This window comes from Vairimorpha necatrix, chromosome 2 (genome assembly GCF_036630325.1).
Source record: "Vairimorpha necatrix chromosome 2, complete sequence".
Classification (NCBI taxonomy): domain Eukaryota; kingdom Fungi; phylum Microsporidia; family Nosematidae; genus Vairimorpha; species Vairimorpha necatrix.
Window position 1 is genome coordinate 1013115 of NC_088817.1, and position 256444 is coordinate 1269558.

Sequence of the window (256444 nt, forward strand, 5' to 3'; positions counted from 1 at the left end):
CCGAACGGTATAGACAACGTGTTAGATTTATTTTGTGTTTCTGATTGCTTAATCTTACTTTATATCTTTTTAGAAATGCCTCACACAATATTTCAAATTCACAGTTCCATGGCAACAATTTCGCCCATATAGCTGCTTCCCCTGCTAAATGATCATAAAGAAGAACTTTTTTTCTCCGCAGTTTGCAATTACTGCCCATCCCCTTATGTATGCCAAGAATGCATCAGGATCATCTTTTCTATGTTCGCAAAGATTTTTTGTTTGCCATTGTCGCCAAACTGTTATGGTCAGAATAATTTCAGGAAAATATAAAAATTATTTACTATATTAAAAGATCAATGTCATTTATCAATCACTGATTAAGTGATGGATCTTTGAAGTGTCGTGCTTACAACAAATACAAATTTAAGTTGTCACACGACATCCTCCCAGCTCCTTAGAGATAACAGAGTAGTCATAAATAATAATCCCTCAGTCAGAACTGTCAAATGACTGAGATGCTGTCTGTTTACAATGAGCCATTGTAAACAGACAAGGAACAATATACAAAGTGTTTAGAAACAATAAACACTCGAAATATGCTAATTTCTATTACTCCATAAATATCCCGCCTTTTCCTTTAAGTTAAAAGGGCGGAGAAATAAAACTATAAAAAGGAATTCTTTCTAGCCCTTTAGCGAGATATGAAAGAACAAAATTATAATAAACAAATTCATAAAAATTCTTATTAAGACACACCGAGCAGCTAGGTAGGCAGCCCGTGTCACATAAGTATTGTCGCAGTTAGTAGAGGGAACCCTAAAAAAGAGCTCTGTGGGGATCGAACCCAGGACCTCTCGAAGAAAAACAAAATTTACTAAAAAAGGAAAAAAAAATATTATTAAGAAAATACAGTAACATTATCCTTCAATTTTTAGTAAATAATTTTTTGTTTTGTGGGGTTATGAGAATAAAAATGGACAATGATAAAAGACAAGAAGTTTATAATTTTTTATTATATGGTCAGCTGCCACCAACGTTGTTGGACAAAGTTGATCGTAAAATTTTTAAAAGAAAAGCTGAACGTTTCATGTTGTTTGAAGAAAACAACAATGGAAGTTTTGAACTAACTGTGAGGTTTAAAGTAGATCAATATAGATCATTGAGATTCTTTACAACCAATGAGCAGCGTTTCAAACTGGATTTCATCAAACTGATTCATGTTTCTAATGGACATCCTGGGCGTGACAGATTGTATCCATTGTTACAATCAAAAGTATACGACGTTACTCAAAACGAAGTACTGAGAGTTTTGAAAAGTTGTGATATTTGTCAAGCAAGAAGAAACCTAATAACTAGACCAGTTATTAGACCAATCATTTCAAAATATCCTAGAGAAATGTATATTGCTGATTTGATTGATCTTCGATTGTATCACGAACTCAATGATGGGTATAAATGGTTACTTAACGTAGTGGATTCATTTTCCAAGTTCTGTTGGACGGTTCCATTGCGTGACAAAACTGGCATTAGTGTGCGTGATGCCTTTGAAACACTATTCAATACGTTTGGATCTTGTTTTATACTTCATACCGACAACGGTAGAGAATTTGTTAATCAATATATCGTGAATTTATGTGTAAAGTATGAAATAAGACATGTAAGAGGAAGAGCTAGATGTCCTTGGATACAAGGACAGATAGAACGATGCAATCAAACAATAAAATGGATGATTGCATCTACTCTGAGGTCGAAGAATATCTTAGGGCAATGGTCCATAGTACGCCAAGAAGTTACCTGGGCATATAACAACTTAAGGCATTCAACAACTAAACAAACTCCATTCAGTTTAATGTTTGGTAGGCCCATTAAAGACATAATGCAAGAATCTAGAATCACTGATATAATAGATTCGGTTGCAAATAACAACGAAGTTGAAAATGAGGAAGAAGAACGAAGAGAAGAATTTGTTTTTGAAGAAAATAACGTCGTAAATTACGAAGAACTATATGCTTTAAACAATGAAAATCTTTTTTTAAATGAAATTTACCACGAATCTGCACGGTTTAATACTCAAAATGCTGCTAATAGAATGATTGAAAGAAGTATGTGGAGAAATGACTTTTACGAATATAAATTGGGAGATAGGGTTCTTATAAGACCATATTTAGACAATAATCAAAGTACTAGAAGGCTTCCTCTATACGAACATTTGGATGTCGATGTATATATTGTAATGGATATACTTCAATTTAATAAAGTAAAGTTATCTAAAGAAGCTGATCCATTGGTTATTATAGAAGAAATTTACACTAGAGATCTAAGATTGCTTGATAACGAATAAATTTTTTAAAAAGTTGTTTATTTTATTTTTTTATTTCTTTTCCCTCCAAATTTATATAAAATTACTCGAAATATACCCCATAATATAATTTGGACAAATTTAGAACCGTCTCAAAAAAGTCGTTCATTGTGATTGTATTCCTTCGAGAAGTCCCAAGTTCGATTCCCACGGGGGTCTTTTTTAATAAATTTTTTTAGGGTTCCCTCTACTAACTGGTTCCACCAACTAACTGTGACAAGTATTGTTATGTTACTGCTTTTCTTATAAAAGTAAGATCATAAGTATAATTTGTAGAAAGAACAACTTTTTTGTTTTTTTTATTATTTATAATTATTGTGTGATATTATTGTCATGCGGGAAACCTACGCCGACCATCAAGATTCTTAGTCATAATGAATTCTGCATTTGTTTAAACAGTTAAGATATTCGACACTCCTAGATCTTCAAACAATTGCTACAAATATGCGCCTGAACAGATTCGTGTAATTTTTGTTCTATTTTTATTTCCCTCCCAAAATGCTACATTTTGGAGGATAACATTTTGAAAACGTATTAAAGCAATTGTCTAGAACGGTACAATGAGTAATAAACAAAGCCATATCAATATTGCATTCCAAAAAGCCCCCCCCCCCCCCATGGCTTGCCTTAAGACTAACTCGACATTAACTATAAACCCCCACAAACTTTAATATATATATATATATATATATATATATATATATACTATAATAATGTTATTTGTCGTAGCCGATCAAATACTGACCAATCATTTTTTACAGATGGACAGATTTGATTGGCTGCAAAAAGTATTTAAAAACTGTGATCAGACACGAGGTCTGATCTGAAAAGAAGACGATTATCAATAACAGATTTATTTGGATTGTTAGTTGAACTCATGATGAAGGGTAAGGGCTGGAAAATAAATAGGAAATATTTGGAATAGACCATTTCGACGGTCTATTCCGAAAAGAGTAAATTGCTAAAGTAAAAGTAACTTTCAAAATGCTCACATTCAATATTAATTAATCACCTGTCTCTTACATCATCCTTCACATGTATATTAAATAAGAACCACTCACATTTGGGGATTCTTATTGTTTGCGTAGGTTCGTCGCCGACAAAAATATTTATAAAAAGGAAATGAAAATTAATAATAAATATGTTGAAATTTATTAATATATTTTTACAGATAAAACTTTAATTTATATTTCGAATCTTCAGTAAATAATTTGTGTAAATCTTCATATTCTTCTGCCTGGAATGTAAAAGGAGACTCTTTGCAGTCTATTTCGTAAGTCTCTAAAAATTCATCAGTGTAATAATTATAATCAAACAAGGAAAACATGGGTTAAAAAAAATTAAATGTTATATAAGAATAAACATAATAGGCGTGCTGCACAGGGATGCGGCTTGTTCTAAAGTAATACTCCAAAGAACTATATGTTTGTCCGCCTGTCCCTAGCAGGCTTTTATAACTTTTATTGATAATTTGTTTATTTAAGTGATTCTCCTTGGAATTCATTTCTTTTTGTTTGTTTAAAAAAAATATTTTAAAAAAAAGAAGGAGAAAAATAATTAAAAATTGTAATTTCAGCCTATAAGAAATAGAGATGTTATGTGGTCATAATACCACAATATAAAATTTAATATTTATTGTGGATTGAATATTCAAAGATATATTTATAAATAAATTCCTCTTAACTTGGATATGTCTAACAGGGTGGAGAATAAAGAAAACGGAGACATCATAAAGTTGTTAGCTAAGCTCACCCTAAAAAACTCGGGTAAAGATATTAAAGCTAAAATTGAACATTTAGAAAGGAAAAGGGATTTCAAGTCCTTGTTGATGAAGACAAAATTGAGAAAATTCTTGACAGGGCAGATGATGGAATTTTTGAGGCCCATCTCTACATTACGAAAAACAAAAAATCAAGAAAAATAGTATATGTTGACTGGAAAGATTATATGTTGGCAAAATTTGAAAACAAAATATCAAAAAGAGATTTTTATAAAGAGCACCAAAGAAAGGATGAAAAATGTTTTGAATTTTTCAGAAGAATGAAAAAATTAGGCGATACTATAATTGAGGATCAACAATTGATCTTTTTGATCAGTTTCCTTGGCTTACGTAAGATGCGCAAAGAAATTGTGAAAGCAACCGTAAGTTTTATCGTTATTAACGATGACTTTTTAGAAATAGTAAAGAGACTAGAAGAAATAAGAAATACAGCCGTATTTAGGAAGAATTCAAAAAAATCTTTGATGGAAGGGAAATTTAAAAAAGAAGTGAATAATATTGAAAATGTTGAAGAAATAATTAAAGATAATTACGTACATCTAAAAAATAACAAATTTAGAACTATTTTTGATACTGGTTTAGAGTTAAGTTTCATTACATTTAAAATTTCAAAGAAAGTAAAAGAACAGATTTTTTAACTAAAGGAACCAATCAGTCTTTATACCTGTCTATTAGAAGAATTTAAAGTATCAGAATATGTATGGTTAATTTCAACTTCAAAGGAAATTCGTACAGAGAAAAATTTTATTTTACCTAAAAGAATGACGCAACAATCATTATAGGAAGAAATTGGATGTCTCAGAGACAACAAAAAGTTGAAAAATCAGATATTGGTAACTATAAGGAAGAAATGCAAAAGCTTGTTTGCATGGAAACCAGAAGGTATAAAGGGTTTCGAATGTAGAATTGAAACCGAAAAAGGAAAAAAGGATGTCGTAAATCCATATAGAATTCTACAAGCTTGGGAAGGAAAGTAGAAGTGGAAATACAAAGGTTGTTAAAAAACAACTATATTCGGGATTCTAAATCCACTTGGTTGAATAACGTGAGACCTGTAGAGAAAAAAGATGGTAGTGTTAGATTAACTATAAATTTAATTAAACTTAATAACATAGTGGAACTAGATAGTTATACTTTACCTAGAATAGAAGAATTATTTTATTGCTTAGGTAAAAGCAAATACTTTTCTAGAATCGATCTTAAAGAAGCATTTTTTCAAGTAAAACTACGTGAAGCTGACAGAGAAAAAACGGCATTTAGAATCAAAAATAAAACATACGAATATGTAAAAATGCCAATGGGATTTAAAAATTCGCCGGCAATGTTTCAAAGAGTTATCGATAAAGTTTTAAACGAAGAAAAGGGTAAGAAATGCTTTGCATATGTCGATGATGCTTTGGTTTTTACAAAAACTATCGAAGAACATAACAAAGCTTTAGCCAAAGTATGCAATTTGCTTAATAAAGAAGGATTTTTCGCAAATAAAGATAAATTAACAATTTTAAAAGAAAAAGTTGAATTTTTAGGTCATAAAATTTCACAACATAAATTAGGACCAATAATAGATAAAACCGAAGGAATTGGCAAGTACAAAACGCCAAAGAATGCAGACGATGTTAAGAAATTTTTAGGAGTTGTTAATTATTATGGAAAATTTATTAGGAATTGTGCTGACATCTGTAATCAGTTGGTAATATTGTTAAAGAAAAATCACCAGTTTGTGTGGGGAGAAAGCCAAGAAAAGGCATTTAATGAATTAAAAAAATATTAACTTCATTACTATGTTTATACCAACCAGATTTATCATCTAATTTTATCTTAACGACCGATGCGTCAAACACCGGACTAGGTGCAATACTTAGCCAAATTCGTGATGGAATAGAACGACCGATAGTATTTGCATCAAGACACCTGAGAGATGCAGAATTAAATTATACTATTACTGAGAAAGAAATGCTTGCTTCGTTATGGGCGATGGAACACTTTAAATATTGGTTATTTGGTAGGAAATTTACGATTTTTACAGATCACAGAGCGCTATAAGCCCTTAACCAAAAAGGAGAAATTAAATCATCACGAATCATTAGATGGATAGAAAGGATCCAGATGTATGACTTTGAGATCAAAAATAAGAAACCAACTTAATTGGCACATGTTGATGCGTTATCACGCCAACACAAAGTGATAAATAATATAAATAGGACTTCTAATAAAGAGAGTATAGTAAAAGCTCATGAAAAACTGGTTCATAGAGGAGCCAAGGCCACTTACGAGTACTTATGTAAAAGTGAGCCAGATAAAAATATTAAATTAGCAGAAGTAAAAGAAACTATTAAAGAATGTCTAAAGTATAAAGAATATAACCCTGTAAGAATAACAGGATATAGACAGATTGAAGCTTTTGAACCTAAAGAAAATGGGGCTTTCGACATTATAGGTCCAATTCAAAACTCTTACATCTTTACAGTTATAGATTACTTTTCGAGATACGCTGTAGCAAAAGGATTTAAAATTAAAACAAGCACAAATTTATTAATGTTCTTGAAAATAGTAATAAGAATTTTAACGTATAGACATTTGTTTCCGATGCAGCTAAAGAAAATATAGTGATTATATAAGAAATTGGATGATAGAAAAAAAAGATTACTCATCACATAACTTCTCCATACCATCATTGCTCAAACGGTAGAATAGAACGTTTTAATAGAACGATGCGCGAAGGCGTAAACAAACAAGAGAAAACGATAAGATTATCGAACCGAGTTGAAAATGTACTTAATAGTTACAACAACATTCGTCATTCAGCTACAAACTTAACACCTAAAGAGGCATTGAATCTTGAAAACCTAGAACTACTAAAAAATAGACATTTTGAAAATAGAATTGAGAAGTACAAGGAAATGTTTTAACAAACTAAATATCTAAAATTATATCTACGTGACTTTGTTCTAATTGAAGATCACATACATAAATACAAAGGACAGCTAAAATTTTCTGCTATGGGCGAAGTTGTAGGTATACTGTCTAACTATACTTATCTAATTAATTTTAAAGGTAAAGTCAGTAAAAGACACATAACTCAGTTACGTAAAATCAAAAAAAGAGGAGTTTTATCTTTAGAGAGGGGAAGAGGGTACAAATACCAATCGCGGAGGATGTTGTGGATTGAATATCCAAAGATATATTTTAATAATACCCCCTAACTTGGATATTTCTAACAATATTATTTAGAGATTTGATATATACAACTCAGCAAGATTGGTTGGTCAATGGAGGTTTCTTCTATTTAAATCGTTAAACCTTTTAAATTTATTTTTAGTGTTATACACTAGATGTTTGACAACTTTGGGGGGGGGGGTTCACTCATTTTATGCATACAGATATAATTTTTTAGTTTTTGACCAAAATGATCCGAAAAATAAAATCGATTATTATTATTTCTTATCCCCAGAAAAGAAAATTTATGATGTTGGGAGCGCGAGGCAAAAGAAGAAAACACGCAATTAAAAATATAAACATTAAAGTGTAGAATTATGTATATAGGCTATCTAAATGTAGATAAAGTAAAATTCTATCTACCATATTGTGGTATAACCACATGTTTTCGGAGTGACCAATCAATAAAGAAACGTCAAACAAATTCAAAGCACGCCAATATTTAGAAAAGGCTAATGGTCCATTATGAAACATTCTAAATGAATCGAGAACCACAACTATTAATAGCAAAATTATGTTATAGACACGAATCTATGAAGAGAATTTCAAACAAACACTCTACAGCTAACCATATACAAACAAAAACTACTAACAATAAAACCATTATAAAACTAACATTAATTCTATAAGCGTGCTGGAACATTTTTACCAGCACGGATACGTCACATATTTTTTCTAGAATGTCCTATCTTTCCACTTATTTTTTTATAACGCTTCTTACAATATGCGGTTCTTTTTTTGGTCCCGTTCTTTTCAGAGAAAATCACGAAGAAATTGATATGTTGTAGAAATGCATTTTACAATTATATCATTATAAAAAAGAAGCATTTAAAAATTTAAAATAAAGACTGTTGTTGTAAAATTAAAATATATGTATCTAATTGAAAATAAATGTGAAATTGTGAATTGTTAAAATAAAAATACCATCTTTGCCGGCTACGTTTACACGATAATATCAGACTGATACTGAAAGATCAAACAGTTGATAATGATCTGAAACCAACTGAATATAGATCCGAAACTAAAACTATTTAAGAAATTTTTATTAGAATTAACATGCAAAATAAATATAGTTCTCATTCTAATAAAAACTTATTTAAAAACCCAGCTCTCCTTCTGGTAACACTGGCGGCAATTATTTGAAATCCAATAAATTGCGCCATCTATTAGGAATATTAACAAATACGACTGTGAAATTCAACCGAACCTAAAGCGAGAATGTATGGGTTTGTATTAATCAATTTAAGTACCTCGAGGAGGAATGAAGTGATATGAAACTGCTCAATTACAATAAGAGATACGGGCGAGTCAACACTCCTATGGTATGAGGCTATGATCGAAAGCGAGGTGGAAGCATACTTAGAGTTTAAACAAATATATATATAAGAAAGTATGAGAAAGAAGAGTTACATGAAGGAATCGATCATACTAAAATGCTCAACAAAAAACTATACTCTGGACCCAAGCTTTAGAGATAAAAACTTCATTTATGACCTAGTAAAGCTAAACAAGAACACAAAGGTCAGCATGTCGCGAATTCCCAGAGAATTGTCTTGACATTTGCCACCATCACCTAAAGAAAAGGCGGAAGAGGCAACGTCATGGGACGTTCTGGAGATTTATATAAGAAATTATAAGTATATTAAGAGTAAGGCAGAAGGCCTGAACAGAGTAGCCAAGGGATCCAAGGACCTTAATACCATATACTACAAGGGCAAAAGGTATATGCTGTAAGTGTGGAAGCGGACATTTAATCAAGAACTGCGTGAAACACGAGGAATTAAAGGTGGTTTCAATTGAGGCAGTTTCAATGTTCAGAGACACTAAAGAGACTGCGATTTAAAGAATCATGAATGGAAGTAGTAAAAAAGCGTTTGTATTCTGTCAAGACCAATCCATTTATTGGTAATCTTAGTTAATATAGAGAAACTAAGAAAGGTGAAGGAGTTTATTGTGATCAAACTGTTTCACAGAGTATGACCATCCTGTCTACACAAGAAGATGGACGGATTGAAAAAGAGGCGAAATATAAAAATCAACATGGGCGAAGGAAAAAAAGTAAGAGTACATTGAACACATCCTCTGTAATTGCGATGGATGGAGGACTGTGTGCTGCCGTGCGTAGATTTTATAGGGGTTGATAAATTTAAGTAAAACTAAGTAGGTAATACTACATCAATTGAAGAGGATATGACATATACAAGTGGAACAAAAATATAAATTAGCTTGACCTTTAAAATGGATACTATCAGATAATACGCGAAAGAAATAAATTAATTATGAGGGACAGATAAAAACCCCATACGAGTAACTAAAAGCGTGGTAAAAAGGAAGATACGATCGCTTGAGGCGCTCCCGCGTCAATCGTGTCTAAAAGAGATGACGAGTTGAGACCCTTTTTTACACGCGAAAAACTATGAAATATTTTGCTCTTTAGATTTTATATTTCAAAAGAACAAAAATAAAAGATTAATCTATAGTATATTCAAGAAGCCTTGTAAAAGTTACATTGTGTTATCATTCATTTATGAAAATGAAATATTGGATACACACAACAGAAACCTGACTAGAAAATATATAAAGAAATTTCAAGAAATAAAATTAGTATCACTCTCGCCATTATGCTAAAATGGTCATCTAGGTCTCCACTGGATATAGGAAGATGAAAAGACCTATCAACAAAAAGTATAAAGGATCGTATAATAGCATAAAAAGGACATCTAGGCGGTCATGACGGTTTTAGTCTTGTAAGGAAAGAGTCTGAGTTTTGCTGAAGAAAATAACCTCTTCCCTGGACGCGAAGCCTTGTCTAAGGAGTGAAATGTGTACCGGCTGTGTTTTACAAGCCAATAATCAGACGAGACTACAAATAAACGTTTGATAATGATCTGAAACTAACTGCCTTCAGATCCAATACTAAACCATTTGAAAAATCTCATATAGAATAAGCATGCCAAATAAATATAGCTCTCATTTAAATAAAAAACCTTCTAAAATAACTAGCTCTCCTTCATTCTAAAAATAACACATGTGTTATTTCTTTTTTTATGTTTGAGCATTAAAATACATCGGGACAAAGTTCCCCGTATCACAGAGTGCATCAAAAAATATGTTTATTTTATAAATAAGCAGTATACTGCCGCAAAAAAATCAAGTTTCTATATTATTAAGATACAGATTTTCAATAACTCTTTGAAGACCCTGGAGACCAGAGAATACTATTATATAAGGGTGACCGGAAGTAAACTTCCGGATAAAAAAATAAAACTTCAATATTTCAATAATTTCAAAGACAAAATCTGCACCAACCCCTTCATCCACAGTTTTATTTAATAAATCAGCTAGCCGAATCTTTAACAATGTATTTTTGTTTACGTCCAAAACATGTTTTAAAACTGTTTGTTGTATTATCTTGATTCTAACTATTTTCTTCTTCATCCTTTAACTTGCTTACTAATAGTTTAAATCTGTAGCGACTAGTACCAAATGTGTTTTTAAAGGTATTATGCCAACCTTCAATAGCATTATTCGTTCTTAGAAAATCTATATCCATATTATTTCGCGTGTACCACAAAATCGGCGGAAAATGGCATCCTAAATCAATATAATTTGTAAAGAAATAGCAATATAACTCAGTCAAGCATTCCGGAAATTTTCTGTCTTGTTTTAGTTCCAAAAAAAGTAGACAATATTTCGTCATATTCAACATATGCAAGTGCCATAAGAGACAAAACAAACCTTTTCACCATAGGTGAACATGTGTAAACAAAATAAAGTCCTGAACTCTTAACACGCCTATTAATAGCCTGAGCTAAGTGAAAAAGACAACCTGAAATTTTAAACTCCGGAGGAACTATAGAAAATGCTCTTATCGCAACATACTTGGCGTGCTGCGCAGGAATGCGGCTTGTTCTAAAGTAATACTCCAAAGAACTATATGTCTGCCCGTCCGTGTCTGGCAGGCTTTTAAAATGTTTATTGTAATTATGTTAATTAAATACTTTTTTATTTGAGTTCATCTCCCTTTTTATTATCGGGTTTAAAATAAAATATTTTAAAAATAAGAAGGAGGGAAAATAATTAAAAATTGGGCTAAAGTTAGCTTTAGGACGCAAATTTCGATATAGGGTTTTTTTTTTGCCCCTTTTTTTAAAAAATGGAAGAAAGAATAATGACAAGAGCAGAATTTGAAATAGTGTATAAAAATCTAATTACTAAAAGACAAAATCAGATTTGCAGTGTGTGATAATAGAATGAGATTCACGAGAAAACAGAGTTGTGTTTTAATTTGTACCTGGAAAGATTGTAAGAAGCAAACATCGATATGGACGAATACTTTCTTTGAAAACTCCAAACTCGATCATAACACAATTTTGCAGGTACTAAATTTGTGGATTCCTGGCTATTCTCGTAAATTTATTTGCCAAATTCTCAGTTGTTCAAAACCTTCGATATCTTTTTTACTTAAAAAATTAAAGAAATTAAATCTCTATGATAAATATTTATCATCTTTAAACAAGATAGTAGGAGAAAATATCATTGTTGAAATTGATGAAACTAAAATCGGATAAAATAAATATAACAGAGGAAAATTAGTGAGGGGTTTTGGTGTTTTGGCATGATAGAACGTGCTATCGAACGTAAGATTGTGGTTCTATATATTAAGTAAAGAAATAAAAAACTCTTACAGATCTCTTATTGAAATTCGTTGATACAAAAAGCACTATACATAGTGATATGTGGAGGGCTTATCATTCTTTGGGCACCTTATTTAAAAAACATTATATGGTAAACCACTCATTAAACTTTCGAGATCCAAATGCTGGAGTACACACTAATACCATTGAAGGTAATTGGCGTTCACTCAAAAATTCTATACCTAACAGAAACAGGCCCCAAAACAGCGCTAAACTTTATTTACTTAGGTATATGCTCCAGAGAAATTCCTTTAATTCTGTTTTCGATGCATTATTAAATTTATTGTTCTAATTTTAATTTTTGTTCCTTCCTCCACATTATTCTTTCTTCCATTTTTTAAAAAAAGGGGCAAAAAAAACAAAAAAACCCTATATCGAAATTTGCGTCCTAAAGCTAACTTTAGCCAAAAATTGTAATTTCATCCTATAGGAAAAAAAGATGTTATGTGGTCATAATACCACAATACTCAAAATCAGTTTTTATCATACTTGGGTTGAGCTCTGGAAACCTTTTCTTTAACATTTTAAACAAAAACAATAGGTTTCAAAAGTTTTATATTTCAAAATTGCAAATATTATCGGGAATACATGCGCATCATAAATAAAACGTATTGTGTAAAGTTGATAATATGGAATCGGAACCGCTGTAAAGGTCCTATACATCGCCCACATGTTATATAGAGCCAATTTTTCCATAGCCGAATCTGTATAAAAAATTATTATACTGTCATTGGGTTCGTCACTCCTGTAATTTTATGGCCCATATCGATACCATTGTTCGCCTGTATGACTGATTAATAAATCAGCGCATAAACCCAATTTTTTAGTTGGCGTATGGTTTTTGATTAAAAGAAATTCATCTGAGCATTCCTTAATATCCTTATAATAGGCCCAATTGGGCCCATTGCAGCGATTGTTTCTTCCCCAGCTCCTTTTAAGGCAGAAAAAGATGTTTCTAGGAGAATTTTTCAGAGATAATTTCCCATTTCAATTTTATCTATTTTATTCTTCTTACAAACCAGTACAGGATTTGAGTCATGATTATGAGCCGAAATAATAGTAAAGAATTCGAGATTATTGACGTAAACAATACTACTAATGGCTTGGCATTACAGCTTCGTACAATTGATCGACACTTTATAGAAGTTTTGTTAATTTTTTTTTCATCGTAAATATATAGATTTTCATCTATTATTTGATCCATATTCCTCTTGCTTTTAATGATCCTTTTTGTCCGGTCATAGGGTAAAAAATAAAAAAGTTCGTTTTTTTTTATTTTTTTAACCCCCTAAAACCGGGGACCTTATATAAGTATTATCCTCTTTCTTCTTACAATGTTTATGGAGGAAAAGTGTGCAATATTTTGGTTTCCGACAAACATAAAAGAAACTCATGTCCAAAAGGGCATGAAGGATTTAAAAAGTATAGCTTTTAATGGTCTTGTTGGACTGAAGAGAAACAAAAAGTCCATATATACCATTTCATATTCCGAAAAATTGTAAAAAATCAATTTTAATTTGATTTTGCATATAAATTATGGTAGATCTATGTAAGATTTCAGAATTTTTATCTTGGTTAAAATAAACAAATAAAGGTGTTCAAATATCCAAAATCAAAAGACTGTAAGGAAGATTACACAAGATTAATTATTAAAAAAAGCCTAAATGAAGGAAACTGCTTAAGATGAATAGAATGGGGGTCTAATGTGACATATTAAGGGCATTAGTCATCAAACTGTAAATCATTTGTGATGATCAAAGATTCGTGCGCTAGAGTATGTACTAATGGTATCTAGTAACATGATTGGCTTTTAAATAGATATACAATGTTAATCTATGGCCAAAGTCAAAAACAGATATTTTTTTAATATTTTAAAAAAAAATAACAATGAACCCTTTTCATATAGTTGACATAAATATTACCTGGTAAAACCCCGTCTCAAAAAAGATATCAACCATTTGAGTTAAAGAATTGACACATAGTAAATTTCATGGCACAGGTCTCTTATGATATTAAAATAACTTTGAGGCGTTCGAATGCTTTCTACAAGTATTTTTTCTTTTAATACAATATTCCTCTCATAGTAATATAATGTTTTCGGTAGAAGTTTTATGAGGAAAATTTATAAAGGCATAAATAAATCAAGTAAAGGTCAGCTATAAAAAACCCCTCCACCAATTGTTAAACGACCAACTGTATACAATAAATTTAAAAAAATCGTTTAAATCATATTTTTTTATCAAAATAACATACTTAAAATAAGTAGGTTCGTTTAAATTGAATTCTGCCATATTTCTTTGTGAGCATTTAGACAGAGTAATTTAGAGAAGAAGTAAAAGAAAGTACGTTTTAATCTGTTTTTACAATACATGCCAACAAAAATAAAAAATAGTAAAATATTTCACAATTTTTTTATGATATTTACATTAATATATTCAACGTAACTGAATATTCATAGGTTCATCGTATAAAATATTATACTTTACAACCATCTAAATCAATTTTTATGTAAGTCTATGCCTTTATGCAGGTTAAATTGAAAGCAACTAATAAAATTTTTTAAATTTAATATCTAAAATTTCTGCGATTTTTTTTTGTGCAGACCATGTTTTCATTTTAGATTAGTTTTTACAAATGCCGATTATAAATTTCATAAGTTATATCACTCGATTTTTTAAGGAAATATCGTATCTTAATTAATTTATGTCATACATCAGTTTATAAAAAGTATCTTCAACAGAAAACAGGTCTTATAATGTTTAAAAAAAATTTGTATTTTAGACGTTTATTTACATAAATTTCTTTATATCGACATTCTACATTACAAAAACGTCGAGTACAGTATTAATCATCAAAACATTAATTGAGTCTTAATATATTCATCGGAACAATAAATAGAAACAATTTTGAGTTAAGAGTGTTAAACGAATTAAATTCAAATTCGGATTCAAGAAAATCAGTTGTTTTGATGCACAAATTTTTCAAATGATGATTCCCTCTCAACATCTTTGATAAAATCATTGAAATATTTAATCGATCAAATACTTGAATTATTCGGAGTCCACTATCGTTCATTTTCAAATTTATAGTATCCTCTATCTTATGATAGTAATCATTTATTTCGATGTTTTTATTATTAGCTATTATACATAACAGATTACAAATCACAACACGTGTAAAAAAAGCAAGATCGTTAAAAAACATACCTTTTTCATCGCACATTTCCAAATTATCCTCATTAGGTCCCCGTAAAATTTTTACATATTTTTGAAAATTTTCATCATCCTTTGTTGCAAAATTTAATTCTTTTTCTGTAGAATCAATTGTAACTTTATTAAAAATCAAGAACGCTAATCTGTAAAAGACTATAGAATCGAGTTCATCACAGCTAGAAGTACTATTGTAACTGTTAAAAATTAATGGGCAAAGTTCACTAGTAGCTGTAAGACACAATTCGTCTTTAGAACTTGTTGAGAAATTGTAAAACTCTTCTTTTCCGACATTTGCAATCAAAAATGAAAAAAGTGTGATAATTGTCATATTTATTATAGGGGAAACCAAATAAAGTAAAATTAAAATTTAATTCGTCATATAAACATAATCAAAAAACTATAATCTTTAAGTATCTGTAAACGTTTCCATGCTTCATATAGGACATAAAATATAAAAAAAAGCTAGTACATCGTTACAAAAAAAAATACATAAAATATTTAGCATTTCTTTAGCTTTTAAAATATAAAATAAATATTTGATAAAAATGAGGACCATGACTAATAAATTCATCTAGTTACGTCTTCGTTACTAAGTTAGGAAAATCAGATCACAAAGAATTTGCTTTGTAATCTGATAATAACCAGAGTAAGCCACCTTTAACACTATTTAAGGTCTAAATAAAAAATAAAAAATGACAATTTTAAATTTATCAATAGAAAAGCTAGTATTTTATTAAAATAAAATTCCAAATTAAAGGTATCTTTAACCTTTATATAACGAACTAAAAAAAAACAAATTTGGAGCAGGGGCCACTTTGATCAAAAAATTGGTTTTTAAGCGAATTAGTGCTTTTTGCCCTAAAAATGAAAAGTCGAGATGAAGAGGCCTTGAACATCTTTACTATAGCAATTGAAAATTAGCTTGTAAAGTGTCCAAAATGCGATGCTATTGTATTGTTAGTATAAAAATAATATAATGACTAAATATGTTTGGAAATCATAACGGAGGAAAGTGTCATTATTAAAAAATACTCCATTTTATTACAATAAAACAAATGTTTTAGATGCTTTGTTAATAAAATTATGGTCTTGTAATGTTAAACAGACTGCCATAGGAGAAGTTCTTGATATTGGTAAAAGATGTATTCGACATATCATAAAAAACAATTCCTACAATTGAAAATAAAGTATACAAACGAAAAGATAAAATCGGCGGACCAGGAATAATAGTAGAAATAGATGAAGGCAAATTTGGTAACGTAAAAAACAACAGAGAACATCGGATTGAAGGTGTCTGGGGGTTTGAGATGGTTGAAAGAACAATCCAAAGAAAGATAATGATGATTCCAGTCGACAATTTGAAAGCCAAATTATTAGAAGAAATAATTAAAAATTATGTTCACTCAGAATAAATTATACACAATGACTGCTTTAAGTCTTATTTTAAGTTGAAGATTATTTTGCTAAACACAAAACTGTCAATCATTCGTTGGAGCTTGTAAAGAATTCCAATAGATGTCATACTAACATAATTGATGGAAATTGGAGTGGATTAAAAAATGAGACTTCATTAAGTCACAGAACCAGAACATTGATTACTGGTTCGTTGATAAGTTTATGTTAAAGAGGAAACTTTTAGGTGATTTATTTACGAATACTATTTAATTTATTTTTTCTTCCTTTTTGCCGTTTTGACTTTCCAAAAAGGGTGAAATCTAAAATAAAATATTTATATCCTGATTTTGACCAAAATGGCCCCTTTAACCATGTTTGGTGTGCCGATTTCCTATTGGGCTATAAAATTCATAGAAGTAAGTTGGATAAAAGTCATTATATACTAAACAGAGGGATTCCTCGCTTCATATTGCATAATTCGTTTTGATTAATTTTTTTATGTACGCTATGTTCTTACTTTATATCAGTCGTAAAGTAACGATTTTATACCCAACCTTATCTTTTTAATTAAAAACAATTACCTTTATTAAGCGAAAACCAATGATCTAAATGAATGCTCTAAAAAATAAGTTTGTTAGAGGAAATGGCTAATATTAGTATTAGTGTAAAAAATCAAGGGTCGAAAATTTTAAAAAATTGCCCCTTTTTGAAAAAAAGGAGTGGAATGCTAAGAAATGAGAAAATCGTAAATTTTATATATGTTTTGCAAACAACAAATATAATCGGAAATATATTAAATGTGGTTGTGATATGACTATAGCATCGAAAAACTGCTTACTTTTGGGTGTAACTCTTATAAGTGTAAATATAGATTTTCAATTTGGAATAATTCTTTATTTGCAAACACTATAGAACATTTGCTCATGTTAAAAAAGTAAAGTTGTTGATCTTAGGAATTAAAGCAATTTATATATTAAGAATTTGTGATGCAACATACAAAACGTAAGTTGCACCCTAGAAAAATCATACAAATTAAATATTATGAGAGATATTAAAATAAGATCAAACAGATAGAGGCGAAGATATTGCAGTAGAGATGGATGTGAGTAAAATTGGAAAAAAATAGATATTATAGAGGAAGGCTTGTATGGGAGTTGGGGTGTTTCGGGATGTTGTGACTCCCGAAACAAAGAAGATAGTTTTCGTAATTATTAAGAAAAAACAAAGATACACTGCTTTCAATTATGTTTAAGAATATATTTGAAATCTGTTTTTCATTTGGATATGTGGAAGGCATTTATTTTTACAAAAAATCATTATGCAGCCAAAGAACTGTTGATTTCAGTCAAGCCTTTGGGAACTTAGAGACGAAGTCTATACGAACACCATCGGAAACACCTAAATGCCTTTGTAATAATAGGTGTATAATAAAAAACTTCGCTGAAAGTAATTTAACTTAATATACGATTGAAAGAAATGAGAGCCAATGTATCTTCAAAGCATTATGAAACTCATTTTTGATATATTTTAGTCAATTTAAGTATATTTTATTACATTTTTACATCTTCATTACATTTTAGGTTTTTTTTGAAGTTTTTTCTTCCTTTGCTTTTTTAAAAAAGGGCAAAATTTTTAAAATTTTGACCGCCCTAATTTTTTTACATTAATGCTGATTTTGGCCTAAGAAAATAGCATTTAACTCAATATATGTAATAATGATTTAAAGAGGAAGAATTATAATTTTTGACATTACGTTAAAAAGATTTGATACAAACACGCAAGACTCATTGCTAGTAAAATTATTTATTTTATAAAGTGCATGCATGCATGCTTTATAATTCGTACGATTAAGATTAAATACCCTCTTAAAATATAATCCTGGCGATGTAGCAAATTTCTCCGTATCCATTTTTCTTTGGCTTTATGAACCTTGGATCTCTATTATTTCCATATAGCATTTGAAATATTATGCCATCGAGATTGGCGCAACATTTGAGTTGCCTAGATGAGACATCTTCGCTTTAGTTTGAAGCCTCTACTATCCTCAGCATCTATAAAATCCCTCAGCACATGTCAACGTAGTCAATAATGCTTTTATGAGCTGCGTCGAACAAATATGCCCACTAAGCCCAAGACGAATGATTCATAATTTTATAGTCTATTTAGGAACTACTTGCTATACTACTCTGGTCTTTTGTATTAGTTAAAAAACCTCATACAGAAGTTTTTAACTAAGCTCTCTCTTGTTCATGTAAAAATTTTCTACACTGAGTAGAAATTTGAGCAACGTTGTCCGTTTATGAATTATAAACATTTTTTGCTACTGTACACAAGCATTTTATTTTAATCAACTTAACAAATGCAGAAGTGCATTACACGGTCTTTAAAATGTTCAACACATCTTAGAAATAAAAATAAGAATAGATATACATGAAATATAAAAACATATGTATCAACACAATCTTTTCGACTACCTTATAATTATGTTTTGTGAATCATATATGAATTTTTATTTATTCATTATATTTACTTTAAGATATAAAATTAGTTATTCTTTTGAGATTTTGGTTATTACATAATGTTATATTCAGTAATAATATTAAACCCTAATTATGTTAAGCACTAATATGGGGCGATACCTAAAGAAGAGTTCGCAAGAGAGAACTGTGGCCAAGTGTTCAGAAAGACGTTACAGGAGTTAGAGCGTATATTGTATTAATTGGATTTGAGAGAGGTAGATAGAGTGAAATGGAAGAGTGAGCTGTATAAGTTGGCTTCGATAGATATAAAAGATTTTATTGTGAGAAATATCAAAAAGGAAGAAAATATTGAAGGAATAAGGAAGAAGCTATTGTTGAAAGTTAAGAGTTAGAGGAGGAAGAGAAGAGATATGAGGAAATGAGAGAATGGGTTTCTAGGACGGCAAATTAAGAAATTAGTAGAGAACAACACAGACAAAAATTGAGAGTACCGAGATGCTCTTATTGTGATAGACAATGGCATAGGGTGTTTGAATGCAGACTGAAGATTAACAGAGATAAATATTGTAAAAAGAATAACAAGGATAATAGTTTCAAAATAGAAGTAGGTAGTGGATCAGAGTCAAGTCAAGAGCGAGATTTTAGAAGAACAAAAAGAGGTCTTAGAATCAAATTTGAGAAAAATCAAAAAGAATATGGTATTAAAGAGGATAGTAAGAGAATCAAAATGATTTTAGATAAGTATTCGAAGAGTTTCGGAGAGGTTTTTAAGTTAGGAAAAGAGGAGATAAAATATTGTAAACTGGAAAAATGTAAAATCTTACTGAAGCGGGTATGGAGGTATTTAAAAAGGGACAAATGGTTCCGCAGGCATTGATAAAAGATACAGAGTTACATTTAGAAGATTTATTAAAAAGAAAAGTGATAAGAGAGTCAAATTCAAGTTAGAGAAATCCTATAAGGTCATTCAGAAAGCCAAATGGTGGGATAAAATTGGTTAGTAATTTGATGGCATTGAACGATATTTTAGAAAAGGACAAGTATAAATTGTCTAACATAAGAGATGTTGTAAGAGCTACACAAGGTGCAAAATATATGACGGGTTTCGACTTAAAAGAAGCCTTCTATAGTATTGAGATAGAGGAAGAGGATAAACATAAGACGACGTTTGATTTTAATGGCAAGATTTATGAATAAAATTCTATGGCTATGGGTTATAAGAATAGCCCGCAGATATTGCAGAGAATTTTGGATAGAATTTTTAGAGATATGAAAGGCAAAGGAGTATAGGTGTATATGGACGATATTGTGTTGTACAGCCGAACGATAGGAGAACACGAGCAATTAGTCAAAATAGTATTAAATAGACTGAAAGAAAACAATATGAAGCTGAATGCAGATAAAGGCTAGTTTTGTCAACGGAAGTTAAATTATTGGGAGTCACTTAAAATGGAGAAGATATAATACCGTCAGAGATAAGAAATATGAAGCCCTAGAGTTTCCGATACCAACATGCGTGTCAGATGTAAGAAGATTTTTAGGAATGACGGGTCGGTTCAGAGATTTTATTAAGAATTACGCCGGATTGACAGTTAGGTTGACAGACAGTTTAAAAGGGAAGAATGATAATTGGAAGTGGACAGATGATATGAACAACGAGTTTAATAATTTAAAAGAAGTATTGAAATGTTTAGGAAAGCTGCAAATAGCAGATTATGATAAAGAATTTTTGTTGAGGACTGACGCTAGTAATGTAGGCATGAGTGCAGTATTGTTACAGAAAAATAATCAAGGAGAATGGGTGCCAGTACAGTGGGCGTCTAAGAAGTTTACCGTTACGGAGGTTAATTATTGAATATCAGAAAAAAAATGTACGCAGTTTTTTGGGGCGTTTAAAAGTTTGAATACGAATTAAGAGGTAGGAAATTTAGAATAGAAGCTGATCATAAAGCGTTAGGCGAAATAAGAAACAAACCCGACTTTAAGAATGCTTGAATTAATAGAAGGGTCGAGAAAATACAGGAATTTGATTTCGAGATAGAATATAGAACTCCAGAAAATATGGTCGTAGCCGATGTGCTAAGTAGGGTATATACAAAAGAAAAAGAGAAATGAAACACGCCGTGATAGACAAATAGAAGGGAAAGAAATAAGCACGTAAAATTGTAGAAGGTAAAGAATACTGGGTATTTGATAGTAGAAGAGAAAGCGAAATGCCTTTTGAACAAGACAGAGAGAGATTAATAATGGATTGTCATGTCAATTTGAGACACAGAAGCAGAACAACGGTATATTATGAGTTGAGTAAACAGTATTATTGCACAGGGATTTAGGATCAGATCGAAAAGGTACCTAAGAATTGCAAGACTTGTCAGATTTATAATAGAAAAACAAGTGGCGGTTCTGATTTAGTAAACAACAAGATATTTAGAGAAGGTTGGCTTAGATTTAATAGAATTCAGGGAAGAGAAAGTGTTTATTGTTTTAGCAGTCGATTACTTTACAAGGAGACAATGGGGAAGAGTATTGAAGAGCAAGCACGCATCTGGAATTGCCGAATTTATTAAGGATTTGTGTAAAGAGGGCAGAAAACCAGAGGAAATCATTACGGATAATGGTAAAGAGTTTTGCCACGAAAAAGTCAGCGAGCTATGTAGAAATTTGGATATTAGTCATAGAAAGGTCAGCGTTGAGTCGCACAAAAGTAATGGAAGAGTAGAATGAGTTATTAGAACTGTAAGAGATAGTATTTTAAAGAGCCAAAAAGAGAAATTCGAGACCAAGGTTTATGAAGCTATTGAGAAATATAATTTAAGTTTTCATGCTGGAATTAAGTGCACACCAGTAGAAGCTTTGACCGATAATACAGGAAATGTTAGTATGGAGAATAGTCCTGAGGGAAAGTATGCGCAGCAGTTTAAAAGTTAGCTTAGAGAAAAGTTCAAAAGGAACTAGATAGTTAAGGTTGCCAAGAATGAGAATTTAAAGGGATGTAGTAAGTATAGTAAGGGCCGATTTTTAGACATGTGAAAAGTGATTGAGCTATCCAAGGGGATTCATATATAGTGAGATTACAGAATGGAAGGTGAGTGAAAAAAGGCATTATGATCTTAAGGGTGTAGGCGATTTAAAGTAAGTTGAAGGAGACTAACCGTCTAGGGGATGTTATATTCAGTAATAATATTAAACCCCAATTATGTTAGGCACTAATCTATAATGTCAGGCGACGAACCTATGCTGACAATAAGACCCCCAAATGTGAGTGATTCTTATTTAATATACATGTAAACGATGATATAAGTGACAGGTAATTAATTTATATTGAATGTGAGCATTTTGAAAGTTACTTTTACTTTAGCAATTTACTCTTTTCGGAGTAGACCGTCGAAATGGTCTATTCCAAATATTTCCTATTAATTTATTTTCCAGCGCTTACCCTTCATCATATGTTCATGACACTATCCAAATAAATCTTTTATTATTACTCCGTCTTCTATTTCAGATCAGACATCGTGTCTGATCATATATAATATTGTTTTGTTTTAAAAAATTTGGAGTTGAGCGCTTAATTTATTTATAATTAAGACCATATTTTATTTAAATTTTTATATTTTTTGCTGTTAGATAAGACACATAGAATAAATTTTGTTTTGTATAAAACCATTTTGTTTCTTTTGTTGTGAACAAAATCATTCTCGTATTTGTTCATGGCTTTGTTTGACATGTAAAATCAAATATTCCTACATTTTTTACTGTTACATAGGAGCCCTCTGTAAATTTCACATTATTTCATAATTTAGATAATAAGCTCAACTAATACATGTTTTATAACTTGTGCAGTTTAAATAATATGATCTTGTTTTCTTAATATTTTCTTTTGTTTTTTCCACCCCTATGTCTTCACACATTTTACTCTCGGATATTAAATTTATTAAATCTAATATTGAGAATAAATTTTCACAAGATTTCTCTTACATATTTGATAGTTCTTATGATGTCCCCAAAACCAATGTATTTTTATTATTAAAATATCAAGATTATTTTATAAATCTATTAGATTATACAAGATATTTTAAAACAAAGGAAGAACATTTTTTTTTAAGTTACGATTCACTACTTTCTTCTTATATGATAGAATTAAATGTAACATTGACAGAGTATGGTATAGAAATACACATTTCAGGTATTTCTACTAAAATAGTAGAGATATGTTCTTTGTTCATTGAATTTTTATTCAAAAACAAAGACGCAGATAGAAGCTCTTTAGTGCTTTTCAAAATTAAAAATAATTTGATACGTGAAAAATTTGCACAATCTTATAAAAGATTATTCCAGAAGTTGAAATCTTTATTTATTGAAGATTACAGTATGTCGGAGGATATGTTGAATGATATTTCGAAAATTGAGAATTCAAGTAATGATACTAATAGCAATCTTGAGGATAAAATTATCAATAATATTGTCAATTCGGATAATTTTAGATGTGAAATATATGTAATTGGGAACATTCTTTTAGAAGAAGCCGAGTGTATTAAAAATATAGTCAACTCTAAAAGTAATATCTCATTTAATACCAAAAATGGTTTAATAGCATGCGAGGAATTTGTAGATTCTTATGATGTAAGTAATAATGCCTGTGGATTATTTTTTCCTACAAATAAAACCACTGATCTAAAGAACAAAGTCATTTCATCATTTATTGTAAATTCAGTTAGTGAAATATTCTTCGATCAACTACGTACAAACGAGGAATTTGGTTATGTAGTGAGTGCTAATACTTACAAAATCCTAGATCAGGAATTTATCTATTTCGTAGTACAAAGTGAACGAGATGTAAAAGATATTAAAGACAGAATATTTAAATTTATTGAATTTACTAAAAAATACTTAAAGGAAATGAAGGAAGAAGAGTTTTTAAATAGGAAAGAGGCTATTAGAGATCATTTTAGTGAATCTCATAAAAATCTGAGCAGTTATAGCAATTTTTTATATACAAAGGGAATTTGCGGGCTTAATGGTTTGAAATATAAAGAAGAAATTGTTCAATATATTGAAAATATGAAACTAAATGAAGTTATAGATAGTAAAATGCTTGAGAAATGTATTGTTATTTCAACAAAAAGGAAAAAATAAATTACTTTGACTTCAAATATTTACTAGTTGCTTAAGCTGACCTCAAGCTTGCGTCTAAACTGGGACACCAGAATAAGACTGGAAAGTTAATAAATGTAAACCTCTTAGCATTTGCAAAGTAATGAACTTTAGAAGTTACTCAATAACTTATGAAATTAGAAGATGTGATCATATATACAGCCTTCTTTAAAATTTAAACATCGTTAATTTTTATAATAATAAATAATTATAATGAGAAAAAAAAACTTGCAGTAGTTTACCACAATACATTTTGCGATTCAATACAATAAATACTACGTGTATTAAATTTTTTGGCACTACATATTTAATAGCTAACCTCAATCCCAACTTGGAATTGATTTGTAAAACAAGATGCCTTAAGATTGTGGTGCAGCATTAAAATATTCTGTATATCGAAATTAAAAATGTAAACAGGAAACCTCTATAAGTCTAAAAACCACAAAATTGGCTTAGAGGTACAATCTACATGGCTTTAAAGAGTAACAGTAGTCAATTGAAAAAAAATTCTATAATAACACAAACACCATTTTGCCTGTTAAAGGTTATGGACTAACGGCGCTGTTAGATAAAACGAAAGATCGGGGACTTGTAATATAAAATTCCATTTAACGTCCGTCAGTAATTACATCAAATGACACGACGAAGTCATAACATGATTATATCTTCTATTATGTAAAGCATATGGTTTAAACAATATTAGAACTATAAGTAAACATTCGGTTAAAAAATCATAGGAAATTTTTTGAAAAAGCTGGAATACATTTTTGCCATGACTTCATAAAATGCTTATGTTTTACAAGAAGAGAAAGGTAGATTAAACTTTAAGTTTGGCTTTAACACATCGAACATGAAAAAAACAGAGGAGTAAATCTTCTCGCAAACGAGTTACAAAAATCCTTAGGGCCTAACAAGAAGAAGTAATGTACGATTTTAACGACATTCATTATAAAAATACTAGAAAATTAAAAAAATAAATAAAGACTTACTTTAGCTATGGAATTGCTATTATTTTAGAATAAATTTTTCTGAAAATAATTATGATTATCAGCTGAAAGCTATAATATCACTTGTAATAATAGCGAATATAATTTCCTTCAACGATGTTGAGGTAAATCTCTAAATATAACCGATAAGGAACGCAACTGACTCGTAATACTATATCAAAGCTACTAAAAGCATAGAATTTATAAAAATTTAAATCTTATTGATTTTTATCATTGTTTATGCAAAACATTAATGTATCATTATATTGTTGATCACATTCCTTAAATAAAAAAATAATTAGTACGGAAGCCTATATCATGTATTCTTGTGATTGTTAAAAGAATAAAAGATAGATCATATATAAACATGTGAATATTAAAAAATTCTACCGTAGTAACTATATTTAGGATAATATATTGAAAAATGGTCTGCTTAGATATTTTACAGTAATAGATCAAGAGTTCTATATAAGTGCTGTTTTAATGTTATAAACATTTTCATAAACAAAGCATATTTTATACGTGATAGCATGTTTAATAAAAGATTGTAAATTTTGACATTAAAGTCATTATCGCGTGTTTTTTGTTTTTATAACCAATGATAAGTTTTATGGAATGTGTTTCTTTAAGAAAAAAAATTTCAGGAAAAACTATCGAAGAAGTGCTCCAAAATCAACGTTTTTTACAAATGTAAAAGATCAAAAGAAATGTTTTTTTTTGTGAGTATTACTCATAAAAGAGATTAACATCTAAAAAACATAATTACGTAATTTTGTAATTTAGATAGAAGTTCTTTTTTCAAATTTATTTACAATAATGACCGTAAATAATAAGAAAAGTTTTGAAATGGGTGTACACTAAATAGTAATTTATGGTATTATTTTTCGAATCTAGTGATCGTATATTCGAAAAATAATGATTTACAAAATCTCTTGCAAAACTGCAAGCTATAAAAATCCAAATGATGTATTGAATGTTTTTTTTTTGTATTTTACCATGTTCATTGAAATGTATACAAATATTTAGTTTTGCAAACTATGTCTGTAAAAATCAATAATCTGATTTATTTTTATGAATATAAAAATCTCATCAATCTATTAGATTAAATAATTAGCAACCATTCCATATATGACTCCTAATAACATCAATTTTTAAGTGATGTAAAAAAAAACATACATAATTGAAGAACATAAATAGTACTATTGCATTCTGTATAATTTTCTATGATATTAAATGCCGTCGATTGAAAAAAAATAATTACGATTCATGATATTTGATATTGAAAAATTAATAAATTGAGTAAACCTCAAAAGTATAAAATTTTGTTTATTGTAATTGGTAGCTTTTGTTTGTATATTATACAGAACAAAATAACTATGGTATGTTTAAAATCATAACCAAATTTCTAATTTAACATGTGTAAAGAAAAAAAAATAAAGAGCCCTAGGATGTTTTTTGTTTCTTTTCTGTTTGTTCTAAATATACAAAAAGCAATTGCTAGCTATGGAACTAATACTTTATCAGAATTAAAAAAGATACTGAATGCATAATGAATGCGTCGGGGCTCTTCGGCACAAAACCGTACCTTATTCATTTAAAATTATATGTACGAAGAAGGAAACCAAATTACAAAGATAATGTTTAAAGCCATATTAAATAAAGTTGTTTCCAAAATAAAAGAGAACCATTATGACAAAATCAATTCACGACAAAGACTACGAAATTCATAGAGGAGACTTGGCTTTTGGGCTCTACCTGTATGCTTTAAAAGAGGTCCCTGATATGACAGTGCGTTGTGGCAAAGCCGAATAGTTCATATGTTAATTTATGATCTTGAAAGGAAAAGTAGAGAATTGTGTGAGTCATTGATAAGTATGAAATAAAAAAGTGAAAACTTAATCTTGACCAAGTCAAACTTGTTGTGAACAAATTTATTAATATCAAATTATATAAGGAAAACAGTTTAGTAGTTGAAGAGGTATGTAAAAATGTTGATTACAAACAAATTCTTGCGCATATATTCTATGTACATATTTTTCCTTCAAGTATCAATAAAATGGCCAATTTTAAATGTGCGGAAAACGGCAATTTGGGACACAAGGCACATTACGATCTCATGTGTCAGTTATTACTCGATTTTAATTCTACACAATCTTATTTTCAAAATATGACAGAATTAGTTAATTGTATAATAAGTGTTGGTTTTAAAATTATTATGTATATTTGACGCTATTTTAGTCTACTATTAATATTTATCAATTTAAAATGAATGTAAAATTTAATTTTTGGGTTTTTTTTATATATCCAGTTCTTCTACATGATTCTATTGTTAAATAGTTTTCAGCCCGATGCTATTTATAGCTTTAAATACATATGGTTCCTAACTTTTATTTAGTTTTCTCTTCTGTACAATAGTTCTTATTATGAGGTCTCTGAATTTTTTATAATCTTAAATCAGGTTACTATCATTATATTTTTTCACTTATCGATAATTATCAGTATTTAATAAATTTACTTTGTTGTTTAAAAGTAAACCTTTGAATTATTTCCCTATTAGATATTTTATAGGTCATAATCCAATGTTTTGAAAGTATAAACATCTGAAAAAATTTAAATTTGGTTTATCTTGGGGGGAGGGGTTTAAGTAATCGATTACGGAAATGAAATTGATAACTATAAACTAAAAAAACCATTATGCTTTATACATTAAGATGGCGTCGAACCAACATAAATTTAATTAGCATTTAGAAAATGACATAGTAATTTCCATAAGTCAATTCTTTTTGAAAAGACAATATTTACAGCGATTTTTATTTTTAATAAATGTAACCGAATGATGAATCATTTTAAAGTACAGGACAATAAAAATATAACAGCACAAATATTTTAATAAACTTTTTATAGACTGATTCGACATGAACTATTTTTATCGCCTTTGAATAGAGATGAAAGCTATTTAAAATATGTCGAGTTCGTAGACGTTAAGTGTATTAACACTAATTAGACATTAAAAATTGTTTTGAGTTTTTACATTTATCGGGAAATCTTCTATATATTAAATATTATTAATCGCCGTAGTAACAGCTTATAACAAACGTTTTAAAGTTTAAAGATTTCAAAAATTTTGAGTGATAGCTATAATTCGACCCAATGTAAAATATACGAACAATCTAAGGAATGGTATTTGTAATTATTTTAAAGACGTAGAGAAACTGTTTACCTGAACCTATCCCGAATAAACGCAATTGTTAATAGATTCAGTTCGTAAACAAAGGCGAGAATTTGAATAAATTGGATTTGAATTTAGATGTTTCTCGTCATAAGTTTAATATAGAAATTGTAATGTATGTTGTGAATATCTTGTCTTCTGTATTTTGAATATCTAAAAATGGCCAAACTTGTTCTATTGGCTACATGTTGTTTGATTCTAAGGAATATAAAAACATGTCTAGTTATGTAAAAACAAGCCGTATCAAGAATATAGTAAATATACGTCATGATTTCTACCCATCATGTTGTAAATTTTAGAAAAAACTTACCAAGAACAAATACATATTGTTATAGTACAGGAAAAACGGTACATGACCGTTTGGAACCCGCTTTGGGAAAATGAACCCGCATTGAAAAATTCAAAAAAAAAGAAAAATAAAAAAAATTATTAAAAAGGGACTTAACGATTTATTTTAAATAATGACAGAAAACAATTTATCCGACGATTTTGGGGAATTTGGAAAGCCCAGTATAACTGTAAAAGGTACTCATAGTGTTCTTCTTTGTTTATGTTAAGATCACCTATCTCTTATAGAAATGAGCCAAAACCAACTAAATTATATGGAGTTGTGACTCAGAATCGCTAGAGGTTACAGCATTTTTGGAGTGCTTCTTAGTACTGTGCTCCATCCCTTTGCTTAGCTAATGTGGCATCATATGCTACCCGTTGATTAGAGATCATAATAGAAACAGGTTATACATTTTCTTGTATTACCTCAAGGAAAAAGCATTATTTATACTAGTTACAGAAACGAGCAAGGTGCACGCCGATTCAGCATCAAATGTTTCCAAAATAAACTTTTCCTTATATTCCATGTATAAATACATTTCATCACTAAAAACCTCATCTGCCTCAACAAACAATGTTTTTGCCAATTTTGCCATTTTTTTAAAGGGGGGTCCTTTAAAATTTCAATGCGGGTTCATTTTCCCAAAGCGGGTTCCAAACGGTCATGTACCGGAAAAACACCAGTATATTAATATTGACATCTGATGTACTCAATGGCGAATAATAATCGTGTGCCAAACAAGTAAGTTATCATGAGATTAGAGTGTTGTCAATGTAAAATGTGTTTAAAAATGAAAAGTTATTTGTATGAATTTTATTTTTCACAGTCTAAAAGGTATTTAAGACAAAATGAATTAATTGTGCGGTATTTTGAATATTTTATGTCTTATTATATGTGTTCTCCATTTTATACACATTTTTTTTCTTCTTATTTTAACTTTGGCATTGGGATTTACTTAAGTTTTATTTGTTATAATGGAATAAATATCATTTGTTATTGAATTCTAAAATATCAATACAAAGCTTAATGCCCAAAATACTAGCCGTGTTATACATATTTTTTTTATTTTGAGTATAATTTATAAAAAGGGATTATAATATTTTCTTCTAGATATAACTCACGAATATGCATTACATGGTCTCAAAATGACACCAAGCCAACTTATAGGTAAAAAGAAAAGTAAATAGATAAATTATGACGATTTATTTATTCCATAGAAATAAAATGTAGTCCATGGAAATGTGGCAGTAACATGTTTAGCACAATTCTTTAATATGGAAGCTTTATAAGACATTATGTGTAATAATACTGTTTTTTATATTTCAACAATATATCAATGCATTTATATTCAATCTTTAATTTATTTATCAAAAATTACTAATATAATTTAAAAGTTCAAAAATATGAGATCAAAAAATATTCTGGCTTCAATGTTTTAAAATTATACATATGTTTTTTTATAATAATATTAACGTTGCTTGAGGCCTTCATAAGTATTCTTTCAATTTAAAGATGAGTAAAACATAATAAGTGATGTTTTATTGTAAGGACATTGTTTGGGTGAAATACATCGGTATACTATGTTTCAAATAAATGCTTGTCTTAGAATGTAAAATCTATTATAATCACATTTTTTTCCATACTACAAACAACGATAAATTAAAAAACACTTACTTATTAATTGACATTTCTGTATAAAATTTTGAAAAGAAAGTAGTAACGCTAAAACAAAAAATTAAAGCTTACATTAAATCAAAGTATACGTTATTTTTTGTCTATATTATAACGGCAATGTTTAAAACAGCGACACATTAAAAAGCAAATATTAAGATTATTTAATACACATGAATATTGTTTTTACTCTTCGGTTATTGATAGAAATTTTGAATTTGTTATTTGGCGGTAAATATATCGAAGAACATTATATTTTGCGTAATTTAAGTTTTTTTTTTTAAGCTTTGATATATGAATTATATTAAATATAATATATGACTCTATAACGATGACGATATGAAAACAGTCATGTAAGTACATGATACAAGTAAAGAACGAATGAAATAATACAATCATTAAAAATATATATGAAGCCATAATATCTTCATAAATTGAACATATTATTTATGATGTTGTGAAATAATTAAATAAAAAAGAAACTACATACGTAATAAATATAACATAAATTTGAAAAACGTCAAAAAAATGCCAATTCTTGTTTGTCATAAATTTTAAGAACAAAAAACATTATTATATGATTTAATATGATAGTTAATATTTTACACTTAAAAGCATAATTATTCAATTCAAAGAAATTTCTTAATTAAATGTCATTTATATAAGAAAAAATAAATGATCCCATAAAATGGTTTTAATTTCTATATTGTTAATCCTTGATGCACAAAAATTTAGAGCTTGCAATGGGAAAAACTTGGTTTTATCACTTGAAGAAAATAATGAAGGATTTATTGCAAGCAGTGAATTGCTTTTTCCTGAAAACCGAACAGGTTTTTATCGAGATTACGCATCAGAAGAGGGAATACCAATTATAAAAATATTTTTAGATGCCGTATTAGATAAAATATCATTTCCCATGAAGCCGCAATCTAGTTGGACAAAGGCAATGTATGGTAAAGAATTTTTAGTCCACGAAAATGATATAACGCTGAGGGATTATGAGTATGCCCTTATTGGAATTTCTGAAAAAACCAGGCTCCATGGCAAAGAATATGCGGTTCAAACTTTTATATCTAGTCTTACAGACAAAACTAAAGAATTATGCCATGCTTTAGTTTGTTTGATTTACAATTTCAAGAATCTTAATCTCGACTATGTTAAACTAATTGTCGACAAGAATGTTGAAATAAAATTTAATAAAGAAAACAATTTTTTGTTTGAACAGGTTTGTATTGAAAATGATTGCAAACGAATTCTTGATGACATCTACAATAGTATTGGAATAAAAGAAGATATCGATAAACTGCTAGGTATGAATAATGGAAATATAAATAATATAGGACACACTATATACTATAATCCGAATCTAATTTCATTATGGGATTATCAGCCCATGATCTTTACCACTCAGAATTCGACAGGCTTGGAATAAATTTAATCGAATCATTTTTTTGAAATACATACATGTTATATTTTTATTTTATTTTTGTTAGAATTCTCTTAATTATAATAAAGGTATTAATTTTATGAAATAAAATACTAATTAAAGGATTGGTCACAATAATGCTTATATATACAAGACTGATGTGATATTGGCTTTATGAATTTGTTACGTATTTACTTTTCAACAAGAAAGCGTGATTGGTCCTTATACGTTTTCAACTCCCAGAGATTTTTATAGGTAACAACCCGAAGACATTTAGCTATCTTGAATTAAAAAAGCTTTGACCCAAAAATCGTTCTCCATTGTCAATGGTAAGAAACTTCCAACAAAAAATTATTTTTTACAAAATTTTATATGTACAATTTTGTGTTATAAAAGATATTAAAATTAGATAATGTTTATAAATCAAACCATAAGCAAAATGCATTTTTTAGTTGTCTTGATGACAAAAGTTGTTCTGAATACGAAGGTGTCAATGTTATTAAAAAAAAATGAATTTATATTTTTCATAACTTACAAATAAAGAACATCACATGTGATGTAAAATAATATGTAAGTACAACGTAGCAAGAAACTTTTTGTGTTCATGGTGACATTCGTAAGTCTCAAAATGGAGCTCTAAGAACCTCCGTCTAAAATCTATATTTAGATAGATTGAAAGCCAACTATGTAAAATTTGGAGCAATACGTAGTGAAAAATTATCTTTATTCATTATGATGAAGCCACTGGTATACTTTTTACTATGATGTTGAAAGCATTTTAAATGTACTGACAATTTAGTTTGTGGTCCGTTGATAAAATATTATAAAAATCGTAAGAATTTGTATAAAGTCGAATATTTATTTTAAACTATAATTTTATAGTTTATTGAATCAATATATAGTAAAGGCTGACGTATAGTGTAGGTATCGCCCATATAACAAATCTTATATGTAGTGAAATTAGTCATAAAGACATATAGATACGGAAACAAGCAAATTAGGACTAAATTCTTTTTAATGTTGTATTAAAAGTTTTAATGTGTTTAATTCAAAGTATGTCGTTGTAAGAGGAAGGTGTTAAACAAATATAGATATAAGCGCGGGGTAGATGTATTCTTCTTTAATTACTTGTTTTCTAGTTATATAATAACAATTCTTATTTTTATTGTAAATAGATGTTAAAATCAAACATAAAACGTGAGGCTTATTTCAAACCCGTACAACTGATTATAATATTGTTCAATTGTAAAAAACATAACAAGCAGTTTTAGCGAATCTAACCTTCAGTTGTAATAGATAAAAAATTGTAATTTAAAGAATCCGATTTTTTCAAATCTTGTCCCAAGTAAGTATATTATAGATTGATGTAAATTAGTTAAATAAGAGATTAGTACTTCGATCAGTAAACAAAATTTATATCATTCAAATAAAATTCTATTGAAATATCGTATGTTTGTACTATTAGTGGTCTGACTTAATATTCGCATCTTATTTTAATGTTCACAAAACAAATGTTACTTTTGAAATAAAAGTGTTGACATTGGTAAGTAAAAAAATGCAGAAATGAGCCTTTGGGCAGATAAGTTGGCAAATCGGGCCGACTCTTTACCTTGCCGCTCTAGAAACCATCCATGAGAATTAATATAAAAAGTATTATTCTACTTATAAAAATTTTACAATTCCATTACTAAAATCTTTAGAAGTTTTTGACCTTTTAAAAATTGTAAAATTTCAAAATCTAAATAGTTCCCTAAAAATTTAGCATGGTCTTTTTTTGATCCAAAAAAAAACGATATCATATTTACAGCAAAATTACAATATTCTATTGAAGTTGGTCTCTTTAGGTTCCACACAAACTTCTATCTAAATGACAATGCGATAATCTTGAATGATAAGTTAGACCATTTTATGATAATATTTATGCCTTAAATTATAATATTTGTTTGTTAGTGCTTTTGTCGAGAGGTTTTTGATTATCTTTATAATCCGGTTCGTACTATTTAGAGTTTGATTTTTATGTTTCTCGTATCTATAATATCCACAAAACAGGTTAAAATTTAAGGTCATATCATTTTAATAAAGAATTGAACCATTTTGCCTTCACAATCTATGTTTAATTTGTATGTGCTGCTCTTTTAGCCCGCTTAGTCGGTAGTTAATGTTCTTTTTTTTAACCAAAAATAAATTATAAATCGAAATGACATAAAACGACACTAGTCATTGTAGTTATAATTAAAATAAATTTTCTTTTTTGTTCAAAAATATGTTTCGTAAAAATAAAGTTAAAAATAGGCTGAGAATTTTGAAGAATTATAAAGTATTTTCATATAAATCTTCGTAGAAATTTCTTCCAAAATTGGTTAAGTTTAATTAAATATAATGTGTTGGTGTTAAAATCATGATGTCATTATGTTGCGCACATTCTATCATGCCATGTACTACACCCAATTTCTCCTGCCAGATAATTACTTTTGTGGTTAATGAATACTTTTGAATCAAATGAAAATTTTACATATTCCACAATGATAAAGTATCTAGAACACTTTCCAAAATATTAGCTAAACCTATAAAATATTTTTACAAATATTTATAACGTATTGTAAAGGTTAGATCTTTAGTCAGATCACAATGGAACATTTCATCGTTTGTCGACTAGCCCGGTTCCAGACGTATCAAAAATTAAAATGTCCAAGAGCAGATATTCCGCGAAATATGAACAATTTTTATGGCCAAATATAATAAATTTAAGTTTCTGATAAATAACGGCCTTTGCTCTTATTTGAATACATTTTAAATAGGACTTGTGGACTACTGGTTGCCAGCTGTCCGAGAAGAGTTAGTTATATTTATGGTTTTATTTAACTTCTTCATATATCTCTATGTATATATTTCTTTTATGTTTATAGGCGGAAAAATATAACACATTTCCCTTCATAAACATAGTTGGGAAAAGGAGGAGAATACTTATAGAATAGTATTCTCTAGTTTCGGGGTAATCTTAGGACCACTGGAGATCTGTTACTTGACTGGACTTAAATAAATTTTTTTATTTTTGATTTTGCTAAGTATGTATTAAGCCATAATTGTGATTTATATATATATATAAGCGTAAGATTTAGTAACATAATATTTTTACCGTAATAATTATAATTATGCAACTATATTATAGGAATGCAATAAAAATTAACATTGTGTTAGTAATAATTAAGAATCCAACTTACATTGTAGATATTAATATTTACAAGTTAACACAAAAATAACATATGAAATAATTCATGGCACACATTATAGATTTCATTTCTGTAAAAAGATTGATAAACAATTTTATAATTTAAGAATAAATATTTGTAGACTTTAATATATCATATTAGAATATGTGAAACTTTTGATTATCAAAAAGGTTTTAAACTATCAAAAAGACGCAGTTTCCATTATTCTTTTGATTTTATAAGGTACTTATGTGATTTTTTTTTGATCAAAGGAAATTATTATTGCAAAAATAATAAAAAAATTGAAATACACATCTTTTAATGTCCAAAAGATGTTTTCTCTTGTTACTATACTGTTGTTATTAATTTAAGGAAAAAATATCTTTAAAATGTTGCAAACTTCATAATATGAAGGCAAGTTAAATTATTTCTGCTTTTATCTTTAAAAACATAAATTCAACATAAATTACTCTGTGGTATTAAATCTAAATTCGATAGATATTAATAAAATCATGACATTAACACTAGTTAAATTCAGTTTAAATAAATTGTATCGTTTATTGAATTCTAAGCTTATACCAAATTTATTTCAAAAAAAGGCATAAACTATGATTTAGCCTATAATTTGAATTGAAATGTTTATTTGCTTGTTTGTTTATTTTAATTTAATAATATTATATTGATTTTAATAACAATGGAAAATATTTATAAGGAGTGATTGGACAGCTTACATTTCAAAATTTATATAATTTGGTTTTATAAATAATTATTAAACAAAAACTACTTGTTATAAATATAAAAAATGAATTTTAACCCATAAAATGTTATTGGTTTTGTTATTATTTGTTTCAAATATTAAAATATTAAAAGCTAACGATGAAATTGATATGAAAATATCAACAGAGGAAAGAAAAGAAAGATATAATAAATGCGTTGAATTGCTTTCTCAAAAGGAAGCACCCATTCTGTGTGTAACTCATTCCAAAGAAAAAAAAGAAAAAATAGGAAAGATAATGTATGATGTCTTACTAGATGCGATTGAATTTCCTCTAAAAATGCAACCGAGTTGGCCAAAACCAATTGATGAAAATGAATATGAAATTAAAAGAGAAGACGTATCATTGTGTTTTTATCAACGTGCTTTAACTGGTATTTCTGATATGATGATGCGTTATGGAAAATCACGAGCACTCCATATATTTGTGTATGAACTGGCCGATAAAACTAGACGTTTATGTCAAGCTTTAATATGTATGTATGATTTTGATGATCTTGATCTTGACCAAGTTAGACAAATTCTTAAAAAATACTTTGATTTTAAACTTAGTGAAGAGAACAATTTAATAGTTGAACAGGTGTGTAAAAACGACAACTTTAAACAAATTCTTTACGATGTCTTCCATAGTATTGGGAATCAAGCAGATAGCAATGCCATTGAACATGACGAACGCGAAGATATTGATGATGCAGGTGGCAAAATGCAAGATAATCAAAATTCAATGAAATTGGGCGAGTTCCAGGCTATGGATAATTCTAATAAGGAATCTAGTGATAAAGAATAAATAGGTTCTATTTATATTTCATAGTATAATTAAAAATTATGTGTATAGTAGCCGATCAAATACTGACCAATCATCTTCTTACAAATGGACAGATTCGATTAGCTACAAAAAGTATTTGAAAACATTTTCAAAAGAGGGGATGGAAAATAAGAATAAAGTTATTGACATTGTGCATATTATTTTTTCTATTTTTGTTAAATAATATTTAATTCGGGAGTTAGTAAATGTAGGGTTTAGAACCCTTAATAAATAAATGGTTAACATGGCGAACACAAGGATGAACAGGGAAACAAGAGAGTCCCGTAGTCAAGAGGCTAGAACATTAGAGAAAGAGGCAATTAGGATAGATAAGAGACTAAAGTTAATATTGAAAGTTGAGTGGAAAGATGTTATGGATTTGGCATCTGCGAACTTGCAGGATTATATTTTTGAAAATTTTTGTGACGGAAGGAGCAGTTGGGAGGAAATTTATAAAGGCTTACAAAAAGGAGCAGAATTTGAGAGAGAGTCAGAAGAAAGACAAGAAATGATTAAAGAGATTATGGATAAAGTGTTGAAAGAGTTTAGGGAAGAAAGAAAAGAAAATCTTAGGATGTATAGGAAAAGAAGAGAAATCAGAGAAACTACAAAATGTTTTATATGTAAGAAAGAAGGGCATTACGCTAGAGAATGTCATGAAAGTGTAGCTGGTAGGGAAAAATATAAAATTAAAAAGGAACAAGTTTTACAGAAAGAACCAATTATCAACAATGAAGGGAAAAGATGTAAAACAGTAAATAAGTTAGAAAATTTAATTGAAAAGTATCCGGAAGTTTTTAAAGAATCAGAAGAAAAGATAAAATATCTCACAGGAGAGAAGTGTCCAATAAATACTAAGCAAGGTGAAAAGGTTGTGAAAAGAGGGCAGAATGTGCCATACTACCTTAGGGTGAAATTTGAGGAGTACTTGAATAAGTTGGAAAATTAAGGGGTTATAAGACGTTCCAAAAGTGAGTGGAGGAGTCCAATAAGAGCACTTGAAAAACCAAATGGGGACGTAAGATTGGTAAGCAATTTGATGGCGTTAAACGATTTGGTTGACAAGGACCCGTACTCACTACCGTTAATTAAGGATATTATGAGAGCCACACAGGGGTCAAAAGTATTTACGGTTATCGACTTAAAAGAAGGGTTTTATCATATTGAGATTGAGGAGCACCATAAGCACAAAACAGCATTTGAAGTGAATGGTCGAGTATACGAATGGAATAGTATGGTTATGGGGTTTAAGAATTCGCCTCATATAATGCAGAGAGTAATGAACAGAGTTTTAGATGAATTCAGAGGTAAAGGCGTGGAAGTATATATGGATGATATAGTTATTCATGGTAAAGACGTAAGAGTGCATGACGAGTTACTAGAGAGGGTAATTAAAAAGTTTAAAGAGTGTGGGTTGAGAATAAACCAAACAAAGATACAATACAAAAAAGATGAGGTGATGTTGCTGGGAGTAACAATTAATGGGGAGGTCATGGGACCGAATGAGATTAAAAAGCAGGAGACATTGGAATATAGAAAACCTGAGAATGTTAGAGAGTTAAGAAGATTTTTAGGACTAACTGGTTGGTTTAGAGACTTTATTCCCAACTATGCGTATAGAACAGTAAGGCTTACTGAGGCTTTAAAGAAAGATGTTAAGTGGAATTGGACGGAGGATATGGAAAGAGCTTTTGAGGATATGAAGCAAGGCTTGAGAGATATGAAAAAGTTGAAGATTCCGGACGGAAAAAAGCTATTTAGAGTAAGAACTGATGCGTGTGATACGGGGATCGGAGCAATTCTATTACAAGAAAATAAAGAGGGTGAGTGGATTCCGATACAATGGGCATCGAAAATGTTGACTCCTACCGAGCGAAGATATACGATAAGTGAGAAGGAGATGTTGGCGGTGTTTTTTGGAATAAAGAAGTTTGAAAGTGATTTGAGAGGAAGGAAATTTCATTTGATGACGGATCATAAAGCATTAGCAGAGATCAGAAATAAGCCATACTTCAATAATAACAGAATAAACAGATGGGTAGAACAGATACAAGAGTTTGACTTTACAATAGAGTATGTGAAAGGGGAGTTGATGACAGATGCAGATGCGTTAAGTAGGCAGTATGATCAGGTAGAAGTTTCGGATGAACAAAAAGAAAAGGACAACAAGAGAAAAGAAGTGATCGAAAAACAAATTTTGGGAAAAAAGCAGAAACATATTAAAGAAAAGGACGGTAAACAGTATTGGGAATTTTCCACAGGTGAAATGAAATAGATATTGAGCCTAGATAGTAGAGAACATGAAATAACAAGAGTACATGAGGAGTTAAACCATAGAGGTGTCAAAGGCACTAATTATAACATTAAACAAAGATGGTATTGGCCTGGTATGAAAAATCATATTAATAAGGTAATTAAGAATTGTGAAATATGTGGGATTAACAATAGGAAAAACACAGGAGGATGTGATTTCGTAGTAACTAGAAAGAAATTGGAGAAAGTGGCGTTGGATTTAATGGACATAGGTGGAGAGAATAGGTATGTGTTACTGGGTATTGATTACTTTACTAGAAGGTTGTGGGGTTCGAATTTGAGATGTAAAGAGAGTAGTGAAGTTATAGAGGTATTACAAAAGTGGATAAGGGAAGATGGATTTCCAGAGGAATATGTGACAGACAACGGAAAAGAGTTTGTAAGTAATAGATTTAAAGAATGGTGTAGTATTAATGATATTAAACATAGGAAAGTGGGCTTAGAAGCTCATGGGAGTAATGGTAGAATCGAGAGATGCATCAGAACTATAAGAGAGACATTGATAAAGCAAAATGATGGGAATATTTCTGAAAAGATAGAAAGAGCAATCAAAGGATATAATAATACACTATATACAGCAATAAAATGTACGCCGATGGAAGCGTGGAGAGATCAAACGGCTGAAGTTATAATTGAAAATGATGAAAATGGAAAATATGCTGGTCGGTTCAAGAGAAGACACAGAGAGACATTTACAGTAGGCCAAGAGGTAAGAATCGCTAGGAGAGAAAATTTAGGTACACGTGCGAAAACAGACAAGGGAAGATTCGCGGGTCGCGGAAGGATCGTAGCTATAAGTGAAAATGATTCATATATTGTGAGACTACTGGATGGTAAAATTGTTAAAAAGAGGCATTATGATTTGAAAGAGATAAGGAAGAGTTGTTTAGAAGATGGAGAGACTACCCGTCTGGAGGGGGGATGTAGGGTTTAGAACCCTTAATAAATAAATGGTTAACAGTAAATAAAAGTTTCTAAATTATCAAAAAAGCTTACCATAATCTTATCGTAAATAAGGAAATCCGCAAAGCTAAAAATAATATTTATATAGCCGTTTTCAAAAGTTTTTTTTTAGTTGAGTTTAATTGAATGATTGATTTACAGATCTTCGAATGCAAAATTTTAATATTACAATAATATATCTCAAAATCTAAACCACTAAAACCCGCATAAGATGTAGAAAGGTTTAAAAATTTTAACTTTTTTAAATATTTTTAATAATTGTAACTACATTTGTAATATTAAACTAACGAAATACATAAACCTGCGCCTGAACAACGGAAGGTACTAAAATATGCATTTTTAACGTTTTCACATAGAAATTATAGTAATTACTTAAGTTTTTCTTTTGTGCTCTCAGGGCATCTTATTTATACTTTATTTTTAAAAAAGTTCTAGGGGTAAAAAGGAATATCATAAATATAGTCGTTTTGTGTATTTAGAATAATTATTGTCGCGAACATAACGAGCGACCGCGCCCAGTGCGAGACCGATTTTTTTAATTTTTCAAGGCCCTGTACAATTTTTAACACTTTAAATTTGGTTATCTGTAATTACAAACCATATTATATATATATATAAATATATATATATATATATATCTATGTATGATATTAACTATTTATGATTTTCTTCAACCAATTAAATTTAATATTTCGACTCCTAAATAAATTTCCAACTCATTGGGATTAAACTCGAGACCTTAAAGTAGTGGATGGCATAACAAACACTGTGCCAGATTGGTTGACAAAAATATTTGGCATTATTTTGGAGTATGAGATCATCTTAAAAAAAATTTACTTTCTTTGCCCTAAATGAAAGAAGTAAAAGACTAGGTTGAGTATGATCGGCTTATCCAAATACTAAAAAGAGGAAAGGATAGCACGGAATGTGACAAAAATTAAAATACAGGCATTAAAAAGAAATTTTAAGCTTTTGTTCTTGGGAATGACAGTGTTTTTTTAAAGGATATGGGAGTCTGGCACAAAGGGGTATTTGTGAGTATCATGGTTCAAGCTATACAAATAGAGGTCCAAGGACTTCATCGGCAGCATCATTCTTGCGCTTTGCCCCTTACATAAGTGTTTGAATAATTTTTAGTATACCTCAGTGTATTGTATATTGTAAGGGAGTTTGGAGAGAATGCAATATGCGCATGCAAGCACATCCACCTAAAACAAATGTAAAGTTCAAGCGCAACGTAAGCTAAAAAACTTTATAAAGATATATTATTGACCTTGTTTATCTGAGGGCCTATAGCTGTGAAAATATTGGTTTTAGTTTTATTCTTACAGCAAAAAAGTATTTTCTAAGTACGTTTTATCTCTGTTTTTAAAACTAAACCCACCTTTGAAGTCGTATCACAGTTAGAATACAAATGTCAAATGTAGTTTTTCTCTATACTTCGATGTGACAACAAAAGAGGGGAAAATGATTCATTCTTTGATTGTTGTGAACAAAATAAAATTTTATTATTCAAGACAGACCTCGTTCTTCAAATTTTCAAGGAAAAGTCGCGAGATTTGACCCACCTCATACTCGTTACTTGCAAAAACACCTTTGCGTAAAATTGAAACAATAAGAACTGGCTAGCGACGATAAATAAAGTTGTAAATCATTATAACGCAGCTGTACATTCTGCAACAAAAAAGTCTGTTAATGTATGGTACGGATACCTCGGATACAATACATGTCTAAGGATAAAGATGATGATTCTGTTGAGGATGAAACGATATTAAACTTGATACCGCCAATAAATGCAGTGAGTAATGAAGAATACTTAGCTAAAATGGACAGAAAACTGTGTTTATAATTCTATCAATATATTCTCTTTTGTGGATTTTGTGGTCGTAATATTGATCGACACAAATATTTAGACAAAAATCTAAAATTAAGGGTACATGACCGTTTGGAACACGCTTTGAAAAATTCAAAAAAAGGAAAAATAAAATGAAATTATAAAAAAGAGACTTGAACAATTTATTTTAAATAATGTAAAAGACGATTTATCCGTTGATCTTTGGGGATTTGAAAGCCCAGAGCAACTCCAAAAGATGCTCATAGTGTTCGTCCTGTTTATTCCATATATAGATCGAATATTGGATTTAGGAATGAGCCAAAACCAACAAATTATTCGGTATTGTATCTCAGAATCGCCAGGTTACAGCATTGATGAAGTGATTCATGGTACTGTGCTCCATCACTTTGCTTGTCTAATGTGGCCTCATATGCTGCCCATTGATTAGAGATCATAATAGAAACAGGTTATACATTGTTTTGTATTATCTCAAGGAAATAGCATTATTTCTACTAGTTGCAAAAACGAGCAAGGTGCACGCCGATTCAGCATCAAATGTTTCCAAAATAAAATGTTCTTTGTTTTCCATGTATAAATACATTGTATCACTAAAAAGCTTATCTGCCTCAACAAACATTGTTTTTGCTAATTTTTTGAAAGGGGTCCATTAAAATTTCAAAACGGGTTCAAAACGGTCATGTACCAAATAAAGTTCTTTTTATAGTGATCCAAGGGCAATACTAGTTATCTTATTAGATAATTGATTAAGGTCGCGATACGAAAGAAATAAAGAAATTATATCAATTATTTTGGTTTAAAAAAATAAAAAAAAATGAGCCTTTTGTCAAGTTTTACTTTTTATTGTTGTAAAAGCGCTTTATTTTATTTTCGTCCTCTTCTCTTTGCATATGATGGGGTTAGATATTATTAAAATGTATAGAAATGATCAAGCATTGAAAGTGCTTTGTTAGAGCGCAAGGAACTACAATAATTATATTATATTATTTTTTATGATTTTTTTTTGATATAATTTACATATTGAAAATTGCGTTTAATGTATTTTTTTATTAGCAATTGTTTGTTTTTAACAAGGAATATTATTCGTATAAAAAACGATAAGACAAATGCAGTTTTTCTTGTAAATATTAATGTTTTTAATGTATAAATGTTGTGCGATATTCTTTAGAAAAATATTAAAATAGAGGAATACCAATGTACTAGCAAAATACAGTATCTCAAACGGAATTCTCGTATACTATTTACAGTATCTCAAACGGAATTCTCGTATACTATTATTATAAATTTATTATAAATGTAATTTTAAACAGTTATGGCCACCTACATAAACTAAAATTAATTTTGCACTTCAAGTTTATGCCATATTTTTCTATAACTTTGTATATAAAAAACAACGTATTTTATTTTTTTATTTATTTTTCAATATAATCAATACTTCAGGTTAAAGCTGTTGAATGTAATAAAAAAAAATTGCAACGGGTTGCATATAAAATCCTTTTTTAGTTTTTTTAAAAATTTTTATACATTCAAGCTTCATTAAATTCTATATTCTCTATAGATAATCTAGGAAACTCAAACAAGAAAGAGAGCTATTTAAGAAAAATGCAAAGAAATAATGCAGTATAATATTTTCATAAATTTTGGAAAATAATTTTATACGTATACATATAACTTATTAGGTTAAAGAATTACCAGACAGCAGCTCTTGTACTTAAATTTAATGCGCTCATCAAATGCAGAATAAACATGACCAAATTGGTAAAACCCTACTGTTTATTTAAAATTTGATTTCATGTCAAATATGTTCATAATGTAAGTGGGCGTTAGTAAAGTATCACTATAAAATAAAATCTTTTTGTTTATAATACATTTTAAAACACAAATAAAGAGTAAGATCGAAAACATTTCATGCTGGTGTAATTTTTTTTTATATGTTAAATACCCCTTGACTTGGAATTATCTAGCCATGATAGATTTCTATTTTTGTAAAAAGATTGATAAGCAATTTTATGACTTGAAAATCAACTCATGGTCTTTAAAAGTTCATATTAGAATATTTGCGATTTTTTTAAATCAAAAATGTTGCAAACTATCCAACGGCGCAGATTTCATTATTCCTTTAATTTATAAGGTACTTATGTGATTTTTTGATTATTGGAAAATAAATATTGCAAAAACAACATAAATTAAGCATAATACGCATATTTTCATGATAAATTTTTGGAGCATTTTCACTTTATCCCCCCTTACCAATATAAATTAAGAATTTTTAAAAAATATCCCTTTTTCGAAATTCGAAGCGGAAAAAATATGAAGGAGCAAAAGTCAAAAAAATAAAGTTGTAATAAAATAGCATATTTACCAAAAATAAAACAATTGTTTTTTCGGTTTTTTTCAATTTTTTAAAAAATTTTTCTTCTGTCACTTATTGATCAAGATTTATATTTATTGTACATTGCAATGTATAACAACGAAAATCTCTATATAAACAATATTATATAAGGTTCATTTGCTGTTATATTTGAATATTTTTCAAGAATTAAAAAAAAAATTCCAAACATGTAATATTTTATTTTCGAAGCTAAAATATAACAATCTTATTAAAAAGGCATTATAAACGATTCAATAATTCTTTAAAGAGCATAAATATAACATAATTATTCTCTGTTTGTCTAAAAAACCATTGAAAACCTAAAAAACAAGACTAATAAATATACTACCAAACTAAGAATAACCAAACCTAGAATCTGTTTTAAACAACATAAACTGTGTATAAACATGTTTATTTTTGGCAAAAATTAAATGTAATGACAAAAGAAAGCAATAGGTTAAAACATATTTTTACAAATTTAGACTTCTATTTAACTCATAGTTTATTAGAAAACATTATTAAATTGGTTTAAATAATATATTTTTCATAAACTATGTTCAAATTAGATATTTCTAAGACCATTTTTTTCATATGTAAATTTTTCTCTTATCCTTTCCGCTCTGGACGCTTCGACTTTTGAAAAACAGGGTTAAAAATAAAAAATTCTTAATTTATATTGGTAAGGGGAGGATAAAGTGAAAATTAGCCAAATTTTTTTATATCAAGCTGTTACTATAGTGCTGTTATTTATTAAAAAATGAATTACTTTATAAATGTTGTAAAATACTTAATGTTAAGTACAAATGAATTTTTTTTGTTTTTATCTTAGAAAACATAAACTTATCAAAAAATTACTCTGTCAAAATAAAGTTAAAATTGATTAATTATTAATGAAATTATGACATTTACACTAGTTAAAGCCAGTTAAAATATATAATGTGTCGTTTATCAAATTCTAAGCTTATATCACAAAATATTTAAAATTAAAAGCATAAAACATTAATTTAGCTCATAATTTAATTTGAATTTTTTTGTTTGCTTGGTGATTTTAATTTAGTAATATTTATATTAATTTAAATAAACAATGAAAAATCCTAGTCAGAAGTAATTGAACAGTTTACACTTATAAATTTGTGAATTTAATTTTTAAATCATTTATATACAAAGAATTACCTGTTATAAATATATAAAGTCTATTTATTACCCATAAAATGTTATTGATTTCGTTATTATTTGTTTTAAATATTAAAAAATTAAAAGCTAACAATGAAAAGGATATGATCTTTTTAATAGAGGAAAGAAAAGAAAGATATAATGAATGCGTTAAAATGCTCTCTCATGATGAAGCGCCAAGTATGCGTGTAACTTATTCTAAAGAAAAAAGAGAAAAAATAGGAAAGATTATGTATGATGTCCTAATAGATGGTATTGATTTTCCTCTAAAAATGCAACCGAGTTGGCCAAAAACATCTAAAGAATATGAAATTGACCATGAAGACGTAACATTGGGTATATTTCAACGTGCTTTAACTGGTACTTATAGTGTTCCAAGGCGTTATGGTAAAACAGAAGCACTTTATATATTTGTGTATGAACTGGCAGATAAAACTAGACGATTATGGCAAATTTTAATATGTATGTATAATTTTGATGATCTTGATCTTGACCAAGTTAAACAAATTCTTAAGAAATATTTTGATTTAAAACTTAGTGAAGAAAACAATTTAAAAGTAAAACAGGTATGTAAAAACAACGTTTTTAAACAAATTCTTGATGATGTCTTCCATAGTATTGGAAATCAAGCAGATAGTAATACCATTGAACATGACAAACGTGAAGATTTAGGTGGTAAAATGCAAGAAAATTCGAATTCAATGATATTAGCCGAGACCCAGGCTATGGATAGTTCTAATATGAATTTTAGTAAAAAGAATAAATAGTTAATATTTATTTAATATAAAAAATATATGTATATTAGTTTTTCTTTTTTTGTTGGATATTTTTCAAATTCAAAAGTTATCAAAAAAATTTATAAATATTTTTAAAAGCTTGCTATAATCTCATCATAAATAAATAAAATATTGTAAAGCTAGAAAAGACCCAATTTTTTTTAAATTTGCGATACTAGTCTTTAGATATTTTTAATCATATTTCGGATTTATAATTGTTAAATTCAAATACTGATATTACAATGATATATCTCAAAATCTAAACGCTTAAACCCGCATAAGATTTAGAAAGGTTTAGATTTTTTAACTTTTTTAAATATTTTTAATGTTTATAACTACATTTGTAATATTAAACTAACGAAATACATAAACCTGCGCCTGAATAACGGAAAGTACTAAAATATGCATTATTAACGTTTTTCTCATATAAATAATGCTTTTAATATTAATTTTTTCATTTTTTTTTCGAGGTATCTTATTTGTATTTTAATTTTAACAAGATTCTGTGGATTAAAAGAAACATCATAAATATGTCGTTGAGTAATATTAGAATTAATTATTACAATGACAAAAAATATTTAATCATGTTTAGATATGTTTCTTTTTTTCTAGTTCTCTTGATATCAATATATAACATTGAATAATATAGAGAAAACATATATATTTCAATTAGTTGTTTTTTCGTTTACGTTGTTACAAAGCTCTACGTTAAAATGAAACCACCGTGATATTATATTTTTTTTATACTTATACTACAAGATTTTTTACTCATACTTTATAACTTAACTTGACGGCGCAGCAAGCTCCACCGTACCTTTAATATTTTGATTCCAGAAAATTGAACATCTTTCATTATATATTGCCGCAAGAAATATCTCAGAAGATAAAATAATTAAGCATGTTTTAATTGATCTGAAAAAACATCTTCGTACTAAAACAATAGGCGTATGATTGTCTGCGTCTCGCAAATACTTTCCTACCCCGCTACTTGATCCAAAATTCATTTATAATTTGCGCTGCCTACTCGTCTACTACAAGTACTGCATAGAATATACATAATTATGTAGAATAAGAAACGAGAGACTATTGATTGCTCTATTCTGTCCAATACATTTAGTAAACTAAAAAAATTCCTAAAATGCAACATCTTCGTTTTTTTAGCCCGTATAATACTTTACATAGTTTTGTAGTAGAAAATCTAACCGATTTCTGGTTTTAGTCTGTGTTTAATTTCTAGGCGGAAATTTCGTTTATGTGGGGTCTTACAAGTTTCATGAACCAACTTAGCGGCTACTGTGACATTTTTTTAATTCAAAAAAAAACTAACTTTTAGAAAAAAAAAAAATAATATACCAGTAGAATCAAATCCTCTTCCTAAATAATCAACTAAGATTCGCAGAATAAAACCAGAAAGGCGCTATGTGTATATAATCAAAAAATATGAATTTAAAATCGTAATATTGATAAGTGAGTCTCGAGAAAATACCTAAAAACCATGGATACCACATGCTAACAAATAACAGACATATTTAAATTGACACAATCGCATAAAATTATATGAGTGGACATTTTAAATCGCACTAGTTTTTACAATCATTAAATTATAATTAATACCAAATATCTCAAAATGCAGTAATGTTTGTTTTTTGTCATATTGTTGTTTCCTCGATACATTATGACAATATAAATTATTCAATTTACTTTATCTTTAACTTCTGTCATAAAATTAGTAACAAGATAATTTTTTCGGTATGAATTAAAACTAAATATACTAATCATTTTTTTATAATAAGTGCGTAATAAATATAGAATTTTAATTTGAAAAAATTACATAACACCTCGGTTTTTTTTAATATTACATGTAAATTTCATATGTTTTTTATAAAACCTACGTGCTAGATTTATTTAAAATTGTGTAAGAAGGATAATCAGTAATTTAATTACTCTATGTAAAATTATAACACGCCTTTTTATGTCAGTATTTTCTGGGGTTAATATAATAAAAACATTAAACTGTGAGTCATTGTCATAAAAAAAAACATACATTTGTTAAATGCTTTTGATTATGAATTCATATTTGATTGTAATAGTTAAGTCAAAAAAATATTGAATTTTATGAACTAATTACAAATAAATTAAAAATAAGATGTATTTAAAGGGCAAAAAAATTAATAAACCTTTACTATAGTATTGTTATTCTCTTTATATAATAAAAAGATATATCATAAAAAAATGGTTTAAAATGCTAAACGTATGTACGCGTGTATATTTATAATGTTTTATTATAGCAAGAATATTCTATAAATTGATTTATCATATTTATAATTGTTAATATAGCATAACATTTGCATTACCTGAATGTTTATATATAGTATAAATATTTAATTAATATACTTAAAATATAGCTTTTTTTATAATAACATGCAAGAACAATAGGTTAAGCGATAATTAATTCAGGAATATTTGTTTATTTTAATTTTAATTCGTAGTGATTGATTGGTACATGGCAGTTTAGAACCCGTTTTGAAAATTTAAAGGACCCCTCTTTCAAAAAATGGTCTGATTGACAAAAACAAATTTGGTTTAAGGATATGTGATCTTTGATGATGAAATGTTTTAAAACATGGAAATAAATGAAAATTTATTTTGGAAACATTTTATGATGCTGTGACAGCGTGTATCTTTCTGGCACGCAGTTCATTAATAAAAAACAACTTTTTTGTACTGTATGCAGCTCTGAAAGGCCAATGAAATTGATTAGAAGAATAAGACTATTAGACAAATATGTTTGGAATTGCGCAAAACCTTGTACGCTTCTAAATCTGTCAGAAAGGACTCTATTTTTGAAAATACCAAATTAAGTTTTTAAAAAATTATAAGAATGATATATAAGTATATAAAAAGAGTTTCCTTCTTCGATATAGCAAATGATCTCGATTTAGACTGAAAACCCGTAAGTACATATGGTTTGCTCTGCAGAGATCGCATAATCGAGGAAGTGACCAATAATAGTCAGAGGTTAGGAGGCCGTGATGAGTTCGGCATTTCTAAAGTAGTGGAGATCGACGAGAGTCTATTCTTCCGTGCCAAATATAATCGTGGTAATCATACCACAGGTCAGTGGTATGTAGGAGGAGTTTAAAGAGGTTCTAAAAAGGCCTTTCTCGTCCCCGTAGCTAGTAGAGATACTGCTACCCTTCTTGAGGTAATACAAGATAATATATTGCCTGGTTCTATTGTGATCACTGATCAATGGAGAACATGGGTGCTGCATTTAGACAAATCACAAGGATGGAGCACAGGACTGTGAATCGCACTCTCAATTTCGTAAACTTTAACGATCCTAGAACATAATACCATACAAATTGAAGATTTTGGTCTAGACATGGAATAAACCAGGACGAGCACTAAGAGTATCTTTTACAGTTTCTATGGTCTTATCAAATACAAAAAAACCAAAGGATTAATCGACTTCGTTCATTAATTAAAAACAAACGTTAAGTCTCTTCTTTATGATTTTTTTTTTCCTTTTTTGAAATTTTCAAAGCGGGTTCCAAACGGCCATGTGCCAATAAAACTAATATATAAAGCTTACGTTCTAAAGGTTAGAATAATCTATACTTGTTTTTTAATACAATTATAAAGACAATTTCAATTTTGAATTTTAATCTTACAAGTAAATACCACAGTTTTTTTACATTGAGAAAATAAAAAGCGTGTTTTTATTTTACTCTATAAATCTCTTTTAATTTAACATGTCGCCAGCAGCAGCAAGTTACGATTGTCGTCTTTAAAGCATCCAAATTTTTTTCCCAGTGAATATGATTATTAGGTACGTTTATGTAACTCTAAAAAACCAACCCAAAGTCTTTACTTCCATCTGGATCTCGCACACACAAACTTCATCAAATCTACTAGTCCTTTTTGTCTCTGTTTACGACTAGTGTGCTTTATGATTCATGTCAAGTCGTTTTATTACCAATTTTTTATTAATGCTAATTGAAACTTCGTCCGCCTATAACATGTGATACTCACCATAAATGCCTTTCAGACTGTGATTATCTCTCATATACTATTTTGAATTAGTATTTCTTCATTTGCAGTGCCTTTCTCACGAATTGAATCTCGTGTGGCTGTTAATACACAAATTAATATATGACTTTTAAATAAATGTTTATATATTTCATCATTCTAGAATCATACACAAATTTATATAATCGTATACACATATTATATATTTCTATATATAAATCATATTCTTCTTTCTTCCCCCTTATTATGATTATTACCAAACTTACTTCACATCTACAAGACGAGTCCCCTTCTTTCACTTCTATATACGCCATACTAGTCCATAAAAATGATGTCTCCCTCACTTTACAATCTCTTAAAGATGATCTTATCCCCAAATATCTCAAGAGAGTCAAATTCCTCTCTCATGACTTTGTTTGTATTCTGACAAACAAAGTCCACTCTATTTTCGAAACTATAAAAATAAAAATTCCGCATAAACCTGCATATTCGATTTTTCAATATGAAATTTATAAAGAAGTGTGGCCATGTATTTATCACCATAGAGTAGATATACCAATAGACCATAGTTTTATTACCAAGTGGGTCCACACATTAGAAAATTATTCTAAAGATGTATCTAAAAATATATTTAAAGATGTATCTAATAGTATTGTAACACATAGTAATACTTTGTATACCAATAAGAATACTTCCATTCCGTTTTGTTCTTCTTGTTTGATTGTTGATGGAGATGTTTTATTAAGTAGTACTTTTACTAGTCCTCATCCCTTGGGTCATGCAATATTCCAAGGGGTTGACTCAGTGAGTAGAAGTAGAAGAGGGTACTTGTGTACAGGCTTTGATGCCTTCATCACTGACGAGCCCTGCCTCTCCTGTGCCATGGCTTTTGTACATGGCCGAATCCGGCGAGTATTTTGTCTGAATAAAAAACAAGAAGGAGGTGTTTTCAGTAAAGAGAAGTTTAATATGAACAGTGATCTAAATCACAGATATTCTGTGTATTTAATAAGTTCCCAGAACATAAATCAATAAGATCTATTATATAATTTAGTATTATAGTACTATAAATTAAGTATTATAGTATTATATGATACAGGAGTCCATACATATACAATCGAATAATATACATTAATGTATAATGCATTACACTAATATTACACTAATATTTTTTTATTAGTGCAATTTTGACCCCCCCTTAAATGATTGAGAATTCTTATAATGATTTCTTAAGAGAGACAATCTTGTCTCTCTTCCCCAAGAAAGAAGCACTGCTCTTCATGGAAGAATCTGACAAGAAAAGACCCCTCACCATTAGACTCAATAAACTCCTCACTACTAAGAAAGAACTCACTAAGAAACTCAGTTCTAGAGGCATGGACATTGAGAATGTAGAGTGGTGTGATGACGCACTAGTAGTCTTCAGTAGTAGTGTGCCAGTAGGAGCCACTCCTGAATATCTAGCAGGTCATTACATCATCCAAGGGGCTTCTTCTATGTTGAGTGTACTAAATCTCAATATAAAAGACAATCTACTAGTCCTTGACATGTGTAGTGCCCCAGGGGGGAAGAGTCAATATATCAGTGCACTTATGAATAATACAGGCGTATTATTCTGTAATGATATAAATGAGGAGAGGGTCTTGTCTCTTAGGAGTAATCTACTAAGAATGAATACTCAGAATGCTATAGTACTGAATATGGACGCAAGAAGACTCTGTCTCCCTTTGGTAGACAGAGTCTTACTTGACGCCCCTTGTAGTGGCACAGGGGTCATCTCTAAAGACCAGAGTATTAAGATGAACAGGACAGAGTCAGACTTAAGAAAGACAGTCTTCAGACAGAAGGAATTAATCCTTAAAGGGTTTGATACACTGAAGAAGGGGGGTATAATGATTTATAGTACATGTTCAGTATTAGTAAAAGAGAATGAAGAAGTAGTGACTTATCTCTTGAGTAAGAGGGTGAATGCCAGAGTAGTGGAGTGTGAAGTGGATGTGGGGAGACCAGGGTTCCCTACTTTCAGGGGAGTGGCTTATCACCCTAGTATGTCCTTGACACGGCGAATATACCCACATGTGCACAATATGGATGGATTTTACTACGCCAAGATAGAAAAACAATAAAAACTAATTTAATATTAATAATATGTTATATTATATATCTTTTATATCATTAAATCTTTCTTTTCTAACTTGAAACTCGTTTCATATTAATAAATATTATTCTAATTGTGATCTGTTTAAGATGAAGACTATAAAATTCCTCTTAATAAACTTAATATGTATAAAAGGCGCATATAATTTAGAAAACTATGAAGATATTCCATATGTAGACATGGACAGGAGACTGGAGAATTATATGGCGACTAACTCGAGCAAGAATATATTAAAAAACAATTTAGGGACTAACTGCATACCACAACAGGCATGTGTATCACCCACACAAGTAATGAAGCCTATAACACAACCAGTAGTACAACCAGCAGTACAACCTACATATGCTCCACAGCCCATTCAAACTCAGCCCACATATGCTCCACAGCCCATTCAAACTCAGCCAGTAGTGCAACCCTCATTTGCTCCTCAACAGACCAATTGTCTTACTCCTCAATCTTGTAATGTACCAATAAGACAAAATGAAAAGTACACTTGTAATCCACAGAAAATCAACCCGCCTACTCAATCTTGTAGACCAGAGAACTGGCAAGTGTCTAGACAAGACATGTGTCAGAATGAAAGAAGCATATTGAATAATCAAAGGAACACATGTCAAAATACTAATTACAATGATTATTACAATGATAGTAATTATGATAGTGATTATTATGATTATGATGATGATAGAAGAGGTAATATTAATAATAATATTAATAATATCTTAAAAGACGCTGTACTAATAGTAAGACCAGGATCAGAATTACATAGAAATCTACAGAAAGCACTAAGATCAAGTACAACAGTCAAAGTAGTAAGAAGTAATAAAAGATCAAGATTGACATCATCAGACGAAGAAGAAAATACACAGAATATATTCCAGGACTCTAAGATACCAAAGAAGAAGAGAAGAGATGTAGAGAATAGACTGATGGCGGGATTAAAAGAGATAGAAACAATAAGAAAAGAACTAGAAGAAGAAAAGAAGAAGACTAATTTGAAAGGGAACGAAGAGACTAAAGAGGATAAGATAAAGAATGATAGTAGTAAAGACGACAGTAAGAAGAAGAAGACTAAATTAAAGGAGACAACACTAAAAGACAATGACGAAGATATAAAAGAAGAAGAAGACATTATTGAATAACATAAAAATAAATGTAATTATATTTGTTATATTTTAATATACTTAATAAATCCCATCTTAATAATCTTGAACTTTATACAAATCTATTTGATTTTAGGAATTGGCTTTAAAGATCCACCCAACTGACGCCGCCCATGATTCCTCATCTTCTCCATTATGGAGAATGGGGTCAGTCCGGCTCTTAAGGTCATAATCCTTTATATATGTCTCAAATCTCTGCTCATAATGACTTAGATTCTTAAAATACTTCATGTAGTACATCTTAAGATCCTTACTATTCTTAGTACTGAAATGCCCAGACATGGTAATCCAGTTCTTATTAAAAAAGGGATAATAAATGGCAAAGATCTGTCTCTCATCTGTAGACCAGTCACTCATAAATTTACTGGGGATCTTAGGGCCCTTGACCTGCTGGGTCTTCAGGAAATATTTCAAGTATATTTTTAACTCCTTCTGAGTCTTAGGGAGATCTTTCTGATATTTCACTAGAGACTTCCCATAGGCGGGATATTTCTTATTGAAATATTCCTTCTCTGTCTCAGTCCAGGTGCCATTTATAAAGAGACTGCACTCTGCGTCACTAATCCTCCCCGACTTCTTCTTTATATAATGATAAGTCTTATCTTTATTACAGTAATATCTCAGAATAATATCTCCCATATTCCTACTAGGGAATATCTTCTTTATAAGATCAAAATTATTCTTATATTTCAAGACTGCTCTCCTGAATTGTATTTTCTCTTCTTCTGTCCAGAAGGGCTCTTTAAGTTGCTCTAATTTACACTCTATGAATTTATGTCTTCTTCCTGGTTTATTTAAGAGAGGCTGAGAGACTTGATTTATTCTTCCTTTTTCCACTAGTAGTGCCTCAGATTTCTCTACGTAGTCCTTTACACTCTCACATCCTTTGTAGAAATTTGGATTAGATTTCTTCAAGAAATATTTTAGTCTTTTATCTGTACTAATATCATTTAATCTTTTTTCTTCTTCAAAATGAACAGGTTGAATTATATTATCTTCTATTTTATTATCTTCTTCTATTATACTATCATTTATTGTATTATCATTAATTATACTATCATTTATTATATTATCATTTATTATATTATCATTTACTATATCTTCTTGAACTATATCTTTCTCGTGTATCAAATCTTCTTGTACTATATTGCGCATCTTTTTAATTTTCTTCTTTTTTTTTATGTTTTCTTCCTGTATTATGTTTTGCCTTAATGATTTCTTTTTTTCTCTTATGTGTTTCTTTTTCTCTATTACTATATCATCATATAATAAATCTATACCTTTCTTTATATTTTTATTTATATCTATATCATCATATAATACATCTATGTTTCCCTTGGTAGTTGACTTCTTCCTTTTAGTGCTCTTGAGGTTTATATGTGGCATGTAGTGCTTTATTATGTTTGTGTTTATTTCTCTCGGATTTATTTCTATTGTTTCACTATCTCTTAGTTTTATTAGTCTCTTTATATTATTTGTCAAGTTCTTTATATTATAATCTATTTCTTCTGTACATGATTCTTTTATGAATATATTTGGTTTATATGAATTTACAGTACTAGTCATTTCCTCGCAGTAGAAATGTTTTATTATGTCTGGGTTTATATCTGTGGGATCTATTTCTTGTATCTTCTTCTTCTTAATCATTCCTAGTGGGGTGTTTTTTAAATTTAATTTCTACAAGTGGAGTGTATTGACAGTTATCAAATCAACTAATAACAGGTATAAGAGCACGCAGTATATTGATACTAATATATACTCTATTTATATGCTGTATGTATTAGTATCAATATACTGCGTGCATAGTAACTATTTCATATGTAACATGCATAATATAAATAACTATTGGATAGCATTACTATCGTATGCAGTCATATGTTCCATGCATAATACATCTATTGAATACTTCTTTCATGCATAATACATTCTATACTAATTTTCATTTTTTTCATGCTGTTTTTTTTCTTTTATACTTTTATTTTTCATGGAACGTTCTTTTTTCATTTTTTTATGCTGACTTTGTTTGTTTCACCCCAAATGAATCCAGATCATTTTATAACTCTCAAGAAGTGGAATTTAGTAGGCCTCTGGTCTCTTGACATGCAAGTGGAGACATGTGCGATATGTAGGAATCATATTATGGACTCGTGTGTTGAATGTCAGAATGGTCTTCTTAATGATGAAGAATGTAGTGTCTCATGGGGGACTTGTAATCACGCCTTTCATTCTCACTGTATTAGCCGGTGGCTAGTGTCTAAAAATGTGTGTCCTTTAGATACTAAGCCATGGACTTATTACCAGCCCAGTATTGAGAGTAAAGACAGTGTAAAATATAAGCAATAAATGAGCCATAAAATCAAATTTAAAATGTACTATATAATATTATAATATAACTTATTAAGTCTTTATTATATTGTACTTTATTTAAGCCTTTATTATATCATAAATTATAGTTATTTAAGCCTTTGTTCTTTTTTGTTTATTTTCCCCCTTTTTATGGAAGAAAGTGACGTAGAATTGGGAAATGTATTTGACGACAATATCAAAATTAAGAAGAATGTCTTAAGAGACAAAACAAATTTAAATAAGACAAGTAATAATCACATATTAGAGAATAAGGTAGTAAGTAATAGTCAAGATATATTAAGGAAATATAATATAAATTTCAATATAGAAGAAGATCAGAGGACTAATGAACTACATAATCAATATATAGAGAAGATATTAATAAACAGTCAAGAAGAAAGAGATCTCCAGAATGAATACAATCTAGAAAAAAGAGTGGATTCCACAGGGGACAAAATAAACCCGCATAAACTCAGCATAAAGAACAAAGAAGAAAATGACATCATAAGTGAGATACAGAGGGAATTCAGAGATCTAAAAGAGACACACAAGAATATGCTCCACTTGCGGAATAGACTCCTTCTCCTCATAGAGAAAGAAGTAGAGAATATAAAGAAAGAAGTCACAGAGACGAAGAATAAAGAGATACTCTGCCTAGAAGAGAAGCACAGTAAAGAGATAGAAGAATATAAAGAGAAGATGAGTCAATTAAAAGAAGAAGTAGAATATCATAAAGAGAGATTTATAAGGTATAAGATATTCTGTAAGAAGAAAGTATTAGAATATAAAGACAAGATAACAAAAGCGCACAACATGAAATGATTTGTATAAGATATATTAAGATATATATAAGATGTTATAAATTTATTCATGCATATTTAGTATGTTAATTAAAAAAATATAAATTAAATATACTAACCATAATTAATATAATATAATTAATATAATATTTTATTTTTAATATAAAGTAAATATAATTGATATATATATATATTTAATTTAATTGATATAATATTAAATATAGTATAATTATATAATATTTTATATTGTTTATTTACTTTTTGTTTCATTTTATAAACAAATTCGCACTGTATAAATAATGATCTCATTCTTCATAAATGACAAGGTCTATAAGACCCAGTCTCTGGATTATATAGATCCTATAAGTATGGAATATTACAGTACTATAGTCCAGGAGACGCCTCTGCTCTGCATTTTAGTATGTGACAATACTAAATATGTCTACAAGACTGAAGACATAGTAGAAATGAGATATGAGATATTTAACAATACAGTGCATGTGTACACATTAAAAGACCCGATTAGTAGGGAAGAAGTAAGGGACATCTACTACTTCGAGCCACAGCGCACCAAAGAAGAAAGTAAAGAAGAGATGAAATGTAAAGAGGTAAGTAAAGCAGAGATAGACATAACAGGGGATTATGAATGTGAAGAGAAGAGCAAAGAATATTTAAAGCTTAGAGACGATTTAAAGCGTAAAGAAGAGATGGAATGTAAAGAGGTAAGTAAAGAAATTTCGGAGTGTAAAATGGGGTCTATAAGATTCAGTAAGGAAGATATAAGATTCAATGAGGCCAATTTACAGAAAATCCACCCCGCTTATTCTGGCCCGCCCATTTTACACTTCACTTATCTTTGTAATGAGAAGGAATTATTCGAGAGTGATGAATACAGGAAAATAATACTGAAATATGAATATAATAGTGAACTAGTAAATTATTATATAGGAATAATGTGCTTAGTAACAATATTAATAATTATACTCGCAAATAAATATATACCAAATTAATATACAATTTAATATTTTGCATATTTAGTATGTTAATTAAATTTAAACAAACAAAATCATATGAAATTAATATAAAAACTAATATTTTAATTATTTATTATAAATTAGTCTATGTAGTCTTGGGGTTGACTATCAAGTTTAAATTCCTTTTCTATTTGTTCTCGTCTCTCTAATAATTCTTTAATTCTCATTGTATCTTCATCTTTCTTCTTCTTTTTATACCCTTTCTTCCTCTTTATATAAATACTCTCCATCTCACTATCAATCTCCCTTAACATCTCAAATATCAAGATATATTTCACTTTATTCTTTATTATATTCCTTATTTGTGTCTTCCTCTTATTATTGACTTGTACTAGAGACTTCTCATTTTTAAATGAGAAGTCTCTGTCACTTATAATTAATTGGTACAGGAGATCAGAGTACTCTATGTCTCCAGGATGAGTGAGATCTAAGACTGACAGTGTGTCATTGTCTATCTTCTTAAAGTATTTTGAGATGTAGTCTACGAATTCTATACAGTTCATTTGATCAGATTTACATTTTGATTTTGTGGGTTCAGTGTAGTAAGACTGAATATTCTTCTGCATTTGAAAGTAAAGGGCAGTAAATATCAAAAAAAAGTCCAAGTTATATTTGTATTTAATATTGTATATATTTTATCAAATATGTAACATAATGTATTATATTGTATATTTTATAAATAATATGTAACATAATGTATTATATTGTATATATTTAATCCAATATGTATATGCTTAGTTTTTTATTGTATATGTAATAAGTCTAAATATTAGTTATAGATTAAATATATATAAACTTATATTTTATTTTGTTACCTTTCACATATCTTTTAATACTATTATAGGCCTCAATCTACACACTTTTTTACTTATTCCATTCATTTCACTACACTCAACTACTTCATCTATATCTTTATAACACTCAGGCGCCTCTTCTACTATCCCTTTCTTACTCCCACTTCTAATATATATATTCTTATCTTTCAAATCTCTAATCACTTCTTCATACTTAAATCTCGTACTACTCTCTTTCCTTGTTACTATTCGTCCTGAGCCGTGGCATGTGCTTCTGTAAGTTTTACTCGACTCGCCACATATTATATAAGAAAATGTGCCCATTGAGCCACCTACCATGACAGGCTGACCTATGTTGCGATATACGAAAGGAAGCTCTAAATTGCCAGGCTCGAGTATTCTACTGGCTCCTTTTCGGATTACAAGAGCGTCAAGGTCTTCTTCTACTTTGGCTATATTATGACTAGTATCATAAATTAATTGGGACTCGAAATGTGGGAAAACAGTCTTGAGATTATTAGAAAGAGTCTGGGAAATCATGGCTCTATTAGCGAAAGCATAATTACAAGCACTTGACATGGCACTGAGATATTCTTGAGATAAAATATTATCTGCGTGTAAATAAACAGATTCATTCATATTAGTTGTATCATTTATAAATCCACCTGTATTATTTAGTAATACTTCATTATTAAACTTTATTAAACTTTCTTTACACACATTATGTCCTAATCCTCTGCTCCCACTATGTACACTTAGAACTATCTGCCCTTCTCTAAGTCCTATAACTTCACATCTTTCTTTATCGACCACTTTCTCTACATACTGGATTTCAGCGTAATGATTACCAGATCCAAGACTCCCAAACTGATTTATACCTTTTCCTTTAGTTTTCTGACTAACTAGTCGACTATTCCCTTGATATTTACCATTTGATTCTGTAAACTCTAAATTATCGACCGTTATTAATTTATTTTTTACTAAAAAATTTAACCCTTCATCTAAAATAGAATTGAGATCTTTAAGTGGTAATGAAACAGGAGAAAGGTCAAAGATATCGACTAAAGAGTCGATATCTTTAAGATCTGATAAGTGTAAATTGGTTTTTAGACATCTGACCCCACAATTAATATCATAACCAACCCCGCCAGGAATTATAAGAGGGTTATTGTGGAGATCGAAACATGTAACTGAACCTATAGGGAAGACGTAGCCTTGATGAAGATCTGGTAAACCAATGACTGGTCTAGAAACAGTGGGAAGTTTGGAAATATTAATTAGTTGGGTTAATAAAAGTTTGTCTTGGAGAATGGGATCATGAAGAGGTTTGGAAGCGTAGATAATACAATCAGTGTTCATTTTTAAATCTTGAGATTTTGGGATAGTGATTTTTAGATTTGAAATATTAATCATATGAGGGGATAAAAGAAGTAAATTAATAACGGAAAAAAAAATATGAAAAATACAAACTAGAAAGATTTTATTTGATGGATAAAATAAATTTATATGGTCCACATCTATAATTTGATAATGCACAAGAAAAAAAAGATAAATTGACTTACTTAAAAAAGTGTGTGGGATCGAAAGACGACATATAAAAAAAATCAATTTTAGAAAAATAATATTGTGTTCATTGGTTAAGTAAGAAGCTGAGAGTAGATGGCCAATAATTCGTTAAAAATAATTTATTGTTAAGGCCTAAAATTATTGTATATATATGTTCAACACAATTAATAATAAAGTAAAAAAACACAAACCTATTGATAAACAATATTATTAGACTGTTAAAAGTACTGGATTACAAAACTTGTAAATGGATCGTGAATCTTCTTTACTCTTATAGGTCTATTAAGTTATTAACAAATTATATTTAAAACTTTAAAAAATAAAATATTTTATCCCCCTTTATCTACCACACCCAAACAGGGGATTCTTAAACATCTTTGATGTCTAACCATTTAACAAACCCACCTTCAATATGCCTAAAGAACCTCAATAATGGTATACAAAGTCTCGATCTTGTGCCATTTTGTTTGTATGCGGTGGTAGATTTTTTAAATAATTTTTTTTTAAAAAAAAATAATGAATAATAATAAAAATGAAAAATTTACTAAGTTTAAATACGGACTGTTTAGTAAAATTAAAAGGTCTGATGTGCGACAAATACAAGAAAAAAATGAATATAAAGCAGAAGAATGGAGTGAAGATGAGTTGTTTAATAGTAATTAATAAAATAGTAAATGAACTAATAGTGGTAACATATAATTTGCAAAATAACACTGGTTAAAATATTCATTGTTTAAAAAAATGTATAATGAAAAATAGATTTTCTTTAATATAAATTAATACAATCTGAAAAAAAAGTTATTTATAGCATTTTGTACTAATAAAATCTTATGAAATTACTAATTCTAGTGACATAAAATTATAATTTTAATTAAAATTAAAGTTATATTGAAAATTTTTCATTTAAAAATATTTGTTTCAGTTTGTTTGTTACAACAAACAAACAGTTTCATTCACAATATTTAAAAAAAAATCAACAATGCATAAATAACAAATGAAACCATTTTTTCTCATTGGCTTCATATTTTCTCTAGATAACTACATAGTATTATTCAAAATAAAGCCCAATCTAAGTACCCATCAATCCATTCAAAACTATGAAAACACAATGACAAGAACTTTACAATACTTTTCACCTCAATCTTTTATTACTGAAAAAATTAAAAACGGGTATATAGCAAAAATTGATGAAAAAACAGTACAAAAAATTAAAAATGATGCGGATGTAGCAATAGTAGAAAAAGATAGTATTGTAAAAACTGCTGATTATAAATATTATGATTTTTATATAACACCTGAATTTAAAAATGAAAAAAAAAGTAATATAAATAAAAAAACTTTGGCTGTGCAGGAAAGAGCACCATGGGGATTGAGTAGAATATTGGGGAAACAATATCTGAGATCTAGAAAATATATTTATCCTGAAGACGCTGGTAAAGATGTAGAAGCATTTATTATTGATACAGGGATAGATGTTTTACATCCAGATTTTCGAGGTAGAGCGAGATGGGGAGCAAATTTCGTATTAAATTCGCCAAATTATGACGAAAATGGACATGGAACACACGTAGCTGGAGTAGTGGGAGGCCATAGATATGGAATTAGCAAACAAGTTTCATTGGTAGCAGTTAAAGTATTAGACTTAAATGGTGTAGGAATGATATCGTCAATACTAAAAGGTGTGGATTATGTGATTGAGGAACATGAAAAGAAACGAGATCTTCTTTATGACATTGCAACTGCCAGCTATCTAGGAATGAAAAAGACACCAAATTTAGAAAAGAGTTTAGAATCTTTTATTAATAATTCTGAATTACAACCAAAAACGGTTGTAAACATGAGCGTAGGCGGAGTAAAATCATCGGCTTTAAATTTCGCAGTGGATTACGCTACCTCACTCGGGATACATTTCGCAGTAGCAGCAGGAAATGATCAAGAAAACGCATGCTCGTATTCGCCGGGATCTTCAAAACACGCTTTTACAGTTGGCGCATCAGATAAATATGATAGGACAGCCGACTTTAGTAATTTCGGCCAATGTGTTGATGTGTATGCCCCGGGGGTCGACATTTTAAGCGCATGGAAAAATGGAAGATCCACATTGGCATCTGGTACATCCATGGCTTGTCCTCATGTGACTGGTGTGATGGTTTTATATTTAGGACAAAAAAGATATTCTCCCGAAGAATTGAAAAAGAAGATTTTACAAGATACAAAACATGTAGTGGTGAATCAAATGAAAGAAAAATCGTATATTGAAGCTTTATGGCCTTTAAACTGGTTTAATAAACAAGAAAAACTTCCATTGGTGTCAACTAACAAGTTTATAAAGAATATCATTGAAGAAAATAATAAATAAATTTACACCTTTAAAATATTATTTTTAAGATTTACTTTATTTTTAATATAAAAAAAAATAGGCTTTTAAATTTTCCTTTTTTCGTATTAGATTTTCCAGAGGTTTTTATTTTCTTTGCAAATTTTGGTTTTGACCGTTAATAAATTTAACGGATTTTGATTGTTTTATTGAAAGCCCTCAAAGTTTAATTTCTAAGATTTTAAATTTCGTTATTTCATAAAGGGCAAGAATATGCTAGAAATTAACAACATGACTTTTTACATTGAAGAACAAATAATCTGCACTAACCAAAAATTCAAAGTACACGGCGTTTGTGGTATTATGGGAAGATACAATTTATTACGAGAATGTTTTATATCTGAATTTACCGCTTCATTATTTAAGAAAATACCTTTACTTAGTGCACATATGAAAATATATTATAAAAATGAAGAAATTAAGTATAAATTTTCTAAATGTTTATTGAATCCTTACACATTTTTCAATGTCGAAGATAAAGTTGAAGACATTTTTTACTTTGTTAATAAAAAATTAGCAGATGAAGTTATAAAAGATTTCGATTTAGGGGAATATAGAAAATTATGTATAGGCGAATTGGGACCTTCTGTTTCTAATATATTAGAAATGGCTATAGCAGCCTGCTCGGGATCAAAAGTGGCCTATTGTTATGAAATTCTCGACCCGTACAAAAGTACTGAGTTTTATTTACGATTATTGAAAAAATATTCAGTTTTAAATGAATCAATAATATTTGTAGAGACTCAATCTTTTGATAAACATTTGTTCGATAGTTTTATTGTTTTTCATGATAAAACAATATCTTCTTATAATAAGGAAATAGATTCATTAACAGGTAATATTTGTAATATAAAAAATTATGAATCATTTGTATATGAGACGTATGTAAGCAAGTTTAATAATATACCAAATGGGAATTATTACGAATATGAAGATAGCACTACGGATAATGACTCGTGTATAACATCCTTAGACTCGTCTTCTTCTGTGTCTACCGAAGATAATTCTAATGTAGAAAATTTTTTACAAATGATAATTTACAAATGTAAAATATGGTCGAGCTTCATTCAATTTTGCAAATCTATAACTCCAGATCTCAGTAAAGCATTGACTCTCGTAACTTTAAAATTTAATAGACCAGAAATATCAAATGAACTAAGTATTTATTACACGAACGTAGGGAACATTACTATGATAATTTTTTGCTGTAAGCATTGGTTTTCTTTACATTTTTTATTTTTACAAATTTATTGTTGGATTCTAATTTATCATTTATCGGTCAAAAATACTGACTATACTGTTTTATCATTGATTTCTAAATTTACAATTTTACCAAAGTGGTTGAAAAAATTTGAAAAAATTTTTGATTTTTTTACGTTATTAATTTTTTTAAAATATTTAATATTTTTCGAAACTCATTGCATCTCGCAATTTTACAACATATTTAAGACCGAATACATAAAAAAGATGCCACAGACTTCTTTAATTTCCTCTATAATTTATACATGCGTTTTTTATTCTTCAAATTATCTTATTGATGAAGACTATACATTTATAAGGAAATACCACGGTGTAGCATTCAATTCTAGTACTGTATACTTTTATTTTATTTTTTATAGTTTTATATCTTCTATTTTTCCTTTTATATTGGTATCAATTATTTTAAATATTTATGACATTTTGATAGTTTTGCTAAATTGTCAATTTAATATTCCTTTATTTAACTATTTTATGGCGAAAAAATCTAAATTTTTAATTAGTGTCTATCTGATCACTCGAAATTATTTCGCCGTAAAAGAGAGTGAAGTTGTAAAATACCCTAGGTACTATAAGTTTTTGAAATCTTTTGATATGTATGAGATAGCTAAAAATCTGAGTGAAAACAAAATGGACAAACATTCACTAATCCTGTTATGTTTATTTTATTTTGGTATATTTTTGTTCTTTTCTTTATTTTTTAAAAAAAATTTATTTAGATTTATAGGTAACAAATAAAAAATTTTAAAATTATCATGCAAAAGTAATTTAAAATATATTTTTGATACATAAGGAAGTATTAGAATTTTTTAAAATACGAAATTCTATAGATAGAATATTTTCTAAAACTATCGACGAAGCGGGTGCTAATAAAATTTTTAGAAAACATACATAAGCTGTAATTAAATAAATTATACTCTACTTATATTCGGCTAATATCATTGTAGCATATTTATTAAAAAAAATTAGGAATAATGAAGTTTTTTGTGCTACAAATGCAGGATGTAATTTTATAAATTATTCTATACTCATATCAGACAATATAATTGCAACATATTATTTGTAATAAAAAAATTGTAAAAAACTAGGAATTTATAGTTTTTTCGGAATTTTTTAGAGCATTTGTAAGATGTAATTAGAATAATAATTCTATCCTTATAAGAAGCTAACTTCGATATAGTACATGATATCGACTATAAGTTGTTTTTTATAAAAAAACAAAGTAATAATAATCTATTAAGGTACTCCGCAGAATATATGTTTTTAAACTGTAAATACATATCCTCTCCTGTCAATTAAGCTTCAAAAAGATATAATACCATTAACTAACAGTAGTTCGTTACGTTGACCAAAATCTAAATAAAATCACAAACGAATTCATGAAAAAAAATTAAACAAATTTTTTTTTTTAAAAAAAGAATCTATTTTAAGCACGCGTGAGATTAACTTTGGAAAATATAGAACAGAATATAGTAAGTAAATTCAAGAAGCTGCATCACGAAAATCTATCGTCGTGAATCACTGTATAAGATAGACATTTTGAATTTTTGTAATCATTTAAAGTATAATATTTACATAAAATATAATTTTCTCTCTAAAAAATTTTTATATAAAATTTTTTGAATTTTGACAAATAAATAGTTATAGGATATACATTTAATTTCAAAGTAAGAATGAAACAGAATAGGCTACTGCGACAGCAACAACCACAATACCTATAGAAATGGCAACTTTCTTTGTACTAAATACTGATCCACCCTTTTTATCATCATCTCCTTTATCGCTTGAATCTTCTGGTTTATCATCATCCTTACAATCGTCCTTTTTGACCTTTTTGCACGATTTTAATGGTGTAATAGATTGAACTTTTGTAGTTGAGACATTAATATCAGCTCTAACAGCCAAGTCAACCTTGCACAAATCTGAAAGAATTTTGAAATGACCATCATTGCATTTGTTACCATATACTGAATTAAGATATGATGAAGAACATGACTCTATGTTAAATGTATTGGCCAAAACTATGCAATCATATACGTTTGAATCTTCATACTTGACTCCTCCCAGGAATTTAGTTAATATAGAAACAACTACTTCTAGAGATAATTCTACATTTAATTCATAACAATTTTTTACAAGATCATGGAATTGAGGAGTTTGCAATTTATTGCTAACGTAAAGATTGAATAAAGTACAAATCGATACAGATTTGTAAATCGCTTCAGGACTAATTTCGCAATGTGAAACTTCAACTGGTTTGTGGCATGGCTCTTTATTTTCATAGCAATCTTCAGAACTGTCATTACAGCTACTACTAGATTCGCATTTCTTTTCAAGGCAACATAATTGTCTCAATTTTCTTGCGCAAGCAGCTTCTCTCTGTCTACATAATTCAGCATTGTAGTGGGCGCACAGTCTAAAGATCATATCCTCACTGATACATTTTTTCTCAAATGCTTTTTTAATATAACATTTTGTATGGTTGAACCATTTGACTGTGTTGCAGTGAGAATTAACATTGTTCAAAGGATATGCAGTTAAAGTAACATTCTGACCTACTTCATTGAAGTATTCTGAAGATAGAGTGTATGTATTATCAGTAGCGGGCGAGACAACATTTATATCAACTGTAGAGAGGAATCTAATCTTGATATTGCCTTCTCCGGCGGAGTCTAGGACAGTAATTCCTAGAGTGAATCTTATAAATCCAGTATCAGCATCAGTAGTATTTTCAATAGCAATATTATCTTTAAGATCTGTAGGAGCTATCAAAGATACTAATGTTGGTACATGGTTATCTCTGGACTCAATGATAATCTTTGCTGTTCTTCTCTTTCCAACAGAGTTATAATGGATTATTAGTAGATCTTCATCGTCAAAATATTTATAGCAAAAACCGGGAATATTGTAGCTAAAACTAGTTGCTGGATCGAAAGCTGTACCATCTGCATTCTGTTGAGCTATACTTATCTTGTATAAATTTTTTATCGAATAATTATCTGGTGAATTTTTGTCAGAAGGACAAGGACAACTGCAAGTTATGAAAGATATTAATGTTAGAATTAAAGGAATCTTTCGCATATACATACCCTCCGTAGAATTTTTCTTTTTATATCTTTATTTGTTTGTTGTGGCCTAAACTTATAAAAATTAATTAAAAAAATAATAGAAAAAAAATATAAATTTGAGAATATTAAAAAACTAATATGTTCTGAGTTTTTTATTTTTTTGTTTGTTTATTTTTTTATACACAAACAAATTTGTGTTACATCAAAACATTAGGCTTTTTAATTTTAGTAAGAAGTTTAAATATTCAGAAAAAAGGTTTTTTTTGTTTATTTTGTGTAAAACTTGTCTATGAGTAAAAAATTATAAACTATAAAATTAATATTTAAAATTATATTTTATAGTTTATTATAATGTTAGAAGAGTGTTAATATTTCAGATTATACATAACGTAGTCATGTGTGTTTTTTTTAATAATATATTGAAAATGTATAATTTTTTATAAACCAATTTCCTGAAATATTAAAATCGTAAAATGTTTAAACATAATCAAGTCACTAGTAATATTTTAAATTGATGTTTAGATCAAAATTTTATTGTTTAATATTTTTTTATATGTAAAATGTTATATAGAAAATTATTATTATAAAAATATTTATAATAGAATTTTCTATGTATAATGTCTTGTATAAAACTTTATAAATAAAAATTTAAGCTTATATAAGAGCTTTCAAAATGTTACATAGAAATCAATATAAAATATTTAAAAGCTTATAGAATGTTATAGAAATCATAATAACATATAAGAGCTCATAAATTTTTTTTATATTAAATCTTTTATTTTGTTTTACAAATCATTTATTTAAATTCCTTGTCTTTAAAAAGAAGCTTTCTAATTTCTCTTATGACTTTCCTGTCTACATCTTTATGGTAGACAACTTCAAAAATGTCAATTTCTTTATCACTGAAAGTAGCCACAGACACCATCTCTGGATCATAAATCCCATTTATATAATTTATATAATTAACTCTGTTATCATTGTGTATCTCAGAGACAAGCTCCAATTTGGCCTCTGATTCAAACTCAAGATCTTTACAAATACTCTGAACATACAAATGTACAGGAATAATGTCAAAATTAAACTGACACATTTCTACCATACGACTTTCTATAAAAATAGTCTTCTCCAAAGGAAACTTAATATTGTACATTTTATAAAATGCTTCAAGTAAAACATGAAGTTTAATAACATTCTCTGTAATTTTACCAGCTATAAAGAAACTATCAAGAGCAATAAGAGAATGACTTTCTCTCTTGAAAAATGTAGGATAAGTATGCTGGAAAATAATCTGAGAAATGGCAACTTGCTTGATAGGAGACTTGAAAGATTCAGAAAGTAATAAAATTATTTTATTTCCTTCTTTGATATCATTTTTAAAAATATTCTCCATGGGTAGAAAGAAGTTTGAAATTTATAAAACAAAGAGATAGTCTGGGAATTAAACACTTTGTTTGTTAAAACAAACAAAGTGTTTATGCAAAAAAATATAAAAGGACTGAATTTTTCCAGATATGCATAATTTTGAAATACCAATTTCAGCCCATGTTTATCAAGGATATAATATTGGATGGATTTAAAATTTACGAGAATAAGACTATCATTAGAAATCTTAGTAAATCATACAACGCAATAACAGGACTAAATGGATCAGGCAAAAGTAATATAATTGATGGTATAATATTTACACTAGGACTAGAAAGTGGTAAACTTCTTAGAACAAACACACTTAAAGAACTTATAAATGTAAATAGAAAGGAATGTAAAGTGACACTTGTTTTATCAAATACTGATAAATCTAAAAGTCCAGAAGGATACAAAGATTATAATGAAATTATAATATCAAGATCAATTGACAACTTAGGGAAAACAAAGTTTTATTTGAACAACCACAGTTGTTCATATTCAACTATAAACAAATTATGCTCAAGTATGAATATCAACTCAGAAAAGGGAGAATTCTTCTTTATTATCATGCAAGGGCATATAACAAAAGTACTAAATATGAAAAGTAAAGAAATAGGAACTCTAATAGAAGAAACTGCAGGAACAAGATCTTACACTAAAGAAAAAGAGAAGGCAATTTTAGCATTAGAAAAAAAGGAAAGAAAACTTATAGAAGTCAGAGATACCTTACAGAGAAGAATATCTCCATTTTATTCGAGATTGAGAGAAGAAAGAGAAGCCTTTGTTGAACAAAGAAATTTAGATCAGATTAAAGAACAAGTAACCTTAGAAAAGAAAGAAATTAAACAAAAAATATTGACAGATGAAATATCTAAAAATGTGATAAATTTGAGGAATATAGTAGAACAATATATTAAAGATAAAAACGAGTTGACAAATTTAGAAAGTAAACTTATGGAATTACAAGACATAGAATGTGAAGAAAGCTTAATAAATATTAAGGAATTATTAGAAGATGAGAAATTAAAATTAGAAGAACTAAGAAAAACAGACCCAACAAACAAACTCGAGAAATACAAAATAGAACTAGACAAACTTGTAGTACCAACAAAGAAAACTAATTTAGATGAATTAAAAGAAAGAGAGAGTTTTTTACTAAAAAATATCAAAAACGAGGCAGTGTTGGGAGGTAAAGATTTCAGCATAATAGAAGAATTAGAAAATTTGAAAATCAAAAAGACAGAATTAGAATTCAATTATCAAAACATGAAAGATTTAAAAATAGAAGAAATTAATAATAAAATATCGAACATAGAAAAATATAAAGTCGATTATGAGTCACTGGCCAATGATAAGAAGCGCCTTAATTATTTGAAGATGAAATTAATTTACCCAATTAGAAATGATATTTACGGGACAGTAGATGAAAATATAACATTAACCAATGATAAATATAAAGAGGCAGTATTTACAATAATGGGGAGTAAATCCAAACATGTCATTGTATCAGATGAAAAGATAGGGTCAGAATTATTAAATACCTCTGATCGTAGAATTAGTGTCATTCCTTTAAACAAAATCAAGTCTAAATTTGTTGATAAGAATTTTATTAGAAAAGTCAAGGAGTCTAAAGGAAAGCATATGATCGACCTTATAACTTTTGATGATAAATTGAGAAAAGCCATGGAACATGTTTTTAATGGATATTTCGTCTTTGAAGATTCGGAGATGGCTAAGAAAATGTGTTATGATTTGAAGATCATGTGCATTACATTAGATGGGAATGTTTATGATCCCAAGGGTACGCTCACAGGAGGAAAATCTTCATACAAAATTGAAATTACTAGTAAAAAAGAAATCCAGGAACTTCAATGCAAAATAGAGAAAGCTGAACAAAATTATGAATATTTTACAAAGTGCCAAGAAGAATACGAATTATTAAAGATTAAGAAATCCAAATGTCTACAGAAAGAGAAATTAGTAGAAGAATTAAAATCCATAGAAATTAAAATCAAGACAATTACAGAATTTGAATCTTGTACTGCCGACTTTAGAAGTGAATTGACTGAGGTCAGGAATAAAATTATAGAGTCCATCAAGGAAGAGAATATTCATAAGGACTTAGTTAATAGAAAAGATGAATATATTAAAAATATAAAAGATCTAGAGATAAAAAAGAAAGAAAATGAAGAGTCCCAGGAAGATTGTATAAATAAAATCCTGAAGATCCAAGACAAACTTGGCGAATTAGAAATCAAGACAAGTAATAAAAGATTAAGCGAGAGACAGATTAAAGGTTTAGAGCCCAAGCAGAAATATTTAATAAGGTCTACATCCAAATTAAGAAACAGAATCACGAAAGTGTACGCCGAGCTAGTTGAAAGCCTGAAAGGACAAGAAGAAAAAGACTCGGATTTTATTTCATCGATCAACACCACTTGGCTTGAGACATACACAGAAGGGGAGAATCAGAAGATATTTGAGTCTTTAAATATTGACGACAAGGTCTTTAATTTTAAAGAACAAGAATTGGACGAGTCAGAGCACAAGATTTTACTAGACAGGTTGTCTGAGATTGATTTAATATTAGAAAAGTGTTCTAGTAAAAATACAGTACGAATGGATCCACAGAATTTTGATTTACTAGAAAAGAACGAGATGATTATCGAATCCTTAAAAGAGAAAATCCAACAACTTGAAGAAGACAAGTCAAATATCATGGGCAGTATTGAGAATTTTAATCTCCTTGGAATTAAAGAAAACGAGAAGGCTTTTAAACATTTGAATGAGAAAGTGGGCAAATTCCTGAGGTATTTTTTAAAAGATTCTGATGTTAAAATCGAGAAGTCGGGCGCATCAGAATATGAACTCAAAGTCAAAGTAGGCAATTGGAAGGATTCCTTGACTGAATTAAGTGGTGGTCAAAGGAGTCTCGTTGCTTTGTGCTTGATATTTTCCATATTGACTTACCGCCCTGCCCCTTTTTATATTTTTGATGAGATTGATTCAGCTTTAGATTTAAGTTACACACAGAGTATTGGGGAAATTATAAAGCATGAATTTAGAAAGAGTCAGTTTATTATCATAAGTTTGAAGAATGGGATGTATGAAAGTGCAGATAATGTTTATAAAGTATTTCTTAAGGATGGGAAATCCAATATATGTCAAATTAAGTAGAATCTAAATTAAGTTATATTTTATTTTACATTTATTAAATCTTCTGGTGTTGTTTATTTCTCCTTTATTTTTTTTATTGATTTTTGTTTTTTTTGGTCTTCCCTTTTATGTCAAATTTAGAATACGAAGAATCAGACGAGATCGAAGAATTGGAAGACATAAATTCCCTCAAATATTCACTAGAAGATTCTGAAAATTCAGAAGACGAATTTGATTATGACGCAGAACAAAAAGATTTTAAATCTACAATTCTAAAATTAAAAGACAAAGCCGAAGACAATTTATCTTTGAGATATTACATAATCTTCATATGCACATTTACTTGCTTAATTTTGTCTTTGATTTTCTGGAAAGATAAAATAGAAGTAAAAGAGAAAAATGGAGACATTTTCTTTATAAGTTTAGGCTTAATATTCCTAAATTTATTTTTATCTTCTGTCGTCTTCTTAGTTCTAAATTTCATAATATTTTGTTTGCCTTTTTATTACGTCACTGAATTATCTGAACACATTTCTTTATCTTTCGTGTGCCTTTTTTATATTATTTATTTTTATACTAAAAAGTTTAATGTGTGTATAAAATACAATCAAGGAGTCGAATTGTATTTAGGAGATATTTTGAATATTATTCTCATTTCTGTTTTCTTATTCGCCGGCCTACGAGTCTGGTCCTTGTCAATTGGCATAAATTTTAATTATAGTATTTATATAGAAAGAATAAGGAAATGTATAGCAGAAGATGTCTTTTTAAGTATTTTTAAGAGGAAAAATAACCCGAAGAAGATTAAATATTTGATTAATAAATATCTAGTCGACGATCATATGGATTTAAATAAAAGAAGGTCACTTTTCAAAGAATTCCAGAAAAGTTATAAGAACTCGCAGAAAGGAAAAAAGAAAGAGAAATACAAAGAAAGCGCCTTAAAGAAAGCAAATAGTCTGTATTTTAGAGCTCTGACTAATTATAAAATTAATTATACAGGAGATATAAATTTCTTAATAAATCAATATATTGATAAAGAAAAAGACCTAATAAAAACAGTAGAAAACCAAGAAAAAGAAGGGGTTTCCATCTTAGTAGACAGGTTTATTAAATTACTCAATCTTCCTTCAAAATACAGACTTGATGGTAAAGGCTTTTACAGGATAATTAAAAGGGTAGACAGGGAGAAATATATCATAACTAAGAATTTAGAACAAATGAGTGCCGCTTTAGACAGAGTTTGTTTATTTATAAAATTCCTTATTATTCTTGTAGCACTGATGCTTTATATCAAAGTATTCGAAGAATTGGCTTCTACTGCCGGGATAATTTCGGCCATTTTTGGTACGCAAATAATTTCTAATTCTTTTTCTACTAATGCAATTAGTAGCTTAATTTTCTTATTTATAATTCATCCTTACGATATTGGCGACAGAATCTTAGTCAATCTTGATAATCATATTGAGAATTTGGTAGTATCAGAACTTAATGTCTTCTCTACCGTATTCTTAAGATGGAATGGTACTTGTGTTTATGTCCCGAATTCCTTGCTAAGCACCAAATTAATCACAAATATCAGGAGAAGCGGGATAATAGCAGATTCTCATAAAATACAAATTAATTCTAGAACTGATCAGAGCAAATTACTAAATCTTAAAACTACTATAGAAGCATTTCTTAAGAAACATAAAGAAGATTATACAGAATATTGTATGGTGAACTACGAATCAATAGAAAACAGTAATAAACTGCATATGAAGGTTTATATGCAATATAAAACTAATTCGCAGAATTATGAATTGTATCTCAAGAGGAAGACAAGCTTCTTGTCATTTTTAAATAGAACATTGCAGGTATTAGAAATAGAATATAATTTGCCAATACAAAGAGTCACAGTGAAAAATGAGAGCGGGAAAAATCAAGTTGGTTAAGAATTTGTTTGTTTGGTGTCAAATATCTCAACAATAAGTATAAATAAAAAAAAACTAGCATAAAATATGAAAAAAGTTTATACATTAAGTATTTGTTTTATTTGTATGTTTAATAGAGTTGGGATATATATTTGACAAACTTTTTAGTTCTTTGTTTGTTATTTGTCCTTATGTATAAAATAATAATATAATTATCTAATCATATTGCGTCTATTAGTGTGCTTATTGAATAAATATACTCTTTTTATACATAAGTAAATAAAAGCTAACATATGCTCGGATATACTTGATGCTGATAGATGAATATAAATCTTATTCACTAAAACACCTAACTTAATGGATATCTCAATGTGTTATTATACCTATTTACCGTTATTTAGTATCGCGTCAATAATGAGTTAAATTTTATAAAATCAAAAAAAGTTTTTTTTGATCTCAAAAACCCGCAGTCATTTTTAAAATTGTTTTCTATTCTCTTTGTTTTAATTAACAGGCTTGCATTAAATTGGTTATTAAAAAACAACATTTTTTTCTGAAATTTACGATCTTAAAGAATTTAGACTATAAGACAATAGTAAATAATCTCGAGTATAAATATTTAATGTATCTATTAGAAGTATTAAATGTTTATAGCTCACGATACATGAATGGTCTAATTTATTCAGGCATAAGCCAAGTTTTTAAATTAAAAATCAAATTAATATAGAAAAATATAGGTTTAAAAGATTGATAGAACAAAAATCCTCGAAACATTTTGTCTTTTTGAAATGATCCAGCACATTTTATAAAAAAAAACCACCGAAGGACTATCCAAAAATAGTGCTAAGTTTTTTCTATACGCACCAAGCGACAGTACTTACATTAGAAAATATCAAGACAAAGAAGAGAAATAATAAAAATTGGTTCTGAAGGTATTCCTGAATTTTAAAAGATCCATACGAAACTATAAATATATTTTTTTAAGTTTTTAATACGCAACTCATAGCATCAGTTTTTCTTTTAATTGTTTACTGTCTGTTCTTATTCCATTTTTGCAGTTAAACTTTATAATGTATCTTTTAATATACGAATCAAATATAATATAAAAAATGTCATCAGCACAAGACATTAATGAAACTTGATTTATAAACATAATTACAGTTATTTATGTTAAATTCTATTGCTAAAATCAGAATCCAATTAACATACTAATTCTCACAAGATCAGAAAATTTTTATAATTGTATATTTTTGTAAACCCGAATAACTTTATGTATCAATTTGCATCAAATTTAATTAATGTTTACTCTTAAAGTAATTTTTAATGTTATGAAAGCAACTAAAAATCTCAGAGAAATAATTTAATAATCTCAAATTTAGTAAGCTAGAGCAAAACAATATAATTTCGGCATTTATAGATCCACGAAAGACATATATGTATAATTTATTTTCCGGCTAAACATTATCTCTATTGTAGTAAATCAAATAGTATAATTCGACAAGATATTTAGTATTTAGTACAAATATACTTTCATTTGAATCTAAAATAAATTTTAAACAGATATAAATTTTTTTTTTGGGGTTTCAATTTAAGTCTTATTATGTTATTCGACATATGAATTGTATTTAAAGAATGGTATTTACTTTTTAATTTTATATTTTACAATAAGGTATTTTCTACTTTTTGTAACCAAAAATGTTCTAAATTATCGTATCATTTCATGGTCATATTATTACTGCTATAGTAAATTGTATAGTGCAAAAAATTTTACTTTAAATTTCTATATTTTTCGTTTGGTTGACTATTAAATCATTATATTTTATGCCTCTCTTGATACAGAAAATATACAACAAAATGTATCTTTAATCAGATAACAGTAAAATTGGGCGCGTTTGTATCGATGTAATAATTATTAAACAAATAATATCTTACAGCAATAAAAAACAGCCATCAAATAAAATGTTTAGACATAAATTTTTTTTTTGTAATTTTGCATAGTCAAAGAGTTCTTATTGAATCTTATGTACAAAAAATATGAAGAATTATCGTAAGTCAGCGTATGTATAAGTAGATACTATATTAAGAAAGTTTGAAAAACTCACATTATGGTGATTCAATTCAAAAATTTATAAATAAAAACCCAGATTGGGCATGTTGTGGTATAGTAAAAGAAGACAGGGTTTTTTAGTTGAAGTATAACAAATAAAATATGGGTTGATATGTCTATTGATAGTGTAAGTTGTAAATTTTTCTATCTTCTGACACAAAAAAATCTAATTATGAAACTAATTGTCTATGGTAAAATTGTATACAAGATTTTATGGTATATTTTGTGCCAAAATTATATTTAGTTTTTTTTTCTACACTTTAATTTTCTTAAAATTTATAAAACGAGGTGTTTTTAATATAGAAATGTGCGTTCTAACTTCACATTTATATGATTACAAATAGTAAAGTATACAGAACAATGGTTCTATATAAAAAATTCGGCAAACAATGTGATAATTGTACTGTAAATGTTTGATTGGACGTTTTTTAAATAAAAATTTAAATACAATTAAAAGATTTTGTTGAAAATTAACAAAGCTTAGAAGCCGATAATATTTATAGTAAATTGTAATGTTATAAGGGATTTTACTATAAAACCACACAATTGCCTTAAATCGCTACACTTTATGTGTTGATGTACAAAAAAGGGAATTTATTGTAAATTTTTGCACTATGCGATAACCGTTTCTCTACTACTCTATACATTTTCTTATCGTGAAAATTAAATACGTAATACGACATTTTTTTTTTATTTTTTTTAATTATAGTTCATAATATATCCTACATGATAATGCAAACGTTATTTCATTTATAATGTCGGGCTTTTAGTGACAATCGATATAAAGAACGAATAAATACGGCGAATTAACAAATGAAATAAACATAATTAACATGAATTAGATGAACCCCACAGACAATTTGAAATTTAAAATAATTTTTTGCATACTTTATGTATGCATAGGGTTGCTGTCGGATTGATACAATGCGATTATAAACAAACATTTAATGCACTTTTATAATAGAATATGCGAACGGAACATCATTTACGCATTGCAGCAAGTTAGTAAACAATAATAACATTATGGGATGAATGTACTGACCTCGTCTGATATGCAACAATCCCAGTGCCTAAGATCAAAGTCATGGCCAATTGTGCTCCACAATAGTTTTAAAAATTATATAACGTCATTTGCATACATATGTAAATTTAATAAATTTTTTTTATATTAGAGTTTTTATTATAATTTGCATTTACACACATTTTGTAAAAAAATAGCCGTTACATAACGTCTATATTAACACAATATAATATCTAACATATTTTTTCGAAATTCTTTACATATTAAAATAATTGTTAACAGAAATTCTCAAATTGCATTTTAAAAATGAACCAGAGGTTATTAGACTGTTTCACTGTAGCTGATAATAATTATTTTATATGTCCGCATTACCAGAGTGTGATTTTTTAACACTCGAAATTCTATTGCATAGTCATTTTCACTAAAATCTTGGTGTTTTTTAAATATAATAAGTCATTTAAAATCTTATAATTTCATTTAAAATTTGATCTTCTATTCACCAACAATACAGACCTAGAGCTTTATCTCATCTCCCCCTTAGAACAATTTAACATTTATTTAATATATAATAAAGATCTATAAGAATTTTTTAGATAAAGCATTTGGTGTACCAGTTATAATTGTTTTGAAATAGAGTCGTTAATACTGCGAAAATTGAAATCTTTTCCTTCGAAACATTGACACAATAATTAAATGATCGATAATCAGTCTATGCCGGTGTTAACCTATCATTTGACATATATATTAGAATTTCGATATAACTTCTATCGATAAAAAATTGTGAATTTAATATTTATTTAATATGTTCGTATATCTGAATTATTTCTTCATGAATTTTTCTAGCTTCGTAAGAACTTGATATTAATGAAAATAAAATCATTTTTAGTGCTTTAATATATGCACTAACTGCCCTTTTCATCGTTTTATTTTCGTATCTATATAACCCAAATCTATTTCTAAGTATTTCAAAGGTGTCAATCATTGGTATATAGTCAAATGCAGAATATATATTTATATCAAATCTATGTAGTTTTATACTTTGCTCACATAAATATTTGAATCCTGTTATATCATTTTTCATATCATAAATGGTCAAAAAAAGTTCGATAAGTTTCATAAAATCAATGAGAATATTATGTATATCGATTGGAGTATTGTATTTCTTCATTAATTTTTTTATTTCCATCAATTGTTTTTTAGTCTTTATACACAAATTATCAAAATTTAATGTCTTTAGTTTTTCATAAATATTTTTATCTTCTCCAAATTCTATATCTTTTCTAATCTTTTCGCGGTTTACTTGTTCCTGGGTCGATTTACTTTCCATCCTCATTTTAAATTGATTAATTTTATTTTCGCAATTAATTAAAAGACTTTTCATAATATATAAATGATTATAAAAAAATTGTATATTGGTTTCTACTGTTATAATTTCTTGTGTATCATCTGATTCCATACCTGTCAATAAATTTTTATTTTCATTCATATTTTTCTGAAGTTCATCATATGGTCTAAATTTATCATCTTGGCAATTAATTATGGATATGTAGCTATCCGCATCATTCTCACCTAAAATATCTTTTTTGTATTCACTTAAAGTCAATTGACCACAATAAATAAAAGCTATAATATACATCATTTTATAGGGGATTTTTTAAAAAATTTATTTACAATTACTTAATTAAGGAGAAGTTTGGCCCAGTGAAGAGGAAATAAAAAAGAAATCTTTGAAGATATACTTAAAGGGTAAATTATTTTTTCTTATTTCTTGTTACATCATATATTTTAGATTTTATTTAAAAATAGTAATAAAAATTAGCATTAGTGAAAAAAACGATAGGGTCACAATTAAAAAATCTGCTTTTTTCAAAAAAGAAAAAATATTTAAGAAAATAAAGACTTCCATTAATGTTTAATTAATAAAATCATTAGCAAAGTTCATTAAGTTGATCGGATTATGTGACGTCAATTAAACAAACAGAACATAATCACATAAATTATTTGGTATATTTAGTAATCATAATAAGTTCGTACAATGTAATACTTGATTTAAATTAAATTGAACTTTTTTTCTATGCTAATCGTTTTTTGTTGTTATAAACATACATTGATAATTATAAAAGAAAAAAAATTAGATATACAATATGTGCATATGAATACTATATATTCATGACTCTCTAGATTTAAAAAAGACGAAGATCTACTAATCGTTCTTAAAATCACTACTTTGGAATTAATGAGATATAATTTATTAAAATTTAGATAGCGAAATGCAAAGAAAGAGATAATAAAAATGATTAATTATTTGCAAAAAAAAAGTTAAACCAGTTATTTATGTTTAAAAAGTTAATTTAAAGGCCAAAGGGGATTATTTAGCTCATATTTGTAAATGTTGGAGTGTAGCTTACAGAATGTACGTAGCGCAAGAAAATATTGTAAAGATTTAAAAATTTTAATTTGTTTTTAGCGTAGACGAGACGAAAAAAGAAATATAAAGTATTTGAAGTAGACAAGAGTAATTTTGCAATAAATACCTACGAAAAAATATTCTAAGAGTTTCAGATCTCTGGAATGATGAAAAAAAAAAAAGAAAAAAAGTCGGCTTTGAAATAAAAAAAAACAATTTTTTTTTATTTATTTAAAATGTAGATTTGTAATATGTCATAGATTCGGATATCTGAAGGGCGTATATGAAGTTTAAACATTATTAAAACGACCACTGAATTAATAATCATACCGGCATTAAACAAAATTGTGCAGATGTTTATACAAACTATTTTGTGAGATTATAGTGCCAACAAAAGACTAATATCCAGTAGAAGTGATGTGTGTCTGCTTGTTAAAAAGATTTAACATTTTATATAATTAGAGAAATATGAGCCAGAATGCCCAATAAGATTAATTTTTTATTTTACCATATTTGACACATTCGTTACTAATTTATATTATTTTTTCATCAATTTTAAGTTATAGATTTTTCAGAAGTATTCTGCTTCTTTTTTTTTACTGAAAAGGACTTAATATTAGTTACACACTGTTGTTTTTTTCTACAATTATACTCATTATAGTTTTTCTTAAAATCCAATGTTATTTCATATAAAAATTAGAGATAATATCTATATTTTTTTCGATATAGTCGTTATTTTATGTATAAATCAATATGATGTAAATTTCGTATCATTATATAAACCAAATATAATATTACAAATTATTGCTTTTGGTTGGTGTTGTCGTATTAAGTTTAGATATGAGTTAAATATGCATCGAGCATCTATTCTCTTTTATATAAACCTTTGTTCCAACATTCGGCTTTTGTACTTCTACGTCGTTTCAATTTCCATCTTTTTTTCATGATTAGATTTTTTGATTTGGTATTAATGTTCTAATTATATAAAGACATTAAGCTGGCCATCGTAATTGAGCTCGTTTCTATAATATCCGTTGCAGGAGTATTTACACACGAATAACTTTAGACTTGCATTTATAATATAGCTGTATGTGATTTTAAGAATATCGTGCATATGTATATTTTCTCTTATATGTTTCTTCCTTTTATATATAGTAATTTCAACTTTAAATGATTGTCTCGTCATCAATTTTGTTCATTATGTAAATGTCACTTATTGTTGCATCTTGGAAACGTTTTGTACCGCGAATTTTTTATATTTCTACATTTATAGTTGTGATGCATGTTTGTTTCGAGTATTTATTTTGCTTTACTTCTTTCCTTCTGCGGGGACAGATTTGCAGGTTAATGATGCGTCGAGATGTTGTAAATTTACCAGTGAAGTGATAACATTTCCTATTATTTTTAATGAAAAAATTACATTCTATGACTACATGGGCGTCTATCTTATCTGTTTTGTTCCTTTGCCAAGCATAAAAAATGACCACTAACAATAGTTTTGGTTTTTTAATTGTTTTAACTATACTATATAAAGTCCTATTTGTGTTCTAGATTTTTTTTTGTGTCCTAATTTGCAGTTTATGTTTAAATACAAAAAAAAATCTAAATGTAAAAAAAAAATTTATCATAATTTTTTACTAAAATGATGACATTTTGTTAAAATAATTACCTTGGGCCATCTAAAAACTTTTATAAAAAGACATAAACATAATCAAATTTCTAATAATGCTTTAGAAAAAATATCGGACTTCCCGCAAAGTAAGCATGATAGATGTAGATGTAAAAGCAAAATTTTTTATTGTTATTTTTTTATGGGGAATTACACTAAATGTTTTCTATGTTATATTTTTCATGCTCTACACATCCTCTTCAGACTTTAACAATATAATTTAGACACAAAGTTAGAATCTTTTGATCAAATAACAATTTATAGATATATTTATTTTACATTAATAAACAAATGATGTTCCCTTATACAAAATAGAAGTTTTGGGGAAACACTGGAAGAAACGATTAAAATTTAATTGCACATCGTTTACACATATACTTCTATAAAGGCGAGCAAAAGATTTACTATATGAACTCTGCAAAAAAAAATTCGATCCTCATAAGTTTAATTTTTAGATATATAGAAAAGGATAGCAAAATTGTGTCTATAAACAAATCTTACACATAAAGCGATAATAAAGCAAGAAGCGTGATATTTTTATGCACTTGCTATCCATATTTAAAGAAATTATATCTTAATCTGGGCGTAACTATAATATATCTTATTTGCTACGAAAATCTCAACTTTAAATCCTAATGAGTCTGGTATAATGCTACATAGTAGTCTAAAATCTATATATTGCTTTCTTGGATACTATAAATCAGTGTACTAGTTTGAGGCTGATTTAAAGAACATATATTCTTATTATCTGCATAATTTTTTTTATTACCAGTGCTTTTCATTATATGCACACATTGCTTTGTTTTTAAGTCTGGAGTTTTTTGAGATGCAACTCATATTATACTTCTTCTGTATGTTTAAGCTTTTAGTAGTGTCGTTGTACATATTAGTGTTAGTTTATTATAGTATAATCGAATTTATTTTATTTTTCTATTTAAAAAGCTTAGACTAAAAAGTATTTTTAAAGTAATTTATTCTCAAAATATGATGATGTTTCAAGGCCAATTATAATAAATTTATATCAATAACATACACGGAATATGTGTTTGTACGATAAAATTATATAAAAGAATCCCTTTGTGTTGGATATATTTCGTTTGAATAAAATCATAAATGCTTAAACGATAACGGACAGGAAGACTTGAGACCATAAGTATATTTTAACTTTAGTTAATAATTAATGGCCATTGTGCCAAATTGTCAAACTGATAATTTTTCGAATCACCTACATATAATTATGTAATTGTTTACGAAACAATGTTTAATTACAATTCTCAATTAACATATATTAATAAAATTTTGTTAAAGTTTAATCAAGTAGCATATGTCAACTAATAATAATTACTTTTTGTATATCTGGATTATTTTATTATAGACTTTTCTTCCTTCAGTTATTTTAAATATAATATTATATAAAATTTCTTGGAGTTCCTTTACTTTTAGCTCTGTCTTCTTTTTTATAATTTCATTTTCGTATCTATATAATCCTAATCCAGTTTTCATTTTTTCAAAGGTGTCAATCATTGGTATATAATCAAATGCAGAATATATTTTTATATTAAATCTATGTATCTCTACACTTTGAGTACATAAATATTCGCATCCCGTTAAATCTTTTTTCATTTCATAAATTTTTAAAAAATGTTTGATAAGCTTCATAACCCCAATTAGTATATTATCGATTTCGATTGGCGTATTGTAGTCCTTCAGTGATTTTTTTATTATCTTTAATTGAAATTTAGCATTTAGGCATAAATCATCAAATTTTAAATCTTCTAGTTTTTTATAATAATTTTTAATGCGTGCTTCCTTTTCTATTCGTTTTTCAATTCTTATTTGTGATCTTTTTTTTAATACAATTTCTTTTCCCATTAATATTTTAAATTCATTAATTTTATTTTGACATTTAGTTAGATAGAATTTGATTATAATGATTGGGTCATATAAAATTTGTCTACTACTTTCTAAGGTATTTTTTTCTAATGAAAAATCTGATTTCATATATTTACAATCAACCTGATTTTTTTCTAAATTTTTTTGAAGCTCATCATATGGTCGAAAGTATTCTGCATCATTTTGAGGTATTATAGATACATAATCATATGGTTTGTTCTCTAGTATGTATTCTTCTATGTAATCGCTTCTATTACATCGAGCAAAATTTATAAAATTATAAAGCAGAATCATATTATGGGTGAAAAAAATTTATCAAAATCTCCTTAGAGATCAATTTTCTAAAAAAAAAATTATATACAAAAAGCTTTTAACGAAATTCGATCAGATTTATTTAACAACTTAATACGAAATAATACACCAAACATTATGATAAGGTAATAAAAAATATTTTATGCGATAAAAAAAACTTTTCGAGGATTTTAAAAGGATTACAACAATAAAACAATTATCGAAACAGTTTTTTTATGTCAAAATATTAAATTAGTTTTAATGAGAGATATTATTTTATCTTATATCACGTAATAGATATATGCTTAACGTATATTAGTCGTGTGCGTAGACATCTTTATACTTACAAAAAAATTATACTATAATTTTGAATAATCCTTTTGAAGACTTTGCAAAAATGATTACAGATAATTTTATTTATCGGATAAAACAGTAAATAGTTTTTTTTGTTATATTTATACTAATGATGTTTAGAATTTACATATATTTTGTTTTGAAAAACGCCAGATATTTAATTTCTACATGTTTGTCCTTACCTCTACGAATTAAAACTTCAGTTTTTTAAAAATATTTTTTTTATTTTGTTATATTTCATGTAATTATTAACACTAGGTTTAGTATTATAATTACCACATACAAATCATTTTTATTTTATCAATTTTTTTTTTGGAAAAAAGACCATTCGACCGGCCTATTCCAAAAAATAATTTATTTCAATTTTACCCCACCCACAACATTTAAAAATGACAAAGAACAATTAAAGCCATCATGACGATTGCCCTTGGGATACTGCACCAAGTAAGAGCGGAAACGCTAGGAACAATCGAAACCCCCCCCCTCCCCCACTTGCGGACAACGCAGCCATCCCACTATGAATAAAACTAATTTTAATTTAATTGAATTATACTTGCTGAGAGTTAGGTTCTCTGGGGTTCGCCACTAGGAAACAGTAAAAAAAATATTTACGAAAAAAATACTAATATTTTTTAATATATACACTGTTTCCTAGAATGTTTCTTCTTTAAGAAATGATTAAATTTTATTCTATAGTCCATAAAGAAGCATTTTTTATTTTTGAAATTGTAGTGTCTACTTATTAACAAATTGTAAATGATTAGATACAATTTATTTCCGTAGAGATTAATTTTTTTATCTTAAAATTTAATCGAAGCAGATACATAAAAACATATAATCTATGCGATTTTAATGTAAAAAACATAACTGCTATCTAAATATTTTGAGATTGTGATTCTATTTAAATCAAAAATATGAAAATCTTATAATTAATAGATCTTATAAAAAAGCATGCGGTCAATGTATAGCCTACACATTATGCTTTTTATTAGTAGAAAATTTTTGAAATTTTCAATGAGATATTGCAAATATATACAAAAATTGATGCATTTCCTTCTACACCTTTTCTGTCGAATAATAATTTTATCAACAAAATGCAAAGCGTATAAAAAATTAAATTCAAAAGATACATATAATAAGTCTTTATACGTTTGTTTTTATATAAATTGAATAAATATAATTAAACACGTGATTATATTCACGAGTTTATATTTTTTTTAAGACACTCAGTCAATCAATAGTGGTTGTGCATGCTCCTTAGGATTTGATCAAATGTTTATTTCGATTTTTTGTAAGTTGTTCATAGATATAAAGTCTTAAATTTTTACCTTCTTTTGTACATATTGAAGTAACACCGGAAACAAAGCGATAAAACGAAAAATTAATATTAATAAATGAACTAATCCGATAAAGACACGATATACAATTTCGATTCTTTCGTTTTTTAGCATTACTGACGTCTTAACTCCCTTTTGAATTAAAAACAATGTACCTTTATATCACATTTTGCCCATGACCTTCATGTATATTTGATTTCAACAATTTCTATTATTTTGCTATATTCGTTGCATTTTTTATGCATTTATATCGTTTTCTGACTCTCATTATTTATATAGTCAATCAGTAACTAAAAACAGCAAAGTATTACTTTGAATAGAAAATTTATCATTTAAACATAAGATTATAATTTTTATGCGTTTTTTCAAGAACTATCTGTAAAAATAAAATGGTGTGTTTTGCATACATTATTTAGTGATTTTCTTAGAGACGAAAGATTCTTTTATATTTTTTGTACGATTAATGACTGTAAATCATTTTTTTGTGTTGTCCTGTTTTAGCTCATCTTTTCTTTTTTAGGATTTTAAAAAACAAAAAAAGATTTTTTAAACAGAAATACATCTTATTTACGTAAAGTTTTCTATCAAGACTGTATTGACCTAAACTTTTATTTTTCTCATGCTTCTCGACCTTTGATGTTAAGCACTATAAATTTATGACAATAATATGTCCTTGTAGGTGCTTACTAAATTCAATCTTTGACATTCTTATCAAATATCTACTAGTAGTTACAATGTTAACTTTAGTATCTTACAACAAATCTATATGTTTCTGCGGAAAGAGCAATATTATTGAAAGAGACAAAGATTATAACCCATGTTATCAAATATAATTTTTTATTACATTATCTGACTTATTATCACTCAAAAATGGATCAAGCTGACATTTAAAAACACATATATACAGTTTGTCTTGAATTTTAAAAAATCTAATATTTTATTATTAGTTGTATATCCGATTTAATTTTTCATAAATCTTTACCGCCTTATTTGTACTTGATAATAAGTTAAATATAATCTTTTTTATTGCTCTCATAATTTTATCTATTTTCATTGGTTTATAAATATTTTCGTATTTATATAAATCCATTTGTTCTTTCAAATTCTCCAAAGTTTCTATCAAAGGTATGTAATTGAATAATGAATATATTTCTATATTATACAAATTAATTTTTTTTCTTTGTGAATATGAATATTTGCGACCCATTGTGTTTATTTCCATATCATAAATAGTAAGAAAAAGTTGAGTGATCTTTATGAACTCAATTATGATAATATTAATTTCGATTGGAGTATTTAATTTCTTTATTAGTTTTGTTATCTCATTCAGTTGATAGTTAGTTTTGATACATAGATAATCGATTTTTAATTCTTCAAGTTCATGATAAATAATTTTTGCGGGCTCCATAACTTCTAATTTTTTTGTAATTAACATACGTGTTATCATTTTTGCGACTGATTTGCTTTTCATCCTTTTGATATATTTCTTTATTATATTTTTACATTTAATAATATGAAATTCCATTTTGAAAATTGATTTCTGCAATATGTGCCTGTTCCATTTGCAGGTCGAAAATTCTTCCGATAAGTCTGTTTTCATAAAGGTAGAAGAAGTTTTTTCTGTTCTTATGTTTTTTTGCAATTCATCATACGGCCTAAATACAAAAATTTCTTGAGAGGGTATTATGGATATGTAATAATTTGTTTCATTCTCATTAATGTAATCTTTGATGTATTCACTTAAAGTTAACTCAGTACAATGAATATAATTCAAAATAAATATCATTTTATGGGTGAAAAGACACATGCCTATTTATATGAATTTTAAAAGTGGTTTTGTTATTAAATTATATGGAGGGTATTCATAGTGTAAAAAAGATTATTCATGTATGGTCAATTACTTGACATGAAAAAAACATCAATGCAATGTATAAATGGTATACAACATAAGACTAATAAACTATTACATCTAAGACAAGATGCTTATAAATGTTATTCAAGCTTTGTTTGCAAGTCAAGGGAAAAATATAGAGAAACTAAAATTAATCTGGGACTTATATTATTTTTTTGAGAATTAAAACACATGAGAGTACCCAATATATAGGTAAGCGTATTTAATCGCGTGGGAATTATTTTCTTAAATTTTCGATTTTAGCCAAAATGTTTGTACGAATTTTCTGGGAGTATTTGAATGGAAAAACAGGTAAAAGATTATAGAGTAAACCGATGGATACAAAATAAATGAATTAAAATTTACTCTTTTTATGAATAAACAAAGAATATAACTTAGACAATCATCAAAATTATCAACTACAGAAATTACCATCAACTGTATGTTTTAGAGCCATATTGCTTTCGTATTATATATTTTATGTATTTTTTTTTAAAAGAAGGTAGAAATTATACAAATATATAACATCCCTCTCTAAGACGGTTAGTCTCCCTTTATCCTCAACCCAAGCAGACCTTTCAGATCATAGTGTCTTTTCTTTATGTTTCTTTCATTTACGAGCTTTACAATGTATGAACCTTTACCACATCTCTCTATAATTTGACTATTTTCCAAAAACCCGCCTTTTGAATATTTCGTACCTTTAAAGTCTCCTTCTTGGCTACTTCAATGTACTCACCTACTTTAAAAACTTCTCGCTTTCCCTTATTTGCCATTTATACATATTTTCCTTGCGAGTTGTTTTCAATCATTACGTTCTCTTTTTCATTTTCTGTTACTTCTTTTGGTGTACATTTTATTGCGGCATGATAACTCATATTATATTTTTCAATACTACTCATAACTTTTTCTTAATGGTACCTTCTTTCGTCTTAAAAATGCCTTTTTGCATCGTTATTTTGAAATTTTGCAAGCAACATTACTTTTGTTTGACGAAAAACTTACTTTTTTATGTTTAATTTCTAGTCTGTTGAAAAAAGCTTATACCCCCTCATTGAAAAAATCTCGTTCGTTATCAGTTATAATCTCTTCAGGCTTTTCCCCTTGCTCATATAATCTACTAATAAATTCTATAACATTATTTCCAGCTTTTTTCCCCATTACCGTTCTTCATACTCTTCGGTAAAATAATCTATAGCTATTAATACGTGTTTACCTATGTCTCTAAAATCAATAAGATCCAAAGCAACCTTTTTAAGATAGAGTGTGTCTACAAATTCATATCCTCTGACTTACTCTTTTATATATTTGCACTGTTCACACCTTCGTATTGCTTCATTTATGTCTTTCTTTATTCAGGGCCAATAAAAATTTTCTCGCATCACGTAATATACACTAGTCATGCATCTATATCCAATCCGCTCGTGGTACTCTTGCATCCACCTCTCCCTTATATCTTCTGGAAGGATCTCTGCCTTTCGCCCCGAATCGAATGTCCTGTATCTCTTTTCTCCTATCATCTCAACGTGAGGGTTCCATTTACCCTTTATCGGCTTAATGGATCTTTCATTTTATCGTCTTCTATATGTATTCTACTTAACGCGTCGGCCACTACCAGTTTTTCTGGATTCTTATATCCTATGGGAAAATCAAATTCCTGAATCTTATCGATCCATCTATTTATTCTATTATTGTAAAATATAGCTTATTACTAATTTCTACTACTGCTTTATGGTCTGTCTCAATGTCAAAGTTCCTGCCACGCAATTCTTATTTAAATCGTTAAATTTCCCAAAATGTCGCGTACATTTACCTTTTCTGATATATTTTATCTAGTCTCCGTAGTGTTATGTTTTTTGAGCTTCATTGTATTGCTACCATTCTCCTTTCTCGTTCTTCTGAAGCAACACTGCTTCAATCCCTACTTTGCTCGCGTCCGTTCTGTTAATAGATACTTTACAATAATGTGGTAATCTAAATTTCCTCATCGTTCTCAATACTTATTTTAGCTCTAAAAACTCCATTTCATTTCAATTGTCCATTTGCATTTTCTATCTTTACCTCTCAAGCTATCTGTCAGATGAATAGTTATTCCTGCATAATTCTTATTAAAATTCCCAAACCACCATGTTATTCCTAATTCTTTGCGTTTCACTTACACTTGTCGCTATGGGAATTCCAGTGCTTCGTTCCTCTTTATCTTTTTTGCTTCAAAATCTGTACCATTCAATGTAACGCTTAGAGCTTAACTAACTGAAACTAAATTGTATCTTCTCAATATTTAACCTCATTTATGTCTCTTTAACCTATCCAATACCTCTATTACCAACATGTCATGTCTTCTTTGGTTTTAGCGTATATGACTTTGTCGTTCATATATACTCCAACGCCATCTCCTTCCAAATCATCAAGGAATTTGAACATTTTTCGTTGTATTCTGCCGGGAATTTATATATCCTATCACCATGCTGTTCCATTCATATAACTTTCTTAAAATTCAAAGGCCGTTTTGTGTTTGTCTGCTTCTTCAATTCCACGTGATAAAATCCCATTTTAAATCTATTACTATGAATCATTTGATTCGTGTGGCTTTATCAATGTCCCCGACATTTGACAACTCATACGGATCTTTCTCAACCACGCCATTTAAACACATTAGATTACATATAATCTCGCTTCTCCGTTAGGTTTACCTATAGCCCCAATTGTGTTCCTCCAGTCAGGTGCCGACCTTCTTGTAATCTTTTTATCTTATAAACTTTTGATATATTTTCAGTATCCTTCATCAATTCCAATGAAATTCTCTGCACTCCTTTTACTGCTCTTTTTCCTTAAGGGGCTTAATTTTCCATTTTTATATCTTGTAATATCTAATCTCTTCCTGTTGCGAAGAAAACTTCCTTAAATTTTGCTTTTATGCCTTTAATGCTAAGACCCTTTCTTTTCTATCTTTCCTCTTTTCTTTTCGTTCTACTTCTTGCTTGCGCTTTACCACTTTTTCTATATTCTTGCGTACTGAGCTCTGTGCTTGTAGATCCACCCTCTTTTTGAACGCTTGTACGAATTAAAACGGTTATTTTTATTATTTTCCTCTTTCATCTTCCTTACGGAGCAATCTTATGCCATGTGCCCGAATCTACCGCAGTAAAAGCGACATTCACTCCTCTGCTTACATACTCTTTACTTACCCTTAAGCTTGCTTTTTTATTCGCTAATTCCTCTTTGAATGTTCCTCTAACCGACTCAGCAATCATTTCAATTATTCTACATTCATCTTCTTTTTCTATAACTTTTTCTTCCTTTTAAGATTCTTTTTCCATTTCTTCAACAATTAAAGTCCGATTGTCTTCTTTCCTAATCCTTTCAACCATAAAATTTTTTATTTCTTCTGAACCCATTTCAAAAATTTTTGCTTTTAATATAGGCATGTCAACACCATCTAGCTCTAATTTATACACCAGCCCTTAACTTCTTGTAACATTTTTTCTGACCTCTTGACCACAGCCCTCACATGTCGACTCTCGATTTGGAATCGCCCCCACTATTTATCATAATGAGGAGGCGAAATTATACAAATATATAACTTCTATTAAAGATCTCATATTTACTTCAAGAAGCAATTGATTAAATGTCGCTCAAATGAGCTAGTTCTTTTGAGCCTTGTTGTTTTATAGCTATATGTTAGACAATAGCATTACATGTAACCGTGTAAAAGGATTGTTGTTTCAGCTCAAGCAGAATAGCGTACATTTACAATTAATCGTATTTAATTAATTTTTTCCATCAATATTCAGAAAAAGTAATTGGTCGAGAAAGATATAAATAATTTAAATGCATTCTGCGTTGCATAGTCTTAATTAGTGTTCAGTTTATTATTCTAAACAGAATAAAAATCATGCAGTCATTATTTATACACAATTATATTTTAAGAAAATAAATGATATACAAGGCAAGAATCAACTGAAAATTTACTTATTGTATGAATGAAACTAAGAATTTTGCCTTAAGAGAACATTTAGATTTAACTTTTATAAGTTTACACAACAAATTTTATATTTTCATAACATTTCTGATTGTTCATGTCATCAAGTTTATATTTAATTCTTTTTCAAATCCCGAAATAATACTTGGTATATATTAAAATTTTTTTTTGTTAAGGTTTATCTACTTTTAGAATATACAACTCAAAATTAAATTGTCCGGGCACCTATACTATATTTGATTTCTCTTCTATCAATGTTTTTTTTGTATTTTATCAAGGCGTCTAGACTATTTGCCCCACAATATGCTCTTTGCTTTTCCTAAAATTATTATGAGAAATAGGATCTCGATTTTCGTCAAAGGTATAGTCCTTCCCAAAATTTAATATGGAATTTAGTCATTATCCAACGTCTTTGCTACGAAACCATACAACGTTATGACTTATACATAGAGGCTTTTTTTTGTCAATGTTTAATGTTCTAAAATTTTTAGGTCTCGGCTATCCAGTAAAAAACTTAAATATAAATTTCTAAGTATTCAAGTTTAATAAGTATTTTTAGCTTAAAAATAAAAAAATAAAATACCTTTATTTTTCTTTTTTTAATTCATTTAATTTTTTTTCACATAACTCTTTAATCATGCAAAAAAAGTGCTCACTACAGATTCCATATTCCTTTTCGGCTGTATAAATTTCATAATTTTTCCGACTTGGCTTAATTTCACTTGATATAAGTTGTAAATTTGTAAAGTTTTCTCGAAATGTCGAAAAACTACATGGTTTAATTGATAATTTCGCGACGTTTTCACATATTGATAAATTCGTAACATTCGATCTATTTACAGAATTTGATTGTATGTAAAATAAACTTAGGAGCATTGCAATCATATTGGGATACGTCTGGTTCTATTATTTATAATTCAAATATTAATTAAAGTTCTGCATCAACACTACACATTCTTTATGAATTAATGATATGATTAAAATGCATTTGACTATCTAGGTTACAAAAAAAACATGAAACTACACTCGTTGATCTGTAGTTCTTAACTCTTTATTTAATATGTATAACGAAAAACATTTTTTACTTTCTATTTTTACAAAAAAAAATTTAATTCACTTTCAAGACTATAATATTTCTCTTTACGAATTCTGGGTAAAATAGGTTTACTATATTTAGAAGATAAATGAGAAAAAGGTTTAATTTATTTTTTCCATATAATTAGAATATAATACAATTAAAGCAATATTCTAAATATAAAGACAATCACATGGAGAAATTCAATATATGAATATTAGTTAGTTCCACTTTTTTATTTTAATTTATCAAAAAATAAATTTATACGACGTTTTATTGACTCATTGATTTTATTAATGTGGACGGCGGATAGTCCAGATATCATGATTGGTAATTCTAATCGGTAAAACGTCTCAGTCTGAAACAACGTTTCAGAAATAAATATAAATACCTTTTTGGAATAACAATCATGGGTAAAAATAAATACAATTCAACTAAATCTCATATTTCGTCTAACGTCAACATATTAAATTAACAAATAAATCATTTAAATGACATTTAGAAACAAACAGAGTTGCACGAAAAAACAGAAAAAATAATTTAAAGTATACACCAATAACAACCCCTTTCTTCATTGGTAGATTATAAAACCAATTACATTTGAATTTAAAAGTAACACGACAAAAAAATTTATTATATGGAATAAATGTTATACTACCAATATTCTCGTAGTAATACTTGCCTCGATTGGAATTGCACACTATAGTAGCTAGAGTATTCAATTCCTATTACAATCACCCCCTAGAAAAAGCAACCCTTGTTGTTTTTTAAACATGATAATCTCAAACGGTTTTGCAACTTCTTCCTTTTGCCGTAAGTTGCAATGAGAATTATTATACTAATTTTCAATTTTGCCACATCTCGCACTATATGAGTCATATAATCAGTACTGCTGACTAAATTTAAAATATGATTCGTTTTCTAATATAACAATATCTATTTCATTCTTTTAATCAAGTATGGTATTATTCTCTTAACAAAGATGTACTGCGATTTTAATTCTTTCTCAATATATGATTCTCAAAAGGAATTAAAAAATGACTTTTTAGCTAACGGAATGGCACTGAAGTAAATGTAGATGTTGAACTTAAATTGCACATAAAAGAATCTATATGACAAAATTTCTAACTGAGATAGCTTTCGAGGTAGAAAATACACTAAGATATACTAGAACAATCAAATGATTGTTTTCCGTATATGTAACTACTTTCGCTAAATCATAAAAAAACATCATAGCTTAAGCGTATAACTAAAAAATGAAAATGTCTAATTTGATCAATAAACAAAATTAAAATACATAAAGATTAAATAAAAATATAATAGCCAAAATAAATATAATATGTTATATGAAAAATGACATCACTCTAAAAATAAGCCTAATCTTTTATATGAATTATCTTCTACCACTTTAATGTTAATAATGTGTTGTCTGGTTTTGGGTTCTTCATAAATATATTTCAGGCTCCTTAAAATCATTTTATAATCATCATTATCAAATACTTGTGTGACTTTACATGTTTCCTGATCGTCGATTTTGATAGTCATTATATAAGATAACACAGTTTTTAATTTATGTTGGTTTAGTTCTTTTACATTAAAATTAAAACATAAAAGAGAATTATAAATTTTTTTGGTTTGATTCGCTAAAGATTTCAATAATTCATAAATTACTTTTTCTTTTCCGTGATATGTAATCTTGAGACCAGTCATATTTAGTGAGTGCCAATATATCTCGAATCTCAAATCTTTTTTAGTTATTTCATGTTAACCATTTATTTATTAAGGGTTCTAAACCCTACATCCCCCCTCCAGACGGGTAGTCTCTCCATCTTCTAAACAACTCTTCCTTATCTCTTTCAAATCATAATGCCTCTTTTTAACAATTTTACCATCCAGTAGTCTCACAATATATGAATCATTTTCACTTATAGCTACGATCCTTCCGCGACCCGTGAATCTTCCCTTGTCTGTTTTCGCACGTGTACCTAAATTTTCTCTTCTAGCGATTCTTACCTCTTGGCCTACTGTAAATGTCTCTCTGTGTCTTCTCTTGAACCGACCAGCATATTTTCCATTTTCATCATTTTCAATTATAACTTCAGCAGTTTGATCTCTCCACGCTTCCATCGGCGTACATTTTATTGCTGTATGTAGTGTATTATTATATCCTTTGATTGCTCTTTCTATCTTTTCAGAAATATTCCCATCATTTTGCTTTATCAATGTCTCTCTTATAGTTCTGATGCATCTCTCGATTCTACCATTACTCCTATGAGCTTCTAAGCCCACTTTCCTATGTTTAATATCATTAATACTACACCATTCTTTAAATCTATTACTTACAAACTCTTTTCCGTTATCTGTCACATATTCCTCTGGAAATCCATCTTCCCTTATCCACTTTTGTAATACCTCTATAACTTCACTACTCTCTTTACATCTCAAATTCGAACCCCACAACCTTCTAGTAAAGTAATCAATACCCAGTAACACATACCTATTCTCTCCACCTATGTCCATTAAATCCAACGCCACTTTCTCCAATTTCTTTCTAGTTACTACGAAATCACATCCTCCTGTGTTTTTCCTATTGTTAATCCCACATATTTCACAATTCTTAATTACCTTATTAATATGATCTTTTATACCAGGCCAATACCATCTTTGTTTAATGTTATAATAAGTGCCTTTGACACCTCTATGGTTTAACTCCTCATGTACTCTTGTTATTTCATGTTCTCTACTATCTAGGCTCAATATCTCTTTCACCTCACCTGTGGAAAATTCCCAATACTGTTTACCGTCCTTTTCTTTAATATGTTTCTGCTTTTTTCCCAAAATTTGTTTTTCGATCACTTCTTTTCTCTTGTTGTCCTTTTCTTTTTGTTCATCCGACACTTCTACCTGATCATACTGCCTACTTAACGCATCTGCATCTGTCATCAACTCCCCTTTCACATACTCTATTGTAAAGTCAAACTCTTGTATCTGTTCTACCCATCTGTTTATTCTGTTATTATTGAAGTATGGCTTATTTCTGATCTCTGCTAATGCTTTATGATCCGTCATCAAATGAAATTTCCTTCCTCTCAAATCACTTTCAAACTTCTTTATTCCAAAAAACACCGCCAACATCTCCTTCTCACTTATCGTATATCTTCGCTCGGTAGGAGTCAACATTTTCGATGCCCATTGTATCGGAATCCACTCACCCTCTTTATTTTCTTGTAATAGAATTGCTCCGATCCCCGTATCACACGCATCAGTTCTTACTCTAAATAGCTTTTTCCCGTCCGGAATCTTCAATTTTTTCATATCTCTCAAGCCTTGCTTCATATCCTCAAAAGCTCTTTCCATATCCTCCGTCCAATTCCACTTAACATCTTTCTTTAAAGCCTCAGTAAGCCTTACTGTTCTATACGCATAGTTGGGAATAAAGTCTCTAAACCAACCAGTTAGTCCTAAAAATCTTCTTAACTCTCTAACATTCTCAGGTTTTCTATATTCCAATGTCTCCTGCTTTTTAATCTCATTCGGTCCCATGACCTCCCCATTAATTGTTACTCCCAGCAACATCACCTCATCTTTTTTGTATTGTATCTTTGTTTGGTTTATTCTCAACCCACACTCTTTAAACTTTTTAATTACCCTCTCTAGTAACTCGTCATGCACTCTTACGTCTTTACCATGAATAACTATATCATCCATATATACTTCCACGCCTTTACCTCTGAATTCATCTAAAACTCTGTTCATTACTCTCTGCATTATATGAGGCGAATTCTTAAACCCCATAACCATACTATTCCATTCGTATACTCGACCATTCACTTCAAATGCTGTTTTGTGCTTATGGTGCTCCTCAATCTCAATATGATAAAACCCTTCTTTTAAGTCGATAACCGTAAATACTTTTGACCCCTGTGTGGCTCTCATAATATCCTTAATTAACGGTAGTGAGTACGGGTCCTTGTCAACCAAATCGTTTAACGCCATCAAATTGCTTACCAATCTTACGTCCCCATTTGGTTTTTCAAGTGCTCTTATTGGACTCCTCCACTCACTTTTGGAACGTCTTATAACCCCTCTATTTTCCAACTTATTCAAGTACTCCTCAAATTTCACCCTAAGGTAGTATGGCACATTCTGCCCTCTTTTCACAACCTTTTCACCTTGCTTAGTATTTATTGGACACTTCTCTCCTGTGAGATATTTTATCTTTTCTTCTGATTCTTTAAAAACTTCCGGATACTTTTCAATTAAATTTTCTAACTTATTTACTGTTTTACATCTTTTCCCTTCATTGTTGATAATTGGTTCTTTCTGTAAAACTTGTTCCTTTTTAATTTTATATTTTTCCCTACCAGCTACACTTTCATGACATTCTCTAGCGTAATGCCTTTCTTTCTTACATATAAAACATTTTGTAGTTTCTCTGATTTCTCTTCTTTTCCTATACATCCTAAGATTTTCTTTTCTTTCTTCCCTAAACTCTTTCAACACTTTATCCATAATCTCTTTAATCATTTCTTGTCTTTCTTCTGACTCTCTCTCAAATTCTGCTCCTTTTTGTAAGCCTTTATAAATTTCCTCCCAACTGCTCCTTCCGTCACAAAAATTTTCAAAAATATAATCCTGCAAGTTCGCAGATGCCAAATCCATAACATCTTTCCACTCAACTTTCTCAACTTTCAATATTAACTTTAGTCTCTTATCTATCCTAATTGCCTCTTTCTCTAATGTTCTAGCCTCTTGACTACGGGACTCTCTTGTTTCCCTGTTCATCCTTGTGTTCGCCATGTTAACCATTTATTTATTAAGGGTTCTAAACCCTACATTTCATATCTATTATTTTTATTAACACCGGGCCAGTTCGGTTGACTTTTAATAGGAAATATCATATTACTCAAAATACTATCATAAAGTAATTTTGCCATTAGTTCTGCAATAAGGAAATCATAAGTTTTATATGTTATTGTAGTACTATCTTGAAAAAGTACTCTACGACAATGTTTACGATCTTCATACAAAATATCGGCCTGATCACTTCCTTCTATTGTCCAATTAGTTAAAATTTCAGTTACGGTATTGTTTATAACTCGTTTTAGATTTAAGAAAACTAAAGCTGTATTTAGAAACATCATAACCCTCCATATTAATTTTTAAATGTACAAATAAATCTATTACACTAGAATGATAAATTTTTTTTTAAGATTCACAACAAATTAGCTTATGATGTTTTGTTTAAACACTTTGTTTGTTAATGTTGTATATCTGACTTACTTAATATTCTTGTTGACTCAAATAAACAAAACTTAAATATTATAATTATGTAATTCGCAATTCTTCGTATGTATAGAGAGTTAAGAAGTCCTTCATATTATGAAAAAATAGATTAAAAACATTAAAATGTCAATTGAGTTAGAAAAGTGTTGAATATGAATATTTTAGATTAATTTTTATAAGTTCAGAAACCCCAAATGTTGAAATGATGGCTCATGCTTATTCAGACCTAATTCAATACCAACTATGTATAATTTCTAATATGTATATAAATATTATCAAGTTTTTTTAATCAGTTTGCGCAATACACTACATAAATAAATTTTTTTGTAAGAGGTATATATTGTAATAAATTTGTAATGATATGTAGAATATTAAGTCCAAATTATAAATTTCCAATATTTTTTGAATGTATGACTTTTTCGTTAACTTTTAAAATAATAATTAGAGAAATTCTAGAAAATTATATCATTCAAAAAGCTTGTCGATTTTGTGATTATATAATTTCATCAAGACTTTTAGACATAAATAGTAAGTTCAAGTCAATTTTAATCCGGAAACCTAGTCAATACCGTACATTTGTATTTTATAAAATAAAAGTTTACTTTTCTTCTATATAGCACGACTAGATGACTACAAGATTTTAGATTTTAATAAGGCAAGTACATAAAGGAAAGCAAGTCTACAAGTTAATATAGCTTACGCTAAGATTAGAATAAAACCACGATAATTTTTCATAGAAAACATAAAAGATAAAATCTATGACCAACATGCACACACATTAAAAACTCTGATCTTTACACAATTAGAGAAGATCAAGAGAAATATTCATTTCTTAAGGACATATATAAAAGTGTTAAACAATTTATAAATATTAAGAGACATGGATTTTTCTTTATTGCAAGACTTCATTCATTTCCAGCATTCTTTACGAAGTTAAAAAACCACTGCTTTTATACCTTGTTTTCAAGTTGGCGTGGTAAATAAAAACTTCCTATTAAGAATCTGTTGTTAATGCCTGTCTTTTCACGATGAAAAAAAATAGATTATAAACATTTTGATATAGGGAAATACGGAATCTAAAAATAAAATAAAACTTTAGTACATATAATTGATGAAATAATAAGATTTAAACAATTTAAACCATATATATATGAGTACTTAAATTTGGATCGGAGCTATTGAAAAAGATACATTTATTTTTATCTTCTTAGAATAGCCGAACATAAATAGGCTTAAACATTTGGGTTTGCCGATTTTATTGTTTAGAAAACAGTATTCTATGTAGAAAAAAGTGGTGACAATTTGGTTATCAAATAAAAGTTTTAAAATAAAAATTGTCTAAAACACCCTTTTACTAGTTCATATTGTTAATACATTTACCTTTACAAAGCAAAAAGTTTGACACAAACTTCTAAATTTTTTTTTCAATGTAAATATCTAGTGCGCAACATAATAAATTAACAGACAATAAATAAGACGACAATATTTTTAAATTTTTAAATCTAAGGATATACCTTGTAATACATATTCGACTAAAATTTATAGATTACTATAACAATTTGTCTTCTTTGTAAATTATTCTATGATAGGAACATTATTTATATCTCAATTCATTTTCTTGGAGACACCAAAACATTATCTTAATTCTATTGAAATTTACTTATATTTAAACAAATAATTTAAATAAAAATGAAGACCGTCATAATTTCTATTTTCTTACTTTTTTATAAAGTCTGTTTATTTCGGTAATGTACCGGTAAAAAAAAATTATTAACACGTTGTTGCAGTGGGTCGTTTTTGAAATTTCTGGTTCGAGTCAGCGTCACTCGCTTTCAAAATTGTTCAGAAATAATGAAATAACACAAATTTATTTTTCGAAATAAATATAGACATCAAACACAACTAACATAAATAAATACTTTAAATTAATATTTAATTTTTTTTGCTTAATAAAGTCTTAAAATCCAACAATTATTTTATTCAGATTATAAAAATGACAATATAGATACATAATAGTACATAAAGTATATGATAATTAAGACACAAAATAAGATCTACCAAGAAAGTAGTTGTGCTGGGCCGACCATTCCTTTTACGGTACCTATATTGGATGATATGCAGTCAAATAGATAAATTTTTCTTCAAATTGGCTTTTAGAAAACTATAAACTTATTAATTTAGCTTCAAGTAGAAAGAATATATTGGAAGATTACAAAATTGGTTCATTATGTAATTCCGCAAAAAGATTTAAAGTATCTTTTGGGCCAAAAGGTTATTTTATATAAAACACCCTTTAGTGTTCAAAACATTAAAAAAATGTAAATGCGTTATTTATATAATTCTATCCTCTAAATTCAATATTGATATCTGATTTGCTCTGCGGATTAACTATAGAAAAAAGGACAAGGTATTTATAAGACATGAGGCCATTAAAGTAAAATGATGTAATAAAAATAAATATTGGTTGTCTGTTGATGAAAAAACGACAACAGTATCATAAAAACAATTCTTCTTATAACTCTACATAAATGTCCATAGTGTTAAAACTATTAGAATATTGGTTCTATCCCTTATTATGGTTTTTTTATCATATGTAACCCTTAAAACCGATTGTATTTGAATTGTGAAATCAGCTTCTAGTACAATTACTTGTTTTGAGAAGTATGATAAATATCAAATAACTTCTACATATCTTATACCTTTAGCATTAATTATTAAACTTCTATTCTGGCTTATTCCGCCTTTTCTTTACATAGGACTATTACTAACTAATTTTTTTCATTTTGATATTCACTGTCGGCAATATACGTCTTTTTAATTTTGACTTTAAATTTTTTTATTGGCATATATTTTGATTATTTTCATAATTTTACGTTTAATTTAGTAAATTACAAAAAAATAATATATTTAGGGATTACTAAATAATTTCGTGCTAAATCTTTACTTATAGCAGAAACGTAAAATGAAGTATATTTGTTCTTTTGCCTCTAATAAATTTAATTGCTTTATCAATATGTCAATAATCTTACTATGAATAATAGATTTAAGAAACAGATGTTTAATCAAATTATTAATTAAAGAAAATAACAAGTTACTTAGTTATATTATATTTAATTTACCATGCGATTAAAAAATAAGTAAGGACTAATTTAAACAATACACATTGTTTTGTCTGCTTAATTGAGAATTTTGAACATCTAAGATATCAATTTGTAAATTATCAAAGGACATATTAGAAACACAATTATGTATTATGGCGATATTATTGTCGGTAACATATCTGATTTCTTTCTTTATGTTTTGAAAATTTCTTCTTGAAAAAACTCTTGTTACTTTATAACTAATAAAACTCTCCAATTTAATATCAATTTTATTCGACAAAACTAGTTTTATATGAAAAAGATTGAGTTTTTGTTTTCTAAAATTAAGACACACTATATCATTATATAATGCACGAGTTTCGTCAGCAAGCGATAATAATATTTCGTAAATTACTGCTTTTTTTCCTATATTAAAAAAAAAGAAAAGAGGATCTTTCAATGACCTATATAAATTTCAAACTTCAGGTCTCGTTTTAAGATTTCATATTTCTTTTTATTTCGTTCTTTAGGCCAGTCAGATTTCATTTTTATTGGAAAGTTCAAATTTTCTAAAAGTAAATCAAAAAAAAACTTTAGCTATTGCTTCTGCTTGCGAATTATTATAATTATCAAATATTTGATTATGGTTTGTAAAAAATAATTGTTCATGGCAATTATCATTCTCTATTTTTATTTTAGTAATTTTTTCATTTTTAACTTCCGCGTCATAATTTTTTCCCTTGGTTGTGGGATGAGTTTTGACTTTCTGGAAATCCAGAACTAATAAAAAATGTTTCAAAATCATTCTTGGGGTATTTTTTAATATTTTATTTAAAGAAAATCATTAAATTACCATTAAACCAAAATTAATAAATTTGTAGGCTTTTCAAAACATTAATAGTATTTGAATTAAATATAAAAAATTTATTTTAAAACAGTACATCGCTTGTAAATTTTTATTTTAAGAAGTCTATATCTATTTTAAAATACTTTATGTAAGCAATTAGAGAAAATTTAAAACTGTTACATATTCGTGATTATAGTTTAGTATGTTAATTAATATTTACCAACTTAAAATAATTTATTAAAGAGACTAAATGTAATCAGTTAAAAAATAAGATTCTAAAACGTTTTGATGAAATAATTTAAAAAAATAGTACACAAATATTTAAAAAAATTAAGTTTTAATAAAATTTTTAAATGAACACGCAATATTGCATGTTTTTTTCAAAACAAAACAATAGAAATACTAAAGTAGTTTTTTATTTTCAACTTATTGTATTTAGGATCAAAACGACAATTAATATACACATTAATTAAATTAAAATATAATGTACATATCATTAGGTACCTCAATTAAATAATATTTTTATGGTAATTTTAAAGCCTATAATAACGAAATAATTATTTATATTACAATAATTTGATGATTATTTTTAATTTAATATACTTCTAAAAAATCATTATAAAATATAATTTTCAGCTACAATTAATCAAATTTCGAATTATATAGATATTCAATATTTTTAAGTCATTACACAAGGCCGAATTGCAAAATACGTTTATATCATGGAAAATATCTTTACAAAAAAATAATTTTGCTTTATATAAAAGGATCAAAACAAAAACTTACTAATTATATGTATTATTATTACATTTCCTAAACTATTTTGATTCCATAAGCTAATTTACTAAAATATAAGGATATTTAGACATTAAAACGAAGATATAACATTTCAACTTAATGTTATAAACATATACAGCAAAGATAAAAGATTGAATTCAGATATTTTTAGTCTTAGTAATGATCATTTGAAAATCTTGAATAAATAATGCCCAAGTGAATAACAGAAATGACATACTCATTTAGTACCACAAAATATAGCATACTATGTACCTATACCTGGCCGAATCATGGCGTGTTCCCTTCGACCTCCAAGTAGACCCAGAGAATATTCGTATAATTTTCAAAATCGGATACTAGTAAAAATCAAAAAGCCGATTTAGGTGATTTTTTCATAACTATTATTTCTAAGTAATGTAAAAAATGAAACTAAAAATTTTGAAAAAAAAGTTTATTCAAGTTCATATGGGGTAAAAATTATGCAGAATGTATTAAAATTACAACGTATGCTTAGGATGATAAGATTTTTTGAAATTTTTTTTTAATTTACAAATTGTCCGATTTCTTCGGTATACTTTAAGATTTTTTTAGCATTATCAGTAAATGTAACGCCTTCAGTACTTTATGTTAAGGCTTCGTATGATATCATATGGGATACTCTGTTTAATGTTATCCCATCTCGGGTCATATTGCATGATCGCGATCTTCAAGTTAAGACAATCGAGTATATTTTACAAATATAACTTTAAATTTAAGGATTTTTTTTTGTAAGTTTTTCATTAAATCACATTATTTCAGTCACTTCTTTTTTTTATTTTTTAACATAAATGGGTGCTTTATTTTTTCTTTTTGATTTTTAATAAAATTCAATTAAAAATTCAAATGATGACTATTGTTTTTATTTGGAGATAAGTATTGATAGTCTGTAACAAATAAATCATAAACGCCTGTAATAGGGTCTCTCGGCTGTAATAATTGAAAAAATATTAAGAAATGATATGTAAAAAGTTCTAGCTTTGACACTAATTACAAAATGACTCACTGGATAAAGTAGATAACAAGAAAATTTTATTATAGGTGTATAGTTTGGAATGCCTCATTATAAATAAACTCACGAAATATCACAATAGAGTGGGTATACATGGATATTTAATTACTCCAATACAATTATAAAAATAGTTTATTATGAATTTCTAATTTCGAATTCGTATCAAATGTTATATATCCTTATTATTTTTACCCCTTATGATGGAAAATAAACACATGGGGGCGATACCAGAAAATGGGTCTACAAAGGAGGACCGTGGCCAAGAGGCTAGAATATTATTAAAAGAGGTTAAAAGGATTGTTTATGAGTTGTTTTTAGAGAAAATTGATGAGTGTGGATTTAAATTAGAAATTTTTAGGAGAGGTTCTATTTTATTGAGAAATTTTATTGTTGAGAGGATCTCGCAAGAGGGTAGTTGGAAGGAAATTGAGGAAAAATTAGAGTTGCTAGCTATTCAGGAGGAAAAGGAACAAGTGAGAAAAAAAGAATTTGAAGAGTTGTCCCTAGCGTTATGGGCTAAATTTGAGGAGAAGAATAAGTTGTCTCGTAAGGAAAATAAAAAGAATATGCGTTGCTACAGTTGTGGGAAGTTAGGCCATATGTTAGATTTTGTAGGGGAATGAGGCGAGATTCCGAAGACAGAAGAAATAAAAGTAGTTTTAATTATGTTGGTAAATGTAAAGTGCAATTAGACTTAGAGGGTAAATGTGATGACGATTCCAATTCGGACAAATGTGATTATTATAATGTTGATGGTGGGAAACGTAAGAAGAAAAATTTAGGGGATATACAAGATTATAGCAAAAGGGACAATAATAAGAGAGTTCTGTTGAGAAGGGATGTAAGAGGCATCGCGTATTTAGAGGAGATTATTTCACGGGTAGGAGGAAGAGAGGATGAAGATATTAGTTTTTGTAAGGTTGAAAAATGTATTATCAAGACTCAAGAAGGCAAAAAAGTTGTTAAAAAGGGGCAGGCTATAGCCCAGGCTTTGTTGAAGAAGACGGAAGATTATATTAATAGTTTGGAAAGAAGAAAGATAATTAGAAGGTCGACATCTGACTGGAGAAATTCCATTAGAGCGATTGAGAAACCGAATGGTGATATAAGATTAGTAAGTAATTTAATTGCTCTTAATGACATTGTAGAGAATGACCCTTATGAGTTAACTAGGAAAAGAGATGTTATTAGAAGTACACAGGGATCTGAATTTTTTACCGTGATAGATCTAAGGAGGGGTTTTATAGTATTGAGATTGAAGAGAAGGATAGGTTTAAGGCGGCTTTTGAGTTTAAAAAAAATGTATCCGAGTGGAATTCGATGGTCATGGGGTTTAAAAACTCACCGCAGATATTACAAAGAATAATGAATGGGATTTTTGAAAAATTTATTGGTAAGGGAATCGAAATTTATATGGACGATATTGTGATTCATAGTAAGACAAGAGAGGGTCACGACAAATTGTTGAAAGAGGCTGTGGATATATTAGAGGAGAATAGTATGAAAATTAATTTAGCTAAGGTTCAATTATGTAAACGAGAGGTGATGTTGTTAGGAGTAACAGTTAATGGCAAGGAGATACTGCCATCTGAAATAAAGCAAAATGAAGCGTTAGAATTTCCCAAACCGGAGTGTGTATCAGATGTTAGGAAGTTTCTTGGGCTGGCTGGATGGTTTAGAAATCATATTGATAATTATGCAAAACGTACATTGGCGTTGACGGATTCTTTTAAAGGACGAGGAAGTAATTGGAAATGGACAGAAGAAATGGAAAAAGAATATATTAGTTTAAGGGAAGTGATTAGGGATTTAAAAGGTTTAGCAATTGTTAATTATAATAAGGAATTTTTGTTACGCACGGATGCGAGTAATGTTGGATTGGTTGCTGTTTTAATGCAGGAAGATGATCAAGGTAATTGGGTACCAGTACAGTGGGCATCAGAAAAGTTTACGCCTACGGAAACGAGATATGGAATCAGTGAGAAGGAGATGTATGCAGTCTTTTGGGGAATTAAAAAGTTTGAATATGAACTACGCGGAAGAAGATTTAGGGTAGAAACTGATCATAAGGCATTGATCGAGATTAGAAATAAACCAGTATTTAACAATAATAGAATTAACAGGTGGATTGAAAAGATTCAAGAGTTCGACTTTAGCATTGAATATAGAGAGCCTAGTACCATGGTTGTAGCAGATGCACTGAGTAGGGTACATGAAAATGAGAAAACGCTAATGAATAAGGAGAGAAGTATTAAACAGGCACAGGGTAAATGGGACAAGCATGTTAAAGTTGTTGATGGGAAGGAAATTTGGGTATTTGACTCTGGTAGAGAAGCGGAGATTCCAAAGAAAGAATTGCGTGAAGGTTTAATTGTCAATGCTCATGAAAATTTGGGACATAGAAGTTTAGGATCAGTGTACTATGCAATGAAGTTTGAATTTTATTGGCCGGGTATGAAGAAGGATATCGAGGATGTTTTAAAGAAGTGTGAAGTTTGCCAAATATATAATAGGAAAAAGAGTGGTGGTTGTGATTTTGTTAGTTCAAGATTTTATTTGGAAAAGGTTGCTTTGGATTTGATTGAGGTTAGAGATTTAGGGAAATATGTGTTGGTCGTGATTGATTATTATACTAGGATCGTTTGGGGAAAAGTAATAGAGGACAAACGCGGAAGCTCGGTTGTAGGATTTTTAAAACAGTTGTGTGGATCAGGAATGAAACCGGTAGAAATAATTACTGACAACGGTAAAGAATTTAGTAATGAATATATGAGGAATTGGTGTTCAGAGGAAAATGTATTACATAGGAAAGTAAGCGTAGAAAGTCATAGAAGTAATGGAAGAGTGGAAAGGGTAATAGGAACCATAAGAGAAGGAATATTGAAAGATGATGCTGTGGATTTTGAAGCCAAGGTTAATAGATGTATATGGCGTTATAATAACAGCTATCATGAAGGGTTGAGATGTACACCGTTTGAGGCCTCAAGAGACGAAACGGGCCATGTCATGATCGAGAATGGACCTGAAGGATTTTATAGTAGGAGGTTTGTGGCTCGCAAAAGAGAGAAATTCTATAAAGGTCAGAGAGTTAGGGTAGCGAAGAAAGAGAACTTATCGGGTTGTAGTAGGTATGAGAAGTGAAGTTTTTAGGATATGGTGTTATCAAGGAAGTTTGCGGAGGTGACTCGTACTTAGTTAGTTTGGAAAATGGTAGGATCGTGAAAAAGCGGCATTATGATTTAAAAGGTCTGCTTGGGATTAATGAGTTCTAGTATGAGACTACCGTCTTGGAGGGGGGATGTTATATATCCTTATTATTTTTACCCCTTATGATGGAAAATAAACACATCAAATACGATCAACACAACCACACTATAATCAATAAATAAATAGAATGAGGGGTTTTCTGAGATTTAAATATAACATAGTGGTTCATAATACCTAAATTTAGCGATCAAAGACGAAACTTCGGGATAAGCTAATTGTTGTACATTACTATGATTTTGAGTGTATGTTTAATTATAAAAATTATACTATCTAAATGATTGATTCTAGGCACTAAAAATATGCAAAAAAAAAGTTTAACTATACAATACATAAGCATCATATAATTTTCTTATTATACAATATAAACATATTATATTGTCTCTTTACTTTTTAAATTTAACAATTCTACGTGCCGTTATAAATTAAGAACGTAAAATGGAGCTAAAACATAGATTTAATTTAAATCAGTTTTTTAACGACCCAAACCTTTTAACTTTATACTTTTGACATTGTTAAATAAGCAGTTAAAAGCCAAAATTGTTATTTATTTTAAAAATATGCTTTAATACCAAGTATAAAATAATTTTAAAAGGCGCATAAAACTCACAGGAAAGCTACATGTGTTTTTATTTTACAACTAAGTGTACAAAAAATTACAATAGTTGATAGTAAAATATTAAAATGTTAATATTTAAATTAAAATGATTAAACGTAAAAATAAAATGAAAAATCCGTTTAAGGCCTTATTAAATGTATTATTTTTCGTTTTTTAATAAAAATAGTTTGGATTTCTAGTTGTGTTTTATTAGGTTTATTGTTATGTTTTTGAAATGTTTTTTAAAATTCTAAGTCTAAAAAGACAACATGTGGCTATTTTATTTGAATTATATACCTTCACGTATATATATTTTTATTAATTTACAAAATTGTAAATTAAACTTTAATTACTTTTTGTGTTTGGAATTTTTATTATGATAAAGTCAAAAAATATAAACAAACAAATCATCGATTAGTAAACCTAATAAAAAACTGTTTATATGAATATTTTTTACATATGATCACATGTGTAAATATAAAATCCGAACGCAGATAAAATTATAATTTATACAAACTAAGTAATTTTTTACAAATAAATAGTCTATGATGAGTAGCTGAAAAACTTTTAAATTTTAATTATTGATGTCAGGTAATAATGATTTCTTTCAAATAAATCAAAATATATATATGTAAGAAGAAACCCTCAAACATAAAATTTGAATCTCGTAATATAAGGTATAGTGATTTGTGTTTAGATATTTTTAAAATACCACAAAAGCTTCATAAATTATATAGTAAAGGTTCGGAGATGCCAATGGCTGTTTATTTAAACTTTCTGTCTTTTAATAGGCTTACATAAATTATTTAACAAAAAAAAAACTAAAAATTATCACTAGAAGATTTTTATATATAAAGAAGTGATATAAAGAAAAAATATCAAACAAAATGGAAAAATTTTTAAACCATTATTTAAAAATTTGTAATAACCAGATAAAAATTTTTAATGTCTACTAGGTTTTTTTTGTTGTGATATATTTACGTACAATAAATCATATCTGAATTGCCTGCTTAATTGAAAGCCTTGATATGATATTTTTAAAAAATTTCGTTATGTAGAATGTAAAAAAAATATGTTTAAATGACGTCTCGAATAATTTTTTTTTTTATTAAATTTTTATTTGATTATTACACTGTCTACTCTATTCTCATGCATAATATAAATCTACATTACCATATTAAATTCCTTTTATCAGCATGTTTTTATCTAAAAAATAATCTGCTATAATATATGAAACAAAAAGCACATTTATAAGCTCTTAATTTTACCTCGTGTCTATATTAAAATTTAAAGATTTGCATCTGGCGGTAACATTATGTCATCAAAAAACCTTAATAAATTTGAGAATCTACCCCCAAAGCGAGTACTAAGACGAAATATATCTAAGAAAAATCAAAGTCAATGGTATTTGCTTTACCATTTTGATAATAGCTTAAAAACGCATTAATAATACCATTTCTGTTTTTAATATATTTGCAATCTTTTACACTATTACTCATAAAATATAAATAAAATAAGACAAGCGAAATAGAGTTTATAAACATAAACACATTAAAGAAGCTTTATATACTTAATTGTAAAAAAATGAACTTTTTTTTAATATAAATACAGCTAAATGCGTTTAGAAATTATTTATATCTTGCATGTTTTCATAATATAAACATTAAAGAAATAATTAACTGATTATTAAAAAAAGTTTATAAATGGATCCAATAGTGGTAATGTTCGATTTAAACTATGAGTGGCATAGTCAAGTCTTCGACTGTTTCCTACATTCGCTTTTTCATTTTTTCTTCTTTTAATTATTATAATCAATTCATAAATTTTTTTATATTATAAAATGTATTGAAGTAATTTATTTCGTAAGCAATCCATTATGTATCATATTTATATAAAAATATTGTCGCAATATGTGACCTATGATAATAATTTTTTTTTAATTTTAGTATACACAATACTCGCTATTTTTCAAGCTCAATATTTTAACACTCTATGGCCAGTTTGATGCTATTAAAAGATGCCATATGCAAAAATATATTAATTTTATTTTTTTTCTGCATTCATTTATTGAAAACGTATAAATGTCATATTGATAATATTGAAGAAAAGTGCAATATTCGGAAAATTGCGAATATCATTATAGTAAAATTAAACAATTATTTTGTAATAGGAAAAATCATTTTATTAAAACGTGGTATATATATGCTTGATGATAGTATCGTGTAAAGATTTCCCCCTTTCCTCCTCATTAATAAATTTTAGAATTTGCATTTCATTTAATATTGTTTTAATATTTCCAAGGATTATTTCCCATTTCGCTTTTACTATTGTTCTCGTATAAATTTCAGTAATAAAAAAACCTACTAAAACTCTATATAATTCAATTGGAGCTTGTTTTTGTAATTTAACTTCTATATTATATAACAATGCTTTTTCAAAAAAATCTTTTACTTTGTTTTTATACTCTTTTATTGAATCTTCCGGCAATCCTTGTTTATTTACGTACTCATTAAATATTTTGTCAATTATTTTTTGCCCTTCGTTCATCAATTTATTAAAAAAATTCTGAATTACATTATCATCAAATAAATTCAGAACGTCTTTATCTAGCGCTTTTATATTTATCGCATTTAATTCTTGGTCTAATGTTGATTTTTTTAGTATTTCTCCTATATTTTTTATTTCTTCTTCCTTTAGTTTCCTTTTTTCTTCATATTTTATGTATAACGCAGTGTTTATTGATAAAATGTTTTTTATCAATTTAATATCCTTATCTATCTTAGATTCATTAAGTTGTAAATTTTTTATTATTTCATTTTTACTAAAAATCTCTTTAGTTTTTTGGTGTACAAATGTAGAGATTTTTAAACCCGTAAACAAAGAAATTAACTTACAAATATTTTTCAAAGTGTCTTTTTTGTATATTATAATATTATCGACATGTGTTCTTTTTAATTCTTCAACTATTTTTATTATATCAAAAACTTCTGTTTTAAATTTATTTCCCTCTTCATTTTTCATAGAATTAATTAATACATTTATATCCTTTAAAGATCGAATAATTATATCGTCACTTAAGTTATTTTCATTAAAATATTGTTCTAATTCTAAAAGTAGACAGATTTTTATTAAAAAACATTCGGCGATGTTTAAAATTGCTAAAAAACCACATAATGCTTTTACAATTTTGTTCTTCTGATCTACTATATTATTATTGGTATCTTCCATTTGTCCCGTTATGATATCTAATTCATTTTTATCTAAAACTCCAAATAATTGCAGAAGATGACATATTATATAATTCAAAGCAGACATGGAATTATTTAAGATTCTAGTTATCAGAAATTCTACTTTGTTGTGATAATTCAATAATCTATATAAAAATTCGATACATTTGGTGTTGTCTTCGTTTTTAATCAAGTTAAATTTTTTTAATATATCTTTAAAACCAATAAAAATATTCGGCGTTATAAAATAAAATAGATGATCGCAATTTTCATTGCTTTTTACATAGTAGACATATTCCATAGAAATTATTTTGAAGCTTATTGAGGTTGCTTTTATTTCAAGCTTGAAGTAGTAAGGATATTTTATCTCAATTTCATTTGGATTGATACTTACACTATACACTTCAGAAAGTGTATCAATGTAGTTAATATCATTTATGTGAAATAGCCTAAGCAAAATATTTGTTATTTTTTCGTCAATCGTACACAAATTCGAAGTTTTTATTTCACTGTAGTTATTAAGTTCGTCATTATCAAGTTTATTAATATTAAATTCAAATAAATAAGAAAAATTGTTTTCTTTAATACAAAATCTAAAATAATACGCATGGTCATTTTCATATTTTAGATAAGTTATTGGAAATATTGGCAAACTTAGTTTATATTCGTTTATGGAATTGTATGCCTTTATTTCGTTAGACAATTTATGTAAAGAACAATTCATCTTGTCAATAGATTCATAATAAATTTCAAATCCCTTTTTTCTAAATTGTCTTTTTTTGTTTTCTTTTTTTATATCTTCAATGACTTGTTTTAATAATAAACTGTTTGTATATTGAAAATGGCTATATAACAATACAATTTTTTCATTACATGGGAAATTTAAAAGTCTTTTTATGTTTTCTTCAATTTCCAAGATAATACTATAAAAAGTTTTGTTTTCGCAGTGTACTTCAAACCATTTATCTTTTTTTTGTAACTTATTATTGGAAATATAATCATTTATTGTACAACTTATAGTTTTAGTATATTCATATAAAAACAAACTTACTATAGTGTATTCTTTAGACGAATCGAATACCGTATAATCCTTAGTTCGTATTTTATTGAGTACTATATTTTTTAGATTGTTATATATATTTATATTAGATTTTTCAAAAAAAATATATAATAATATTTTATAAATTTTCATAAGGGGAAAACGAACATAACTTTAAAATTATCCCGTCACACATTAATAAAAGAATTTTATTTACATAAACTTTAAAATAAAGAAGACAGCAACAAACGTTACGTACTAATGATGTATAGTTGATGATGTTTAAAGAATTTATGCGATTCATAATGTAAAAAAAAACAATTGGTTGTATAACTATATATTCGAAATTTTATTATTTATAAAACATGTAAATAAATCGTATAAATTATTTACTACTTATAAATAAAAAAAAAAATATACCTTATGAATATTTTCAAAATTTTTATTATATAACCTTTTGACATGTTTATCTTAAAGACTCTTTGAAACTTAGTTACAAAAAACTCCAATTTGAATTTTCCAAGAATTTAAAAATTTTTCTTTTAAAATAAATTAAAAAAATATTTATTTATGATCTTTGTTCACATTTTACTTTTTGACAGTCGTTTAAGCATGTTTGAGAAAACCAAGATTAATTATAAATAAGTACACATAATTGTGTCTTTTTAAACACTAAGGTCTTTATAAAAAATTATAGAAATTCTTCTTCAATTTTATTTCAAATTTCCTTATATATTCCAAACATATTAAAAAAAATTGGAATATACATGTCATAATTGTATGTCTTTTTGTATAACAAAAAAAACAAATCAAATGTTTAGCTTTATTTAAAAGAAAGATCTTATAATAATAAAATGTAATGGAAGTTACTTTAGATTTTATTTACAAGATTTATCTATAAATGAAACCATATGAGGAAATAAAATATACATACAGTTTATAGACAACTTTATGAAGGCTAATTTTACTCTTTTCTTAAAACCAATGGCTCTCAATACATACCATAAAAGGAAATTTTTCAAGTTTGAAATTTTGTATAATTGAATTCCTAATCTTCTTTGTTTTAGTCGGCACGAAAATATGTCTATCTATAAAGATTTTTGTAACCTTATTGATGTTGTTATTATCTTAAAATTGATCTCATTTGATATACAATCATTGCCCACATATTTTGTTAAAAAAATATAGATTATATTTAGATGTTACTTTCAATATTTCACGAAATCATGATTTTCATTACTATCCAAATTATAGAATATTTATTCGTTTATATGTAATATGACATATTAAACTTTAAAAAATAAAAAATTTTCTAAGGTAGATATATCTACAAAATTTATCACACCTCTCAATTTATTTTGTATTATACGTGATAAGTAGAGCAAATTTTACGTAGTATTTTAAGAATTAAAATTTTACTCATGAAATTAATACTAAGAGATTATTACACATATAACCCAGATCAAAATTCTTGACCTATAAAAGCAACTGGACCAAATTTCTAGATTTAGTCGTAAAAAAATCGAATGGCATGAAATCGTTTGCGTTCAAACAACATATACAGATTAATTTATTTGATAAGTTTTGAATCACTAGAGGATTTAATTCATTACAAATACAGAATGGTTTGTTGTTATCTGCATCTGCAAAAATTTATTTGCACTACAAAAATACAATCCAGTATTTTATGCTCTCTTGTATCGACTTTTAACATTAAGTTTCATGCATTCCAAAACTATAGAATAAATAATGACAAAACATCATACCTATTAAATGTCTAATTTTTATTATAAATACAGGATCTCAGAAAAGTCACCAACAAGGTTTTATAATGACCATTTATTATATTGGTAAAATGAAATTTAAATTAATATAAATATCTTCATGCTTTTGTTTAAAACAATGCATGCATAAATTACTTGTGAATTGTTTTACACAATTTTTTTAAACAAATATGATATTTAAAAACGTTTAGTGTTTTTGAGATATTTCAAGGAATTTTGGTAGTAGAACAACTATTTAGATAAATGCGAAGCATTTTTTGCGTATGATTATATTCATATTTTTTTTTTTCTTACTTATGAAACAACCCAACGAAAAAAACTTGCGTTTTTTTATTAGAAAAAATCCTTTCTAAAAAGACATTTTTATCACTATGTAAACAAGTTAAAACCCTTATGCTTTTATAAACGGTTCTTTTTTATTTTAATTTGACAGTTGAAACAACAATTATATATTATCGTATTGAAATCTAAAAAACCTAGATAAATATTAATTAAATTTTGATTTAAATAATAAATCTTAAATGAATCAAAAATGTTGTAATTAACATAATACAATTCTTATCTTTAGATTTCTGAATAAATTAATACTGCGTCGTGAAATCTACTAGAATTCAATAAAATTATGCAAGTTTTTATAAAAGCATTACTTATAGACTTCTGCACAGTTTAACAAAGTTTGGCTGATGCCTTTATAAACAAAAGATTTGTGAAAACAATATTTACAATTATAAGTTATGTTGAAGCTTAACGATATAGGGTATATTTCAAGGAAATTGACTCGAAATCTTTAAATTTCATGATTATAGTTAACAACTATGTTAGCAACACTTTTTTCAATATACTAGGTTTGTATTTTTTTCTGGTTTAAAAAAAATTTTTAATATGTTAATGAGAACTAATAATTTTTTATTCTATCTTTCAATCACACATGTGGTTTCAGTTATATCTTTATTATAATATATAAATTTTCGTATCTAAACATGATTACAACGTAACTTATCGACATAATCAATTAATATTAACTAAATAGCATTGAAATTAGATACTGATTCACTTATTAAAATTATAAATGATAAAATACTTAAAGTTGAAATATTATAAGAAACATTATATCATCTAAAAATAAAGTTTGTTAGACCAAGACACGTATATTTTAAAAAAAGATAAGGGTATTTAAAGAAGATCAGAAAAATACCAACGAATTATAGAGTTGTGTTGGAACACTTAAATTAACAAAATGTATCTTCAAGTAGATAATGAACTTATGGAAAAGCATTTAAGGACAAAGATGAAATTATAATAAATGATTGCGTTGTGGAACAAGAATTATACAACCTTGTCGAAAAATAATGAATGATACAAGAAAACGCTGATGAAAAAAAAAATATTTTATTATAACAAGTCAAAATTAGAAATAATTTTATAATATCAATGTTAACCACAAACCAACAAAAGAATAGTGATTCCGCTAAAAAAAAATCAATATTAAAAAACTTACAATTGCAAATCAACTTATAAAGATGGAGAAGCTATTTATATCAATAAAAAACAAACCGAAAGAGATCTTTAGCTTAAACCGACCAATCGAATAAAATTGAAATAATACCCAAATATTGCGAATTATAAATATACTAGACGATTTCAACTTGTAAGAATTATGTTTTCACATAAATATTAAAAAATTATATTTATACATAGTAGAGAAAAAAAAATACATTTCTTCCAAAATGATCCAATTACTGGTGCTTTAAATTTTATAATTAGACTTTGCAAATTTATAATGACGTGTAAACTATTAAATACGAATAAAAAATGTAATAAATTAATCGAAATAATTTTTATATTTTGACTATTGGAAAGTAAAAGCGACAACCAATATTATGAATATATTAGATCCGCTTAAAAAGGTTTTAATCGCTTTAAAAGTTGTTTACAAAAAAAAATTCGAAAATAATAATGAAATTTTATATTACTTAAATGCTTAAAACATTTCAATAGATATATTAAAAATAAAATTAATTTCTGCTCATAAAATAAAAAATTTTTTGATGTAATTGTGAAATGCTTATTTAAATAAATAATTTTTCGAAATTTTAGCATCTTTCATTACCACAAAAGTGAATTATAGGTTATATTTTCATTTAAAATCTCATACGCATGTCTTATAAATACCGATTCTTAAATAATACTAGTTTTTAAAAAAAATAAAAAAACAAGCTAAAATTTTAATTATCGAAAGTACTAAATGATTTTTTTTATTATAAATTACTGTAAAAGCCTTTTAAAATTAAATTTATGCAAACAAAAAAAAGTATTGATCAGGTAATTATAAGAAGAAAGGAACAGAACAAATGTTGTATGATTCTAGTACTATATAGGTTGTATTTTACTTCTAAAACTATTAAATAGAATTTTTTTTAACAATACTTTAAATGAGCTTTCTAAAAAAATTATATATATGGTAATATTGTCCCATCATGGTTTACTCCTTGTAATAATTTAAAATCATACTTATAAATAAAATTTTATTATATCGGAGAAGCTAAAATAATATCAAAGATGTCGTTTTCAAAATTCTTACAGACATTAGCACATATAGTTTTTCATAAATCTTTAAAATCCAAAGAGTTTGGTTAGTAAAGGCACATCTTAGGTCAAATGCAGCGAATATTATGTTTTGGGGGCCAAAGAGTTAGAAGAAGCAGAGTAACTATATATTTTAACTTCAAATTGCTGTGTTTGTAAAACAAAAGAGAGTAATATGTACAAATCTTTGAAGAAAAAATTAGAAGATTCAGATAGGGAAATGTAAAAAAATCATAAATTATATAGTTGAACGTACGGTTGGTATGCTGTGCAAGCATAAGACCACATTGATTTAAACTAATACAAATCTATAAAATCTTTTCTCATAGCAATTAACAGATGTTTTTTAGCGTTAATTATCTTTCAATAGCAATCAAGGGGTTTGCAATATGGCTTGAAAACATTGTGCGATTATAAAGAGAATGAGGTTCGATGCGACACCTAAAAAAAGATTTTATGTAGTAGATATATTATTTTCTCAACAATAAACCTGTTGTCGAACTATCAAATGTAAAGATATGATTTTCAAGCATCCAATCAGAATTATTTACTTCGTTTAAAAATGTATCTTATTCTATATCCAAGGTAGATTTAATTACTTTTTGTACATGAATAACTACCTACGATATCAACTGTCTTGTGTTCTCGTATTGCATTTTTAGAGCTAGATTAAGAAATAAATATGTTAGACTTGATAAGGCACTGTGGGTATACACTACAAATTATAAAAATGGTGGCAGAAACTGATGGGAGGATATAGTAAAGCAGTTTAAAGAATACCGGGAGAATGATGTGGGATCGTAAAATATGTTTTGAGTTGCGGATAATGGTTGATATTTTTATTAGAGATACATATGGCGGAAAATTCGACACGTGTACCTGCATTTTACGGCTGTTTTTTTTTCTGGAAAAAGATAAGATTATTGGTAAATTATTCTTCATAAGTTTACGTCAAAGAACTATAGCAGATCCTACCTCGAGTATAGTTTCTCCTCATATTTCTGGTAAGTAAGATACTAACGGTTTTACAAAAAAGATAACATTCACAATCTTCCAAGTTTATCTGTATATTATTTTTTCCTCTTACTACAAAGTAGAATTAAAAAAAGATAAAACCAAAAACCTAAATTCTAGTAGTATTGTTTATTTCACACGAAGATGTTGATTCAATAACTATGACTTTCTAAGAAATTGTTTTAATGTGAAAAAAAAAATAAAGTTTAGCTAATTTTTTAGCAAAAAATACATGTTTTTAGCTTTTATCAGTAAAAACATTTTTTTCTTTGAAAAGTTACATCATTAATCACGATACATTTTTTTTTCATTTTTTTTGGTATCATAACGACAAAAGATATTTTGTACATTGATTAGTGTGGTATAATATCTCATACCACATGTTTATGGTGACCAATAGACGATGAAACGCTAATGTGCTTTGATACACGTCAAGCATCTCTAATTGTTAGTGGACAGTTCTGAAACACTAATTTCTAATTGGTTACACACAAATATAAATAACGAAATTCATCACTTAAAAAAAATGAGAATGCCTAAGAACAACAACAGCCGCACTTCAGCTCAGGCCCATGACGCCAATAACAATAAACACTATTCAAATACATTTACACCTACCTTGGGAATTCACGGTGCACATAACCGTAGCATTATTGAATGCTTTCTTGCCACTGGCACAATTCCAGGTAATACGCCAATTAGCAAATTGAAACTATAAATTTTGTTACATTTAATTCATTTTTTACTTTACCCCGAATAATAGCCTTTCTAGTAACATAGTCTATTTTTTATGACGCGGATTTAGTAACTTATCTAATAATTTCTTCGATACAATTACAAATCTCTTATATGCTATAGATTTATTCTGAACTTCGTTCTGCAAAAACTTAATGTTTTAACTAAGTCTTATATGTATCGTTGAAAATGTGCCTCACAAATTTTTGTAGAAATTATAAAGATCTTCATTGAGCACGTTTATAAGCTATATAAAACGCTAAAATTTGTAATTTTTATTCACTACAATTTATATTAAAAAACAAATATAGTCTGTGATTCGGTCATATGCGAATTTCCTAATTTTAATTTCAAATCATAAAAATTTATGTCGACATTAAATATGTAACAGTTTAATTGCATAATGATCGAAAAGCATTGATAATTAATATTGTTTGTAATTCAATTCCGCTTCAAATATCTCTATCTTTTTTAGAATCTTAATACGTTAATGCTGTTCTCAAAAAATTAAGGCGGCATTACATTTTTCGGATGAAAATTTGATTACAGAATGTATTCTCTGGCATAATTATTCATTTTTACGCATAATATCTGCTGTAATATTGATCAAAGAAAAATTTTATATTTATTTAAAAAATATCAAAAAACAAAAGAAGTAACAATCTTAGCCTTCTGTTTAGATATTTAAGAACTATATTAGCAGTCTCGGAACTTAAATTCTTTTGTAAATAATAGTATCTCTCCTGATCAAACCTCTTATTTACATTTCTGAGATTAGTAGGACAAATTATCTAATTTTTTAATGTATTATATATATAACGAAGCATGTATAAGATTATAGATTTTTTAATATTTTTAATTTATGTAAAAAAATAATATATTAAAAGCACATATCACCGAAGATAACTCTAGTTATAAAATCGGACTCATTAACCAAGAAAAAGGTGGCAGAACGAATCATTACAACACTTGACCTATATGATAGGGTGTAAAGATAATAATAATTAAAAATAATCCATAATTCTTTGTTTATAAATAGATTTATCAAAATGTTTATAATAATCAAATAGAACATATATTTCTAAGGAACGTAAAATTTATTAATATAAAATTCTCTTAAAAAACGAATTCCCGTTTTTTAAAATAAATTTTTATTCTTTAAATATCTCGTTTAAACTTTCATAATATTTTATTACTTTTTTTGATTTTGAATATAGTTTAGTTAAAATATTTTTTAACTGAATTAAGATCATATTTACTTTGTTATGAGTAGTGATTTCTTTATATTGATAACATTTCAATTGGTTTCTCAGATTTTGCAATATTTTTGCCATTGGAATATCTTTAAAACAAGAAAATATTTCTACATTGTAGTTATGCACTTCAATTCTATGTGTATTAGTTAAATTTTTTCCTGTAATTTTTTTTTTCAAATCATACACAGATAGAAAATGCTCAAATAATGTTATATATTCAAATATTATATCTCTGATTTCACGAGGCACCCACGAACTATCCAATAAATTCTTAATCCTCGGGAATTGTCGATGATTTATGTATTTTGTATGTTCATTTTTGATTATACAAATTTTTCTATAATATTCTTTTGCATGTTCAACCTGATTATATTTTTCACTTTTTGTACTGGCATTATTCTTCGATATTGATATTCTTTTTATTTTTCTGATAAAACAAGAAATTTGAAATTCACATTCAGAAAATTGTTTTCTTACAGAATTAAAATCACACAACTGATCATGACAATGACTAGGGAAGGAACTTAAGCAATTTTCAATTTTATGCTTTTTTTGTTTGGTGGCGTGTGTTTCTTTTAAAATGATGTTACTGGCAGATTTTGATGTTTCTATATTAATTTTTTTTGCGCATTCAGTTTTAAAAGAATGTGATTTCATTTCGTCTTTTATAGATCTAGAATTTGAACACTTATCGCTTGGTTCATGTAATATTTTACATAAATTAGAACTGTAAGTTGATTTTGTTAACGAATTTATATCTTTAGGATATTCTTTTTTTAAAGTATTTTCGTTATGAATGTATTTTTCAAGTTCATCGTAAGGTCGAAATCTAAATTGATCTTGCGAAGATATAATTGATATGTAATTATTATCAATATTACCATGTATAGAGTCGCTTTTGTAATCGTCAAAAAATAATTGTGCACAAACTATAAAATTAATTTTAAAAATCATTTTGTTGGGGAAAGAAAAAATTCTAAAAAACCTACCTAAAATATATTTATTTGATACACATATATATTTCTAAAAAGGTCGATAATTTTTTGCTTTCATGAAGAACATAATATAAATAGACACAAAAGCAAAACAAAAATTATCCATTCTTAAAACAAATTTCTTGTAGTACTACTTTACTTAAGTAGAAAGTTGTTTCTTTTTACGCTTTTTATTTTTATTTGTCTACAGATAGATATTTATAAACATTTGATGGTTTTATTCTCTGGATAGTCATTAAACATGATAATAAAAATGTTTAAATCTTATCCTGAATACAAATTTTCTTTTTAATATTTTTGACACTCCACTCGCTGCAAATAACATAACTTTGATTTCTTTAACTCCAACATAACAATTATGTAGTAATTAAATTAATAAAATAATCATTTAATTTATAGGCATTTGTTCATATAAAAGAATATATACGAATCAAAAAAAATATGAAATTTTTAGATATTTTTCACACAAAATTTAAGTTTTTTAAATTTAAATTATTCAACTGCATTTTGGTTCATAATTAAAATATAAGTTTTATTAAAATAATCGGCAAATAAAATACCAGGAAACATAGTATCATATGTGAAATAAATTAGACTGTCGATTACATTAAAAAAAATCTTTTATGGTCAATTTTAGGATTTTATAAAGAATATGAAATTTATAAAACTTTCAAAAATCATCCAACATCTGCGAACCTCCTTTATGTTCTTATTTATAATCTTTTAAATTCTTATGTTTTGTTTTATGAACTATTAGGACTTTGAAAATTTACATTCTATTGTACAACTTCTTAATTTCTCCAAATGATTATTTTTATAGTTCCTATATATATATATATATATATATATATATATATATATATTCAAATTTGGTACACTACAATAAATTGATCAATAACCACTCACATTTCATTAGAGATTTAATATCACTGGGTTTTTTAAACACCTTTCAAAGAAGAATATTTTCTCTAAATCTATCTTTCCTATTATGCTATTCAAAACGAAAAACTGTTATTTAATAACTAAAACAAATATAATTTTTATTAATAAAGTCCCCTTGACATAAATATTATAATCTTAATAAAAATTTGTTTATTCAATACCATTATGTGTATTATCTTACGCCATTTTGTTATAAGCCGGCCGACTTTGTGAGTATACATATTCATCGCTGAAATTAGGGCGTGTTATGTTCTTAATAGTATAGATATTAATACATTGCCACTAATGTCTTTAAATGTGTATAAATCGTATCTACTGATATTTTATAATGTTTTATTTATAAGCTTAAAACATTGTTAATACAAAAATAACCTAATCAATTTGATGTTGAAAAATGTTTTATATTATGTTTTACTATAATATTGAAAATATGGACAAGTAATTGGTAACTAAATTATATATTCGATGTAATCTATATTAAATAAAAAAATTGATTAAAACCAATTTTAATACATACTAATGTATAAATAATTCCTATTTTACTATATATAATATACATTATAACATCAACTTATAAAACACAAGGTATGATGGTTTTTTGTAGAAATATTTATTCTTGTAAAGAATTAATTAAGTAAGTCATGAACTTCTGAAAACAAAATCTGCTCTACACATCAGGAACCACGTTGAAGATTATGCTCTACAGCCAATAAAATGAATTTTGGTGTTTAGAGACTGAAATACGTTAAGAATATCAATTTTAGCATGCTTAGAAATCCTAAGCGACATCATCATTCTATGTAATATTTATTTTTATTGCTGATTATAGATGCTTGGTCAATTTTTGATGCGTTATGTTTATTAAATGTAAATGATTCTTATAAACTTTATATCAAAAAGTTCTTTACAATTGGCGAACAAAAGAACAGTGCATTTATTCATGTGTAGAACTCTCTAATTTTTATTTTACTGTTTTTAAATTTCCGAAATCTTTGATCCACATATAGAAATCCTATTTTAAATTTATAAAAAATCTGTCAAATATGATAATGCGATGTTGTAATTAAAAACAATGCCTTGCAACCTTCTTAATATAAAAATGTTATTTATTTTACGAATGTGCTACTAAATATCCTGTTAATGCAAATTTACTCATAGTCCAGATATTAAAACAATTTGCAATGGATAATTAGTTTTAGAGTAAAATCAAAATTTTAGACCTTAATTGTTTCTATCAGTAAATTCTAAATGGTCTTAAAAATCCTATTAGACATTTTTCATACACTAGAATAGAAAATATATTAAACCTTACAAATTTATAAAAATATGTTATGTTAAAGTTAAAGTCTATGCATGAGAAAATAAACAACAAGTTTTAAGCTAAAAATCCTTGTTTTAAAGGACTAATTTGTATCACCACAAAAAGTACTATAAAATTGTTGGATATTTCAACAAGTATAAGATTTTCATATAATAATGGTTTTAAGAATTGAATTTTAGAACTGTGATTCTATGTTTTCTACTGTCTACTACAATTTTTTGTTATAAAACTACTTATAACTATACTTTGATCATTTTTATAGTAAATTTGCTAATTTTGGTTTAAATCTTTATTTATTGACAAAAGGAAAGATAATAGAGACATGTCACAACTTAATCAAGTGATACTTTACTAAATGAAGAAATGTGAACACTTGAAACAACTATCATAATAAAATTAGAAAAAAATCACGACAGACGCAAAATGATTATGCATAATCAACAACAGCTCTTTTTATTATATGATAATCAAAATACTTAATATAATTGAAGCTTTTCTAATAAAATATAAACATTTGTGAAAATTTGAAAAATCTTATAAAGTCTAGATTGGCATCTAAATATTTAAACAAATTCAAAAAATTGTTTAAAAATGGACTGGTATATAAAATAGATCAAAAAAGCGCTTTAAAATCCGACTATTTATTTTATATCTCTACCGAACATTATATCTATTTAAACTAAAAACTTTGAGATTTTGACTTTTGAAATAATAAATTGCATTTAGAAATATCTTGAAGAGTACAAAGTTGTAATAAACAATCCACAAATGGCAGAAACTCACAAAGAAAAATGTATAGTACTTGCAACCGTTGTTTAAAATTAGCTATAAATATTGTAAGATGCAATTTGTATCAATCGAATTCATTTTTTTCTTAAGTTATCTATGCTAAAAAATATTATCAATAAATTTGGTTTTATAAAATCATTATATATTAATTTTGTTTACATATAAACAGAATATATGATTTATGATTCATTAAAATTTATAAAATATATTAACTATGTTTTTTGATTAATTTATAAAAATTTATAACGTTAAGATTATTTTATTGGCTATTTATTTGTATAAAGATTTAATCAATTAAATTTCAATGTTTTAAATAAGTGATATATTACGCAAAATACAATATTGATTTAGACGTTAGAATATGAGAGCCGAAGAATTTACTTGGTATTCGGGATTTAAATATCAAAAACATTATATTAATATGGTAAACTATAATTTTGTTAAATTTTTCACAATACGAACATACAAAATATAAATTGAAAATGCATATTGTTGTAGTACATAGATTAAACGATAGTATAAATAAATGCTTGAACATTGCTATATTATTGATTTACGGATCGACAACCATAAATAACAGCATAAATTCCAATTAATTCTCATTTTTTAGTCTTTTAGAATAACCCTAGTTGTTATGTTATTTATTATTTTATATCAAGTTTATGCTTTGTTGTCCTTTAATATAGAATCAAATTCACATGAAGTCTATGCAACATCTAAAAATATACCGACGTCAACATACAAATCACAAAATAGTAACTATGATTTAAAAGATATAAATAATCAGCCATTTTACATTCATTATGATTATGTTGATATTGAAAATTTAAAAAAAATATCCAAAATTGTATTTAGAACTTTAATGTATGATTCTTCGGTCATAGAAATTATGTATTCTTTTTTTAATGTATCAAAACCAATAAATTCAAATGTAATGAAAAAACTAGAACGTAAATTTCAAAAAGACGTTACATTATTTCTATTAAACATAAGACCTCGAAGAAAATCAAGAAATCTCAACAGTTTTATACAAACTTTAGCATATAATAGCTATAAACTGATTTATCATTTAAGTAGAAATTATAAGATTAATACTAGCACAGATAGAACCATACTAATGTACAGTATAAGAAATAATATCAAATTAAAAGTAAAAACAGAATTTCAGAGGGAGATAGAAAAATTGTTTGATGATGATGTATTATTTGAAGTGTTTGAAAATCAAAAAATGTTTTTAGAGGGTTTTGTAAACTCTAGTAGTAAATATAATACAACACAAAATGTCGTTACGGCTAAAGTTCCTTTATCATATAAAAAAAATGAAATAACAGATAAATTTAAACGCCAAAAGGTATTAAGCAATAATTTTATTCGCTTTGGGTAAAGAATAAAAATTTTCCTTTATTTATGAAATTATATATGATAGTTTTTGTATATGTTGTTGTGTAATTTTATTAGACTATCAACCTGATTATTTAGCATTCAAAAACTCATTATTTAAATTAATTCGATAAACAACGCTGTTATTTAAATCTCTAATTTATATTAAAAAACATCAATATTGGAATTGAAGATATTGTTACAAATAATCTATCCCAATGCATAAAAAAAACTTTTATAAACTCTTTTCTAATTACGTCAAAAGTTGTGGTATAGAACTAAACGACGCAAATAATGAAAGTTTTACACATTTAATCGAATCGATACCAATGTTTATTTAAAGTTATAAAGAAGACGTGTTATATATAAAGTAGATTTTATTGTAATATTTAATATTAAGGGGGAAACTCTGGATTCACTAAGTTTATAAGCGATCTGAGTTTGCGGATATCGATAATTAATATTAATAAATTGTCAAGTCAGTTAATTTTTATATAATTTCATTTTTTATTGATTAAATATACCTTTTTATCGATATTTATAACCGAACTGGAAAAGGTTTATCTATTTTATGTTATAAATATCTTTAAGCTGTTTTATAGTTGGATTATTAATTCGTTGCTTACAAATTCCATGGTGTGGCGGTAATGTCTTATTTGCTGAAAATATGCGTAGAAAAGAACATTTTAGTTCTCATACAGTTAAAAAATTTATTTCTATACTTTAAATTTTCGAATAATTGTAATGTGAGAAGAGCATATGCAACTTAAATTTGCACAATAGTAGTAGAAATTGTAATATCATGCGTTCTCTACACCAAATGTCCTTAAAGTATATTGAAATTCAAAAAAGAAACAAACCCTTGACAAATAAAGTGTAAAAGCAGGGGGTTGTATGTGTTTACAGCATTTAAATCAATTTTCTCAAATCTTTTGAAATATTCGGAAGACTGTTTATAGCATTTTACCTGCAATTTCTGCTCTAATGTAATTTAATTACGTGAATATTATAAACTCACAGCAATTTATGTTCATTCGGCATGATATTAATAAAAGTGCATTAAAGCAAAGACCAAAAATGGGGAAATTCAATGGTTAAAGAGAATAATATAGAACCAAATTTTTATTTTTATACAAGGCAATTTTTTAAATTACTAAATTTTGTCTTAACGCACCAATCAAACTCTCATACTTGTTAATATTTAGAATGCTTATATTGTCATCATTAGGATCTCTACAATGGTTTTATTTTTGCAATATATACAGGTAGATTGCATATAAAGTGTTAAATTTTGTAAAATTAACCACAAAAGTAAAAAAAATTAAAGTGATCTTTGAATATATGTAAAGGATTTATTCGAGAATTACAATTAACTATTGTCATACCCTCACTATGACCAATTATACTCACGGAAATAGTTGTTTCAGATCAATGTTTCAATTGGTACTCGTGTAACCAATTATATTTGATTTGATTTAGAAAAAACTATTTAAGAAAATTATTTTTAAATAAATATGAATTACTCTTCAACATGTAAATCTATTTACATTTCCCTTTTAAAAACCAACAAGGTACCGCCAAGACATGGCAACTATATTATTATAAGACATTGTACCGTTATTTTTGACCATAATTGCAGATTAATAATGTAAACGTATTGATTTATTTTAGCGCCAATTGGTTGAAAAAAAAAATCTAACCTTCTAAGTTCTGATAACTATAGACATATTACATTTATGTTGTTTTTTTATTCATAATTAACATTCGTTATAAAAATTATAATCGACCATTATGATATTTACATTATATCTTCAATTAAATTAAATTATAAAAAAAGTTAATTGATTGCATAATTTTATATCTTATGCACGAGATAATAAAACGTGAATTGTTCTATTTCATTTGTTAAAAATATGAAAGTTTTGTTTCACAAACAAATTTTTGTTTTTTTTTTCCGAAGACAAGGATTGCTTATTCAAGCTGATCATAATAAAATAACAGTAGTTATTTTAATTTAAGTTTTATTATATCACTTCTTGCAAAAATATAACTTTAATATAAAAAATTCGAACTGAAGAGTTTCCTTTTATTAAAAAATATTATTATTGATTCTTTTGTTTGGCAAAAGAAGTAGATTGTTTTTAGACATTTTTATTTTGTTCTTTATTCTTCGGCAATTCCAAAAAAAATGACGAAAAATTATTTATATTATGTTATCATTGAGACTTTAATATTTTAAACGTTTCTATTTCTGTTTATGTTCAGGTAATTTTATACTCTAACATATTCCTTATTTCAACGTCAGTCAAATCTTGAAAAAACAATTGTGTTCATATTCACTCGATAGAAGTTATTACTTAGATTTTATTTGTATTACCTAAAATAAAAGTATTTAATTGACGATAAATATCATAACTACAAAAAACTATATTTATTAAATTAAGACATTTCTATTTTTTCGAAATTCTTTTCGTTGTCATCACTATAAATAGACTTTTTACATATGTTAGCTATGCAGAGAGCAATATAAGTTAAAAATATAAGAGAGACAAACAAAAAAAAATACACGACGGTGAATAAAAATATTTCTTCGTCGATTTTGTTGTTTTCATCCAGTTTGTTCTTGCAATCCTTATCAATGTAAATCATTAGTGTTTTTATATAATTAGACATGCCCTGTTTTTATATCAATGCATATTATGTTAATTTTCGACCTCTTTTGTCAATATATTAAATTTAAATATAAACCAAATGTTTCTTAAGTATTGATAGAGTATAATTTACTTACCAAAATTTTATACTTTTTCTGATTCATTTGATATAAACATTACACGTCATAACATACTTGACAGGATCTAAGATTATTTACTTTTATCAAATAGATAATATGTTAGGGTTCTTAATGATTTTTGTTTTTTTATTTTTAAATACAAATGTAAATTGCTGGATTTTTGTCTTTTTAGATCAATATTTATTAACATATTTTAACTTTTGCTTGAAATGTTTTCCTAACATTCTATAAATTTTTCCGATTAAATCAAATAAAAACAAGATATACAGATAATTAGGAAATATTAGCTCCCGGTTTTAACTTTAGTCTCCCGCTTTCTTATCTATATACAGAAATTAATTTTTAGCCCTTTTTTTCAAAGGTTGAAGCTGCGAGAACGAGGAGATTAAAGTAAAAAATTACATATACCAAGATGGTTCTATCTATATCATTTTTGCTCGTATAATAAGCAAAATTTAATAGTAATTATAATATATAATACTTTTTCTTTGCTTAGCATATATCTAGGGGGTTAAATTCCTAATATATTTGCTCTTTTTTTATTCTTGTGCCTTTAAATTTGATTTAGGTATTTTTAAACGTGTCTTCAATGAGTTTACAATACTGTAAACAATTTTTAGGCTTTGAATTCCCAATTAAATATTTAGTATATACAATTACTTTGTTTTTTTTAGAATTCAATAGTTTTTATAAACATACAAGATGTAAAATAAAAAGTTTGTGCTCTTGCAAACATTATTAGGTCATTATAAATTAATATAGCTAGATATGTTGTATAAGACTATTTTATAAATGTATATTTTTTGTTTTTATAAATTATATGCCTTCTACATATTTTTATTCTTTCTTGATATTAAAAAAAAACATTATATTTATATTGTTCAAGATTTATCTTTGTTGAAATTTTAATGTATAATAAGAGAAGTCTTGATGAAGTAGGCGAATGAACTAAATAATTAAAAATATTGTTTATAATAAAATTTTATTTGTTTCTAATTTTTTAGTAGTTTTATTGTAACTTTTTTTGTTTATTTCAAAACATATTTTTTTTGTTCGACTTTCAAATTGGATAGAAAATGATGAATTAGTATACGTATTGCAGTTAAAGTGGGAATTTATTTCTAATGTTTAGTTAAAAGATATACATCATGTTAAAGATTTTATATCGACCAACCCCCAAAAAAAAATAAGTATAAGGGCGATAGGAATCGAAAAATGATAAATACATTATCGCTTTCAATTTATTTATTAATTTCAATTGTTATCTAATCGTATGTAAAATAGTAATATACAATTAATGCAATTATTTAAAAATTTATAATGTTAATATTTGTTGTTTGGGGCTGCTTAAATTTTGTTTCGTAACAACCCAAAGAAGTATAAACTATTAACAATGATTCTAATTAAATACAAAACTCCTTTTTAAGTACTAATGATACAGGTTTTGTATGTGTTTAATCAATTTTTATTTTTGTCTATATTGTTGATCAATAATTTTATAAATCAGCTAGACATTTTGGTTCTATAAATAGTATTGTATAATAGTTAACTAAGTTTAATTTTTTTTTTTACAAATATTATTATCTTTTTTGGCTAAAATCAGCTTTAGTGTAAAAAAAATGGGGGGGTCAAAATTTTTAAAAAATTGCCCCTTTTTTTAAAAAAGGAAGGGAATGCTGAGTAAAGAAGAAATTGAAGATTTTTATGAACATCTGCTAAGAAAGAAATATAAACAGAAATGTTTAATTTGTGGATGGATACATCTAGAGTATCTAACGAAACATTTTATTTGAGATGTAAATTTCCCAAATGCGGCCAAAGATTATTAATTTGGAATAATACTCTATTTTCAAATAGTAAGATAGATCATATTCTTATGCTGAAAATTGTTATCTATGGACAATGAGACTTAAAATAGCGCATTTTTTTAAAAATTTGGACTGTAATATGCAAAATGTAAGTGCTACACTTGAGAAATTATATAAATTAAAAATTTATGAAAAATATATAAATAAAACAAAACAAATAGGAGGCGAAAATATCATAGTGGAGATCGACGAAAGTAAAATAGGTAAGAATAAATACCACAGGGGAAAATTACTTAAAGGATTTTGGTGTTTTGGGATGGTAGAAAGAACAACAGAAAAGAAGATAATATTTGTCATTATAAATCAAAGAAACAAATTTACATTGCTGCAGATCTTATTTAAGCATGTAAATTTGAAATCTATCTTTCTTTTATTCCGATATGTGGAAGGCCTATATAACGTTAAAAAGCCATTACGCGGACCATAGAACTGTGAATCACAGTCTAATATTTAGAAATAATGAAACAGGTGTCCATACAAACACCATCAAATGGAATTGGAGGTCTTTAAAGGCCTCTCTACCCAATAGGTGTAAAACATATGAACTTTCTGAAATCTATATAACTCTATATATGATTAAAAGAAATGAGATTCAAGACGCCTTTAAAGCGTTATTAAAATTATGTTTTTGATATATTTTACTTCTTTTAATACAATTTTTATATATTTTTATACCTTAATTACATTTCATTTTTTTTCTGAAGTTTTCTCTTCCCTTCCTTTTTTAAAAAAATGGCAATTTTTTAAAAATTTTGACCCCCCCCATTTTTTTTACACTAAAGCTGATTTTAGCCTCTTTTTTATATGTACTTCAATGTTAAATTTATAATATTTCAAAATGTTATTTATTAAGATTTTTTTAGATCTAATTATATCTTTGCTTTTTATTTAATCAAAATAAGTACCAATGTAATAACATGTTTCGCCAACTTTACCGAAAAAGTCAACATATCAAAATTTTAATTTCATTGATAAAGTTTATTAAAAATGATTGTAGATTTTATGATTGTAAACATTTAAAATTCTATAATATAAAAAAAAATTATTTATATATTCTTATTAATGTTTTTTTCGCAAGAGTTAACATTTAGATTGCCTCCTTCTAGTCAAAATTTTTATTGTATTTCTTTTTAAGTCAAATCTTTGCTATAATTTCAAAAGGAAAAAACATGTCATATAAATCGATTGAAATATTTTGGAAATGCTGTCAAATATTTTGACATTCTCTAATCACAAAAAAATTTTAAGTATTTTAATCATTTTAACAGTTTGAATGTCCAAAATTAACTTTGTTTGTTTACAATTATATTTAAATGCTAGTGATGTTTTCTACTATAAATTTTAATAATTCATTAACCCCATGAAAATCCTTCATTTAATTTTGCCAGTTTTAATTTATTGTACCAATGAAATTATGCTTAATAAAATTACTGATAACTTGTTGAAAAAAATATATTATAGAGATTATGTGGTTTTTAATCCATATAAGATTCATATCATTGTGAATCTAAAATACAATGAATCGAAAAAAATTATTTACATTGACATTGAAGAAAAGGCAAGCAATGCAAAAACAAGAATCAAGGATAGTTGTATTATAGAGTATTATGATAAAACGGCAAACGATATTACTTTTGAGATTGAACAATATATAATCAATATTCTAAAATATAACTTTTCTTGTTCTATAAATTTAATTTACGACTCACTAAACTCATTAACTTGTTTATTAATTAAAGAGGTAATAGAAACAATCAAAAACATAAATTCTTTGAGAAAAGTCAATAAGAAGGGATGGGATATTTATTATGATAATATTTGTGAGGCAAATGATTTTTTATTAGACGTGATTGATGAATTCCAAAAAGAAAAAAATAATTCTGAAATGTATATGAGTGTATTTGATGTTCATACGTTTTACAATACGGAACATAATGAATTGAGCATAAGACTTCCTATGAAAATAGATGGTATATATTATTTGTTCGAATTAAATATTGATCAACTTGACGTTGAAGCATTTTATTTATTAAATGAGACAAATTATGTAGTTACTAGTCCTATATTTGATGACAAAATATTCATGAAACTGCTCATTATATTTAAATCATTTAATGATGATTTGATATATATGAGCAAAACTCCATATATCGCCAAATGTAAAACTAGTAATTATGAAATTAAGAATTCAGATTTTAAAATAAAAATTGATAGTGACGCGGCGAGTTTTAAACAAAGATCTGGTGAATATTTTTATCATCTGTCAAATAATGCATCAAATAGTATGTACCGAAATTGTTTTGAAGAATTTCAACAACTTTTAAAAAAAATTTCATTTTTTAATAATACTAAAGCAAAAGAAGGCATTGATCTATTTTTTAGATTGTTAAAAAGAGATGATAAGATAAAATATTTGTTTTATGGTATTCTTGATAGGAAAGAATCGGCTATAAATTTATTATGTGCACATCTGTTTTTATCTATGAACAAAATAGTTCATCGTGATCTAAATATCATTATAGGACAAGATAAACATTCTAAGAATGAGTTTAAAGATATAAAAAATCGCTTGACGAAAACTATCATACCAAAATTGACAGATAATAATAGTTTTGAAAGTTATTTAATTAAAATTTGCATTCTTATAGAGGCGGAAAAGTATATTAATGAAAATGATGTGACAAACGACTTATTATATAACACAATAAAAGAGATCGGTAATATATTAAAATTGAAAAATAATAATAATAATGATAAGCAATTTTATTATAATCAAGAAGGTGTTGATCTAGCTGAAATAATACACGATGTCGTTAATATGCATGTAGATAATATTTTAAACCATAAAGGAAAGGTCATAAGACGCTTATGTACCATAACTTCATTATTAAAAGAAAAAAGTGGAACATTTACAAGAAATTTCTTAATATACTCTAAAAAAGATAAAACTATTGATAAATTGGAACTTAATAAAAATAAGGTAGAGAAGAATATTGAAATATTAATTAACGAAATTTTAAAAGATATTAAAGAAGACAAAATATACGAAAAAGAAAGAAAAATAAAAGAAGTAGAGACAAATAAAATAAGAAAAACATTAGAAAAATATTGTTTAATTGAGAATTTAAATGCAATATTTGCAGAAGCATTAGACAAAGATGTTACCAATATATTTGAAAAAGATGCAAGAATTAAGTTCAAATATGCTTTGATGACAAAAGGTATATATAAGATCGTTCAAGTATTTAAAGACCATATTATTCAAAATAATAATACAGCAAGTAATTACTTTCGGAAAATGTTTAAAAGTAATCTAAATGAAGAAACAGTAAATGATTACAAAAAAGAATTAATTGACAAATTTAAAACAGGTATAAACATATATATTGAAGAAAATTTAATTAATAGATCAAAAATGGAGCTGTATAAAATTTTAAAAGCCCTAGAAGAGAATAATTTTGAAAACGGTACAATAGATAAAAGAAAACATGAAAAAAAATTACTGATTTATCTAGAATTTTTGAGCAAAAATGATATATTAGAGGTACTAAGTGATAATCCCGAATTGAAAATAGATGCCGATACAATGAAATTCATAAATAACAATTGTAAAATTGAATATAATTAAAAAAATTAAATAAAATTTGAATATTTAATCATATGCATATGTACTTTAATTTTTTTATTACGTATGCAATTTTTAAAAACTATATCAAAATACAGTCTACATTGACGATTTAAGATAAAGGTATTGACAAAGTTTACCTGTAAAAATTATTATCATATATATAAGTACAATTTGAAGAGATGTTTGAAAGATTTATATAATTCTCAAAATTAGTGTAACATTTATTATTACAAGTATCTTTTTTTCAGTTAAGTTCATTTGTAGAGTTAAATGATCTTTTTAAATTTCATTATTATAAATCTGACATTTCTTCGATAAGCAGTACTTATTTGCTAAAAAATCAATGTAAAATCTTAAAACAGTTTAGGCTTAAAATTAATTATAAAAATAAAAGCTATACCGCATACGTAAAAATTTATGTGTTAGATCTTATATTTAAGAGAACCTATAGTATATAGTTTATTGTGCCTTAAGCCTCAATTCATAAAAATATAATGGTCCTTATATATACAGCGTTTTAATAGCCATATGTTTCGTCTGCTTTCTAAATATAGCTATAGATATTATAATGCCAAATTTCTTATTCTGCAGCTTTAAATATCTCTCTTACTACGTGTCTGCTTGTACAACAGTAACAAATATAAACTATTAATGTGCCTCTAATTTTTTTATGTGCTTTTTAAATTTTCATATACAAAATCTTTCCTTGTTGTTATTTATTTTTCGTCATAGTCATATTGTTATGTATATAATGATAAAAAAAAACTTGTATAGCTTTGATTGTTTGTCACGTTAAATGCATATCATTGTGAAAGGTCAGATATTTATATCATTATCGATAAACGATATGTGGCGTTGCCACTAGTAAAAATCGGATCAAGTAACATAAGTTCCCCTTTAAATTAAATTGTTAATTTTTTTTTAAGCCCAACACGCCTCCTATCCTATTCTGCACTTGTTTTTTTTTGTTGTAAAGTGCCTCGAAAGACTTATAAAAATAAAAGAATCTTTTATTTGGATGAAAATACTTTCGTGGTCTTACTTATATATATTTTTGCTCCATTGGGGAAGGCTGAGCTCGCGATTGGGCATTTCTATGTTCGAATTCCTATGTCATTTATGATTTCATCTTCTATATGCAATTGGAATAAATTAGATAGGGAAATATTAAAAACAATCATTAAGATGTTCAATGAAACGTTTGCGCGTTCAGCATAAGTGATAAAGCAGCTAAAACAAAAAAAATCGGGGCAATAAAAAGCATGTCTATTATGAATATTTATTGATACTTAAAATAATCTTCGTGATACAGTATAGTAATATTCTATTGCTGGGGCCTTCTAATTAAGATATTAGAGCTAAATAAGAGACTATACGAAGTAGATTAAAAGAGGGTATTGTGCCTTTCCTTAGGATTCTGAGACACGTAATTAAAAATGATGCAAGACCAGTGGTCAACGCCGTATAATAAAAAAGCAAGGGGTTGTTTGGGGGCAATCTTTGAAGTTCGAAGTGAGAACTAGACTTAGAAGGAACTTCTGAGATAATTTGCATATTTCTTTCCTCAGATATTAAAAAGCACCCTGTTAAGTGTACTCCCTCGCGAGTTTACTCTAGATGTGATTTGTGTGTATATGAATTAATATTTTGCTGAGGAAAATTTCTATTAATTATGCGATTTCTCTGCAACAAAATTTAACGCCAAAGTTTGGCTGGTTAGAATTTAACGTACAGATTAAATATAGATTTTACACAATTGTTCCCGGTTTTTATTTATGGTTTCTCTTCACCCTTGCACTCTACAAAAAAAAATTTATAAAAAATATACAAAGAAAATGAATAATCTCGTTAAAATTTATCCTCTGATCACAATAATATTCTTAATTTAATGTATTTATTTATCATAATGATGGGTAAAAATCATCAAAATATATAACATTTAATTTTAATTTTTTCTTTTTTCATACCCTGTGTTAATTTTGCTTTTTTAAAAATGCTATAAGCTGTCTTTAATGTGGTTTTTTTGTGTATATGATATAAAATACTTCATTTGGGCAAAATATAATATATTACTTAGTAATTATTTTTCACAAGATGCGCTTACAGTTTCTTCTGACAGTTCCCGGAGTTCCTTCTGAAATCCAAGCAATGATTTTTCAAATATTCAATCTTGATCAGTATCAAGCACATGCCTGACTGACATAGTTGGGCTTTCTAAAATCATTTTAAAGACAATATATTGTATATATGCTTAAGTTCTGGGGTTAATCGGACTCTTTGGCATGCGCGCGATTAAAATTAGTTACTATTCCAATTCAAGTCATCACATAAGGAATTATTTTCGCCCTTTATTATGGAGAGAAGCCACATGATTTGCAAGCAAGTCGTATTTATGTTTCTTTTATATGATATATATTATAACTTTTAATTTTTCTTGCTTTTAAAAAAGCATAATATCAAATGGCTTGAAATTAAAGTACCATTAATTCTTTAAAAAATTCGTTTATCGAAGCTATTATTGAGTAAAATATTTTTCTTCAATTTACTTCCACTGTCGCCTACTCTATTTGGTTACACCGGCTTCTACTACTTCTACTATGTTCTTGGTTCCGGATTCTCCCGCTGCGAGTCCCTCCCGGCTTCAAGTAAATGCTCTCTGGCGTCTTCTTTATAATTCGCATTTAATTGTAAGCTTTGTTACTTGTTGATAGGCCGATGGTATTAACATAATTGCTGTGGTACCATTAATTCTTACATTAATATATAGTAGTAAATCATACATAATATTGGTTTAGTAAATTTTATAATATTAAAAATAGTTAGTACATATTGTGAGATAAAATAATTAAATATATCATGTTACAAGCATTTATTTAAGAATGATGTTTACTATTAATTATGTATTAATGATCATTTATCTATTTAAATATTCGTTTATAATTTTTTTAACAATTATTAGAACTATAATAAGTAAAAAATTAAACATAGTAGCTTTGTATGCGGCTACATAAATATTATTAAGCAAATTCTAATACATGGAAAATACCATAATTGGCATATAAATATAAATGTGTTGCTAAATCAGTATTATAAAATTTAGAGTTTTTATATTATTTTGATACATAGTCATTACATTAATTTACATAATATTTACAAAAAAATATATTTAATTTTCGGGTACGCTTAACAATAAAAACATTGTTATGAAACACGGAGACAATACACTGATAGTACTACTATTTATTCAAATAAAAATTTCACACACACCACAAGTGGCTTTTAGTAATATTAGAAAGAAAATAATTAAAGATAGATATTTAAAAATTGTATGCCTAGTAATAAACCAATGGGAACAAAATCATAAAATAAAAAGTAAGATCACTATTAATCATACTAAGTGACAAGTCACAAAAATAATTTTCACAAATAATTTATTTGTTCATACCTTAACGGCATTTTTAAATCATTAATGATGCAGTAATAATTTGCAGATTAGTTAAGTAATAACATATTTTATTTGCTTAAACTTTTTATATATCTTATACATAAAAATGATTCACTGAAGATGACGAAAAAGATAAAAATTTTTACATTTTTAACTTTTGCAAAAATTGAAGGAAATAGGAAAGACTCATTTTGTTATAAAATTAATTATCTTCTACATGAAATAATCATCTATAAATCTGTAATCAAAACAATGAAAAGTTCCTAAAGTTTTATTATCGATCTCCAATGCAGACTTTAAATTTATGGTATTTAGAAAATTTCTACCGCCAGCGTTTTGTTATTTTCCTTTTACTCCTCCATTTATTGTTTTAAAATATTTTACTATCTTAAGAATTCCACTGAAACAAACACATTGTTGGATAGAATTTAAGTATTTGACAGTTGTATACATATTCTATATATTACGTTTAACTTTATCTGACTCAGATAATTTATTAAATTCGAAATTTCTAAAGTAGTTAAATTAATAATTGACAAATTAAAAAAGAAATTATGTAGAAATATTTGAACATTAATTTCAAAAATTTCACTCTTGCATTCTGTATTAAAATATGGTTAAATTTTTGTTTCTTCCTCAACATTTTGTCTTTATTTTTTCAAAGAATTAATATGGAAAAAATGAAATGAAATAATTAATTTATATCATAAAAAATCGATTTCTTATGATTAAACACTCAAAAACTATAACCTCCCCCCCCAACGATTTCAAGTACAGATTTATTCAAAAGATGCAACAAAAAAAATTATAATCTATTTAGAGAATGACTGACTCTAAAATAACCCAGGTTTTAACATCTTAGTTCAATATATTTCGTTGATTTTAAAAAATAGTTGCCTATTATATTAATTTGACGTGAAAAACTCATAATAGATAGATTTTTAAAATCAGTAGGAATATCTGAAATGTTTTAAAATAATAGCATTTTTATAATATCTGAAAGTCTATAGAAGATTAAGAAGTATAAACCTTACGAAAAATTAGATCCTAATACATACAACAATAATGAAAATAAAAAAAATATATAGGTATAGGTACATGACAAAATTAAAGCTTTTAATACGGTAAAGCCTATATAAATAAAGAAAAAAGAGCAGAATTGGTTTCCAAAGAAATTACAACTTGAAAAAATATTAAAAATGAGCTTTAAGAGCTTAAAGAATGCGCATCGGCCATTCAAAAAGATGATTTTATTCTCTGTGATCTGGATATGATAATTAAATTGCATAAACAAGTCTTCCCTTGCCTATGCTTATACGAGCTTGCTTTATGCGCAATGAGATCTAAAATACATCTGTCTAGTATATTTTTTGAAGCTTTTAATTGGTAAACTAAAGGCCAGAACTTGTTCGAAAATATGTAAAGCATCTTTTTATTAACATTATCATTTGTTATATTCAGTAATAATATTAAACCCCAATAGTGTTAAGCACTCATAATATTTATTAAAGAAAAGTACAAAAATATAAAATTGGTGAAATTTGCTATGATATAACGATCGGATATAATTAATATAGATCTTTAGTGACTTATAAAAATTTGAATCTTTGTTTGGTAGATACAAATCGAATTATATATTCTGCGGAAATTAAAGAATGGATCTTGACAACATAAATGGCAATCAGAAGGAACAGTTAAAGAACTGCCTGTTTTCCATACTCTAGTGTGTATAAAAGAATGTTAAATATTCTACATAAGATTCAATGCGTATTAAAAAAAAAAATAAGAAATGACTAATAAGTGCATATATTTTTTTTCCACTGATGTACTTGTATGGAATATAACGAACGCAAAGTATTAAAAGATAAAGAGCTATTACATTTATTTCTCTAATATGTATAACTATAATAAAACTTTCAATATCAGATTTGGCAGAGAAGCAGACATCTCGTATTCCTTCTATTCCTGAAAACCCGATTTTTATTTAAATAAAAAATAAGTTTAGAATGATATAAAGGTAAGACATTTTCATAAAATAATCAATATATTGAAAAGGCATTGACTATGTAAACGAAATTTTCTATTGACTTTTGTGCTGCAACCTCTTTACAACGTCGCCACATCACTTGCGGTGCATTTTTTTGTCTGCATTGGTCACCAGTCCCTCACAACAATATTTCAACGTGTTAGAAGATCTTATTAAAAGCCATCATGAGACCTGTCTGCTCTACCTCGTCTAATCCTTTCTTATCTCGGAGGATTCTTTACAGAGCCCACCAGTCAAATCTTTTTATAACTTATGTGCTCTTTTTTTTTGTAATGAGCATCAAATCAAAATAATTCTGGCCCAAAGTTATGTTTTTGGCGGTAAATTACTTCTAACTGAACAAACACAGGCTATATAAGTCAGGAAAATATTTAACTAAACACATAATTTTTAATTGAGAAATTGACAAATCTAATAAGAAGGAACATTTTAGGTCTGGATGTAGATTCAATCTGATCCTTCTTAAATCATTAGAATGTTTTTGAAAAGACTACTGGTAATTAGACGAGACTATAAACATTGACGGGCGTTTAACATCCAACATTCAATAACATTAAGGATTCTTTTGTAACGCAGTTTTTTAATCCTTTTCATTTTAATAAGTTTTGTTGTTAGTAGAAAATTTGAAAAAAATATGGTGAACTCATACTTTACATATTTAGTGCACAAACTACAAGAAGTCAGCTATTAATGCAGTAATGTTTTGCAAAAAAATAATATAAAAGTTCTTACTTTAATTCGAAATATTATCGTTTTTATTTAGTATATATATAATTTTCTGTTGTGGGATAAGGTTTTTTTTTCGTTTAAAGACATAATAAATACATAAATATCGTTTATCTGTAATTAAAACGGAGGAATAAAGCTAAATAATTTTCCTATATACCATTTCCAATCCATATTGTCCCTTTGTGACGTGCTTAGTGTTTTAGTAAATATAGATTACTGTTGTATTATGTTAATGTCGTTTGCCTGTCCTATAAAGAAACCTTATATATGTCTCAAGAAATAAAATACACACTCTTAAAAATACGTTTCTCTAATCGCTTTAATAAAAAAAAATATTGTTTTTTACGCAACTATCTTTACTGGATTACACCTCTAGTATCAGATTAATTTACACCAAATCTCCTATTTACACATACATATTCTCTTTCTAATATTTTTAGTTATAATTTTACTCTCATTGCCAGTCTGCTAGTCAAACAACAATTTTTAATCCTAGCCATTTTCATCCATTTTACACTTTTTTTCAGATGGCTTACAATTCTTTTTGTTAAATTACTTGAAAGTTAATTTTATAAGCTTAATCATTAAGAAGAATATTCGTATTCAGAGTTTAAAAATTGAACATTGAGCCAACATAAATTTATTGTTGAATTATAATGTATTTATATATTCAATAATAGTGTGAAGTATTTATTTACGTTGATGATAACTTTTTAAAATAAAATCGACATAATATTTGTATCTATTTTTTAAATTTTAAAATAATTGCTCACGGTTTAAGGTAAGTTGTAAGCAAATGATCGAAAAAGATACAAAATGAAATATTACTCAAAAGTATTATTTTAGAGAGACGCTAATGAGGGTAAGGACAGAGCAGGAGGGAACCCCGAAAAAACAACAAACCAAACATCCGAAGCGGAAATGAGCAAAATAGACACAGAAGTGAAAGAACAGGGGACAGAACACACCGGTTGCCCACTCGATCCATTCTGAGACCTTTGCAGCAGTACTTGTGAGTACCGAAGCGAGTGAAGAAGAATACCCTAAGAGTATTTTTATCAATTATAAATAGATATGATAGAATGCCAAGAGGAGGGTGGAATAAAGCTACCGAGTTCTTCTTTAGAAAAAATTGGGTTTAACATGAGTTAACTAGAATTCAAGGGCAAAGCGAAGAGCGCTCACTAGTAGTTGTAGGCTAATGACGGCCGGGGATTACTTAGTGAACCCTACCAAAAGAAGAAAGCCCGAAACTGGCTCCAAAGAAGGGAGTAGTTTTTTCGAAACCGAGCCTTTCCTAGAAGCACAAGAACGAGAAAGATTTTCTTTGAAGGTTAATCTGTTGAAACTTGATGCTACAGTCAAGGCGGTAAATAGTCTCGTTAGATTCCACTCCCCCATAACATGACTAGATGGCAAATATATTGCAAGCTGCACAGATCTGCTATCAGGAAATGGCCAGTAAGAAGCCCAAACCTTCGTCTTGGAAGGAAGGTATCTTGAAAAATAAAACTAAGATCGAAGACAAGGTAGTGCTTTCTAAAAAGGCCGGGGCTTTTGATAAACTCTCAATGAGGAAAAGCGTAAAGTCAAGAAGACAATGCGTGAACTCAACATGCTTGCATGTTCACACCGAGATACTTCTGAAGCTATTGCTATACTCAACGAGAGGAAAGCCAAAACTAAAGGAAGCTAGAGATATCTGACCGATGCAGAGAGTATAGGCGTGAAAATCAAATTTTTGAGCTATATAGAAGCAGCTTCTATAGAAAACTCAAGTGCGCCAATGAGGCTACTGGCGCTACTTAAAAATTCGCACCACCCTAAAAAATACGTTCACTGAAAAAAAATTATTTGGTATAAAATGAGATAAAATCAAATTTTAAAGGATTTTTTTTCCGGGGGTGCGAATTTTTAAGTAATGGTATTTTGAACGGGAAATTTTTTTTATTGTATCATTCCCTTATAATGAACAGGATGATTGACGAAATGCTTCAATTCAATCCATACAATCCTATTTTCACTGATTATGACAGAACAATCGACTACGGATTGAAGAACAACTTGTTATATCCTTGTATTCCCTGTACTAATGATCAGTGCAAAGGAATTATGTTTATTTAAAACATATCTTTGTTTTCTCAAGGAAAGGGATACAAATGTAGCAAAAAAATTCGTAACGAAGATGTTATTAAATAAAGGTTCTAAATTTGAATCTTTAGATATTGAATTTAAAAAAATTCTTTGTTGCATTTATTGTTGGTGTTTGTCATATACTAATTTTCAGGCTATCAACATGTGTGAAACTTCTGAACCAACATATATTTCTGTACAAGAAATAATAATGGAAACAATTTCCAAGTCTTCTACTGTTGTTACAACGATAGGTGGAGTTGGTCAGAAGATACAAATAGACGAAACAGCTATTTGTAATGGAATTATAGTATCGAATCCGTCTAGTCGATTGGATTCTGAACCTGGAATTCAGTGGATAATAGGAGGTGTATTGGAAGGAAATTGTAGAGAATTTTTTGTGTAAATAATACCCAATATAAAATGGGAAACGATTTTACTAATATTAAAAAAATATGTAAAAGTAGGCACGGATATAGTAACTGATGGTTATCATCCTATCCACGTGCTATAAGTAAATTTGGTTCTCACCATAGTGTGGTAAATCACTCTATGGGATTTTGTAATGAAGAAGGACAAAATACAAATTATGTAGAAAATATGTGGTCGCATCTTAAGCATGATTATAGAAAGTGTGGAGGAATTAATAAAATAAGAATTAAATGTTGGTTAGATGAGTTTAAATGGAAAAAAGAAAATATAGAATATTCAAAACCATTTACAATCAAATTAGCCTTCGTAAAAATAATTGATATTTTTTCTATGTTAAAGTAATTAAATTTTTGAACTAAATAATATGTTATAACTGTTTTTTTAAATATTTTAACTTTTGTAAATTCATATTTTCATAAAAATATTGTTTTAAATATAATTTTAAGGGTTAAAAATATTTTTTTTATATAAATTTAATTGGTCAATGTAATTTTTTTAGGGGGTGCGAATTTTTAAGTAGCGCCAGGCTACTCATAATGTAAACAAAGAAGATTTTAGTTTATTCTGGTCCACCATGTGGAATAAGAAAGAGCAAGCCGAAGACTGCAATAGTTTTGAGGAGTATCTTCTAAAATACATTCCTGATAGCCAAGATCAGATTATTTTCCCAACCTTGCAAGAATTTGTAGATATTATTAAATATTTACCAAATTGGAAGGCTGCAGGCTGTCATAGAATCTTCAATTATATTTATTAGGAAGTGTAACGCTCTACACCCATTCCTTTACAAGATTGTTTAGGAAGTATGCCTGGATGGTGAAGAACCCGCAGCTTGGTTCTACAAGGGGATTACTTATTTAATACCCAAAGGTACCCCCACAGTGGAAATGACTTCAGGCCTATTACCTGTATGTCGAACCTCTACAAGCTTACAACGAAATGCACTACGAAAGTAATGCAGCTAATTGTAGTAAGTAGAGGGCTACTAGCAGAGGACCAACTAGGGACAGTTAGACAAGTCCAAGGAGCAAAAGAACAAGCTTGATAAATATATCAGTCAATGAAGAGCATAAAACAAGCTGAAGACCATCTAAATAGATGTAACAAAGGCCTACGACTCCGTAGACCATTCTTATCTATTAACGTGTATTAGCAAGTTTAATTTCACTCAATGGATAAGTAAATTCTTAGAAGCCACCGTTAAAAGGAGGCAAATTGAGATAAAATAAGGATCGGAAACGATACTGGATAAAAAGATTGAAGGAGGCATATTACAAGGGGATTCCTTGTCGCCATTTTTGTTTGTACTTTGTATGGCCCGTTGAGCAGGAAACTGAATTCAACTTACTCAAAAGTAAGATTGCAGACCCGCGAAAGTGTTTATGTAACAAACCATCTTCTATGTAGTGATGATCTTAATCTCCTCGCAGAGAACGATGTCATTTTAAAACTGATGAATGAGGAAAATAAGTAGGATTTCTCATCTGTAGGTTTAGAAATGAACAGAAGTAAGTCTGCAACTAACTGTGGTGATTGTAGTGAAGATGCAGTAGTATTAGAAGGCATCAAGGATCCAAATACCTTGGAAAAACAGAGGATGCCTCTAGTGCTGTCAAAAGAGATACATTAAAAAAGTAAGAATTGAAATTTTACAGAGGGTTGAAAAACTGTGCAAGACTCAATAAAATGGTAAGAATATGATTCGAGTTATAAACGAGCATGTAATATCAGTAATAATCTATCATGTAGGATTATTAAAATTAAAACCAATAGAGTTCAAAACTCTCGATTTTGATATCCGACAGGTACTTATCAAGTACCAGGTCTATCTACAACCAGCCTGCAAGGAAAGAAATAACCTTCCTAGATTCGAAATGGGTAGAGGCCTCATAAGTATCGAAAATAGAAGTGAATGTATGCTTCTGAATATTTATAAAACATTAGATGGGTCTAGAAATAGCTCACTAAGACGGGCTGCGATATTTAAAGTAGAGGCAGAAAGCAAATCCCACTTGTTTACAATTAACGAGTATCATAGGATTAGGTATAGCTTTGTAGGAGAGATAACCCAGAAGATGCTAATAGAATCCCAAAAAGAAGCGCTTTACAGCAAAATTAACATAAGGACAAATCATGGAAAGTTGTTTAAAGCTAGGGACAATGATTTAGTAAGCATTGGAGGCTCTTCTACCTGGCTGGTTAAAGGAAACAAATAGGCTAGATCCGAAGCAATTTACTGCTTCCTACAGGATAGAAATATTTTCTGTGGATAAGAGGGACAATGTCCCCATTGTGGATCTCATATGAAGACCGTGGATCATTTAGCTACCAAGTGTGATCGAATGTTGGGTTTTGATTATATGAAAAGACAAAACAAGGTAGTTAGATGCATTCATCTCTTACTATGTATTAAATATGGGTTTAAAAAGCCAAAGAAAATACGTGGACACTCAGTACAAGAGATCATGGAAAATGATCGTGCAGTAATAAGAGTAGATATGAGAATATCCACTAATATAAAGGTGACCCACAATAAGCCTGATATTCTTGTGTTTGACAAGAAGTAGAAAGAAATTTTAATAGACGAAGTTGGTATAACCATCCAGGATCGACTTACCATAGTCGTAACGAAAAACCAAGAAAAATGACCTTCTTGCAATTTAACTTTGACTTTACATAAATATCAGACAAGAATAGTTCCTTATGTAATGACATGGGATGGAGTGGTGACCAAATATACAAAACGTACAACAGGGAGCTGGAAATCCTACCCTCCCTGGAAGCGCTTATCCAGTCTATTGTGATGAAAAAGAATCTAGAGTCCATCTCTTTGGAACGACGACGAGGATACGTTCAGGAGGATGCAGGAGAGGAAGAATTGCCCAGAGCTGTTAGCGCACTAGGGAATATGGCGACTGTAAAGATGTGGTGTCGGCAAGGGGGAATAAAGCTGAAAAGGTGAAGTTGGAAAATATTAATAATTTCACAGAAACCAAAGTCTGTGAAGAGATAAATCCCATGAGCGATAAAATAAAGATGTGCTATAAATATCTTAGCTTAATGATAAATAACTCAATAAATCTTTTAAATAGAGCGATGCTTTTTATATAATTTGCAGTGACAAAAAATCAAATTATAATATCATTTAAATTAAAAATTTATTTTTTATTTTTATTCCAATCTTATAAACCAAAGAGACAAACATGCGATTATGTCTAAATTGTAACAGTATTAATAGCTTTAAAACTTTAATTGCGTAAAAATAATATATTTGGGGGAGGGGGTTCAAGAAAAGTCCTCAATATGCGAAGAATCGTTTTGTTATGATATTTACACATCATTTTATTTATTATAATTTTTTATTGACATGATCAATCTGATAAAGACAATATAGTACACATTAAGAGATAACAAAAACTTCTTGAATTATGTTCATATTTAATTAAACAGTATAATTTCATTATAAATGCTCATTGTTTCGTACTAACTCGTTGTAAAAATATTAAAATAGCTGCAAGAATCTGTGATTGTTTAGCATCAGTTTTCTTATTTATTTCTCTTCCGACTTAAAGTGTCTAAGCAATTTTTCTAAAAAATCCAAACAGAGCAAGACGAGTCGATTAATGATTTAAATAAAATTAATACATTTGCTAATATTTTTCATTTTGGTATTCTTTATGATTATAAAACTCTTTTATCATAAGTTTTTGAGGTATGTAATTATTTATACAAAAATGCTACGGGGTTATGGATAGTTTTAGGTTTTGGTATAAGTATTGAGTACTACTAGTTAAAGTACATTATGTTCTTTATTTCAGCGTATTTTTCTTCAGTGATAATATTATTACGATGTAAATATAATGCTAATTCTTTCGGCTACAAGATTTAAATCTTTCATATAATACTAAACTAGTATATAAAGATAATTAGAATAAAAATATATATTTAGGTCAAAAAATGTACAATCTTTTAACATATTTCTAAAAATAGCTTTTATACCCCTTTTATATATATTATGTAAAAAATGTATCATCCTGGTGTATATATTAAGAGACCCATAATTAGATATATTGTTTGTTTTGGGATATTAATAATGAGGTTACGTTATCATAATCGTTATTTCAGTATCCAAAATGAAGCCTTTCTTGAGCTACACATATACTTAAAAAAAACGTGTAAGGTGTTTGCCCTTAAATCGACTCCGTTGTAGTGTCAATAGAAAAAATAAGGTAAGTAAATCTTCATAACGTTGGCTTTTTGGAAGGCAAAGCGCGTGTAGAATTAGTTGATTTAAATTCTACAGAAAGAGCAAAAAAAAATACTATTGTGAAAATTTAATCTTAATAAACAGTATTTAGTATGTAAACACTGTAATATTAAGTTTTAGAGCAAAATATAATAATACTATACAGATATTTATAATATTTTATATGCTTAAATTTTTTTTCATAGATGTATATATTTCTTGCAATTTTTTAATAAGTAATTGCGAAATACATGTTATATTCTACTCGCTTTTTTTTTGAAAAAATATAGGATGAAAGGATACTTACAGCCTCCGCATTTGATGGAGTACGATTATTTCGAACTCATAAAATGAATTGCAAAAAAGAATATGCGGGAGGAGAAAACAATTATTGTCACCGTTCGGAGCGGACGCCAGGGAAAATGCTTATTTGAGAAGGGTAAACAATTAAAAAAAAAATTCCCCGTTCGGAGCGGACGCCAGGGAAAATGCTTAGTTGAAAAGGGTAAAAAATTAAAAAAAAATACCCGTTCGGAGCGGACGCAAGGGAAAATGCTTACTTGAGAAGGGTAAAAAATTTAAAAAAAATTGGTGTTTATTTGTAATTTGTATTTAAAATTTCTTTCATTTTAAGGGCATGAAAATAAAATTGAATAACAATGAAAGACAAGAAGTTTTTGTCTTTTTACAGACTGGTATTGTACTAGACATAATACAATTTAATAAAGTAAAATTATGCAAAGAAGTGATAATGATATTATAATAGAAGAAATAAGTACTAGAGATCTAAGGTTGCTTGGTAATGAATAAAGTACTAAAAATTTTGTTTATTTTATTATTCTCTTTTTTTCAATATTCCCTCCCATTATTATAAAAAAATAGCAAAAATTTACCCCTCAAAAAATCGAGACAAAATTTTAATTATCATTTAAGACGAACATTTATTTGCTCTTATTTTTTGGTTCGATCCTCACTGAAGAGATTTTTTTTAATTTTTTACCCCTGGCGTCCGCTCCGAACTGTGACAATTATTAAGCATTTAAGTATTATAAATAACGAATGAATCTATAGTAAGATAGAAAAATAATTTTCAATTAACTTATATATTTTTTTTAAATTTTTATGCTTTAGCTTTCCTTCTGATTTTTTAGAGCTGGTCCAAAACGCCCCTCTCAAAGGGTATTCACCTTTTTTTAGAATCCTCAAAATGAGATGTAAAAAAGGAGGAGCAAGCACTAGCACTCAAATATTTGTATCTTTATATCATATAAAACAAAATAAATATAATTTGAATATAAAAATAATTTTTAAAAAATATTGTTTCTCTTAAATTTAATATTTCTAATTAGTTCAACATATTTTATCTACAATTTTTTTATTGTAAATCTGTCTAGATTGTACATATGTATTTCATTTTTTCTATATCTAAAGAGTGCTTCATTTTTAATTGTTATTTATTATAAAATGAGATTTTTTCATAAATCTACTTTAATAAATAACCAACAATTAAAAAATCAGAAGGATAAAAAATGTTCAGACTTAAAGTTATTATGATACTTAAAAAACCCAAATTTTCGTATCTAAATACATATTTTTTGTTCTTTATACTATTCTTAGTACAAGTAATTTTTGTCTCCTACTTGCTCCTTCTTTTTTCGCACTTCATTTTTTAGGTTCGAAAAAAAATCGTAGCGCCTCAAATGCGGGGGCTGTAAGTTCTGTTTAGCCAATATTGAATATAGTAAATATTTTTGACAGCTTTCAATTTTTTAAAAAACTTTCATGTTGTAGCAATATTGTTATTTTTATTAAAAATAATTTTCAAATTTATTAACAACATTCTCTATGTTCATTGAGAGGTAAATATATTTTTCAACAAATTGTAAGTTGTTTGTTTTTAAAATTAATCAGCCATAAAATGTCATATCTATAGATTATAAGAAAGGTCGATAGGTGTCAAATATTGACGTTTGAAAATAATTAAATGTAAGTCTACATAACCTATTTAATTTGTTCATATTTTTAAAATATTATTTTTTAACCTAGAAAATGTTTTTGTTACGTAATATATTTTCATAATAAATTTTTACTATTTTTTTATCCCACATGAATATCTTTCATTTGATCATACCAGCTTATATTTCCTGCACCAACCAAATGTTTTTTTACAAAATTACAGATGATCTAATAAATAAAGTAGAAAATAGAGAATATGGAATTTTTAATTCTTTTAAAATTCCCGTTATCGTGTATTTAGTTCATCATGAATCGAAACAGATTATAAATGTTAATATAAACGAAAAGGCAAGTCAAGTTAATAATCAAATAAAAAAAAGATGTACGGTTTTTTATGATAAAAAATCTATAAATGAAATAACTAATGAAATTGAAAACCTTATAGTAAGCAGTTTAAAATTTAAAAATTCTTATTCTATAAATATAACATACGACAAATTAGATATAAAGCGAAGTTCGATCTTTTATGAAGTCATGAAAAACATTATAAACGTAAACAAGGAAAAAAAAATTAATAAAAAATGTAAGGATATTTTTTATGATAATATTTGTGAAAAAAATAGTTACTTTATTGATGTAATCTATACAATAAAGCAGGAAAATATTAATCTCAAAGACAACATGAGCATTTTTAAGGTTCATGTTTTTTACAATATAGAACCTAGTACATGGTATATAAGACTTCCAATTGAAATAGAGGGTATCTATTATCTGTTTGAATTAGATATAGAGGAGTTTGAGCTTGAAGCATTTTATTCATTAAGTAATATAAACATTAAGTTTAAGAATTCATATGAAGAGCAAAATTTTATGAATTTGCTTATATTTTTAAAAGAAATCGATGATAAATTGCTTTGCTCACAAATTCAACAATCAAAAGTCAGCTGTAAAACCAATAAATACATGATTAAGAATTCTTCTTTTAAAATTCAAATAGAAAGTGACAAAATAAACTTTAGGCAGAGATCCGATAATTACGAATATAATCTGTTAGAGAATGCATCATTTAGTATAAACCGGAATTGTTACTTTGAATTACAGCGATTCGTAGAGCAATTTAATATTATGAATATAAATCAAATTTATGAAGGTATTGAGGTCTTATTTAGATCGTTTTGTAGAAATAAAAAAATAGAATTTCTTGTACATAGGATTCTATATAGAAAAAAATCTGCTTTAAATTTATTATTTGGACATCTGTTTTTATCTATGTATGTAATATATCGCCACGAACTAGATATAATAATAGGTCATAAAGAAGACACCGAAAATGAGATAGAAGATATTAAAAATCGTTTGACTGATTTTATTTTATCTAAAATTTCATTTGATAATAATCTTATATTTTATCTAATTAAAATATGTTTACTCAAAGAGGCAGAGAAATATATTAACGAAAATGAAGTGAATGATGATTTATTATTTAACACACTAAAAGAAATTGGCAACCTAGTCAGATTGAAAAAAAGTAATAGTAATGAGATTATGCAATTTAGTTGCGATAAGGGGGGCATAGATATATTTGCAATAATTACTGATGTGTTGAATATACATACCGAAAATCTTTATAATTATAAAATATGGGGTTTAGAACATATATGTAAATTAGCTTCATTATTTGAAGTTAGATACAAACTTTCTACAGCTGAATATTCAAAGGATTTTGAAAAATATGAAATTATGGATTCAATGGAGCTTTATAAATTTGATGTAGAGTTTAACATTGGTATTCTACTTAATAAAATATGCAGAAACCATAAAGAAGATAAAAGTTACAAAAACGTAATAAGTACAAAGGAAATAGAGACTAATAAAATAAAAAAAAAATTAGAAACAATTGGTTTAATCAAGTGTCTAAATTTATTGATTTCAGAAGCCTTAGACCAAGAAATTGAAAATATATGGGAAAAAGAAACAAGAGTTGAGTTTGAAGATGATTTAATTACAAAAGGAATAGAAAAGATTGATCAAATTTTTGCTAGACATTTTATGGTAAAGAGCAATACAATAATTAATTATTTTAAAAAAATATTTATAAAGAATATAGGCGAAGATACTATACTTGAGTACAAAAATGAATTAGAGAACAATTTTAGATTAGACATATCAATAAATATAGAAAAGAATGCAATAAATAAGGCAAAAAAAAATCTGAAAAAGATTTTAAAAATTTTAGCAGAAAACAACTTTGAAAATATGACAAAAGAGAAAGAAAAATACGGAAAAGATCTGAAATCTATTTTAAAATTTTTGAACAAAGAAGATCCAATGGAAGTACTAAATAATAATCCCGAATATAAAACGATGATAATTTACATGAATTAGTAGAAACTTGCCTTTAAAAATATAATAATGATGGAAAAACAATTAAAGCTCTTTTCATTATTACCATTATATAACTCTAGTGTCTTTAAAAAGTATTTTTAATGTATAAAAATTGATTTGTTCTATAAATGAAATGATTTTAATTTTCAAATATGATTAAATAAGAACTTTTATATGTTTTTGATGGTAAAAAACGCCCAGGCATCATAATGCACAATAAAATTTATGCATAATCGTTATATTGATTTTTGTGTTACTTCTAATTCATGTGGTTTTTTTTAATTTGCTCAAATTTAAAACCTTTTCATGTGTTTATATTGTTTTTACTTTGTCAAGCAGTTCCTGCCAGTGTTAAAAAAAATCCTTTCAGTTTTTACAATTTTTTTAAATTGTTAAATACATATTATCTAATTATTTCAGCATGTATTTATCTTTAATCATTAAAATAACAATCAAAGTACAAAAATAATTAATTCAGCACATATTGCCAATGCTTCTTAACTAAACACTTAATGAAGAAACATTTTAAAATCGTCTATTGTTTATTTATCCTTTATTCTGGCTCTTTATAATTACATTTTACAAAATTTTACCTTTGCGGCTGTTCATAGACATCTTATCATATCCATTACTAATAACAAGGCATTTCGAAACTAAAAATAGTTCGCCAAGCTTAAATTTGTTTGTTTTTTAATTTAATTGGTTTTTTGTTGTTGCTCGTCATTAAAAAAAATCATAGTCTTCTTTATATTCTTTAAAATTATTGTGTGGTTAATAACAAAAAAATTATTACACTAAATAATCATTTGCCGTAACAAAAATAATTCCGCATAATTATCTCTTTTTTAAATTATAAGAGGAAAAATGATTCCTTTATAACTCCCTTTTTATTAATCAGAGAATAAAAATGTCAAAATCGAATTAAAAATGTTTTACAATTCCTTAATTGTATTTTAGGTAAAATTTTAATAAATGTACACTTTACATTTGTATGTAAAACTACTTTTTTTGCAATTTTCATTTTTTTTTGCTTATAAATTCTTCTTTCTAAAATGTAATTGCCAAAAAAAACAAACCAAGTTCCCCTTTTTAAAACGAAAAAAAGGTGCTAGTTTTTGTTATACAAGGATTATTTTTTTTTATAAAATTAAATAATTTACGACCTTGAAAATTTTATAAATTAAACAAACTCTTAGCCGTCATACGTAAACAAGTTTTTGGGATAACAAATTTATTTTTGTTTATTTTGCTTTTAATCATTTAAGTTTATGGCATTTATATCAAAATTAATACTATAGTATCATCTTGTAATTAATTTACAGTTATAAACCTATATTATAAAAAATGTAAGTATTGATTTCATGAGAATTGTGTAAGAAAAATTATAATGGTTATGTACATTTAGATAAATAGATAGAAAAAATACCATACGTTAAAATTTTACACGCGTTTTTTAAGAAATTATAATATGATAGATGATTTATTAATCGATTTAATTTTTTATATTCGTTAAAATTTTTAACCTTTGTTAATAATGACATTAACCTAAAATTACTAACAAATATAGGTCACAATTTATTAATGAATCACGCTAAGCCTAATAAGCGTTTACTTCATAAAATTTTCTGTACAACAATATTCTGTTAAAAATTAATTTTAGATTACTAATACCTCGAACTATCTTTTTCATAAAATTTGTATGATATTGTTAAATTTAAACTGATATACAAAAATAGTTGTGTAAAATTTTGTTGGAATAGAAAATTTGGGTTGCGTCATATAATATTTTAATAAATGACTTGTCAACCGTCTTAAAAGGACTACATGAGAAATGTACAACTGACTAACACCTTACACAATTTCTAATAACGCATTGTCATAACACAACACGGAAACTAAAAAACACTGCAACCTTCTGATCAAGATAAAATGATCAAATAATGGTATGATTTAGCAATAGATTTCGATTTGTTTCTTATAACACGTCACATTTTAATAATAAAAAACTGATCACTAAATAGAAAGTGTAGCACACAAAATTTTTATACGTATAGACGAAGCATGGTACTACGAAATATTTTTATACTCATTAATATAGTAATTTTTTATTTATTTATCCCTCATATGACAGTTTTAGAAATTTCTTCGAAATTAATGTCTGAAATATCTTTAATTTGTAAAGATTATAATATTACTAAAGTAAAAGATATTCTTAACTATAATTTAAGAGGTGGGAAACTTACAAGATACCAGATTCTATCACATGTAGCTAATAATGGAAATGAAAAAGTAACAGAATTTGATAAAGATATTGTAGGGTTTATTATTGAGGCTTTTCATGCTTCATTTTTAATGTCAGATGATATTGTTGATAATTCGACAATGAGAAGAGATAAACCATGTTTTTATTTTAGGAGAAAAATGATGACTTTAAGGGATTCAAGATTTTTAATAAGTTTAATTTACCAACTGATAAAACGGTTGAATTTAAAAATCAAGAAAGTGATTGAAAAATGTTTTTTTGAAACTTGTTTGGGGCAGACAATTGACACCAAAAACAAAGTAAGAGATGAGTGCTCATTTAGCTTATATAAAAGAATATGTGAGCTAAAAACCTCTTCTTATACAGTTTATATGCCAATGGCGTGTGGATATATTTTAGGCGGCCGAAAATGTCCAGATTATTTAGAAGAATTTACTAATATAATAGGTCTTATCTATCAAATGAATGACGATTACTTAAACTTCTTTCCAGAAAAGACCAAGAAGTCATTCACTGATTTGGAGGAGTTTAAATTAACTTACTTCACTAGTAAACTTGGCGATTGTTTTAAAGAAGTACAAGAATTGGCGGCAATGGAAAAAAATGAAGAAGAATTGGATGTCAAGGAGTTTAATAAAGATTTAGACATGTTCTTTAATAAGAAAGCAGTGCCAGCGTCTATTGAAAAATGGATTAGATCATATTTTGATAAATATTTCATCCACAAAGAAGAGCTGGTCATGAAGTCAAGAGACATGATCCATAAAGAAGACGAGAAAGATTTGTTCTTTTTATATGATATACTTAAAAAATATGAATTAAAATAATTTATTTTTTCTGCATTTTTTTGAATTCACCAACATGATATTAGTACTTCATTGGTTGTTCTAGAAAAATTTTATTAATACAAAAGATTTATGTACATTGGTAAATAATATACAAATAATCAATAATAATTTTTATTCTAAAAATGTTTTTGAATATTGTTTTGAAGTAAAATATAGAAATTGAATGTTACCGGCTGTGTTACACACGCCAATAATCAGACTGAGAATTAATGCTGAAAGAAAAGAAAATGATCTGAAAAAAACTTGTTTTAGATCCGAAACTAAAACTATATAAGAAATCTTAAATAGAATAAAAATGCTCAATAAATCCAGTTTTTGTTCTAATAAAAGCCTTCTTCAATAACTAGCTTTCCTTCTGGTAACATAAAAAAGCAAATTTATAACATATTAAAAAATAAAAAAAGATAGTTTTAATTGTACAACAATGCTGAGAAGCCACAGAGTTTAGATAAAAATATTAGAAGATTCGTGATTTTAAAAACATACTACTTCCAATTTTATTCATCTAAAACGCTTTTTTATATTCTTTATTAACGAATTTTTGAGATGCGAAAGTTCTATTGTTGTAATGTTTTGATCAAAACATTCATTTACTTAATAAATGATAAACCACAAAGTAAACTTCTATAAACAAAAATTACATATAAATCTTTTCTTTAAAAAGTTTTTCTTAGAAGTACGACATTATTTTTTTTTTTTTATTATTTGTACTAAGTCCCTTAGTCACTATTTTTTATTAAGATATTAAGCTGATTCAAATAAAAACTCTATGTTTTTAGATTGTTTCATGGTCTAAAATCCAAGATCGCAGTAATTTATTAGTATTTTAGAATTTTATAATCTGTTCGCTTAAATTATGTGGAACTACCAAATATTATTTGTGAAAACTGATGTTGATTTACTAATAATATGATTTCTATGATGTAACATTTTATCAAAAAGTCACATCATCCATAAGATATTAGCTTTTGCAAAGAACTTTTATTATTGCCTTACAAAAAGTGATAATCAATATATATTGAGTCAAAATATAAGTCTGTTGACCTCAGTTAATTATCTAAGGGTTCTCTTTATGAGTGTTTAAAAATATAGTAATTTATGTTTACTTATTATTTTTTATTTAAATCGGAAAAAGTATACAGATTTCACAGTATACTTATAATTAAGTCTCCACGGCTAAATGTAAGCGACGCCGCTACCGTAGTTTCAATTCTCCTCACCAATAAAGAAAATATTTTGCCTTAAAAATGATATATATTTTAATGTACGTTTGTATCAAGAGAGAGAATCATTTTTTCAAATTCTTTTTATTCAAGAGTAAAATCCGTTTGTTTTTTTAAAAATAAAACATGGGCCAATGGTACAAAATACTCACTCTATTTGCACTTGCCATTGAAATTTTATACACCATAACGAAATTTATAATAACGTTTGCAAAAAAGTTAAAGATAATATAATGTGCATACTAAAAAACATTATTTTATTAACAAAATAAAAAAATGTACATCCTTATTACATAAATATTATAAAACTGCCGAAAGAAATTTTAATCAAGAATTTAATTGTAGATGTAAAATTTTCGATACAAGAGATACATTTTAACTATTTTGTATCTTGCTAAATTCAATTTTAAACATTTAGTAAGGGGTTATGATAAGATATATTTTAAATATTGATTGCGTTAAGTTTTCAATATTTTTTTTCACTCCATGTTAATTGTTATATATTAATATGCTTTATATTTTAAATCAAAAGCCATTTCAAATACTACAAAAATTAAAAAAATCAACAAAAGGTTTATATTTAGAGATTTGATAATCAAAGATAAGATAAATATTGTAGTCCGATATATATATATATATATATATTTAAATTTAATGTTTTAGTTTGAGTTACTTAGTCTTTATGTTTTCTTGATCATTTTTTAGTGAATTAATTTTTAGATTGAAAAATTCCGTACAGCGAGACTAAATGAAGAAAAGAAACAAATTACACCTTAAATATATAGTTCTTATACATCAAACAAAGGCGATATCTAAAATGTAAATTTGACTTTCTGTTTTTGACATTTTAGTGCATTTATGAGTTTTAAAATAAATTAATTGAAAAGTTATATTACGAATAACAGGTTTACAAATTTTGTTAATCAATAATGGTTTGCTTGTTTAAACAAGGTTATTAAAAAATCCGCAAGTTAACTTACATCAAAAATTTTTGTAAAAAAATTGCAATTAGCTCAAAAATTTATTTCAATGTATATTTTTTTATTATATGCATTAACTCGTCATGTAATTCGATTGCCGAGTTTGCATATAATACTTTTATTATGGTTTCTTCCTTTAACACTGTTCTAATATTTTTAAATATTTTTTCTGTCCTTTTATTATCAATATTTTCTGTTGATATTTCATTTTCGAACGACTTAATAAATACTATGAATAATTCTTTAACGGATATTTTTTTGATTCTATCTTCTATATTAATTTTTATATCTTGGAAAAAACTTTCTATAAATTTTTTTTTGTATTCCAATATTATATTTATATCTAATGACTCCGTATTAGTTATTCCATTAAAAATTTTATCAATTTTTGTTATTCCAACATTTTTAAAATTATTGTCGAGATTATCAATCATATCTGCATCAAATAAATTTTCAATAAAACTATATATAGATTGGGTTTTCATTTTTTTTAATTCTTCCATTTCTGGTAATTTTTCTATTATTTTGTTTATTTTAATTATTTCATCTTCCCCTTTTCTTCTTTCTTTCTCAAATTTATAGTCTTCTGCTGTATTTTCTAATAATTTCTTTCTTAGATTTTTAGTATTTCTTTCTACCGCATATTCATCAAGTTTTAAATCTGTAATTATATCTTTTTTAACGTATGCTTCAATTTTTGTTGGATAATTCCCATTCACAAATTTAGAACTGCTTAGTCCTGTGAATAATGATGAAATTTTACTGATGTTTTTAATAATTTCTTTCTTAAATCGTACAATTTCATCAATATGAATGCTTTTTACTTCTTTTAATATATTAGTTATTTTGATTTTGTCTTTATTTATATACGTATAGGTTTGATCTTTATTTTTTTCAGATTCTATTATGTTGGAAATAATCAATAAAATTCTAAAAAGTGGATCGTCACCTGCGCCATTTTCATTTATAAGCATTTCAACTTCCAAAAGTAAACAAATTGCTAGTAAATAAGATTCTGAGACATTTAAACTATTTAAATAAATTGATAATTTTTTCATAATTTGTTTACAAAACACTTCTATATTACTTTCACTATTTACTTCCCGCCCTGTTATGAGATCTAATTCATGTTTTTTTATTATTTTTATATATAGCAGAATATGACAAAATAAGGTGTTTAAGGCCGATTTGGAATTATTTAATATTCGTAATATGAGGAAATCAACCTTTTCATAGTCAATTAGTAAGTTATGTAGAAAATATATACATTTGTAATTTTTTTCATACACCATTTCACTGATACTTTGGAGGATTATTTGTAATTCTGTAAAACATTGTTTTTCGATGTAATTCCTGCCATCATTCTGATATGAATCGAGTTTTAAATAGTATAAATATTCAATAGAACCTATAAAAAAGCTTATAAGATCTGGTTTTATTTCAATTACAAAATTAGATGGATATTTTATCTCAATTTTGCTTGGAGTAACTTCAAATCGATTCAACATATTTGTTGCAACAGGAAAATTACTGTCGGCAATTTGATACAAATAAAACAATGTTTTTATTATTTCTTGGTCCACCTTACGTATATTTTCAGTGTTTAGTCGCACAAAAGATAGTAGTTCGTCAATTTCTATTTCGAAAAAATTACAAACATTTTCTATCTCAATACTGAATCTAAAAAAATATATGTTGCCAATTTTTTTGGAATTTATAGGGTACAGGGGAATACACGGGACATTTACGTGTTCAATGTTAATATTTTGTATATCAATAAGCATTTCATATAAAGGACAATCATTTTCGCAAATGTTATCATAAAAAATTTCCCACCCATTCTTTTTTATTCTTCTTTCTTTATTTACTCTTTTATTTTTTCAATGACATCTTTAAATAGAGAATTGCTTCTGATTTGATTTTTATTATATAACAATATAGTAAAATCGTTGTTTGGAAAATTTAATTTTCTTATAATGTTGTCTTCAAGCGTTTTACTAATATCCTCAAGAGATTTATCAGCATAATTAATTTCAAAACTACCATAATTTTTCTTTGCGCATCCAGTTGAACTAATATCTTCTAAAGTACATTCTATAGTTCCATGTGCGCTATACAAAAAAAGGCTTACCATAGTATATTTTTTTGCTTTATCGAATACTAAATAATCTCTAGTTTGTATTTTATTAAATATAATATCTTTTATATTATTATAAACATGTTGATTTTCTTTAATGAATAGTATAGAAGATAATAAGTTTAATGCATTCATATAGGGTAAAATTGATTTAAAAAATATATATGATAAAATAATTAGATACTTATAATTTGACTTATTAGTTTCTTAAAATGATATTTGGGTATAAAATTGCTGTTTTTTTATTTTAAATATTAAGCGAAATATAAAGCATAGTCGTTTTTTTAGTATCACATTTAAAAAATAATGAAAAACTCATAGATACAAAATAGCAGAATTTTAATGTATACAAGACGATTTCCATTTCAGTTTTATTTATTATTTTTTTTTGATGCATGTCAAAAATATTTTGCAACCTGTCAACAGCTTTCCTAAAGTTATAAATTTTTTCATCTATGTAAAATTGGTCTAGAACTATAAATGAAAACAATTAAATTTTTTTGAATCTTTATAAATAAGTTAAAATTTATTGTGAATAGACTTTCGAATAGATAAATATCGTAGTTTAAGTAATTTTGTACTTTAAGCAGCATTTTGAGGTAATTACATATTTATAATCCATATTAAAAAAAACTAAAAAACTTTATTGTTATTAAAGAAAAGCCCCCAGCAAATAGAAACTTAAACAGCAATAACTTGTGGTACACACCAGCATGCCAAAAAAGCCTTGCTTGTAGATGAAAAATTATTTCTTAAGACTAGATCCACAGATAGGTGTATCAATGACCTGCGCTCAGCAGGATTCTTGGAGAATAGCATGTCTGGCTCACTTGTCAATTAAGCACCTAACTAGTTCAACGTAAATGCTACGGCATTTGCAGCTTGCCATACTTCTCCCAGGCAATAAATGTGGTTCTTTTAATCTAGATTTCTCTAGACCTTTCTAGTTCGTAAGCCTTTCCTTCTCTCGTGTAACGATATATCGTTGTACAGTCATCTTTTCTAAGAACTCTAGTCTTGCAAGTAGAGACTTTCTTTATCAAAACATTTTGATGACATTGATGTTACCAATAATCCCCTTTATTTGCTCTTCTTTTGATTAAGTTGCAGACTTCAACTCAACTATTTATTCTCATATAGAAATCTTGCGTTAGAGGGTGTTGGACAGTCTAACAAGAAGTGTTCAAGGTCTTCTCGTTCTCCTACACATAAGAAACAATGAGTTCTATAAAAAAGAGGGTTTCTATTAGCATTAACCAAATCAGAAGCCCAATTTATATTTCATATTAAAAAAAATATCTGCTGTAAAATCATATAATAATTATCAAAAATCTTTCTTATAATCAACCTCTTTGGATAAAAAAAAGATGTTCTAAATTCATCAAATACAAAGAGGGAGGAAATGATCTAATAATATATATATGGTCTAAAAGTAAGATAAAATATGAAATTGGCAAAAAATTTGAAGCAACACACATAAAGCACATGTCAATTAAAACATAAAATTTTGTCATTTATAGGCGTTTGAATACTAATCGAATAAAAATTTTAATGTAATAAACAAATATACTTCAATCTTAGAAAAATTTACTTTTAAGAAGTTATGTTAAATAACCACAGAAACTTGAGGCAACATATGACAATGGAAGCATTGAAGAAATTGATAAGATAAATAACAATAAATATTTTTTCAAAATTTGTGTACGTCATGATTAGAAAAACTTATACTAACATTATTAATTTTATGCAATGATTTTAAAGAACACGGTTATCATATTGTCAATCTTCTTCGATCACATTGATATGAACTCTATTTTTTAGCAGAAATTTAGAACACAATTTTATCTAAATTTTATTTAAAAAACAGACTGTCATATCATAGTCTAACGTTTATAGAGTATGAGAATAGTTCAAGACCAACATAAAGTAAATATTTTAGCGGTCATTAAGTTATGATACTAAATAGAATCATAGACTTATCACCATGTGCAATATATATCTACTATATGTGTTCATATAAATTAAATCAGGTTGTACTAATTTTATTTTTTGTGCTTTATTAATATTTTAGTAGAATCCAAATCTTATTTTTTTTTTCGTATTAAATATTAAAAGTTGTTATAAGTGGCAGATTTAGAATCAAGTTTAATTTATAATGATATATTTTTGCAGTCTGTAATTATAACACATAAGACTATAACATTAAGCTAATGAGCATATTATTTTTTGTACATTCCTAATATATAAATCAAGTTCCTGTTTTGTAGTATTACAAATTTTTATTGATTAATGCAATGTTTATTGTCATGCGGTAGACATACGCTGACCATCAGAATTACCATTCATAAAGAATTCTGCATTTGTTTGGTCCAAATGATATATTTGACACTTTCAGAAGTCATGCTATTTTGCTACAAATATGTGTTCTACACATATTTGTTCAAGTTTTGTTCTATTTTTATTTCCCTCCAAAATGCTACATTTTGGAGGGAGACGTTTACGAAACGCATTTAAGCAACTTGCCCTAAGAAGGGTACAATGAGTAATAAACAGTTAATTAATAAACCTTTATCTTCTAAAAGCCCACTATTTCTTGTCTCGAGACCAACGCGGCAACATTTATAATAAAACAAGACAAATCTAAAGTTTTTAGTTTATTATGTTAATTTTCTTTCTTGAGTTTAGATTTTTGTAACACAGCTTGTCCCGGTATCGCTCATGGGATTCAGCTCTTTACGGACTATAGTTTTTGTGAATAAATTTTCGTTTTCTAAGTTTTCAGCTTCAGTCTCATTCAACGACATTCCTAACAAGACAAATCTTAATTTATAAATTTGTATAAAAATCGATTATAATGATTAAAAAAAAGTAGAAAAGAAAGACCCCATTTAAATGAGCAATAAACTTTGGAAGGTTTTAGAATAGAAAAAACGTTGTTTCATAAAAAATTAATTTTTAGATTTAATTAATGCCAATTGCATATACGATAGCATACCAATATATTTGTAGATTAAATAACGTAATGAAACCAAAGACTTCTAATTTGTTTTTAATGCTGTTTTTTGCTTATAACTCAGTAGAAGATAACTTATTTTATTGTCTGTCACGTTATCAGTAAAAGTGTTATAGTAAATAGTCTCTTAGGGTCATAATTTTTTTAACGTGTATCATGAGATGAAGTAGAAAATCACACAATCTAAAACACACTAGCAATTCTATGTTTTTAAACATAAAAGAACATTAAGATATTACATTATTGTTATTTTGCTTTTAATACATCATTGTAATTCTTAAAATAAATTTTATACTATAATTTATGAAATTGGGCCATTAAGGACTAACTAAAGAACATTAATAAATCTTGTTTTATCATATTACATATTATATTTGTTGTAACATGTGAAACAAGTACTGTCTTGTTACAAACGCCAGACAGTTTTAGTCATCTTAAACCAGTTATGTTCTATTAACTTAACGTATGTTTCACTGGAAACTAGTTAAGAAAACTGATTCTAATAATTATGCAATTTAATATAGACATATCTTCGAAACTCAACAATATTAATTTTTTTACTGTTATCGCAAATTTTCAAATAAATTGTCACCGTTCAGACCGGACGCCCGTTCGGACTGGACGCCGGGGGTAAAAAATTAAAAAAAAATCTCTTCAGTCAGGGGCGAACCAGAAAATAAGAACAAATAAATGTTCGTCTTTAAGACAGCTCAAATTTTGTCTCGATTTTTTGAGGGGTAAATTTTTGTTTTTTTTTTATAATAATGGGAGGGAATAATGAAAAAAAGGAGAAAAATAAAATAAACAAAATTTTTAGTACTTTATTCATTACCAAGCAACCTTAGATCTCTAGTACTTATTTCTTCTATTATAATGCCATTATTATCTTCTTTGCATAATTTTACTTTATTAAATTGAATTATGTCTGTTAAAATATAGACTTCAGCATCTAAATGTTCATAAAGAGAATGTCTTCGGGTATTTACGTTGTTGTCCAAATAAGGTCTTATAAGGACTCTATCTCCTATTTTATGTTCAAAAAATCCTATTTCTCATTATTAGTTTTTTTTTCAATACACAAAAATAAAAAAAGAGTAACATTTTATAAAACATAATTATAATTCCCATATTCGCAACAGGAACGCATAAACTAGTTTAACCTAAAAATTACAAATAAATAACAGCGATTTTTTTGTATTATTTTTTTAACCATATAAAGTAAACATTTTCCCCTGCGTCCGGTCCGAACGGATATTTTTTACTCTTCTTAAGTATGCATTTCCCCTGGCGTCCAGTCCGAACGGATATTTTTTACCCTTCTTAAGTAAGCATTTTCCCCGGCGTCCAGTCCGAGCGGGCGTCCAATCCGAACGGTGACATAAATTATAAGATATCGACGTACAAAGCAAAAATTAGTATTATATATTTATGAATATCCCATATTTTGTCCTGTATGTTACTATCACTTCAAGGTTTTTTAATTACAAGTAAGTATCTATTACAATTATATTTTTGTTATAAAATATATGTACACTCTATAACTATGTATAAGGAAATTCCATGCATTATTTTTTTATTATATTCTTTTATATTAAGTCTTTGCGTCGAATTATATAGATACTGATTTTTCTTTAAAATAAGGAATATATTATGTAGGGTTTAGAACCCTTAATAAATAAATGGTTAACATGGCGAACACAAGGATGAACAGGGAAACAAGAGAGTCCCGTAGTCAAGAGGCTAGAACATTAGAGAAAGAGGCAATTAGGATAGATAAGAGACTAAAGTTAATATTGAAAGTTGAGAAAGTTGAGTGGAAAGATGTTATGGATTTGGCATCTGCGAACTTGCAGGATTATATTTTTGAAAATTTTTGTGACGGAAGGAGCAGTTGGGAGGAAATTTATAAAGGCTTACAAAAAGGAGCAGAATTTGAGAGAGAGTCAGAAGAAAGACAAGAAATGATTAAAGAGATTATGGATAAAGTGTTGAAAGAGTTTAGGGAAGAAAGAAAAGAAAATCTTAGGATGTATAGGAAAAGAAGAGAAATCAGAGAAACTACAAAATGTTTTATATGTAAGAAAGTAGGGCATTACGCTAGAGAATGTCATGAAAGTGTAGCTGGTAGGGAAAAATATAAAATTAAAAAGGAACAAGTTTTACAGAAAGAACCAATTATCAACAATGAATGGAAAAGATGTAAAACAGTAAATAAGTTAGAAAATTTAATTGAAAAGTATCCGGAAGTTTTTAAAGAATCAGAAGAAAAGATAAAATATCTCACAGGAGAGAAGTGTCCAATAAATACTAAGCAAGGTGAAAAGGTTGTGAAAAGAGGGCAGAATGTGCCATACTACCTTAGGGTGAAATTTGAGGAGTACTTGAATAAGTTGGAAAATAGAGGGGTTATAAGACGTTCCAAAAGTGAGTGGAGGAGTCCAATAAGAGCACTTGAAAAACCAAATGGGGACGTAAGATTGGTAAGCAATTTGATGGCGTTAAACGATTTGGTTGACAAGGACCCGTACTCATTACCGTTAATTAAGGATATTATGAGAGCCACACAGGGGTCAAAAGTATTTACGGTTATCGACTTAAAAGAAGGGTTTTATCATATTGAGATTGAGGAGCACCATAAGCACAAAACAGCATTTGAAGTGAATGGTCGAGTATACGAATGGAATAGTATGGTTATGGGGTTTAAGAATTCGCCTCATATAATGCAGAGAGTAATGAACAGAGTTTTAGATGAATTCAGAAGTAAAGGCGTGGAAGTATATATGGATGATATAGTTATTCATGGTAAAGACGTAAGAGTGCATGACGAGTTACTAGAGAGGGTAATTAAAAAGTTTAAAGAGTGTGGGTTGAGAATAAACCAAACAAAGATACAATACAAAAAAGATGAGGTGATGTTGCTGGGAGTAACAATTAATGGGGAGGTCATGGGACCGAATGAGATTAAAAAGCAGGAGACATTGGAATATAGAAAACCTGAGAATGTTAGAGAGTTAAGAAGATTTTTAGGACTAACTGGTTGGTTTAGAGACTTTATTCCCAACTATGCGTATAGAACAGTAAGGCTTACTGAGGCTTTAAAGAAAGATGTTAAGTGGAATTGGACGGAGGATATGGAAAGAGCTTTTGAGGATATTAAGCAAGGCTTGAGAGATATGAAAAAGTTGAAGATTCCGGACGGAAAAAAGCTATTTAGAGTAAGAACTGATGCGTGTGATACGGGGATCGGAGCAATTCTATTACAAGAAAATAAAGAGGGTGAGTGGATTCCGATACAATGGGCATCGAAAATGTTGACTCCTACCGAGCGAAGATATACGATAAGTGAGAAGGAGATGTTGGCGGTGTTTTTTGGAATAAAGAAGTTTGAAAGTGATTTGAGAGGAAGGAAATTTCATTTGATGACGGATCATAAAGCATTAGCAGAGATCAGAAATAAGCCATACTTCAATAATAACAGAATAAACAGATGGGTAGAACAGATACAAGAGTTTGACTTTACAATAGAGTATGTGAAAGGGGAGTTGATGACAGATGCAGATGCGTTAAGCAGGCAGTATGATCAGGTAGAAGTTTCGGATGAACAAAAAGAAAAGGACAACAAGAGAAAAGAAGTGATCGAAAAACAAATTTTGGGAAAAAGGCAGAAACATATTAAAGAAAAGGACGGTAAACAGTATTGGGAATTTTCCACAGGTGAGGTGAAAGAGATATTGAGCCTAGATAGTAGAGAACATGAAATAACAAGAGTACATGAGGAGTTAAACCATAGAGGTGTCAAAGGCACTTATTATAACATTAAACAAAGATGGTATTGGCCTGGTATGAAAGATCATATTAATAAGGTAATTAAGAATTGTGAAATATGTGGGATTAACAATAGGAAAAACACAGGAGGATGTGATTTCGTAGTAACTAGAAAGAAATTGGAGAAAGTGGCGTTGGATTTAATGGACATAGGTGGAGAGAATAGGTATGTGTTACTGGGTATTGATTACTTTACTAGAAGGTTGTGGGGTTCGAATTTGAGATGTAAAGAGAGTAGTGAAGTTATAGAGGTATTACAAAAGTGGATAAGGGAAGATGGATTTCCAGAGGAATATGTGACAGACAACGGAAAAGAGTTTGTAAGTAATAGATTTAAAGAATGGTGTAGTATTAATGATATTAAACATAGGAAAGTGGGCTTAGAAGCTCATAGGAGTAATGGTAGAATCGAGAGATGCATCAGAACTATAAGAGAGACATTGATAAAGCAAAATGATGGGAATATTTCTGAAAAGATAGAAAGAGCAATCAAAGGATATATAAGTGCTTAACATAATTGGGGTTTAATATTATTACTGATTATAACATCCCCCCTCCAGACGGTTAGTCTCCTTCAACATACTTTAAATCCCCTACACCCTTAAGATCATAATGCCTTTTTTTCACCAACCTTCCATTCTCTAATCTCACTATATATGAATCCCCTGGACATAGCTCAATCACTCTTCCCATGTCTAAAAATCGACCCTTACTATACTTACTACATCCCTTTAAATTCTCATTCTTGGCAACCCTAACTATCTGGTTCCTTTTGAACTTTTCTCTAAACCAACTTTTGAACTGTTGCGCATACTTTCCCTCTGGACTATTCTCCATACTAACATTTCCTGTATTATCGGTTAAAGCTTCTACTGGCGTGCACTTAATACCAGCATGAAAACTTAAATTATATTTCTCAATAGCTTCATAAACCTTGTTCTCGAATTTCTCTTTTTGGCTCTTTAAAATACTATCTCTTACAGTTCTAATAATGCTTTCTACTCTTCCATTACTTCTGTGCGACTCAACGCTGACCTTTCTATGACTAATATCCAAATTTCTACATAGCTCGGTAACTTTTTCGTTGCAAAACTCTTTACCATTATCCGTAATGATTTCCTCTGGTTTTCTACCCTGTTTACACAAATCCTTGATAAATTCGGCAATTCCAGATGCGTGCTTGCTCTTCAATACTCTGCCCCATAATCTCCTTGTAAAGTAATCAACTGCCAAAACAATAAACGCTTTCTCATCCCTAAATTCTATTAAATCTAAGCCAACCTTCTCTAAATATCTTGTCGTGTTCACTAAATCAGTACCGCCACTCGTTTTTCTATTAAAAATCTGACAAGTCTCGCAATTCTTAAGGACCTTTTCGATCTGATCCTTAATTCCTGGCCAATAATACTGTTTCCTCAACTCATAATATACCGTTGTTCTGCTTCTGTGGCTCAAATTTACATGACAATCCATTATTAATCTCTCTCTGTCTTGTTCCAAAGGCATCTCGCCTTCTCTACCACTATCAAATACCCAGTATTCTTTACCTTCTACAATTTTTACATGCTTATTTCTTTTCCCTTCTTTTTGTCTATCACGGCGTGTTTCATTTCTCTTTTTCTTTGCATCTTTTTCTTTTGTATATACCCTACTTAGCGCATCGGCTACGACCATATTTTCTGGAGTTCTATATTCTATCACGAAATCAAATTCCTGAATCTTCTCGACCCATCTATTAATTCTAGCATTCTTAAAGTCGGGCTTGTTTCTTATTTCGCCCAACGCTTTATGATCAGTTTCTATTCTAAATTTCCTACCTCTTAATTCATATTCAAACTTTTTAACGCCCCAAAAAACTGCGTACATTTCTTTTTCTGATATACCATAATTAACTTCCGTAACGGTAAACTTCTTAGACGCCCACTGTACTGGCACCCATTCTCCTTGATTATTTTTCTGTAACAGTACTGCGCCCATGCCTACATTACTAGCGTCAGTCCTCAACAAAAATTCTTTATCATAGTCTGCTATTTGCAGCTTTCCTAGGCCTTTCAATACTTCTTTTAAATTATTAAACTCGTTTTTCATATCATCCGTCCACTTCCAATTATCATTCTTCCCTTTTAAACTATCTGTCAACCTAACTGTCAATCCAGCGTAATTCTTAATAAAATCTCTGAACCAACCCGTCATTCCTAAAAATCTTCTTACATCTGACACGCATGTTGGTATCGGAAACTCTAGGGCTTCATTTTTCTTTATCTCTGACGGTATTATATCTTCTCCATTTAAAGTGACTCCCAATAATTTAACTTCCCGTTGACAAAACTGAACTTTATTTGCATTCAGCTTCAAATTGTTTTCCTTCAGTCTATTTAATACCCTTTTCACTAATTGCTCGTGTTCTCCTATCGTTCGGCTGTACAACACAATATCGTCCATATACACCTCTACTCCTTTGCCTTTCATATCTCTAAAAATCCTATCCATAATTCTCTGCAATATCTGCGGGCTATTCTTATATCCCATAACCATAGAGTTCCATTCATAAACCTTGCCATTAAAATCAAACGCCGTCTTATGTTTATCCTCCTCCTCTATCTCAATACTATAGAAGGCCTCTTTTAAGTCGAAAACCGTCATATATTTTGCACCTTGTGTAGCTCTTACAACATCTCTTATGTTAGACAATCTATACTCGTCCTTTTGTACAATATCGTTCAATGCCATCAAATTACTAACCAGTCTTATCTCACCATTTGGCTTTCTGATTGACCTTATAGGATTCTCCAACTTGAATTTGACTCTCTTATCACTTTCCTTTTTAATAAATCTTCTAGATGTAGCTCTGTATCTTTTATCAACGCCTGCGGAACCATTTGTCCCTTTTTAAATACCTTCATACCCGCTTCAGTATTAATTTTACATTTTTCCAGTTTACAATATTTTATCTCCTCTTTTCCTAACTTAAAAACCTCTCCAAAACTCTTAGCATACTTATCTAAATTTAATCTGATTCTCTTACTCTCCTCTTTAACGGCATATTCTTTTTGATTTTTCTCAAATTTGACTCTAAGTCCTCTTTTTGATCTTCTAAAATCTCGCTCCTGACTTGACTCTGATTCACTACCTACTTCCATTTTGCAACTGTTATCCTTGTTATTCTTTTTATAATAATTATCTCTATTAATCTTCAGTCTGCATTCAAACACCCTATGCCCTTGTCTATCACAATAGAAGCATCACGGTACTCTCGATTTTTGTCTTGGTTGTTCTCTACTAATTTCTTCATTTATAGTCCTAGAAATAATTTTTCTCATTTCCTCATATATCTTTTCTTTTTCCTCTACTTCCTTAATCCTTAACAATAGCTTCTTCCTTATTCCTTCAATATTTTCTTCCTTTTTGATATTTCTCACAATAAAATCTTTTAAATCCATCGAAGCCAACTTGAACAGCTCACTCTTCCATTTCACTCTATCTACATCTCTCAAATCCAATTCATACAATATACGCTCTAACTCCTGTAACATCTTTCTGACCACTTGGCCACAGTCCTCTCTTGTGAACTCTTCTTTAGGTATCGCCCCCATATAAGTGCTTAACATAATTGGGGTTTAATATTATTACTGATTATAACAGGATATAATAATACACTACATACAGCAATAAAATGTACGCCGATGGAAGCGTGGAGAGATCAAACTGCTGAAGTTATAATTGAAAATGATGAAAATGGAAAATATGCTGGTCGGTTCAAGAGAAGACACAGAGAGACATTTACAGTAGGCCAAGAGGTAAGAATCGCTAGGAGAGAAAATTTAGGTACACGTGCGAAAACAGACAAGGGAAGATTCACGGGTCGCGGAAGGATCGTAGCTATAAGTGAAAATGATTCATATATTGTGAGACTACTGGATGGTAAAATTGTTAAAAAGAGGCATTATGATTTGAAAGAGATAAGGAAGAGTTGTTTAGAAGATGGAGAGACTACCCGTCTGGAGGGGGGATGTAGGGTTTAGAACCCTTAATAAATAAATGGTTAACATATTATAAAAAATGGTCAGTAATTTCTGTCCCTTTCTTGTTCCTTCTTTTTGATTTTATTTTTTTTTGAGGGGGGCAAAAAAAAAAAAAATAAAAATGAACAACCCAAAATGCGTATACTGTAAATATTTAAACTCTATTCGTAATTCTTTATACATAAGGAAAAACATACTCTTTGATGTAAAAGTTTTACGTTTTTGTTAGATCATTATAAATAAACCATTTATTTAATCATTTTACCTTGTATGTAATTAGCAATAAAGTTCCTGCGAAATTGTTAAGGGAATAGGTTCAATTGAGAAAAACAATCTGAAGCACAAACAGATTTCTATTCACTGATAAAATTCTACTTAATTTTAATTGTGTAGCTATATTGTATCAAACAATTTTTTTATTTCATTATAAGAATAACATTTATAAGCTTCCTTTAAAATTTACACAAAATATAAAAAATTAAATTTTTTAATGCATCTAATCTAACTGTTTAATATTCGTATTAAATTATCATGCAATTTAATCCCAGAATTGTCATTTAAAGCTTCAAAAAGAGCATTTTCTTTTAGAATAAGTCTCATATTTTTTAAACATTTTTCATATTTTGATTCTTCAACTGAAATATTTTGATATTTATTATCAAAGATGATTGTTAAAGTTTGTAATGCATATTCCATAGCATTATTTAAAATATTTTTATTTATATTTTCTCTTAGTCGTTTTAGATAAATCGTTTCCAATTCTTTTTTATATTCTAGTATTGAATCTTCTTGTATTTCCTTTTTCATTGGATATTCATTAAATTTCATATCGATAACTTTAATTACCTCGTTATTTAATATTTTTATGAAATTATTTACCACTTCCTCATCAAAAAATAATTCATTATAGGTATTTAAAGCATCTGACATGATTTTATTTAACTCGTCGTAGATTGTGGTTAAAAGTATTATTTGGTCAATTCTTTGCCTTTCGAAGGCTTTTAGATTTCTTTTCTGTTCATATTTTCTATCTTCCTCGATGTTTTCAAAGATATTTTTTTTTATAAATCTAATGCTTTTTTCTACTTCAAATTCATTTAAGCATAAGTTTGTGATAATTTCATCTTTTGTGTAATGCTCCTTACCCTTTTCAGAAATCAATGTTGTACTGATTGATTCTGTAAATAGCATATTAATTTTATTGATGTAATCTAAAATATCCTTTTTATGTTCTATAATTCTTCCAATGTGAGTTTTTATTTCTTTCAATATATCTATTATATCAATGTATTCATTTTCATAATTTTTCGTCTTGAGATGATCATTGATGTATTTTAAAGATTTTAAGATAGGTTCATCAGTTACATCATTTTCATTTAAAAATTCTTCTGCTTCTAGAATTAAAAGAATTTTCATTAAATACGATTCAGAGTCATTAAAACTCAATAAATAATCTAATAATTTTTTTGTAAGCTCATTCTTATCAATTTCTATTATGTTTTCAGTATATTCATTTATTCCCGTTATTATATCAAAATCTTCTTTTTCAATCGCTTTTATGAATAGTAGTAAATACGCAAATATTAATTTTAAAGGCGATTTTGGTCTATTTAAAAGTCCTAAAATGAGGAATTCAACCTTATTATATCTAAAAAACAATCTGTATAGAGATTCTACGACGTTATCTGCATCAATATCTTTTATATATTTTATTATCTTAATTTTTTTTTGAAATTTTGAATAAAAATTTTTATTACGATTAGATTTATTTTCAAAATTATATAAGTTTTCATGAAATCGAATATAATTGGGGCCTATTTCAATTTTAAATGTACCTTTAGAAACCAATTCGATTTTATCTAAATAACAATCTAAATTTTTACTGCAGAATCTTGTATTAAGATATTCAATATCAACGATTTTATATAATTTAGACAATACATAAAATATTTCTAGATTCATTTCATACATATTTTCTGTTTTTATCTCCATCGATTCCTCTATTTCTTTAGTATTTAACATAAAAAAGTAAAGTATCTTGTCTATAACGAGATATAAATTAAAATAATAAGCATCATCTTTTTTTATATAATGAGTATGTGATTTATGTATATCAATCTTGCCGTTTTTGTTGTAATTATATTTTTTTATGTCGGCAAATATTTTATTTATTGACATACAATTAGCACAAATGTTTTCATAAAAAATCTGGTTAATTCGGGGTGATACTCTTCTTTCATGATTGTCTTTTTGAATAGATTCAATGATTTCTTTGATAATGGGGTATTTTTCATATTGCGAAGCGTAATATAATAACACAAAGGAATTATTGTTTGGTGTTTTGAAGATCTCTATTAATTTACTTTCTATTTCTTCTGTTATATCTTTTATAGATTTATCAACATAATTAACATTTAGAGAAATACTTATATATTTATTGTTTTCATCATATAAAAGATCTTCAAAAGTAAAACTAATATGTTCCCTGACTTCCCATAAATAAATATTTATTTTGATATAATTTTTTTCATAATTAAACACAAAATAATCTCTTTCTTTTATTTTCATAGTGATATTGTCTTTTAATAAGTTAAAAATTGTTTCATTAGAGATCACAAAAGTCATAAACAACAATATTGTAGAGATATTCATGAGGGTAATGCTATAAAAAAATTTATATTTTTTTCTAAATTAAATAAAAAATAAGCACAGTTTTTTATACTTAAAAAACATTTTTTTTTCTGTTTTTTTTTCAAATTTAATTAAATGTTAAAAAGTGAATCAATGTTACTCAACTGCTTATGAATGTAAAACTTATGTTTAATTAATGGATTAACAAAACACTTGACAATTATAAAAATTAAATGTCAAAACCATCGATATCTATCAAAAACAATGTCAAATATCTTACTTGGAAAAATATTTGACATATCTAAAATGAATAACAAACTAATTAAATACACATATTATTGTATTGGTCATTACAGAAAAATTTCAATGATCATGTTTATTGAAAATTTGTGTTTTGCAAATCATTTAATTTTATACCTTTTTTATTTGCCCACAAACTAATTATATCTATGAAGATCTAAACTTCTACATTTTATTTTTAATTATTGAATTCAACAAGGTCTGCAGGAAACAGTTCATGCAATATGTTTCTTTTTAAGTCCGTAATTAAATATTAAATGGTCGATTCTTAAATTATATTTAACAATTAGAATATACATAGAGTCAAAACAAATTTCTTGTTTTTGCATAGAATAACAAATAAGACCCGTTTGTTTATACATTCGTTTACAATATTACTTGCAAATTTTATAATCACTGAATATTAAAATATGGTAAGAAAAATAATTATGTTAAAACATTTATTAGTTTTAGGGATGGTTCCACTTGCTTATTAAATCTTGAAAATTATAAGTCCGTATATCTTTGCTATTGTGGTTTTTACTTGTATATTGTATCGGATTTGTCTCAATCTCCATCTTCTTACTGGCCGAGATTTTTAGATTCTCAAAGAACTTCACTTTATCATCGAATAACATTTTAAAGTTCCTCACATCTTTTGTACTTTCGTCCTTCAGTGGTTCAACTTTAGTTTCATTGGGGTTGTCTGCCATACTAGTACTGAATAACCATTCTAAATTTGGAAGTATAAGTATCGTAGGTAATCTTATGTAACTCTGTAGTATTATAAAATTCAAACACATTTTTATTTGTTTTTAGCAAAAAAATATATATATTAAAAACAATGACTTCAATTTGTTTCATTCATATAAACAAAGTAAAACAAAACAGGTTAGAGCATTTAATAGTGCATTTAGGGGTAAAGAACAATTTTTTATTTTTTTGAGTCATTTTCATATACAATTTGATCTTCATAAACTATGAAATGAAATTTTACTTGATCATTGATTACTTTTTATATGTAAGAATATTCATTATATTAGTTTGTCTTGGTTAACTTCGATATTTTGCCTTAATTATTGTAAGGTAAGGTAATATGTAATAAAAATCGATAATCATAAATTACAATTTATTAATTGAAGTAACATATGATTTAAGGATAATCAATGCTTTTTATGTTTTGAAATTAAGACTGTTTAGTTCGAGCTAAATTTTTGAATTTTTTTTCTAATCAGAAGATCAAGATGAAGCTCCTAAAAAGCGACTCTGAGCGGATCATCGAAAATCAATTTCTTATGTCTTACCTTATGTTAAGAAAAAATAAATTTTGTATTATTACATTATTATCAAAAAATTATATATTTTTGATCAATCCTAGATAATTTTTATCAATAAATTTTAATATTTATCTTTTTTGCTTGATTTTTAAAAACACAAACAAATTAGTTTTTATAAATCTAAGAAACCCCTACTTTATTATTTTTTTTTTTCATATACAATAAATCTAGAGTGATTGTGCTGTAAAAATTAATTATGAACAAAGAATATTCAATACGCCTTAGATTTAAACTTTTCTAAACTTTTATAAGAATAAATATAACAATATATGATCATTATATTTCTGGTTTTGATTCAATAAACAAAAAAAAAAACAACGCTTTACAGTTTTTTTTCAAAACCTTTCAAATATCAAACAATACAAAGTTTTTTTTATGGTAGATTATATGTTTGTTAACTAAATTATAATTATTATGAGGACACTAATGTGAAAATTAAATTTAGTATTATCTTCTAAAGTTTCACATGAGTTAGTTGATAAATTAAATAATAAAAATGGTAGAATCGATTACACACGATTTTATTGTTTTTGACTTGATTGATACATTTATTTTTGTAAAATTATTCTCAATGTATCTGTCATTTAATATTTTCATTGTGGTCAATGTTAATAGAACACAGTTTATGCATTTAATAATTAATTACAGATGATTTTACGTATAATATAGTCTTAGTTTGTTTCTCGAATATTAAGGTAATTTTTAAGACATTTAATAAATTAAATTTAAAAATTTTATAAATCTATGTCTATGAAATTACGACCACGAACTTAGAAACTATAGCATATTTTAACACAAACTACATTTGTTTTTTATGAGATTTAAGTTTATTATACAGAATGTAACTACACATAAAAAGAAATGCGGATAAACAAGGTTTTCGTTTTATAATTCGTAAAAAAAATATATTCTGCTATTGTTTAGCAGTACTAACATAAATTTTGTCACACAATATTGTAAATATGTCATTTACGAAGACATTTTAAAGAATCTTTACGAAAGTCTTTAAGGCTACTTGAATGAAGTATTGAAAACATAACAGGCAAATAGTTAGAAGATGTTGCTATATTAAGGATGTTTTAACAGTGTAAAGCATATAAACTAACATGAAATTAGTTCTAATAATTATGAATTAGGAATATTTTATTTAGGTAAAAATTAAGTCGCGTTATTTTTTTATAATACTTCAAATAGATTGTATTATAAGACCTTAAGCTCGGAATTTCCTTATACTTGGTGATATAATGTTTTATATTTATAAAATTTTTAGATGTTTTATTTTTAACATATAGGCTGTCTTAGACGATCTATTTTAAATATTTATTATAACATAAAGCTCAAAGTGAAATGAAGCTGAAAAAGTGAAGTTGGAAAGTATTAATAATTCTACAGAAACCAAAGTCTGGGAATAGCTGAATCCTATGAGCGATGCCGGGAAAGATGTGCTATGAATTTCTAAGCTTTATGATAAATAACTCAATAAATCTTTTATAAATTTTAACATAAAGCTTGTAGCTTATTCATTGTTGTGCTGAGAATTTTTAGTTTTTTTTATTTTTTACCCCTCAATCTTCTCTACATTTTTAGAGACAAATCTTTGTAGGAAAATTAATCCTATACGCCAAAGTATTATGGTCTACATTTCTTGCTTTGCCTTATTACATTTTTTATATGTGCAGTCAAGAATATGCACACAATTTTTCTATGTTTAAGGAGCATGATCTTCCTTTAACATTATATTTGCGCTTTAAAATATAATTTAATCATATTTACCTTGTCTGTTTACATTTTCTTTCTCTCGTCAAATACGTTTTATTTTTTGACCCCGAATGAAGGAAATATTATTTACAGGGAAAATACAAATATATTCCTATGATGAACAAATCCCTACAAAAATGAAATGTGATGTAATAAAAGAAGGGGACTCGCTTATTATAAAATTAATAAACTTAACTGACGTCTTCTCTTTTTATATTTGTACCATAAATAATGATGATTTTTATATTTTAAAAAGGGAACAAGACTTAATTGTCGATTATCATAAATTTATAGAAATAATTATCAAATTATTTCATATGGTACAAAATAACTCACTTTCGGCATATTTTCTAGATTTAAAATTTATGTTTGTAGAAAAAAATGAATTCAGGAATATTATAAAATTAGAACTAAAATTTAAAGAACCAACAGATTTAGACTATAAATCATACATAGGCGACTTTATAAATAGGTTAGAAAATGATAATATTAAACTTATAAAAGAAAATAGTTTACTAAAAGATTATAATAATAATACTCTACATAGAAAAATAAGAAATTTAGAAGAAAATCAAAATGCACATATAAACAAAATTAACATGTTAAACAAACAAACTGACGAATATAAATATAAATTAGAAAAAACTACATTAGAAATGAAAAATTTAAATAATCAAGTTTACGAATTAGAAAGAGAAAATACAAAATTAAAACTAGAAAATGATTCTAATATGAAAATCAGAGAAGATTTTTCAAATTTAAATTTAAAAAATAAAAATTTAGAAAAAGATTTAGAAGTAGCAAATGAGATAATAAAAAAAATTAGATCTGAAAATTTAGAATATAAAAATAAAATAGAAGAAATAGAAAATAATATAAAAAAGAGACATGATGAAGTAGAAAAATATGAGAATAATTTAGAAGAAATAAAAAAGAAAAATAAAATTACAGAAGAAAAATATAAAAAATTTCAAAAAGAAAATAAAGAAATAAAAAATAGAATTAAAGAGTTAGAAGTAGAAAATCAAGCATTAATAAGGAAATTAGAGAATGCTCAGAGTGTATTTAATCATTTTTCAAATAATAAAGAAATCAAAGAAAAATATAGTAGTGATAGTATTAGTGAATATTCTATACATCCTGAGGAGAAACCTTAAGAAAATATCAAATAAATATTTTAAGAATGTATTTAATCTTTTAAGAACCCAACAATAAATAATTGCGGATTTATCTAATCTTTTGAGAACACAACAGTAAAATGCTTATGAATGTCCTTACAAATTTTTAAAATATTTTAAGAATAACTTAAAATTAAATTTTGTATTTAAAAAAAATTGCAAATTTATGCTGGTCTATCTTTGGACAGAAGGAAGTAATAAAAACAAAGAAGTCATTAATTTAGAATAGTAATTGAACATGTGCAATAATATTGTAAATGACTAAAGTCAGCTTTAGCTATGACATCATTATATGAGGGGTTATTTGAAATTATTTTTTTATCTTACTTTTAACTTACAATTATCTTTATACATCTATTAATATTGAGATTTACTAAAATATGACATTAATTGTTTTAAACTTGGCCCCATAGACTTAAAATTATGAAATAAGGTAAGTCAAAATAAACATATTTAGAAATTACGACCAAGTAATATTAAACCTTGCTTGATTTAGAGGAATGTATAAAAAGACTGTGGATCATTTAGCTACCAAGTGTAATCAAAAACATAATGATAAAATTTATCTTTCATCTCTTACTACGTATTAAATAAGGGCTAAAAACATGATTTCATTTTATCATGATCCCATGCAAATTAAGGCAAACAACAAAATCTGACATAATATTATGATCGACAGGGTAGGCAATATAATTGTATAATGTATAAGACATTTATACAGTAAAGCTCAAAAACCAAGATTTATTGCAATAGCAGAGGATAAAAACCGAAAATAGTTAGAATAAACAATATTTAGTGAATCTCAAATTGTAAAAAAATGCAGACCATATTTTTTTAATATTTTCAAAAATATGACAACAATCAATTATATTTAAAACGTCCAATTAATTTATTTTTATTTGATTTATGATCTTTATAAATTCCATTTTGTTGATCAACCTTTTGTTGTAAAACAAATATACAAATTCTAGTCTATCTTCTCTTGTAATGTGTCTTTCTATAAATTTCAATAAAAAATCGTGTAATGATTTTTCATTCCTTAAAATTTCATTATTCCATTTCATCATTATTTTTTTATACGGACTCTCTATTTCTTTACAAAGATGATTACCTAAATATTCACTTAAAATTTCTGGTGGATTTTTTTGGTATTTAATGATTTTCCCTCTACTGTAATTTTTAGAAAAAAAATTATATTTCTCCAGTAGGCTTTTATTATTTAATTTATTATCGTCATCCATATCATTTATATTATCCTTATTTTTCTTCTTAATTATAGTTGTTTTATTATCTAAATCGTATAATTTTATTTTATTATTTTGTATATTTAAATGTCGGTTGGTTTTTTCAATTACTTTATATTTAATTGTTAAAAGTTCGTTATCGTCTTCTATTTCGATTTTATTCCCATTTACTAATTCACATCCTGTAAAAAATATTTTAAAAATCTTTTTTGTTCTTTTAGAATACAAATAAAAATATAAAAATGTAGACTCAGTACAATTCTGAATTACAAAAGTCAAGTCTATTCTGCCCATCTTTCCCTTCTTCATATTATAAGTCATAGTTTTATAAAAACTATTTGTTGTGTAACCAATAAGTCTAAATTCTTTATATTTCTTACTAGAACATGTGATAAGTTTAAATTTTACAATACAACAAGTAGGCAAACAAGGAAAATCGACTTTTCCTTTAAAATGCACTGACTTTTTAATATTTCTATATAAAAATGGAGGATTAATCTTCATTTTATTCGAAAAATATGTCTCATCCATGGGGGATGAAAAAAATATTTTATATGATAATTAAAAACTGAAAAATTATTATTATAAAACTTATTAATTAAATAACTGTCACATTTAATTTAGCGCTTTTTTTCTATTTTAGACCAGTAAAGTAAAAGTTCTTTAAATTGGAAATTTCTACATCCAATATTCGTATATTTATAATTTTCAGAACTTTGTTTGTTTATTAGATTTGCTCGTTCTGTTATATATTCTTTTTGTGGTTTTTTATTAGTTTTTTCTTTTTGTGCTGTTTTATTGTTAGTTATGTGAGGTAATTTACTATCTGATCCAGGATATTCAATATGTTTTAATCCTTTGTTTATATCTAATTGAGTTATGGTGTTGTATGAGACATGATGTTTCTTACGTAGTACATATGAAAATACTTTATTTTTATTAGATAATGTCTCATAAAAATCTATAAGGTATTTAATGGATCTTAATTTAAAAGATCCTCCTTCTATTTTACTCAAGATTATTTCATTATTTATATTATTATCTTTCATTAATTAAGGGATAGATTTTTAATATCAATAAATATAAATTAAATAAATAAAAAATTTAATTACGAAGTTTCTATTTTTTATTTAATTATAGTTGTTTGATGTAAATTATATTTTTAAGAAGTAAAAATTAAAATTTAATTTAGATCGTATCGTATAATTTTATGATATTTAATATCAAATTAAAAATTACAACAAAAAAAATATTATTGGTATTATTATATAATTTTTTGATAAAGATATGCATAGTGTATGAACTTCAATACTTTTTATCTTGTAAATTATACCAATGAGTTCCTTTATGATTTATAGTTAGAAAGGGGTTGACATGAAACACTTTGGGTTTTCATTTGGACTCTTAGTTCATTCAGTATGATTGTTTAGAGAAGTTTCTGATTTTACATAGTATATATAAGTACAATTCTATTAACGTTTCAAGAATTATATAAGCGATATATATATTTCTCATTTTTTAATGACAACTATATATTTATGAACTATGATTATAACTTGCAATAATGATTTATTTTGACATATCCGTTAAGATGCTACATTTTTTTGTAAGTTGACACATTTAATATAGATATGAAAAAAGAAAATGCCTCAAAAGACTACGAACATAATCGATACATTGCTGTAAGAAATATTATAGAGACGACTAATTAACAAAAAAGGCAAAAAGTTTATATTAGATTTTAAATATAGACTTTAAACAAATTACTCGCTCTAATCAAATCTCAAACTAATTTTTATTTAGTATTTTGTTATACAAATTTACTATAAATTATTTTTAATATTGCTAGAACATTACTAAGGATAGATAAATTTGTTAAAAACATCATTTTTTAAAACTCACTCGTAATTTTACATCTAACTCTCTGGAATTCTAGAGTGATGCTTATGAAAGTATTCTTGCAGGCCATCGATCAATATAAGCTTGATTTTGATGATAAATTTTACGCACCCCTATGTTTAACGATTAGTACTTAGTGACTATACAATCATGTTGGACATATCTATAGTTATTTTGGTTTTACATGGATTATCATGCCAATTTATAGCCAAATGTTTCCTATGTAATTATTCCAAATTTACAACCGAAGTTTGGCAATCGATGCAACGTCTAGTTCTACTATCAAAAAAATTTTATTGCATTATACATAACTACTCATCATGATTCTTTCTATTCTTATACACTTTTATTAATATAATTTCCATTGAATTCTAATCACGCTATCTCAAATTGGTATCAGTGTGCGAGCGGTGTTCATAAAGGCTTAGTTTGACACCAACAGCACTAATATTGTAGATATAATGTCTTAGAGTTATCACACAGTCTATATAAAGTTTATAGATAAATAATAAAGTATATGACATTAAGTGAGACTATATATTGTCGTAAAGTTTTAGGAGTAATAAACACGTTGGTTGTTATGAGAAATATCCGTAGATATATTGCAAACAAAATCCTATAGGAGAACTCTGTCGAATAAGAATATTAAAAAACAATATAAAACAATTAAACTAGAATCACTATATTTTATTATAACGTGTCGCGAATACAACTACAAGTACAGCGAACCTTTCTAAAGCAGACTATTGGCTTTAATTCCAGTATGTACAACCAATTTTAAATATAATTTTATTTTAAAATGATATTTATATACTTAGACTTCTTAGATAGAGGCTCTTTTCATCATAGATGAGGTTTGTTGAAATAATATATAGATAATCCGAGATTTAATTTGTTATGATGACGTGAAAGTGAATATATAAACATAATAAATATATCTGAATACTGCAATTACTCAATAAAAAACAACATTTAGAAAATTATCTAAACGTTTTGTAATCCAATTAAATCGTTTTAAAATATATTCTTTAATATCATAAATAATAAGATAAATGGTTATAAGTATAATCGCTTAAACAATAAAAATCAATCTACAAATTAAAAATCAAAGAATATATTTCAACGAAAACAATTCGATATTTGGCTATTATTAGCAATATCTTCATCTTTTTTTGTATCAAATGTATTTATTTTATGGAGTAAACATCGAAATCTCTTGCGTGATTTGGAATCATCATTTCATTTGTTCGTTTAATTTTTGATTAAATTTCTTATTTCGTGAATTAAATTTGCATTTCAATCGCGTTTATATTGGCATCTTTATCATCAATTAATTTAGTGTCTTCGTCATTAATGGCAATAGTATCTTCATCATCAATAACTCTAGTCGTGTTTTTTGTTTCATTTGTATCTTCTTTGTGGTCAGTTTAACTAAACTCTATACATGGTTCCCCGTTGCAAGATTTACGTTAATGAATTACATTATATTTGATTGTCCATCATTATAATAATTTCACCTCTTTTGTGTGTTGACAAAATATTTTTTTTTTTAAAGAAATATATATTAAGTTATATTTAATGCATATAGTTGATGTTTCAACTCTTCATTATTAAAAGTACTAAATTCAGATTTTATAAAAATTTTTACACAAAATAATTGGTACTTAATTGTTAGAGATACGCGAAGTTCGACAAATGAATTTTCTTTTGAAAGATTCATCGTCTAACACAAGAGCAGCAATTATTTGGCGCTGATTATGTACATCATATAAATATAAAGTACTACAAACAATTCCAATATAAACTATAAAATCAACATATATAAAAGGGTGTTTTTTGTCCCACATTAAGATTTTTATAACAAATACTAGCATTCTAAAGTCATTTATATGAGCTATCAAAATTGATTCATTGTTTATGATACAGAAAGTAAAATTTTATTACAAAATATTATTTGCACAACGACGAAACAAAAAATATAAATATTAAGTAAACCTCCAAAAATATAAAATAACAACTATTTTGTCTCTCTTAAATTTGTATTAATATTATTAAAGTGAATATATGTTGAAATTTACCATATATTAAAATTCATCAAAATAATAAAACTGTGTGAGTATAATACATATCCTGGTTATATATATAATATAATGATTCTGCAATATAAATAAAAATATGAGTTATTTAACATCTTATAACAGAGACAGTTCGAATTGTTTGTGAATTCTAAAAAAGTTTCAAAATAGCGACACTTATGTTGGTAAAGTGTCGATATAATTCTGATAACTTTTGATTTTTATTTTTTATAAGCAAAGACATTGGGGGAAACGAAACATTGATAAGCATATATCGATATTGTTTTTTCATAAATGAGACTATGAGAATTTATTTAAACAACAGTCTTCCTTGTAAAAGGGGGACAATGGAGAATGTTCAGACTGCAAATTACACAAGGCAGGGGATTATCGTCAATTATATATATATTATATTTAGCATATAATGAAAAATTTATTATCGGGTCGAATGATATGGTTACTAATATTTCACACTATAAATTAAGTTCTATTATTTTATTCACTTTCAATTTTCTCACCACTAATGACATCAATACTATCGCACTCTTAAGCAACCCTGATCACTTATATATCACAAGCCACTATGCTCATATTGGAATTATTATCGTAAATTTCAGTTACTTTTATGTTTCTCATACTCTTTCTAAGCTAAAACGGCCAACATATATTTACATCAATTTATTTCTTTGTTGTTACTTTTAATAGATTATATCCGTTCGGTTAGATAGTTCTTACGTCGTTCCCGGGTTTTTACTTTTTTTTCTGTCAATCGCTTTAACAATTAAAGCAAGAAATTCCTACATACCATCTAAAAAATTTGATGCCGTTTTGAGACAATACAGAAATTATATAAAAAAGAAACGGGATTAATCATTAGAAGTTAAATTGTTGTTTTTAATATCAATGAACCAACCCAATATGGTCATTTTATCATACTTTTATGATTTTTCTGTAATGATCTTAAAACAGGACAATACTTGTTTATTTTTTGAATTTTCCAAATACAAAACGACAATATAAAATTGTAAATACCATTTTTTATGCAATTATAATAGTTTGTTACCAATTAAATTGATTTTAATTTTTATTAAGGACGTCTTTATATGGAATTTGTTTTTTTTTGGACACATTACGCCGTAAAAAATATTATAAAAATATTGAAATTTTTTATTTGATCAGATATATTGTTTATGATGCAAACAAAAAATAACGTGCATAGAAATGGAAATAAAAAATAAAATAGTACTCGTAGAAAAAGAAGAATTGTTATTCTCTGTTGGATAATCATGAGAAGTACTTTTTGATTCATTGTTTTTAGTATCAGATTCGCTTGAATTTATATCATGAAAGTCTTGTTTCTCGGATTGTTCTGTTATCATGGTATTGTATGAATCTTCTAATAACATAACTTCTGTATTTTCAATTTTATCAATTACATTAGTATTTTCTTTCTCGGATTTTAGTACCTTGTTAAGTGCTTTCAAAGATTCTGCTTTTTTGGCCAATTTGACTGAACACCAGACTTTGTTCTTAATGTTAAGATCTACATTATTGTATATTACTTTATGATAATGTCCATAATTTATAATAACTTCACCTCTTTTGTGTGTTGACAAAATGTTACTATTATAAAAGAAAATGGTATTATTTTGAATATAATGAACACAAAGTTGCTGTTTCAAGTCTTCATTATCGAAAGTACTAAATCCGATTTCTTCATTAAAATTTTTACAATGAAATAATTGGTACTTAGTTGTTGGAGATACGCGAAGTTCGACAAATGAATTTTCTTTTACTGCAGATTCATCGTCTAACACAAGAATAGCAATGGTTTGGGGTTGATTATGTACATTATATAAATATAAAGTACTAAAAACCATTTTAATATGAACTAGAAAAATCAACATATATATATTAAGGGTGAAATTTTATTATAAAATATAAAAAACATGATGTGTTTTTTATTAAATTTGCACTTGTTCCTGTTAAAACTTGACATAAAAGATCTAGTGTCATTTGGTAAATCCACGTCGACCTTCAGAATTCAAAAAATAATGATTTTTGACATTAATTACAGACAAATGAAATATTTGACATTTTTTAATATACAGATAATTTTTTTAAACGTGTGTGCAGCACATATTTCTGCATTTTTTGTTATTTTTTATTTCCATCAAAATGCACCATTTTAGTGTGAACAATTTACTAAAGTATTGAAACAAATTACGTAAAAATGGTAATATTATTAATCAACAGCTTTAAAATAAGAACTATTGGCTAAAACAGCAATAGTGTAAAAAACATGGGGGTCCAAATTTTTAAAAAATTGCCCCTTTTTTAAAAAAGAAAGTGAATGCTGAGTAAGGAAGAAATTGAAAATTTTTACGAACGTCTACTAAACAAGAATATAAGCAGAAATGTACAATGTTTTGTTGGAATACATCTAGAGTATCTAACGAAACGGCTTATTTGAGATGCAAGTTTCCCAAATGAAGGCTCGGATTTTTCAATTTGGAATAATACTTTATTTTCAAATAGTAAGATAGATCATCTTATTATTTGAAAATTTTTAATCTTAGGATATTGGGACTTTAAATAGCGCATATTTCTAAAATTTTGGACTGTAATATTCAAAATGTAAGTTATACACTTGAGAAATTATATAAATTAAAAATTTTAAGAAATATTTAAATAAGACAAAACAAATAGGAGGTGAAAATATTATAGTGGAGATCGATGAAAGCAAAATAGGTAAGAATAAATACCACAGCGGAAGATTGGTCAAAGGTTTTTGGTGTTTCGGGATGGTAGAAAAACAGTAGAAAAGAAGATAATCTTTGTCATAATAAATAAAAGAAACAAGGATACATTGCTGCCAATCTTATTTAAGCATGTAAATTTAAAATCCATCATTCATTCCGATATGTGGAAGGCATATATGACTTTAAAAAGCCATTATGCGGACCATAGAACTGTTAATCACAGTCAAACATTTAGAAATAATGAAACAGGTGTCCACACAAACACCATCGATTGGAATTAGAGATCTTTGAAAGCCTCTCTTCCCAATAGGTGTAAGAACATAGGAACTTTCAGAAATCTATTTAACTTTGTATATGATTAAAAGAAATGAGAGTCAAGACACCTTTGAAACATTATTAAAATTGTGTTTTTGATATATTTTACCTATTTTAATGTTTATTTAATTACATTTTATTTTTTTTCTGAAATTTTCTCTTCCCTTCCTTTTTTAAAAAAGGGCAATTTTTTAAAAATTTTGATCCCCCATGGCTTTTACACTAATGCTGTTTTTAGCCATTTTATTGATAGTGATATTTAAAAAAATTTAGAATAATTTTTAGACAATTTCTTTAATCAAATATACAATTATTTACAACTTGTAAAACCATAAATGGTCCCAATTTCTGCCCTTTTTTACTCTTAATTTCTTGAATTTCATTTTAAGGGTAGAAAAATAAAAAAGAACGGCCCTCCAATTATGGGTTGATAATACTTCTTTTTTAAAATATCAAATAGATGATTATAATTATATTTATTATGCATTATCTAAAATTTTTATTAATAAACAATTAAAAAGAATAATATTTTTCATAAAAACTTATTCATATTCAAGTCAAAAGATCTTTAAAAAAACCAAAGACATCTTCTTTTATTTTTCGGTTTAACTTACCCTGTTCATGAATAAAAAATATCTCAATTGGACTGAGAAACATAAGCCGCTTAGATTTACAGATCTTGTTTTTGCAGAAGATGTTCATATCAAATTGTTGAATATATTTAAAGGATTAGATGACAAATCTGTAATAATCTTAACTGGTCCCGTGAGTTCGGGCAAGAGTACTCTAGTTAGAATAATGTGCGATCTTTTCAAGTATAATATAATAGAAAGTACTTGCTCTAGTAATACTATCGATAATAAAAAGAATATTATGGTTATAGAAGACGTAGAACAGAATTATAAACTTCCAAGTTATAAAAAATTTCCATTAATCATAACTTCGACATATAATTTGAGTGATAGAAATTTACAAAACATTTATAAAGCCAAAGATTTGAAAATTAATAACATCCATATCAAAAGACTAGACTACGATCTAATTAGGATTATAATTGATAAAATATACAAAATAGAAAAAATGGATTTCAAATCTTACACAAAACTAATAAAAAATTGTGATTATGATCTTCGGTCAATTATCAATAACTTACAAATTAGGAATTTGAATTTAGTCAGTAAAGAATTTATAAATCCATATGATATTTTTACTAAACATCTAAAATGGAATCAATTCGATAATAAAAATATAAACTTTGTGTATTCTGCCTATATAAATGAAGCAACAAGCGTGGCATCAGACGCCTTTTCTTTATATGACATTTTAGGCGAAAAATATTATTATTTGCCACTTAGCAGAGTTAACCAGAAAAGAAATAAAAATGTACAAATAATAAAAAACACTGAAAGCAAAAAAGAAAATGTTTCTTACAAAGATCACTACTCTTATTTATTAAATGTAAAGACAAAAAGCCCCAAAAACATATTGTATTTAACTGAATCTATAAAAAGAAAATGTGTAGGCTTTACAATTGACGAAATACAAAATATAAAAAAACCAAAAGAAGAAGTTAGGGAATCAAACGAAAAATTTAGTTTTATTTATAAAAAAGGCGTATCTAAATGTTGTAAGAGATATTTGTCTTTAGAGGAATTTATTAATTTGTAAGCATAAAATATAATTTATTTTGACATACAATTTTTTTTAAAAATGTGCAAACATTAGTAATGTTGTTTAATATGTTATTTAAGATTTTTTTGAATATATCGCATCACAAAGAGAACGCCGTTATGATTTCTTTTTCATCAGAATATGTCTTCATATTTCTTCTGATTATCGCGACAGAAAAATTTATATTGTCAAACTGTTTATTATAATTTTCCATCCCCTCTTTTGGAAATGTTTTTAAATAGTTTTAGTAGCCAATCAAATACTTACATTTGTCGAAAGATGATTGGCTAGTTTTTGATGGGCTACGACATATATGTTTTATAAACTACTAGCGTATGCTTTCCCGTTTTGAAAACGGGATAAATGTGTTTGTTTTATAATATGTCCCGTCTCGGTAAATTTTGTAAAAATTCCATTTTTGGCTGATTAAATTTGACAGAGTTTAGACATGATTTTTAAAAATACTTTTTAGTGACATATAAGGAGTAATGTTGTTGTAAAACACTTAAAAATCATAATTAGATAATTTTGAATACTTCTAAGCTCAATTTTTGACACTTACATGTAAGATCTTCATTGGTTATATGTTTTTGCAATTTTTCTAGAAGGGTTAAATAAATTCTAAAAAACGATTCTGACGATATTTTGGAACTGAGTTATACAAAAATAATAAATCTAATAAAAATGCATTAATATATATTATACGCACTTACAATTATCAAATTTAAGCACTGAGTTTAAATTTGATATTACAATGACACAATAAGCTATAATAAGAAGTTTAATATTTTTAAAACCACAAAAAAGAGGGGTAAAAAATTAAATAAAATTCTTTTATATATATGATGACTAGCGTATGCTTTCCCGTTTTGAAAACGGGAATTAATATGTTTTGTTTTATAATATGTCCCGCCTCGGTAAATTTTGGTAAGTTTCCATTTTGGGATGATTGAATTTGGCAGGGTAAAGGCATGTTTATTAGAAATACTTTTTAGTAACATATAGAGAGTAAAGTTGAGTTAAAAACACTTATGAGTTATATTTAAAAAATTTTGGGAAGTTCTAAGCTCAATTTTTGACACTTACATTCAGCTTTTTCTTTGGTTAATTGTTTTTTGGATTTTTCGTGGAAGGGTTAAATAAATTCTAAAAAACGATTCTGACGATATTTTGGAACTGAGTTTTCTATAAATAATAAATAGTTTAGAAAGGCATTAATATATAGTATGCGCACTTACAATTATCAAATTTAAGCATTGAGTTCAAATTTGATATTATAATACTTTAATAAGACCAAAAGTAATAGTTTAGAAATTTCAAAGTCACAAAAAAGAGGGGTAAAAAATTAAATAAAATTCTTTTATATATATGATATACTAGTGTATACAGACCCGTTCTTAGAACGGGTTGTTTGTGTTTGCATGGGTACATGTTTTAATTTTATCACATTATGTTTATTCTTTAAAAAAATGGCATAGTATCTGTACGCTCACGCCGCATTTTACCATCTTTTATCTCATCCTTATTGGAAAAAATGGCATAGTTCTTGTACGCTCACGGCGCATTTCTCCATCTCTTGGCTCTTATGGGCCAATTAGTTCACGTAGAATTACATTTTTGACATTGCCCCCGTTTCCCCCCAACTTGACTCTCAAGTTTTCACTCTTCTTCACTCTTGACAAAGCTACGTATAATTGACCATGAGAAAATACATCCTCAGGCAAATACACTCCCACTTTGTCAAAAGACTGTCCCTGTGCTTTATGTATTGTCATAGCATATGACAATACCACAGGAAACTGTCTTCTTTTAAGTACAAACGGAAGAAGAGTGTCACTTGGCATCATGTCTATCTTTGGTATAACAGCAAGGGTGCCCCTTCCCCTTCCTGTTATTATTTCACCTAAGATGTAATTATCTCTGAGACTTTTTATCTTCAATCTGGTCCCATTTAATAATCCATTCTTAGGATCAATATTGCGTAACAACATCACTATTGCCCCTATCTTCAGTACTAACTTATGTGGAGGAAGTCCTGATGGCTGTTGCATGTTCAAGAACTCAAGAGGAAATCTCAGTTGTTCTTCGATATCCTCTGATTCTATAGCATCAGAACTCACATATACCCTAGAAGATCCATTAAGTAGGTTTAACACTTTGGCATTCAATTCATTTGCATGTTCATTTTTGCTCGTTAAGATAATCTTATCAAACAAAGAATCATCACCTGCTTCAATTTTGATTGTTCCAAAAATGCTATCGACTATGTCTCCTTCTTCAAGATATTCTTTGGGTATCTCCACACATCCTTTACTATCTCTAGTACGCCCCTCACCTATATCTAACAACCACTTATTAAACTCCAATTGATTGTAAGATCTCATATTCGTTTCAAGCTTCAGTACACAGACATGTACCCAAAGCCTTGAACTAATTAATGAGTTCTCGATGATATCATTTGGAGTACCCTTCATTACAATGGTTGATGTCTGTCTAAAATCACCACCCAACAATAGAGTTTTCCCTCCAAAGATATCATCATTGTTACAGAGTCTTTTAAGCACCTCATCTATTGCGTTCAATGCATGTTTTGACATCATTGAAACTTCATCTATTAGCAATAAAGAGGCCTTTATTATTTTCTCTGCTTCGGGAGTATTTCTTTTTAATCTAGATACGCTGGTCTCTGTCAAAGGAACAGGAAGTTTCATACAACTATGCATTGTTCTTCCATCCTTTAATAAATCTGCAGCAATACCTGTGGTTGCCATCTGTATTGAAGATTTTTTATTCTTGTTTAAATACTCGGTCAGGACATTATATAGATATGTCTTCCCCGATCCTGCTGGTCCATCTAAAAAGAATAAATTGCCCTTTTTATCAATATTATCTGTTATTTTATCAAAAGCATCCCTCTGCTTTGCATTTAAAGAGGAGATCATCTGATCTAGATCTTTTCCATTATCAGAGATAGTTTTTGCCTTCTCGATATAGTTAATCGGCTCATCTAAACCCAGAGCATTTAGACTCCATCCATGAGCATTAACTATATCTTTTAATCTACTAATAACTTCGTCTCTACTATTCTGATCTAGATCTTCAGACATATCTCCAAGATACTTATCAAAGAGTTCTTTGGTATTTTTTGGCTTATTAAAAGCACAAATATATCCAAACAATGCTCTTATTATTGCTGGGGATTCGGTTGCTACTGCCTCATCCAAAGTCCTTTCCCATTCTTTGTCATCTTGAAGAAGTCCTCTTTCTTCAACCGCTTCTGCAAAAGAACTATAAACTATACCATTTACAGTTCTCAAATCATCATATGATCTAGCCCCCTTTACATTGATCAATAGGACTCTGAGGCTAAATCTTTCCTTCTCTGTAGGAGATACAGAATAAAGTCTAGTAATTATCTTGCTGTACTTATTCTTTCTCCTTATCCATTCTCCCCTTTTATATGTATAGTGATAGGGTATCTCACTATATGCAAATTGATTTGCCTCTTCATCAACTTCATTCAACTTGAAGTAGGCTAAAAGAGGGGTCTGTCTAAGATCAGATAATCTAACAGCTTCCTCTTCTTTCCCTTCTTCGAAAGTGATCAAGTGTTCTTGTGGAAGATGCACAGGAAGTCTATGGATCTTATGAGATCTCCCATGCATCTTGTATTCCATTAATCTCCAGGTAGCCTCTGGTGCTGAAACATATCTGGAATTCACAAAATGATCAATTTCATTGTTGTCGGTTATTCTCATTTCTGCACAATCAAATCCCTTGTAAATATACTTGAAAATATACTTTACTGACTTGATAGAAGTACAAACTTCTACATTGATATGACAGTTGTATTTTTCAAGCAAATAAGCATTATAGGGGACCACGTTAGCATTAGTAACAATGTTTCCCCTTACATTGTACTCGGTCCCTCTTATTCTTCGGTATTCAGGATATCCGTCATTATTTATCTTTGTTTCAAAGTTATATTCTTTGGGATATTCTTTCGTGCAGACACCATTTTCCATGCATGGACTTGTCAAGTTACTTAGTCCACATGGTCCATGAATCATATGTTTTGTTACACAGTTGTGTAACATCTCATTGTCCATGGGTGATGGTATTTCTGCACTCACATACTTATCTATTCTTTCTTCATCCCGAATCTTATCCTTTAACATTATCAATATGTGAGCATGAGGAAGTCCACGTTTCTGAAACTCAATAGAATAGACATGAGCCTCAACTTCCCCAAATACTCTTCCTGACAAAATCTCCTCCATCATGCTTTTTAATTTTAAGTTGAAGACCTTTGCTACCAAATCAGGCCTATCAACTGCAGTTTGTCCCTCAAATAGATTCTCCTTTATCTCCTTCCAATTTGGATTGCAAGTCATAGTAATGAAAAGATCGGGCTTTCCGAAATTTCTTACAATTGACATTGCATCATGGTATCTCTCTCTCATATTTCTTGGAGATCCTTGGAAACTTGATGGTAAAATTACAGGCTTAGCATTACTTTCTATTCCATTATTTACATAATCTACTAAGCCTTTGTAAAGATCTACTCTCAACTTCTTCTGATTTAACTTTATGAAGTTTAAGTTATTTGCTTCAACTTGTAGATATGAATCTACAATCCATTGTTGAAATAACTTTCCTCCATAAAGCAAAGGGTTGAATCTATCTTTTCTTATGGATATCTGTGCTACTTTGTATTGTAACAAAGATATCTTCTGTGATTCCCCATGATAAGACTCAATCCTTAAATTTGCATTCCACCCAGCTTCCCCATATGGATAGAACAAAGTATATGTCATGGGATCTAGATGGGGACTTAAAACATCCAAATGTAAATTATCAGAACTAAGACCCTTGCTATATACTTTAATGTCCCTCTCAAATGGTGGTTCTCCATTTGGATCAGTGAAAATCATTGCGATTTCACTTGTAGAGGGAGCGTTATATCTTCTCTGATCTCTTTCTAAATTCTTATTAAAGACCATAGAAATGTCTTTAACTTCTTTCCCCATTTCCTTTTGCTCCTTTACTATTTCAGACATATTTTTATACGCATTGGAATATGGATTAGCAGATCTTATAAATCCATCTAATTTGCTCATGATATATATATCACAATTTCTATTAGATGGATTCGTCATTCTTTGGGCATTTGCCATATCACTATCTACTACATATAATTGAGCATACTTCTTTGGTGTATTAGAGTCCATATTATTTACATTATAAGTGTTATGATACACTTGACCATGTATTTTAAATACATATGGTCCATTGGATACAGTTTCTATTTGAGCACCAAGAGAAGCAAAAGAAAGAGCAGCATTGTAGGACCTAATATTGTCTCTGAAGTTTTTTGCATCTTTATTTTTTCCTATATATAAATTCTTAATGTCATCTGGGAAGTCTCTTGTTCTTTGTAATTTAACTTTCCCAAAATGACAGCAGCTTTTGTATAATCCATTGCTGCTTGCTTCTCCAGCAAAATGTAATGCACCACAAAAGCCACATTCTTCTTTCAGATCTCCACAATAATGTTCGGCATGGTTTCTGCTAGTAATTCTGCATGCTACATCTAGTTTTTCTGTCAAGGTTTCTATTGTTGTGTTGTCTGCTAATCTAGCTGTTTTTTCTGTGTTGTTTGTTGGATTAAGAATTGTTTTGTTTTCGCCAGAGAAACTGAATATAAAATTCCTTTTTTTTGTTTCACCGACATTTGTTTTTTTATTTTTTGTGTTATGTACAGAGGCATTGGCCCCATAGAAAATAACATTGTCATTTTCAGTATTACTACATATCTCCTGAGAGATAGTGATAGTTGCTTTTGGTTGTTCACTAAAATCGCAATTTGTTTGATTTTTCGTAAGCATAATGGGGGTAAAGGAAAAAAAAAGTATTTATAGTTTTTAAAATTAAAATTCCATTTTGGGAAAGAAGAAAACAAAAATGAGAAAATGATTTTTTATAAATAGCTTTGATATTAGTCTAAATATTAATTAATTGAGTTTGTTATTCAGTTGATAAATTTCTAATGTTTGTAAATCAACTTTATTATGTTTATTTATTTTGATCGTATTGATTTTGATTTTCCATTTCGGAAGGAAGAATTAAAAAGGAGTAATGTGATTTTTAAAAATTAAGTATATTATCGAATTAACATTGCAGTGGTAAAGTTAATTCAGAAACAAATATAAATTCAATTGAGTTAATTTCACACATTAGCAACCAATTTTTTAATATTTGTGTCACATTGTTTTTGTTTTCTTTTTCTAAAAGAAATAAATTAAAAAGGAGAAAATCATATTTCTAAAAATTTCAAAAATGATTTATAAATAAAATGTAAATATTGAAAGTGGTTGAAAATTGTCTATAAAATACAATTCAAGTATTCAAAATCATTTTTAAATCAAAATTAGCAATTTTATTTTTTTACCATTTTTTATATTTTAGGGGTAAAAAATTAAATAAAATTCTTTTATATATATGATTTGTCTAATAAAAATATATATCACATTGGTAAAATTTGTTCAAAGTTTTTTTAATATAAATATATGCGAATTCAATTTTTCTTTCCACACTATAAATAAAGCAATTTAGGTAAAATTGTAATCTGTTGATTTGATATAAAAGATTTTGGTTTAGATTTCATGCCTTTCTGTAATTTGCTATAATTTATCATTGGTTTTTTCTCAAATTCGTTCGTTTTAGTATTTTTTGATATACATCCAAGTATTAAACATAATTTATATATTTGTTGTACATAATGTATTATTAATTATCTATCTGTATTACACTTAAAAAATTTACTAAATTATTTTTGAATATAAATAATTTTGAAGAAAACCAATAACCTATACATATATACATATAAAAAACACAATTCGACTCAACTAAACACAATCCATGTGTAAGTAAATTTCATATATTTTTAATTTTAATTAAACTACCATTAATATAAGAAAAATGACTTATTTTAGTTATTCGAATTAAAGATTACACAATAAATAAAAGAAAACGGCATTAGACAATTTTTGAAGCCCCCACTAATTTAAAAGCAAAAAAAATTGCATTGAAAAAATCTATTAAAATGAATTGGATTAGTTTTTTAAGATCAATAACAATAGTAATTACATAAATATAGGTTCTAAAATTTTTTTTATACGCTATATAAAAGCTAAAAACTGCAATTTCTCACAAAAAACTGATACATAGTCATAAACTAAGCAAATTTTTTTTTCAATCTTATACACCAATAAGAGATAAAACCAAACAATTACATCTTTAGTATTGAAATTGAATATATGATTTTGAAAAAACTAAGCGTATAGTATTGAAAATATGTTTGTCTACCATTCAAACAAAAAAACGAGGTATCAGCAAGAATATGTTCCAAAATTTGGTTGTGTTTTAAACCGAATAGCTTGTATCACATAGGTAAAGAAAACGTATTTTTACAAAAATTATTTTTAATGTAACGACAAGTAAAAATAGCATCAAAACAATCAAAAATAGAATGATTTTAATTTAATGTCGATACTTGGTATATCAATACAAAATTAGAGTCAAAATAACAGAAATATGAAATATATGTTGAAGCTTTACTAAGTTTTTATATTAATAGGTTAAAGATATTTTAAAAAAAACTAGAGCTCTGAGATGGTTTTTTAGCTTAAGCGCGTAACAAAAAATACTTTATTTTTTGTTATAAATAAAGTCTAATCATAAACTTTTCTATATTAATTTTTTTTAATTCAATTTATTTTAAGCTTTGACTAAAATCAGCATTAGTGTGAAAAATTAGGGAGCCAAAAGTTTTAAAATCTTACCCTTTTTTTAAAAAAGAAAGGAATGCTGAGCAATGAAGAGATTGAAGATTTTACGAAAGTCTACTAAACAAGAAATATAAGCCGAAATGTACAATTTGCGGTTGGTATATAGCTAAAGCATCAAACGAAACTGCGTATTTAGCTTAAGTATCCCAAATGCAAGCACTGATTTTTCAAATTAGAATAACACTTTAAGATCAAATAGTAAGATAGATCGTCTGCTTATGTTGAAAATTGTTAATTTGTGGATATTGGGACTTAAAAATAGCGCATATTTCAAGAATTTTGAATTATAATGTACAAAACGTAAGTTACACTGTGGAAAAATTACATAATTTATAAATTTATGACAACTATTTGAATAATCTAGGACATTAGGAGGCTAAGAAATCATTGTAGAGATAGAAGAAAGTAAAATGGGTAAGAATAAATATCATGGGGAAGATTAACTTTTGTGGTAACGGCATGGTGAAAAGAACTGAAGAAAAAAAAATAGTTTTCTTGATTGTAAAAAAAAAGCAGGAAATTATTGCTTGCGATCTTATTCAAGCACGTAAAGTTTAGATCCTTCTTTTATTCTGATATGTGGAAGACATATATAAATTTAAAGGATTATTTTAGGGACCATGAAATTGTAAAATATAGTCAAACATTTTGAAATAATGAAACGGGTGTCCATACAAACACCTTCGAAGGGGATTGGAGGTCATTGAAAGCCTCTATACCCATTGGACGTAAGACATATGACCTTGCAGATATATATTTGACTCTCTATATGATTAAGAGGAGTGAGAATCAGAATACCTTCGAAACATTGTTAAAATTATGTTTTTATTATTTTATCTGTTGAAATCTTATTTCTGCGGCGTTTTTTATACATATCCAGTTTTAGGTTTTTCTGAAGCTTTCTCTTCCTTTCCTTTTCTTAAAAAATAAATATTTTATTAATTTTGACCCCCTTATTTTTTTACACTAATGCTGATTTTATCCAAAGCTTTATTAAAAATGACGTATTGTTATGTTTAATTAATAATAATAATTCGTTTATTTATTTATCATTTATCAAATATATAAAACATTATAGTTAGACATATCTAAGTTAAGTGGTATTTATTTATAAAATATTGATTTGGATATTCAATCCACAACAATTATAAAATATGTATTTATAAGAATATATAAAATTATGATACTTAGTTGAAATTTATTGTTCCTAAGGCAGTATTTTCAGTTGGTAAATGTAATGAAGAAATTCTTGAATTAATATTTGAACAATCAATCCATTTGTTTTTACAAAATATTTCTTTATCCATATTCGGATTATAAAAGAAATTCGAAAAATGGGAACTATTATAACAAGAATATTTAGGTTCTTGAAGTTTTACATTAAATATATTTTTTAGTTCTTGATTGATTTTCTGATTCACATGAAAAAATCGTATTACTTGATCTTCATTGGCCTTCTCAAAAGTAAAATATTCGATGCCATACTTCTTTAACATTTTCTTGATTTTATATGCTTTTTTAATTACAATTTTAATAATTCCTTGATCAAAATCCGGCAGAAATTAAGTAATTATAGATGATTGATAATTAAGAGATTGAGCCAAATCATCAACTAATGTTAATATATAAGGTCCATTAATATGATTACTGAAATCAATAAAATGACTAATATTATACATTGCTCCATAAAATTGATGAGCATTTACATTTGTAAATTTGTATAATCCAGACAAATCACCTTTATATACACGATCGTTACCTGTGGACAAAGAAATTATAAAATCTGACCAAAATTCGTATATTGGCTTATCTGAATTCCATCCGTTTTTTTTAACTTCTGAGTTAATAATTTTATTAAAAATATCAATTTTCTTGGCAGATGACCAAAATTCTCTGCATGCATTTTCTAATCCATGCTTAGATATTTCTCTTAGATTACAGAATTTTAACTCCTTCTCAAGATCAGATGAGAAAACCTTTAACAGTAAAAATATAAAATACATAAGGGCTTTTTATTTTTTTATTAAAATAAACAATTAATTAAATTAATTACAATTTAAAAAATAAACTTTTAAGAAATTCACAGTGTTTATTTTAAGTTATGAGTTTATTTATTTTCTAACTTTCTAAGGATTTATCGTTTTTTACAAAGGGATTTCTTTTTATGACCAATAAAGTTTTTTTTTTAATTTATATTTCTGGAAGGAAAAAATTAAAATAAGAATAATGATTTAAAGAAAAAAATTAGGATACCATCATTATATATTAAAACGTTTTAAAGTGTGTAGTAAAATACGAAGAAAAAATTAGTGATTTTTGAACTATTTATTTTGTTCATTTGATTTATTTTAGGAGTAAGGTTAATTAATTTTTCATTATTTTTATGACACATTTAATATACCCGTATGATGGCGTTTTAAATTATATTGCTGTTTTACACTCAAGGATATAAAAGTTCGGCCTTGCACGCTTCCAGCATATTTATAATATTACATATATTTTGTTAATCTTTTGGCATTATTTTTTAAGAAAATGCAATATAACATAATTTACGAGGTAAGTATTTTCAAAATTATGACAAGGCTTTTGTAAGTGAACATAATTTTTAAATACACGTACATATTTAGTTTTTTCTTTTATTTTGCTCTAGTATGAGACTTGGTACATGTTGCATATGAATTACCACTAGACTTTTGAAAATATATTAAATTAACACTTTCTTGCCTAAACAATAAGAGATTTAATACTAGTATGGACAATGCTGCCTTTTTTCATAACAAACCTACTTTTTTTTAAAAAACCTTTTGTGCCACATTAAAAATCATTGCAAAAAAATTGTAGTAAGAATTGAATTTTTGGCAATAATAAAGGCCGCTGCTCTTTCTCGGAATCTTATTTTTATTTTAAACCTTCGCCATCATATTCTTAGTTTTTACTGTGCTTATTTTCCTCATGATAAATTTTTAATTTGGCTCTTCACCATCAGTTTCGCGCCGTAAAAGAGCAATCTTTTGACCTATGTTTCATAACAATATATTTAATAAACTTGGAGCAATAGATTTTCATTTGGATTTTAAAACAGAAGCATATATCCAGATAAGAGTTCTTTAAATGACTTTGAAAAGCATAATTCTTTCAATGAGACATAGGTTGATACTGAACAGTAAGGGGGATTCGAGAGTCTGTGTGAGACTTCAAAAGGAACTCCAGGAACTGTCAAAGGAGATTGTGAGTGCACCTTGTGAGAAGTAATTAGTAATTAAGATACTATACAATTGAAATGTATTTACACCCATGGCGAATTAAAAACATATCGGTTCATTACTTTCGATTGGTTATTGTATAAGAATCTTCTGAATATCTAAACTAGTTAAGTAAATATTCTACAACCCTACTTAGCAAGTAAAGAAGTTTTTATATTTGTGGTTTTGAGCAGATTACAAATACGATCTAAAAAATTTCTAAATCCATGTTTTTCTTAAATAGTAGTAATTTGCTATCCATTGACTCGTTTTGTACATTTTTTTGTGCATGTAGATTTTTCATATGATACATCTCTATTTGTGAGTTATCATTAATGACCAATGTTTGTATTTCATTTTATAAACTCAATGCTAATATTATAAAATTATTCAGTAAAAATGGCTCTTTTTTGGCTCTAAGTTTACTGAAAGTCTAAATTATACTTAATTCATAACTTGTGCCTGTGTTAAGAACTTTATTGTGTCAGAATCTGAGCTTTACAATACTTATTGACTATTTCTTCAAAATCACCGAGAAACAATAATGTATCATTCCAGACATATGTCTTTCTTGAAAAAACACCCCAAGGATTTAATTCCGCCTTCAAATACAGATAAGGCCCCTTAAGCATGTGTGCATTATTATAAATTTTAATCTTTTTTTCCAATTAGCTTTTGAATTAATAGATTTCATCGGAATGCTTGATCTAATAGAGAAACAGGCAAAAATTCAAAAATCTTGTTCTTCTTTATGCAAGTAGATTTGATATTGAAAGGGACCAACTATGACATACATTTTCCACCTCAATTAAATTTTCAATGTATAAATTATAGAAGTAGATATTTTCTGTTCCCAAAAAGAGGTTCCATCCCAATTTAAATCATTACATTCTGGTAAATCGAGTCGCTTTGTTCTATATTTTTTTTTCAAAAGCCGCGTTTTTTAGAATTTTCTTCCAATTTCTTCATGTAATTGGCTCAAGAATTTTTTTTGGTTTCTAATAAGCTACCACGATGTAAGTTTATTTTATAATACGTTAAACAAATGATTCTACAGATCATGAACATCATTGGTGTTTTTTAACTAAAATGTGAGTTTGGATATATATATAACGAGCAAATGTAGTAAACCCCCAGTTGCCCAGTTAAAATCAACGTATAAAAGACAACATGTATTCATTTTACGAATTACTCTTTTAAAATTAAAAAGAGATTTAAGGTATATAATACGAATCTCTATCTACATTTTATTGTTATCGATAATATAAACGGAAAAACGGTCGGGATATAGATATTGAGAGAATGAAATTTTTTTGTAGATGTAAGTTCCGCAAATTAAACAATTTTCAATTTAAATAATAATTTTTTGTAAAGAATAATATTGATCGTTTACTTAGGTAGTAAATGAAAATGCATGGATCTTAGGACTTATATTACTCATATTTTGAAAGTGTTGAGGTATAAGTACAAAACACATGTTAAATGCCAAAAAGTTATTTAAATTAAAGATCTTATGGGTATTTGAAAGCTTGATAGATAGATGAAAGGAGAGGATATTGTTTTAGAGATCTACAAGAGTTGAAACAGTTGAAATAAAAATCTTAAGCAAAGTTGAATTGAATTTTTTTCGTATTTTGGTGTGTCAGAAGAATCGAAAAAAGAGATAGTTTTTGTGATAAAAAAAAGTACATAAGATAAAAAATTTAATCTTGTTAAACAGGTACATTTTAAATCGTCATTTATAAAAGGTTTAGGGCCTACAAGCACCAGATATCATTATACTGATCTCAGAACAGGGTAAAGGCTAGACAGATAAGAAAGTTGAAAATTAGTCAATAAAAACACAATGAAGTTAAATTGGATGCTTTAAGCCTTTTTGACCAATAGGTGTACATGTCCAGTAACAGAAGGGTATTTTACATTATCATAGTATTTAAAATGAACTCGTTCTACATTAGGTCTTTATAGAAACCATGTTGCATATTAGTATTCTTCGACCCTAATTTTATTTTATTTTCAAATTAAAATTATTTTTAAAAAATTTCGGAATTTTTTTTTGCATTCACCTTAAGATAAAAGCTGCAATTTTTTTAAATTTTGACCCTTGTTGTTTTTTTACATTAATTTTATCTCAGCTAAAAGTTCACTGGAATTGCGTTGCAAATTATCATGTTACAATTTTTTTTCGTGTTTTTTCTCTTAAAATTAGTAATATATTTATTGTACTTTGTAAGGTATCAGATGTTTGCCATTGTAACTTTTAAACTAATAGTATGAAAAAAGAATACTTAAGAGGTAATTTTATGAATACAATCTTTTCGTTATATTTCTTAGCATAACACAATTTCTAGTTATTATTTTGCAATTCTCTCTACTTCTCTTTTTCCATTATTCTTACAAGTAAATTAGTGATTTAGGTTTAAATTATTAAATACTTTTAGTTTGTAAATCTCTTTCTAATTTTATATTTACCCAATAAAATCCATCAAATGTCTCTTTTCATTTTTATAAATCTTTACATGTTTCTAAGATTTTTGCTTATTCGTATGGAAGCTGCAATACATTTTGGGATTTTATCGTTTACATAATATATTTATATATAACTACATAAAGGATAAATGTAAAAAACGTAACTTTTATTTAAGGACAATATATCCTTGTTGTTTATCTTAATAGTTCAAAACTTCTATTCCTTTCAAATAACACATATTATTTCTTTGGCTATTATGGCGGAGGTACATACTTCTACATTAATATGACAATACATTTAGCCAACAAAAATAGTTATTAGAAACCCAAATGTCTTATTTTTCTAAAGTTCGGTAAACAAGTAACATCTACTTCTTCACTGATGAATTTTATTTCATTTATAGTAGTAATTTTGTTAAATATTTTTTTAAATTCTTAAGTAGAAAAACTTGATCGTATATAGATTAGTAGGTTAATAATTTCAGTTATCCATGTATCATGTCTCTTATAAGTTTCTTAGCAAAGGTTTATAGATTTTTCCTTTGTAAGAGGCGGTCGGAAAATCGTATGTATACGAATAATTGAGACTGAGCTCTTGTAAGGTCGAATTGTGTGATTCATAGCTACCATAACACTTTTAGTACTACTTGGAACAGCAAGCATCGCCTTATCCATTGGCCTTTGCCCCCCAAAAAATAAATTGTCATTTTTACTTTGTCGCGTCTAAAATTATTCACAGTAGAAATAATAATCGTACTAATAAACAACCTATAGAGATTTAACAGACTAGTTACATTGGGTTCCTACTTTCATTAGTATTTCCCATGGCCTTTTTGTCTCGCCACATCGTTTATCATATACTTTGGACTGCGTGGATCGTATGTCTTTATAAGCCTCAGATAACGTAAAACATAATGTGATTTATAGGGTTAAGTCAATTGATTTTATTATTTTATTATTTCTAAATGAATGGCAGTATTATAAAAAAGTCACTAGAAAGAGCTTTTTTATAACTTGATAATATTTTAGTATTACAAAATATACCAACATTTACATTATTTCATGGTCAGCAAGTTTACGTTCTAGTCTTGTAACAGAAGCTTTACTGCATAAAGTTAAATTTTTTGACATAATGACAATCGTGTTTGCACTAAATTATTTTCCCGACATTTATTTCTTAAAAATGATAACATGTGGATTTCTTCGAGAATGAAATTTTAGTTCTTTATGTATCAATATTTTTTTGTTTTGACTACAATTCAAAGTTTATTTGGTAAGATCTACTATTTCAATAAACCTGTCATTTTCTTTTTTTTCTAAATATATGCATTTAATCTTCTTTTTTAATTAACACTTTATAAATATCAGTTTTGAGTATAATTATGGAAGAAACGGTTTACAAGTTTGCATGAAACATTTCGTTTTTGACTAACATCTATGTTTGCATTTTTTTTTATTTGGCAGCTGCTAACACTAAAAGTCAGAAAATTTTTAATGTTTAGACCGTGTACAAAATTTTAAAATAAAAATCACAAAATCTAATTTTATTTTTATTAGTTTGTTTATAATTTTTCAATCAATAAAAAAAATTTTGACATTTAGTTTACATATGTATATATGATCCAATTTTGACCATAATAACATTTAAAGTCGCAATAAGCAATATATTTTTTTTTTTAATCTAATTTTTTAAACTATAAAATATTTAAATTGTTTATCCCTAATGATTACACCAAAATTTTTAATCTCATTTGGATTAATGGCGTCCAATCAGAATGTTTTTAATAATATACAAAAAACGATACTTAGTAAAATACATAAAAGAGAATACGTTGTATTTGATTCATCTGCTTCTTACACTGTAATGGATATATGGATGTATGACTTTGATAATACTATATCTTGCACGTTTACTGATGGATTTAGCGCTAGAAGAAAAAATGACGAGGTTGAAAATTTTAAAATATGTTATGAAAATAAATCTATTTGTGATATAACCGAAGAAATTGAAGCATATGTTAAAAAAATTTTACATTTTCCAGATAATAATCCCATCATACTAATATATCATAATTGTTATTGTGAGAATTATTCCATCATGAAGAATGTTATAAATAATATTAAAAAAATAAATAGTGGAAGAAGAAAGAAAAAGAAAGGGAGTGAAATTTATTATGAAATCATTGCAGAATCTGATTCTCACTTCAATACAATGTATAAGCATTTAAAAAAAACAAACACCAATGCTAGACATGATTCAGATCTTCCAAACTCCGCGGTTGATTATTTTAAATGCAATAATAATGACACTTATTATTTTAGAATTCGTATCATTGTATCGAAACTTTGCTATTTGTTTGAATTAAATATTAACGAACTCGATGTCAAAGAATTAAATTCCTTGGTTAAAATAAAAAAAGAAAATTATAAAAAAAATGACAAGGAAATACTTATCAATTTAATTAGCTTATTTAAAATACATGATCTTGAAAACATAAGCGAATCCCTTAAATTTGAGCATTGTACATTTAAAACAAATAAGATAGAAATAAAGTATTATAATTATTTTAAAGTAGAACTAAAAAATAATGCTTTAATCTTTCAAGAAAATTCTAATGTACATTACAAATATTTAAAAAATAAGGAAAATCAGGGACATGAAAAAACATATATAGAAGAAAAAAACTTTCGTGATTTTAAAAATTTTTTAGATAAGGTTTATGAGATTAAAAACATAGACAATGGAAAAGGTGTAGAATTTTTTTACAGATTAATAAATAGACATAATAAAGTCGAGTTCCTAGTACTGAGAATTTTAAATAAACCAGGATCGGCTTTAAATTTGTTATTAGGATATCTTCTATTATTCGAAACCTTTATCCAAATGTATGAATTTGATATCATTACAGGACAAGTTCGAGATGGACAAACTCAAATAGAAAATAGACAGGTCGTAATCACAAAATATATTAGTGGGAAAATATCGAAAACAACATATGCAAAATCTTACTTAATGAAAATTTGTTTACTTCTTGAAGCAGAAAATTTTATCAACGAAGACGATCTAAGTCAAGATCTATTTTTCAAATCTCTAAAAAATATAAGTGTTCTAATGAATTCGAATTATGATGAAAATAATATTTTTATTGTGACGAAGATATTACAAGAGGTTCAAAATAAATATATCGATGAAATCACAAGATATAAAACTGAAATTTTAGAAAATTTGTGTGATATCATCTCGAATTTAACATCTTTAAAAAGCACAGAATTCATAAATAGACAATTTGGCGATGGGATTATAACGAATATTAAGACTAATGAATTTGAAACAAGAGAAAATGTAAATCTTTTTATGAAAATCTTATTAAAAAATTCCAAACAAGATAAAAAATACGCAGAAGTGAGAAAAATAAATGAGAAGATTATGAAATATATCAAAGAAATCGCTGATAAAATAATATTATGCAATGAATCTAAACTAATAAGTTCAAAAGCTTTAGAAAAAAACAACATCAATTTATTAGTAGACGAAATTCGACAAAATCTCATTAAAGACTTAGTTAACGAAGGGATGAAAATGTTTGACAAAAAAATTCAAAGTTATGTTATTGAAGATGAGTTAATCAAGGACACGGTAAATAAGATAAAAAATGAATTTAAAAAAGGATTTACTCAGGAAATAAGAAAAAATGTAGTTGAAAATATAACAAATAATTTGGGGAGGTACTTGGTTAATCTGTTTTTTATACTTCTTGAGCCTAAGGCTAAAAATGAATTAAGTATCAAATCTACGCAATGTAAACAAATGTTTGTAAATATACGGCCTATGTTAAGTAAAAATGTTTTAATGATATTAAATATGGAAATTGGTGGAAGGATTCATAATATTTTAGTTGAAAAATTAGAAATATGTATAAATCAAAAATAAACATCATTTTTTTGTATTAAAAAGAGTTAATTATTTTATTCGATTAGTTGCAATAAAAAAGTTTAATATCAAAAAGGCATTTCTTTTTTCAAAAAAAAATCATAGCTCAAAAAATTTTAGAACCGGTTTAATGTAATATGGCGCATAGTAATATGTATTTCATCTTATAGTATTAACAAATATCTAGACAGGTTTCCAAAATGTCTTGGCCTTTAAACCTGATCAAGATTTCTGTATGCAAACCATTATATATATTAGTAAATGTTTTTTTTCTTGTTTGTAAATTATCAAATAATATCGTTTTAAATTTTTATAAAATATGTTTTATTAAAATTCTGCTTATAAACTGCAACTGTATATCTAATTAGAAATGGTTTTGTGTAAGATACTTCTTAAAATATGCTCTTATATTCACATAAAAATTTTTTAACTTAAAACTCAACTTAATCATGAACATTGTTTAAAAACGAAGATAATGAAAGGGAAATAATGGCTCATTTAATCTTTGTACAAGGAATTCAAACGGATTGATAACAAGGCGTTTATTGTTTCTTACAGGATGTAAATACAATCGGCGATAAAGGGAGACAATGAACCCTTTGTGTAGCTCATAGGAAGACTGTAGACCCTTTAACCACCAAATGCATTATTAAGTTTATGTTTACTCATCAAAAATACTATGAGATAATTATATGTGCTCACTTTTGAGTATGATTTGAATATTCAGACAAGATTAATAAATGCTCATATAAGGTACAGAATTCCCTGAAACCACACTAGCGGGAAAGAGATGCTATAAGAATATAAAACAACAACTTAACTTTAATATTCTGATATATTTCCGTCAAAAATTGAAGAGGGGGGAAAAATATAAGTTCGCACGGACAACAAAATCAATTTACTATTATCTTGAAAAAACGTACAATTAGATATAATTTCTTGCAAATGAACTAATCTAACACTTAAAGACCAATAAAATAGCTATGTTGATCTTTATATATTTACATCGGCATATTACGAAACGTACATTTGCAATAAGAAAATACAACCATTTATTTTAGCCTAATCCTACATAATTTCCATAAGAAGGCTTTGGAATATATCTCTTTAAACTAAAGACAATATACGATCAAAATGAGTTGTAAGCAAAAGATCTGTATAGCTATAAGTGATTAGCTTGAAGAAAGATACTAAAAATGAGGGGGTGTAACGGAAAAATTTGTAATTATAGAGTTTAGAGCATATATATTCCAGCAGACTTTTATGTAAGGAACTAATACACATAAACAAATCAAGAATGTGTACTAAAAATACCAGCATCTTATAAAAAACAATTTAACGTTTGAATATAATTTAGATGATACAATAACATGTATTAATATATTCTTAGTTTCTTTTTGGAATTTTTAATTTTAGTCTAACAGCTTCTTTATATTTTAAACGGCAAATTGATGTATTTGACATAAAACTCAGTATTTTTTTTATAATTTATGTATAAATATGACTTAAATATTTAAAACTTTTATCTTCTTAATGAGCAATTTTTCAAAATTTTCGTTTTTTATATACATTAATAGGAGTATAAATTAAATGATTTTAGCCATATGAAACAAATAAAGAGTATTATAATTTTGATGATTTTGCTAGAGAATTTTGTATGATATAAATAAAATTAAAAATTGAACCAATGGATTATTTTTTATACACATTTCCTTTGTTTCCCGATGCCTAATGAAATTATATATGACAATAATAGAAATATACAAAAATAAAGACAAATGTTTATGTTCTATTTAATTTATCTATATGGTACACATTTATACATGTATGGTTGGAAGAAGGCGATAAAACAATTACATATGCATTTACAAGTTAAATAGTAAAAATAAAAATTAGTATTTAAAACGAATTAATCCGTGAAATTTTAGAAGCGGCCGAGAGAAATACAAAAATTTACCTTATAATTTTTTATAATGATGCGATTGTAATATATGTGACAGATGTGATCATAAGAATATTTCTTTTACGAAGTTTGTTCTCGAAAATTTTAAAAAATTAAATAGTGGAAGAGGTCTGAAACTAAATGTAGTGAAATCAAATAAATAATTATTGTATAGATTGACGCTCTTTCGTTAAATTGTTCTAAAAACTAATAGAAAAAATTATAATCTTACATATGAAACATATATTCCTATTCTCTCAGTTACTCAGATTATCAACAACTATAATACATTTTGTTTTAGATTTATGTTGAAATAAATAACGTCTGATATTTATTAAAATGAATCATACCGAATTTAATTTATTACATGCTATAAAACCGAAAATAATAATATAATAAGAAACTAAATTCTAAAAATTGAAGAGATTATAAAAAATAAATGATCTAAATATCTTTATGAACTATTTGATTTGTCTCATTGCGAATTCATACAAGACAAAATTGTTCTAGATTATCTTAATGGCAGCTAACTAGAAATAAAAAATCATTTTTATATTTTTAGATAAGATTGAAAATGATTTTATTCTATAATTAATATTCTAATCAAATGAATAAAAACCTCGTATATACTTTTTTTTAATATTTAAAGTATAGATTACGGCAAAGATGTTTTATCGCATTATAAAACGCAACAACAAAGTAAAGCTTTTTATAATAAAAATTTTGAATAAATCTGGTTCAATAATAATTGCCTGCTCGGCTATTTATTTATGATTATAAAAAAGTATGGATTTGATATCATACAGGAAAAATTAAAACGTGGAAACTGATATAGAATATATTTATAAGGAAATCACAATTTATAACATATGGCTAAGCATATTTATTAAAAATGTTTACTTTTAGAAGTAGGAATTTTCATCTGCAAAAATAATGCAAGACAAGATCTATTTTTAAGAACTTAAAAAATATTTTAATTAAATAAAATTAATTTATAATTAAAACTAGCGTATGCTTTCCCGTTTTGAAAACGGAATTAATATATTTTGTTTATGGCATGTACTTCCTCCTATATTTTTTGAGTTTCCATTTTTGGTTTGAATAAGAAAAAGAAAAAGTATGTTTTAAAAACACTTTTTATGAACATTTAAGGAGTACAATGAAGTTGAAAACACTTATGAATCTCAATGAGATATGTTTAAAACTATTAAATCTCAGTTTTTGAGACTTACAATTAATTTCTTCTTAGTTAATTGTTTTTTGGAATTTTTCTAGAAGGGTTAAATAAATTCAAAAAAACGATTCTGACGATATTTTGGAACTGAGTTTTACAAAACCAAGAATTAAAATGTAAATGCATTAATATATAATATATGCACTTAGAATAGTCAAAATCTTTCAATGAGTTTATATTTGATATTACAATAACACAATAAGCTGTAATAAATAGTTTAGAAATTTCAAAGTCACAAAAAAGAGGGGTAAAAAATTAAATAAAATTCTTTTATATATATGACTAGCGTATGCTTTCCCGTTTTGAAAACGGGATCTAAATGTTTGTTTTATAATATGCACCTCCTTTATCTTTTTGTGAATTTTCATTTTTTGATGAATGAATTTGAAAAGGAAAAAACATGATTTTGATAAATACTTTTTAGTAACATATAAGGATTAAAGTTTAGCTAAAAACATTTAATAATTATAATAAGATAATTTTGGGAACTTCTAAGCTCATTTTTCGACACTTACATTCAATTTCTTCTTTTGTCAATTATTTTTGTGAATTTTTTCTAGAAGGGTTAAATAAATTCTAAAAAACGATTCTGACGATATTTTGGAACTGAGTTTTACAAAAATAATAATATGAATTAAAATGCATTAATATATAATATACGCACTCACAATTATCAAATTAAAACGTTAAATCTATATATGATATTTTATTAACGTAAAAGGCTTAAAATATATCGTTTAGAAATTTCAAAATCACAAAAAAGAGGGGTAAAAAATTAAATAAAATTCTTTTATATATATGATATAGATTTTTATTTGGCAAAAATATTACTTAAAGTATAAAAGGTCTAGGTTGATGAAATATATGGCAATAAAGTTGAGTATATAACAAGTCTATCAAGAGATTTCAATATTTACACATTATAATAAATTAAAGGGTTTAAAGACATTGCAACGTAACCTATAACGAATATAAGACATAATGAAAATGAGTTATAAGCATGCATGTTTCTTAAAAAATACAAACACCAAAGAGATACTAAAGAATATGCAACATATTAGAAAGAAGTAAATAAAAAGAACTTCATAAATTTTAGGTTAACAATTATAGACTTATCATTTAACAAAAAAATCAATGCCAAAAAGTAAAATAATAGAAAAAATGAAACTAAATTGTAAGATGATGAGAAATTTCAGAGTTTTATGTATGAATTAATTGGAGTAGGCAAAAAATCGATTTAACAAAAATTTTTGATTACGTAATAAAGAACTAAACATACGAGCATCAATTTAAAGACTGCACGACGCCCTTATAGAAAACTGGATCAAAAATACTGTCGTAACTAAATCAATTTATAATAGGAAATTTGTAAAAAAGGTTCTAATATTGCTTTTTAGAGCCAATTCTGTTACATCTCTCCATGAGATTATATAGTGAAGAAACGCAAAGAATTTTATGTTTAATTTTTATTGATAAAAACTTCTAGAGATTATGTGTAAAATCAACAATTCAAATACATGATGAAATGTCAAAGTTAATCGGAAATAAATAAATTAGTTTAAATCATTGTATTGAAATTGAAGTATATTTATAAAAAGATCTTTTATTTACTCAAATAAAAATGAAATGTACGTGATATAAAGACTTATATATTTAAAAACCCCTAATTAGATTTAATTTTTGTTGCTACTTGCAAGATCAATGTTGTGATGTTTTTTGAAAGTTTTTTTGGCGTAAGTTTAGAGCAATTCAAGAACTTCATAATTTGACTTCTTATACATCAAAAATAAACATAATGCTTGTTTTGTGAACTTTTTTTAAATAAATTGGCGTAAATATGAAAACATAAATTATAATAAACAAGTTATTATGCGTTATATATTACCTCATATACATTATTTTCATTCTGTGATTACTAATATGTAATTTTTTATCAAATTACTAATATTTTAGACAAGAAAAAAACTAATAAAACATACTATTCTTGAATAAAACGTTATCTTTAACAACGACTAAAGAATAAATAGAAACTATTGCGTAAGTTAGTTTATATTAAACAAATTTTATATGCTTCTATCTTGCATTACACTAAGTGTTTTGTGTATAGTTCAATACGGCATCTTGTTAAGTGTTATAATAATATTTGATAAAAAAACATAGTCTCAAGACGAAATTATAAAAATTTCAAAATAACTAATAACGAGTCTTTTTTGCAGATTTTATTCGAAATACTATAAATATTATTCTTTAAAATAGCTTAGTTATAACTAGAGTTAAGCTCAAAATTTTTTTTGCATATGCATGCATTATGACTGTTAAAATAATAGGAAGATATTTTTGTCTCGCAAGAATTTACATATAAAGTATTTAGTTTTGTATCATCACTTCATAAAAACTACAAATTATCGTGTTAACATAATATTCTAAAATTTTTTAGATTATATATATCTATGCAATTATCTAGTATTTTAGGTTGTATTTAATAAAAATTCATAATAGAAATATGTCTTGTGATATATGTTTGAATGATTAAAAAATAAAAGCTATGTTTTGGAGGTTTGCGTGTATATCTGGTAATGAGGTTCATATTGTGATATTAAAATTTTTGTGCCCTTTAACTTTTGTAGAACCCGATGTTACCAAGATCTTATATATTCTGACAGACATTTTAAAAAGCTCCAAAAAAATAAGATATATGCATTAAGAATATAGGCTTAGTGCTCCTACTCGTTGGATTGTAAGCAAGTCGCCAAACATTACACTTAAATTGTAAATATTGATTTTTAAATGCACAAAAGGTGATATTATTAAAAATGCTATAATAACTGTTTCCTAGTTCCCCTGGTTTTGAAAATCTAACCAATTTTACAGAATACTTCTTTATCAAATTCTTCCTTTTAGTTATAGTCATCATGTATCCCCTGTTTTATTTTTATACCGAAATTATGAATGGATATTCGCTTTTCTAAATTAATCATGTATTATATCACACATGCTATGTTCTGGTTATAGGGGAATACAAACTTAACGCAACAAAAGAAAGTTTAAGGACTTCTATCTGTCAAAATTGTCAGTGGTCTTATAATTTCTTCTTCTTCACTCCTATAAAGATATTTTCTAAAGCTGTATTGGAAAATTATATATGTGCTTTATTTTTATTATTACATTTCGAAATCATTAGTGTGTTTTAAGGGATATATTGGGTCTATATTATTATAAATAGATGCTCAAGAAATAATCTTTTGTAATTTTTATGTATCAGCTATAATTCATTGACTTTTAGAAATACTATCAAGTAAAAGTTTATTTTAGAAAATTTTATACATGATATATCTGAGGTAGTCAATGGGTACATTGTCAAGTTAAAATATATTTCTAAATAATATTTTATCAATGGTGCTTCTGGCCTGTATTAGTCTTTATTTGATTAGGGACTGTCGTGTTAGCTTATGACTCTTCTTCTCATAGCTTGTGCTCTTTTTACAAAATAAAAAATTTATAAGGAAAAAATTATAGAAAAAATTTTTCTTAAAAAAATGAATTTCTTGACATGTAAGTAACACCACAATCTGCTCCACTATTTTAAGCAAAAATCTGTATGCAAAAAAGAATTAATACTAGCAATTACAACCTAAATGGTTTCATGTTATTGTTTTTTAACTTTGTATTCAGAAAATTCAGATATTTTTTTAAATGAAAGTAGTTTTGTGTATTTATTTATATAAAGTATTCGCAAATCAAGTTTAAGGAATTATAGATCAATTTTTTTTAAATTTTGCAATATCTTTGTTTAATCTTTTCACAAATATTATACCTTCTTGTACACTAAAAATTCCAAATGTGTTTATATGAAGGATATTAAACTTGTAGTTTTTTTTATTAATAAATTTTTTCTTTATATTTTTTGTTTGCTAAACGAGATATTACAAATTAACTTTAAACTATAATACGAAAATCAATTATATGCTATGAGAACATAATTATATTTTTTGAATATTTTTATATTTTATTTAATATTATTTGCCAAAAATATTGACATAATTAACAAAAATTAATGTAATTTTTTAGTAAATAATAATATTTAAATTGTATACTGTTTTTTTACTATATAATACTTGGATTAATTTTGACATTAAAAGTGATGGACTAGAAAGTATTTTTTTGCCTGTCAAAAATTTTGCTAAAAAAATGAAATATTTATAATTGAAAGATTTGTATGTTTAAATATTAAATAATAAAAAAATATAAAATTTTTTTTAATATTTAAGAAAACATTTTTGTGCCCCTATGAATATAATTAAATTAGTTTTGTCATTTTTAATTGTACAAGGATCGGATATAGTGTATAATAATCTGAAAACAGCTTTTTTAAATAAAATAGCTAAAAGAGATTATTGTATTTTGAGTAATGAAAGTAAATATTTATTTGTAATATTTAATTTTCACTTGCGCAAAAATATAATAAATGCAAAATTTAAGATAAAGACTTTTCCTTGGTATCAAGAGGAGTTTGAATGTTTGAACGTTGATATGGAAAACAAATCCATTGAAACAATCTTAAACGAATTCGAAGAAAAATTATATATTATATACAAAAATAATGCAGCAGATTCTATAATATTAATTTATGATCAGAGTTGTTGTAGATTAAAACCAATTTATAAAGAAATTATCAAACATATGAAAATAAATAATGACGAACGAAAAGAAATGCATATACGTCATGATATCATTTATAAATATATAATTGATTCAAATGCTCTGTGGTATAGAATGACTAAAATCTTAGAAATCGATTTGAGAGTATCTGATGGCGATCTAATCGAATATAAAATTCCGCTAATGATTGAAGAAACTTTAGAGGGAAATTATATAGTTATTACTATTCAACTAAATAATATATATTATTGCTTTGAAATAGATGTTAAAGAACTTGACGAAAATGAAATTTTATTACTAATAGAATTTGATTTTCCACATGAAAATGAACGTCATAAAATGATTAGTAGGTTGTTTTGTGATTTGTATGCTTTTGTTAAAACTTGTGATCTTGGTTACTTTTATCAATCAGGCTTTTCAGTTTGTAAACCTAACGAGATTAAATTATCCGGAAATATCATACAAATTGAGATAAAATGTGATAAAATATGTTTTACTATAAACTTTTGTAATTTTAACTATATTTTAAAAAAGAATGTAGATATGTGTGAAAATGAATTTAACATTTATCAAAAAACTTATCTAGAATTTCAAGAAGTTTTTAGAAAAATTTATGCAATAGAACAAATAGACGAGGCAAAAAAAATTATTGAATTATTTTTTAGGTTGATTAGGAACAAAAACCAAGTAATATATTTAGTAAATAGAATTTTAGATAAAACAGGCACTGCTCTGAATATAATTTTTAAACATCTTATAGACTGTCAGGATATATTCAAAAAAAACGAACTTGGATTTTCAATATTAAAAGAACAGATCAATGAAAATGAAAGGAAATTGATCATTGAAGTACTACAGGATATATTCGGCGACTATGGATCATCAAGTACTTATCTAATTAAAATCTGTTTATTCTTAGAAGCCGAAGAGCTTTTAAATAAAAACGAGGTAGGCGATGCACCAATATTTGGAATTTTGAAAAGAATTACAGAATTAGTTATTTCACAGAAAAATTCAACGAACATCACATCGAGCGAAGAAAATTCTGATTTGTGTAAAGCATATCAATATTTATTAAAAAATTGTCTTGCAGATATGGAAACAAATAAAAGAAATATTTGGAGGATTGTATATAAATTTGCGGCATTGTTTACAGGTTTAGAAAAGACTAAATGCAAGGATGATTATTATTATTATTATTATATCGTAAAAAGTAATGAGATTGCAAAATTGTGCCTCAGAGAGAAAGAAGTTACTAAAACTTACGATTTGATAAGTAAAAAAATATTAAAAAAACATTCAGAAGATATCAAAAAAGAAAATATAAAGTATTTATATCGTATCAAAAATATTATCGAAAGTATAAACAAATCAAAAATGAGCGAAGAAGAAATAAAGATTAAAAGATATGAAATGACAACACTCTTAAATAGAATAAATATAAAAATATATAGCTCGAATTTAATACCCCTAAAAAATGAAGCTTTAAATGCAAATATTGAAAATTTGTATGATGACAAGACAAGAACTAAATTTGAAAATGATTTAAAAGAAAGGGGAAGAGAAGAAATTAAAAATATTATTATAAGTGATAAAGAAACTAAAGATTTGATTGAAATTATAAAACAATATGACAAAAATATTTTAAACGAATACAATAATACCTTTTTGACTAACTTTTTTGCTGAATTGAGTGTATGTATTGAAAAAAATGTGAAAAAATGTTCTGAAAGAGATTTGCCGAAAGTTTTTGTTTCCTTTTTTAAAGATTATTTAAATAATGATTTAAACAAACAAGAAGCTTGCGAAAATATTCTTAAAAAGATAATAAACATATTAAGTGAAAATGGCATATTAAAAAGTTTAAAGCAATCAGAAATGACACTACATGATGATTTAGTAAAATCGTTAGAAGAAAAAGATCTTAAAGAAAAATAAAATATTTAATTTTACTAAATTGTCGTATTCTACATTAATTGCATACATCTTATATTGTTTTTGCACTTAAAAACGATTTAACTTCATGATTGTGATTACGTATTTAAATCATCAACATACAATAGTTTTATAATTTTTTCAAAAGTATATAGTGTATGATCTTATTAGGTGACGGGCAGATTAGCATTTTAAACATCTCGATTGTATATTAAACCATAATTTGAAGATCAAGGCAATGAATCAGAGGACAAAAAATTTTTGTATAAGCACAATATCGATATGATAATAACATAATTTGTCAATTTTTAGCTTGTGTACAAAGTTAAAAAAATCTTTTGTATACATATAAATTTATTTTTAGAGTAATAAATTATGGCATTTGCATTCTTTTTATAATGTTTATGGCTCTACTATGAAACAAGTGCATCTCTTTTTGATATATTGAACATAAATCTATAGGTGTTGATGAAAAAAATTTTATTTAAAGAAAGTATAATTCAGAACTAAAAAATATATGAAAACGCTGATGTGAATAAAATATGAAAATAAAACTGTTCTTTTTTGATACAAAATGCATGATAAAGAATAATATTAGATTCGTATTGTAAAACATATCAATTAGGATTTTTATACCTTAGAATTAAATACAAAAAAATACTTCTATTATTATAAAAATATTTTTTATATATAAAAAATTTCAAAAGCAATTTTTCTAGATGTAAAACATCAAGTACAATTCATCAATGTTTGATATTTTATATGCTTATGATTTTACTACAACAAGTTTGAGATAACGAAATGTGTAAGGTATTTATTTTTTATTAATTATACTCTAAAAATAGTTGATGTAAATTTTAGATCATGTAGGCATTATGATTTTTATTTTGATATAGATTTTTAACGTTGACTGCCTTGTCAGCCATATATGAAAGACTTTTTTTTCTTATAAGCCAGTGTCTCCTATTTTTAAATTTATTTTTTGTTCTTGTCCTTTATTAATTATATGTAACTAATAGCGCAATGTAATGATTAATTTTATACCGAAAGGAGGTTAGATTTGACGGTCCCGTTGAAAAAAAGCTATTAAAAGAAATTTAATTTAGTTTGTTGTGGTCAACATGCTTATTTGTTATATAAAATAAAATATAGATTTCTTTTGGCTAACGTACACTAACAGACGATGCGTCTCATTGAAATTTGCGAATGTTTCAAAAGTTAAATTTTTTATTTGATTATTTATATTTACCTGCATGCTCCTACTATAGAGGTCTTTTCTTTTTATGATTTTTGTTTTTGAACAAAAAACATTTTGTGTCCGAAAGGACATCGACTGGAAATGAGTCTAGTGTCTCATTACATAAATTTATTGTGATCATTAAATTAGTAAAATGCTAATGTGATGATATTGCTTGTAAAAATTTGTTCACCTTGGTTTATTGAAAAGTCTGTGACGCTGGCTTTGACGCAAGCTTTGCAAAAATGACTTTACCATATGACGTGTTAATGTGATTAGTAAAATAAAGATATAAAAAATGCCAAAATTTACAACGGCGTGTCAGGGAAATATATATCAAGTTTTTGTTTTTACAAACCCTCTCTATTAACCACCTATAATAAAAAACATTAATCAATGATTTATTAAAAATAGATTTTGTAACAATAAAACTATCAATATAAAACAATATATATTCTATAGTGTAAATTTCAACCCATATGAATCAAAATAGAAAATAAACTCTAATACAACTTGCTTGCAAATTATGTGGCTTCTCTTTTATAAATACAGGCAAATTATTCCTATAAAATGACTTGGAATGGAATAGTAACTAATTTTTTCGCACGAAATGAAAGAGCTTCGTCTAGACTCAGAACGGAAGCATATATACAGTCAAGAGTCCTTAAAATCACTTTAGAAAGCTCTTCTATGTCAATCAGAAATGGGCTTGATACTTATCAGGAAGGGAGGTTGAAAGCTCAATATATGGATTCCAGAAGGAGCTCCGGGAACTGTCAGAATAGAAGATAAGTTATCTTAAAAATTAATTAGTAAGTAAGTTTTTTATCGTATAAATTATAAAGCCAATGTGTTCATTGAATAAAACAGAGTTACTGCTTCATTTAAGTGTATTTAATTTATTTTTAGTACGAAATAAGAACAAAAAATGCAAAGAAAGATCATGTCTGTTAAAAGGGCCACTTGGAACATCTATAGCCTATAAATATTCTTTAAATTAAAACCACCCTTTTTGGAAAGTAAAAACGACAAAAAAGAAAAAAATTGGTATATGACCGTTTACAATTCGCTTTGGAAAAATGAACCCACTTTGAAAATTTTAAAAAAGGGAAAAATAAAAAAATAATGTTAAAAAAGACTTGGCAATTTTTTTTAAAAAATATAGATGATGATTTATAGGTTGATTCTTGAGTATTTGATAAAACTAGAGGAACAGTAAAAGGTACTGTGGTATCCTCACTGGGGAAGTATGTATATGTTCTTATTTTTTATCTTCTTTCCATTACTCCGTACCCCTCTCCGGATAAAATGACTAAATAAATGTTGGAGGGAAAGATTTTGGAATTTTATTTTATGATATTTGGTATATCATAGGTACTCTTTGTGTTGTCCTGGTTTATTCCATGTCTAGACCCCATATTTTCTTGATCAAAAACGAAAACTCTCAATTTGTATGGTATTGTGGCTCAGGAATCGTTAAAGTTCAGGAAATCGATGACGTGATTTAAAAACTGTGTTCCATCCCAGTGATTCGTTTAATTCGGCATCATATTCTACCATTAGTAATGATCACAATAGAACCGATGATCCATATTGTATACTTCACAAGAAGAATAGCCGCATTTCTACTAGACATAAGACAAGTAAGGCACACGCTGGTTATGCATTATTCAATTTTTTAAAATGAATTTAAATTATTTCCATGTTCAAAAACACTCTATATTAACTAATTTTGTTCTTACCAATTTTGACATTTTTTTATAGGGGTCTTTTCGAATTTTAAAAGCGGGTTCCAAACGGTCATGTAACAAAAAATAAAATATTGGGAAATAACACGCCTTTATAAATACTTCTTAATATAATCTAATTAATTAACCAGCGTTTATTGTTCTCGTTCGTGCCTTGTTAACGTCTTATTTTTTTACTACACTCTAATTTCCTTCAATAGTGTTAGTATGCCAGCTATTGGAATTGTTTACAATTTTTTTGTGGAATAAAAACAGTTTTACGTACAGAAAAATACTCTCTTGACTAGTGGAATACTTAAAGCACTATATGTGTATTATTGATCTACACTGAATTTTATTTTTAACTAGTTCTTTTGAAGTGTAAGCTTTTTACCTATCGACTGGAATCATTATTGTCTTTCTTTAAGCAACTATTTAACTATACCAACCCTCAGACACCATCGAGACGGAGTCCTTGTAGTATTTAACTTTACCAAATTTCCTTTCAACTATTTCTACTATTATTCTGGTTCCTTTTATAAAGCAGTAAAAATTTTAAACTTTATTTAAGTAGAAATTGTTTTTTTATACATTATATGTCTTCCATATTTATAGTTAATACTCAGGAATTCACTTATGGCGTTCTGTTTAACTTTACAAGACTATAGTTTTTTACTAACAAAATATCTAAATCTTTTTTTTGCAATAAAATGGAGTGCTTTGGTTATTACACTGGTTCTACAAGCTATATAAATCTATATAGACGCAAATTTGTTTTTAGTAGTTGTGTTACAATCATCGTCACGTTTTGGATACTTTACAGCATTATTTTCATTGCTGTTGTAAGAATGTTCATGAGCTAATCCTTCGACTTTTCATTTTGAGGGCAAAAATGATTAATTTGCTTTAATACCATTTTTTGATCCAGTGGCCCAAAGCGCCGGTTATTTCTACTATGTACAAAAGGACAACCTCATCAACTTAAAAACAGGAATTAAGAAAAAACTAAATCTGTCTTTAAATTTAAGAATAAATGCATGGAAAATAGCTGATGCTTGAAGGCAAAACGGAAATTAAATTTCATTATTTTTGTCTAATTGATAATACAAAATAAAAGGTATCCTCATGCGTTAACTTAGAATTTTTTTAAAAAATTGCATTGCAAACACTAAGAGCTTTTATTAGAAGCCCGAAAAGTAATATATATAAGGAGAAGCATGTTTATGTTTATAAAAAACTTGAGTGTCAAGCATATCTTGAGATAATACTCAAGAAGCAGATCTAATCGATAACCGAATAGATGGGAAAAATAATTTTTAATTTTAATGTCAAAAAGAGCGTATTCTGTTAAAAGTCAATCTAATGCAAGTTAATGCTCGTATAATATTGTTTCCGTCTACAACATCGTTTTTGTTGAGATATTTCACGCAATGTCTCAAAAATACTATAAGAGACGCTAACAACAAAATAGCTGTTAAAAAAGCGTCTGATACTATTTAAACTTCTATAAATGAAATAATAATTGACTTACCTATCCGGCTAGTCAAAGAAATATTTAAACTAGTGCTTTTTGAATTTATCGCTTCCTTTAAAATAAAATTCTTTTTCGATATTAATAAAGGAGTTGTTTAAATGTTAATTAATATGGAATTATGGATCCTCTGGCAGAGAAGTGTGATCAAATGTTATGTCTTGATTAATATTAAAACACAACGAGATAATCTTGTATTCTTATCTTATTGTGTATCAAATATGATTATAAAATGAAACTCAAATGAAAAGATCATGGGAAGTTAATTAAATAAAAAGATTGAGCACGAGAATATCTGCAAATACCCTTATATAGCATAATAAGCCAGAAATTTCTTGTGTTTGACATAAAAAACTGTTTCTTTTATCAAGGAAGAAATTCAACTAGAGCGCTTACTCTGCAAAATGCAAACCTTGTTATTAATTTTTTTTAAAAACGAACTGATATAATACATGAAAATAAACAAGAATGGCATTAAATGCGAGGCTATGCAATGAAGCTCATTTTATTAACAAAAAAGCACACCGAAAAGCTAAAAATTCTATTTAGATACATCCAGTGTATTATGACTAAGAAGATGCAAGGGTGTTTTGGAAACAAAATGAGAATACGACTAGAAAGCCGACGAAGGAGAATTTGTGGCCATGGTTGTACTGATCCAGCAGGAGAGGAGCAGCTGAAGAATTTGTTATTTCACGTTAATGTTTATTATTATTGGAGTTTGCAGGCATATATACCTCCAAATAAACAATGTTTTATATGATATAATAACAATTTTGTTGCAATAATATAAATAATCATTGCTCAGTTTTTAAAATTATTTTTACGCTTTTTCTTCACAAATTATTGTTTTTTATGACTTTGTTAGATCTTTATATTGTTACATATCAATTACTTGTTTTCAAAGACCAGCTCTAAAAATAATAAGGTTTGAGCTTTAACTCTGGAATCCTAAAATGAAAGTTTTACGACAGAAAGAATATAAAACACATTTCTCAAGTCTTTATTAGAAAAATAGCCGAAAGTCGTTAAATTTTTTATAAGATTAACTTTAAAATTATTAATTAAAAACGAATTTCTGATATTAATCGAATGTTCCAAAGAAACTTAAATTACCAGTACTATATGTAAACATTTCAAGTCCAATAAATAATTAATGAATTATATTGACATGTCAAAATTCAAATTTCGTTCTAATATTTCTAAGAACTCCAAATATTAAAATTTCTTGAAAAAAGAAACCCTTAATGATTAGACTTCTATTGTTTCTTTGCATTGTAATATCTTCACATATGGAAATAAATGTATTTATTGATTCTGTGTATCGTGTACAATTCAATGACAGTATTCCTCAATACCGTAAACATTTTATGGTACCAAACACGGCAATATTTAGAAATTTGACAAATACAAAAGGGCAAGCTTTAGTTTTTCAAAATTTCGATCAATTTATAGAAAAAAGAGTTTTTTTTTTAAAAAATTCAATCTGCACAATTTTAATACGATTAAAGAAGAAATAATATCTCAGAATGTTGGTAAATCTAATGTGTTTAATTATTTATTGCCCCAAACCGATATTATCTTTATGACAAGTCAGATGATACATCTTAGATCATATAAAAATGACAACTCGGTTTTTTTCGATAATTTTTTCAAGTCATTTTATCAAAAAATTTTCAATGAAAAATTAAAATATATAAATTTGTGTTGTAAGATATTTGTAGCTTACGAATTCCCTGCAAATCTTCAAAATTTTTTAGAAAATGGCGATTTTGTTTATTTATTCTTTTTTGATAGACATAAGACATTAAAAAGTCTAATGCTTGATATGATTTACACTTTATCTTCTCCTGAGTATACAAATGCCGAATACATAATGGGTTTTTTAAAAAAGATCTTAGAAATTCATTTAAAATCGGGCGTTTTATTTCGATTAGTAAATTATACAAGAGAACGTAATATATTCGATGAGAAGCTATTATTATATTACATGGTCACAGATTTGAATAATATTTTTACTGTAAGCCAAAATCCAAATGAAAAATTTTTAATAACAGAATTTAATAATAAAACCGAGGATGTTTTTGGTATTTCGATGACAGAGCTAATATTAGAAATAAGAGGACTACATACTATTAATTTGTATAATATTTATATAAATGATGATAACAATAATATTATCTATTTTACAGAATACGGAATGAATAAAAATTTTTTACACATTTATTTGAATGACACAGATTTGATAAACAATGACAGCAAATATTTGAATATACGAATAGAGGGCGGCGATTATTCTTTTAAGAAAAACAAGATTTGTCTAAAACATTTAAAAAATTTTAAAATTAACAGCACAAATGGGTTATCAAATAAAATGTAATTAATTTATAAACTCACGCAATTAGATGAAGAAATTATAAATTTAAAAAAAATCAGCGTCATTTTTAATAGGTCAAATACTTTGAGCGTCAAAATAATGTAATTAATTTATAAAATAACGTCATTGTATGATATAATTATTAATTTAATAAAAAAAAAACAAAATCTCAATAAATTTTTAATGCGTCAAATTCAAATGGATTTCAAAACAAATGAATTAATAAAATGACGTAATTATGTGAAAAAATTATAAGTTTGTTATTGAAATAAAGTTTTTGCATTTTTAATACATGTAAATTAAATTTAGATGATTAGGTATTAATTTAGAATCAATTTTTTATAAAAAATTTTATTTTCTTAAACTAATTTATTTTTTAAAAAAATCTCGAAATTTTCTACTGAATTTTTAATATCCCCACTATTATCTAATATAAGATCAAATTTAATTTCATTTTTCATTTTTTCAAATATTTCATATTTCTTTATTCTTTTATTTATATCTACAAGATCAGATCCTCTTTTCAATAATCTTTCTTTCATAATTTCTTTATCAATATCAATATAAATAAAAAGACATTTATCTTTAATATTATTAAAATATTTTACTCCTTCATATTCAACATCAAATATCATAATTCTATCTTCTAGTTTTGGTGTACCATAATAATTATTATTAAACATTGTAAATTCTTCTAATTTATTTTTACAAATTAATTCTTTGAATTCATTAACAGAGATAAAATGATAGTCTACACCATCAACTTCTTTAGATCTTTTATTCCGGGTTGTGTATGACACACTAAAAGGAATATTCAAGTTTGAAGATATTTGATGGATGATGGTGGATTTACCAGAACCACTTGGGCCAGTAATGACGATATGCATGATGGAGGGCACCACTTTGTTTGTTTTAACAAACAAAATCATAAAGTTAAGAATAAAAACGAATTGTTGGATTGAAAACATGGGTAATTATTTAAGAAATATTTATAAAAGTAACTTATCAATATATTATAATATATCACGATATTTTTGACACATACCGTACTCCTTCATTTTATTCGTTTTTTTATCGCATGGAATTTATAAAAATTTGCGTTCAATTTAATTTAATAAGATTATGCAAAAAACTGTTTGATCAGTATTTTTGTTCATATTTGCATTTAAATTGTTTTAACAAACAAATTTGAAAAATTATGCAAAAATCTACATATATAGTATTTTTGTTCATATTTACATTTTGTCGTTTTAACAAACAAATTTATAAAATTATGCAAAAATCATAAGGTAATAGTATTTTTGTTCATATTTACATGTTGTCGTTTTAACAAACAAATTTAAAGAATTTTAAGGTAATAGTCTTTTTGTTCAATATTTACATGTTGTCGTTTAAGCAAACAAATTTCTAAAATTATGTAAAAATCTACTAATATAGTATTTTTAAGCCATTTTGTTTGTTTTACAAATTCATACAAAACTCTTAAAACAAGATTTTTGTTCCATATTTACATTTTGTTTGTTTTAACAAACAAATTCCAGAAAATTCATGCAAAAAACTATTTAATAAGTTTTTTCTGCATAAATTTTTAATTCGATGATCATGAAACCAAATATTTCATATTTTTAAAAATCTTGTATTTGACCTTACCCTCCTTTCAATGAAGTTGATATTTTCCCGAATCCAATTAAAACAAAAAGGCTGGTTTTCCTGGTTATTTAACAAACATTTCAAATTGAAAATCAATAATAAGTCTTTCAAGTTGAAAACAGGAAATATGTTTCTTTTTTATATAATAGATATTCCTTCATTTGATGTTAATATTAAGATAGATTTAGATAATATTTTGTATGATTATAGTAAGACTGTTCATTTAGGTCATAGTTTTATAGAAGTAGATAATAGTTGTTTTAAAGGGTTTTTATATTTTAATATTGTTCATGGGAATTTGATGACACATTTAGAAAATGAATTTTCTAAATTGAATGTTAAAGCTTTAAGTCGTAATTTACATAATTGTACAGATATTTACACAGTAAGAGAAAGTTATGAAGATTTTAAATATTATGTTAATAAGGAGAATTATACAACTTCTTTAAGTAAATCTTTATCTAATGCTGTCTTACCTACAGGATGGGATACTACAGTTTTTAAGAATAAGATTTTGTATATAAATAATAATTTGAGGTTGTGTTATTGGAAATCTCCTGGATTTTTTTATAATGCGCTTAGAGATAAAATTGATCATTTTGAGAATATTTTGTTAAATTTGAATTATATTTCATTTAGAAATTTGATACCTTTAAAATTAGATGTAAAAAGAGATCACATTTTAGATTCTACAGCTTTTTATATTTTACAGAATCAAGATAAATTAAGGACAAAGAAGATTTATGTTTCTTTTGTAGATGAAATGGGACAAGATTATGGAGCTCTTTTAAGGGAGTTTATTTATGAGACAAGTTTAGAAATATTAAATGATAGAAGATTGAAATTTACAGAAGATTTTTTAGATGTGAATCCTGAAAATGATTGTAAAGAAGATTTGATAAAATTTACAGTTAAGGAAATTGGACTTAGACAAGTTTTCTTTGAAGATTTCCCTGAAGATTTAAAAGGGAAGAATAGATTGAATGATGAGTGTTTCTTTACTTATCTTGGGGTATTCCTTGCTTTCTTGATTATTAGTAATGAAAATATTGAATATTCATTTTCTTTATCTTTTTATGAGAATCTTCTTAAGAGGAATTTTAATTTGAGGCTTATTCAAGAAGTTCAATACCAGAAGTCTCTTTCATGGATGCTTAAAAATGAAGTCACAGGGGATCTCCTCCCAGGAGTCACTGATACAAATAAGGCAGAGTTGATATATTCGATTTATTATGATAAATTATTTCTACAGAAGAAGATCCCTTATGAATATATTTATAAGGGATTTTATTCTGTCATACCCGAGGAATTTAGAGACATGTTTGAAAATGACGAGTTTTCTGTGCTTGTTAGCAATGAAAGGACTCTTGATATAAATAATCTTAAGGAATTTGTCCTTTACAATATGTGCGCCGAAGACACGGACGAAGTCCAGTGGCTCTGGGAAATATTAAAAACAAGAGATCAAGTTTTTATAAGGAAATTCTTAAAGTTCATTACTGGCTCAGGGAGTATTCCCATGCTCCTGAATCATTCCAGTTTCAGGATAGTCATAGAAATGACGAATTCTAATGATATTTTATTTAGAGCCAGTGCTTGTTTAAATAAATTGTTTATAGGGAGATATAAAGACAAGAAGAGTATGGAGGACATATTAGATTTCAGTATATTAAATACAGAAGGATTTCATAAAATATAAAATTGTACAGAAAAAAAATAAACTTTAAATAATCTAATATACTTAGACAAGATATTTTATATATATAAAATTAGATATTTATATTGAAAGTTCTTTATTGAGTCAAATATCCAATTTCACATAAACTACAAATCTCCCCTTCTTGACTTCGTACATAACAAAATGAACACACTTTCCCCTCACTGAAAAAATCTAAAATATCATAGCAGAATATTCCCTCGGGAATATCAAACATATCTTCGGGGTCCTCAAGCTTGAGAGCCTTCCTGATTATTTTGGGCTTATTTTCTTCACTAAAAACAAGGGCCTGTTTTTTGGCTTCTTTATAATTCCCATTCTTCAGGCATACACTCACATATTCCTGCTGGGCCAGTTTCTTATGCTCAGGCTTCAAATTTAGGGATGCAAAATATTTGGCAAAAATTATCTGCTTTCTTGGGTCTTCTTCCTTTTTACGGTACAATTGTGTATTGAGGCCAGAAATATATTCGCCCAAATTAAACCTCAAATCTTCACTGGATTCTTGAGTCGCCAGGGTGTAGAGGCAATTTCTGAATATTTCCAAGGCCTCAATAAAATTCCCCAGTGTAACAAGTCCATACGCCTTTTCTAAGGATGAATTTATATCAACTTTCTCGTATTTGATATTCTCTAGTAAATCTTTATTGTAATCTTGAATATTCATTTTCTCTAAATGTTCATTTAATTCCTTAAATCTTATTTTTTCTTTACCTCCAACTAATTTCTCTTGATTATTACTATCATTTAATTTTTTAGTATCATTTTTGCCTTTCTTATTTAATTTTTTAGTATCAATTTTGCTTTTCTCATTATTATATTGTAAATAGAAATATTTTGTATCTTCTAAATATAATCTTATTATTTTCTCTGTTTGTTCATCACAAATTTCTATCAATTCTTTTAATTTCTCTTTTTTATTAGTACAAATATATAGTATAAATAATTCATACCACTCTTGTAAAAATATTAAACATTTCTCAGAAATCTCAAAATTCGCATTTTCTATTGCCACTTGACATAATTTCTCATACATCTGATGGTCTTGTTCTTCTTCACAATATTTAAAACATTCTTCAAATTTCCCTGTACTCAAGCAGAGCTCAAATCTCTGCTTTATATTTTTTATATAAGGCAAGGCTATGTCACCCTTGTGCTTTTTTATTAAAAAAGACAAGGGACTAAGTCCAGGCAGAGATCCTGATTCTATAATATCTGTAATAATATTCATATCTCCATTAATTATGACTTGTTTCTTGAAATTTATCTCTGTAATGTCAACTTCCATACTTTCTATACCTTCGTCAGATATGAAAAATATCAAGTCGTCTTTATAAAAGAAAGGGTAAATGACAGAATCTAAGCTGATCAAAACACCCTGTTCAGAAAAAAGATATTTCAAATGTTTAGAAGTCGCGTATATGAAAATATCTTCATAGAAGAAACCTCCTCTAATATTTACTATTTCATTTTCTTGATTTATCAAATTCATATTCTCGTCATACAAAGCGATCTTATTCTTGGAAATAAAGGCGTATTCTTTTCCTAATTCGGAAATGTAAACATTTTCACAGGGAAATCCCAAATTCACAGAGTCGACTAAACCTTCTCTCGTGTATCTCAATAATAAATTATTATTTACTACGAAGAAATATTTCTCATTACCAAATAATAAATCCCCTGCACAAGTCTCAAAAGACCTTAAAATATTTTGATCTAAATCTTTTATGATAATTTCCTTATCTTTCTTTTCTACTATCACTAAATCTTCATATAAAAATATTCCTTGTCCAGATCCCTGAACGATCTTCTTATTCTTCTCATAAATTTCATATCCTTGATTATGTCTAATTAATAAAATATTCTCTAAAGAATTAATAGACTTAATTTCTCCTTCTGCTTTGCAGACTTTTCTCTCTGTGTTCAAATCTGAAAAATAGAAAAAATTATTTTTATAATAAAAACATCCTTTCTTATTCGCTGATACTAATTTTGGTTCAGAATATTCTAAAATTTCAAATCCATTATCATGTCCTAATACAAAAAACCCATTTTTACATTTTATTGTCCAATATCTTGTATCTAGAAAATGCTTAGTAGATTTTTTAGTCTTTAAATCGAAAATACAAAATAAACCATCTTCTCCTACGCTACATACAAAATTATTATAAAGAACAGAACCACTAACACATCCTTGATGAGCGAAAACACTTTCCCTTTCTAATAATTCATGTCTATAATCCCAGATTTTTACTTCTCTGTCATCTCCACCAGATAAAATTAAAATTTCATTATTTTCAAAATAAATTTCTATGAAATTTACACCTCTATCATGACCATGTACAATTTGTTTGACTATGACGTCAGGGACGAATTTGTTTGTTTTTTCAAACAAATTCTTACAGTCCCAAATTCTAATAGAATTATCTAAAGACCCACTTATAATAGTATTCTCATCTAGAAATTTCGCACTCATTACATAATGAGAATGTCCTGTAGCAGTCGTTAGACATTTCCCAGTCATAAAATTCCAAATTTTTATTGTTTGATCATCTGAAGCACTAATAATCCATGGTTTTGTAGGATGAAAATCGCAACTCCTTATAAAATCAGTGTGTCCTTTAAAAATTTTTAGTAATTTTCTTTTTGTATAATCCCACATTCTTATTAATTTGTCATCTCCACAACTTACAAAGAAATCTCCATGAGGATGAAAACAGACAGATCTTATAGATCCTTGTTCAAGTTTATTTGTATCTAAGAATTCGAAGATACAAGCATTTGAGTTGTAATCCCAGGCTTGAATTCTACCATCATGTAGACCAATGATAAAGATTGGTTTTACGGGGTGGAAATCTACAGATTTTACCCGTGTAGTTTGTTGACTCAAAAGGACTGTAATTTTTTTATCGATCATCTTGCCCTTCTTGGGAAAATTATTTATAAAGAAAAACAACATCCAATAAAAAAGAAACAAAAAGACATTTCACATGTTAATCCAGGAAAATGAACCATAAATTTCTTAACTAGGAACAAAGAGACTTATTTTATCTAATTAGATTATAAAATAAAATATCATTTTCCTATTTTGTGCAAATGTTTTTCTTCGTCCTCAATTTACATTAAACAAAATCCATTTTAGAAGCATCTTATTTTACATGGTTACCTGGTTGTATGCTTTATTTATATTGAGCACAATCTCTTCATGATATTCTTGACTGCCTCTTCTATTATTAATCTACTTAACACATTTATGTATACTTTATTATAGTAATAATGAGATCATATTTCATAAACTTTTCACCATGAAATACTTTTCTTTTTTTCTGTATTTCATGCAATTTTTTTCTTATTTATGCTTTTTTGCATAAATAAATTTGACAGTTTGTTTCAAAAAAGAAACAAACTATTTTATACATAAATAAAAACTTTTTACCCATAAAAATGCATAAACAGGAAGACGAAAATTCAGAAAAAGTTGATCAAGTTGAAAATTCCTTAATAAGAAGAAATCTTTCTAAACCCATTTCTCCTCGTAGTATCCCAGTCAAGCACAAGTCTGCTTTACCTAAACATTACAAATCCAGTATAGTAGAATACCAAAGTGCACTTGATCTAGAACCTAAAGAAGGTCTTTTCTTTTATTTAAAAATTCCTTCTTTAATTTTTCTTGGAGTTTTAGGAGGATATTTTGTTGGTAGATTTAGATTTAGTTTTCTTAATGTTTTGTTTGTTGGTTATGCAGTTTATTTTGTTTATAAAAGAAAAGTTGATAAATTTACTACTAGTCTTAAATCTTTAGTACATGATAATGCAAGAAGAGAGAAATGTAAATATTCAGGGGAGACAGTAGAATGGATGAATTTTATTTTAAATAAGTTTTGGAAAGTAGCAGAGCCTGTTGTTTCTTCTGATATTTATCAGAATGTTAATAGGGAATTATTAAAAGTCTGTCCTCCTTTTCTTAGAGATTTGAGATTGACAGAGTTTACTTTAGGGAGTCGTGCTCCTGTGATAGAGCAGATTACTTTTCATTCTAGTAAAGAGAATAAAGTGACACTTGATTGTTCAGTGTCTTTTATTCCTCTAGAGGCTACTGTAGATGCTATAGAATATTATTTAGGAGAAGATAAGCAGTGGAATTCTAAGATTATTTTAAAAGCGAGATTAGGTACAAGAAATAATTTAGGAATTAATCTTCCAATTTTAGTAAAAGAGATTTGTTTTAAAGGGAGAATTAGAGCCACTTTAAATTTGATAAATAAGAATAATTTTATAAAAGATGTAGAAGTTTGTCTAATGGAAATTCCTCATTTTGATTTTACTTTAGTACCTCTTAAGATTGTTGATATTATGGATGTACCAGGATTAAGTACATGGATAAAGAAGACTATTATAAATGAAATGTCCAAATTAGTAATAAATCCGAATTCTATTACTATTGACATAGATAAGATTTCTCAATCTCAAGGGTATGAAATAGGAGTAGCCTGTTTACAAATATTAAATTTGGAGAATGAAGAAGATGAGAAATTAACAGGAGAAATAGATGTGGACAATATTCCCTTGTATCAGACTAATCAGAAGACAGGAAGAAATTTAGTATTTAATGAATATTTTTATACAATTTTACAGAATGTAGATGAAAAGATAGGAATAAATTTCTATGGAGAGGGGAAAATAACAGGGCAAATATTCCTGAATTATGAAAACTTAAAAGAATCAGAAAAAACTAAAACCTTAGAAGATGGAAATGAACAAAATACAAATGGAAATTCAATATCTACAAATTCAAAACAAAGTCGTATGAAGAGAAATAAATTCGATAAAGTCAGATTAATTAAGAATGAACAAACATATGCATATCTAAATACTAATCTGATATTTTACCCTATTACAAATATAAGGACTAATTCTGCTATTGTCACATTGAAACTTATAGGAGTAGAAAATATGTTAAGTTTAGATAATGATAAATCCTTATACTCAAGTTATTGTTGTATAATAGTCTCCCCTTTACATAAAGATAAGAATAGTATCCCTTTTGAATATATAAAAAATACTTCTAGTGCCGCGGCCCTTGTAGTGTCTCATGTATTAAAGACAGATGATCATGATATAAATAATATTAAGACAGGGAATAATTCCCTGTCTTTGAAACTCCTCCCTTCTTCAGATAGTACATTTTACATATTTGAATCTAAAAGGGTTTTTAATAATAATAGTCCAAATTATAATGAAATTTTCAAATTTTTCAGTAGAGATTTACAAGTTGATGTAGTATCAATTTGTATAATAAATGATAGAAATTCAGAAATAATAGGCAGAGTTGGAATAAATTTACAAGATTTAGTAGAAGGGAAACCTATAAAATATAAATTGAAAGATGCACGATCTGGTACTTTAGAAGCCCAGTTTGATTTTCAATATATAAATTTAGAACAAGAAAATAATAATTTTATAAATTATATTTCTGTACAGAAGATTACAGTAGAGACAGTCAGTGAACAGGGAATATTTTATGGGGTAGTAGAGACGAGTTTAGATATTTTCAAGATGGATCCTTTTACATCTTCCTTGCCTATAAAGAAGAGTATATTTGTACCAGTACATGATAATGATAAGATGAAGTTTAAGTTGTATAAAGAGACGAGTAATGGAGATGTCTTTTTAGGAGAAGAAGAGATTTCTATAAATTACACAGGAGAATCAAAAAGATTAGGCCTGATTTTACCAGATAATATTTCAGTGGTATTAAGAATAGAAGGGGAATTTTTAGAAGATTTTAAAGGGAGTCCAAGTAAGAAAGAGAATCTTAAGATAATACAAGTACAATTTGGGGAATTCGAAGGATTAAATGAAGAAATATTTATAGAACTACTTAAAATTGATACTAGATATAATAATAACGAAAATAGTAATAACTCATTAGATAATAGATATACTAGTTCTAATTATAGATTAGATTCTAAGGTTGCTTCTGCTTATAGTAGAAATAAAAAGATAAATAATGTCTTCACTATTTTATTAGGAAATGAAGACCTCTTGGCTTTAGTCAAAGTTGCAGATCAAGGAGAAAATAGAATCTTAGGGAGTTTATTTTTACCCTTGAGATTTACAAATGAGAAGATTTCTTTTAATGAATTCGGCCTATCAGCAGATATAAAAGTCCAAATCCAGACTTGTAATTATTTCTTACCTTTAAATCTCAAGAAGGGTTTCTTAGAAATTTATATAAAATCTGCTAAGAATCTTAAGTCTTCAGAGAGAGGAAGAGTCAATGCTTATGTCAAGGTCTTAGTAAATGATAATACTGTGTATAAGACTAAGTCTGCTTCAGAGAGTAATGATCCCATATTTTATGAATCTTTTGTTATGCCTGTAGATAAAATCAGGGATATATTCTGTATACAGATTTATGATCAATATTCCAGTAGTAAGAATTCCTTATTATGTTTTGTAGAGTTTCCTCTTCATAATATTTTAGAAGGGTTTAGTGAAGTAGATTTTAAGATGATGGATAGTAAGAGTTTTAAGAGGAGTGAGAGTAGTTTAAGAATAGGGTTTAATTTCTGTAGGGATAGTAAGACCCTTAAAGTGAAGAAGAGGAATATACTTGGGGATTTCTTTAATTTTTAAAAAAATAGTCTAATATTATTATATTTAATATAGTCATGATTATATTTAATACAGTCTAATATATTGTATAATTATATTTAATATCTATTATTATATGTAGTAGATATTAGAAGCTTTTTCTTCTTTATATTTTTCTGATCCCTTAATTTTATAATGCCCTCGTCTTATTCTTGGAAACAAGATCTCAATGAAGTCCAAGTCTCTTTCCCTCTTAAGGAATCAGACAAGATCAGGATAAAATCCACTATAAAAGACAGGAATATAAAAATAAAGTACAATGGGGAGATTGTACTAGAAGGAGTACTCTTTAAGAGGATACAAGTGGGCTTTGAGTTCTGGCTTAAAAATGAAGAAGATCAGACTATTGACTTCTTCTTCCCTAAGAAGGCGAATGACTGGTGGGAGTCACTCCTTGAGGGATCAGAGAAAGTGGACACTGATAAACTGGCAGAGGAGAGTGAAGGGGATTTCAGTATGTTAGATCCAGAAACGAGAGCATCGATAGAAAAGATGGCCTATAATTTCCATCGCCAAAATGAATAAACCAAGATTTTATAATATACTATATATATTTAATTTGTATACATTTAATTTAGACTAAATAAAGTTAAGTCTAAATAAAGTTAAGTTTAAATAAGACAATGCATAATTAAATATAAATAATGCATATTTAATATAAATAATGCAAATACAATTAATGCATATTTTATTTATGCATATGTAATATGTCACGATTAAGTGGTAAGTATTTCACATTGATTATTGCTAGTGAAGCTGATAATATCCTTAGAAATTTAGTATGATTATTCCACATTAGAAATCCATTCTGGAAATTATATTTATGCTTTACTAAAATATTAAGTTTTATATAAGCTGAGTCAATAATCTCCCCTGTGTGTATTTGTATACTTTTATAAGCCTTATCTTCTTTAACAAGTCTATTTAGAATATCTTGTAATATTTCCATCTTCCTATCAGAAGTATGGGAATCTATAAGAAATTCCAAATTCCAAGTCTGGCCTTGAGATCTTCTTATATTTGTAATAGATTTATCTTTTATTCTCAAATTAGAAATATAACATTTATATCCATCCCATCTTATCAGAGTAGTAGTTAATAATGAAATATCTCTGACTATATAATTCTCATTATCTAAATATATTCTATCTCCTGGGTCATAAGGATGACTATAACAAATAAAAAGAAAAGATTCAATAATTTCTTTAAGAGTAGAAAAAGCAGGCAAAATGAAGATAGGTAGACATAATTCAACAAGTAAAGGCTTAATATTTAACCAATTAGAAATAAACCAGTATAAAACTAATAATTCTATAAATATTAGAGTATGTCTTACTTTACTTAGTAAATTTCTATTACATTCTATTACTATAAATAGATTCTCTCTTTCATTATTAATTTGTCTAATATTATCTCTAAAGACAAGATAATTTAATTCTTCAGTTCTATTAAAAGATAGAATATTGTAAAGTAAATCAGATTTATCTTTAAAATGATATTTTAAAGATTTCTTAGTAATTCTACCAGATTTGGGCTGAGGAGGCTGAGCCTTCCTAATTTCTTCATTTATAGAGATCCACAAATTAGCTTCTTGATCTTTTTTCTGTATGAAATTTGAGGAATCAGAACTAGAATCATCTATATCATCTATATCAATATCTATTAAATTTGATATTAAATTGGAATCTATATTAGATTTATCATTATCTATTAAATCAATATTAGATTTATCAATATCTATTAAATCATTTTTATAATCGATATTAGATTTATCATCTATTAAATCTTGAAATTTTTCCTGCTTTTTATGGGGAATCTTTCTACTTATTAGAGATTTTTTATTAAAAAATCTCGCTTCTTTACTAATTTCTTCTGCTTCTGTTCTTAAACTAATATCTTCTTGTGTATAAACTGCCAAAGATTTATTAATTTGTAATGATTCATCATTCCAAATATCAAATAAATAATCATAATCTAAACTAACAGGTTTACCTCTACTAAAAAACTCATCAACAGATACTTGACTACTAGTACTAGAATTACTAATTGAATTATTAGAAATAAATGGTTCTATTTCTAATATTTCATTAGATATTCTAGATTTGAAATTTCTGGAAATTATTTCATAAGAAAAAGCACGAATTAAATCTAAAATCATAAGAATTATTAGGCCTGTGTATAAAGAATCAGAATAAGTTATTAAGATTATTTCTTGTACTGTGTGGATAAAAATAAAAAAGAAGAGAAATTTAAATAATCTGAAGAAAGTTTTTATAAAAATATTAAATGGAGATTTCTCCCTGGTTAAATAAGTGAGATAAACAATAATACAATGAAGAAATGAGAGAGGGAAAAATAAAAGACGCTTAGTTTTAAGATTAGAAATTTCGAAAATGAAAAGAAGAGTCAAGTCTAAGAAGACAGACAAAATGAAAGGGACTAGAATCATACAAGGGGGTAGTAAAAAAACAACTTAAAAAACAAAAAGGAGTGTACCAATCAACAAACACAACAATAAATACCATATATTTATATTTAATAAATACTGTGGACTGTTGTATGTCCAACAGTCCTCGAAGAATCTTTACTGTTAAAATTTTATTAGATTTCTTCATACCCTTCTAGGGATGTTTTTTTTTATGTTTATGGGCGGGAAAATGTGGTACATTTCCCCTCTAAAAACATGATTAAAAATAAGAGGAGACTTTCTATATACTAGTATTCTCTGGCCTCCAGGGTAGGCGTAGAACCACTGGAGAGCTGTCCCGTGACAAATACTATTTGATTTTACGGCTAATTTCCACTTTATCCCCCCCTTACCAATATAAATACAGAATTTTTTATTTTTAGCCCTGTTTTTCAAAAGTCAAAGTGTCCAGAGCGGAAAGGAACAGAGAAAAATTTACATAAGTAAAAAAATGGTCTTAGAAATATCTAATTTGAACATAGTTTATAAAAATTTATTATTTAAACCAATTTAATGTTTTTTCTAAAAAACTATGAGTTAAATAGAAGTCTAAATTTGTAAAAATATGTTTTAACCTATTGCTTTCTTTTGTCATTACAATTAATTTTTTGCCAAAGATAAACATGTTTATACACAGTTTATGTTGTTTAAAACAGATTCTAGGTTTGGTTATTCTTAGTTTGAAGTATATTTATTAGTCTTGTTTTTTAGGTTTTCATTGGTTTTTTTAGACAAACAGAGAAAAAATAATGTTATATTTATGCTCTTTAAAGAATTATTGATGTGTATATAATATCAATTTAATAAGATATGTTATATTTTAGCTCCAAAAGTAAAATATTACATGTTTGGAAAATTCTTTAATTCTTGAAAAATATTCATTTATAACAGCAAATGAACCTTATAAATATTGTTTATATAGAGATTTTCGTTGTTATACATTGCAATGTACAATAAAGATAAATCTTGATCAATAATTGGAAGAAGGAAATTTTTAAAAAATTGAAAAAAAAACGAAAAAAAAATTGTTTTATTTTTGGTAAATATGCTATTTTATTACAACTTTATTTTTTTGACTTTTGCTCCTTCACATTTTTTCCGCTTCGAATTTCGAAAAAAAGGGATATTTTTTAAGAATTCTTAATTTATATTGGTAAGGGGGGGGATAAAGTGAAAATGCTCCGATTTTACATATTTATTTACATATATCTTATTTTACATATTATAACACTACAATATTATAACTACAATATTATAACTATTATTTTACAATATTATTATTACTACAATATTTGATTCTTACATATTATTATTATCACTTCAAAAGTTTATGCTTAAAATAAAAAATCAAAAATAACCCCTAAAAATGCAAACAAATCATGAAGAAAATAATAAAGTAGATCTATCTACTGCAATATTAGAAAATACTACTAAAAATGCGCTACTTGTCACTGATCATAATCATGAGAAACTTCAAGTCTTCGAAGTAGGTATCAATCCTCAGACTATAGAAGATTTAGATCTTATTATTGGCGACTACATAACTTTAAAAGGTAAGAAATGTTCAGAAGTAGTCTTCTTTCTAGTAGAAATGAATGAGATCCCTAAAAAGACAATTTGTATAAAAAAAGATGGTAGAGTAAATTTGAAATTGAGAATTAATGACATAGTGAAAGTTTATCCTTGTGGATCTATAGGAGTTATTGAACAACTAGTCTTTTTGCCTATTGCTGATACAGTGGAAAAAATCAAAGGTGACCTTTTTCAGGCCTTTGTTGAGCCTTTTCTAGAAGACAAGTCTATGCCTCTGTCTGTAGGAAACAGATACAGAATTAATTCTGGACTTGGATCTGTGGAATATAAAGTAGTCTCTATGACAAATAAAGAAGGCTCAGATATAAAACACGGGTTTATAGTCGACGGCACTAAAGTCATCTCTGATGAAACAATCACTAGAGAAGAAGCAGAACAAGAATTTAATATGATCGGATATGATGACATAGGAGGATGTAGGAAACAATTAGCACAAATTAAAGAACTAATAGAACTTCCTTTGAGACACCCTCAACTTTATAAGAAATTGGGTGTAAAACCACCAAAAGGAATTCTTTTATACGGGCCGCCTGGATCAGGAAAGACTTTAATAGCTAAAGCTATAGCAAACGAAACAGGAGCATTTATTTATATGATAAATGGACCAGAAATCATGTCTAAAATGGCAGGAGAAAGTGAAAATAATCTAAGGAAAGCTTTCGACGAGGCAGAAAAAAATAAACCAAGTATCATTTTTATAGATGAAGTAGATTCTCTAGCACCAAAAAGAGATAAAACTCAAGGAGAAGTAGAAAAAAGAATCGTGTCTCAATTATTAACTCTAATGGATGGAGCAAAAACAAGAGAAGGAGTCATCGTCTTGGCCGCCACTAACAGGCCAAATTCAATAGACCCTGCTTTAAGAAGATACGGAAGATTTGGTAAAGAACTGGAAATTGGTGTACCAGACTCGACTGGAAGATTAGAAATATTGAGAATTCATACTAAAAATATGAAAATGTCTAGAGATGTCGACTTAGTGGAAATAGCAGACGAATTACATGGGTTTGGTGGTAGTGATATCGCCTCTTTGTGCTCAGAGGCAGCTTTACAACAAATCAGAGAAAAATTGCCTTCTATTGATTTGGACTCTGACAAAATCGACGCGGGGATTTTGTCCAGTTTAGAAGTCACCAGGAACAACTTCTTCTACGCTATTGAACAAACTAATCCAAGTTCTTTAAGGGAAAGTAAACTTGAAACACCAAATGTTAAATGGGAAGATATTGGTGGATTAGCAGAAGTAAAAGTAGAATTACGAGAAACTATTCAATATCCTATAACTTACCCAGAGAAATTCTTAAAATTCGGTCTAACTCCTTCAAAAGGTGTCTTGTTTTATGGACCACCTGGGTGTGGTAAAACTTTACTAGCTAAGGCAGTCGCAACAGAATGTAAAGCAAATTTCATTTCTGTAAAAGGTCCAGAATTACTCACCATGTGGTTTGGTGAGTCAGAAGCAAATGTCAGGGAATTATTCGATCGGGCTCGTGCTGCAGCTCCTTGTGTTTTATTTTTTGATGAAATCGATTCTGTAGCAAAATCAAGAGGATCTTCTTCTGGTAGTAGCGGGGCTGATGATCGAGTCATCAACCAAATACTAACAGAAATGGATGGTATGAATGCTAAAAAGAATGTTTTCATCATTGGTGCTACTAATAGGCCTGATCAACTTGATTCTGCTATTATGAGACCTGGTAGGTTAGACCAATTAGTCTATATTCCTTTACCTGATGCAGGTAGTAGAATGTCAATCTTAAACGCAGTCTTAAGAAAAACACCTCTAAGTCCGGACATAAACCTTAAGCATCTGGTAGACGCAACTGATAGATTTTCTGGTGCGGATTTGACAGAAATCTGTCAAAGAGCTTGTAAACTAGCAGTAAAAGAAAGTATTGAATACGAAAGAGAAAGAGCGAAAGAAGGTAGTAACCTTATGGAACTTGAAGATCCAGTGCCTTATATTTCAGAGAAGCATTTTGTGGAAGCCATGAAAACGGCTAGAAGAAGTGTATTAGAAAAAGATATTGAGAGATATGAAGCATTTGCAAGGTCTATGAAAGTTGATATAAGTAAATATACCCAGCCTAATAAGAATAATGATGATGCGGGATTATATGATTAAATATGTATTCTTTTAAAAAAATTATATTATAGACATATATTATTTAAAAAGATTTATATGTTAATATATAAACTTACTTTATACATATTTATTTCATATAGACTTATTTTTTAAAAACTGATTGCATACATATTTATTTCATTTAGACTTATTTGTTAAAAACTGATTAATGCATATTAATTTCATATAGGTTTATTTCATATAGGCTTATTTCATGTGCTTTCTATAGTTTACAAGTCATTAAAAATCTTCATTATTGAGATTTTTTAACAAATATTTCAAGTAAATCTTTTATTAGAATTTTTAAATAACTAATTATTTATTAGATTCAACCTAATTAAAAAAAAATTTACAAACATTTAAAAAAAATAATAGAAAAAATCTAATATAAAGAGATACACTTGTAAGTTTGTAATATAAATATTTTTACTCGATCATTTTTGATCTAAAAATATATTGGTCAATTCTAGTTTTAATATTCAGAGAATGTTTTAAGTCATGTCTCCTGTAAAACTAGAAGTACAAAATCTTAATACTCCTATAATAGTACTAAACTCCGGCAATAAACTAGATTTAAATGTAAAAAACAAGATAATCATAAAATACAACGAGTCAACTACAACACTCTTCTCATTAAACCTTACTCAAAACAGAACATATTTAAGTATAGAATACACTGATGGTCCTGTAGAACTCGACATAGATGACAATGTACAAACATTTGATATCACAAATAATATCTTAAAAATAGAATTTATTTTCCAACAAAACACAAAAATAATATTAAATTGTGAATCTAATTATATGAACTACTTGATTGAAAACCAAACACCGTCTGCTATCTTTTTAACTAGGAATAGAAGTGAAGATTCAAGTTTCGAAGAAAAAAATTTTCAAAATGAAGGATATGAAGAACATCACTTTTTTAGTGATGATACAACTACAATAATAATTAGCGAGAAATATAAATTACAAATGGTGGGACAAAATATAAATAAGGAATATATTGGGGATAGTGTAAATATTGTCAATAAACCGAAAAATGTAAGGCTTATGGGGCCATTGACATTGTCAATGATGAATATATTGGTGTTTTTGTTTTTATTGTTTTTTATATTGTTCTTTCTACCTACTTTGTGGTTATTATCGAAGTTTCTGGTTTATGTTATTATGATACTTATTTTGGCTTTTATTGGTAGAGTGATAATTGAAATGTATAAATAAAAATTTTATATTAAATAATATAGATTATAATGGGAAATTTAAGCGAATTTGAGAGTAAATTACTCTTAAGATTACATAAAGAATGTTTCAATGGACAACTTTAAAGATATCAAAAAAAAAGAATGAAGTAAGTAAATGACATTTATCTTTACACTTAATATAGTTTAAAGTGGAAAACTATGAAAAATTGATTAAAAAAGTATTAAATAACTTCAATTTTAAACTACACTATGTGAAAAGTTGTAAATAAGAAGATTTTATTGATTAAGTATAAGAATTAATTTTTTATAAATGTTTATAACACTGTTCGATCTTGATGATAATTTAATCAATTTTTTTTGCATCGAGTTGAAAATTTTATCTATTTTTATTTGAACATCAAAATTTCCGTATTTAATTTTTTTCAAATCAGTTTTTAAAACTTTAAATAATTTGCTTATTGGTATGTGATCAAATAAACTAAATAGTTCTATATTATATTTATAAATTTTCATTCTATGTTTGTTGGATAAATTTGATGGTAAATATTTAAGTTTCATATCATAAATATCTAGAAAACTACTAAATATTTTTATAAATTCATATATTATATTTTGAACATTCGAAGGTGCTTGAGATTTTCTTAACTTTTTTTTTATTTCTGGTAATTGAAGTTTTCTCAATTTACTTATACTACCTATGTATATATCTATAATTTTACCATAAGATTTCCAAGCATCTTTATGTACTTGCAGTGGGAGATTAATTCCCATACTTTCTTCTTTTTTCGGCGGTGCTTTTCTGTCCATCTCTTCTTTAAAATTTTGAATTTTTTTTTTACATTCCAAAAAACATTTTTCTATATTTTTAACGTCAAAAGTAGTTTTATTTATGGTATCCTTTGCCAACTGTGAAGTTTTGTACGTATAAAAAATTAGCTTTGGTTTATCTATGTGTGTATTTTTAGAATTATTATCTATTTCTATTAACTCAATATCATTATTTGGGAAATAAATATCCATTTCATTTTTTATTTTACTAGAATCACATATGTCGTCATAAAAATCTAATATATTTATATCTTGTGTAAATTCCAGGCTAGGATCTAATACATTAGCAAGATCATCGCCGATGTATTCCATTTTATTTTTTTTTACTTTTAGATTTTCACATGTTAAAAAGTCAGAAGCTCTTTGAGAAGATACTGTAGATACGTAATTACCGCTTTCAGTATCATAAACTACATCCCTTATGTTTTCATCAAAAGCTAATACGCCACAATAAATAATTTCTAATATAAAAATCATTTTATGGGGAAAAAATATTTTGTGAAAATCGTCGTACTTAAACACAATTTTTATATAAAGAAAATCATATGAAACAATATAATGTCAATTGATTGTAACAGCCATATAGTGTTATGTGAATGTTTAAAGAAATATGAAAAAAAAATAATAATTAGAATTTAGCTTAAGATGTAAGTAAAGGCTTACTTACAATATAAAATAATTTTACAAATGTGAGTGCATTAAGATCCATTTTTAAATAATTTTTGTTTTTTTCAAGATTTAATACTAATCATACTATTCATAATGAATAAGAGAGCAGTAAAACATCATGAAAAAGAAATTTGACTATAATGTAGACAATAAAAATTTGTTTGGGTTCTTTTGTGTACTATATTCGCAAACAATCATAGTAAAAACATTATACATGTATTCATATTGTTAATTGCTTTATATAATTTAACAAAATAATTTAACTTAAGAGCAGTTTTTTAATGAGTAAAAGATATAGCATGAGATTCAAGATAGTTTGATGTTAAATAATTAAAAAGGAGGCTACAACTATTTTATATATTCTCTATATTAAATTTTCTGTAAATTTAATAAAATCTACAATCTTCTCACAAATTAATCATATATCAAATTGACTGACGTAAAAAACAGTCCATTATATTTGTGGATCTTTAATGTTTAGGATTGGCTTTATTTAAAAGTTTTACACATGTTTTTGTATGTGAATATTCTCTTGACTACGACAATACATCTATTTTTTGTGTTGATGAAATATCTTTATCATAATTTTTCAGATTCTTTGTAAAATAAGGAACGTTATGATCATTGCTCTTCATATACTTGCTAATAATATTAGCATTGCTAGTAAATGAGGGAAGACATTAATAATATCAGTCAATGGATTGTAATATTGTACAATTTAACTAATTTGGCATTTTTATTTATTAAACTTTTATAAGAAAAACTGTACATTTTATTTTAAAATAAAATAATCTTTTTCATCTATATATCTCAATAATACATAATATAATAGTCCATTAATGATCAAAAAAGAAAAAATTATAATTACCACAATGGGAGCAGTTTGTAAATTCAACTCAAAGCTAAGAATTTGTCGTAAAATACCTAATTATTATCTTTGAAATTAAAAAAAACATAATAAAGGCACTCATAAAAGTCCAAAGTCGTTGAACCAAATTTTTAGAGATTATTTTGACTAAATGAAAAAAATATATGCCCATTTACACTGTATGCAACCATACCCATTTACTCACACTTTTTATAGTTTTCTTTAAACAAAATTGCAAGATATATATAGATTAATGTATTTTATAAGTCGGATTCAATAAAAAAAAATATGTGTTATATAAATTAATATTTACATTATGTCAATTAAAAATCATAAAAACCACTATATTTTTAATTTGATGATTAAATGAATATTACATTCTTATAACTGTTTATCAAAAAAATAAAATTGAATGCATATCGATATCGAAATAATTTCAAAATTAATTTTTTTACATGGAAATGTTAAAAAACATGCTTCTAAATGTTTTATCTTATAAGCAAGTATTATTTTATGCGATAATATTTAAAATGTAAATATTTATAATTTATAAAGCAGAAACCTTTGTAAATTTTTTTAAGGTGTAATTATACACCAACATATAAATCAGATATTGCGATTAATGTCTATTTTAATTATTGGAAAGAAGAATTAAAAATTTAATTTCTAAAAAAATATTATTATCAAGTCGACATACCATCATTTGACTATGTTGTCGTGAAAATTTTCGAAATAAGTTTAATTTTTCTATAAGGTAATTGCGGCTTTCCTTCTATATTGCATATTATTTATCATGAGGATTCGTTATGATAACAGTATCGGTATAATTATTCTTTTTAATATTATATATTAAATAATACTTAATTTTCACTTTATAGTATCATTTTATCTATAACAATTTTAAATAGTTTTAACATAGACTATAACATTTTTTTATATGTGCTATTCAATTTACTACAAACAGTGCAATGTTATTTGTTTGTATTATTGATCTAAATCGGGTCTTAAGTCCGACGTCTCTCGTAACAAACATTTTTTGCATATATTTAATAAAATTTACCATTTCATGGTATATCTTTTAGGTTTAGTACAAAAATTGTATGTATTTTCGGAAGTAAAAACGGTGTATCGGGTAGCTGATACACAGTATTTTTGTGTAAAAAATCTTGATTATATACAAAAAGTAATAATAAAGAAGAAAAATACCCCATTTTGTCTTTCTTATGCTATATTTGAGGATTAAAAACTCATTATCCTACCATATTTTACAATATAATTTTTAATTACGCCGTATTAGAGATAACTTCAAAGGTTTTACAGTTTAATGTTATTTTTAATAAACTAAAAACATTCTATAATACGAGAAATCTTGTACATAAAAAATTACACATTGAAAAAAAAACTTAAAAAATGGAATCTCGACAGACAATATCATTTAAGAAATAACATCTTAATGGAATGAGATTTATTATACTAATATAGTTTTCATGTTATTGAATATTTCAGACAATGACTCATTGGATGCTATGATTCCATCAATAATATATATTCAAATTCTTTTGGCATTGTATTTTTATATTATTATAAAAAAATGAAAATCTAATAACATTGATAAAATTTTTTTTATTTTTTTATTGCTTACTTTTTCACAAACAAACGAATCAAACGAGAAAGTATATATGATAACAATTATAATCACATAACATCAACTCCATACCAAGATACATCATATTATGAATTGAATAGTAACGATCAGCAACCAACATGTACATGAATATCTTATATACGATGACCATAACAGCAACTAAGGTACTAATTGGGAATGTTTTGGTAATGATGATGCAGGAGACATTCTATTAATGTGTATATATTATTCAGAATCTTATAAAGACGAAATAAACATAATTACTTCAATAATGTCTGTGATAAAGATGTTTATGCAGACGCAATACAATTAGAAACAAGTTCTGTTCTGTATATGTACACAGAAACATGTAAAATACAAGATTACTTGTTTTAAACTTCGCATTACAATCAAAATTCCAGTGCTGATATGTATTTTGGTTTTGACAAGATAGAATATATTTATCCGAATGTGAAAATAAAATAAAAAATTTTATTGAAGACAAAATAGTTACAAAGATTCAAGAATAGAATTTATTGAACATATAAAAAATAATAAACATCATAAATCTATTTAGGACGATATGAAAAAAACAACGACAAAAATTAAGATTTCTTATAGATTACCTAAAATTAAGTTGCTAGAAATACTTAAAAAAATCGCGAATCTTGTATTCCAATCAATATTCGAGAAATATTTAGAAATCTATAAAGTTGATTGAATTTTTAACTCTTTATAAAATGAAAAAAAAATTCAATCGCTTTGCATCAAACACATATAAAGTAGATTGTTACAAAAACAATATTTTGATATTTTTTTTGATTATATACCGATAATCTAAACGTTAAAAAAAATGAAAGCTGATTTGATTTTTTATACATCTGGCCCTACAGACATTCAAAAAGAAGTAGGTAGCATTATGATTTCGACGCAAACGCTCTTAACTAATTTATCATATAAATCATGCGAACTTTTTAAAATTTATGAAAATTTAATGAATATATGTAATAGATAGATAGAGGTATCTTCAAATCACTCAACTTCGTATATTTTTTTGTTTTAACGAACATGTATCTAGATTATTATTAGAAAAAAAACAATAAAATGTAATTGTTTTAGGAGGTAATAAAGTTACACAATCAACCCAAATGTCTGAATAAAGGCCACATGAATTTTTTACCTTTAACTACTAAGAAAATAAGCACACTGGGGTTGTTTATTAGTGACAATTTTTCTTTCATGTTATACTATAATAGAATAATATATTTAAACATCCTTTATAAATAAGTACCTTAAACGAGGATTTTGTGCATATTTTTGTATTGCCTAGTTGTTTTTGATGCCCATTTTGCATTTAATTATGCCAGAATGAAACTCGGAAAGTTGATTTCATCTTTAAATATACAAATAGTCTAAGAAGATATTTTAGTTGCCTAACACGTACAGTATTGTCTAATTTTTGTATTGCTTATTTAATCAACACATCACCAAAGATACATTGTAAGGAAAGATTAATATCATATCTTGCAAAGTTTTAGATCACGTGTAAAAAATTATTTTTGAATAAAGAATACATAAATTACTCTATAAAGTCTTTTTTATCTAAAGTATCACATATAAAAAAAATCTATATAGATTATATAGTCCATTTAGTACTATTAATACACCGACAAACACAGTCTATATTATATATATCAAAATGTGTGATTAAAAACTAGATAAACCTATCTGACAGAACCGAAAGTAGTTCTAAATATACTTAATAAACATGAACATTCATCTAACACCAATAAACTCTAAAATATAAAAAAATTTATTAAAAAGAATGCAAAGTATTTTTTGTATTTAAAAGTCGATTGCGATTACAAAGCTGCATTCTCAAATAATATAAATGATTTTCGCATCTAATTTTGACCAACAACATTAAACCAATTTAGGTAATCGTACAAAATACACACTCTTTATTAAAACCATAAGATCATTAAGCATAAAAAACCATTCTAACGAGGGAATATCCAAATAAAATAATAAAGGTCAAATTTATAAATTAAGAACAAAGAGAGTTTGTACGTTTTTCCTTGCAGTTGTATTAGATCTCATCTTTTAATTAAATTACGTTTTTTATTCATGCATAAATGACCATTAGTTAACTCATTTAAAATGCTATACAGCTAAGTTCAACTAATAAATTTAAATTGGAAAATGATAAACATTCATATATTTTTATATTGGCATATTATTGTACTCTCATAAAAAGGTTTTTTTGAAAAATATTAAATATTTTATACAAGTTATTAAATTATGAAAAAAATGCGTTACATATGATACATTATAACACGAAAAACATACTTTAGTTTGCACAACAAACCAAATTATAATACTTCAAAATTAAAATAGTGTGTGTTTGTTTCCAGAATTAATTGGAAATATGAGTTAATTTCTTAGTGTATAGTTAAATAGTAAAAAACATTGAGTTTTATGTATATACTGATGGTTAAAAAGTTTTTGCAGATTTTGTTCCTATGAGCTGTAAAAACACTTTTACTTTCCCAAAAAATCCAACAAGGTTCTATTCCATAGTAAAGTTATAAATAAAAAGTGAGATCAGAAAGTACAGTATTTCTTCTGCATAGTTTACCAAGAATCTGATGAACAAAAGGTTCTAAATTCATAAATACAAAAGATTTAGTCGTTAAAAAACATTTAAACAAAATTTGTGGTTATTATTTGTAGAAATATTTGATTTGTGAATGAAAATACAAATTTAATCTAAAAAATATTTATTTTTTCTTGGTTACAAAAAAATCGTTCGGAAAAATATCCAACCTCGTGTTTGCGCTAACAACGATAGTAGTTTATTATTTTATTTTTTTTTATTAAGTTAATAGCGGAAATTGAACTATTCAAAATCGACGACTTACTTTAACCGAAAATAGAATGCTACAAAATGTCTTATGAAATTGAACTAGGATATATGCAAAAAATTATGACAAAAATAATTGATTTATATCTACATTAGTTTTTTCATGATCAAATATCAAAAATGTAAACCAAAACCAGTGTATCATTTCATGAAGCATACGAATTATATATTGTTCTAGAGAGAAATTTAGATTATCTCTTGTGGTCATGTCGAAGATATAGTTATACATATTGAGAAGTGAAAGAAACGGATATTGCCACCTGTGACTAGTTGGAGACAACTGCTACAGAAGAATGCAACTCCGGAAAGTTTTGTTAAATTTTGGAAACAACAAAATTAATAAACCAACACTAAACCCAAAATGTGAAAAGCTAAGGTCATAAATAGAACGAAAAGTTGTTACAAATGACATCTGTCTCCTTCTTAAAGTAACTTCTATATTAATACACAAAACACATATTATCTAAGTTTAATTAACCACCTTATGTTTTTATACCTTAAATGTACTTAAGAATCAGCATCTACTTACCATTGATCTTTTTTTTATTGTTTTCTATACTACAGTTGTTTTTTATTTGCGTCGCTTTAATATTTACCCTTTAGAAATATTCCACTTAACTTTATATTGCATTTAAAGTGTCTTTTTCATACGTAGGCCTTAATTTGTACGCTTTACTCAGAAATCTTTTTCGGGTGTAATTAGTTACACACCACCAACTTGATTTTTTACTTGACATCCTTGATGTCATGTGTTTAATGATTTAACATGTACATACTTTGACGTATTACCTGTTTTTACTTCAAATTGTAAAGATTTTTTTAATTAAAATATATCAGAGCTTTTAATTTAGGTTTTCGGGTATTTTTTTCAGATAAATTTTTATCGTTTTATATTAAAAAAATATTCATTCATAAAGGTTTCTATAAATAGCACAACCCAAAACACTTAATATTGCAATTGATTGACATAAAGATTCTAAAATTCTTGAATAGGCAATTCATATTATACATAATAGAATAATGTTTTATAAAGACTGATTATATCATAAGGCACAATTTATTTGACAAAAATTATTACAGATTAATTATCGAGCCCAAAGGCCCATGTTTTTGTTTATTTCTTTAATAAAATGCTCGAATAATATATATAACACTAATGAAATATGCACCAGATTTTTATTAAATGTTGAAAGCAAAGAAAACACCTTTAGCTTTAAAATGAACGATACAAAAATTGATTTTAATTTAATTTTGGCTGAAGGAAATAATGAAATGACACTCGAAGAAAACTTAGATCCAAACATGGAAATATTGTTTGAGTATTTAATAAATGGAGGCGATTTTGAATTGTATAAAAAATCATTACGGGCAAATAACAATTCATTACATTATGATTCTATAAACGAGAAAGATACAAAACTAAATAAACACATGACCTTACAACAACAACTTATCAATATGCAAATTGAATTTGAAAAAATTAAAGAAGAATGTATATTAAATTTCGTAAAATCTCCATATTACAAAACCAAAATTACCTTTAATAAAAAGCAAACCGAAAAAATCAACAATTGTAGAAACTCAATAATGAAATTTTTCAAATCTTTTGCATGTAAAATATCATATTATACTCATGATTGCGAAAATAAGTTGAGAAAACTAAATTTCCTTGACAACAAACAAGTATTTGTAGTTTTGAAATTTGTTAAAGATGTTTTCAATTTTATAAAACCAAAACACAGTAGTTTGCGGTTAGCTGAGGATTCTTTGCTTTTGTTATATAACTTTTCGATGGTAAGATGGAAATTACTCAAGGTGATGGACGTTATTTACATACCTGATCTGTTAATTTCAACATATAATTTTTTTGAAAGTAATATGCCAAGGAAATATAGCGAGGAAGCACGTATTTTAGATGACTTAAATTATTTAAGAAATAAATTCAATTACATATATAACAAAAAAGATATATTAAGCTCACGATTACAGAAAATATGCCAAATTATTCTGGAAAAGAACAATAACAAGGAATAAATATTCGTAGATTATAATAAAAATATAAACTGCTTACAGCTATAAAATAGGAATTACGGGGAAGTTTTGTTTTTGCTTAAATTTCATCAGCATAAGTTTGGTGACATTTTGTCATTTAAATGAAAGACACATACACTTCATATATTTTATGCGTATTTAAGCGTTTTTACATAGTATCTTATCTTTTAAATAAACAAAGGGGTTATATAGTAAAAATATATTCATGTTCCAGTGCAAAGTTCAAATTTTTGTCTTTTTCGTACAAAGTCAAATTTATAAATTTGATGTCTATAATCTAGTTTGATTTTATATCTTGTGCAAACCAAATTTACTTATAAGTTTTTCATATAAAACATTTTTTTTGATTCTTAAATACACAAAAATTTGTTATTATTGTAAAAACGGACTAAGTAATATTTTTTTTATATCAGAAAAGGATCCAATTTATACAGTAAGATCAGATTGTTACGTTTTAATGTGTTTATAACTCTAGTTCATATTTGAGCATATAATTTATTTTAGAGATTACATAAAATGTATCAGCTACGAGAAAAAATCAATGCTACAAATATTTCTTAAAATATATCATATCATACTTCCAAAGTTAAACATATTACATGAAGAGTATTGTAAAATAAAAAATAAGTAGATTTAAAATATTTAAACATCGATATTCTGTAATTTAAATGTAATTTTGTGTTAAATTCTTAAAGTTCTTTTTTAGTCTTAAATTAATACAGTTACCGGTAGTTCCTTTGTTAAACATAACTCAGAATTTTTTTTATCAGTTAAAAACTGGATTTTATAGTATTTACATATTGAATATAAAGCATATAGATTCTAGAAGCGCATAGATTTATCATTTGGCTTTTTCATAAAACATTTTGTACATAAATTCTCGATAAAATTTATAAGCGTCAATTTATGACTATAAATTATTTGTACCAAGTAAATTTATTAATTTTTTTTATTTTAAGCAAAAAAATGATAGCTATTCGAGAGTATCAAATATAAAAAAATTATAAAATAGGTAACCCGAGGATCTTGTTATTTACAGGTTTATATAAAAGAAATTAAAAATCTATATTTTGTTAATTTTACTTGGTATATATACAATGAATCGTAAAACACAAATTTTTTTTACAAGTTATAAATTATATTAAGCATTACAGAAAGATTGACCATGGTCGATTAAAGATTAATTACTCTGATTGCGGGGAGGATTATAAAGCAAAATCTATAGCGTAGACATCGCAGAATAGTATAAATACGCGCGAATATAAAGGCATAATAAGACAGGAATTATATTAATAAGAATCTCAATATTTTTCTCATTATGCCTGAATCTTAATTAAAAATATAACTTTAATAGAAAGTATCGTCTTTCTTGATTTTTTTTATTTTAAAATGACTATGTCTATAATTTATTTAAAATATTCATATTCAAATGAAAGTCAAAAATTAATTTATACATAGATATTTTAGAGTGATTAATGAACACTATATAACGGTTTTAATTTGGGAAATAAATTTTCTAATTTGATACAATAAAAAATACAAGAGACATAATGATGAAATATAAATATTTTGATAATTATATATACATAAAATCCTTTTCAAGTATAAATTCTTGCCAATCTTACATCTAATTTCAAAATTTTTTAACTTATACATCTTGTTTTGTAGTAGAAAGGAACCGCCACATTGCAAAAAAGAATCGGAATTTTTTGAAACAATAATTTATAAGATGCAATTACTACCTTATTTTAAAGTAAGTTATTATTTTTTTCATGAAATATTGCATAAATTAAATTCGAAAGGAAGGCGTGTAAAATAAGTTAAAAAAATTAGAAAAAAACTAATTAAACGTACGTATAAATTACAAAAAAGAAGTTATAAGTTATTTAAAGACCCATAACAATAAAATGTAAATCAATTCCGTTTTTTTAAACTAAACATAAGTAATTTATATGGGAATTTTATGCGTTGAAATAGATTAATAAAAACAATAAACTATTTTTAACAGTTTATAATACAAACAGGGGATCATTGATCCCCGGACCTTATATAAATAGAAACAAAATCTATAATTACAAAATAGAAATATTTTTTTTCAAAACGTTTCAATATAAGAATAACAAAATTAGAAAAAAAAATTTTAATAGCAAGAAAATATCTTAAATTCCAAGAAAGGTATAAGATCTAAATTCTATTGAAAAGTAAATTAGAAAATAAAAGCAAGATCGAACAAAAGTTTTGAAATTTATAAAAGCATAATCAGTTATATAATATAAACGAAACTCTTTAGCATACGTTAAAGTAGAAACATCATATAAATTTGTTTTAAGATTCATTTTCGAATATAGTTTACTATATTATATTTGAGCTCTTTATGAGGTATTAAAGTATATTTTAGTATATAGCCTCTTTTCTACATCGACCAACTATTTTTATGGGCTTCAATCGACTTAATATATACGTTTTAATTATAATTATTCCGATGCAAGATTATACAGACACGTAGTTCTAGATAATAAGGATTGTTCGATTTTGGACACAGCTTTGTATTGCAAATCTTCATTATTTATTTATAATGTTTTGTTTAGTATGTAGAAATAGATAAATATTTGAGGAATCGCTAAACTTAATTATTCAATGGTATTTTTAATATACAAACGTTATGGTCGAGGTTTACGACTATTAATTATTATTTTAAGACACATTAATATCCCGTTATGTCCTATTATAAAATTTTTTATAAAAAATCATCAAAAAACAAAATTAAAAACTGGCCTTTATACACTTGTGAACAATTATAAAAGATATCCGTTTTTTACAAAAGATAGATATATTTTATACTTTTGCAAAATTATATATTATCTGTAAACTATCGCATATATCTTGTAATCTTTTTTTTCGTAATTTTTATATCATACAAGATATTAAATTATAAAACATCTGCATTTAAAAAACAAAATTTATCGATAATATGCTTAAAACGACAATCATATGATTATAAATATTATAAAAAAAATTTATACATATACTACTGATATAATGTGTATAATCTCTGCGTTGATTTACAGTCTAAATCTTGAAAGCAAGCTTTACATGATATAGTAATTATAGAATCTTAAAGTATACTAAAGATAATAAATGAACATTCAATGCAACATTATATTAAACCTACAAAACGTATAAATTTTTTCTTGAGGATAATATGTGCCTATAAATTGTTACATATTTTTAATACACTTTGTAAAAACATGCCTAATTTTATATACATCTCTCATTAAAATTTGTTCTTTGAATCATTTTATCTATATTAATGTTTAATATCATTTGGCTGCAACCTATAAATTATTTTACCCCATTTATTAATATTATTAATTTATAAGACTTAAAATAAGTGGTGCTACAATCAACAACATTTATTTTGAATCATAATAGTTCATTCTGCTCATTGCCATTAAAGATGCTTACATACATCATTTATTTATCGTTTATATCTAAAGTTTTCTTTTTAATTTTAATTCGACGTATTACGAAAAATACAATCTAAAACAATTTATATACTGATAAAGTATGACGAAACAATATAATATCAACAATGAAAATATTGAAATTTCAATCACATAAAAAAATAAATAAAACAGTGATTTATATTTACAAGTAGGCCTTGCAATATAAAAAATTAGAACAATTTGTATGCATATTTTTTTTTCGGTTAATGCATAGTTGTTTAATGAAAATATAATTTATTTGGGTATAATATTCGGCTTATTAATTACTTTTCACAAGATACGCTTACAGTCTCATCTGGCAATTCCAGGACTTCCTTCTGAGATTCACTCATTGGGCTCTCGAAACCCCCTTCCTGATCTGTATCAAGCCCATGTCTGGCTGACATAGTTAGGCTAGTTGTTTAATGATATATGTTATTTTTATTTTTTGTCAGTTTAAAATAATGGTACATGACCGTTTAGAACCTGCTTTGAAATTTTAAAGGATCCCTTTTAAAAAATGGCAAAATTGGCAAAAACAATGTTTGTTAAGGCAGATGAGCTTTTTATTTTGAAACGTATTTATACATGGAATACAAAGAAAAGTTTATTTTAAAAACATTTGATGCTGAATCGGCGTACGCCTTGCATGTTTTTGTAACTAGTAGAAACACTGTTTTTTCCTTGAGGTAATACAAGATAATGTATAACCTGTTTTTATTATGATCTCTAATCAATGGGTAGCATATATGGCCAAATTGGACAAGCAAAGGGATCGAGCACAGTACTATGAATCATTTTACCAATGCCGTAACCCCTAGAGATTATGAATTACAATACCAAATAATTTGGTTGGTATTGGCTCATTTCTATAAATGATATTCGATCTAGACATAAACAAAGCCAAACACTATGAGTACCTTTAACAGTGCCTTTGGGCTATCCAAATTCCCAAAAATCATCTGATAAATTGTCTTCCGTTATTATTTAAATAAATCGTTAAGTCTCTTTTTTATAATTTTTTTTATTTTTCCCTTTATTTGAATTTTTCAAAGCGGGTTTATTACCCAAAGCGAGTTCATTTTCCCAAAGCGGGCTCCAAACGGTCATTTTCCAATTTAATTTATTGCTTCAAATAATATAAAATTATTCATAAATAGTCAATGCACTTAAAATACTCATAAATTAAATTTTATGCCTAAAAAAATTTATTTGTTTTTGTTTGCAATGGTTACATTAACATAATAATAAAATTTTGAACTCCTAAAAAAATAAGCTTGGAAGATTCATGTATAGATCTATGTAAAATTGTTTCTTTCATAATAATAACATATATGTAAAGATACTATAAAAAAAAATTCAGAAAAATTAAAAAATTTCTAATGCAAAAAATCACTATAATATTGATGTTATTACTTTCATTTAAAGCGACAATTGGTAATTTTAAAATAAAATAATACAATTTTTAGTTAGTTGATTAAATTTGAAATTTACAAATTAATGCAATTATAAATTCTTACAGTAAAATCCAACGAAAAAACCAACTGATAATACCGCAACAGTGCGAAGTAAATGGACTAAACACCAAGAATAATTGCCATTGTTCCCATCAGGTTCATTATTAGAGTGGGAATTGGTCTTTTTAGTTGCACTTGCAACATTTTTTTTGTCTTTATTGTAAATAGAATTCTTTAAATTGTCATCCTTTTCTAAATTTTGTTCCTTTTTCTCATTTTTGCATCCTGTTATATCAGAATAATTTTTGCTGACAATTTCTTGATAACATTGTGTCGATGCATTAAATTTTGTAATTTTGTTATTTTTCATCATAATTTTATTATCATAATGTTCATCAATCTTTAATCTTCTTTTGGGCTCATAATTTTTAGATTTAGAAAAACTAAGCTCAATTTTATCGATATCTTTTGCTTTGTTTTCTGTGAAATAAAATTCACTATCTTTTTCGCTATCCAAATCGACGTTTATATTAGTCAACCCGTCTCCATTGGCTAAGTTTTTGTCATGTTCTGAATTGTCAAATTCAATAAATTCGGGATCTTGTCTGTATGTAATATTAATGCTATATTCTGGGCACAAAGCTTCTCTAATTTTTTCAGCTTCTTTTGTAGAAACCATAAAAGACTCCAAATTATCATTATTTTCTAATCTTCCGACAGAAAAAATATTTCTATTTCGGGAAATATCTCGCTCGTTTTTATAATGACAATTGCAATTAATCTCTGAACATGCGACATCTTTATGTTCTTCATTATTTTTTTCGGAGACCAAAGACTTTAAACTATCATTATTTAATAATATTTGTTCGGTTTCAAGGTTAAATACCTCGCCGAACCCCAGTTCAACTTCACTGTTATCTTGAAATGTGCAATCAACAAAACTAATTTTCTTGCCTTTTCTGTTGTAACAATAGATTTATCAAGATCATTTTTGCTATAAAATCTTTGGTTTGATTTCACAATTCCACATTCAAACAAATCTAGTTCATTATCATTGGTATCATCAACTTCGTATATTGCACTTGAGATTACTTTGGCTTCTTCTTTATACAATACATCATCTGAATCTTTTAAATTGTCTTTATTCTCTTTGTTTTGATCATGTTCTTGGTCTTTGAAGTCTGTTTTGTTAAGATTTTTATTTTGAGTGCCACGAATGTCATATTCTGTGCCTGCGATTTTTTTAACTTCTTCGATTGCTTTTAGATTTCCTAAATTCTCCAAAATATCATTATTTAGAAAGCTATGATCAGATAAAATATTTTCATAATATTGATTATCAACCTCGTGTGTTGAGCCAGAAGTTTTTATTCCTTTTTTATTTTCTTTAGTAAAATCTGAATAAATATAATTATCTCCACCAGTAAATTTCAACTCGTGTTCATTACTTTTACATTCCGCAGCATCTTGTTCGATTCTACTGTCATTATAGACGCCGTATTCTGTAGATAAAATTTCTTCTGGAATTTCATCTTCTTTTATAACAAATGAATACTTCATACGATTGTCATTTTCTAAACTTTTATCGGACACAATAGTTTCACTTTCAGATAATTCTATTTCATTTTCATTAGTATCATCAGCATCGTATTCTGCAAGCATAGTTTCTTGAATAACGTCGTTTTCAAATTCAAATACTGGATCATACAGAACATCATCTTTCTTTCTGCATTTATCGAACAAAATAGTATCATCTTCAGTAAAATCTATTTCATTTTCATAAGTACCATATTCTGAAAGCACAGTTTCTTGGATATCTCCATTTAATAATGGAATTACTGGTTCGTGCACAATATCATCATTCGATAAGCATTGATTGTGTAGTTCATATTCACAAATATTATAAACTTTATAATTTGTATATGTTGTTTTCGGTACTATTTCATTTTCACTTATAACAACCGTATCATTCACATGATTATTATTTTTCGATTTTTGATCGTTTTTTTGGTTTTTTTCGTTGTAATCTTGTTTAAATTTATCGTAAACTTCTAAAGGCACGCCAGTGGTCTCGTTTGCGTCTTTACTTTTCATAATAATGTTCATATCCTCTAAATTATAATCATTCTCTAAGTTTTGACATGGTAAAACATTTTCACATTTACCGTTACCTGTTACATTTTTGCAAGACAAAAAAGCCTCGTGTTCTGATAAACAAATTTCTTGAAGATTGTCGCTTAATTTTGCAACAACTATATCATTTATATTTTCGACACTTCCTAAATTTTCTTCATGCTCATTCTTTTTAGATTTTGCGATACCTACTCCGTCTTCATACATACAATTTATTTTATATAAATCATTCACAGTTTCTTTTTCAATTTTGTTTTCCAATGGAACAACTCGACTATACAAATTAGTTGCACTTTTAAAACTATGTTTTGATAATCTATTTTTTCCTTCAGTACTATCTGTTTCATTTTCGCAAGTATCAAAAATCTTATATTCAGTAAATAGAGTTTCGGTACATCTTTTGACTTTCTCTGTATAAACTATAGCGTTATCACTTTCAACACTATTTATGTTTCTCTCATGCTCATTATTTTTATATTCTGCAATATCCTGTTCATTTTCATATGTATTATCAACTTTATGTTTGGTTGCTACATTTTCTTTGGTTTTTTTGTTTTCTTTTATAGCTACTAAATTAACAGAAATTTTGTTTTTCAATAAATTTAGACTCTCTGTATGGTTTTTACATTCAGAGGTGTATTGTTCATTTCCCTTTGTATAGTTAAATTCGTTAATCGCTAGAGCCTCTTTAGTTTCTTTTGTAGCAACTGCATCTTCAAAATTATTATTACTCTCTATGTTTCGGTCAGTATCTTGATTTTCATACACTGCGTTATCAAATTCATTTACATTAGTATCATCAATTTTGTATTCTTTCAGTAGCGGGTTTGTTCCACTTTTGTTTTCTTTTGTAACAACTAAATCTTCCATATGCTCTTCATTCATTAATCTTTGAACAAATTCTTTTTTCTTGAATCCTTCGATCTCCGACTCTTGTTTACGACTATCGTTAACAATATGTTCTGCACTTGGGGTTTCTTTACTTTCTCTGTTTTCTTTCGTAACAACCGAATTTTCAATATTATCTTTTTTCTTTAAAATCTGATCATTATCCTTAGGCTGTCCTATAATATTTGTATTAGTGTCAGTAGTTCTCAAATTATCAATAAAATCTAGGCTTTCGGCAGTTAGATCGAAATTTTTTTCAATTATATCTAGACTTTTCGTTTTATCAAATTCTATCTTTTCACAACTTATTTTATATTCAAAAGTGTACATTTTTGTATTTGCCCACGAAATAGTAGATTTTTTTTCTCTCAGAATATATTATTTCAAAAAAAAAATATACAAAGTTCCGAACTTTAAAACTACATTTATAAAATTTAACACTTTCAATAAATGTTTTACGTATCTTTTTATCTTTTATCGCGGAAGCTTCTTTTTTTATTTTAAACTGATCTTTGTCACCTACCAATTCAAAAAGAAGACCATTGTGAGCTAGTTGAAAATTCCTTTTAATGTTATTAGGTTTATGTATTTCATTATAATAAGAGTATATTTGGCTGGAGAAAAAAAATTTATATTCGGCGAATTTGTCAGCTTCATTGGAAACGCCTATATAAACATTACAAATATCATTTCCAACATAATTTATAAAAAAAGTCAATTCTCCGTATCCATAATAAAAATACAATAATATCTTATAAAACATGGGGCTCGAAAATCCGTTGGTTATAAATAAAAATTAATTTATTATGGAAATGACGGTTAATTAAAATCATGTAATACGATTTTGATCAACATTAAAGATCGTTCAGAAATAAATGATACAACAGAAAATAAAGTATAAGAATTCATAAAAAAACTCAAAACGTTTAAAAATGATGAAAACATGCTCACACTAATATTATTATTGATAAGTAATTTATGTTTGTCTAACAAAGTGTTGGATGAGCCGAATGTTACTTTGTTTTTTTAATATAAATTTACCTTGTAATTCGATATTTATTCACAGACGGTAAGAAGAGCATTTTTGTGCTGTTTAAAACGGATAATGTATATAGGAAATTATTTAAAAGATTTATATATATTTTTCTTACAATATACAACTTTTATAAATATATAAATTAATGTAAAATAAATTTTAATTTCGATTTTTTTTACTTTTTTTTATTATTTGTATTATGTCTTTACTTTATAGAAATACTTTCATAAAATAAAATAGTACTTTAACGATGAAAGATGTATCCCATTTAAGATTGGCCGTTTATATAAAAGACATGAATATATCTCGGCAATACAGTTTTGTACAGAATTTCAGTACAATTGGTTATAACTAGCGTCAAAAATACTTAGTTTTTTAATATAAGTTTCGTCGTGAAAGTTAAATATGTTGTGGTTTTTTTAAATTTGTTTAATACACATAAAAAAATTGTATGAAATTTTGTACGTTGGCATAAATTGTTTTTTAATGATAACAGCAATAATTTAGAGTAAATAATTATACTCTAGTTAGTAATCATTTAATTTATTATTCTAAGTTTATAAAACTAAAGCGTTAAAGTAGTTTTATGCACAATTATAGTTTAATTAAGATAACTTTTTATAATGTGGTGCGTCAAGGATTAGAAACATTTTGGACGAGTGCAATAATTGTCATCAAAGAATACTAAGCTGAAGAATAATCACACCAAAGCTTTAATTTGTTAGCTCAATATTTAGAAACTTATTTCTGTTAAAAAAAAACTACGCACGGGACCATACCCCAAAAGAAATATTTAAGCATATATAGCCATTTATATACAGCTTAAAAAGATAAGAGACAAACAAATGCAAGTGAATTTTTAACTGAACAACAAAATTATATGATTTTGCATTTTTAAGGCTATTATTTCTTAGTTTATAATAGCTTAAACTAATATATAATTTACTGTCTTATTATTATCATTATGATTAAAAGTTTTGTAATCTGATGTTTCGGTATATTAATGCTGCTATTTAAACTTTGTTTTCGTCTCACATTTAGGTTCAGAGTCAACAATTATCTATAACGATCTATTCGTATCTTCTTCAACTATTCACATTTGTAATTGGACTTTCACTTCTAGAATTTACAATACAAAAAGTACTTTTGCAGATGATTTTGGTTCTTGCTTGTTGGGTTTATACATAAAGGCTGCCGTATTTTTAAGACGCGTCAAAACAATTCCCACAAATCCAAAGAGAATATTATTGCCTACAACTAATAAAAATCTATCTATTTCAAGATCAAACTTTTTACGTTTATATAATGTATATTTAATATTTTATTTCTAGCTTAAAATAAATAAAATTTTTTCCTAGATTGCATCAATAACAAAAATTGCTTTCGTTAAAATCAAAACGAATTAACCAGCGTGAAAAAATTTCATAATATTTTTAGTTATTCTAAACTCTAATATGCATCATTATCTTTAAACAGCGACAATTTTGGCCTGACGAATATAAATATTTTACTTCGTTTCTTTTCATATAAAAAAATCAAACTTTTGGTCACACACAAGTATATTGTTTGTAAGCTTTGTATAGGTCTTAATTACCGTTTGTCGACCTTCATAAATAGAACTAAATTAACTGTCACAGTGTAAAGATCGCCCGTTCGGAGTGCTTTTATGCAGCAAAAATTAAAAGAACACTGCTGAGTGGCTAAATCGAAATAAAACAAATACAATGGTTTGTATTTATAACTGTTTAAAATTTATCGATTTTTGAAGAGTATAGTTTTATTTTTTATAATTTTGGCGCAACATAAAAATACAAAAAAATAAATAACTGCCTTTTCCAATTCTTTATTCATTATCAAAAATTCTGAATTATAGTATACTTTTCTTCTGGTGCCTTTGCATAATTTAACTCAATTAGATTGTGATACGTCTGTCACGATGTAAATTTCTTGATTTAAATGTTACAAAGGAATGTTTCTGATCTATACGTCGTTGTCTATAATAGGTTTTTTAAAAGATCCCATCTTTTATTTTTTACTTTAAGAAAATATCTCCAGATACCTTTTTATAGCATTCTATCTGAAGCAATTTGTGCATTTGGCCTCGCAATATCATGATAAAGTTTTAAAAAAAGTATGTTTATCAAAACAAGTAGGTGATATATTCTACAATTTTTTTGCATATTAAAACACTTTCCCTTCTTTAGCTTATTCTTCGTCCGCCATTCTTGTTCATCGTTTTCACTATTAATCAAATCTAGAATGCCAATGTTTCAAGACACGTACATTAAATCTATTATTGGTCTATCAAACATTGGAATAATGATGTTTGTCTCGTAGTCTAGTGTCTATAATCGTTATATGATCAAGTAACTTCTTTTCGTACCAGGTAAAATGCCCAAAAATATTTTTTTGTTATCGATGAAGATGCACTCATCCATTTTATTGTTTTTATAGTTTTTTCTGTTCTTGTATTCATAGATATCTAGCTCTACTCCTTACGTGTCTTATTTCATAGTTCTGACATAAATATACGAGTTCTTGGTAGACAAATTCGATTTCGTTATCAATATGAAGTATATAACAAGATCTAAACGTTCT

General features: G+C 27.0%; 58 protein-coding genes across 60 annotated transcripts; 31 read left to right on the forward strand and 27 right to left on the reverse strand.

The window, feature by feature from the left end:
• Positions 1-4031: 4031 nt before the first annotated feature.
• On the forward strand, positions 4032-4759 carry VNE69_02185 (uncharacterized protein; the record flags this gene model as incomplete). The annotated part of the gene is made up of 2 exons (XM_065472737.1): positions 4032-4078; positions 4141-4759. The coding sequence occupies 2 exons, from the start codon at positions 4032-4034 to the stop codon at positions 4757-4759; spliced, it is 666 nt and encodes a 221-aa protein (XP_065328809.1).
• Positions 4760-14893: 10134 nt separating this feature from the next.
• Positions 14894-15574, reverse strand: VNE69_02186 (uncharacterized protein; the record flags this gene model as incomplete). Its single annotated transcript, XM_065472738.1, has 1 exon — positions 14894-15574. The coding sequence occupies one exon, from the start codon at positions 15572-15574 to the stop codon at positions 14894-14896; it is 681 nt and encodes a 226-aa protein (XP_065328810.1).
• Positions 15575-23015: 7441 nt separating this feature from the next.
• Positions 23016-24254, forward strand: VNE69_02187 (zinc protease; the record flags this gene model as incomplete). The annotated part of the gene is made up of 1 exon (XM_065472739.1): positions 23016-24254. One exon carries the CDS (start codon positions 23016-23018, stop codon positions 24252-24254), a length of 1239 nt encoding a protein of 412 aa, XP_065328811.1.
• A 6923-nt stretch (positions 24255-31177) lies between these two features.
• On the forward strand, positions 31178-31921 carry VNE69_02188 (uncharacterized protein; the record flags this gene model as incomplete). The annotated part of the gene is made up of 1 exon (XM_065472740.1): positions 31178-31921. One exon carries the CDS (start codon positions 31178-31180, stop codon positions 31919-31921), a length of 744 nt encoding a protein of 247 aa, XP_065328812.1.
• A 4024-nt stretch (positions 31922-35945) lies between these two features.
• Positions 35946-36686, forward strand: VNE69_02189 (uncharacterized protein; the record flags this gene model as incomplete). The annotated part of the gene is made up of 1 exon (XM_065472741.1): positions 35946-36686. One exon carries the CDS (start codon positions 35946-35948, stop codon positions 36684-36686), a length of 741 nt encoding a protein of 246 aa, XP_065328813.1.
• Positions 36687-45414: 8728 nt separating this feature from the next.
• On the forward strand, positions 45415-46143 carry VNE69_02190 (uncharacterized protein; the record flags this gene model as incomplete). The annotated part of the gene is made up of 1 exon (XM_065472742.1): positions 45415-46143. The coding sequence occupies one exon, from the start codon at positions 45415-45417 to the stop codon at positions 46141-46143; it is 729 nt and encodes a 242-aa protein (XP_065328814.1).
• A 4287-nt stretch (positions 46144-50430) lies between these two features.
• On the forward strand, positions 50431-51219 carry VNE69_02191 (putative inactive tRNA-specific adenosine deaminase-like protein; the record flags this gene model as incomplete). The annotated part of the gene is made up of 1 exon (XM_065472743.1): positions 50431-51219. One exon carries the CDS (start codon positions 50431-50433, stop codon positions 51217-51219), a length of 789 nt encoding a protein of 262 aa, XP_065328815.1.
• A 167-nt stretch (positions 51220-51386) lies between these two features.
• On the forward strand, positions 51387-52310 carry VNE69_02192 (NOL1/NOP2/Sun family protein; the record flags this gene model as incomplete). The annotated part of the gene is made up of 1 exon (XM_065472744.1): positions 51387-52310. One exon carries the CDS (start codon positions 51387-51389, stop codon positions 52308-52310), a length of 924 nt encoding a protein of 307 aa, XP_065328816.1.
• Positions 52311-52431: 121 nt separating this feature from the next.
• Positions 52432-53484, forward strand: VNE69_02193 (putative methyltransferase; the record flags this gene model as incomplete). Its single annotated transcript, XM_065472745.1, has 1 exon — positions 52432-53484. The coding sequence occupies one exon, from the start codon at positions 52432-52434 to the stop codon at positions 53482-53484; it is 1053 nt and encodes a 350-aa protein (XP_065328817.1).
• A 93-nt stretch (positions 53485-53577) lies between these two features.
• On the reverse strand, positions 53578-55152 carry VNE69_02194 (uncharacterized protein; the record flags this gene model as incomplete). Its single annotated transcript, XM_065472746.1, has 1 exon — positions 53578-55152. One exon carries the CDS (start codon positions 55150-55152, stop codon positions 53578-53580), a length of 1575 nt encoding a protein of 524 aa, XP_065328818.1.
• Positions 55153-55542: 390 nt separating this feature from the next.
• On the forward strand, positions 55543-55848 carry VNE69_02195 (E3 ubiquitin-protein ligase RBX1; the record flags this gene model as incomplete). Its single annotated transcript, XM_065472747.1, has 1 exon — positions 55543-55848. The coding sequence occupies one exon, from the start codon at positions 55543-55545 to the stop codon at positions 55846-55848; it is 306 nt and encodes a 101-aa protein (XP_065328819.1).
• A 153-nt stretch (positions 55849-56001) lies between these two features.
• VNE69_02196 (uncharacterized protein) lies at positions 56002-56673 on the forward strand (the record flags this gene model as incomplete). The annotated part of the gene is made up of 1 exon (XM_065472748.1): positions 56002-56673. One exon carries the CDS (start codon positions 56002-56004, stop codon positions 56671-56673), a length of 672 nt encoding a protein of 223 aa, XP_065328820.1.
• A 277-nt stretch (positions 56674-56950) lies between these two features.
• On the forward strand, positions 56951-57661 carry VNE69_02197 (uncharacterized protein; the record flags this gene model as incomplete). The annotated part of the gene is made up of 1 exon (XM_065472749.1): positions 56951-57661. The coding sequence occupies one exon, from the start codon at positions 56951-56953 to the stop codon at positions 57659-57661; it is 711 nt and encodes a 236-aa protein (XP_065328821.1).
• Positions 57662-57765: 104 nt separating this feature from the next.
• VNE69_02198 (uncharacterized protein) lies at positions 57766-58251 on the reverse strand (the record flags this gene model as incomplete). Its single annotated transcript, XM_065472750.1, has 1 exon — positions 57766-58251. The coding sequence occupies one exon, from the start codon at positions 58249-58251 to the stop codon at positions 57766-57768; it is 486 nt and encodes a 161-aa protein (XP_065328822.1).
• A 252-nt stretch (positions 58252-58503) lies between these two features.
• VNE69_02199 (tRNA-splicing ligase RtcB) lies at positions 58504-59892 on the reverse strand (the record flags this gene model as incomplete). The annotated part of the gene is made up of 1 exon (XM_065472751.1): positions 58504-59892. One exon carries the CDS (start codon positions 59890-59892, stop codon positions 58504-58506), a length of 1389 nt encoding a protein of 462 aa, XP_065328823.1.
• Positions 59893-61039: 1147 nt separating this feature from the next.
• On the forward strand, positions 61040-62404 carry VNE69_02200 (putative subtilisin-like proteinase; the record flags this gene model as incomplete). The annotated part of the gene is made up of 1 exon (XM_065472752.1): positions 61040-62404. One exon carries the CDS (start codon positions 61040-61042, stop codon positions 62402-62404), a length of 1365 nt encoding a protein of 454 aa, XP_065328824.1.
• A 231-nt stretch (positions 62405-62635) lies between these two features.
• On the forward strand, positions 62636-65196 carry VNE69_02201 (uncharacterized protein; the record flags this gene model as incomplete). The annotated part of the gene is made up of 2 exons (XM_065472753.1): positions 62636-64332; positions 65121-65196. The coding sequence occupies 2 exons, from the start codon at positions 62636-62638 to the stop codon at positions 65194-65196; spliced, it is 1773 nt and encodes a 590-aa protein (XP_065328825.1).
• A 145-nt stretch (positions 65197-65341) lies between these two features.
• On the reverse strand, positions 65342-66766 carry VNE69_02202 (putative spore wall protein 4; the record flags this gene model as incomplete). Its single annotated transcript, XM_065472754.1, has 1 exon — positions 65342-66766. The coding sequence occupies one exon, from the start codon at positions 66764-66766 to the stop codon at positions 65342-65344; it is 1425 nt and encodes a 474-aa protein (XP_065328826.1).
• A 777-nt stretch (positions 66767-67543) lies between these two features.
• On the reverse strand, positions 67544-68137 carry VNE69_02203 (cyclin-C; the record flags this gene model as incomplete). Its single annotated transcript, XM_065472755.1, has 1 exon — positions 67544-68137. One exon carries the CDS (start codon positions 68135-68137, stop codon positions 67544-67546), a length of 594 nt encoding a protein of 197 aa, XP_065328827.1.
• Positions 68138-68289: 152 nt separating this feature from the next.
• Positions 68290-71328, forward strand: VNE69_02204 (structural maintenance of chromosomes protein 2 (SMC2); the record flags this gene model as incomplete). Its single annotated transcript, XM_065472756.1, has 1 exon — positions 68290-71328. One exon carries the CDS (start codon positions 68290-68292, stop codon positions 71326-71328), a length of 3039 nt encoding a protein of 1012 aa, XP_065328828.1.
• A 107-nt stretch (positions 71329-71435) lies between these two features.
• Positions 71436-73241, forward strand: VNE69_02205 (mechanosensitive channel of small conductance (MscS1E); the record flags this gene model as incomplete). The annotated part of the gene is made up of 1 exon (XM_065472757.1): positions 71436-73241. One exon carries the CDS (start codon positions 71436-71438, stop codon positions 73239-73241), a length of 1806 nt encoding a protein of 601 aa, XP_065328829.1.
• A 3900-nt stretch (positions 73242-77141) lies between these two features.
• VNE69_02206 (uncharacterized protein) lies at positions 77142-77987 on the reverse strand (the record flags this gene model as incomplete). Its single annotated transcript, XM_065472758.1, has 1 exon — positions 77142-77987. The coding sequence occupies one exon, from the start codon at positions 77985-77987 to the stop codon at positions 77142-77144; it is 846 nt and encodes a 281-aa protein (XP_065328830.1).
• Positions 77988-81765: 3778 nt separating this feature from the next.
• Positions 81766-82611, reverse strand: VNE69_02207 (putative SP-containing protein; the record flags this gene model as incomplete). The annotated part of the gene is made up of 1 exon (XM_065472759.1): positions 81766-82611. One exon carries the CDS (start codon positions 82609-82611, stop codon positions 81766-81768), a length of 846 nt encoding a protein of 281 aa, XP_065328831.1.
• Positions 82612-85242: 2631 nt separating this feature from the next.
• On the reverse strand, positions 85243-86085 carry VNE69_02208 (uncharacterized protein; the record flags this gene model as incomplete). Its single annotated transcript, XM_065472760.1, has 1 exon — positions 85243-86085. The coding sequence occupies one exon, from the start codon at positions 86083-86085 to the stop codon at positions 85243-85245; it is 843 nt and encodes a 280-aa protein (XP_065328832.1).
• Positions 86086-90757: 4672 nt separating this feature from the next.
• VNE69_02209 (putative SP-containing protein) lies at positions 90758-91057 on the reverse strand (the record flags this gene model as incomplete). Its single annotated transcript, XM_065472761.1, has 1 exon — positions 90758-91057. The coding sequence occupies one exon, from the start codon at positions 91055-91057 to the stop codon at positions 90758-90760; it is 300 nt and encodes a 99-aa protein (XP_065328833.1).
• Positions 91058-96079: 5022 nt separating this feature from the next.
• VNE69_02210 (uncharacterized protein) lies at positions 96080-96391 on the reverse strand (the record flags this gene model as incomplete). Its single annotated transcript, XM_065472762.1, has 1 exon — positions 96080-96391. One exon carries the CDS (start codon positions 96389-96391, stop codon positions 96080-96082), a length of 312 nt encoding a protein of 103 aa, XP_065328834.1.
• A 3802-nt stretch (positions 96392-100193) lies between these two features.
• On the reverse strand, positions 100194-100418 carry VNE69_02211 (putative SP-containing protein; the record flags this gene model as incomplete). The annotated part of the gene is made up of 1 exon (XM_065472763.1): positions 100194-100418. The coding sequence occupies one exon, from the start codon at positions 100416-100418 to the stop codon at positions 100194-100196; it is 225 nt and encodes a 74-aa protein (XP_065328835.1).
• A 7913-nt stretch (positions 100419-108331) lies between these two features.
• VNE69_02212 (uncharacterized protein) lies at positions 108332-110566 on the reverse strand (the record flags this gene model as incomplete). The annotated part of the gene is made up of 1 exon (XM_065472764.1): positions 108332-110566. One exon carries the CDS (start codon positions 110564-110566, stop codon positions 108332-108334), a length of 2235 nt encoding a protein of 744 aa, XP_065328836.1.
• A 7117-nt stretch (positions 110567-117683) lies between these two features.
• VNE69_02213 (uncharacterized protein) lies at positions 117684-118742 on the reverse strand (the record flags this gene model as incomplete). Its single annotated transcript, XM_065472765.1, has 1 exon — positions 117684-118742. One exon carries the CDS (start codon positions 118740-118742, stop codon positions 117684-117686), a length of 1059 nt encoding a protein of 352 aa, XP_065328837.1.
• Positions 118743-122469: 3727 nt separating this feature from the next.
• VNE69_02214 (putative SP-containing protein) lies at positions 122470-123219 on the forward strand (the record flags this gene model as incomplete). Its single annotated transcript, XM_065472766.1, has 1 exon — positions 122470-123219. One exon carries the CDS (start codon positions 122470-122472, stop codon positions 123217-123219), a length of 750 nt encoding a protein of 249 aa, XP_065328838.1.
• A 6015-nt stretch (positions 123220-129234) lies between these two features.
• On the forward strand, positions 129235-131502 carry VNE69_02215 (uncharacterized protein; the record flags this gene model as incomplete). The annotated part of the gene is made up of 1 exon (XM_065472767.1): positions 129235-131502. One exon carries the CDS (start codon positions 129235-129237, stop codon positions 131500-131502), a length of 2268 nt encoding a protein of 755 aa, XP_065328839.1.
• Positions 131503-146640: 15138 nt separating this feature from the next.
• VNE69_02216 (uncharacterized protein) lies at positions 146641-148875 on the forward strand (the record flags this gene model as incomplete). Its single annotated transcript, XM_065472768.1, has 1 exon — positions 146641-148875. The coding sequence occupies one exon, from the start codon at positions 146641-146643 to the stop codon at positions 148873-148875; it is 2235 nt and encodes a 744-aa protein (XP_065328840.1).
• A 2124-nt stretch (positions 148876-150999) lies between these two features.
• Positions 151000-151965, forward strand: VNE69_02217 (farnesyl pyrophosphate synthase; the record flags this gene model as incomplete). Its single annotated transcript, XM_065472769.1, has 1 exon — positions 151000-151965. The coding sequence occupies one exon, from the start codon at positions 151000-151002 to the stop codon at positions 151963-151965; it is 966 nt and encodes a 321-aa protein (XP_065328841.1).
• A 2265-nt stretch (positions 151966-154230) lies between these two features.
• On the reverse strand, positions 154231-156461 carry VNE69_02218 (uncharacterized protein; the record flags this gene model as incomplete). The annotated part of the gene is made up of 2 exons (XM_065472770.1): positions 154231-156030; positions 156078-156461. The coding sequence occupies 2 exons, from the start codon at positions 156459-156461 to the stop codon at positions 154231-154233; spliced, it is 2184 nt and encodes a 727-aa protein (XP_065328842.1).
• A 10386-nt stretch (positions 156462-166847) lies between these two features.
• Positions 166848-167186, forward strand: VNE69_02219 (integrase catalytic domain-containing protein; the record flags this gene model as incomplete). Its single annotated transcript, XM_065472771.1, has 1 exon — positions 166848-167186. One exon carries the CDS (start codon positions 166848-166850, stop codon positions 167184-167186), a length of 339 nt encoding a protein of 112 aa, XP_065328843.1.
• Positions 167187-167687: 501 nt separating this feature from the next.
• On the reverse strand, positions 167688-169838 carry VNE69_02220 (uncharacterized protein; the record flags this gene model as incomplete). Of its 3 annotated transcripts, XM_065472774.1 has the most annotated exons (2): positions 167688-168902; positions 168944-168979. In XM_065472774.1, the coding sequence occupies 2 exons, from the start codon at positions 168977-168979 to the stop codon at positions 167688-167690; spliced, it is 1251 nt and encodes a 416-aa protein (XP_065328845.1). The 3 variants fall into 3 exon arrangements, with proteins under 3 accessions (XP_065328845.1, XP_065328844.1, XP_065328846.1); XM_065472773.1 differs by having other exon boundaries at positions 167688-169838; XM_065472772.1 differs by lacking the exon at positions 168944-168979 and having other exon boundaries at positions 167688-168602.
• Positions 169839-170566: 728 nt separating this feature from the next.
• On the reverse strand, positions 170567-170899 carry VNE69_02221 (uncharacterized protein; the record flags this gene model as incomplete). The annotated part of the gene is made up of 1 exon (XM_065472775.1): positions 170567-170899. The coding sequence occupies one exon, from the start codon at positions 170897-170899 to the stop codon at positions 170567-170569; it is 333 nt and encodes a 110-aa protein (XP_065328847.1).
• A 2363-nt stretch (positions 170900-173262) lies between these two features.
• On the forward strand, positions 173263-174348 carry VNE69_02222 (spindle assembly abnormal 6-like protein; the record flags this gene model as incomplete). Its single annotated transcript, XM_065472776.1, has 1 exon — positions 173263-174348. One exon carries the CDS (start codon positions 173263-173265, stop codon positions 174346-174348), a length of 1086 nt encoding a protein of 361 aa, XP_065328848.1.
• Positions 174349-175253: 905 nt separating this feature from the next.
• VNE69_02223 (uncharacterized protein) lies at positions 175254-176144 on the reverse strand (the record flags this gene model as incomplete). The annotated part of the gene is made up of 1 exon (XM_065472777.1): positions 175254-176144. One exon carries the CDS (start codon positions 176142-176144, stop codon positions 175254-175256), a length of 891 nt encoding a protein of 296 aa, XP_065328849.1.
• Positions 176145-176233: 89 nt separating this feature from the next.
• On the reverse strand, positions 176234-176662 carry VNE69_02224 (uncharacterized protein; the record flags this gene model as incomplete). Its single annotated transcript, XM_065472778.1, has 1 exon — positions 176234-176662. The coding sequence occupies one exon, from the start codon at positions 176660-176662 to the stop codon at positions 176234-176236; it is 429 nt and encodes a 142-aa protein (XP_065328850.1).
• A 2133-nt stretch (positions 176663-178795) lies between these two features.
• VNE69_02225 (uncharacterized protein) lies at positions 178796-181467 on the reverse strand (the record flags this gene model as incomplete). Its single annotated transcript, XM_065472779.1, has 2 exons — positions 178796-178926; positions 180834-181467. The coding sequence occupies 2 exons, from the start codon at positions 181465-181467 to the stop codon at positions 178796-178798; spliced, it is 765 nt and encodes a 254-aa protein (XP_065328851.1).
• A 1818-nt stretch (positions 181468-183285) lies between these two features.
• On the forward strand, positions 183286-184332 carry VNE69_02226 (replication factor C subunit 1-like protein; the record flags this gene model as incomplete). The annotated part of the gene is made up of 1 exon (XM_065472780.1): positions 183286-184332. The coding sequence occupies one exon, from the start codon at positions 183286-183288 to the stop codon at positions 184330-184332; it is 1047 nt and encodes a 348-aa protein (XP_065328852.1).
• A 9040-nt stretch (positions 184333-193372) lies between these two features.
• VNE69_02227 (uncharacterized protein) lies at positions 193373-193681 on the reverse strand (the record flags this gene model as incomplete). The annotated part of the gene is made up of 1 exon (XM_065472781.1): positions 193373-193681. One exon carries the CDS (start codon positions 193679-193681, stop codon positions 193373-193375), a length of 309 nt encoding a protein of 102 aa, XP_065328853.1.
• A 66-nt stretch (positions 193682-193747) lies between these two features.
• VNE69_02228 (uncharacterized protein) lies at positions 193748-194188 on the reverse strand (the record flags this gene model as incomplete). Its single annotated transcript, XM_065472782.1, has 1 exon — positions 193748-194188. The coding sequence occupies one exon, from the start codon at positions 194186-194188 to the stop codon at positions 193748-193750; it is 441 nt and encodes a 146-aa protein (XP_065328854.1).
• A 5431-nt stretch (positions 194189-199619) lies between these two features.
• VNE69_02229 (uncharacterized protein) lies at positions 199620-201827 on the forward strand (the record flags this gene model as incomplete). The annotated part of the gene is made up of 1 exon (XM_065472783.1): positions 199620-201827. The coding sequence occupies one exon, from the start codon at positions 199620-199622 to the stop codon at positions 201825-201827; it is 2208 nt and encodes a 735-aa protein (XP_065328855.1).
• A 7463-nt stretch (positions 201828-209290) lies between these two features.
• Positions 209291-211600, forward strand: VNE69_02230 (uncharacterized protein; the record flags this gene model as incomplete). Its single annotated transcript, XM_065472784.1, has 1 exon — positions 209291-211600. The coding sequence occupies one exon, from the start codon at positions 209291-209293 to the stop codon at positions 211598-211600; it is 2310 nt and encodes a 769-aa protein (XP_065328856.1).
• A 6089-nt stretch (positions 211601-217689) lies between these two features.
• VNE69_02231 (uncharacterized protein) lies at positions 217690-218472 on the forward strand (the record flags this gene model as incomplete). The annotated part of the gene is made up of 1 exon (XM_065472785.1): positions 217690-218472. One exon carries the CDS (start codon positions 217690-217692, stop codon positions 218470-218472), a length of 783 nt encoding a protein of 260 aa, XP_065328857.1.
• Positions 218473-218828: 356 nt separating this feature from the next.
• Positions 218829-219356, reverse strand: VNE69_02232 (guanylate kinase (GUK1); the record flags this gene model as incomplete). The annotated part of the gene is made up of 1 exon (XM_065472786.1): positions 218829-219356. One exon carries the CDS (start codon positions 219354-219356, stop codon positions 218829-218831), a length of 528 nt encoding a protein of 175 aa, XP_065328858.1.
• Positions 219357-220129: 773 nt separating this feature from the next.
• Positions 220130-221818, forward strand: VNE69_02233 (NEDD4-like E3 ubiquitin-protein ligase (WWP1); the record flags this gene model as incomplete). Its single annotated transcript, XM_065472787.1, has 1 exon — positions 220130-221818. One exon carries the CDS (start codon positions 220130-220132, stop codon positions 221816-221818), a length of 1689 nt encoding a protein of 562 aa, XP_065328859.1.
• Positions 221819-221912: 94 nt separating this feature from the next.
• Positions 221913-224753, reverse strand: VNE69_02234 (coatomer subunit beta; the record flags this gene model as incomplete). The annotated part of the gene is made up of 1 exon (XM_065472788.1): positions 221913-224753. The coding sequence occupies one exon, from the start codon at positions 224751-224753 to the stop codon at positions 221913-221915; it is 2841 nt and encodes a 946-aa protein (XP_065328860.1).
• A 527-nt stretch (positions 224754-225280) lies between these two features.
• On the forward strand, positions 225281-228475 carry VNE69_02235 (extended synaptotagmin-2; the record flags this gene model as incomplete). The annotated part of the gene is made up of 1 exon (XM_065472789.1): positions 225281-228475. The coding sequence occupies one exon, from the start codon at positions 225281-225283 to the stop codon at positions 228473-228475; it is 3195 nt and encodes a 1064-aa protein (XP_065328861.1).
• A 153-nt stretch (positions 228476-228628) lies between these two features.
• VNE69_02236 (nuclear movement CS domain-containing protein) lies at positions 228629-229018 on the forward strand (the record flags this gene model as incomplete). Its single annotated transcript, XM_065472790.1, has 1 exon — positions 228629-229018. The coding sequence occupies one exon, from the start codon at positions 228629-228631 to the stop codon at positions 229016-229018; it is 390 nt and encodes a 129-aa protein (XP_065328862.1).
• A 163-nt stretch (positions 229019-229181) lies between these two features.
• Positions 229182-230942, reverse strand: VNE69_02237 (mechanosensitive channel of small conductance (MscS1F); the record flags this gene model as incomplete). The annotated part of the gene is made up of 1 exon (XM_065472791.1): positions 229182-230942. The coding sequence occupies one exon, from the start codon at positions 230940-230942 to the stop codon at positions 229182-229184; it is 1761 nt and encodes a 586-aa protein (XP_065328863.1).
• A 1384-nt stretch (positions 230943-232326) lies between these two features.
• Positions 232327-234678, forward strand: VNE69_02238 (transitional endoplasmic reticulum ATPase; the record flags this gene model as incomplete). The annotated part of the gene is made up of 1 exon (XM_065472792.1): positions 232327-234678. One exon carries the CDS (start codon positions 232327-232329, stop codon positions 234676-234678), a length of 2352 nt encoding a protein of 783 aa, XP_065328864.1.
• Positions 234679-235176: 498 nt separating this feature from the next.
• VNE69_02239 (uncharacterized protein) lies at positions 235177-236006 on the forward strand (the record flags this gene model as incomplete). Its single annotated transcript, XM_065472793.1, has 2 exons — positions 235177-235767; positions 235926-236006. The coding sequence occupies 2 exons, from the start codon at positions 235177-235179 to the stop codon at positions 236004-236006; spliced, it is 672 nt and encodes a 223-aa protein (XP_065328865.1).
• A 153-nt stretch (positions 236007-236159) lies between these two features.
• Positions 236160-237188, reverse strand: VNE69_02240 (uncharacterized protein; the record flags this gene model as incomplete). Its single annotated transcript, XM_065472794.1, has 1 exon — positions 236160-237188. The coding sequence occupies one exon, from the start codon at positions 237186-237188 to the stop codon at positions 236160-236162; it is 1029 nt and encodes a 342-aa protein (XP_065328866.1).
• Positions 237189-243899: 6711 nt separating this feature from the next.
• VNE69_02241 (uncharacterized protein) lies at positions 243900-244829 on the forward strand (the record flags this gene model as incomplete). Its single annotated transcript, XM_065472795.1, has 1 exon — positions 243900-244829. The coding sequence occupies one exon, from the start codon at positions 243900-243902 to the stop codon at positions 244827-244829; it is 930 nt and encodes a 309-aa protein (XP_065328867.1).
• A 5009-nt stretch (positions 244830-249838) lies between these two features.
• On the reverse strand, positions 249839-253573 carry VNE69_02242 (uncharacterized protein; the record flags this gene model as incomplete). Its single annotated transcript, XM_065472796.1, has 3 exons — positions 249839-250738; positions 250810-253175; positions 253270-253573. 3 exons carry the CDS (start codon positions 253571-253573, stop codon positions 249839-249841), a joined length of 3570 nt encoding a protein of 1189 aa, XP_065328868.1.
• Positions 253574-256444: the final 2871 nt, after the last annotated feature.